At 38.0% G+C, this 288,358-nt stretch overlaps 1 protein-coding gene and 1 non-coding gene across 4 annotated transcripts; both read right to left on the reverse strand.

The window, feature by feature from the left end:
* Window positions 1-5,065: 5,065 nt before the first annotated feature.
* Window positions 5,066-172,547, reverse strand: KITLG (KIT ligand). Of its 3 annotated transcripts, XR_008792650.1 has the most exons (11): window positions 172,255-172,546; window positions 135,295-135,408; window positions 125,038-125,100; window positions 112,373-112,543; window positions 110,089-110,248; window positions 109,286-109,369; window positions 101,184-101,293; window positions 100,286-100,353; window positions 99,181-99,257; window positions 90,632-92,497; window positions 5,066-5,080 (listed from the first exon to the last, which is right to left on the reverse strand). XR_008792650.1 is itself a non-coding variant. In XM_056116189.1 (10 exons), the coding sequence occupies exons 1-9, from the start codon at window positions 172,267-172,269 to the stop codon at window positions 99,218-99,220; spliced, it is 825 nt and encodes a 274-aa protein (XP_055972164.1). In that variant the 5' UTR covers window positions 172,270-172,546; the 3' UTR covers window positions 90,490-92,497; window positions 99,181-99,217. The 3 variants fall into 3 exon arrangements, 2 of the variants coding, with proteins under 2 accessions (XP_055972164.1, XP_055972176.1); XM_056116189.1 differs by lacking the exon at window positions 5,066-5,080 and having other exon boundaries at window positions 90,490-92,497; XM_056116201.1 differs by lacking the exons at window positions 5,066-5,080; window positions 109,286-109,369 and having other exon boundaries at window positions 90,490-92,497; window positions 172,255-172,547.
* Window positions 172,548-211,421: 38,874 nt separating this feature from the next.
* TRNAR-CCU (transfer RNA arginine (anticodon CCU)) lies at window positions 211,422-211,494 on the reverse strand. Its single transcript has one exon. It is a non-coding gene; the product is annotated as a tRNA-Arg (tRNA).
* Window positions 211,495-288,358: the final 76,864 nt, after the last annotated feature.

Below are 288,358 nucleotides of genomic sequence, written 5' to 3' on the forward strand. Positions count from 1 at the left end.
ACAGTGCTACAGTGCAGTGCTAATTTAATTTAAAAAATTTTTGGATTAAAATTCATTCTGTTTCATTTTAGTTAATGTAATTGATTAATTCCCAGTAGTATATGAAAAGAATAATGGGCAATTGTTTTGATTACTATGGTCCCCTGTGCTCTGCAGATGCTACAATATTTTGGAAATTAAGCCAATTTTAGTTGGTCAAAAATTAAGCTACATATGCATCAAAATCATTGCCTAGGGATCAGAAGGATAATACAGTGGGTAGTGTGCTTGCCTTATATGCAGCCAATACAGGTTTGATCCCTGGCACCTCATATGGTCCCCAAACCTACAAGGAATGATCTCTGAATATAGAGCCAAGTATAAGCTCTGATCATTGCCAGGTGTGGCCCCCTCAAACACTTTTTTTAAAAAATTATTTTCTAAAGATCTTATTGTATATGTGCTGCACAGTGTAATGAAACGAAATATGTGTCAAACTTCAGTAAATTATTTTTCAAAGAATGTATATGCTATTGAATTGGTTGATCCACTCAGTGTTTGTAAACTCATAGAAAGTATGTGATCCTGTTTGAAATAATTTCTGTAAGTATATAATTTTGGCTAGGCCCAGATACTTAGGAAAAATATTCTAACTTGTTTGTAAATACTTATTACAAATCATAGCATTAATGATTTATTAATAAATAATTCTTAGAGTTTCAGAGATAAATATACAAATGTCATTTCATAACTTTGTTTCTTTGCTTCTCCATGTGCCATATATAATTTAGTCATCAAATATATAAGAATAATTAATAAAATAGTTTTTATATAATTGACTCTAAACAGTGCAAAAAGCAATCTCTGAGATAGAGGTCACAAACCAGATGAGCACTACAATTTTCTCAATTTATAATTGAGAAAGTGATTTCAGAATGCAAAGAAGGATGGAGACAGCAAAGCAAATGTTGGAGTTCTTCCTGAATGGAGTTAAATCTAGGAATTCAGAGGAGGAAAATTGGTTAGTTACAAGGCATTTTTCTCTTCAACATGAGAAAACTACAGGTACCAAATGGCTGCAGAGATTCTCCTCAAGTTCAGCTTGTCCTAATAAGTACATGTGAATAGGGAAACACTCAGGTTCACAGTTAATATCAGTTCAAACAAGTAGAGAAAGCTGTAGCTCTATCACACCACTAAAAGCTTGTGCTCCTTCCAGTTGGTGTTGAAAAACTCCTGACTCACAGGATATTGCCTTGGGAGTGATGCAAGACAGTACTTGACTGAACGACGGAAATGTCTGTGTCTATCCAATAAAATTTAAAATAAGTCTTTATGCATTCAAACTATTTCCAACTAACGTATTGTATTCTAGACCAAGGCTCAAAAAATATCGAGAGGAATTAAACTATATCTAGAGCTCTGAGATATAAAATTCACCATGCCTGGTGTTCAATAATAAAAACAACCATTACTGAAATAAATACACAGTGTTAGGGACCTAAGAGATAGAACAAGAGGCAGAATGCTTACCTTGCACATGGCCAACCAAGGGTTCAATCCCCAGGACCACATATAGTCCCCTGAGTCCTGTTAGAAGTGATTCCTGAGCATAGCCAGGTATGGTCTCCATACTGACTAAATAAATGCAAAATGTTGGTGTAAAAAAGGACTCCAGAGTATTCCCTGTACTCCACATATGACATTTCTGGTGACTAAATGTGTATGGGAATCAACGGTTTCTTCCCCACCCATCAAACAATTTTGCCAATAACTCAGTGCCCTACAATTTAACTCCATTCTGACACTACCCACAGTTAAGTGTCCAGTTTCACAAGTCTGCCCCTTGCATTTTAGGTGCCAAATGAAAGTTCAAGTAGTTACTGTGCTTCTGTGACTTACTGGTTACATACCAGAGGTTCCCACAACTCCCCTTTTCCATTGAACTTATTTTCTGAAATAACTCTAACTCAGGAATTTTACTTAGTAGATAATAGTTATTTATAAAAAATTCAGAAATAGATATATTCTTTGACTGTTAATCCAATCATCTTTGACCGTGATTTTCAATTTAGCTTTAAGACATGCCTAAAGCTAAATCCATGGGGCAGTGCCTAAAGTTTCCATAGCCTCTCCCTCCCCTCCAACTGGTCGGTGAGCCCCAAACTCTGCTTTGGGAATCTATTGAAAGCAGAGATCTCATTATCTAAGCCTGAGTGATAAGACACTGATCCTTGGTGACTGGGCATAATCTCCTCTCCTTCCAGGAGATCTGGGGAACAGAGGGATATTTCTAATCTTCTAATCAGTAACTTTCTTTCCTTTACAAGTAGTGTCTTTCCCTTAGGGATTTATTTATTTATTTTAATGAGTCACCATGAGATACAGTTACAGACTTACAAACTTGAGATTACGTTCCAATCAAACAATGATTGAGTGTCCATCCCTCCACCAGTGCCCGTTCTCCACCATCAATGTTCCCAGTATCCCTCCCACCACCCCCACCTCTTCCTACCCCCTGCCTCTGTGGCAGGCATATTCCTTAGGGATATTTTCAAAGTCAGGTCATCAGCATATATTCGGTAGTGGTTAAAAGGGGTTTATTCTGTATAACTAAAAATATTGCCACTCTTAGTTCCTTAGGAAATTCAGGGTGTAGGGTAATTTGTGTTAGAAATGGGGACAAATTTAGTTATACTTAATAAACTGACAAATGGCATAAATAGAGAAAAAGGTACATATAGCACAGCGGGTAGGGCGTTTGCCTTGCACGCAGCCAACATGGCCGACCCGAGTTCAATTCCTCCTCCCCTCTCGGAGAGCCCGGCAAGCTACCGAGAGTATCCGATATGCCAGACACAGTAACAACAAATGGAGACGTTACTGGGCCCGCTCGAGCAAATATAGATATAGAAAGAATGTACTTTGTCAAGAGAAAGCTTTTTAAGGCGCTAAAGAGATTAAGACATCTAGGCCTTGAAGGGTCCGGCAGCTAGTCTTATTGATCTAGGATGGACCCCCGGAAGACCAACCACAGTTTTAGGAGAAGAAAGAAATAGGAAAAAGAAAAAAAAGGGTGGGAAAGATGAAAGGAGGGAAAGGGAAATATGAAGGTTTCCACCTTCATGGACTTGTCATTACTTAGCTCATGAGTTTTGCCATTTCACAAACTTTCAGTAACTCCGGTTGAAAGCAAACACGCGGAAAATTTCTGTATCTATTCCCCTATTCATTTTCTTCTAATGTCCTCCTGAGAGATAGATACACACCTCTGGAGACATTGTTCTGAAGTCAGTTGGGGGCAGGACCCCAAACCAAAAGCTTGGATCCAAGAGTTTACTCTAGTTACTCTCAGCCTATGCTGTAACCATATGCTGACTGTTACTTCTCTTCCCAACTCATAAAGTGGGGATATTAATAGTAATAAATGTGAAGGTTTAATAAAAAAATAGGAAGTATGTAATACTGACTCCCTCTTTGGGAAATGTCTTCTGTCATCATGAAATTATATCACAAGAATCTTTTTAAAAATTTTTATTTTTATAAAGTAGTTCACAATATTTGATTAAATTAATATTTGAATCAATGAATATTTAATGAGATCTCCAAGCCTGCTTGGATCGGGACTGGGCCTCCTCCACCCAGATACCCCATCTTCCAGTAAGTAGGCATCACACCCACCAACTGCTCCCGGCGCCATGTAATCCCATCAACAGCCAAGACCCAGAGACTTAAAACCCAGCTCCCGGAAGAGAACAGCACAGAGTCTCCTGCCCCCGCACCTGGCTGTCCTCACCGGAACCCCTTGGAGGGGAGCGGTGGGGTTTTCTTCCCCACCCCGAGTAGAGCCCTGGCAGCCAAAGACCTCCAGAACCAGCCACAGCCATACTGAGACCACTCTCCACACGCATGAAGGAACCAGCAGAGGAACACAGGCATGCGGGTCCCGGGGCTGAGATCTTCAAGCCTGCTTGGATCGGGACTGGGCATCCTCCACCCAGATCCCCCATCTTCCAGTATGTAGGAGTTACACCCACCAACTGCCCCCGGCTCCAGGTAATCCCATCAACGGCCAAGACCCAGAGACTTAAAACCCAGCTCCCGGAAGCGCGTGGCCATGTGACATCTTATTATCTAGTTTTTACTCTGGAGAACCCAGCAGGCTACCAAAAGTATTCTGATCGCTCTGCAGAGTCTGGCAAACTCCCCATTGCATACTCAATATGCCAAATACCAGTAACAATGATGGGTCTCATTCTTCTGACCCTGAAAGAGCCTTGAATATGGCACTTTCTAAAATTTCAAGGGTTAGGACAAAGGAGACATTACTGGAGTCTGCTCGAGGAAATCGATGAACAACAGGATGATTGTGATCATGATCGTGATGTAATACTGCACTCCACATATTAAGTGTGATAAAGAGTTAATGTACCTTTTCTGTATCTGTGATTTACTTTGTTTTCAGGGGGATTTACAACTGGCAATGGTCAGAGCTCAGTGCTGAGCTCAGTAATTACTCCTAGTGGTGCTCCTGGGGAACATCTGGGATGCCCAAGTTTGAACCAGGGTTGGCCACATGCAAGGGAAGTGCCCTGCCCAATGTATTATATATCTAGCCCCAAGTGATTTACGTTTTACATAGTTATGTACAATTACCATGTTTGTGATCAGCTCTGCCCTTATATCTTCTTTTGATTTCCTGGCCTTGCTATGTACCATTATCAGAGCTATTTCTTTGTAGATATTTTCTTCCCTCTGAGGCATTAAGGTCTCTCAGGTTCAGCAAAAAGTTCTATAACTCCCTAGGGAGTATCAGAAAACTCTTCTGATTTTGTGGAATGGAGTGGTTAGGACTCAGTAATATGGTCTTCAATCCAGTTTTCTCTCCACTGTTGCTTCTTTACTGCTCTGTCAAAAATATCCAGTGTCCTCAGTATTTGCTATTCGGAGTAAGATAAAAATTACTTGTCTCTCTGAGCCACTAGGATCTGACTTTGAAGCTTATAGTTTCAGACACAGGCTGGATTAAAAACATCTAATTGGAAAATTTGCTAAGCCATGACATGCAGATTACGATCTAGTTATTCTCCACACAGCAGCCCTCTGCTGAAATGCTAAAGGCTGTGGTGGGGTGAGTCACAGGCTGAGACCTAATGGTATGGGCTAATATTACCAGCTCCCAAGTGGCAGCCTTGATTCTGCTCTGTTGCAGTCAATTCCTCACCTAACTTGAGCTATTACAAGTTAAAAACTACGGCGCAAGCCAGGAGGTGTTTGCTGTTTGCCGTTGTGCCACATCACAGCTCCGGGCACATCTCTTAGACTCCACCGTTCTTCCTGCATTAACATACGCCTCAGAGACCTGGGCCCTACGAAAACAGGATGAGAACACTATATGTGTCTCCCAAAGAGGAATCGAAAGAGCTATGCTTGGAGTATCATGCTTCACTCAAATGAGAGAAAGAATCCAGAGTTCTGACCTCTGTAACGCTCAAGAATCATGGACACTGTCTTGTTTTCCAAGGCATCAAAAATCAGATTGGCTGGACACATAATGAGATTTGGAGACAACAGCTGGACTAGAGCCATTACTGACTAGATTCCATGGGACATCAAAAGATCACGTGGCTGCCCACCTATGAGATGGTCAGATTTCTTTGTCAAGAATCTGAACGATTGGTTTGAGGCTCTTTGTGTTCCTAGGACGAGCAGATGCCATTGGGCTACACTGGCACGCGACAGGGATGAATGGAGATGTTACTGGTGCCCGCTCAAGCAAATCCATGAGTAATGGGATATCAAGTGATTCAAGTGATGTGCTAAAATGTTATCTCTGAGGGCTAGAGTCATATTACAGCCGGTAGAGAGAGCACTTGCCTTGCACATGATCCATCCTGCACCCCATATGTTCCCCAAACTCATCCCAAGTGATTTCTGAGTGAAACTCCAAGAATAAGCCCTGAGTCCTGCTCAGTGTGGTCCCCAAACAAACAAATAGTAACCATTGATACTATTTTTTATAAAGTTTTCACTGACAGGAGTCTAAGAGGTGGTACAAGAGTTAAAGCATATGCCATGCATGTTGACCCCAGTTCCATCCCTGTCACTGTTTCATAGTTTCACTATTTCATAGTTCTCAAAGCATCACTGGGTGTATCCTTGGATGTCCCTGGGCACTGCTGGGTCTGAGCTTCACCTCGGCCTTTTTTATTAAACCATTGGCTACCTTAGCTAAGAATGACCAGGTGGGCCCCTGGGGCCTTCTGAGCACCACTTCGGAGTCCCCCACAATTTTTCCCAGCTATCATTTCTAAAACAATGGTATATATTTGATAATGTTGTTACTTTCTGGGCTAGCGCTATAGCACAGTGGGTAGCGCATTTGCCTTGTATGTGGCCAACCTGGCCGACCTGGATTTGATTTCTCTGCCCCTCTAGGAGAGCCCGGCAAGCTACCGAGAGTATCTTGCCCGCACGGCAAAGCCTGGCAAGCTACCTGTGACATATTTGATATGCCAAACACGGTAACAACAAGTCTCACAATGGATACCTTACTGGGCCCACTACTGGGCCCGCTTGAGCAAATCGAAGAACAATGGGAGGACAGTGAGAGTGACAGTTTTGGGTTGTACCCACACCCATGTCTGTAGTTAGCATCTCTTGGGGTCTATTCCTGGCTCTGTGTTCAGGGATTGGGCCTGGTGGTGTTCAGGAGACTATATGTGGTGCTGAGGATTAAATCAGGATATTTGAAAATCAAGCACCTTCCCCTCTGTACTATCTCTCTGACTACAGCTAATATATATTGGAAATAAACCCATCAAGGTCCAATAAAGAACTGCCATGCAGGTTTCCATTTCCCTGGCCTGCTATTAGCCACACTTCAGCATCTGTACTAGATGAAATTGAATCTGCAATGTTCTTTTTCCTTATGTACAGCTAGTGGAAAACTAAGTACTAACTAAGGCAACTAAGAAGGGAGGGCTAAGAGCTGATTGATAAAGTGTTGTAATTTATTACTGACATAATTTCCTGATCCAGGAGCCAGAGTAGTGAAGATACCACTATTAGTCACTTCTGTCACTAAAGATTTATTCTTTTGAGCTACTCCCTTTGAGATAATTACAAAAACTTCCGTGATTAATTTTTCTTAAAGCAGCAGCAATTTATTTTCTGCTTAGGGCAGAACACAGAATTGCTGTAGGCCATGGGAGAGGGAGCAGGTTTGTAAAAAAAAGAGATTCTTTAAAAGGGAAGTGATTTTAGCAAAAGATCAGCTGTGTCTACGTTACCATGTGGTTGTGCTCAGAAGTTACAAGTTTCTTTGAAACAATGCAATCTAGCAGTCCTAAAACATAGATCCTGTTCTGAACTTTGAAGCAAAACTAGTGAAGGTGACCCCAAACTTAGCTAACATATGTTAAGATTATTAAGATTATTCAGACTTCTGGAGCTAGAGAGATAGCACAGCGGGTAGGGCCTTTGCCTTGCACACGGCTGACCAGGGTTCAATTGCCAGCATCATAGATGGTCCCCAGCACACTGCCAGGAGTAATTCCTGAGCCCATGAGCCAGGCAAGATACTCTCGGTAGCTTGCTGGGCTCTCTGAGAGGGGCGGAAGAATCGAACTCTGGTCGGCCATGTTGGCCGCTTGCAAGGCAAACACCCTATCCGCTGTGCTATCGCTCCAGCCCACACATCAATGTATTAGTCGAATGGACTTGTTTGTTTGCTTGGGGCCCACACCAAGGTGTTCAAGGATTACTCCTGGCTCTGCACTCAGGGATCACTCCTGGTGAGTTCATGGGACCATATTGGGTGTCAGGGATGGAACCCAAGCCTGCTGTATTAAAGCTAGTGCTCTTCCTGCTGAACTATCTTTCTGGCCCCTTCAATAGACTATTGAATACTGATTATGAAGAAATTATATGATCAATGAAGAGAAGAAATTGTAAAATCAATGAAATGGTCAACCAAACATATACAATGGCGTCTATAATCTGTTGCAAATTGTACAAAAACTACAAATGAGATTTGTGAAACAACATTCCTATTTTTAAATAGTAGAGGGTAATTTCCAAGTGAAGATTATGCATCCTCCGTAATCAGGAGAAAACAATCCCTGTGACTAATGTTGTCTAAAATATTTTCTTCTGTATGTCATATTAAGAAATACTGTAGAAAAATAGAATTCTTTAGATCAATGTACTTTTATCATGTATTTTTTGGTTATATCTTTATCTTATAATTACTTTGACCAGATACCTGTTAATCTCTTTACACATATGTAAATTTTAGTGAGTGAATGACACAAGATAATATGTGTCATTGTAGTTCTTACATGTGTGTTACTTTTTCCACACATTGTCAATGACAGCAATTATTTTCTGCATATTAGATTTGAGAAGACTAAGTATGCTAATCTACCAAATGTAGAATATTTACAGTAGTAAATGTGAACTCAGATGCTGGCTAGAATTCATACTCTTATCTGCACTTATATAACATGGAATCAATAAGATTGGTAAGTAAAGGCAGAAGTTGTGTGTGTGTGTGTGTGTGTGTGTGTTGGGGTGGGAGGGTGTGCATGTTATTTAAGAAGCAACAGGGACAGATGAATAGATGTGACAAAGTTCCTATCTTGCTCAAGAGGTCAGGAAGTTAACTAGAGTAGGGGAGTTTGGTTAAAAAGTTATGGAAGACCTGGCTAGAAAAATAATTTTGAAAAAAGCTCGAAGAGTTTTAAATACTATTTGGGAAGGATACCTAAGGCACTTCAGCTTTAGCATAGACATATTGAAGAATAAATACACTTAGATTCATTAACATATATTAGATTCACTAACACACATACATACATGCTGACATAAGACAAAAACAGACATTTTGGAGAATAGACTAACTAGTCATATTATTAGGGCCAGCTAATTCATTTTTGCATAGTATTGTATAAATAAATAGTAATATTAGGAACCAACAAAATGTTTTAATTTTGCTTCTTTTAAATAAGGGAAGATGAAGTTATTTAATGCATGAAATATTGCAATGAACACAAAATGGGTATCAGTCAACACAGTCAAAAATATAATTTTCTTTTCTCCTTTTTAAAATGGAAGACAGAGCAGCATTGCTATGGCCTACAAAAAAAGTCACACAGTACCCCTGGATGTAATGCTGGATCATTTAGAGGAAGCAGTGACTAAGCACAAATAAACAATTAAAGACAACAACTATGACTGGGAGAAAACTACGCTTGTAAAGATTCTAATATAAAGGATAACAAATATATTCTATATAAAGAGCTCAGGAAAGCTGATAACTCAGGAAAGTTGATAATGTAAGAGTACATATATGATGAAGTGGATACATAAACTTTAAGTTTTTTGGTCCACGAAAGTGGGCAAATATGTTTGCTTTGTGTTCGTGCATTTCTTGAAAGTTTTCAGAAAGGCTCTCCTTTGCTCTCCTCTCTCCTTCCCTCTGCACTCTTCCCTCCTCTCCTTTCCACTTATTTGCTCTCCCCTCTCCTTCCCTCTGCACTCTTCCCCTTCCCTCTCCTCTCAAGATTCTCAGGGTTTACTCTTAGCTCTGCACTCAGCGATCACCCCTGGAGGGGCTTGGGCACCATCTGTGGTGCTGAAGATAGAATGGTGTGGAGCACATGAAGAACAAGCTGTACTATTGCTCCCACCCCTAGAACGATTTTTCACAGTAGTTCCAAAAAAAAAAAATTAAACATCTAAATCAGAAAGCTCATGCAAGTTTGTGTGTCTGATTGAAAATTAAAACAGAAATGGCTGAAGCAAGTACTGAAGAAGCTTCCTGGATGTTAGTCCAAATAAAATGGGCTCCCCATAAGATGACTAGTGTAATAATTAACTTAAAAGGTTTGGAAACAGCCAAATCCAGATAGAAGGCGGATGACTTAAGCGATTGCCTCTAACTATAAACATAATAATTATAGTTTTACAAACAAAATGGAGAAACTATTATTTTAAATTAGGTGGTCAAAAGGAATAGTCTAATTTAACATGCTTTTGCATTTTTGTTTTTAAACTTTATTTAAACATTATATGTTACAAAATTATGCACATTACTGCTGTTTCAAGCATTCAATGTTCAGGCACCAATCCCACCACCAGTGTGATTTATTCCTTCATCAATGTCCCCAGTTTATACTCCTACCTTCTAAGTCTTACCCCTTAGCAGTCACAAAATAATTTATATTACTTGATGCATCAACATGGTAAATATGATTGATTATAAAAAATAGTCCAAACAAACAAACACTGTCCTCCCGTTGTTCATCCATTTGCTCAAGTGGGCCCAGTAACGTCACCATTTTTTTTGAGACTTGTTGTTACTATGTTTGGTATATTGAATACATCGCGGATAGCTTGCCAGGCTTTTCCGTACAGGTGAGATACTCTCGGTAGCTTGCTGGGCTCTCCGAGAGGGGCAGAGGAATCGAACCCGGCTCTGCTAGGCTGTCTGCGTGAAAGGCAAATGCCTTACCACTGTGCTATTGCTCCGCTCCACCCTCATAGCAAAAACTAGTACGGTGAAAGAAAATTTGTGAAAAATGTTATATCTCACAATGATTTTATTAATGTCATTGAGGATTTACTGAACTGTTTGTGCTAGTTGAGCCTTCTGTGTAAATTGTTTAGGCTTATTGAGCTCATTGGGCTTCTAAACTACTTTTTCATCTAATTTGTTGTACTACTACTGGGCTATAAGTAGAACTGGGACAACTCTTGACCTGCCCTCTTCCTAGGAGCTCCAGAGTTTTCAGCTCAAACACCCATGTACCTGGGAGTTTTGTTGACTTGGTGTCTCTTCCAAGATTACTTGTGCACCAGCGAAGCTGGGTGGTTTATAGGGCAGAGGCTATGGGACGTGGCTGTTGGGGTTTCTAGTAGTATGAGGATGGGGAGGGGATGCAGCCTGCCCTATTCTGAGAAGACCCCAATCTTAACATAATTTTGATGGGAAAAACTTTAATGTAGCATCTGAGTGACTTTAGATGCACAAATTTCGAGAGAGGGGTGAGGAAATAAATGTCTCAATATTTTGTGAAATACACTCAAGTGTTCTACCCACTTTTTCATAGGCTGATGTTTGGAAGAAATCTTTTCATTGCTTGAACCCCTTTGCTTTCCACCCATGAACACATTGGTCAGCAAAATTATGCTCTTTAATCTTCAGAGACCCAGAAGATTTTCCTTTTATTTGGGTGTGAGGAATAGACATATACAACTTCTAAGAAAACCTGTATTAGTTAATTATGCAAATCAAAGCAATCTTTCATTTTCAATTTGTAAGGTTAAAGGAATCATCATGCATTGAAGGAAAGCACATCATAAAGGATACTCCCACAGAGGAGCTGACCTGTAGGATATTTTAACATTGCAATTTATTCTCGGAAATACTGAAGAATCCATGAGTACAGATTGCAAGGGGGGTAAGTGTTACCATCAGAATTATAGAGCTTTAGGGAAAAAACAGGATTGCAAAAATAAGCAAGTTGACAAAACATTGTAAAAAAATACAGTAGGGCAGAAAGTCAAGTTAATAGTGTACATGTCAGTTAATGAAAAACTTTCAAAACATACAGAATACAAATATAAAAAGTTAAAGATGGGTCACTTATAACTATCTTTACAAGTGTGTGTGGGTGAGGGGAGAAAGAATATGAGAGAATATATAAGACTAATACCAAAGAAGTTTTTGAAGAAAGGTCAAAGTAATTAAATTGAAAATTTTTATATGGGGGCCAAAATCATAGTACAGTACAGTGGTAGGGCATTTGCCTTGCACATGGCTAACCCAAGTTTAATATTCAGAACCACATGTTCCCCTGATCCCCCCAGAAGTGGTCCTTGAGTGTAGAGCCTGGAATAAGCCCTGAGTATCACCAAGTATTGTCCTAAAATTCACACACAAAAAAAAAGAAGAAGAAAAAGAATTTGGACCAGAGTAGAGCAGATAGGGTGCTTTTTTTGTATAAATTGCAGGCATGTCTTTGGTGTCAGAACCAGGAGTAAGCCTTTAGCATCACTGGGTACAGATATGTAGGAAGGAAGGAAGGAAGGAAGGAAGGAAGGAAGGAAGGAAGGAAGGAAGGAAGAAGAAAGGTCTTTTATGTACTTACACAAAATATAGAAACACAGGAATACTCAGATAAATCCTGATAAAAATGTTAAAATTAAGTTAATTGAAGTGTGAATTTCAATTTAAATTTAAGAATAAATTTTTTACAAGAAAAAAATTAATGAAGCCTCAATTTGATGTGGGATGGCTCAGCTTTCACACCAAATGTTGAAAATGCAGCAATGACTTCAATATTCTGAAAAGGAAAATATCTATAATTAGGACTTTATATTTACACCAAAAAATCTGTTTGCAAATATTTATGAAACAAAGATATTATTTGGACATTAAATGTCACTCTAGATCATTCAGGTGTATTTACAAAACTGATCTCACTTAAGATCTTTTTTATTCATTCAAAATTAACTTTAAAGTTAATTTATAAATAAAATATGGTAAATGTTAAACTAAAGTATACAAATAAATCTACTCTACTGTTAATTCTAAACAATTACTGGCAACTTAACCATACAATGCAATATATTTTATTTCCCCACCTCACCCCCAAATTCCTAAAGTAGTAAAGGTGTTAAATAAAACAAATGAATAGGCATTACTATTACAAATCACTTAAAAATATGTTAAAACTGTTACTAATATAAAAAGGACTTGAGAACCAGTTATTCTATAAATACAAATTGTGTTTTAAAGTAAGGTCCAATTTATAGGGGGGCAAAAACTACAGAAAAAAATGAAATTTCTTTGGGAAATTATGGCCAAGTATGTGAGAAGAGGCTTAAAAGATAGGCTACACATTTCCTTATAAAACTCTGATCTAAAGTTATATTCAAAGGTACTCTCATCCACTGCTGTTGGGAATGTTGTCTGGCACAAACCATGTGAAAAACATTATGGAGATTTCTCAGTAAACTTAGAATTGAACTGCCTTATGACCCAGCAATTCCATTTTGGGGCATGAATCCCCAGGGCAGAAGAACACTCTCAAAGAGCATATAAGCATCGTTATTGATTGCTGCACACAATACAATGTCAGCACACGGTGTGTGCACACAGCTAACATATGGAATCAACCTAAGTATACAATAAATAGATGAATAAATTATAAAGTATATGGTATGTATACATAATGGGATACTATGCAGCTGCAAGGAATGATGAAATCATGCAATTTGCTGCAACATAGTTTGGACCGGAAGATACCATGTTGAGTGAAATAAGCCAAAAGAAGAAAGACAACAGGATAATCTCACTTTTCTGTGGGATATAGAGTACTAGATGAGGAAATGTATTGTAGTAAAAGGGGGATGTCTAGATCACCCTTGACCCCATTTTATATTGAGGAGACAGACAGAGAAGGAAAGAAATAAAGGGGAGAAGAAGAGAATGAGAAGTAATGGATAAACAGGTATCAGGGCTTACCAGAGATATCTTTCAGATATCTTTTTGGAAAAAAAATAGGGATCCTACTGAATTTCTAGACTGAAAGCCACTACAAAGAAAAACTAGTTTAACTTATGAGAATGTAATCTTAAGCAGATGAAAATCAAATGAGACAAAAAATAAAAATAAATCCATTGAGATCACAGAATGTTTGGATCTTGTAGGTATAGGGGCATTTAAAATAAAGAGACACTTTTTTTTTAACATATTGAGCACATCTTCTGTACAAAATTAAAAAAAATGATATTTATCTATTTGGTAACTTTCACTTGATTTATGGTTCATACAAAGGTCTGAAATATATTTATTTTGGCTCACAATTCAGGTTTTCCCATGCCAGAGGAAAGAATCCTTATAAACATGTCTGAAAATAGCTTATTGGTGTATCCAACCAATAAAGGATTCTTTATGCTGGTTTTGATGCTAAGGATGAATCATTGAACAAATGGTATCTTATAAAATTATGGTACCTACTACAACACAGGACAACACAAACACACATACACACATAAATGATAGTGTTTGAGAACAAAGGAACAGAATGGTAGAAAGATTATTACCAAAGACATAAAATGGTTACTATGTTACATCTGATAGAAAAGGTCGCAGAATATCTTTTAATCTCAACTTCAAAGTAAAAAGGTGACATATGTCTTAATCTTTGTAAATATAATTCCTAGCGACCAAATACAGAGCTCTGAGATGAAAACTTGCTTGAAATATTAGTATTGGAAGCAAAATAAAGAAAAGTAAGTTCTTTAGAAGCCGTAGTTAGAATTGGTAGAGGATCAGATCAGGTTGGTGTTTATAAAACACAAGAAAGATATTTGGTTTGTGCTAATGTTTCATTCAATGTTTCCACCCTAAGCAGAGCCCCAGTAGCTGAAGACCTCTGGGACCCAGCCACAGCCATGCAGAGACCACTCTCCACATGCTAGGATGAGCCTCACGCATGAAGGAACTGGCAGAGGAGCCCAGGTGTGCGGGACCTGGGGCTAAGAACTCCAAGCCTGCTTGGATCAGGACTGGGCCTCCTCTTCCAGATCCCCCATCTTCCAGTAGCTAGACAGATACACCCATCAACTGCCGTGTAACCCCCTCAATGGCCAAGATCCACAGATTATAAAACCAAGCTTCCGGAGGAGAACAATGCAGAGTTTCCTGCCCCCACGCCTGCTGTCCACACCGGGGCCTCTTGGAGGGGGCCGAATTGAGTTTCCCTCTCTGCCCTGAGCAGAGCCCTGGCAGCTGAAGACCTCTGGAACCACAGCCATGCTGAGACCACTCTCCACATGCTAGGATAAGCCTCACGCATGAAGGAACTGGCAGAGGAACCTGCTCGGATTGGAACTGGGCCTCCTCCACCCAGATCCCCCATCTTCCAGTAGCTAGACAGTTACACCCACCAACGGCTGTGTAACCCCATCAACGGCCAAGATCCAGAGACTATAAAACCAACCTCTATTTCTCACTCTCAGAACCCAGCAGGCTACCAAGAGTATCTTGCCTGTATATGTGCCTAACTGCAAACACCTGAGAAGGTGATTAGAGGCTGCCCCAAAAGCCTCCATCCCTCTTGGAGAGCCTGGCAAGCTACTGAGAGTATCCCACCCACACGGCAGAGCCTGGCAAGCTACCCATGGCATACTCAATATGCCAAAAACAGTAACAATGATGGACCTCATTCCCCTGACCCTGATAGAACCCCCAATATGCCATAGGGCTACACTAGCACATGACAGGAACGAATGAAGAGGTTACTGGTGCCTGCTCAAGCAAATTGATGAACAATGGGGTGATAGTGATAGTGAATGTTTCATATCACTGCATATTACTGTATCACCACTGTCATCCTGTCATTCATCAATGTACTCAAGCGGGCACCAGTAACGTCCCTATTTATCCCAGCCCTGAAATTTTGTCATCCTCTTCTTATTCATCTTTCCCAATGATTGGAGGCTCTTTCAGGGTCAGGGGAATGAGACCTGTTATAGTTACTGGTTTTTGGCATATCGAATATGACATGAGTAGCTTGCCAGGGGCTGCCCATGCGGGCAGGATACTCTTGGTAGCATGCAGGGCTGTCCAAGAGGCATATCTATATCTATCTATCTATCTATCTAATCTGTTTCTTACTTGTCTGAACTCCATCAAACATGGTGTGGTAATTATGGAAAATGGAATGGGTAGGAAGTGTCCAGGAAGTATCCGGAAAGTGGCCTGGAATGTGGTGGCTCTTGGGTAGTTGAGGTCGGCTGCCGGGGCTGGGTCCCTTAGGGCAGGGAGGGCTCTTGCCTGCCCCCCTCTGGGGCTCCCTGATTGGAAATGGCCTGGCATGGAGTCCCAATGTTTCATATAGAAGACCAAAACAATCTCATTTGTGTTAAACTAAGATCACTATTAAGAAGTAGGATGTCTCTATTCTTGAACTTAACACATTTTGTTAATATGTCATAATCATACTTGTTGCCCTCACAGAAAAGTCTGGCAAGTTCCCCGTGATGTATTCCATATGCCAAACACAGTAACAAGAATTCTCACAATGGAGACGTTACTGGGCCTGCTCGAGCAAATTGATGAACAATGGGAGGACAGTGACAGTGAATCATACTTGTGAATGATATGATAGTAATTTTTAGGGATTAGCAAGCTCCAAAATGATATTTGTGGGCAGAGGGTTTTTTAGGAGATAATTAGGTCATAAGGGTAGAAAAGGCCAGAGAGCTAATGAGCTCTGTCACTGGAATGTGAAGGACTAGAAGCCAGCTGTCAATAACTCAGAGAAGAACTCTCTCCAGAGTTAACACCCTTATCTAAGACTTGAGGTGCCCAGGACTTGGTGAACTAAACATTTGTTGTTTAAATTATCCTAATTTATTGTAGTTTATTATAGCAACCTGAGCTAAGACAATCATCATTTGACAGTTCACATAATGAAATAGACACACACAGCTGGCTATTCTGCCTTCCCAAGTACCACAAACTGGGTTGCTTATGGACCAGGAACATATGCTTCACAATTTTCAGACTATATATCTAAGGTCAAGGAAGAGTTGTTGTTTTGGGGACTTCTTGTCCGTGTCTTGTAGAGAGCTATGTTGTACCTTTGTCTTCTCTCATGCTCTTCTTTCTGGGTGTGCCTGTGGAATTTTCTCATCTTGTGAGGCTATCCAATCATCTTGGCTTGCATACTATCCTAATGACTTCATTTGTCTTAATTATCTTTTGAAAAATGTATTTCCAATTTCAGTCACATTCTAGCATACGGTGGAAGTGGAGGTAATTAGCATAGGAGTTTTAGGGATATAATATTCAGCAGATAATACTAAATAATAGGATTGTGACAAGGGAATATGTTCTTTGTAGCTAAGGGTGAGATTTGTGACACTCTCACTTGTGAAATGTGAACAAAAGTGATGAGTTCCACAAACATTATTCCATGTCTCTTTTGTCTCTGTGTGATTAAAACAGTAGCAAAAGGAGTAGTATACGAATACATGGTGGAACATTTCAAAAAATCCTGAAATATATTACCTAGATTAGGACATAAAAGACAATGACCTCTTCTATTCATCAATCTCTTACATTATTATTAGTTTCCTTGTTAGTATACCCCACTATACCTCAACTTTTATATATACCAAGTGTGTCTACAAAGAAGTAAATAGAGTGAAATTTGAACTTTAGTTTTTACTTTAAATAGATTTGCTCCTATGAGATTCCATAGAACTCATGAAGTACAACTAATCTAGATTTTAAATTTAAATTGTGATTTTTTAAAAAGATATACTTATTATAGGTCATTTATTATATATAACCATTTATTCATGTACTGTAGCACTATAGCACTGTCCTCCCATTGTTCATCGATTTGCTCTAGCAGGCACCAGTTATGTCTCCATTGTGAGACTTGTTGTTACTGTTTTTGGTATATCAAATACGCCATGAGGAGCTTTCCAGGCTACTCTCCAGGTACAAGCTACTCTCAGTAGCTTGCCGGGCTCTCCAAAAAGGCAGAGGAATCAAACCGAGTCGGCTGCATGCAAGACAAACGCCCTACCCACTATGTTATTGCTCCAGCCCATTCATGTACTAGGTTAATTTATTAAACTTGTTATGCTATTATGGGATATATTCAACCCTAGAATTTGGTAAATAAAACCTAGAAATAGCATGCTGTTCTTGTTCAAAGCCCTAGCAGGAAGCTATGGGCATGCAAATTCTATAATGTGATGACTGCTCATAAGAGACTCAGTAAACTCTATTTCAGAAATCTGTAAAAACTTACAAGTAAAAGATAGAATTGGAGCTGAACTTAAAAGAAATTGCAAAAGATTACTATATATGGATTCAATGCACAAAATTTAAATAGATTATGAAACTTCTATCTGAATATAAAGCACAGGGGAACGTAATTTCCCTGAATTCAAATTCGATGTAGAAGAGAAAACTTTAAAATAGAGAATTTGCTGACAATTTCTGTTATATAAAAAAATCAGTAAGAGATAAAGTACTTGAAATTAGGTGCTGTAGAGATAGTATGAGATATAAAATATATGAGGGGACATTTATATACTATATATATGTATATCTTTTTGTGTCACACCTGGCAATGTTCATGGGTTACTCCTGGCTCTGCACTCAGAATTACTCCTGGTGGGGTGCTGGGGGACCATATGGGATTCTGGGAATTGAAACGGGTTGTCCATGAGCAAGGCAAATGCCCTACCTGCTGTGCTATTGCTCCAGCCCCTACTTCTAAAATTTTTAAATGAAAATAATTTCCCTGAACTCAAAATTTATATAAAAGAGGAAATATTATGTTAGAACATTCACTGACATATCTTTTCTGTTATATGAAAAATTATTTAGTAACCAGTTACTTAAAATTAGATGCTGGAAAGATAGTACAGGGATTAAGGTACCTGCCTTGTAGGCAGCGAATACATATAGTCCTCTGAGTGCCACCAGGGATTATTCCTGAGTATAGAGCCAAGGATGCCTCCAGAGCACCATCCTCCCAAATCTACTCCTACTATTTAATCAGGAAACTTGATTAGGCTTGAGGGAAGAAGTGATAATGTTCTTACTCTTTTCCTCAAGATTTTATTAAGCACACAACCCCCTAAACTAACATAAATACTTTTCATCTATCTTAAAGTAAGAACTTAAGGCAAGTTGTACCTTGAGGTTATTTCCTTATCTAATGAGGGTGAAAGAGGAAACATTATAAAATCCTAAAGAGTGTAATGTAGCAGTCATTTTACTTGGATTATATAATTAAATCCTCTTGGAAACCCTGCGATTATCCCTATTTTATACAAGAGGAAAATAGTCCCTAGAAATTAACTATATAAGATAATGTAACTAGTAAGTAGAAGTAAATTTAGTTAGCCTAGCTCATAGCCACAATCTGTCCATAAAACCTTCTACTTTAGTTTTCTATAAGTATTTGATTGCTACAGGAGTAATCTGAATTCTCCCCTGCTTGGCCTACTTCACAAAGCTATTTCAGTGCCTGGGCACAGGGTTTGGATCAAAGTTATTTCTACTGTGAGCTGTGTGAAAATGGGAGCGTTTTTTATATTTTTTTAACTTTTCTTTGAAAGGAGGGTTATAATAACACATATTGCATTGTTATTTCCTAAAAGTACGTGGAACAAATACAACTCTTCATAGGTACATGTTGTATGTCTATTGGTTGTTTGCACATCAGGGGTTTTGTTCTTTTGGTATTGACACCTGGCGGTGAATTTTACAACAGCGTTCTCTATATGTAGTACCTGTATAATAAAAAACAGGAACTGAAACCCTTTAGGGAATGTACTCTAAATATATATTTTTTGATTTTTATTAGTGAAACACCATGAGGTACAGTTGTAGACTTACAAATTTTTGTGCTTGGGTTTCAGTTATACAATAATCGAACACCCATCCCTCCACCAGTGCCCATTCTCCACCACCACTGATCCCATTATCCCTCCCACCCCCGCATTCCTCCAATCCCACCCTGCTTCTGTGGCAGGGCATTCCTTTTTGTTCTCTCTCTCTTTTTGGTTGCTGTGGTTTGCAACAGAGGCATTGAGTGGCAATCATGTTCGGTCCACAGTCTACTCTCAGCATGGATCTCCCATCCTGGGATGATCCTCCCAATACCCTTTATTTGGTGCTCCCTTCTCTATCTGAGCTACCTTTTCCCCTAGCATGTGTGGCTAGCCTCCAAGCCATGAAGTAAACCTCCTGGTACTTGTCTCAGCTATTCTTGGGTATTAGTCTCCTATTTTGTTACTTTATGTTCCCCAGATGAATGCAATCTTTCTGTCTGTCCCTCTCTTTCTCACTCATTTCTCTTAGAATGATACTTTCCATGTGTACCACTTGTATATAAATTTCATTACTTCATCTTTTCTAACAGCAACATAGTACTCCACTGTGTAATTTCCAGGTGTTTGACTTGGTTCTCCATGTCGGTGTGTGATTCACTTCTATTCTCAGTGCATCATGGTCTGAAAAGATTGTTGATACTGTTCCTATGTTCCTGATGCTATTGAGGTATGTTTTGTGTCTTAGCACATGGTCTATTTTGGAAAATGTTCCATGTGCACTGGAGAAGAATGTGTACTCTTTCATTTTGGGGTGTAAAGCCCTCTACAGGTCTATAAGCCCTCTCTCTTCTATTTCTTCTTTCAAAGCCAATGTTTCCTTGTTGAGTTTTATTCTTGTTGATCTATCCAGAGGTGATAAGGTGATGTTGAAGTCTCCAGCTACTGTTGTGTTGCTAGCAATGTCCTCCTTAAAATCCATTAGCAGTTGTTTTAAATATTTAGCTGTTCCCTCATTAGGTGCATATACATTTAAGAGTGTGATTTCTTCCTGTTGTACACATCCCTTGATGAATAAAAAATAGCCTTTGCTGTCCCTTCTAATCTTTTTCAACTTGAAATTGATGTTGTCGGATACTAGTATGGCCACCCCATCTTTTTTAAGGGAGCTGTTTGCTTGCAGTATTGTTTTCCACCTTTTAACTTTGGGTCTGTGTTTGCTCTGACTGTTCAGATGAGTTTTTTGTAGGCAGCAGAATGTTGGGTTCTGTCTTTGAATCAATTTTACCACTCTGTGTCTCTTAATTGGTGAATTTAGGCTGTTGATATTGAGAGAGATTATTGTTATGGGGTTTTGTGTCATCTTTCTGTAAGGGTCTATTGTGCTTGTAGGGTTTGTCTTATCTTATAGTAGCCCCTTTAGCCCTTGTTTTAGGTTTGGTTTTGAGTCTATGAAGTTCCTGAGCTGCTGTTTATCTAGAAAATAGTGTACTGTTTCTTCGATTTTTAGTGAGAATTTAGCCAGATAAACTCTGGCTGTTGATGGCAATTCTTGGTGAAGCATTCATTTCAGTGAGTTTTTTCCCTATATCCTGCCATTGCCTTTGGGCTTGGAGGGTTTCCTCTGATAGGTCTGCTGTGAATCTAAGGGGTGCTCCTTTGTATGTAATTTCCTTCTTTGACCTTGCTGCTTGCAGTATTGTGTCTCTATCAGCAGCATCGATCATTCTAACTATGGTATGCCTGGAGTGTTTTTGTTAGGGTCTCTTTTAGCTAGTGTCCTTTGGGCTCCTTGAATCTGAATGGCTGTATTGTCGAGCTCTGGAAATTTTTCAGCAATGATTTGTGGCTTTTTCATTGGGATTGTTTCCCTGAGCTTCTGGTACTCCTATGATTCTAATGTTGCTCCTCTTGGAATCATCTCCTAGGACTCTGATTCGCTCTCGAGCTATTTTGAGGTCTCTTGCCATTCATTATTTATTGTTGCCTGTTGGCTTGGTGCAGGTGATCTTCCAGTTCACTGATTCTGTCTTCAGCTGTGGTCATTCTACTGTTGAGGGCACAGACTGAGTTTTCTATTTCATTTATGGAATCTTTCATTTGTGACATTTCTGTGCATAGCTTTCCAATTTCTGCTCTCATTTTTTTCTGTATTTTCTTGATTGTGCTATCCATTGTTTCTTTCATGTCCTCTTTCAATTTACTGGATATCTGTGTGATTGTTTCATTGAGTTCATTGAACATCTTCATGACTTCATATCTGAATTCATTCTCAGAGAGGTCCCTTAGGTGAGTAGCATCTACTGAGCCTTCTGGACTCTTTTCATTGTCCTCCCCATGTGATGGGAATTTGCGTTGTTTCTTCATGTTGGTGTGTAGGTATGGGAACTATGATGTTACACTATATTTCTTGGTACACTAAACTACCTGTGGCCACATGGGCCGCTGCCCACAGAAAATAAGGCCATGCCCACTTCTAAGGAAGCCACGACCACTTCAGAAGAGGCCACACCCCCATGGGAACTTTGGGGGAGGGGCGGAGACTGGATGGGGAAGAAGACCAGAGCAGCGTTGGGGGCAAAGAGGAAGAGGCTCACGTCTGCTTTTGTCCCAAGGTCCTAGAGGATGCCTGGTGCTGTGCAGGGCGAAAGCCAAGTCCCGGGTTCGAATATTGGTGGCCAGACTGACCTGGGTGGGGAAGAAGACCAGAGCAGCATTGGGGGTGAAGAGGAAGAGGCTCACATCTGCTTTTGTCCTACTCTAAATATTTTTAAGGATTATTTTGGTGTTGATTGACTACAAATAAAATATGAACTAAAACCCCACAAAAGGTGTTAAAACACTTATGTTTATGTCTTTTAAATTATGGTGCACAAACTACTTTTAACTTTGAAAACAACTAGTGTGTGATGCTTAACTAATGTAGGAAAATAATTCTGAATTTTTCTATATTTACTGTCCCAGAGGCAAGCAAAATTCTAAATTGAAACAATCATTAAATCTGTTGTTGGCTATTTTCCTTTCAAAGGTCTGCTCTCCTGTTTCCCTGAATCACTCTTTTAATATTGCTAATTAATAATTCAAACTTGAAATCTTTTCTTCTCTGAAGCCCCAGCATCCATGTGAACATCCACCTTTATTTGTCCAGTGTTTGGGCATTATTTCATTGCTGTCTTCCTTGTTTGTAAGTATGGCCCTCAGACAGAGAGGGCCAATTTTTCTGAGATGAAGCAGAAGAGATGGATGGCAAAACTATGTAGTAACTACCAATCCCTGTTGTCCTTCAACATATCTAATTTCTTGCTTGCTCTCACAGCCACGAGTTATCTCCTCGCTTTTTGGCATTTTAGAAATAATTTATGATGCTCAAGTTTCTCCGTAGGTGAGCTCACAATAAAATGGAGTGATAGTAGTATGTTAAGACCTTAGATATAAATAGTATTTGAGTTTACCCATTTGATCTCCAAATATCCCAGATTGGTAAGACACCATTTTGTGTACTGTTTCTGCCTCTTCTATTTCTTTTGGGGAGGGAGAAGGGGGTTTACTATATGTGTCCTCAAAATTTTGTTTTTACTCTTGGGAACATACCTGGCTGTGGTCAGGGCTTATTCTTTGCTCCGTGTTAAGAAATCACTCCTGGCAGTGTTCAGGAGTCTAGATGTGGGATTAGAGTTAGGACTAGGGTCATTTGCATGAAAAACAAGGACTTAACTACTTCTCCAGCATCTGTCCTCAAGGTTTTAAATGCCAGTAGCTATAACACAATACAATTTAAATTCATTAGTACCATTATAATAGTCAAGTGCTCATTATTTCTTTAATTTGACTTGAGACTCAAAGATGAGCAATACAACTAACTCATGGCAATTAATTTTATTTTTAACATTTAATGATATTTGTTTACTTCTTCATGTGTTTGAATAAAATGTATAGTATGTATTCACACATGCATAAAGGTATTCATAAGAACATCATCTAAAGTATCCTTAAACTTGCAGCTACCCAAATTTGCTTCAACAACAGAGACATAAATGATGACATATGTACACAGTGGAACATCATAAAAGATGAGACTATCAAATTATAGCTACAGTACTGTGAATGTCAGGCAGAAGTAAGGTCATATTCTGTGAGTCCACTTTTTTTTTTCTGTCCACACTCAGTGATGCTCGGGGTTTATTCCTGATTTCGTGTTTAAGAATCACTCTTGGCATGACTCAGCAGACATATCTCATGCATAGAATCTAACTGTCATCAGTTGTGTGCAAGGTCCGTGCATACCCCTGTACTATCTCCCCAGTCATTTATGATTCCATTTATATCAAGTTCACGAAAAGGAAAATAACAATCTATGCTGTTAAAAGTCACAAGACAGTATCTATTCTTTAAAGAGAAGAAAAACTTCAGATAGAATAAGGGAGAATCTGGGGTTATTCTATTAATTTATTTGGATGATGACTAGTTAAGCATGTGTGTTTGTGAAATTTGTGCAAGCCCATTATGTCTTATGACCCATGCACTTGTCAGTGTATATCTTATACTTTTAAGACAGTTCTAATGTATGTAATGATATGTAATACACAATGTTTAACTTGCAAAAGTTTTTCTTAAGAAAGTTGGTATGGAGACTGGAGTGATAGTGCAGCAATTAGAGCACTTGCCTTGCACCCAGGCAACCCGGGTCCAATCCCATAACAGTCACCCAAGCACTGCTAGCAATAATCCCTGAGTGCAGAGCCAGGAGCAACTCCTGAGTATTACTAGGTGTGACCCGTCCACAAAAAAACTAAGAAAGTTGGTATTATATGTTTTATCATATGGATACCAGACTCTTATTTGACTAATAGGGGACATAGAAATTTGGAGATATTGAAAACACTTGGGTTGGCCATTCAGTTTTCAGAGGAGCGAGCCCTCTCTTAATTAAAGAATATAAACTAAAAACAAGAAACTGTGTATAAAAATGCGTATTTTCAATAAAAGTTAGCAAAACACTATTATTGATTACCTAAAACACATTCATAAAAATTTATTTCCTACATGTTATAACTGCAAATTATTTACTTTCTCTACAGTGCCTTATAATATATTGTATAGGTTATATTTTTCCCACAAATAAGTTTGATTCAATGACTTTTATTTTTTAAAAAAGTGTTTGAACATAGAACTATTTACTGTTTATTGTATTGTTCTCAGCTTAGACTCTAAAATGTAGAATTTTTTATTTTAAATTTTATTTGTTGCAATCTTGATAAATATCAGTGGTGCTTTTATAGTTTTATATTTTGTCTTATAAAGTATAATCCCAATTAGCTCATGTCAACTTGACTGGGAATTTGAAGAAGGGAATTCATTAAAGTTTTACTAGACAACCAAGAAGAATTTCCCACAAACCCGCCTTTGTAATCCCCACTGCTACATTTTTTAAGACTCCGAGTACAGGACATGTTTATAAAGCAAACACCTTTGTGTGAAGGCTATGAATGAGTCTACTCAACAGACATAGGAAATCTGGTAGGTTTTCCTGCACCAAGACTGTTAGTAGCATTATATACACTACTAAATCTGAACTAAATGTATGTACAACTCAATGGCCCTGTAATTGGGTCTCCATAATGCTTAGGACCATTTCCTCATTCTCCACATAAAAGCAAATAGGATGGAGGGTAAAGAGGGCTGGAAAGTGAATGTCAAGTGAGTGCTGTGAAAATGTTATGCTTTGGCCTAGGAAGAGAGATCAAAGGGGTGAAGCACATGCTTTACATGTGGAGGTCTGATTCTATCGATGGTACAACATTGCCTCCCTCCCTATTCCAACATAGGTTGTGGCCCCTGGGCTCTGCTGGGGAGATGTCTATCAAAAACTTATGATCAGCTTTCAAGCCAGGGATGCAACACAGTGATAGAGCATTGCTTGGGGATGATCCCTGTCACCACCAATAAATAAAATATTTCAATAAGTGAGAAGTATCTTAGAAACAGTATTTTATGTTTTCACAAATGGCCATATGAACCCAAGTGCTAACTGTCATTCAGTGATTTTGCAAGATTCTGGTGTAGCTTTGTTTGCTCCTTATACATCCACCTCCTAGTTCTATCTACTCTGCCACCCACCATTTCTTCTGAAAGTGAGTGCTTCATCTCTAATTACTGTCAAAATGCTGTATATATCTACCATTGGTTCCTTTGTCAGCTCTTATTTTCTTCTATTGTCAACAGTCTGTGTGGCACTGTTTAAGTTTCTCCTTCGGTGACTTTATTTTTTGAGTTTCAACTGCCTGCCTTCAAATGCCCATTTTAGTTTAGTGGACAGCAGCTGGTGATATATCTGGCCTTTGTTCTCAATCATTGTTAAGGAATAACCCACTGAGCACAGTTGGGAGGCATTTAGGATGCTTTGATGCTGCAGAACTGGCTGTGCTTCAAGGCCTTAATGGTTTTTCTCTTGTCATTTGATGTTGATTTGATACCAACAAAAGGTGGAGACTCTGTGCATACACTTGCAGCAACAATATTTTAGTTGTCACTCTGATTACACAGTTTTTAATTTATCACTTGCCCAGACAGGAACCACTTTTACTTACTCATTTGACTCTTGACTTCATTTTGCACATTAAAAATACTCGGGGTTAAAAAGAAAAGTACTCGGGGTGATTTCTTTTCAACCTAGAGTCTAAATTTATTTAGTAATAGGAGTCTTCATGCATTTACAGAAAGAGTAATATCAGTCAGAAAATATATAATATAGTAGATTTTGTAGTTTAATAATATTCAACATTGAGTATTCCTTTCTTCAGCATAAAAGAAGAAGTATTATTCTAAAAATATTATACATTGAGTATTCCTTTCTTCAGCATAAAAGAAGAAGTATTATTCTAAATTACTGTAAAGTCTGTACATGCAACACTGAAATTCATTTAAATTGCCAACATTAGAAAATATAACTTGGTATCCTTTTGTGCTAGCACTCCATGAATCTTTAGATTTTCAGATATTCACAGTGAACTTTGTAGTACATTCTTCAGTGTATAATTTCTCTATTCAATTGTATTAAACAATAACTTGTACTAGGTAATTCACACATTTAATTTAGTTTTCAAAGCAAAGTTTTAATGAAAGTAGTTTATCTCTCTTTGGGGGGGGGAATTGAACCTCAGACAAGGGATAAAATCAGTGACTATAGCTATGTTTTACCTTTTATAGTTAGGGTAAACAAGAAATAAACAAGACAAAAACACAAATGAATGATAATTGTTTTCAACAAATCCATCACATCTTAAATGAATCAGAATTAAATTCTGATATTTGAATAGCTGAGTAATTAATTTCCTATCTTAACGATAAAAGCCACTTCAAACCAAAAATTCCTTGAATTAATATTCAATTGATGATATTTTAGAATAATTTTTTAATTTAGGCTGTTCACACACATATGTGTATACATATATGAGTAAATGAAGAATTCCAGGCCCCATCTGGAGCCTACAGAATCAGACTCACTTGGGATAGTGTTAGGAAACCTGCTTAAAAAATATAGAATATTACTCTGAAAAGCACTGACATTTCTCTTAATTGTTTTCTCCTTAGGTGACTTTTGCTGTAACTGACATTTCCTGGATAGTCATTTACATATTCCTCTAAGATCTTGATCTAGAATTTTTAGCATAACTGGCTCTCTGAGGAAAACCCCTAAGTAGTCATTAGACCTTTTGGCAAATATCCTGGTTCCTCTCCATCAAAGCACATGGTGAGACTGCTTTTCTCTGCCTCCTTGAAATGAAATGTGGCCATGTGACTTCCTCTGCTATTGAAAGTGAGCAGAAGTGCTATGCGATCCCTTCCTTGGGTCCCAAGATCACATTCACATTCAGGGCAGCTAGTGAAGACTTCATCAGCCTGAAATCCTGCATAAAGATGAGATACAGTCCCAACTGATTCCTATTGGATTTAGAAAAATGGAACACTACCAAGATGCTAGTTAATCTACAGTATTTATCTTAAACAAATTCCTAAATTACAGGAACATTGTTATTTTTCAGTCACATTACTGCCAGTAAAAGATTAAATTTGCCCACCTCCAATGTAGCTGAATATAGTGATTATGTTATTTTGGTCATGAGTTATAGCTGGAAGTTATCTCGTATTGCTATAAAGCATCCTTATAAGACATGGGATGCTTTGCATTCTTTTCTTGAAGCTTCCTGGAATGCAAATATCCTAGTGGAAATTCTAGGAGCTTTAATGAGATCTGAAGTGAGTTTTAAGATACAAGTAATACTGAGTAAAAAAGAAGGAACCTGGATCCTACAAAGTGAAGTTTCCAGATTTTCCTGGAAACCCTGGATTTCTTTGATATGCATGGACATAAACCTCTATAAGTCATTATTATTCAGATCTTTGTTTCCTTCCACAAACATACATCCCCTCTGGCACAAGACATTCTATTGGTGGTGATTACTTATACTCCAGGATTCATCATTTACTATCAACTTGAACCCGTACTTCATAAAGTTTGAACATTTTTCTTAACTTGTAAGTGAGACAACGCAGTTTCCACAGGTTACAATCCCTTCCAGTAGGGGATGAGATTCCCTGTGAGGGTCAGCTAGTATTCTAAAATAACACTTTGCATTTTGTTCATCACTTTCTAAGCTTACCTATAATCAGCACAGCACTGCTCAGCATCCTGATAAGGTAGAGCAAGTCTGTGAAGGATTGTCAGCATCACTCAAAAATGGCAGGAGGAATGAGTTACCAAAGTCATTACCAAACTTACCAAAGTTCACTTCTTGTGAACTTACCAAAGACCCATAAACAATTTATATATAACTTCACATTTACATATAACTTTATATATAACTTTCTGTCAGCTGATAAACATATTTATTTAATGAAATTTATGTTGATCAATTTTAATAAGATTTTTTTTTTTGCTTTGTAGCACTCTTCTAGCTGTTATAAATTCTGCCATTGAAAGGGAATCCCCTGTCAACTAAGAACTAAGTTCAACAGTTAGATTTTATATTTCAGGAAAATTCTCTTCAGAGAGTAAATGTAAAGGTAAAGGTAAAGGCCCTCCCGTTGATCATCGATTTGCTCGAGCGCGCCCAGTAACGTCTCCATTGGAGACTTTGTTGTTACTATGTTTGGCATATCAAATACTCTCGGTAGCTTGCCGGGCTCTCCGAGAGGGGCGGAGGAATCGAACTCGGGTCGGCCATGTTGGCCGCTTGTAAGGCGAACGCCCTACCCACTGATCTGACTAATAAAGAACTACTCATATTAGAACTGAAAACTCCTGACTCTCAAGTTCTTGTCTTTTCTCCAGACTAAGATTTCCTCTATAGGCCATTTTATTCTTTTTACCTCTATTGGACCTTTTAATCTCAAATTCACAGTATATGCTAAGATAGCATTAAGCTGAAATCTTTCAAGGCTAGCAAAATTTGAGTTTTGTATTTCTACTGGCCTCATTTTAATGCCTTTCCAACATTAAAAAGAAAAATCTTTCCTGATGTTTCACCTGCATACTTGAAGCTAATGACCTCAGCCATTCTCTTCCTCTTTACACTTCTGTGTGTTTTCAGCCGGTTTCACCTCAGAGCTTCGAATATGTAGTAGATCTTATCTATCTTTAAATGTTTAAACAATTTATTAGGAATCTGCATTTTCAAATTCTTCATTTTCCAGCCAACTTTCTTCCAAAGATATCTACTGCATATATTTTGTCAATTTTATAGAACATTTCACTTGTTAATATTTTTGTCATGATTTTTACCTTTCTCTCATATCACAGTTCTTGTTTTTGATATGAAACATCCTTGATCGCAGTGGCCAGCATAGAACCTAGAATACTGGAAATGAACTGAGAATTCAAAAATAATTTAAATATTTCAATTATTCAAAAACTTAAGTAAATTAGTGGGTTAGGAACTTTATTGAATTATTTAACAAATTGTGATAGCAATTAGGAAAACTGGCTGTTTACTAAATATCCTAATGTTGAAAACAGGGCTGTCTATTATGCATTTAAATAAACATATGAAAGAGGAGTTCTTTAGTGTACTATAGAATCAATTAGAACCTCAGTTGTAAGCCTTGTTTGTGGCACTGTCTCATTTAATAATAGCAATGTTAGTTATTAAAAATACTAGGATCATTCAGAATGTTAGCAATCACTTAAATATGTGTTCATTTATCCTCTCAAAGGCTCTGTGGTATAGTCAGTTTATTATCTTAATAAAGACATATATAGGATTTACATTTATACAGTAAATAAATAAAAAAAGTGAGAACTTGAAGTTAGAAGTTCTGACTTGTACCTTGAACCATACTGCTTATCATCAAAGATCTCACAAGCATGGTAATACTCCATAAAATATATACTGTACATTCTACCTAAAGCATCTATAGTACTGTTTAGCATGATAAGTAACTGACATATTTATTGTTCCGTTATAATTTTAGTATAAGTTTACTGTAAATTTTTAAAAAACAAAACAAAAAACCTCATGTGTCATATGGGATAAATACATAAAGCTCTAACAACCTTTAGCATGTTACTATGAAAATAGTTTATCAGATAAATTTACCTAATCCCTAAGAAATCCCTAAGAGTATCTTAAAGAAATAGACTATAAGACAGAAAGCTGAGGGGCTGGAGCAATAGCACAGTGGGTAGGGTGTTTGCCTTGCATGCAGTCAACCCAGCTTCAATTCCCAGCATACCATATGGTCCCCTGAGCACTGTCAGGCATAATTCCTGAGTGCAGAGCCAGGAGTAACCCCATGTGCATTGCCAGGTGTGACCCAAAAAGCAAAAAAAAAGAAAAGAAAGAAAGAAAGAAAGAAAGAAAGAAAGAAAAAAAGAAAAAGTAAAATGGCGAAAAAGACAGAAAGCTGAATTTTAAGATACAGGAAAGAGTAGGTTGTAGTGTTAAAATGCCAAAATAGTAGGAAAGAAAGAACTAGGGGAGAAAGTTTGGGTTAGAGCACATGCTTTGCACATTGGAGTCCTGGATTCAGTCTCTGGCAGCATGTGGTCCTTTGTACCTTGAATCATATTTGAACACTTTCATGTAAGAAACCTGCCCTCAACCCCACCCCCTACCCCCAAGTAGGAAATATAAAATAAGTAAAATTGATATATTGTGATATACTTGAAGAGGAAAACAGGAAAGGCAGATTTGGACAAAGTTAAAAGTGTGGACAAAGTTAAAAGGATTTGGCTTTCCTACCACCAAGTATGCTTTTTAGCCATTTCTACTTTATTTGAGAATATCTGATTTTGAGTAAATTTTATTTTTGATTCTTTATCTTAATTCAAGTTATTATCTCAAGGAGACCAACAATTTATTTCTATAGCCAGAACAGACTACTTAAAGCGATATTATTACTGAAAAGAAATTAAAGTGATTTCTCTTAATTGGAAGATTAATCTCCATTTTTAGTAGTTCAATATATAGAATTCATCCTCAAAAATCATTTTTATTAACAGTTTCTTCACATAATAAGGCTTTCCTCTTAGGATCAGTACTTTGCCTTTGAGCTAGGGATTGCTGGGTGATGGCCAACCTTCAGTCTCAGTCTGCCTGCCAAGTCTGTGCTTTTTAAGCTTTTAATAAAGAATAATTGGTATAAGCATTTGTTATAATAATCCCTCAAGTTTGAAATCTCATGTTTCATGTTTTGCAAAGATATGTACTATCATTTGTTATCAATTTTAATCTTATGAGCTTTTTAATTGGTAATCCCTTCTCTTTTCTCAATCCAAGGAGTGTTTTTACATGTGTATTAGACATGAGTTACCCACTTTTGTTAGTAATTTACTGTTTCTATAAATAATAAATCTGTATCAGAATCATGTAAATTTAAGCTTACTTAATCTGATGACATATATACTGAAAAATTCTTAAGACGGAATTTTCTGTAGCATTTTCTGAATAGTATTTAGAAAATACTATTCTGCGTATTTAGAATAATGATTATATTATTTCTCTAATCTGTTGTCTTTTTAACGATTTCAGAGTGATACAAGTTTAATCAGTCTCAAGCAGCAAGAAGCCTAACTTCTTATAAGAAATAGTCTTATCTGTTTCTTTAAGAAAATTTTCCTTTTAATAAAATTACCTGATAAGAGAAGGCACTGATGAGCATGTTCTAAACGAGGAAGATGCTTTCTAAAGTTGCTGGCAGCTACACTTATTTCTTCTGAACTTAAACTTTTATTTTGCAAAGCGCTGGCTTTAGAAAAGAGCATTTGGGAAGTGTAATAGAATATCAAAATATGATTCTTCCTTTCTTGGAGTCTAAACTAAATCCTCAATGCTGAGATTAAGTGTAAAGAATATCCACGGTTAGAGCAAATTGAACTATTTATAAAGGAAGTCGAAAGGGAAAAGTAGTTCTACTACTTTTGGAAGTATGGAAGTATGAAAGAAAAATTCAATAGCAGATGAATGGTAGAAAAGTAAGAGTGTTTTTTTTTTTTCACTAGGAAGTTATTGCTCTGACTTAAGAAAGTCTCCTCAAGAGAGTTATACTTCAAAGGATCTTATGAAAGTTCTTGACCTATGAGAACTGAAATTAAGAGAAGTCGTAGATTCAAAGACCTATGAGAACTGAAATTCTTGAACTGAAAGTTTTTTTTTTCTTTGCATAAACAGTCCATTTACTCTAAACAGCAACACAGACAAAACGCGATATAAACACAGCAAGTGATGCGGCAGGGAGACGCTGGCGACTGGAGCTGAGGCTCAAAGCAACACAACCCGGGGTGTGCGGAGAAGAGCCGGGGAGGGCGTCTTGGAGCCCGGAGCCGGGCGGGCCTGCTGGGGAGCAATGCCTGTGTCTGCGCTCACCCCGTAGGAAACCTTACAGCAGTGGAAATACTGACATCAATTTTAAAATAAAAGCGAGTTTTACAGAACAATCAAAAAACGGAAGGAAGAGACCCTGTGTGAAGAACCGGGGGTTCCGCACGTCAGAGGGCGCGTGGAGGATGGGGTGGCGACCCCCAGGAACTGTACAGAGCGACGTGGGCTTGCAAAGTTTGGCTTCCTGCCAAACCAATCCCTTCCTTGCTGCTGCGAGGCCACCTAGGAGGGCGCGAACTTCTTGGCCTGTGCTCGGACTCGTTTCTCATACTCCACTCTGTTCTGGCAGTAGATCGTGTGGGCCTCTGCTTGAGCGGGGTCTTGGATATTTGGTTCGTTCAGCAACTCCTGAATCCCTAGCAAGATCTGCTTGATCGTGAAGGCCGGCCTCCAGTCCTTGTCCTCCTCCAGGATGCACAGGCAGACTGTGCCCGAGGGTTACACATTCGGGTGGAAGAGCGGTGGCTCAAATTTACACTTGGGTGGGGAGGACGGGTAATCATCTTTGAAGAGCATCCGAAGCTTGAACAATCCACCTTCCTAAGGAGTCCCTTCCTTGCCCGGAATGGAGCACTCCTGGTTCATGAGGTTCATGGTGCTGTCAGGGTTCTTGGTGAGGTTCTTGACCTGAATTCTTGAACTGAAATTCTTGAACTAAAAGTTCTTGACCTATGAGAACTGAAATTCAGAGAAATGTAGATTCAGATTCAGAAATTCAGAGAAATGTAGAATATGTCTTTTAACTGGAAAGTTTAAATTGAGGAGAGTTTTTTTGGGGGGTGGGGGCGGGGTCACACCCAGCGATACTCAGGGGTTCCTCCTGGCTCTGCACTCAGGAATTACTCCTGGCGGTGCCTGGGGGACCATATGGGATGCTGGGAATTGAACCCGAGTTGGTGGCGTGCAAAGCAAATGCCCTACCTGTTGTGCTATTGCTCAAGGCCAAGAAGAGATTTTTTTTTTTCTATAGCCAAGCGAAGGAAGAGATTTATATTGGAGTTAGTTTCCTCTCCACACAAGGTGAAACAAAGGTGCATTTTTTCTGTGAATCAGTGGCTATCCATCGTAGGTAGGCTGAACTAACACTCTTCAGATGTTTTTTTCAAAAAGAAGGGCAGCTAATGACCAGCAGAAGAGGACAGACAGACTGCCAGTGTTCGGGGTCTATGGAAAAGTCATATCTGGCTGGGTAGAGTAAATACTATGCCAGGAGGCAGTATCCCAGCAAGATAATTTCCAAGAGACCTAAACTGGAAAACTCATTAAAAATTATTATAGAGTCGGTCACTATTTATAGTAGTGTTTATGTTCTTGTTATATAGTTATATCACCTCACCATCACCAAAGTGCCCAAGACTCTCAACCAATGTTCTTATGTTACTTTCCGTCCATCTTGTCATTGTTCCCCTCCCCGCCCCCCCCCCCCCCATCAAACTCACAAACTTTTGCCCCTTTCTTGACAGCCGGGTCTGTAATCCAGGGTCAGCAAATGTTTGCCATCATTCAATGCCTTCTATTCGTTTATATTATTTCCCTACATACCACAGTTCATCTGTCTTCAGAGGTGGGTATCGTTACTTTACAATTATGAAAAAATTTTAATTTAAATATTTTTTTAAATTAAGACATCATGAGGAGGGAGGAAAAAAATATTTTTCTAAATTCCAGTGCTGTTATTCTTAAAAGTGTGAAGATCAGGGGTGAGAGATAGTACAGCAAGTAGAGCTCTTGCTTTGCATGAGGCCAGTTCCAGGTTTAATTCCAAGTAGTTCATATGATTCCCCAAGCTCCAGGGATTGATTCCTGAGTGCAGAGCCTAAGCACTGTAGAACATGGCCCCAAAACCATTTAATTTTTTTTAAAGTGTGATGATCAAAAGCGTTAAGAAAAGATAAGGAACAATCTCAGATTTAAGAGTCTAATAAAACTTGGGGTTGGAGAGATAGGACATTTGTCTTGTGAGAAGCTTTACTGTGTTTGATCCCTGGCATCTCTTATGGTCCCAGAGCACCATCAGCAGTAATTCCTAAGTGCAAAAGTCAGGAGTAAGCCCCGAGCACTGAGGGGTATTGACAAGTGTACACTCTCATTCCCATCCCCCCCCAACCTCCTCCCACACACACACATACAGTCTAAGAAGTACTGTCACTTGATCATGTAGTATGGTACTGAATTAGAATCTCTGCTGTTAAGAATATTGTTTGGGGTCTGAAGTAATAGTACAGTGGGCAGGGCATTTTTCTTGCATGTGGCTAACCCGGGTTCAAGCTGGTCCTCTAAGCACTGCCAGAAGTAACCCCTTAGTATTGCCAGGTGTGGCCTCAAAACCAACAAAATTAATAAGCAAACAAAAATAATAGTGTTTAGTTCCATTGGTGAGATTTGTATGTACTATATGATAACATCAATATCAATTTTCATTTTTTCATGGCTATATTATAGCTTTGAGCTAGAGCAATACAATAGCATAGTGGGTAGGGTGTTTGTCTTGCATGCAGCCAACATGGTCAACCCAAGTTCAATTCCTCCACCCCTCTCAGAGAGTCTGGCAAGCTACCCAGAGTATCTTGCCCTCACGGCAAAGGCTGGCAAGCTACCCGTGATGTATTTGATATGCCAAAAACAGTAACAAAAAATGTCTCACAATGGAGATGTTACTGGGCCCACTCGAGAAAATTGATGAAGAACGGGGGGGCAGTGACAATGGCAGTGATTATAGCTTTATCAGGAGAATGTTCTATTTCATATGAATGAATAGTTTATTCCCTTAGTTTACTAGGGTTGCTAAATTAAATTACCACAAACTGGGGGCCTTAAAAGCTATAGATATTTCAGAGCTTTGAAGGTCACATGTCCAAAACCAAGACCTCAGGAGCCAGGGAGATAGCTCAAAGAACAGGAAAAAAAAATTGCCTGCAGGAGATTTTTGTTCAATCTCCAGCACTGAATTTCTGTCTGAGCATAGCAGCAGTGACTTTAGAGTACCAAATCAGGAGTAGTCCCCAATCATTACTGTGTGTAACCCTAAAACTAAATCACAGAAACAGTATCTAGACCTCAGAAAGGTTGATTCCCACTGGAGGGTCTGAAGCAGACCCTCTATTTCTGCCTCTCTACTGGTAAATCCTGTAATCTCTGAAATTTTTTTTGGCTTATCATGTTATTACTCCAAGCTATATTTCCATCCTCATTTGGATTTCACCTATACATGTTTGTGTCTGTGTATCTTGCTCTCTTTTTCCTCTCTCCTTATACTTAGAAAGTCAACAGATCTGGGACTCAGCTTAAACCTAGGTGATCTCTTTTCTTATAGATCTCATTACACCTTCTAAGATTTTTCCTTTAAATAGGGGTTAGAACTTGGATAATATTTTTGGTCAGGCATGGACACTATGAAAATAACCATATATGCTAAAATAGTGTGTGCTTAGGGCACTATTCTAACAAGTTATTTTCAAATGATTTAAGAAATAAGTTCTTTATATTTTTATAATTTTTCTTAACTTTTAAGAAAAAAACTTAAAAAGTTTGGGACTATTCAAAATTAGGAAAATTAGAAACAAACTAGGGGATAACTGCTGAATTAGTCTAATAGAAAATGGAATAGACAAAACATTGTCTGGGTTTGAGCTACTTACTGTGTAAACTTATATGGGCAGTTCACTCGACTTGTTTCAATCTTAGTTCCTTTGAAAAATGTGGAAGGTAGTATTCCATAGTTTGTGTGATGATTTATTAAGAAATGACTATGAGAATCTTATCATTATGACAAACTCACCACTGAGCTTATCAAACTACTTATCATTTGGTCAATAGTTTAAAAAGTTAACATTATTATCATTGTTTACATCATTAATATCATTAAAGTGATCTAACATTTTGTTTTATGTAATAACTGAGGTCATGAATGTGCTCTCAGCTTGATAAAAAATTTCTACATGTAGAACACCAGTTAATACTTCACTTTCCTTCACACCCAAACCTTATATTCATACTTTGTTCTTGTATTTATAGTTATCTATATCATGCTTTTGCCTTTTTTATAGTATTTGTTTACCTAAAAATATCTTACTATAAACACTGATTGATCAGGAGAGTTTCAAAGTATTCAACCTCACTACTGTTATTAGGTAAGTTTTATTACAGAACAGATTCATGTATCTCAGATAATAAGAGGTCAAGAAATAGGAAGTCCTAGACTAGTGAATAATTCATTGGTGTAAAGTTTTGTGCTTCGTTGTACAATACTAGGGATGGAACCTGGGGTATAATTCAAGTGAGTTGTAAGTCATACCATTGAGTCATATCCACTCACATTAACTCCTTTTCTTATCCCTAGAGCCTCCTTGTCACCAAGTGGTATATAGTTCACTGAGACTTTGTCTACTATTCAGGCATAAAGAGAAAAAAAAAGATCTAGATCAACTGAGCCTCTTGTTTTTTTTTTTTCAGTCAAATGATCACAATTTTCTAGAAGTTTTCACTACTAGAATTCCTTTAATTTCCTTGGTCATAATTGTTTCGCATGATCGCTCAGTGATCATTGTTGTTTAAAGGAAGAAAAAGAAAGCAAGATGGCATTCTTTTATAATCACTCTCCAGAGCAGGGATGGAGGTCAATGTTCATATTAGAACATCCTGGGAAAGTTCACTGGACATATCAAGGTTTCATTAGCAAAAAATAAGGGGAGTACAATGTATAAGTATTGGCAATGAATTATTATCATCATAACTAATCATGACTCTGCCAAATTTCACATAAAAACTCCGCCTTTTCACAAATATCCTCTTAAAAAAACTAAGATAAACTAGTAAAATAGGGTTCCAGTTGTTTTGTGCATAAGCAATTATGCAATATACAAAGTTTTTGGCATAATGTTAGCATATTTTTCACTTATGAACTCAATATATGTAGGAATACAGAGAATCATTTGTTTGTGGAAGATGAGCTACTAACCATTAAACTGGTCCTGTTTTATATTACAAGGTCTCACTGTTGACAGGAAAAGAAAATTTTCCATTGCTCGAGAAAGATGAAATCCAACCTTTTTATAAGAATCAGAGGAGGCTTTATTCCTATCTTTATAATCTAAGACCAAATATAAATCCAAAACCTAGTTGTCAACAGCACTTCACAGCGATTCTCTAGTCCTGCTCCCTTATTGCATACTAAGAATGACTGAAATCCAAAGAGAGAAAAAACAGGAGGTAAGTGTTGTCAGAGCACTCACAGTTATTCACTTAATCACTTAATCACTTAACTTCCCGTTAGTCGTCGATTTGCTCGAGCGGGCGCCAGTAACGTCTCCATTTGTCCCTGTCGCGTGCTAGTGTAGCCCAATGGCATCTGTTCGCTCCGGGAACATGAAGGGCCTCAAACCGATCGTTCATGATCTTGACGAAGAAGTCTGACCATCTGGTAGGTGGGCGGCCACGCGGTCTTTTGACATCCCGTGGAATCCAATCAGTAACAGCTCTAGTTCAACAGTCGTCTTTAAATCTCATTACGTGACCAGCCCATCTGATTTTCGACACCTTGGCAAATGAGACAGCGTCCCTGATCCTTGATCGTCGATGGATGTCAGAACTCCGGATTCGTTCTCTCATTTGAGTGAAACGTGATATTCCAAGCATAGCTCTTTCTATTCTTCTTTGGGAGACCTGAATAGCATTCTCATCCTGTTTGCGTAGGGCCCAGGTCTCTGAGGCATATGTTAATGCAGGAAGAACAGTGGAATCAAAGAGATGTGCCCGGAGCCGGAGGTTCTTCGTCCTCTTAGCTATTTCTTCGACGTTCTTGAAGGCATTCCAAGCCGCTCTCTTCCTCCTGCGCAGCTCGGGTGCCAGATCATTTGTCATGTTGACCTCTCGACCTAGGTACACATAGCTGTTGCATTCAGAGATGGTGTTCCATTGAGAGCGAATGGGGCGTCAGGAACAAGGCTGTTTCTCATAAACATTGTCTTCGTGAGATTCAGCTGTAGTCCTACCTTTCCACACTCACGGTCAAAGTCGGCCAGCATTTGTGCCGCTTGGCTGATGTTTGGTGTTATTAGAATGATGTCATCAGCAAAGCGGAGGTGGTGTAGTTGCCGACCATCTATCTTCACTCCCATTCCTTCCCATTCCAGTCGTTGCATGATGTTCTCGAGGGTGGCACTGAAGAGTTTCGGTGAAATGGTATCACCCTGCCGCACCCCTCTCTTGACATCAACGATCACTTCTTTGTAGAATGGTGAGATCCTGGTAGTGAATCCGCAATAGAGCTCACGGAGGATCCTGATGTATTGGGCTTGAATGCCCTGATTGGCTAGGGGCTCACAGTTATTAAGGAAAATAATACTAGATATCAGACCTCAATATAGTGGGCTTCCATTTTTGTTTTGCTTAGTGTCCATATAAGGGTGAGGCATTTCAACAGTTGTGGGGGTGGGTGGCTCGCAATTCATTGTCATTTGTGTTCATTCCTATTGAAGAGATTGAAGGTGAAAAATTCCTTGGGGGACTATAACCTTGAAATTAGGAAGAGAGACCCAAAGCAGGATTCTGATATGAACAGAGAAGAAAATAATAGGAATGTTTGGGGTTTGATGATGCAGTCATCAAATCAATGAAAATCCCAAATTTGTGTTCTTCCCATCTCTTCCCCCCCTTTTCCTCCCACTTTACTCTCTCTAGTTCCACAATTCTTTTAATCCTTCACCCCTACTTCCTACTTTTTACTTCTTCTTCTTTCCCCCTCTTTCCTCTCTCTACTTCCATCTTTCTTTCAACCTCTTCCTTTTTTCTCCCTCCTTTATCGCTCTCTTCTTTTCCCCCTCTTTCCCGCTCATCTTCTATATTCTTTCTCCCACTTGTAGGATAATATTGGTTTGTCCTTTCTCCCTGGCTGAAGGGAGCTTAGGTTTATTGGGTTACACCCATCACGATGCTCCCAAAGCACTCCCATTCCTCTGTGTTTATCTGTAACCTCTTTCTTTGTGCTCTGCTTCCCCAATCTTTATCCCCCTAATTATACTGTTAACTTGTAAGGTCAGATCCTTGTAAAGACACAGGATTTGTATTTGTAAGTGAAATACTTCTTTTCTCTTCTCCTTATGTCCTTTGCATAGTTACTTCAGAGCAATATCCTTTTTGTATAGACACACGAAGACAGCTAATGATATGGTTTTGTAATTTGGGAGTTAATTGACTCCAAATCATGATTCACTCCTAGGCATCTTTTTTTTCTCGACTTAAGTCTCAGTTACCCTTAGTTCATAGCACCTCCCCCCACAAACAGGGTCTCGATGAGGGACTGGATGGACCCAGGGCTACCTAGCATCGAAAGGGGCCAGGCCAAGTGCCACAATACTTAACTATAAGTTAAGAGCATAGTCATGGACAAATTCTGTCATGATACAAAGTGTAACAACTGGATTAGAACCCTGCTAGGGTTAGGAAAGACTAATCTGGCCTGAACACTGTAGCCTGAGATCTATAGCAAGATATCCCAGGACATCCACCCTGTAAGCTTAATATATCTCTTACTGTGTCCATAAGAATGATTAATATAATTAAAAAATAGTATTAAATGAATGTTAAAATGATTGTTGGACTAAGGAAAGGAGAATTGTACCCCTAGATGGTATTTCACCGTTAGGTGGACCATCTTGCTGTATGAGAATTTGTCCTAGGAGAAGCTTCCCCTTGGGGGAGAACTTTACATTCACTGATTGTATGACCCCACCTATGTGACTGCTACCCCAACACCTTATGATTTGGGTATATAGGAGGAATGATGAAGAATTGGGGGAAGGAAAATCAGAAGAGAATGGAGATAAGATTGGAATGAATTGTAACTGATACCAACCAGCCTGGCCCTTATTTCCTCCTTTGTCTGCTCATTGCCATCAGCCTTACAAGATGGGGTAAAAAGCCCAAGACCCCAAATGCAGGAAGCAAGAGAGTGCTGTGGTTTCATATTCATTTTTTGAATACACACCACTCTCTTCCTCCCTCTCCTTCATTCTTTCTTATATCCCTCTTACCCTATTTACTTTTTTCCTTTCTTCTCTATCACCTTCCTTCCCCTAATTTTTTTTCTTACTTTGAAAATAGTTTCTTGTAATTAACGTTTTTGAACCACAGTTGAAGTCATAGAAAGCAAAATCCCAGAGAAGGGGAAATACTACATATTTATCAAGTAGCTATATTCTATCAAAGAATCCGAGTAGAAGTCATGGACAATCTTCTCCATTGCCCTCCAGGAAGATGTGATAGATCCATCTGAACATCGGAGGGCAGTTATCTTGGTCTTGTAGTTGGCAAAGGACAGGCAGGCATTGCGAATGCTTTTCCCAGCTTCTGCCGCATTGGCCAACACTGCTGCTCTTCTCTCTTTAAGGTCTTCCTTTATCGCTTCTCTGCACTGCTTTGTGAGCTTGCACATTATCTTGTGGTTGCCTGAGGGTAATTCCAAACCACATTGGTGAATGACCTCAAGAGTTTCTGAAGACAGGTGTTTCTGTCGCTTTCTCTCTCTGAGCATTTCTTGCACAATCATGGAGATGCTGAACCAGTCAATCATATTCTTTGTCAGTGTCATCAATGAAGGCATCTTTCCATGTTGCTGAAATAGTGCCAAAGAGCTCCTAGTTGGTGGAAGTTCTGGGAGTTCTCTTCTTAAACTTTGCAGCCCTTTCTCCCTGCTTTGTGAAGTAGAATTTTGCACAAAGGAGATGGTAGTCCGATCCCATTTAGAATTTTGGGACAACAGTGACATCAGTCAGGCAAAACCATTAATTGAATATGATGTGGTCAATTTCGTTGTGGAACTGTCCACCAGGAGACTCCCAAGTCCAACGTTTAGATTCGGTCTTCTGGAACTGTGAGTTACCATGAATGGTCTTGGTTGACATGATGAATTCAGACAGTCTCTCACCCTGTTCGTTCCATTCTATGCCATGGGTCTCAATGTGGAGTTCTTTGGCTGATCTTCCCAGTCCTATCTTGGCATTAAAATCACCAACAATGATCTTGTAGAAGGTGTGGTATTCTTTGTAGAACTTCTCCAGCTCCATGAAAAACTTCTCATTTTCTTCTTTATCGTATCTGAATGTTGGTGCATAGAAAATGAAAATAGAAACTGCTAGCAGTGAGCCACATCTATTCATGTGTAATTGATAGCCACGTCCACCTACCCGCATACCAAATTTCGCAGGGTGGATATGTCATTCCCAATGTTCTACCTTCCAAAATCCAACATGCCATTTCATCAGTAAAGAAGCAAATAGCACCCAAACACCTGAAGAATCTGCCATCAGTACTCATCAGTACACTGACTTGGCTCTTCACATGCTACCTGTCTGAATGCAAAGTTCTGTCCCAGTGGAAAAGCAGCAGGGAGACATCCAAGACATTGATAACTATCACCAGATCTGCCTGTTGTCCGTCCTCTACAAGCTGTTTACGCGAGTCATCCTGAGTAGGATTGGCAGAACACTAACTGAAGGACAACCATGCAAAAAAGCCAGATTCTGAAAAGGATTCAGCACGATCGACGATATCCACATGGTAACCAAGCACACTGAGGTTTCTCGGGAGTTTAAGATGCTGCTCTGTCTAATGTTTGTTGATTTAAAGAAAGCCTTTGATTCTGTTGAGACTGAGCGGTCATCAAAACCCTAGCCAAACAGGACATTCAAACTCAATGCATCAGGATCCTCCGTAAGCTGTATTATGGATTCACTACCAGGATCTCACCATTCTACAAGGAAATGATCATCCATATCAAGAGAGGGTTTTGGCAGGGTGATACCATTTCACAAAAACTCTTCAGTGTCACCCTCGAGAATGTCATACAATGACTGGAATGGGAAGGAATGAGAGTGAAGATAGACGGTCGGCAACTACACCACTTCCGCTTCACTGATAACATCATTCTAATAACACCAAACATTAGCGAAGCGGCACAAATGCTGGCCTACTTCGACCGTGAGTATGAAAAGGTCAGACTGCAGCTGAATCTCACCAAGACAACGTTCATGAAAAAACGAACTCATTCCTGATGTTTCATTCACTCTCAATGGAACGAACATCTCTGAATGCAGCAGTTTGTGTACCTAGGTCAAGAACTCAACATTATGAATAACCTGGCACCTGAGCTGTGCAGAAGGAAAAGAGCAGCTTGGAAAGCCTTCAAGAGCGTCGAAGAAAGAACTAAATAAAAAATAACCTCCTGCTCTGGGCACATCTCTTCAACTCCACAGTTCTTCCTGCATTAACGTACACCTCAGAGACCTGCACCCTATGAAAACAGGATGAGAACACTATTTGGGTCTCCCCAAGAGGAATTGAAAGAGCTATACTTGGAGTATCACATTTCACTCAAGTGAGAGAAGGAATCCGGAGTTCTGACCTCGATTGATGATCTAGAATCAGGGATGCTGTCTTGTTTGCCAAGGCGTTGAAAATCAGAATGGCTGGACACATAATGAGATTTGGGGATGACTGCTGGACTAGAGCCATTACTGACTGGATTCCACAGGACATCAAAAGATTGTGTGGCAGGCCACCTATGAGATGGTCAGACTTCCTCGTCAAGACCCTGATCGAATGGTTTGAGGCTCTTCGTGTTCCTGGAGAGAGCAGACACCATTGGGATACACTAACATGTGACAGGGATGGATGGAGATGTTACTGGCAAATCGCTCAAGCAAATCGATAAGTAATGGATGTCAAATGATCATGTGATCATGTGACCTCTATTCTATATTATTTCTTAATTTTTAAATTTTCTAACTACTAAATATGTATACATCCCACACAACTGAGAATGAGCTGGAGCGATAGCATAGGACTGGAATGATAGCAGGACAGGTAGGGCATTTGCCTTGCATGAGGCTGACCCAGCCAACCCAGGTTTGATTCCTCTGCCCCTCTCAGAGAGCCTGGCAATCTACCCAGAGTATCTCGTCCGCACGGCAAAGCCTGGCAAGCTATCCGTGACGTATTTGATATGCCAAACACGGTAACAAGTGTCACAATGGAGACGTTACTGGGCCCGCTCGAGTATATCAATGAACAACGGGAGGATAGTGATAGTGACAGTGACCACTGAGAAGAGAGTAGTAAGCATTTGACTGTAAATATAGAACTCAAAGCAATAGCTTGAATTGCTTAAAATGAATGTCAATTTAGATCTGGACTGAGAAGGAGCAATGAGCAGATCTGTAGCACTGTAGAATTGTAGCAGTTGTTGCTCATTGATTTGCTCAAGCAGGGGCCAGTAAGGACTCCATTGTGAGACTTGTTGTTAGTTTGTTACTGTTTTTGGCATATTGAATATGCCATGGGGAGCTTGCTGGGCTCTGCCATGTGGACAGGATACTCTTGGTAGGTTGCCAGACTCTTCAAGAAAGATGGAGGAATCGAACCCGGGTTGGCAGCATGCAAGGCAAATGCCCTACCTGTTGTGCTATCATTCCAGCCCTCTTAAATATGTGTAGTGAAAAATAATTGTTTATCACAAAATAAGAATGAGCATTGATCAATTGCTTTTTAATAAAACAATATGTGTGTTCTAAACATACAAATTACATGAAATAAATTTCATTATAACCAATTGGCTAACGCGGCTAATTCAAGAACTTCTCTGTGATTGCATTGCTGGTAAATAATGAACCAATATTTGAACCCAGTTTTCTGAGACTTTAAATCTATCTTCTTACAGCATCCTTTTGCCCAATAAACACAGCTTATAGTCCAAAATGTTAATTTCTGTGTGTGGAGTCATTCAGGAAACCTTACCAGTCTTCAGGAAGGAAAAACTCATTAAAGACCTCTGAACAATTGATATTGAGTTCTCAGGGGCTACTATCATTGGAAAGATGCTCTGGGGTTGCTCTCAGTGGTGCTCAGGGGACCATTCATTCCCCGGATTAATCCTGGGCTTCCCACAAGCAAATTCCACACACTAGCTATCTGAGTTTTATCCTTGACCCTGAATATAGATTTTTATCCTAGCATTCTCCCTATAAAACAAAGTTTAGGATTTGTGACCCATTTCTAGCAACACCAAGCATCTCCTCAAAGTTTTTCTATAGCCTTCTGCTTTGCTGTTAAGTTTTCTCCCTCTTGTGCCTGTTCCACCTGTGTATATTTATTTCTTTTATTGTCTTATTACATAATAAAAAGACTTGCCTATAGTAAAGCTTGGTATACAGAATGAAATAAAAATCCAAAAATAAGATCATTTTCAGTAAAATGACTTTTAAGAAGGATTAACTTAAAAACAATAAACTATAAAATCATAAACTACAAAACGTATTTAACATAATTAGATGAACTTCACTGTTGTTAAAATCATCAGTTACCTGCTGTGTGTAAGAAACAAGAGAACTACAAAGGATGGATGTGTCTGTTCACAAGATGGACTTTTTTTTTTTTTATGACCAGTATAATAGGCGCACTATGTCTGTGCTAAGCCTAGGGGTAAAGCAATCAATAAGACATATTCTCTCTCCTTAGTTACAGGTAATTGCTGTAAAGAGTGATTAGTGTTATAATCAGCACTTGTAAAAGCTCTTCTGAGATTAGTACTTCAAAATGACTGAAGGTTTAGTCTTTAAGTTCAGATAAACCTGATATAAATAATTTTTCACTGAATTATTTTCCTAGGAATGCTGTAACAAATTATCACAAACTGGGTGGCCTAAATATAAAACTTGGGCCTGCTTTGGGTTGGAGATATAGCATAGAAAGCAAGGGATTTGCCCATGATGATGAAGTTGCTTTGAACTCTGTGTGCAGATAAGTCTTCAGTTTCTTTGGGTAGATGCTAAGGAGTATAATTCCTAAACTTATGGTAAAAGTATATTTAGTTTTGTAAAAAACTGACAAATTGTGTTCTACGTGGCCATAAACATTTCACATATTGTCCACAATGATGAGAGTTCTATTACTCCATATCCTTACTAGCATTTAGTGTTGTTAATGTTCTTGCTTCTAACCATTCCAACAGATACTTCATTGTATCTCATTGCTAAGTAATTAATTAATGGGTATAGAGGTTCCCAAGGAGTGGTCCCTGGGCCTGGGGACCATTCCAGGCAATTCTTGCCAACTGGGTTACCCATTAAATGCTAGGGTCTGAGGATGAATCATGTTAGCATCCTTGGAGTGCAAGGCACCTCAAAGGCCTTCCCAGTGATGGTTGGAGGAGGCTTCAGATCTCCACCCAGCAGTGCTTTGAAAAACATGGGAATGCCAGGGATCAAACTGAGATTGAGAGCATGCAAAGCATGAGTTTTAACTCATGTACTATTTCTTTGCTGCCCACATTGTTCTTTTAATTCATGTTTCCTTGGTGATATTTGGCTAGAATACTTTTTCATATGCTATTTGACACATATATCTTCAGTAATGAGTTCTCTGCTCATGTCTTAAAGCAAATTCTAATCATCTACAAATTTTATTGTGTTTTATGCTTTCTTTATATATTTCATTTAACAATCTTTTATAAGAAATGTCTTTTTCAAATATTTTCTCTTAGTCTGTGGCTTGTCTTCTCATTCTATTGATTTATCACTTATAAAGCATAAAATTTCTTTTTATTTATTTATTGAATCACCATGAGAATAGTCACAAAGCCTTTCAGTTCAAGTCTCGGTCGGTCTTACAATAATCAAAACCCGTCCCTTCACCTTTTCCACCCCCAAGAACCCCAGTATACCTCCCCTCACATCCCCCTGCTTGTGTGGCAGATTTCTACTACTCTCTCTCTCTCTCTCTCTCTCTCTCTCTCTCTCTCTCTCTCTTTCTATGTTGATCACATTCAATATTATGACAGAAGACCCACCATTGTTATTTGGAATTTTCCCCAACATTCAGACCTGCCACAAAGACATCATTAGATAATTTGTTTTCTATTGCTGATTATGAAGAGCATATGATGTCACGTGGCCACACGAATTTGGATTTCTGATATTTTAGTAATAACCCTAGAAGAATTACTGCCAGAGCCCCTGGGTTCCGAGATTGGTATCTGTGCCTCTGGGTTCATGGTCGGTCAGAAGCTGGAGGAGGTGTTAGGATAGCAACCCGGAGCATTGTCATGGCAGGGAGCAGGACTGATTTCATGCCCCCCCCCATCCCATGAAGTCCCACGTGCCTCGTCAATGCAGTCTCATACCTGGCTGTTCATTAGGCTTTAAAAGATGCAGGCCACCATGCCACCGCCACAAAGGGGGCAGCTGGAGGGACAGACACCCTTCCCCTCCCAGGGAGGTATAGCACCATAGTTAAATATACAGTCCAGATTGTGTTTCGGTTGGGCGTTATATTTTGCTCAGATTTTCCCACCACCATTTAAACCTGTTTTTCAGGGACAAATGCTAGATCATTTATTTTCCATTGATCATTTTGCATACGCGGCTACGCGGTTTGGAATATAGTCCTGGTACCCGCATGCCAGAGCCATGCTTGTAGAGGCTCATGGTCACCGAGATTCCATCTGGAGAAGATGGGGAGACAGTACCTATCCCATATAGGACCTCCCAGTGATATTGGCTCTGTATGGGGCCTGGAGAATTCTCCAGGAGTTGTGTGGCCCTCCAGCCAGTTTTCTTCACTGCTGTGTGCTGTAAGATGGCGCTGAGGGTGGGTTGTGGGCGTGACTTCCGGAATCAGAGGCTGCCTGGGAACCAGGGCGGCCGCATTGCGGTTTGGAAAATAGTCCTGGTACCCACACGCCAGAGCCATGCTTGTAGAAGATCATGGTCACCTGGATTCCATCTGGAGAAGGCGGAGCATGAAATTTAATTACTGAATTTAAATAAAGTTACTATCTAATAAGTTGTTTTATAGATTATGTCTTTGATACTATATTTTAAAGATAATTGCAGTAACCAGGACCTGTTTCACCTATACTAAGAGTTTTAGTTTTGTGTTTTACATATATATGTCATCCATTTTGAATTAACTTTTGTGAAAGATATAAACTCTGTGTTTAAGTTGTTTCTGCATGTATATTTCATTGTTCTAGCATCATTTCTTGTTAGATCTATCCTTGATCTACATAATATCTTTGCTCCTTTGTCAAAGATCTCCTTACTATACTTACATGGGTTTTTGTCTTTTCACTGTTTCTTTGGTTTAATTTCTATTCATTCAGGATATTATATTTTATCTTTGACTGTAGTTTCATAGCATTTCTTAAAGTTGGCAACTATTAGTCTTACCACATTCTCTTTTGTCAACATTAAGTTTGCTGTTTTGAGATTTTTTTTCCCTTCTCGTGTAAACTTTGTAATCAGTTTGTCAAAATCCATAAAAACAATTTTCTAGGATTGTTTTAAATGAATAGATTGATTGCATAAGAATTAAAATCTTCACAACATTTGAATCTTATGAGCATGGAGTATGTCACCAATTATTCTTTTTTTCTTTTATCAGTATCATATATTGTTTTCATGTAGATGTGATACATATTCTGTTAGATTTATAGCTAAGTATTTTATTTTGTTTTGGTTTTTTGTTTCTTTGGTTTTGGCCCACACTTGGATGTGCTCTGGGCTTACTCTTGGCTGACTTTCATATGACCCTGCGATTCTACTTTTTGCCATATACCTCAAGGGACCCCAAATCTCTAGTCCAAAAAGTTATTTGCAAGCCTATGTTTATGGCAGCAATAATCACAATAGCCAAAATCTGGAAGCAGCTCATGTGTTAAAGAACAGATGACTAGTTTAAGAAGCTATGGTATATAGAATCATGCTGAGTGAAGTTGATCAGAGGGAGAGGGACAGATGCAGAATAATCTCTTTTATATGAGAGATATAGAGAAACATAGTGTGGGAATAGCAAATGCTCAAAGACAATAGGAAGTGAGAACGGTCTTCAATAGGAAGCTTATTACAGGACACCTGGACCATGGTGGAGGGACGTGGTAACTTGGTAGAGGGTGTGGTGATGGAATGTCTTGTGCATGAAACCTTACCATTAAGAATTTTGTGAACTTCAGTGTCTAAAATAAAAGTTTAAAGAAATGTTTAATAATGTTAGAAACCAAACTTAGAAAGGTACCTGTCAAGAGAGCAGGCTGGAGAGCTGGGGGAGGGGAAGAGCTGGGAACATTGGTGGAGGGAAGTTGACACTGGTGGTGGATTGGTGCTGTAATATTGTATGAATATTATAGCATATTACTCAAACTCAACTATCAATAACTTTGTAAATCACATGGATTTAATAAAAAACTATAAAAAATGTTTAAGAACATTGTATTCTTTTATAACTATCACAGTATCTATTTCATCTTCATTTATTTCTTTTTGTTTTTTACCATGACTCTGTGCTCAGGGATCACTCCTGGCAGTGCTCATGAGACCATATCTGGTGTGGGGATCAAATCGGGGTCAGGAACATGCAACATAATATTCTTATATCATTCTGGTTGTCCATCTTTATATTTTTAAATAATCATCACATGTGCTTCATATTCCCAAACTAAAACTGCATATTCATCAAATAATAACTTCAAACTTACGTTCCCCACATCCCTGGCTAAACGCCATTCTAATTTCTATAGCTATTAATCCCTCTACTCTGGGTATTTCATGTAATTAGAATCCTGCAATATTTATTCTATTGTGACTAGTTTGTTTCTATTACCATAATGTTTTTAATGATTATGCCTATTTTATCATGATCAGAATTATCTTTGAGTCTGAAAGTATGTCTCCAAACATATATACCATATTTTGTTTATCCATTTAGTCTATCACTGGAAAACTTGCTTTCTTTTGGGCTTCTTCCTATTGAGACAATAATTTAAATTGTTGTGACTAATTTAAAATCTTATATATACACAGTGGAACTTTACCCTCTGAATTCATGACTTGTACTCTCACCTGAAGATGCAATTGAACCACATCCTAGTAAACTACCAAAGGTTTTTGTCTCCCTCAGGAACCTGCTACCCAAAATCTTTGACATGTCTATCATAAGACCTTTATTACTTCCGTCTAGGCCATCTCCCTGGACAGATAATTATATTTTTCTCCTACTTCCTCCTACACTTTGTAGAAAGAAAACTTTTTTTTTTTTGGTCACAGTGCCTATGTGGGTTTCAATAAGCGGGACAGTGTTTTGTTTTAAGAAGGTTTACCTAAAGATCCAGCAGGATGCCAACACAATTTATTAAAGAGGCTTTCCTTACTCCACTTCACATTACTTGCACCTTTATCAAAGATTAGATGAGCATATGATTGAGGAGAGATGTCAGTGTATTCAACCCTGTTCCATTGGTCTGCAGTTCTGCCTTTGTTCCAGTACCATGCTGTTTTAATTATTACTGCTTTGTAGTACAGTTTGAAGTTCGGGAGGTTGATTCCTCCCATTTTCTTTTTCCCAAGAATTGCTTTAGCTATTCGTGGGGGCTTATTGTTCCATATAAATTTCAAGAGTGTTTGCTCCATTTCTTTGAAGAATGTCATGGGTATCCTTATAGGGATTGCATTGAATTTATACAATGCTTTCGGTAGTATTGCCATTTTGACAATGTTAAGTCTCCCGACCCATGAGCAGGGGATATCTTTCCATTTCCTCATGTCCTCTTTTATTTCCTGAAGTAGCGTTTTGTAGTTTTCTTTGTACAGGTCCTTTACTTCCTTAGTTAAGCTGATTCCTAGGTACTTGATTTTCTGGGGCACAATTGTGAATGGGATTGTTTTTTTCATGTTGCTTTCTTCTCTCTCACTGTTTGCGTATAGGAAAGCCATGGACTTTTGGGTATTGATTTTCGCAAAAAAATAGGCTCAGAACTCTGCCTAACACCATGTACAAAAGTAAGATCAAAATGGATTAAAGACCTCAACGTCAGACCAGAAACCATAAGGTACATTGAAGATAAAGTTGGCAAAACCCTCCATGACATTGAAGCTAATGGTATCTTCAAAGATGCCACGCCACTGGCCGAGCAAGTGAAAACAGAGATAGATAAATGGGACTATCTTAAACTAAGAAGCTTCTGCACCTCCAAAGAAACAGTGACCAAAATACAAAGACAGTCTACAGAATGGGAAAGGATATTCACCGAATACACATCTGACAAGGGGTTGATATCCAGGATATACAAAATACTGGTTAAACTCCACAAGAAGAAAACATCCAACCCCATCCAAAAATGGGGCAATGAAATGAACAGAAACTTTCTCAAAGAAGAAATCCGAATGGCAAAAAAGCACATGAGAAAATGCTCTACATCATTAATCATCAGGGAGATGCAGATCAAAACCACAATGAGATACCATCTCACACCTCAGAGACTGGCCCAAATTCAAAAGAACAAAAGCAACCGATGCTGGCGTGGATGTGGCGAGAAAGGGACACTCCTTCACTGTTGGTGGGAATGTCCACTGGTTCAGCCCTTCTGGAAAACAGTATGGACGATTCTCAAAAAATTAGAAATTGAGCTCCCATTTGACCCAGCAATACCACTCCTGGGAATATATCCCAGAGAGGCAAAAATGTATAGTCGAAGTGACATCTGCACTTGTTTGTTCATTGCAGCCCTCTTTACAATAGCCAGAAACTGGAAGAAACCTGAATGCCCAAGAACAGATGACTGGTTAAAGAAACTTTGGTACATCTACACAATGGAGTACTATGTAGCTCTTAGAAAAGATGAAGTCATGAAATTTACATACAAGTGGTACAATATGGAAAGTATCATGCTAAGCGAAATGAGTCAGAAAGAGAGGGATAGACATAGAAAGATTGCATTCATCTGGGGGATATAAAGTAACAAAGTATGAGATTAATACCCAAGAATAGCTGAGATCAGCACCAGGAGGATTACTCCATAACTTAGAGGCCAGCCGGGTATCCTAGAGGAAAGGGCTATTCAGATAGAGAAGGGAGCACCAAATAAAGGATGTTTGGAGGATCCTCCCAGGAGGGGAGATGCATGTCGAAAGTAGACTATGGACTGAACATGTTTGCCACTCAATGCCTCTTTTGCAGACCACAACACCCAAAAGGAGAGAGAGAACACAGGGGATTGCCCTGCCACAGAGACGGGGGGATGGGGGGATGGGGGTGGGAGGGATATTATCCATGGTGGTGGAAAATGGGCACTGGTGGAGGGATGGGTATCTGATCATTGTATAATTGAAACCAAAGCACAAAAAATTGTAAATCTACAACTTTAAAAAAAATAAAATAAAATAAAGGGGAAAAAAAATGCGAAAAAAAAAAAAAAAAGATCCAGCAGGAAAGAGATTGTCTTGGTGAAAGTCCTGTACCAAAAGCAGGATCCTCAGTACAACCATTTTCCACTGGTATGTAGTTCTAGTAATTTCCTTCCCTTCTGACATCTATCTGTCCTTTCGTCATATACCTATCAAACAGAAGTATTTTTCACAAAGATGTTAGCACCATTTTTTGCTATTCCTTCTAATAATTTTACAACTGACCAATTCATATGCTTATAATTTTTTGATACTCTAGATTCATTTTCTTGATGTTAATATGTATATGTGCAACAAATATAAATACTTTTTGTTTTGTTGGCTTGACAGCCATATCTAGCATTGCTCAAGGACTCCTCAAACATAAGACTCCCACATGAAAAGCAAGTGCTCCAGCTCTTTGAGCTGTCTCTCATGGCTGATGTACTTTATATTAATAAACTTCATCTTTAGCCCTCTCACCTGTCCATGTATACCTCTGATATCTTGTATCTTGAGTTTGCACGTTATCTGTGTTGCCTATTGGGTAACTATTTTTCTTTGAACTGTCCATTCCTAAATCTTATGTTTGCCATTCTTTTATAGGTGTAGCTGTTTCTGATTCCACTCATTATCAAATAAAGGATCTCAAAAATGCCCTGTCAAGGACAATCCCAGAGATTCTTGATGTCAAGTATATACTTAACTATGCACTGGTGGAGGAATGGGTGCTCGAACATTGTATGACTGAAACTTAATCATGAAGTTTGTAACTATCTCATTGTTATTCAATAAAATATAATAAAATGTGTATATTTAACATCTCATTTCATTCTCTTTTCTCACTGTAGAACTCAGAACTTATTGATTTCAAAATCTGGATCTCCTACTTACTTGCCATCTTAGATAACATTTTAGGATTGTTATACATTGTTGAAGAAAATTGCATCAATATATCTTCATTAAAATGTAATCACTTGATCACTTGACATCCTATTACTCATTGATTTGCTCAAGCAGGCATCAGTAACATCTCCATTCATCCCTGTCACGTGCTAGTGTAGCCCAATCATGTCTGCTTGTTCTAGGAAAACAAAGAACCTCAAGCCGATCATTCAGGGTCTTAACGAAGAAGTCTGACCATCTTGTAGGTGGGCAGCCATGAGATCTTTTGATGTCCCGTAGAATCCAGTCGTTAATGGATCTAGTCCAGTGGTCGTCTCTAAATCTCATTACTTGTCCAGGCCATCTGATTTTCCACACCTTGGCAAACGAGACAGCGTCCCTGATTCAACGGAGGTCAGAACTCCGGATTCTTTCTCTCATTTGAGTGAAGCGTGATACTCCAAGCATAGCTCTTTCAATTCCTCTTTGGGAGAACAAAATAGTGTTCTCATCCTGTTTTCATAGGGCCCGGTCTCTGAGGCATATGTTAATGCAGGAAGAACAGTGGAATCGAAGAGATGTGCCCAGAGCCAGAGGTTCTTCATCCTCTTAGCTATGTCTTCAACGCTCTTGAAGGCGTTGTAAGCCGCTCTCTTCCTCCTGTGCAACTCAGGTGCCAGTTTATTCGTCATGTTGACTTCTCGACGTAGGTACACATAACTGTTGCATTTGGAGATGTTCATTCCATTGAGAGCGAATGGAACGTCAGGAACAAGACTGTTTCTCATGAACATTGTCTTTGTGAGATTCAGCTGTAGTCCAACCTTTCCACACAAAGATCCTCTGCCTGCTCCCACCAGCATCAGTTGACCAAGGGATTAAAATCAGGAGTCCCACCCTACCCTGCCCTGCCCTGTCTGCTTCCACCAAACACCAGCGACCCAGGGAGTCCACACAGAAGACTCACTCTACTGGTACCAGATAAATACTTCAGCAGCAGACCAGTACCTCCACTACCTCCACTACCCAGTCACCACCACACTCCAGGAAGCTTTCCAGAACGTGCAGCCACAAAGCGGCTGCGCAACATATCACAAGACACTTAATACCCATCTTTCAGTATTGCTGCACCATATTTGATAAGGTTCAAGCAGGGTTTGAACCATGGGAACACCTGCAAAGGCAATTAGAGGCCGCCTTAAAAAGCCTCTATCCCTCTTGGAGAGCCTGGCAAGCTACCGAGAGTATCCCTACCACATGTCAGAGCCTGGCAAGCTATCCATGGCATATTTGATATGCCAAAACCAGTAAATACAATGGGTCTCCTTTCCCTTACCCTGAAAGAGCCACCAATATGGCAGAGTTAAGAAGGATGAGAAAGGAGAGCCTAATAAAATCTCAAGGCCAAACTAGGCAGCCAAAATGAAGAAAGACAAAAATGACTGTCTGTACTTTCAATGCATGCGCACTGGCATCGAATGCATCCATTGAGGATCTGATGGTACAAGCGCAAAAGATCAAGTACGACATCACTGCTCTGACTGAGACAAGAAGGCATTAATCACATCACGCCATTTTGGGCACTGGAGAAGAACTTTTCCTCGGAACATGTGACAAAAGAGGCATCAGTGGTGTTGGTGTCCTTGTCAACATGAACTTGGCTATAATCAGTTTCATTTGAATGCATAACAACCCGAATTGGACGATTACACTTGAATAGATGTGGCTCACTGCTGGCAGTTTCTATCTTCATTGTCTATGCACCAACATCCAATTTTGATGAAGGAGAAATTGAGAAGTTCTACATGGAGCTGGAGAAGTTCTATAAAGAAGATCACACCTTCTAAAAGACCGTTGTCGGTGATTTTAATGTCAAGATAGGACCAAGAAGATCAGAACTTCACATCGGGACCCATGGCCTAGAATGGAATGGACAGGATGAGAGGCTGTCTGAGTTCATCATGTTGACCAAGACCATCCATGGTAACTCACAGTTCCAGGAGGCCAAATCTAAATGTTGGACTTGGGAGTCTCCTGGTGGATGGTTCCACAATGATATTGACATCATATTCAATCTACGGTTTTTCCTGACAGATGTTGCTGTTGTCCCAAAATTCCAAACGGGATCGGACCACCATCTCCTTAATCCAAAATTCATCAAAGCCCTAGCCAAATAAAGCGTTCAAACTCAATACATCAGCATCCTCTGTGAGCTGTATTATGAATTCACTACCAGAATCTCACCATTTTACAGGGAAGTGATCATTGACATCAAGAGAGGGATTCGGCAGGGCGATACCATTTCACCAAAACTCTGCAGTGCCAACCTCGAGAACATCATGGGAAGACTGGAATGAGAAAGAATGGTAGTGAGGATAGATGGTCGGCAACTGCATCACCTCCGCTTTGCTGATGACATCGTTCTAGTAATACGAAACATTAGCCAAGTGGCACAAATGCTGGCCAACTTCCACCGTGAGTGTGGAAAGAAAAATGTAATATGCTATATTAAAATGTAATGTGTTTCAATCATGGGGAGATTAAAAATCACTTGTAGTGGAATTCTAATTATGTAAGAAAATTTCTTTCATTAACAGATAAAAAGGGCTGGAGCGATAGCACAGCGGGTAGGGCGTTCGCCTTACAAGCGGCCAACATGGCCGACCCGAGTTCGATTCCTCCGCCCCTCTCGGAGAGCCCGGCAAGCTACTGAGAGTATTGGATATGCCAGACACAGTAACAACAAAGTCTCCAATGGAGACGTTACTGGGCCCGCTCGAGCAAATCGACGATCAACGGGAGGGCCTTTACCTTTACCTAACAGATAAAAAATAAAGCAGCCTCCATGGAAACCTTTTGTGCTTCTTCTTGATGCCTTAATTCTCCATTTCTCTAACTAGAATTTATCTCTCTAAGTAGAATTTATGTATCATACATAAATTATCTCTTTATCTCTCTAAGTAGAATTTATGTATCATACAATGGCATCCTCAGTTTTACAATTTACTCTCTCTAATATGTTCTTACATCATCTTTCTTTCTCCAATTTGTACCAATTGAATTTCTCTGTAGAGAATGAGACAGATAGACTCTACTGAAGAAAAATAAAATTTATTAGAAGGGTGTTGAGAGATGCAAATATCAAAAATAAACCTGGAGATGTAGATTTGGTAATTTGCAGGAACCAAGGAAGCCCCAGAGAGAATTGTTAAAGTCTTTGGCAAAAACATCTTGGTTTTCCAGTCTTGGCCTCTGGAATGAATCCAGCTGTTTGGAATTTTTCCCCAAGGCCCAACTGTTAAACTTCCAGGAAAGACAACAGACATACATGTTACGTAGCTTTGCAGAGCACAAGTTCTTTCTTGTCTAACTGGAAGCAGAGCTTCGAGTTACAAAATGATGAACAATCGATTCGCCATGGGAATCAGGATCCTTTTCTTGAAAGAAAGGGGGAAGCCACACACAGTGCTGCTCAAGGATTTCTGTCCTAGCTCTGTACTCAGGGATCACTCCTGACATCTCGGGGGGCCATAGTTGGTCCAGCTTGGACCAGCACTGTGCAAGGCAAGCGTTGCACTACTACCTGTTGTATTATTGCTTTGAATTTGAGGGTGCTTTTATTTATTTATCTATTGTTATTTATTTATTTTATTTTAATTTAATTTTTATTAGTGAAACACCATGAGGTACAGTTTTAGACTTACAAAATTTCGTGCTTGGGTTTCAGTTATACAATGATCAAGTACCCATCCCTCCACCAGTGCCCATTCTCCACCACTAATGAACCCAGTAGCCCTCCCACCTCCCTCCTCCCACCTCACCCCACCTCTGTGGCAGGGCATTCCATTTTGCTCTCTCTTTCCTTTAGGGTGTTGTGGTTTGCAATTAAGATATTGAGTCACCATTGTGTTGGGTCTATAGTCTACTTTCAGCACGCATCTTGCATTCCGAGCGAGTCCTCCAAAAACCCTTTACTTGGTTCGAGGGTGCTTTTAGTAGAAGGGAAAATGAATGTTCAAAATGCAACAAAAATCCACTCAAGTGTCTGTCTTTGAGAAGAAATTGTTTGTACTCTCTCCCAATTCTCCAACAAAGTTCTCTATTCAATCCCTTACAATATTTTTGTCTCACCAACCTCTAATATATTCGTATGTATTTAAATTCTTTTTCATTCTGTTGAAAACAATTATAATTGTGTCCTCCAAATGACAGAGCTTACCTTAGTGTCTCTTTTTCCTTTTAATTTGTCAACAATAAATTAATTGATTTTTGAAGTTATATAGATTACTGTCACTGTCACTGTCCTCCCGTTGTTCATCGAATTTCTCAAGCAGGCACCAGTAATGTCTCCATTGTGAGACTTGTTGTTACTCTGTTTGGCATATCGAATACATCATGGGGAGTTTACCAGGCTTTGCCGTGCAGGTGAGATACTCTCAGTAGCTTGCCATACTCTCCGAGAGGGGCAGAGAAATAAAACCTGGATTGGCCGGGTCAGCTGCATGCAAGGCAATCGCCCTATCTGCTGTGCTATCGATCGCTCCAGTCCATATATAGATAGTATGTGAAAAATCTCTTCAATTATGTTTCTTTCTTTTTGTCTCATTTCAAGTTGCTATGGGCTGTTACACAATAGCTTAGATGACCTTTTTCTCTCAGAATTTTCCAATCATGCTTCCAATATTGCTTCTATCATTCTTTTCTCAAATAGCTAAATACCAAAGAAATAAACATTATTATTATGACATTTTCTTGTTTTAAAATAACTTTAGTAGGTGGGTGGGGATGTAACTCAATAGTAAAAAGCTTTAGTAGTTTTTCAGCAAATCTCTGATAATGTCTAATCTTTTAATCCAGTTACTCAGGGCCTTGGCTCATCTGTTCTCTGTTTACCCTTGCCAGAATCAAATCTGTTATTCTTTAAGCAAACTTCTAGAACAGACACTAAGAATTCACAATATTGTACATTATACATACCATTTATTAAAGTTGTTATGATGATTTCCCCAACGGAACATTTAACCATTGGTTAGTAAACAGGAATTTGGAAGAAAATTAGGACTCCATCCCCAGATTCTGGCTGCCCCAGATTATTTTCATTTTCGTTCCAACATAGTAATCCATAACTATCTGCTGTTGTGATGAATTCATATAAGCAAGACTTAAACCACATGATCTATGGCATATCCAGGGCCAAAATGACTGCTTTAAGAAATAGAAATATGCAGGTACATTTAGATTAAAATCATTAGACAGCTCATCTGTTTCACACAAATTTGGGGTATTATCATTTTAGTAAATATACTTTTAAGGCAATGTGTAATAATTAAAAAATTAAGGAAAAAAGAAAAAAGTATCAATGTTTCGTGCCTTATTGATCCATGATTTTCTATTCATACTTATTTGTGTGTGTAATCAGGACTCTAAAAATTGGGATAACTCTATTTTCCTTAATATGTGCTTTATGTCCTTATGACAAATGAACATAAAACTGATATATATGTATATGTATATAAATATATTTCCTTTTCTCCTCTTTAATCTATGACTTGGAAAAATAACATTTATTAGCTTTAAAAATAACATGTACTATATCGTATCATTCTAAGTTTATAAACACAAATATGGGTCAACTCCTGCGAATGAAGCCAGTGTGGCCACATGAGGGACTGGATGGCCTTTTGTGTTGTGTGACCGGCAGAGGCCCGGTTTTAGAACTAAGTTCCGGCATGGATCTGGGAAAAGACTTGTCAGACCCAGACTCCCCTGGGAAAGGAGCATAGGCAGATTTTTCTTTTGGAAAGGGTGAGTTTGTGCAGCTCCTGAGCTAACCCCACTCTGCTAAGCACCTTGAGCAGAAGAAATTGTTGCTACTTCACTTTTTTAAATTTTAGGCACTGTGATTTATAATACTGTGAGCAGTACAGTTTCATGCATAAAAGATTCCAGCACCACAAAAAAACCCAAAACAGACAAATAAAAAAGCATGGATACACAAGTATTTCACACATTTTACTAAACATATTATACATATGACTCTATAGCTTGTTTTTATTTAACAAATATCTACTACTCTTTGGTTATATTCTCCTACATAATGTTTAATAACATGTTCCCGTGTGAAAACATTTTAATGAAATAGTTCAGTAAGCTGAACTATTTAGTTTTATAACTAAATAGTTATAAAACTATTATTACTAAATAGTTATAAAACTAGTTGATATTTAGTTTTATAACTAGTTGATATTTAGTTTTATAGCTTTTGTTTTAGAAACACAGTTTCAATAAACATTATGATGTTTAAGTATTGGTATTTCATATTTTTAATTAGGTTAGGATTCTAGAATAGAATTCATTGATAGCATTAAGTTTTATTGTATATTGTCTCTTGCTTAATAGAAAGAAAATGTATGTCCTAACAGTCTTAAATAAAGTCTTAAATATGTCCATTTATGTTTTTTCTTTTTAAACAAAACAGAGGGTGCTGGGAGAAATTACAGTGTGCATAGGGCTGATCAGAGAGAAGTTATTTATTGGAGCAGGGGAAGTGGAACATCCCACCAGTGCTCATGGGGTACTCTGACTCCATGTTCTGGCATCATTTCTGGAGGTGCTGCTTGGGGAACTGGGGTGCACGGGACAGAACCCCAAGTCTCCTAAATGCAAAACATGAACTATCTCTCTGACTCAGAACCAGGAAGAATATGAGCAGATTTAAAAGTGGTAAGAAAGTAATTAGATCATCAGGTTTGAATGGAGAGACTGAAGTATATTAATCAACATATATTTGTCAAGTATATTTATCAGTGTCATCAAGGAACATGTCATCATAACAACTATAACAGTGTGATGATAAAGGAGAGGAAGAAAGTGAAGGGGGCAGGGGCAAGCTGAAAAATGGGTCCTGCAGGGTCTTATAACTCCAAACTCCAACTAAAGATGTTTGGCAGAAAACTGACTAGATTCAATCACTTTTACAGGCTCAAACTGTTTTCTAGATTGAGAATAGATTTTGATGGAACATTTATCACCCTGGAATTTCTTCTCTCTTTGAGTTCAAAAACTGAATCTTTATTTTAATTTGCTTACAACTTCCATGTGTTTAAGAAAATCACTGGACAATCATATTTGTGGAAGCAGTTACATACATACATAAATACATACATATATACATACAAACATACATACATACAGTGTCAGCCACGTGCAAGGCAAACGCCTTGCCCACTGTGCTATCGTTACAGTCCAAATTTCTGGTTATATAAGTTATAGTTCGAGACTATTCTAGGTGTTGTTGTTAACCAGAGATAATATGTATACTTGTTGGGGTGCTCTCTGAGAGGGTTGCACTTCCTCAGTTGAGCTTGCACACATGCCTTCTGGGACCTAAACTCTTTCATTGTGGCTGTAATGCTTGCTAGGAGTCCTCTGGTGCTCACACACATTCTCATCAGGAGCCTCTTTTCCTGGTCATGGTGCACATAAGTCTTATTTTAGTTGCAGTGCTCACTGGGCATTACAACCCTTTTTTGTGGTTTTCACACTCAGCTGGCTGTGGTGCAGATGGAAATCACCAGGTTCAAATAGCAGAAGTAAAGAATCATTCACCACATATGACAACTTTGTGGATCAAACCTGCATCTTCATGCTAACAAGGCAGGCATTCTAAGCAACTGAGCTACTTGGTTGTGCAAGCCTGATGTTCAGTGTTTGGTCCCAGCTAGGGTTCACCAGGGCTACACCTGACAATGTTTATAAGTCTGGAGCTATATGAGGCAGTGCTTAGGAGTCATGAAGTGTCAGGAATCAAACTCAGGCCTAGCATACGCAAGGCATACATGAACTATTTCCTTGGTTCAGTTTGTATGGGGCTGGAGCAATAGTACAGTGGACAGGGCGTTTGCCTTCCATGGGGCCGACTAGGCCGACCTGAGTTCGATTCCTCCACCTCTCTCTCAGAGAGCCCGGCAAGCTACGAAGAGTTATCTCACCTGCACGGCAAAGCCTGGCAAGCTACCTGTGAAGGATTCGATATGCCAAGCACAGTAACAAGTCTCACAGTGAAGACATTACTGGGCCCGCTCAAGCAAATTGATAAACAACTGGAGGACAGTGCTACAGTGCTGTTACATTTTATTCACTGACAGAAGAGAAATGTGTGCATTAAATGCAAGACAAAAAATACTAAATTAAACCTAGTCATAGAACATGATAACATTATAAATTTAGATGTACAAAATTGATAAAAGCAATAGAATGTGGAGGGAAAATAGAATGAAGTAAAATAAGGGGAGGATGGGGTAGGCCACATTATTACTACTATTAAAAAAAGTTAAAATTAACTCGTGCATATGTAAATAGCAGTTTTAAAGTAATGAATAGCTTGTTTCTAGATTTATAAACTGATTAAGATCTGACGGTACAGAATTCTAGTTTAATAAAAATATCAATTAAACATTTGAGATGGTGCCAACTATACTATATAAGTGTAACCTATATACATATACTGGAGCAATAGCACAGTGGGCAGGGCATTTGCCTTGCAAGTGGCCGACCTGGGTTCGATTCCTCCATCCCTGTCAAAGAGCCCGGCAAACTACCAAGAGTATCCCGCCCACACGGCAGAGCCTGGCAAGCTTCCCATGGCGTATTTGATATGCCAAAAAAGTAACAAGAAGTCTCACAATGGAGACATTACTGGTGCCTGCTCGAACAAATCAATGAACAATGGGAGGACAGTGCTACAGTGCTATACATATACATCTATATATGTAATGTGCGTCTTTATTAGAATTCAAATACTGCTTAGATGCTGAGAAATTAGTTATTTCCCAAATGTCTGTGTCAAATCATAGTATAGACAAGTCATTAGATAAGTAATGGTAAATAAGCTTGTCTACTGAATCTAAATTAAATTAATACTTGAAGCATGTGCATCACTTCTAAAAACAAATTTGCAACTTCATTGGATTTTCTTATAACATACAGGTTTCACTGAACTGATTCTTTTTTTGCACCATCATTTGTCTATGTGCTTGAAAAGCTGTATTCACAAGTTCAGCTAGAAAATATTTATAAGCCCTATGGTGCCAGGCATTGGCAAATGTCCTCCCTAGACATGTGCTAAAAGGAACAAGCCACACAACTGCTTCCCTCCCACATAATCCCTCTGGCTCATTGAAATTGGATGACCTTCCTGGGAACTCTTTGCTGTGGCCTCTGTGTATGCCAAAAGCTCAAGAAAGCTTGCTGGGTTGTTCTCATTCAAATACTGAGCTTGCTGGGTTCTTATTCAGGCATCTTTAGACACACTTCCTTCTTGCTCAGTGAAACTGCTAATTGGCACAGGAAACATCCCTTCTTTGTCTGTTTTCTATAGAAGTTGGAAATGCTTCTACCTGACTGCTGATAGAATTATATTTTCAATGGTAGAAAGCCCCAGACATTTCAATAACTTTGGGGATAAAATAATGCATAGAACTTACTTGGTTATTCTTAAATAGCTTCATGCAACAGAAGTAGTTACAGGCAAGAACCCTCTAAAGCTAAGTGAGGGTGTGCAAAAAGGGGCACTTGGAATATAGACATTTAAATTTGATAAAAGCCTTCCTTTTCCTGTTCTCTTTGCCTTTAATATCCACTTGGACTATTTGTGTTTATTCTGTTTGAGTCTAGTTATGAATAAGCAGGACTAGGCTGTGGGTTTCCAAGGAATATATTTTTGTCAGTTAAAGAAAATATATCACATTGCCAAGAATGAAAAAATAATGTCCTTGTACTTGTTGATGATAAAAAACCCAAGCTTCCCAAACTGCCTAAAAGAGGAAAAATAAATAGAATTTCTCTAATACATAATTTTATTCTTGCCTTCTCATGGATGTATGCAGAATCACAGACAAAAAAAATTACTCATGAGAACTCTTGCCTGAATATTGAAATGATTGAATAGTTTTTAAGTTAGTCAACATCAAATGTAAAGTAAAGCAAAAACTCCATTCAAAAATATCAGTAAAACTGAGATATTATTGCTGTTTTGTTTTGTGTCCTAGTTAGTTATTATGAAATAAGATTCAGTGAGAATAGATAACAGTCCTGACATTACTGTCCTGGTGTTTAAAACTCACAACAAGTTGATTAAGTAGTTTGTTGGTAATTTTTTCCAGAAAAGTCCAGTCATATCTAGTCTTTACTTAATGTATAAAATCACTCATGCTGCCTTTTCCCAGTGTTATAAGGGTTTTGATTCATTGAAATTCTGTGTTCACATTATGTCCGGAACTGTGATAAATAGTTGAATGGAGAAAATAGAAGTTTCCTGGAGAACTATTGTGTAGATCCTCTTTGAATTGTGATTTCTAGTTCTTGCCAAGTTATTTTGTTGAAATTAACTTTTCAACGATAGTTTCAAAGGGTAATGTTTTATGCCTCCCCAAATTAAAGACCCATTAGTTTATGAAACAAAACTAAAAACAAATTTCAAGATCACAGTGAGTCAAAGAGGTTGGTGCTTAACAAGGAACAAAATGACAAATTAAACAAAATTGACAGTTCTAGAAATAGAGCCAAAATACACATGGGAATTTAGTGTGTAGCAAGCTGTTATTTCAAAGCAATGTGGAAAGATCAATTATTTAATATGAAGTGTTGAGAGAGCTGGCTAACCATTTGGATGAATATCAAGCTGGATTTCTCTATTAGAGTCCTAATAAATTGTCAATAAAATAATACTAGTATTTTAATAGAAAACCTAAAATAATAAAAAAGTTTATGAATACAATTTTATCTAACATTATGAAATGAATATAGTTTATTTAAACATAAACGATCATATATTGATATAAAGAAAAAATGAAAAACTGGCTTTACAAGAATTGAAAATATATAGCAAAAAATGCCATAAAGTATAAAAAAGAAAAAGACAAGCTGAGACAAATGTTTGTTATACATTTAATAAGAACAGTCTAATTTATTAGGTACATAAAAGATAAGTGCATGCTAATTAATGATGAACACCTGAAAAAAAACTGACAAAAACTTTAATCAAGTTCACAGATAAAGAAGTATAAATGACTAATAACAATTAAACCATAATTGGGATGAAAACCTACAGTTGCCAGCATTCTTTAGTTTACTGGGACTTGTCAGAGAAGAAAACAGAAACCAATTCCTTTGCTTGAGTATATATATCATGGTTGGTGGTTACAAAGCCAATAAATAACACATGGACTGTAAGCTTTTGTAATCTGTTAGGGTCATAGTTCCTAAATTGTGCTGGAGCATCCTGAGATGCTGCTACAAAATTAGTCTATGTAGGTTAGCTATACTTTCAAGGGAAACAGCAACATCTGTCAGACAATGTCCGGATTAATAGCTAAGAGAACTCATCATTTGCACATGAGCTCATGCTATTATTCTTTCCATGATGTACCTTTTCAAAATCAGTTTTTTAATAATTGCTGTGATAACAGGCAAATCATTTGTATCAAGACATGAAACAGTGCTGTCAAGTGTGTCAGTATGATTCCAAGCATGGACAGGTCATTCAAGGTCCAACAGGCACACTTATAGCACTGATAAATCTGATTAAGCATAATATATAATTTTTCAACTCATGAGTGTTTAAAAAATGACTAGTTATTGGACTTAAATGTATTTTAAGTTGTTTGGACTTAATTACTAATTGCCCTGATTAGTGTTTCCTTGAATCAGAGATGATAAAAAGAAAATATTGCTAATTTTTTAGAAGTAACACTAAGGGCACCATGAACTGATCAAGTAGGACACCTTTGTGTGAGAGGCGTATAAGTATTATAAAAACAACATATACAGAGAGATATTACAGTGGGTCACGTGCCAGTCTTGTAGGCAGCTGACCTGGTTCAATCCCTGGCACTTCATATGATCCCCCAAGCTTTTTCAGGAATGATCTCTTGAGTACAGAGCCAGGAGTAAGCCCTGACCACTGCCAACTGTGTCCCAAATGGAAATAAAAATGCAGAACACTTTAAATTGGTAAGAATGCTAAGTTTAGGAAGAGGCCAGTGTGTTTATCTAAACAGCGTGTAAAGTTTGGGATTTAAGAAGGTGGCATTAAATTTGAAGTTTTAAGAGGTGAGGCAGGGAACCTAGTGAATTCAGCCCTGAAGGGAGACTGCTCCAAAGCAACTAGTTAGATGGGAGTTAACAAACTATCCAAGGAGTTGGGCATAGCTAGAGCACAGGAAGTATACTTAAAATGGGGTAGGAGGAAAGGTCGAATTTTAAAGATCAAAGAGGTGAGTCACATAAGCCATCAAAGAAGTTTGATGTTTGCTTTGAGATATTCATTGCTTATTAAAATAAGCTTTTTAATAGACTTCCATTGAAAAAATAGCCTAGTTAGAAAACAAACACTTAGACTTTTCTAAAACTTCAGGAAACTGCATTAAGTAGCATTAAAATAAAATATGCACTACTGTGCTTTACATTTTAAAGCTCATATGTTTTTAAGTAAACACATGCCTTTTTAAAAGAAAACACATCTCTTTTACCTTCAAACTAACTCATTTAATGTCATCATTGCTTTGAATGTGAAGTTGCCTTTCTCAGTAGGAAGCTACAACCAAGGGCTTCGATCACTATATTCTGCCACAAGAGAAATCTTGCTAGTAGTTGCAAAAGCTTGAATTAAAAAGCAATCACCGGAGCCAAGGAAATAACTCAAAGAAATAGTGCACCAGTCTTATACATAATGCATAGAATTCAATTTCTGAGTACTACTGGGAGAGCAATACCAGACTCTACAGCCCAAACATGTGACTAGCACAACCATTAGCCCTATAGAGCCTGGTAGTGGGCCTTGGCTACTGAGCATAGGTGGGGAGGCTCCCCCCAAACAAACCAATGCAAATTATAATCAAATATGTGATAATTTATTTTACCATAGTGTTTGCCATCAGTTACCTAGAGTTATTGTAAGTGAATTGAATGACAAGCTTTAAGATTTTATAACTTTTTGAAAGCACTAGGAGTATTATGATTAAATTCTTGATTTGAAATGATATAATTTTTATCATGATTAATTTTTTTCAAATGAGAAGCACTTTATGAGAAGCACTTTATATTATGAGCAGTAAATGAATATGCCTAATTATACTTATGATTTTCTTTTATTTTATATCAAAATCCTAGAGATTATGCAATTATATAAATACCATTTTGAATGAATTAATCTTAGAATGGAAGTTAGGGAATTTATAGACAAATTGGTACTAATATTATGACACTAATTTATTTTATTATTTTCTCATTAAGATAAATAAAATTATGTTCATATTCTGAAAAGCAAAATGTGCTTTTAGATGTAATTCACAGCCAAACTTTTGTATAAAATGTATCTTGTTGAATAAACAAATTTTGAATTGTAAAAAAAAAATCCTAGAACATTTCCAATGAGTAGAAGTAAAAATCTAGGATATAACTTTTTGAATTAATTTAAATTAAATTTTATTTTCATTTTTTTATTAGTGAATCACCATGTGGTACAATTACAGACTTACAAGCTTTCATGCTTGCATTTCAATCATACAATGATCAAGTACCCCTTCCTCCACCACTGCCCATTTTCTACCACCAATGGTTCCAGCATCCATCCCACCACTCCCACCCAGTCCCCTCCAACTCACCCTGTGTCTGGTCTGTGGCAGGACATTCCCTTTTGCTCTCTCTCTCCTCCTTTTAGGTGTTATGGTTTTCAATAGAGGTGTTAAGTGGCCATCATTTCTGTCTATAGTCTACTTTCAGCCAGCATCTCCCATCCTGAGCAGGCCCTCATAGTAAGCACCCTTTACTTGGTGGTCCCTTCTATATCTGAGCTGCCTTTTCCCTCAGTGTGTGAGGCCGGCTTCTAAGCTGTGAAGCAATCCTTCTGGTACTTGTCTCTACTATTCTTGGGTGTTGGTCTCCCATTCTGTTACTTTATATTAGGAAATCACTGTCACTGTCACTGTCCTGTTGTTCATCGGTTTGCTTGAGTGGGCCCAGTAATATTGTGAGACTTGTTGTTACTGTATTTGGCATATCGAATATGTCATGGGTAGCTTGCTTTGCTGTGCGGGCAAGATACTCTTGGTAGCATGCCGGACTCTCTGAGAGGGGCGGAGGAATCAAACTCGGGTTGACCAGGTCGGCCGCGTGCAAGGCAAATGCCCTACCCGCTGTGCTAACTTTTGATATTTCTAAGGCATTTCTAATACTGCTATTATCCAAAAAGATGAACATTTCTTTACTTGGAAATACTTGTTTATTTTTATAGTACCAACAAAAGACTTTGTTCTTTAAAAAAAATCAAGCTAGGAGTCAGACAAATAGTATGTTAGATTAAGGCAGTTGCTTCACTTGTGGAAGGTGTGAATTTGCTCCCAATCACTACCTATGATTCCAGGAGTGATCCCTGAGCACAGAGCAGGATTAAGTCCTGAACACAGCCATATGTGCCCCCTCAAATAAACAAAAAATCAAATTAAATGGGATTTATTGCATCTTGTGTGTGTAAGCTTAGAAGTTCAGTTTTGTGTTCTACCTCTGAATTGACAGCCATCCAAGAAGACAGTTATCTGGACTTCATAAATTCCTCCACTCAGATCCTCCAAATTCCAGTAGGCCGGGGTCACACCCACCAACTGGCCCCCTGGCACCGTGTAATCCCATCAGCGGCCAAGACTCAGAGACTATAAAAACCAGCTCCCGGAACCCGGACATCTTATTATGACATCTCATTCCTACTTTGGACAAACTGGCAGGCTACCGAATGTAGCCTGCCCACACGGCAGAGTCTGGCAAACTCCCTGTGGCGTACCCAATATGCCAAATACCAGTAACAAATGATGGGTCTCATTCTCCTAAAGAGCCTTGAATATAATCTCAGCGCTAGGATGAAGGAGACGTTACTGGGGCCTGCTCGAGGCAATCGACGAATAACAGGATGATTTGTGATTGTGATTTGTGATTCACTATAGCTATTACTTTAAACCAGTGGACTGAATGAAATAGCCAAGAAATGAGTATTTTTTAAATAATTTTGATTTTGGGCCCACACTTGGTGATACTCAGGGATTACTCCAGACTCTGTGCATAGGGATCATTCTTCATGGGTTCAGGGGACCATATGGAGTATGAGGGATCTACCCTGTGTCAGCCAAGTGCAAGGCAAGTGCCTTACCTGCTGTACTACCTACTGCTCGGCCCCTAAAATGAGTATTTTCTGACAGAAGAAGACCAAATGCTGAGACATGGAGTTCTCTAATATTGATGGACAAGAAGATGAGACAGGAAGTGAAGAAGCAAGTTTGAAAGACAGAAGACTTACAAGTATAGCAGGGGATAGATGGTAAATAAGGACTTTGAACTTGTTACTGAATTTCATCGCATAGAAGCCTTGATAAAAAGCATTTTTTCAGTAGAGAAATAGAAATAGGGATCTGATTGGGTTTAGGAATGAAAGAGGAAGGAAGCTTTCACTTCAATGGTTTTATAAACAAATAGAATAAATCCACCAATTGAGTAAAACACGCTACTGTAAATAAGTAGTTAAGGAAAAAAACTTCGGTAGCCAGAAATATAATTCAGTTGTAGAGTACTCACTTTTTATGTTTGAGAGTTTGGGTTTGACCTCAAATACCAGGAAATAGCAAATTGAAATTTCAAAAAGTGTTTTACAAAGTACTGTGGAATGAACAGAGAAAGCTCAAAGACAAGCATTCAAAGTTGCTAATTTCTTAGAAATATCTACAGACAATGAAAATGCCAGGAAAAGGTTTTTTTTCCTGTGTTTTAAGCAGGACACATACAGCAGTGCCTTGAGGTATCCTGCACTGCTTGGGAAAGATTGAAAACCACATGCTATAGCCCTTTGAAGCCATTGTCCTGACCCCAAAATATTTAAGAAGCTGAGCAGAACTCTCAATCAACTATCGGACTGGAGGAGAAAATTGGAGTCAAGGAATACAAAGAGTATAACCCAGGGTTTTATTTATTTTTTTTTAAGTCTCACAAACTGGATAGGAAACCAGAAAGTGTTAGTGTGAATAAAAATAGATGAATCTTTCCTAGAATTAAAATATACTTTCCAGTCCTTAGAACTTCATTTCTAGGGGCTGGAGATAGAGTACGGAGATTAGATGCTTACCTTGATGATGACAACCCTATGTTGGTCCAATCCCTGGCACCATATATGGTCTCCAGACCCCCAGACAGATCACTCCTGAGCAAAAAGCCAGAAATTGCCCGAGTATCACTGGGTGTGGCCCACTTTCCCAACTCCTAGAAACAGACATAAATTTATGTTTTGGGTAGGCATTTAATAGAAGGTGGCAGATTTTTATTTCTCAGTGAATATCTGTTCATATGTGAAAAAAATTTTAATACGCAGGAGGATAATACTGCCATGTAAAAACCAGGAGTGTTGCTGAACATCCTAAATGGACAGAACAATCCCCATAGAAAGTATGCGATGACAATATTTCTGGGGTCTAGAAACCCTGGAATATATTAGTCTGGGATTTCGAATGCCTTATCCAGAAAGTAGTATATTATTCTTCACTTGATCACTTGACTTCCCATTAATCGTCGATTTGTTCGAGCGGGTACCAGTAACCTCTCCATTTGTCCCTGTTGCGTGCTAGTGTAGCCCAATGGTGTCTGTTCACTCTAGGAACATGAAGAGCCTCAAACCGATCGTTTATGATCTTGATGAAGAAGTCTGACCATTTGGTAGGTGGGCGGCCACACAGTCTTTTGACATCCTGTGGAATCCAGTCGGTAACAGCTCTAGTTCAGCGGTCGTCTTTAAATCTCATTACGTGACCAGCCCATCTGATTTTTGAAACCTTGGCAAATGAGACAGCGTCCCTGATTCTTGGATGTCGGAACTGTAGATTCTTTCTCTCATTTGAGTGAAACGTGATATTCCAAGCATAGCTCTTTCAATTCCTCTTTGGGAGACCCGAATAGCGTTCTCTCCCTGTTTACCTAGGGCCCAGGTCTCTGAGGCATATGTTAATGCAGGAAAAACAGTGGAATCAAAGAGATGTGCCCGGAGCCGGAGGTTCTTCGTCCTCTTAGCTATTTCTTTGATGCTCTTGAAGGCGTTCCAAGCCGCTCTCTTCCTCCTGCGCAGCTTGGGTGCCAGGTCATTTGTCATGTTGACTTCTCGACCTAGGTACACATAGCTTTTGCATTCAGAGATGGTCGTTCTGTTGAGAGCGAATGGGGCATCAGGAATGAGGCTATTTCTCATAAACATTGTCTTCGTAAGATTCAGCTGTAATCCGACCTTTCCACACTCACGGTCGAAGTCGGCCAGCATTTGTGCCGCCTGGCTGATGTTTGGTGTTATGAAACAATGTCATCAGCAAAACGGAGGTGGTGTAGTTGCCGGCCATCTATCTTCACTCCCATTCCTTCCCATTCCAGTCGTCGCATGATGTTCTCGAGGGTGGCACTGAAGAGTTTTGGTGAAATGGTATCACCCTGCCGAACCCCTCTCTTGACATCAATGATTACTTCTTTGTAGAATGGTGAGATTCTGGTAGTGAATCCGTAATACAGCTCACGGAGGATCTTGATGTGTTGAGCTTGAATGCCCTGATTGGCTAGGGCTTCAATGACCGCTTCTGTCTCATTGATATTATCCTTAAGATAAAGATAAACATTTACTGGATTTAAGTGATTTTTACAAGTGGGTATATACATTGATGAGAAATTACAATCAGGCACATTAACTAAACAGTCAGATTAAAATCATAATAAATATGCATCTACATAAATCCTACAATGATGGGTCTCATTCTCCTAAAGAGCCTTGAATATAATCTCAGGGCTAGGATGAAAGAGACGTTACTGGGGCCTGCTCGAGGCAATCGACGAATAACAGGATGATGAAATGAAAATGAAAATGAAAATAAAGAAACTATCTTATGATATAATTTTTTTAAGTTTTGCATCATGGAACACTTCAAGTATACACAAAATATAAAATATTAGAAAATATAGAAAGAATTATGACTAGCCACCATATTACCCATCAATAATACTAAGCATGAACTCATAAACATTCTCATTTTATTTATTTCCTTTCACCTGCACTGAAGTAAGATAGTTTTACAATGTATCAGATTGTGTAGATTTCTATAAATGATAATAAACTTTTTGAATCTATAGACTGAACAATTTTGTTTCCCTCCCTCAGTATCCATATGTAAAAGGCCCCAAATTCTAGTGTTACAGAATTTGGAAATTAAACCTAAGAGAGCTTTGGGAGGTATTTAGAGCTAGGTGAGGTCAGAGAGATGAGGCCTTACTGGTAGAATTTGTGCTTTTATAAAAGTGATTTCAGAATCTGACCATACGGGTACACTGATCTTACATCTGCCTCCAGAAATGAATAAAAATAAATTTCCATAGTTTGAACCACCTGGTCTATGATATTTTATTACAGCAGCTCAAATCTGTGTTTTTTATAAGATTATGGCAAACACATAACAGTAATATCACTACTCAAGAAAAATAATTTAACATGATATGTACATTGACCAGAATTATTATTTTCTGAATTGCTTTTAAACTTTCTGATTGGATTATGAAAATTAGGGCACAAAAATTGTTCTCAAGACAAATCCACAGAATATATATACATATTTTTTTTTCACACAGATACACACGGCCAAGACTCAGAGACTATAAAACCCAGGTCTCGGAAGAGAACAGCACAGAGTCTCCTGACCCTGAGCTTGACTGTCCTCGCCGGGGCCCCTTTGAGGGGAGTGGGTTGAGTTTCCCTCCCCGCCCCAACCAGCGCTCCGGCAGCCGAAGACCTCCAGAACCAGCCATCACCATGCTGAGACCACTCTCCACATGCATGAAGGTACTGGCAGAGGGACAAAGGCATATGGGTCCCAGGGCTGAGAACTCCAAGCCTGCTCAGATTGGGGCTGAGCATCCTCCACCCAGATCCTCCAAATTCCAGTAGGCAGGGCTCACACCCACCAACTGGCCCCCTGGCACTGTGTAATCCCATCAACGGCCAAGACTCAGAGACTATAAAAACCAGCTCCCGGAAGACATCTTATTATCTCATTCCTACTTTGGACAAACTGGCAGGCTACCGAACACCAGTAACAATGATGGGTCTCATTCTCCTAACTCTGAAAGAGCCTTGAATATGGCACTTTTTAAAAAAAATCTCAGGGCTAGGATGAAGGAGATGTTACTGGGGCCTGCTCGAGGCAATCGACGAACAACAGACACATACACACATATATGCATAATTTAGTTTCTTGGTACTATTTTAACTATTATGGCTTAATGGCTTAACCATAGATAATGGCTGAATTATTTGCTAATTTAAAGTATTCATATTTTATTTTATTTTTGCTTTTTGGGTCATACCCAGCCATACTCAGGAGTTACTCCAGACTCTGCACTCAGGAATTACTCCTGGCAGTACTTGGGGAACCATATGGGATGGTGGGGATCAAACCCTGGCCAGCTGCATGCAAGGCAAACGCTCTACCCACTACCTTCTGCCTGCCTCTGTGGCAGGCACTTTTCTTCTCTCCTTCCCTCCTTCGCTCCCTCCCTCCCTCCTTCCTCCCTCTCCCATTCCCCTTCTCTCACTCTCCTTTTGGACACTGTGGTTTCAATATTGTTACTGAAAGGTTATCAAAACTATCCCTTCACTTAACTTTTAACACTCAGTTCTTGTCCAGCGTGATCATTCCCAGCTATTATTGTCATACTGGTCTCTTCTCTAACTGCTTACCCTCAGCTCCACACATAATTTTGTGGTTAGATCTAACCATTGACCAGTCCTCCTAACCTCTGTTTTCCTGACCATGGATATTAGTTTTCTATTATATATATATATATACATACATATATATATTATATCTCCCCACACTATCCCTCCCACATGCAGAGTCTGACAAGTTACCTGTGACCTAATTGATATGCCAAAAACAGTAACAATAACAAGTTTTAGTATGCTGACTTTGAGCTTGACTTTTGAGCCTGACTATACCTGAAAGACCCAGCGTTGGGAAAAGAGGATGCTAAAATCTCAGGGCTGGGATGAATGGAAACGTTACTGGCGCCTGCTTGAGTAAATCGATGAGCAACGGGATGATAGTGATACAGTGATATATTTTTTATATACCACAAACGAATACAGTCATACTCTTATTGTTTTGGGGGGGACCATATATGGGTTGGCTCAAGTGCATAGTAAATAACTTAACTCTTCTACTATCTCTCCAGTCTACTCAGACCCCTATTTGAAACACATTTGGGTTATTTGTGAGTCATGGCATTTGAATAAAAAAGTTTAAAAAAATTAAGTAAAAAAGCAAGACTGGGAATTATCACAGAAAGTGAAAAAACAAATAAATGAATATTAACAAATGAAAAATATAAGCTTAAAAATTTAGTAACAAAGAAAAAGCACAACAAATGAAGCTCACCTTTCATCCAATTTAGAAAAATAAGATCAGACAGCCCGCACCCAAGGGCCTGGGTCCCTCTCTGGGCATGCGCAGCTAGAACCAGCCCCTAGAAAGCCAGTTTTCAACCCCTGATCTGCGTGGGACAGGCACAGAGGCCCAGCTCTGGGCAACAAAGCTGAACGGCTCCAATTCCAACAGGTACAGCCCGCCCCCAAGGACCTGGGTCCCTCTCTGGGCATGCACAGCTAGAACCAGTCCCTAGAAAGCCGGTTTTCAACCCCTGATCTGCGTGGGACTGGCACAGAGGCCCAGCTCTGTGCAACAAGGCTGAACGGCTCCAATTCCAACAGGTACAGCCCGCCCCCAAGGGCCTGGGTCCCTCTCTCGGCATGCGCAGCTAGAACCAGCCCCTAGAAAGCCGGTTTTCAACCCCTGATCTGCGTGGGACGGGCACAGAGGCCCAGCTCTGGGCAACAAAGCTGAACGGCTCCAATTCCAAACAGGAGACGTTCCCAACTCCTCGCCCAGTGCCAGGGACTCTTTCCGGAGCCGCGGCCGCGAAATATTTTCCCACTACGTATGCCATAGGAACCATAAGCTACCTTCTTAGATGGAAACTTCTCTATTTTAGCTCAGCCACTAGAAACACAGTAGCCAATAACTCATAAGCCTATCTTAACTCACAATGCATATCAAGCAGAATAGTAACAGTGAACGTGAAGGACTAAACCACACCTCTCACAATGGTAAAGCAACGCAAAAGCCCACCAAACTTTCATATTGAAGAGTCTAGCCCAGATGACACCAACAGTATTGTAGTGTTAGACAACCTCTCTGACAAGGAATTCAGAAGGAGCTACTTAGGATGCTTAGGGAATTAAAAGAAACAATGGAAAGCAATGCCAATAGAAGACAAGAGGATCTGAAGGCAGAAAATGCAATCAGAAATGTCAGACCTGAAAAATCTCGTAGGCGAATTGAAAAGCTCAGTGGAAGGCCTCAGCAGCAGAGTAAGAGCGGCTGAGAACAGAATCAGTGAGCTCGAAGATGAAGTTCAGAGACTCTCCAGAAAAGAGCAGAAAATGGAAAAGAGACTCACAATTTGGGAACAGATGGCAAGAGAAGATCGTGATGAAGCCAAGAGGGGTAACATAAGAATTATTGGAGTCCCAGAGGGACAGGAAGAAAACCTCGATGAAGAAGAAACTGTCAAAGACATCATTGCTACAACATTTCCAGAGCTGAAGAAAACTTGTGACCACATTCAGGAGGCCCGAAGGGTACCAGCTAGAAGAAATCCGAATAAAAATACCCCAAGACACATTCTGATCAAAATGACCAAAACCTTAGACAGAGACAAAATTCTGAAAGCAGCAAGATCGAAGAAAGAAATCTCTTACAAAGGAGCATCCTTAAAATTCACAGCTGATTTTTCTGATGAAACCCTCATGGCCCGAAAACAGTGGTGGGACATAGTAAAAAAACTCAATGAAATAAATGCCTCCCCAAAAATACTTTTCCCAGCAAGACTCTCATTCATAATAGAAGGAACAACACACAGTTTCACAGACAAACAACAGCTCAGGAACTTCATAGACTCAAAACCATGGTTACAAGAACAACTAAATGGGCTAAAGGCTCCTCAAATACACCAAATTTTAACATAACAATGGGACAAAATCCCATAACAATAATCTCTCTCAATGTCAATGGGCTAAACACACCAATTAAAAGACATAGAGTGGCAGGATGGATTAGAAAATTGAACCCAACATTCTGCTGCCTGCAAGAAACGCATCTCAATAGTCAAAGCAAACACAGACTCGGAGTCAAAGGCTGGAAAACAATCCCACAGGCAAACAGCTCCCATAAAAAAGCTGGGGTAGCCATCCTTATATCAGACCACATCGATTTCAGAGTGAGGAAGGTCATAAGGGACAGTGAAGGCCATTTCTTATTGATCAAAGGATCTGTACAACAGGAAGAACTTACAATAATAAATGTATATGCACCTAATGAGAGACCAGCAAAGTACTTAAAACAACTACTCATAGATCTGGAAAAAGACATCAATAGCAACACAATACTAGTGGGAGACTTCAACACTGCTTTGTCACCTCTTGATAGATCAACCAGACTCAAGCTTAGCAAGGACATACTTCATTTGAGGGAAACAATGGAAGAAAGGGACTTAGTAGATATATACAGGACATTTCATCCACAAAAAGCTGAATACACATTCTTCTCAAGCGTACATGGAACATTCTCCAAGATAGACCACATGCTGAGCCACAAAACATGCCTCCATAAAATTAAGAAGGTAGAGATTGTATCAACAATCTTCTCAGACCATAATGCGCTGAAATTAGAAGTAAATCACACACAAAAACAGAAAACTAAATCAAACACCTGGAAATTAAACAGTGCACTATTGAACAACGAGTGGATTAGACAGGAAATCAAAGAGGAAATCAAAAGATTCTTAGAAACGAATGAAAATGAGAACACGAGTTACCAAAACTTATGGGACACAGCAAAGGCTGTGTTAAGAGGAAAGTTTATAGCTCTACAAGCATTCCTCAGGAAGGAGGAGCGAGCACACATAAGTAACCTAACCTCACAGCTTAAGAGCTTGGAGAAGGACCAAAAAAAGGAGCACAACCCGAACAGGAGAAAAGGTAAAGGTAAAGGCCCTCCCGTTGATCGTCGATTTGCTCGAGCGGGCCCAGTAACAGAAAGGAAATAATAAAACTCAGAGCAGAGATTAACGAGATGGAAACCCAAAAAACAATCCGAAAGATCAATGAAACCAAAAGCTGGTTCTTTGAGAAAATTAACAAGATTGATAAGCCTCTAGCAAAACTCACAAAGAAAGGGAGAGAGAAAACCCTAATAAACCGAATCAGAAATGAAAAGGGGGTCATTACAGCAGAAACCACAGAAATTCAGAGGATCCTCAGGGAGTACTTTGAGAAGCTTTATGCCACGGAACATCAAAACCTCGAGGAAATGGATAAATTCCTAGACTCCTACAGACTCCCAAGGCTGAACCAAGAAGACCTGGAATACCTGAACAGACCTATCACCATCAAGGAAATTGAAATGGTAATAAAAAGTCTCCCCAAGCACAAAAGTCCTGGCCCGGATGGATTCACTAGTGAATTCTTCCAAATCTTTAAAGAGGACTTAACTCCCAATGCTCTTTAAGCTTTTCCACGAAATTGAAATATCAAAAACACTTCCGAACAATTTCTACGAAGCAAATATCACACTGATACCAAAAGCAGACAGATACCACAAAGAAAGAGAATTACAGACCGATATCCCTGATGAACACAGATGCAAAGATCCTCAACAAACTACTAGCAAATAGAATCCAACTACTCATCAAAAAGATCATACACCATGACCAAGTAGGATTCATCCCAGGGATGCAAGGATGGTTTAACATTCGGAAATCAATTAACATAATCCACCATATCAACAAAAGAAAAGATAAAAAGCATATGATCATATCAATAGATGCAGAGAAAGCATTTGATAAGATCCAGCACCCCTTTGTGATGAAAACCCTAGCCTAAATGGGTATAGAGGGGACCTTCCTCAACATAATTAAAGCCATCTACCACAAGCCTACAGCAAGCATCATCCTCAATGGGGAAAAACTGAGAGCCTTCCCTCAAAGATCAGGGATGAGACAGGGATGCCCACTCTCTCCACTGCTGTTCAATATAGTACTGGAAGTACTTGTAATAGCGATTAGGCAGGAAAAAGATATTAAGGGCATTCAGGTAGGAAAGGAAGAAATCAAGCTCTCACTATTCGCAGATGATATGATACTCTACTTAGAGAACCCAATAACTTCCACCAAAAAACTCCTAGAAACAATAGACTCGTATAGTAAAGTTGCAGGTTATAAAATCAATACCCAAAAGTCCATGGCTTTCCTATACGCAAACAGTGAGAGAGAAGAAAGCAACATGAAAAAGACAATCCCGTTCACAATTGTGCCCCAGAAAATCAAGTACCTAGGAATCAGCTTAACTAAGGAAGTAAAGGACCTGTACAAAGAAAACTACAAAACGCTACTTCAGGAAATAAAAGAGGACTTGAGGAAATGGAAAGATATCCCCTGCTCATGGGTCGGGAGACTTAACATTGTCAAAATGGCAATACTACCGAAAGCATTGTATAAATTCAATGCAATCCCTATAAGGATACCCATGACATTCTTCAAAGAAATGGAGCAAACACTCCTGAAATTTATATGGAACAATAAGACCCCACGAATAGCTAAAGCAATTCTTGGGAAAAAGAAAATGGGAGGAATCAACCTCCCGAACTTCAAACTGTACTACAAAGCAGTAATAATTAAAACAGCATGGTACTGGAACAAAGGCAGAACTGCAGACCAATGGAACAGGGTCGAATACACTGACATCTCCCCTCAATCATATGATCATCTAATCTTTGATAAAGGTGCAAGTAATGTGAAGTGGAGTAAAGAAAGCCTCTTTAATAAATTGTGTTGGCATCACTGGACGGCTACATGCAAAAAAATAGGCTCAGAACTCCGCCTAACACCATGTACAAAAGTAAGATCAAAATGGATTAAAGACCTCAACATCAGACCAGAAACCATAAGGTACATTGAAGATAAAGTTGGCAAAACCCTCCATGACATTGAAGCTAATGGTATCTTCAAAGATGCCATGCCACTGGCCAAGCAAGTGAAAACAGAGATAGATAAATGGGACTATCTTAAACTAAGAAGCTTCTGCACCTCCAAAGAAACAGTGACCAAAATACAAAGACAGTCTACAGAATGGGAAAGGATATTCACCGAATACACATCTGACAAGGGGTTGATATCCAGGATATACAAAATACTGGTTAAACTCCACAAGAAGAAAACATCCAACCCCATCCAAAAATGGGGCAATGAAATGAACAGAAACTTTCTCAAAGAAGAAATCTGAATGGCAAAAAAGCACATGAGAAAATGCTCTACATCATTAATCATCAGGGAGATGCAGATCAAAACCACAATGAGATACCATCTCACACCTCAGAGACTGGCCCACATTCAAAAGAGCAAAAGCAACCGATGCTGGCGTGGATGTGGCGAGAAAGGGACACTCCTTCACTGTTGGTGGGAATGTCCACTGGTTCAGCCCTTCTGGAAAACAGTATGGACGATTTTCAAAAAATTAGAAATTGAGCTCCCATTTGACCCAGCAATACCACTCCTGGGAATATATCCCAGAGAGGCAAAAATGTATAGTCGAAGCGACATCTGCACTTGTTTGTTCATTGCAGCACTCTTTACAATAGCCAGAAACTGGAAGAAACCTGAATGCCCAAGAACAGATGACTGGTTAAAGAAACTTTGGTACATCTACACAATGGAGTACTATGTAGCTCTTAGAAAAGATGAAGTCATGAAATTTACATACAAGTGGTACAATATGGAAAGTATCATGCTAAGCGAAATGAGTCAGAAAGAGAGGGATAGACATAGAAAGATTGCATTCATCTGGGGGATATAAAGTAACAAAGTATGAGATTAATACCCAAGAATAGTTGAGATCAGCACCAGGAGGATTACTCCATAACTTAGAGGCCAGCCGGGTATCCTAGAGGAAAGGGCAGTTCAGATAGAGAAGGGAGCACCAAATAAAGGATGTTTGGAGGATCCTCCCAGGAGGGGAGATGCATGTCGAAAGTAGACTATGGACTGAACATGTTTGCCACTCAATGCCTCTTTTGCAGACCACAACACCCAAAAGGAGAGAGAGAACACAGGGGATTGCCCTGCCACAGAGACAGGGGGGATGGGGGGATGGGGGTGGGAGGGATATTATCCATGGTGGTGGAAAATGGGCACTGGTGGAGGGATGGGTATCTGATCATTGTATAATTGAAACCAAAGCACAAAAAATTGTAAATTTACAACTGTAAAAAAAAATAAAATAAAATAAGGGGAAAAAAAAAGAAAAATAAGATCAAGATTTGATCTCCATGCTATCTTTTGACGTGTCAATTGTAGGTAGAAAAATAATTCAGCCTTAGAATTCTTTCTCAAAATCGTTATTCTCTTGCAGAGTTGTAGGACAGAAACAGGTAATGGTCACTTTTGAGTCTGACTATACCTTCTCCCAGGGATTATATCAAATATAAATATAGGTGCTGCTCTGAAGGGATTTTGGAAATGTATTTAAATTATTGATATGCCAGTTGATATTAACAAGAAAGATTTCTGACTGGCAGAATTTACTGGGATCCTGTAAAGAGAGTAAATTTAGGATTTCCCTAAGGGAAGTGGTATTTCCTGAGAAAAATAAATGTTAGGCCTTGTTGTGGATCTTGGTTTGCTCATTGTCTTATCTACCGCTTTCCCTACAGATATTGAATTTCTTTAAAGCAGCCTCAATACTTAAATATATTTAGTATGTCATAAATATATGATGATAATATTTCACATATAGGTGGCAGATAGATGGTAGATTGACAGACATTAGCCAATGGATTGGTTTTATTTCTCTGTATGAATTTTGTACTTCCTGAAATTACAACAAAAACTGATAACTTCACAAGCAAAAAAAGCTTTTCTGGAAGACATTGGAAATCAGACAATGAAAACAAATTTAGTAAGGGTATAGAATCTGAAACAATACTATTAAATAGTAAACCAATGACAAAAGTAAATTTACAAAGGATTGGCTAGGAGGTCACACACTTGCCATGCGTGCACCAAGCTAGCTGTGTGCTAGAAAGTTAATACTGTGTGGTACCCATACCAGTCAACAGAACTCCAGAGACCCACTTAGTGCGAGTGGAAGGGACCCCAGGGATCTGACTTGCAATCTCATACTTGCAAATTGGGTCACACTTTGTCATTGAGCGAGCCCTGGTCATGTTTTTAAAGAAAGCAGAATTGCTTACTCTACTCAAAAGAAGGAAACTTTTCCAACCCAATTAGAAAAAACAAATAATAACCTGATAAAATGTAATATAGTTGGACCAGAGTGATGTTATTGTAGGTAGGATGCTTCCCTTGCACATGACTGACCTGAGTTTGATCCCCTGGATTTCATATGTTCCTCTGACCCTGCTAGGAATTATCCCTGAGAGCTGAGCCAGAGTAAGCCCTGAGTACCACCAGGCATGACCCAAAACTGAAAAGACGGAAAAAATAGAATAGTGGAAATATATGAATTACTGAAGGATTTTTCTAGGCAAGTTTGTCTTGGAGGAAGCATGTTGTTCCAGTAACAGGAGCAATATTTTAATCAAAAAATTGTTAGCTATACAAGAATAGTAAGAACAGTAAGAATGTTGATTGTATAGATATGGAAGACTTTTCTACCAGAGTTGGATTCAAGAGTTTGGGGACTCAAAATAATCCATTTTGGGTGGGCTCGTTAAGCAAAAAAAAAAAAAAAACAATATTTAAGATAGCTTAAAAGAATAAACCATATGTCATAAATTGTAATAATGATAGCACAGTGGTACTTTGTTTGCCTTGCACTCAGCCAGCCCGGCCGAGCCTGGTTCGATTCCTCAGCCCTTTTTGGAGAGCCCGGCAAGCTACCGAGAGTATCTCGCCCGCACGGCAGAGCCTGGCAAGCCCCCCGTGATGTATTCGATATGCCAAACACAGTAACAACAAAGTCTCCAATGGAGATGTTACTGGGCTCACTCGAGCAAATCGATGAACGACTGGAGGACAGTATACAGTATACAGTATTAAATTCATAGCTGGATTATAACTTATATTCTTGTTGTGGAGTTTTATCATGAATTTCATTATGTCATCAATATATTTTGTATCAAAATTAAGGAAAACTGGAAATACTTTGACATTGTGTTCTATAGATCTGCCTTCAAAATTAATTTCACTATAAATAAATTTTAGGTGTTATTTAAAACTCTACTGAAAAGCTACTTTAAAAATTTCAACAAGTTGCAGCTTTTGATGTGAATATTTTCTTTGCTTTTTTCTTTCACAGCATCAATTTAAATTTTATTTCCTCAATCATCTTTATTGAATTTTTGATATCTCCTTATGTTTTATTTAAATAGTCTCTCAGCTCTTTCATTACAAAGAAGGCAGAATACGATTCTTTATATTCGTTTTATGTGTTTGAGTCAGGAGTTTTTGGTGTCTAAGCTGTTTTTATGAATTACCCCAGATATATTTGCATATTGAAGCTGAATAATGAATAGATTTTGCCAATGTTTTTCTTTTTATGTATTTTGAATTTATATTTTGAATCTTTAAGCAGTGTACTTTAGAAGTCTTTAAAATTGCTTCATCCTGTTGAGGAAGATGGAAACTGGGATAGAGAAAGGAACATTATGACAATGCTGGTTGGAAAGTAATGCTCTGGAAGGGAGATGTGTGCTGAAAGTGGGCAAAGGACCAAACGTGACGGCCTCTCAGTATCTGTACTGCAAAACATAATGCCCAAAAGGAGAGAGAGAGGAGAGAGATGGGAGTAGATGAGAGGGGAGGGGAAGTGAAGAGAGGGAAAAGAGAAGGGAGGGGAGCAAAGGGGAGGGGAGGCGAGGAGGCTGGAGGAGAGGAGAGAAAAAGAAGAGAGAAGAAAAGTGCCTGCCATAGAGGCAGGATGTGTGTGAGTGTGTGTGTGTGTGTGTGTGTGTGTGTGTGTGTGTGTGTGGTGTGTGGGGGGTGTGGTTGGCAAGAGGAGTACAGGGAATATCAGTGGTGGGAAATATACACTGGTGAAGTGATGGGTATTGGAACATTGTATGACTGAAACTCAATCATGAAAGCTTTGGAAGTGTATCTCATGGTGATTAAATAAAAAAATAAACAAAAATTTAAAAATAAAATGGCTTCATGTCCCAATAGCCTTGTACTAGAGAAACCAGCAAAAAGTTTTAAAACAGGTTTGTTTTACCTTCTAAAAACTGTTTTAGAAGGTAAATAGTTGTAATGCACTTAAATTATTCCATCAATAAAAGGAAGCTGAAAATAAAAATAACTGGAAAAATGTGAAAACAATCCACAATTTCAAATATTATGGAGCCTGCTTTTGCTCTAATGAGATAACAGAAATGAATTAAGTGAGATATATAGTGTATATCCTTATTTGCAACTTTGAAAAAATGGTTGCAGCTGCTCTGTAAAAAGTACCATGAGGAGCAAAACTCTAGACTGATAGATATATGTGCAAATCACATTCCTAACAGAGGATTCATATCTAAAGTATTCAAAGAACTCTTAAAATTTAGCAATAAGAAATCAGACAAACCAATTTAAAATGAACAAAATACTTGAATGAATACTTAACCAGGAAAAAGATATACAGATGGCAAATAAGCATATGAAAAGATCTTCAACTTCATTTGACATAGGAAATTGCAAATCAAAGCAATAATGATATATTATTACCCTCCTATTAGATTGGCTAAAGGCCAAAAACCTGACAATAACAATTGCTGGCAGCCATTTGGAACAACAACATTTCTTACTCAGAGCTGCTGGGAATGCAAAATGGTAGAGCCAGTACAGAAGTTGGTCTCCCGGTGTCTTACAGATGTAATAAGCATAGTCTTAGCATAGAGTTTGGCAGTCACAGGCTTGGAAATTTACACAATTATTTTGAAAAACCCATGTCAACATATACACACACAAGAATGATTATAGCAGTTTTCTTCATAATTACAAAAAATGTGGAAACAAACAAAATATATTTATTGAGTGCATAAATTGATACATCCATATCACGATCACGATCATCTTGTTCATCGATTGCCTCGAGCAGGCACCAGTAATGTCTCCTTCACCCTAGCCTTGAGATTTTAAAAAGTGCCATATTCAAGGCTCTTTCAGGGTTAGGAGAATGATACCCATCATTGTTATTGGTATTTGGCATATTGGGTACACCATGGGGTGTTTGCCGGACTCTGCCGTGTGGGAAGGTTACATTCGATAGCCTGCCAGTTTGTCCAAAGTAGGAATGAGATAATAAGATGTCGCGTGGCGCGAATGCGGCTACGTGCTTCCGGGAGCTGGGTTTTATAGATACATCCATATATTAGAATATTATTCAGTGATAAACGTTATCAAATGGTAGCCTTATAAGAATCACATTATCAAACCAGGAGCAATATAAGTGAATCATTTTAGGGGTTGTGGAGAGTTTCCCAGGTGGTGCTTAGGTGGCCCAATGCAGCTCAGGCCCTGTAACACTAGGGTCCTCCCGGGTTGCACCAGCTCCACTTGAGCAACTGTATGGAGATTTGGGAATCAAACCAAGGTCAGCCACATGCAAGGGAAGTGCCTTAATGTGTCTATTTATTTGTCCAGGAAAACACAGATGAATCTTAATGCACATTGCTAAGTGAAATCAGCCAGTCTGGAAAGGCAACATACTGGAGGATTTCAATTATATGATATTCTGTAAAAAGTGAAAATGATAAAGGCAACAAAATTCAGAAGTTTGCAGAGACAGGGGAAAGGATAGGAATATATGGTATGTAAATCGCAAAATGGTCTTTTTATTTGCTGGTTTTGGTTTTGATTTTGTGGGCCACACCCAGTGATGTGCTGGGGTTAAAACTTGGCTCTGCCACTCAGGGGTCACTCTTGGAAGTGCTTGAGAGACCATAGGAAGTGTAAGGAATCAAGTCTGGGTTGATTCTGTGCAAGGTAAGTGCTATACTCACTGTACTATCACTCAAGCCTGTTTTTATTTTTATGTGTTGAGGAAATAAAACAATCCTGAAAGTAAAATGGTGACTATATTATACTTTGTTTTTGTAAAAGTCAGTACACTGGGAAGCATAAACCATGTTCTCACATAATGAATTATGGTGCTGTAACAGCCTTTTTAAAATCTATTATTTTTCTATTATTAAGAAGAAAAAGTTATAATTGGCTTATAATAGCATACTCTGAACTACTGAGTATTTTTTGGTCAGGAAAAATCATGCTTTGGGGTAGACAATAATAGAATCTAAGGTTCCCATTTCTAATTTCACACATTAGACAAATGGTGATTGTGAGATTTTTTTCAAAGACTGGCCTTTGGTTTTATTGATTTTAAATCTTGTTTCCCCTCCATGATGGGTGGCACATCCAAAGGATACATGCACATAAAGCCACATATACCTCATGTCTTGATGCTCTTGTGAATTAACATAGTGGGGGAATGTGTTGTTGGAAGTCATTCTGTACCAGAACATCTATCTAACACCATAAAGATAAATGGAAGTTGTTGTCTATTTTATAATCAGATAGCAAGAAGCACTCTTGAGTCTAACAAAGAATGTCTACTTATGAAAGGCCCAGATGCTTAAGCTTAATATAATGCTACCGAAAATCAGTCCTGGTGCTAGGCAACTTTGATGTATTTATTTATTTATTTATTTATTTATACAGTTTTCTTTCCTATTTTGGAGGAGAGGTGGGAGGGAAGTGCAGGATTTAGGCTACATCCTGTGATGCTCAGAGTTTTTTTTTTTTTTCCCAGTTCAGTGCTCTGGAAACTAGATGTACCAGGGATCAAACCAGTGTCAGTCTAACATGAGGAAGGCGGTAAGCACATTAACCTTTGTACCGTTTCTCTCACCCTGGTTTTTCAGAAGTGAGATAGCAATTGAGATAATCAGCTAAAAATAAAAATGGGGAATATTATGTAAGAGAGAGAAAATCATGTACAAAATACCCAGCCATGACAATAAAGAGCAAGTAGAATAGGGAAATAAAGAGTATTATTATCCAGCTGCCTTAAGACTTGCTTATAATTCATGGGAAGGAACTATAAATAAACCAATATAGACAATGGTATATTCTACTCCAGTTATGTTTAGCCAGTAAGTATAAACAAAGAGTGGGTAGAAATTGAATTTGAACAGGAATGTCATTTACCAAGCAAATATTAGGAAGTGAGAAGGATCAAGGAGAAGATATTTACAAGAGAATGATTTTAACACTGGACCATGGATTTTAACCTGTGTAGGAAGAAAAGAGAAGGCATCAAAGGGTCACAGTGGTTGAGTGATAAATGGTAAAGTCAATAGCTTGACAAGCTCATTGGGTCAAAAGACTGCTAGAATTGGGACCATGAAGGAATTAACTAGAAAGATACAGTATGGCAAGTACTTAATGGATAAATGAGAGGCAGTTAATGGCAATCCTCTCTACCAGGTTACTATTAGACTTGGTGATTGGGGTGGTATTGAGGACTGGGTCACTAAGAGAGAAGTTTGTGGACATCAAAGAATAATATTTTATGTGTTTATCCAAATCTGAAGACCTAAGAGGAATACAATAGAGTAACTATGAACTAAGTCCAACTATCAGCAAGATGTGAAGATCACATTTAAAGATCAAATAGTTTTAGGAAATAATATGAGAGGGGAAGTAGATAAAAGGTACCTTAAAACTGTGGCTGAAGAGATAGTACAGTGGGCAGGGTGGGTGCCTTGCCTGCCTCCAATCCAGGTTCAATCTTGGGCACTTCATATGGTTTCCTGAGTCTGTTAGGAATGATCTCTGACCACAGAACCAGGAGTAAGCCCTGAGCACTACCAGGTAAGGTCCCCAAACAAACAAAAAATAATATTCTATGGAATAGAGTAAGAGTGAAACTGGGCAATGTGAATCAGGATGTTGGTTATACAACCACAGATACTTTAAATTACCCACAATAAAATACTTTGAAATAAATTTATAAAACATTTAGGAGTTAATAACTATTCATATCTGGGCTGGAGTGATAGCACAGCGGGCAGGGTGTCTGCCTTCCACATGGTCAACCCAGGTACCATCCCAGCATCCTATGTGGTCCCCTGAGCACCGCCAGGAGTAATTCCTGAGTCCAGAGTCAGGAGTAATCAAAAAGCAAAAATAAATAAATAAATAAATAAATAAATATTCAGATATAACTTAGTTGGTCTGTTTTGTTTTGGTCTGGCCTACTTTGGTTTGGGAGCCACACATGGAAGTGTTTAGAGTTTATTGCCTGGTTTTGAACTCAGAAATCACTCCTGGAGTGGTTCAGGGAAACGTACGCAGTGTTGGGTATTAAACCTAGGTCTGCTGCACACAAAGCAAGCACCTTATCCACTGTATCTAGCCCTCAAATTTAAAGTCCATAAGTTATTATTTGCATTGGTTTAAGTATTCATAGTCTGAGTCTCATGCTTTTTATGGGAATCTCAAAGATACAGGAAACAAGGGTGATTGGGAGATAGAATTAGAAGGGTTATCTAAACAGGTTAAAGCTTTGGACTTCATTTTGAAAATGTTAAGACATCTAAATGTTTAATCATATTTTTCCATGTTACTACTTTAACAACAATGAAATGAGTAAATATTTGTATGCAATTAATTAGGAGGCAATTATTGTTTTCTAGGCTTACACTGGTAGAATTTTGCACTATCTAAGGTGTGGCTAAAAAGATTCAGCAAAGAAACTGAAAGCAAATGGAAAGTAACTAAGTAATACCAGATAGCCCGAGAGCATGGGCCCAAGAGTAAAATACCAATCAGGATTTAAACATCTGTGTACTTTGGATCTCTACCCCACATGTGGCAGCATAGCTGAATGTGGGGACCTATGACAAAATTGGCAAGAGTCAAAGGTAACTGAATGTGCAGTCACCAAAAATTAATTCACAATCAAGTAAACATAATGAATTGGATTTATTTCTGGTGGTATTCATCATGTGCCATTTCTTTAGTGAAGAGGGGTCATGTGTGGAAAAGCTTAAGAAGCCCTGGCCTAAGACATGAGTTATGCTTAATCTTGGCATTCTTTTCTCAGAAACACACAATGGCTGTCCCTGGGTCCTAAGAATGCCTATATTCCCTGTTGTGGCATTTAAAGACACTCACTTCTATATATTATTTGATGGATTATATACTCAGGACACACTAACTATAGTTAATCCTTGAATAATGCAGGGATTGGGGCACTAACCCCCATTAAGTTGATTTTCTGCACCTAATTTTCAACTATCCCAATCTTAACCACTAATAGCCTATAGATGATTTGGAATAAAACTATTTACTGCTGTAGCACTGCACTGCACTGTCTTCCCATTGTTCATTGATTTGCTCGAGTGGGCCCAGTAATGGCTCCATTGTGAGACTTGTTATTACTGTTTTTGGCATATCAAATATGCCACGGGGAGCTTGCCAGGTTCTGCTGTGCAGGCATGATACTCTCAGCAGCTTGCCAGGCTCTCTGAGAGGGACAGAAGAATTGAACCCGGGTGGGTCACATGCAAGGCAAACGCCATGCCCTCTATTGCTCCATTTACTGCTAACATTTGTAAAATGATTAACTCATCTTGTTTCCTGCATTATATATAATTATTTATTGATTTGAGCCGGAGGGGTAGTCCATCCCTGGCAGTGCTGTGGGCTACCAGGAATCCAGCTGGGTTTGGCTACATGCAAGGCAAGTGCCTTAACTCCTCTACTACCTTTTAGGCCCAGTATTTTTAAGCATAATTATATAAAAAATAAGGCTAGTGAAGCTAAGAAAATTACAAGGAGAATGCATTTATGGCAATACAGTTTATTAGGATCATAAGTTTACATCATCTTTTATGAGAAAAATCTATGCATAAGTGAACTTATTACAAATCCTGGCTTTTCACAGGTCAACTATAGTTTGACTTAATGGAATATACAAAGATATTTTATGTCTTCTTGTTTTGAAAAATACTGTACAGATGATATAATTCTCTAAGTTTGTAGTGTATTATTCCGTCATCCTCCCTAGTCTATATCAATTTCTGCTTCCTGCATACCTTTTGCAAATTTAACTAGATCTCAGTTTTGCATTTGGATACTTAATTCAGTGAATCTAAGTGATTCTATTCATATTACATTGGTTTTCTTGTCTTCTAAGTAGAAACCTCTTGAGGGTGAACAATTTATTAATTTAGCTTTGTATTTCTCAGTTAGCTTACCAATTTCAGTGATAGATATAAATGAAATTAAACTGATTTAATATTCCTTATAATTAGATTCCAATCAGATATACATTAATTATAAAAGTATCCAGAGGAAAAATTTAATTTTAATGAAGAAGAATATTGTAACCCAAACATGAGAGCTTGTAACTATCTCACGGTGATTCAATAAAATTAAAAAAAAAAATGATCAATATGTAGACATATGTGAGTTATCAAATGACAGGGCAAACTTATGAGTGCATAAAATTCTTTATTTAGAACAATAAAGTATATGTATATATAATGTAATTTCAAATTCAAACCTGTATAAAAAAGGGTCAGGACATATACCTATTTTAAAAAGTACACGTACAGTATATACACATACACATCACATTTTACAACCCTTTTTATTTAATTAAACTTCAGTCATAATAAAACTATTTAGAATAGTGTTGACATACATTTACATAACAATATGCAAACTCCAATCTATGACTGAACAAGCAATATATCTGTGCAACCATCTAAACGTCTGAATACTTTTTAAGTCCACTGATTTAAAAAATAGTGGCAAGGGGACACTATTGTCACACATTAAACCTCAGCATATAGGAGAATAAAATATTTTGATTGGAATGGTTTATTTAAGTGAGTCTTATAGCTCAGAAATCAAGTAACTGAAAATACTATGGTTTTTAGTTTGAATAATTTTATTTTTAAAAACAGTATCATAAAAATGTAGTTGGAAATAACAGCATAAATTTACAATGCTTAGCAAAAGTTTTAGGATCATGGATGTTCATTTTAATAGGAATTACTTCTAAAATAAAATCTTGCCAGCAAAGGAAAGTACCATTATCTTATCTTTACAAACCAAAGAATTTCCAAACTTGTCAAAGGAAGGCAGCAACACCATAAAATGTGTGATCAAAGACCACAAATGAAGTACTTAGAGTTTCAATTGAATGTTTATATTTTAATGTAAATTTTATAATAAGTTTCAAAGACAAGCAGTTTCTTCAAAATTCATGTCTTATGTTTCAATTTCAAAATATAATTTATGGATTAGCCTTTTCCAAATGGATTCTAAATTATCTCTTGGCATTCAAATATATTCTAAGTATTTTACATTTTCTGCTCTTAGCTTTTAATAAAATGAGAGCATTTAAATGCTTAATTTGGTGCATTTCCAAAAGTTACACACATCTTACAGAATCTCTTTCTGACTAAAATGAACTTGTAGTTTTCGTTCCTGGGAGGTGATCCAAAACATTTACTAGAGCAAAGAAAAAATATTATCCCCTGTGTAAATAGTTATCCAATTCACTCACATGACTGTATTTCACTTTACTAATGGACCCTATTTACATTAGAAACAACATAGGCAATGAAGTTTATGTTCAAATTGCTTATAAAGAGATGAGAGGAGTATATTTTGCATTGAATAGTTTTAGCTCTATTTTGTCTTCTCGGTCAATCATTTAGTAATAGATTTCATACCTAAGTTGTGACTTCTGAGTTCACCATAAATTAAAAATGAATATCCAAAAGGGTTTGGTGATTTAACAGAAACTTTCAATGGCAGAATGGGGCCTTCTGATAATTTTTGCCTAATTTCCACTATGCCAACCTGCCCCTCTGAAAATAGTTATTTAAGAAGGATATGGAATGGATAAAAGCCCTGTATGGAAATAATATTTTGGACCAAAATCTATAGAAAAATGTTATCTACACATTCTTAATATTATTTTTGTTAATTTAACTTAGAAAACCAAAACATGCTACCATTTCTCTTAACTACTTCAATTAACATGTTTAATTCAACCAAAGCAAACACTTCATTATTGACACTTTTTGCCCCCCCATTTTCATTTTTAATACACTCGACCATTTTTAAGAGTATGGGTTACCTATTCTTTCATAGCATTAAAAAATTAATTTGTCTTAGACTCATTAAAAGATGGCAGTGTTAGAGGCCAGAGAGAGCCCCACAGGCTGAGCACATACTTTTTTATGTGGGAGACCTGGGTTTGATCCCTGACACTGCATGGTACCCCAAGCACCACTACTGGGCACAGAACCAGAAGCAGCCCCTGAGCAATGTCATGTGAAGCCGCAGAACAGAACAAAAGAAAACAAAAAAAGTGGCAGTGTGGTGATAATCATATAAGGTAATTTATACAGAATCCAGGAACACTTTTATATCACTGTGTATACAAGCACAGTGCCAGTTGAAGTTTATCACAGAACCAGCTGAAGACTTAAGTTTTACCAAAGAGGAGCAAAACTGAATATAATTTATTATCTGAAAACTTCTGAGATAATTAAAATTTTTTAAGAAGTGAAATAGAATCATCAGATACATGGGACTAATTTAAAAGATGATTTCATGGTTTATGGTGTAGTTAATGAGTTTTCCATGATTTATAAAGGATATTCAGAACATATCAGATAAAATAAGCAAAGATATATATGTATATATATATATTTAATTTCAAAGCAGATGTGACAGTTAATGCCCAAGCATCTAGCATCCAAAATGATATTCAGTATTTTTCTATTGTTTGTACACTTTATTGAAATTCAGTGTTTTCAAAGTTGGAAATCCAAGTAACTTTCAATAAACTAATATATTTAGTTAGGCAGAACAAATCGCCCCTCACCTAGCATGCCAGATTTCATAACTTGCTGAATTTGTTTGAGTCTATTGATTAGGACGATGTCCTTGAGTGTTAAAACTCAGCTTTGAGAATAAGAGTACATTTATGGTACTTCCAATTCAAGCTCCTAAAACAGCATTTCCACATGCCTAAGAAAATTGAAACCACTAGTTAAATAAAGCAAACTATTAGACCGAGAAGTACCAATCTTCTTAGTCTACACACATAACTTATATTAATTAATCTATATCTACTTCCCTCACAACAATCAGTGTTATACATTGAGACAGGTTCTTTCAACAATTAAACTGACCTCTAGTTTTATTACTAATTGATTGTACCATGTACTATCCAAGGGCCCAGTTAATGTAGCTTCCCAATGCGCACCTGGTTTGTATATTAGAAGAATGACTAGTATTTGAGGAATCACAGTACTTCAGAGAAGGAAGGGGTTGTAGAAATCATGTGGGCTCTTTGGTACAAAAAAGAGCAAAGGCCACTTACGGGAGTTGTATTTGCATTAGCTTTGAACATAAGCTCAAAGCTAACTATACTAGAAATTCTTGGACTTTTGAAATCAAAGGAAAGGTAACAGTTTTTCATGCCCTTTTGTATCACTACATTGAAATGGTCATCTGATAGTATACATGGCAACAGTGCTGTCACATGGATTAAGATAGAATGGATTTGAATTCCTTTATGTGTATGTGTACATTGATGATATAGTAAAAGAACCGTCATCAAAATACAAACCATAAAAAAAAATCATTCTCTGCATTTAGTCAAATGTTCCTTGACTCTTTAAAACAATTGGCAAGGGGAACTCATATAATGTCTTACATGTTCTAGTTTCAAAAGCACAATGTCCATCGTGGGAATTCCTGCCAAGTTAACTCTTCGTAAGATAAACGCTGTCACACATCTTAAATAGCAAACTGACATGCACAACTACATAAAGCTCTCTTTTTATTAATTCATAAATCTTATTATAGAGTGCCTGATTTTAAATAAATGGATCCTTTAAACAGGTAATGGTGATTACACTATAAATAAAGTTTCCTGATTCTTTGTATTCTTGTAAAAGCCAAGTAACCTAGTTTTCAACACCCCTATTACCATATGGGTGTGACTAACTAACCTTAGATACTAAATATAATTTATGCTTACTTTCTCCCATGGCAGAAATGAAAAAGGGACCTTCATATATTCAGCAGTATCTTCCAAGTCCCTTTACTAAACTCTTAATAGTTTTAGAATATAAATGTTTCATAATATTTTGCAAGCAGAATTTCTATACTCTAGAGAGGTCAAGGGAAAAGACCAACTTCACCATGGATGGCACATGTCCTCCTCAGTGGCTGTCTTGCTGTTCAGTGGTCATAGCTTCTTCCTGTGATGACTCTTTCAGAGAGTCTCCTCCATCACAGTCATCACTGTTCTAATTATCTACTGGCTGCCCTGTATGGATAGATCCAGCCAATTATGCCCATTTGTCTAGTGGGAAATGGGTTAAATCAGAAGAGACCAAGATCAAATCCAGATCATCAATCAGCTGCTACAAGGCTGCCAAGTCTATTCCAATCACTTTGATTCCACTCTTCACTATATGTACAATGACTGATGCTATTGAGTTTTTTTCTTCTTTTCGCTAGATCCCTTTGAGAAAAATGTATTATCCCCACAATCCAGGCTTAAATATACTTTGCAGAGACCAAAGTAACTAGAAAATGCAGGTTGTAACTGAAAATAAAGCTATGTGTTTTTTCAGCAATTAGACATTTCTGGAGGCATGCGAAATGGTGCGTGCAGTCTGTGACACGTGCTTTCTCTACCAACATCAGTCGCAAATTTGAAATGAAACAAGTCCCCCAGTTCCTTAAAATAGAGTCCTGCTCCATGCAATTTCTTCTTTATAGATGATTAATTCAGTGCCAGTTTCACAGTAAAACACGTGGTTCCAATTTCTGAATCATCCATATACAGTCATGGGTAGCAAGAACAGAAAAAGATGCGGTCTGTCACTCCAGACAGAATATGAATTTGTTTAAAGCGGCTTCATTTATGAAGCAAACATGAACTGTTACTGCCTAGAGAGGAGAAAAAAAAAAGAGATTAAGACATATCTACTTTCTGCCTGTTTTTTCATTCTCAATAGCTGATTCATAAGACTCGATGAGTAATAGACTTACCATGTAGGAATCATTTGGCTTAAAAGAACTATTTTTTTTCCTAGATGTGTGATCTCTTTATGATCTCTCTGGTAACACCAGTATCCTAAATAACTTTATTAGTAATTGCTTGTTTCTTCCTGTTAGAATGTAAGCTCCATGAAGACATAAAGTTTGCCCACCAAGTACTGCCATAGCCCAACATTCAGAATAGGATCTGGCACAAAAATAAAAAGCCACTCAACCAATATTTTTTGAACATCAGTGAATGAATGAATGAATGAATGAATGCCCTGCGCTTTCATACCTGGGCATATGGCAGTTGATTTGTTTGTGGTAAGAGGATTCTATCGCTTATATAGCCATAGATTTCCCTAACAAGGATTTGAGAAAATTAATAGTCAAAGGCAGTTTTAGAGAGTCAAGAAAAGAAAGTTGGGGCGGGAAGACTCAAGAAATAGTGGGATTTGGAAACAGTAGGGAAGCTAGTAAGAGATCACCAACGGCTTCTGACCATTGAGCAGCACTGCTATCTTGGCAGTTTAACCAAGGGATAGCAGTCACTTCTCCCAACTGAGGAAGTAGCAACAGGAAGATCTCATTTGATACTGTGAGCCAGAAAAACGAAAGACAAATGCTGGCATGACATCCTGATGAAGCCTCTGGGAGCTTCAGTTGGCCTCCACACAGCTTATTATACTTGTTGAAGCATGAAAGCCAGACTTCATTTGAGGTCTTTGTTGCTGGAGTTAAGCCACTGAACTTTAGATTCAACTTTTACATTTTTCAACATTCAAGTTGAAATGCTTTCATTTCTATTTTTTATCATTGATAACACTTCTACACATTCTCTTCAATCTCATGTCCTAAATAAGTGTAAATTTAGTTTTTATGTCCAAGTCAGTCCTTTTCCCCTAGTTTTGTCCTTATTAATAAATCCCAGAATCACATATCATTGATTAAAAAATAGTTATGGTTGTTATATAGGTGACATAAAATTCCATAATATAAGAACCACAATATTTTTATATAAACCTTGTATTATAAAAATTGTGTTATATAACAATCTATCAGAGGCCTCTAGAAATTATAAAATCTGTGTTTAGAAAGCAGAATAAAATATTCATGAAAAATAAAAAGTTTCAGGAAAACCAACATACATGGCAGATAGTTTGAAAATTAAGTTTTGTTAGAAATGTGAAAAGAAATGCAAAAATAATCTATTTTTTTATTAAAGACTATGAATAAGTTGAAGTTATAAACTTAATTATAGATATGTAAATTATTCTATTTTATACCCTTAAAAGCTGACGACTGTTTTCCTGTAGAGTAAAACTGCAATTTTTATAATGATAACCTGGATTCTTATGATTTCATGAACAAAACAGGGTATTATTGTTCTCTCATTATACTTGAAAAATCAGTACCTAAAAGAAAGTTGACTCATCTATGAACCTGCAAGTAGTTAAATTTGTAAAGCCAAGGCTTGAACCCAAACCTAATCCCTTTTAATCCATTAGATCACAATGTATTACAAAAAAGAACCCCCCCCCAAAACCTTTAAAGTTCCAGAAATTCTTAGGAAATATTTGCTAGCGTCACAGATCTTGTCATTTAGAAAGCAATCACTCCCATCTTATATGCTAAAGGACCAAACTTGGCTTGAGATCATCCAGATTCCAGTCTATTTTCTCCACTCTTAGATCTATTAGAAATTTCCAAAACATGTTTTTCTTCTGCAAATCTCTTTACTAGTCTAACTGTGTTAAGAATTACTTTTGAAACTGGAGAAATAGTACAGTGGGCAAAACAGTAGAGCTTGCACATCGCTGACTTCACTTTGATCTGTGGTACCCATATGGTCCTCAGCACCCTGCCAGGAGTGTTCCCTGAGCACATTGCCAGAAGTAAGCTTTGAGAACCACTGGATGTAACCCCAAAAACCAAAAACACAAGAATTATTTTTTGCCATTCTACGGTAATTCAATAAACACTGTTAAGTATCAACAAATTCTAAGAGTCAACCAAACAGGACTTCTCTGAGACTAACTCATCCTCTCCTAAGGTTTCAGTCAAAATTCTTTGCAGATGACTTCTAAATCCAAATTTGTTATTTTCTGACTATTTTCTGAAGTTCTAGGCTAATGTCTTTGGCTACTGATCAATATTTCTCCTATTGTCTACCATTCAATGGCACTGTTACTGATTAGTCCCTAGGCTCCAAATCATCATTGAATTCTGCCTTTTATGATAATCCTCACATCCCATGAGTAATTAGGTTTATTGATTTTTTAATATAGTGTTTCCAAAATGGCACACGATTTCCTGTTTATATGATTAGAATCCTAGTTCATGTTTTCATTTTTTCTCATCTCTTGGAAAATTGGCCTCCTAAGTCGACACTCTGACTCCAGTTCACCACTCCCTCACCCCAAACTGACTACACCAATATCTGACTATTTTCCTAAATCTTTGCTTTCATTGTATCACTCACATTTTTCTGAACCTTCATGAACTCTTTATATTTTAATAAATGTAAATCCTAGTCTTAGAATTCAGACCATTTTCTAAATGAATACCAACCCTTTCTTAACCCTTCTGTGTAAATTCTTCTGGACTCCAATAGTATAAATGGACTCTTCTGGCTGCATTATCCCTCTGATATTTTCAATAAAATTTTACCAATCATTGAAGTCTTAGTTAAGCACAAAAACTTTCCTACAAACAAGGCAATAACGTATAAGTATGGATGGAAAGTGTCAGTATCTGGAGCTGGGTAGGCACAGCCTGTTCAACCACTGATGGTAGCCTTACTCTTGATCTTTTATTGTATATCTCTTTTGTTGATTTATAGACATTGTAAACCTGAAGTTTCCTTTTAAAAATAGGTTCTTAGGCATATGTCTTATTTCCTTTTGTAAGTTGAAAGCAATTTGGGAACATAACTATGTTATAATACATTTTGCATTCAATAGTGTATTTACTAGAGTTTGCTGGAATCCCATTTATGAGAAGAACTGAAAGCAAAAATTTCCTACTTAATATACTCAATCACTTTCTATAAAACTGTGCTACATATAAACCAATAAGTGTTAGGTTTGGTGGAGAGGGAGCCTCACCAGAAGAGATTATTTCTGGCTTTGTGCTCAAGTTTACCCCTGGAAGTGCTCAGGGAGATCATAGGTGGTATTGGGTATTTGAACCAGAGTTAATCCCATGCAAGGTTGACTTCCTGACTGACCTTCCTGTTTGATTGTGACACAATGGCTACTTGGCATACCTAAGTTACTTGAGTTTTTAACCTTATAAAAGGTATTATAGGTATTTTCATATTTTCTACCAAATAACAGTTTATCTTGGAAGAAAGTTTTAAATAATTTTCTTAAATTTTGATCTCACATTATTATAATTATGAGAGAATCATAAACTTACAGGTCCAAGACAGAACCTAAACAATTTGATGAAAAAAGAGAAATACATCTTCTCCCCACTAATAGCTTATGGCTTAAAGAAAGATAGAAAGTGTACTGTGTACATTACTATGTTCTGCTAAGAGTTATATGAAAAGTAGGTAGAGAGTCAGCAAGAGATTACTTTCACTTAGGAAATCAGCTTTTGAATGTGATTGTAGGAGAAGAATCACTGAACTGAGAGAAAGCTCTGCAAAGATGATAAATATAATCAGAAAACAGAATACCCCTTCTTCATTTGCTCTATCATTCATTTGCACCTACTCCTCAATGTTAGGTGCATTTATTTCTAAGCAAACCAGGGTTTCTATATGACAGTATTTATTCATTTTGTGCATAAAATACTTTAAATTAAAAAATATAAACTTGTTATTTCCCATACAACTATATTCCCCCTTTCTATCCAATTGATCCAAGTATGCAAATTAAGCATGCAAAAATAAGAAAAAATGAATCCTACTTTTAGAAAGATTCTAAAATTGCTTTATCATGATAAAAACATTTAACATGAGATCTATCCTCAACATATATTTTTTAAAATTTACTTTTTTGGGTGAACATACCCAGAGGAAGTCAGGGACTTCTGGCTCAGTGGTCAAGGAACAATCCTGGTGGGATCCAGGAGACCACACAGTGTCAGAGATTGGTCTCCAACCACTTACATGCAAAACATGGAACATCTTGAGCTATTGTTTACTTCTACCTCAACACACTTTAAAGTGTATAATCTAATATTATCACCTATGCACATGATATATGTAGATCTCTGAAATCTATTCATCTTGGTGAGAAAAAAAAATCCATATCAAAGGAGTTATCTCTTACCACTTGATTAACCTTTCATTTAGGATTTATTTTTTCACTCAGTTAACACTGACTACCTACAAGGCATAAAAAATAAGCAATGAGCTTATGATAAGCTACAGTAAGAAGCAGGCAGGCTTGAGTTTGGTCCTTGACTGTTGTCTGACTAGTATATATTAAGTGTAAGCCACTTGTCTGCGGCTGCCTTAAAATGCCACAGTGAAAAACCACACGATTAAAGATCTGTGTGTCCGAACAGGAACCCAGTCATGCAATCCAAAACCAAATACTAGAGGACATTACATGAGCCTTAAAGACTCAATTGACCGTTTTATATGTGGTTTGTGGATGTCTGGTTTAGGGGTACGGAGACACTCAAGAGCAAAGAAACAGTGAGGCTTGTGTTGCAGTGGAAAGACAGAGACATAGAAATAAGTTTCTAGAAAGAAAAACACATTTCATTTTGGGCAGTATCATTCTAGATTAATAAAGAGTTGAGCAAAAGGTCTTTTTTTTTTTTTGCTTTTTTTGGGGTCACACCCAGTGATGCTCTGAGGTTTCTCCTGGCTCTGCACTCAAGAATTACTCCTGGCAGTGTTTGGGGGACCATATGAGATGCTGGGGATCGAACTCAGGTCGACCGCATGCAAGGCAAGTGCCCTATTCGCTGTACTATCGCTCTGGCCCCCCAAAAACTTTTCATTTGTGGGTTTTCGTTTGTTTGTTTGGGTTGGAAAAATGATCTTAAAGGCTAGGATGGAGAGGTGAAAAAAGAAAGATTCATGCTTTGTAGACAGTGGCCAAGGGCAGGATAAAGTTATGAGTTAAAGTATTAAAAAAATATGAGACATTGTTTCTATAGCATGTTACTCTGGGATGGTGAAAATGATGTGCCCCAAATAACCATAGCTTCTCAGGGGAGGTAAGACATTCTATGACCTAGTTTTTCTGGGAAGGTTTAAATTAGAGATTAGATCTCTGAATAAGGGACAGAATTGAAGGGTAGGAGGATGGCATCAGAAAAGAAAGGCAAGTTTGGTGCAGGTCACATGTGTAACAAGCTAAGGGGTTAATGATCCACATCATTGCATCATGGCAAACATAGAGAGGCAGAGAGAAGTGAAGATGTGGAAGAGAACATTCACAGCACCACTGCAAAACATGTGCTTTTGTTCTAGGAGGTGTAAAAGCAGTAACAGCTCATAGTAGAAGTAAGAAAAGCATATTTCAATGTTGGATGGAGTTAGTCTCACTGGGGGTGCAATTGGTGCCTGCAGTTCAGGAGTGGAGGAGAGACAGATGAGGAAATTTGAACATCAATACTATGGTACACACAGTTTACTCTCCTTCCATGGACCTGCCTAATACCAATAGGCACCTGTCCCAACTTCATATCTAGTGTGACTTTGGCTCTGGAATGTGATGATGCATATTTGTTACCTGTCCCATGGGGAGTGGCAATTTAACCTTGGCAGTTTTCCTCTCCTGAATTTCTCTGGTTTTTGTTTTGTTGTTATTATGGTTCTTTTCCTGTTCCTCCCCCCCACCCTGTTTCTGGGCCATACCCAGCTGTGCTCAGAATTCCTGTCTCTATGCTTAGGGATCATTCCTAATAATACTTGGGGAACCATATGTGGTGATAGGGATAGGGATGGGATTTGGGCCGACCACATGCAAGGCAAGTGCCTTACCCACTGTCATATGTCCCTAGTCCCAATAAAATATTTTAAATCATTCTTTTAGTTTATTGGGTCACATCTAGTAGTTCTCAGGCTTCTGTGTTCTAGAGATACTCCTGACAGTGCTCGAGGGAACATCAATGATGCTGGCAACCGAACTGGGATTGGCAGAGGACAAGGAAAGTGCCTTAACTTTTCTACTATCTTTCTCGTTTCCTTTTTCTTTCATTAAAAAAAGGCAGAGAGATATTTTTAATTATCACTTGTTTAAACAAAAAAATAGCATATATTTTCTAGCATGTTATAGCAGCCACGTCTAATCAAAATTTCATTCCTTATCAGTATTTTATTTTAGTTATAATTTTCCCTATTCCCCTTGTCTCACTTTGTTTTCTGGTTCCAAAAATAGTTAACACTCAATGGTTAATTTTTGTGTATCTCCTAAAGAAGACAAATCCACTGGTCAGAAATAGGCCTGCTTGCCTTTCAAAACTTGAGAACAAACAATGAATTAGATATGCACAATCCCGTTATGTAACAGGTTCAGTTAGCATACTGCCATCAGGATTCTTCACAAATGCTGTTTCTAAATTTTGGTGCCTATCATGCTGTCTTGTTACAATGTTCAGCTCGAATTCTGAAAACTTACCAATGCACGAAAGTAACAGTGTTGATAAAAGCCACAATTACACTTCTTGAAACTCTCTCTCTTTTTCTTGCAACATACTGAAAAACAAGAAAAACAGGCTCATTTTGACAATGATATGGGTATTGTCAAAGGCAGATGTATAGTAAATACAATAGCCAAAGGTGAGAGGGGAGTTTAATTTCATAAGGAAAGTGGGAATTACTTTCCTCAAGAGTTTTCCCAAGTATTAAAAACAAATTCTCTCTCTATATGTATATAAACACACACTGAAATTCTTACATGCTTCTTACATGTGTATTTGTATGCATATAGGTATGATATGAAGGAAACTTTGTAAACAAAAATTATTATTCAATGGAAACCAATGTTGTAAAGATAGTATAACAAGGAACAAGGTAAAGTGACCAGAATTAACCAAAGTAAATGGAAAGACAACTTAAGCAATTTTTTGTCCTTGGCTTTGAAGAAAATACTAAATAGAGTGAGAAAAGTTTATAGGCCTGAAAGACACAGTGAAATTATATCAAATAGTCAAAGAAAAATTACTGGAAGTATCTAGTAAGAAAATACTTCCATCATAATGTATTAAGCAGGGTTCTCAACAGAAAAAGAGGAAACAGGGAAAAGAGAAGGTGAAGTTTCAAAGGCTAAAGAAATTATTGATTCTGTGGCAGCAACTCAATTAAGAATCAATAGGGACAGGGATGAAGACAACTACAACTGCTAAAGAAAGAGGCAAGCCTGCCTGCAAAGAAAGTCAATATATCTTGGGAACAATAAAGGGAAGAAGGAAACTGAGTTAACATTCCTTTTCAAAGCTTTGTCACCAGGCATCTGTGAAAGATTCTGTTGCTATAGAAATAAAACATAAAAAAGAGATGACAATTTTAATATCTAGGAAGGGCTACACAAAAGCAAGTAAAGGTAGTCTGCAAGGAAACAGACATGTGGGGTTGAAGAAAGAATAAGAGTTCAGAAAATTAGATAAAGACGTGGGGAACACTGGGGGCTGCCATTAAGAAAGTATACAATTCAGAGAAGTTGTCCATTATGAGAAATGGCAATGTGAAGCTTATAGATGCACACATTTAGCAAGACAAAATACCTTATCTCATTATCCTCTTCATTAATCTGTATATCATCAACGGTCCTTGTATGATTTGGTTGTTTCTTCTGGAAAAAGAAAAATTAAAGCATATGTAAACATATCAATGGAAGGTACGATGTTTAGTAGATATAATTTCCACTATTTTTGTTGGCTTTGGATCACATTTGGAAGTGCCTGGAGGCTATTGCCACACTGTGCTCAGGGGTCATTCCCAGTGGTGTTGGGAGAACCATATGGTAGGAACCTGGGATGAAACCAGGAATTTTCACATGCAAAGTAGCACTCCAGACCCTTAAGCCATCTCCCGGTCCATAAATGTTTCATCTTTAGGTCAATAACTCCAAAGAATATTTTAGTAGATATCATATAAAACACTTTTGAAATCAAAAAATGACTTAAAACTGTACAGTTTTACCAACTTGACATTTGGGGTATGTCACTGCTGAAAAAGTAAGAAATTAAAAAATTTAATTGGTAATCAAAATCAAATTGAGAAGACATTTCAAAAACCTGAGTCATAATAACTTGGAACATTTAAAAATTTTACATAATTTTTAATGGGAAGAGAAAAGTTGAAATCTGAAATAGCAGATAACATAAATGTCAGCTCCATTTGGTTTTAAGTATGGGATATGACTTTTAGGTGTTTCTTCATGGTATTAAAACCAGTTTTCAAGCCGTAAGTTCCATTCTCAGGTAGTAAAATTTACTTCAGAGTGTATTGAGAAATGAAAATTTGAGGATCCTTTTGAAGATCTGCATTTTAGTTAAAGTAGAACTTAAAATGCCTTGTCATTTTCTTGGTAGGTGCTTTCTCAGAAAATATATGTAAATATAAAAGAACAAAAAAGTTCATAGAGTTTTTAGACAAAGGAAGGGGAAAGGCAATACTTACCTTCCAGTATAAAGCTCCAAATGCAAACCCAATTACAAGAGAAAAGAATGCTGGCAAGGCCATGGCTGCCCATTGAAGGTTGGCGTCTTCAGAGAAATTTGGTCCCTTCCCTGTAATTTAAAGACAGTGATGAATAGTATACCCAGGCTTAAGGTGTTGCTCTTATGCTGTGGCTGTGCCCAACTGTTCCATAATGTACTTCATCTATACCTGAATAAAATATGTGAAATACTATTTTTCTGTTCAGAACTGTTTTGGGATGGTGACATAAATTCACGTAGTCCCCAGTAGATAAGTAAGTTGGCAAAAAAAAAGAAGAAAGAAGAGAGAAAAAGGAAAGAAAGAAGAGAAGGAGGGATGGAGGAGGGAGGGAGGGAGGGAGAAAGGAAGAGAAAGTCCACAGATGGAAGGATATTAAACTTGGTTAAATGTTCAGACACAATTTACAGATACTTGATGGATTCCTGGGAGGAAAATGACTTACACCACATCAAGCAAATCCATAGTCTATGCATTTTTCTTTGAATGTTTTCATTTTCTCCATATCTTGGTGGGGAATTTTAAAACCCAGGTCAAGGATCTGTATGCATTCAAGTTATGTTTTGTCTGTCACAGTATGAAGACCTTGTATTGCTTACATTGTAGCGAGGGTATTTATAGGCGTCTCATGCTCAGAACTCTGATATTTATTTCTTTATCACATATTTGGCACGCACTTATTGGAGGCCAGCTGTTACCTGGTACTGTGATACAAACTAAAAGTTTTAATTTTTTTTCACTTTCAGTGTTAGTAAAAAAAGGCATAAAAGTATTCTGAACAATTTTGGTTCTGCTTTATTCTTCCTTAAGCACAATGATTCAAGAATTAAAACACAGCTTCCCATCAGGCTTGCCTCCCAACAGAAAGCTTAACATTTGCACAGGTTTTTTCCCTCTTCCTCTTAAAAGGAACAACTTAGATACATGGAAACATCAACACACATGTACAAAAATTTGTAAAGCCTAAACTTTTAATTTTCTTTTGAAGATTTAATAAATTTATAAATTATACATTTTTAGCAACAATGTAGTCAAAAGAGTAAATTGAGGAACATGACTGCTTTGGCAATATTTTGCAGTGATATTTGGGCTACCATATCAACAGTTGATTAAATAGTCATCTATTTAACATGTAAAAGATCTAAAGTATGAAATACAAAAACACATCACTGTATGCATAAACATGTACAAATATAAAATAAGGCAGCAAATTTATTTTGAGGAGTAGAAAACAAATGCTATATACAGTAGTGATAAGAATTGCCCATTTCCCATGTTTTATAGTTGCGGAGTAGGAATTTCACTAATTCTATAATTCCCTTATTTCAAAAGAAGGTCTAGTAATAGTTTATATGTGCTGATATATATATGTATGTATGTTTTTGTTTTGGATCAGCACAGTGAATGGTGCATGTATAGTGTAAAGGCAGAGGAACAAGGTCTTTAAATGGAGTTTTCTATTCACATAACCTTGAGTTAAATCCTGAAGACAAGACTAACAGCTCTGTGACCCACTCCACATTCTACACTCCCAGAGGAAATATGTTTTAGGCATCATAACTTGGAGCTCAGTGAAATGTTCTCACACCAAAATAAGACTGAGTTAAAAATTAGATTTGGCACAATTAAGATAATGCTAGCATTACAATAAAGTAGCTATTTTAAGTTTATATGAGATTATATGTGGTAGTCTGTTATGGAGCTACCATTTATAGAATAACTTACTGTGAGAACAGGAACTCAGAGATACTAGCAATTTCTATAATGTTCAGACTCTTTATTACACTACCTAGAAATATTTTGACTATTAAAGTTCAAATTCTCCTTGTCACTCCCATCCTGTCTGTTGAAATTGCTGACATGTAATTCATAGAAGATTCAACCAAATGACCTCTATCACGGGCCCTAATTAAACTATACAGAGAAAATATCTGGAATTGTTCTGATCAGACGAAAGACTACAACCATGAGCAACATGCGGGAGGAGCTTACCAGAGCAGCGGTTTTCACGCACAGGTCTTTAGACCTACACTGGTCCTTAGGGTAAAAAGATGAAAAACCACTGGACCAAAACATGAGGCATTCTGGGATTCTCCAACTCAACATCTTTCTCACATGGGGACAGTCCCCAAGAGAAGCTTTCCAAGTTATGCTGGAGGGGAGATCCAAGGATCGCTCACCTCACTCTCCCTTTTTAACATTTTAACTTTGAAAGTTCCACCCACACATAGAAAGTCTGGGAACTGGACTAACTGTCGATGACCAGCCTGCATGCCATGCTTGTTAGCAAGAAAGTGGCCCAGTAAAGGCTCCCAAGAGATGGGTCCCAGAAACTGAATGTCACCTCTTCTGTGGGTCAGTTACCAATCTCTCTTGTCAATGCCAAAGGTTAACCAGACAGGCCTCAAGTGATATTTTCCTCCTTCTTATAAAGAGAGAAAAATGTTGCCATCAGAAAAAGCTTGTACCAGGGACTGACACCTAATACCACTGCCACCCATGAGGGATCAATATATTTTTAATTATAAGCCTCAAGGATTATATGAACACTATCTAAAACCTTAGGCCAAGTCAGCAAAAAAAGCTTTGCTTTTATCTAAACATTATACCCACAGGAACCTTGTGTGGTGGGGGAGTTCATCTGGATAAGATTTGAGTTAATCCCAAATTCCTCAGTTGTTATCCTGTTAATTGTATCTTATTATTATGAAATAGTTTTAGTAGAAACGGACTTATTTACTTTGATTAAAACCCAACATCTGTATAAATAAAGAACACACCCACACACACCCACACCCACACACACATATACACACACACATACCACACACCAACACCACTGTGTTGTGATTTCTTGGGCTCCTTTTCAGACTAAATCTTCTTCTGGACACCATAGCTATGAACCTGGATCTTGCTTGAATGGGGATATGAATCCAGGTAGCTTAATTCAAGACTGTATTTTTGTTCTGTTTTTAGAACTAGACCAGGCTGTGATCAGGACTTTGTCCTGGCTCTGTCCTCCTGGATCACTCCTAGTGGACTTGGGGTACTACGTAGAGTATCAAGAATGGAAGCCACATTGGCCATGTGCAAGACAGGCACCCAACCAGCTGGACTATCACGCCAGCCCTTCAAGATTGTATTTTAGAAGATCTGTAAGGTTATATCTAAGTAAGGACTTCTTTCCATATGATTTAAATACCATCTGCAAAAATATCAACTTTAAACATTTTTAAAAATTTCCTTTTAGCACAGGATAAAGAATGTTACTTTGAAAATATAATTTCCGTTAGACAACTTGTATATTTTTATATTATCCCGTGACTCTTCTATATACAATCCATCTCTGAAATATTCTCTACATATACCATGGTCCTTCATCTAGAATAGTTACTTTTTAAAAGCCTATCTCTGATAGCTTTACATGTTTTCTCCTAATTTCCTTCACTCTACTTACCCAAAAAATCCTCTTTTATTTTATAGCTGAAATATTTACATACTTCTACTATCATGAATACAATATACTATGAGTAGTTTAGTATTTGATTTTCCTTTCATGAGAACAAAGCTCAATGAAAAGTAGTCTTCTGCATATATGTCAGTGTGCCATATTTATGAGTGACACACTTGTTCAAGACTAGAAGAAAAGTATAAGCAAAGCAATAGAGAGGACTGGTCAATGATTTTGCAATTAAGCAAAGTACCTTCAGATTTCATAGAAGAGATAATTTCCAGTCTTTCCTTGAGCCTGGCAAACTACCTGTGGCGTATTTGATATGCCAAAAACAGTAACAATAATGGGTCTCGTGCCCCTGACCCTGAAAGAGCCTCCAGCATGGCAGCGTTAGGAAAGACGAGTAAGGAGAGGCTGCTAAAATCTCAGGACTGGGACGAATGGCGACATTATTGGCGCCCGCTCGAGTAAATCAATGAACAATGGAATGACAGTGATACAGTGACAGTGATACCTTCAGATTTGGAGGCAGAAAGACTAGACAGCGGTTGAACAGTTTATATTTTAGAACACAGAGAGGTAACTTTATAGATGAGTTCTTCCAACTAAAATACTTATTAGACACATTATTTGTGGCAACTTTTCTCAGTGATTGCCCATCAGGCAACATAAGACTATCATCAAAAGAGAGGCCCAGCACACAGTGAGGTCAAGACTGTTTTGATTTTCTGGCTGAGAGGTACTTTCAGGCTGAGACATGCAAAAGAGAATCATTAGGGCTCATCAGTCTCACTTAAAGAATCAGAAATGGAATTTGAGGAGATGTTTCAAAGGCTTGGAGCTCATGCATTGCATGCACAAGGTCCTGATTTGACTGTGAACACCATATGCCCCTACCTTAACAGCACTGAGGTGGCCCCTGGGCACCTCTGGATAATTTTTCTCCAACCCAATAAGAAAGAAATTAGAATCAGACATTGAAGTTCAAGGTTCTTGACATTGTAAAGATGTGTAGATGGGACAGGGTTATATATCTGTGTGGGGAATTGTGTAGAGAAGAAGCAACTGAAATCACTGGAAGAATCTCCCTAAGTTGGTAGTTGAATGAGGTTCATATGTTCAGGGACAGACTGTAATAAATAGCCACTAAGTATGATTTGAACAGAGACCTTGGTTGTCATTCAGAAGCAATTGTGTTGACAAGAAAAAATGGAGGAACTAAAGTTAGGGATAGGGTTCAAAGAAAAAGTTCATGCTCTGTATACAGCATGAGGTTCTAGCTAAATCCCTGGCACTCACTCACCCCCACCCCCACCCCCACCCCAGAGATACACATACATAAGAATGAAGGGACTTCCTAAGCATTTGAGATATTATGTCATATGGTCTACACCTTAGAAAGAATATCATGAACAATTTTTTAAAAAAAAGACTGAAAAATATTCTTCCTAGTCCTTCCAAGAAGATTTAATAACAAACCTATGAAGATACTGATCTCCAATAGCTGAATTGCTTCTAAGAACCAAATTCAACGCAGCACACAAAATCTATATACTTGACAACATAGTACTCATGCTATCTAGCATATATTTAAAAATCATTAGTCAACAGAAGAGAAACAGTTCATAATAAAAATGAAACAAAATCAGACAGTAAAGCCAACCCTGAGATGAAATACATATTGATATTAGAAAATAAGATCTTTAGAATAGCTATAATATCTCTATCCAAGGGATCTATAAAGAAAATATTGTCATAAAGAGTATATGGGTAGAAAATCTCAACAGAAAAATATATAAAGATTCAAATGGAAATCAGACAATGCACAGAATTCAACATCTAAAATGTACAATATCGTGAACAAATATAAGATACTCTATGGGATTTAGGTGATAACTTTGTGTCCTTGTACATTTATTAGTTGTACTAAACCAGCTACCCTGGGAAGCTGATCATGCAGGAGGTCATGTGTGGAAAATTGGTCACGCAGGAGGCCACACATGTCGAGGGAGAAACTGTTTTATGAGAAATTTCTGTAGCTTCCTTTCAATCTTGCTGTGACCCTTAAGCCGCTCTTTAAAAGGCTTAATTTAAAACATTTCAATGTTTAGAAAACACTTACTGGATGAAAAATTTGTATTAGAGAAAGCAGAAGAAGGGAATTTAGAGCCAGCAAACTAACACAGGGATTAAGGCACTTGCCTATGGCCAGCTCTGGATTGATCTCAGGCATTGCCTAAGGTGTCCCACAATGTCACTAATGCTCCTTGAGCACCACACAGTATGGTCCAGAAACAAAAACAAGAATTAATGGAAAACATAAGCACTTACGTTTTTCATTTTGAGGAATATATAAGAGATTAAAAAAAATAACTGAACATAGAGGCTGAAAGAGAATATAGTAGGCAAAGCACATGCCTTCCATGTGGTCAACCCGGGTTCGATATCCAAGATCCCATATGGTTCCCCAAGCACCGCCAGGAGTAATTGTTGAATGTACAGTCAAGAGTAACCCGGGTATGGCCCCAAACAAACAACAACAACAAAAACCCTGAACATAATCACTCTGAAGTGTGATGCACTATCAAACAGCCAAAGTATGATTAGCGTGACAGAAGGAGAGGAACATAATTAAAAAAAAATTGAAAAGGTTATGGTTGAAATATTTCCAAATTTTGGAGAAAGTTAAACTGAAAGAACTAAGAGGAATGACAAATGATAAGAAAGATAAACACCAACAAAACCCCTCTTAAGCATATCTTAGTTAAACTGCTTAACAGAAGAAAGATTTGAAAGAAGGCAGGAGGGAAAGCGAGCCAGCACATACAAGGAAAAACACAATGCAAATGCTAGCTGCTTTCTGTCAGAAACATCAGAAGGTAGACTATGACTGAAAAAAAAATTGTTAACCCAGAAAGACATATCCAGTAGAAGTACCTACTAGACTGAAGACAATGACAAATTAAAAAAAAAAATCAAAGCTCAATTATTTTGATCAATTCTATATACATGAGTCTCAAAACAAGCCAAAAAAGAGACTGTATGCTCTCTGACAAAAAGTTTAGAAACAAGAGATCTAGAAAAACCACATTGCATCGCAGACATCAAACAGTCTACTTTTACTCATGAATTCAAGAAATTACAAGGAAAAATGTAAAATAGCCCGGCAAGCTACTGAGAGTATTCGATATGCCAGACACAGTAACAACAAAGTCTCCAATGGAGACGTTACTGGGCCCGCTCGAGCAAATCGACGATCAACGGGAGGGCCTTTACCTTTTAAAGAAATGATAAGAAAAATACAGCAATCAAGATGTGTGCGATACAGCCAAATTGAAACCTTTAAGGATTGAAACCTTTAACCTCCTCCTCCTCCTCCTCTTCCTCCTCCTCCTCCTCCTCCTTCTTCCTCCTCCTCCTCCTCCTCTTCCTCCCTCTCCTCCTCTTCCTCCTTCTCCTCCTCCTCCTTCTCTCTTCTTTCTTCCTCCGCCTAGACCCCCTCCTCCTTCCCTCTTCTTCCTTCTTTTTCTTTCGTTTTTGGCTACATCAGGAGTGCTTAGGACTCACTCCTGGCTCTGCATTCAGGGATTGCCCCATGTGGGATTCGGGAGACCACAGATGATAAGAGGTGCTGGGGACCCATCCCAGGTCAAAAGTATGCAAGGCACATTCCCTACACTATCTACTATTGCTCCAGCTCTATTCCCTCCCCTTTAAATTCTATCAGAAGAAAAAAATGCTTTAAAATCTGCTATATATTTTTCCTACATTAATAATATTGGAAGCAAGAGAAAGTAGAGCAAATTAAAACCAAAGCAGAAGAAATTTAAGAGTAGAAATCAACAAAATATAAATAAGAGGCCGTAAAATGTTTCTTTGAAAATATCAATAAACTTGTTAGTAGGGAAAAAGAAAACCTTAATTGTCTAACACATTTAAAGTTTCTTTTCAAAGCTTTATAGATCTGATGTGTTATGTAATAAGGAATTTTAAATTCTAGCTGTTGCTAGACTCAAGGGTCAGAATATATAGAAATCCAATGACTTCATAATGCACTTTACCTAGACTTAAAAAGAGGACTAAAGTATTCCTAAAAATTTAGTTTTGAGCAAAGAAGACAGAGAATTTAGGGAAAGAAACTTTTTTCCTGCAATATATAATGTAGTAAAATAACAATATACTTTCAAACAAACAAACAATAGTAAGTAAAGAACTATTACCAAACTGAAAAAACTTCTTGGAGTCCGATGCAACTAATATTTGTCTTTTCCATTTGAAAGTTTCATTTTTTTGTCACGAAAATTTTACATGAACTATAGTTTAATGCTAAAAAGAATCAAATCATATTTCTAAAAGTAATTCCATGCCTTATTTAAAATAATCTCAGTAGAACATGTATTGACTTAATTCTCTAAACATTATCTCAAGCTGCAGGGAAACCCATTTCTAGATACCTAATATTTAATTTTCCAAAAGATCATACCAGGAAGAACTGTAACAGAATCATATTAATAGTAATCATTTAAAAAGTTGCCTTTAAAGCCCATGCAATACTCCTATAGATGCTAATTGGAGCCATGCATGCATTAAATCAGATACATGTACTTACTATTACTGCTACTGCTGTCATTCCTAAGGGAGCTGGCTGCAACAGGGGGTAACATAAATGGTTTTGTGACACTGACTCTGGAATCTAAATAGAAAGCAATAATGTGTCAGTGTTGCATTGGCGAGTTACATAAATTACAGAGTTCCCAAAAGGCGAAGTGCAATATCAGAGTATGTCCAGGTCTGCCTCCCAAATCTAGGTTATTCAGTTCCTATTTATTTCGTCCTGGGCCCTATTCTATTTTTTATTAAAAACTTCACCACAGTAACCTTGGAGAACAAAGATTCTTTTCCTAGAATTGCTAATAATCACAAATGATGCAAAGCATTGGCAATCAATCATTAAAAAATCATGAAATTAAGATTTTTGTATTACAAAGACCCCGTGAGGGGAAGAAGATTCTTAACATAGAGTAACCAATGAAGATGAGAATTCATGGTTAGTGTTAGACCCTTAAGGAAAAGACTTGAGGAGGGGACATTAAGAAGACTGAAAGTAAAGATAATATAATTTGTTCATTATAAGCAAATATCAAATTAAGAAAAATGAGCAATTATCCGATTATTATTTACTCACACAATTCCTTAATTTGAAAATAATAAATGTTGATTAGGTTTCAAAATCAATAAATCTATTACCATGATTTCTTTCATGTCATTGACATTTGCTTTCATGTTAGCCATGCAAACAGACATACATCTTTCTCTACCTACACATATGTTGAGTCAGACCTTGAGTCTTACCTACACATATACGATTCATGCTTGCTTTTTTATATTTTAATTATAAATGATTATTATTACCTTTTTCAGGACTCGATGTTGAAGAAAACACACATTCACTAGCTTTAGATGTCACCATCTCCAAGTCCTTGAAGGCATCAATGGATCTATTAAAAATTCTAAAGAATTCTGCAGGAGTAAACTTCCTGCTTTCTGTGCTCTTTAATGACTTTTTCATAACCTAGAAGAAAATAAGATTATAGTTTTCAATCTATAAACTTCACTGATCATGATGTTTTAGTCTATAAATGTGTCCTTCAATGATTCAAATAAAACTAACAATAATTCTGCTAACACATATAATTCAAATTGATTCTACAAGAGAATGATCTTACCTAGTTCAGTCTAATCTTCAATAATTAATAAAAGGAAAGGAATGGTAGTGGCCATGGGGATCAAGTAAAGTGATTGGCATAACAATCACTTTAACAATTTCATCTTCCTTCCCTCCTTCCCTCCCTCCCTTCCTCCCTCCTTTTCGCCCTTCCTTCTTTCCTTGTTCAGTGAGATGTCTAACAAAGGCCCTCACACGTGTAAGGCAGTGCTCTATGACTGAGTTACATCATCAGCTAGAGACATAGTTCCTTACAGGTTATAAAGAAAATTATATTCATTTTCATAAACCAAAGGCTCCTTATAGTTAAAATAATAAAGAATGGTGATACTAAATGTTGACTAGGACACATAGTTATGAGGGCTTGTATACACTGATAGAATAACGTAAAGTGAAACATTTGTTATATAGTAAAGCTTGACATATAACCATCCTATGACCCAGAAATACCACACCTATGTAAGGACTATGTGAAATCCTTGCATTTAAGTACCGCAGACACATCTCTACTAGCAGTATTTCTTATTTACTTTTGCTGTGCCAAGGATTGAACCTCGGGCCTCACACATGCAAGGTAAGTGTCATATTGCTGAGTTATGTCCTCAATTCTTAACAGTGGTGTTTATAAACAAATGATCAACAGCAGAATGACAATGAATAGTAGCATATTCAACCAAGAGAATATTCTATAACTGGTAAAATTTGGAGAGCAGTGTACACAATATTTTTATAAGCACATAAATAACATTTTGCTGTTGCTGACACATTCCTTAACTGATATAACCAACTTTTTTTATGACCTCTCCTTATCCAATGTCATCAGCATAGTATATGCAGGAATATGATATCAGAAGAGATGCTAACTTTAAAAGAGCTATTGATTATATGATATTTTTGATTCAGAAATTAAAAAGTAAAACAATAGATGTGATAATATATAGTAGTTAGGTTAATTAGCATGATGTGACTCCAGGATTTGGAGAACACAAAAGGGACTGAAGCTAAATCTTAAAAGAGTAGCTGGAGTTTGGATAAGGATAAAGGGGTTGGGGACAACATTACTGACTTAAGTCTAAAACCCTAAGGTTTAAACTTCTAGAAGACCACAAGCTAAACTTTAACTTGTAAACTCTATTCAAAGCCTGTTTCCTAAAACACAGTGTTATAAAACAATAAATAGATAAAATAAATTAATAAGATTCTTTGAGTCATAAGTGTGCTTTCATTGTAAGTTATTTCCTATAACCTCATAAGATGGAATTTTTCCTATTCCCATTTTAGTCCTAAAGAAAATGAACAGAGAGGGTTTGTGTTGACAGGCTAACTAGTGACAGTCAGAATTGAATTTAAAGAATTTTTTCCTTGGTGTCAGAGACACATTGCTTCTTCAGTATGCTTACAACCTAAAGCACTGCTTCGTCAATACCCTGAAGTTGGTGATACATACTCATAAAATTACTTGGAGATACCAAAATGCCCTTCTTTTTTGTGAAATGCTTGCTATAGATAAGGGGTTCAGGAAATGTGCACATCATACACAATTCTTCACTTAAAGAGAAACATCTGAAAACTAATAAGAAGGTTATGAAAGTGTCACTTAGCAAATAAAAGATATCAACAGGGAAGTTGTTACTCATGGTGTGAACAAATTTCATTTCTATATGAAATGATGACATTTAAGTCCTAATATACATTTCAAATTGCAAACGCCTATTTTATGTGTTCATCTTAGTCTTTTCTTTTTTCTTTTTTTTGTGGGGGTGCCAGAGAATCAGTGATTGAACCCAGTTTTCATACATATAAGGCACACATTTTGCTACTACGTTGTTTCTCCAGTCCTAAAAAACATTTTAAAATGATATGGTTATAGTTAGGAAAAAAATGAATCACACAAGCAAAGATGCCTACCCCATACCCACCAAACAGCACAGTAGAAAAGAGTTGTAAAAACCCAATCCCAATAAATATTACCGTAAGTGAGGTGCCGTCCACACACATCACAAGGTCATCCACTATTTTCACAAGTTTGTTTATGATAGAATAATTACTCAAGCCTTCAGAAATAGCTGAAAACTTGTCCAGAAGATCAGTCAAACTGGTTGACAACTGTACCACCATCTCGGTTATCCAACAATGACTAGGCTGCAAGAAATCGAAAGAAAGTACAATAAAGCATCTATTTTAAGTACAATAAACTCAGAGCACCCTTTAAAGTCATCTGTGACTCAGGCATTGACTGCTGGACAATGGATTTCCTTATGTCTAAACAGGTCAGTTCTTGTGTTTTAACAAAAAAATCTCACATCCTGTTTCAAAAGATATGACTACATAAAGATCAGAAGGAAGCACTCACTGATGGTAAAGATTTAGCTCTTCCATGGACGTAAATCAAGAGAAGAAAGAGACACTCTTACCCTTGACAATGTCCAAGTATTCTTGGAATGTAATTCTATAGAAGGTTGTTTATTTTTTACTCACTGTGTACTTAAAGGAGTTGTAAACATAGAGAGGGTTACAAAAATTTAATGAGGATTAAGTACTTCTCCTCAAGGGACAATGTGCAGTAGTTTGATGAACTGAATTACCAGTGGAAACAGAAGATTTAAATCAGCTTACTTGTTCTAAAACGCTTGACTGATTTCAAGACTTATTTAGAGGTAAATTCATGAGTGCTAAACATAACAACACAAAATAGAAAAAAAATACTCCTTGTTCAGTCAGAAATATTGTCTTAAAGAGCAACACTTTTTCCTCCTAATCTATGCAATTTGGTGGCATGGGGGCGGGCGGGGAGTGAAGCATGGAGGGGGGGTGCTGTCCGATGGGGAGTTGGAAAGGGCAAGAGAAAAATGTATATACTGTTTAGAATTTTTTTCAAAACTGGTTAAAAACTTCAAGACAGAATGAAATTTGGTTCCTTAAAACAGTATTGGCCCCTGGTTAGAAGCTCAAGCCTGGGAGATAGAAATGAGTTTAGTTCTGGACCAAGAGACTCCAGGAAAATCTTATTACTTCTCTAGATCTCACTTTTTCTAGCTACAACATAGGAATAAGAAAGTGAGGTTTGCTGCTTGTTATGAGGAAATAATGTACATAATTCAAATATTCTTGTTTTTTAAAAAAGTCTTTTATTAAATCTTGTTCCCCACCTTATCTCTAGTGTCTAACATATGAAGTTGTTTAAAAACAAACCTATTTGCTGACTGACTAAAATACAAATGAATAAAGCAATGAATAAATGAGAAAAATAATACTCTTCATCAGGGATCCATATTCCTTCTGTGAATGTCCAGATAGTAAATAATCTAAATTTGGTTTGCCAAGTAAAAATATGACACTGATATATTTATAGATGAGCAAGAAAATTGTCACTACAAAATGCAAAATGTAACACCTGAATGTAATTTTTGGATTAATGTTTGAATATGATTTCCTTTGTCATGTGGACCTGCCAGTAAGAAAATAATTCTTTATTGTGGGTAAACCTTTGCTTAGCTTGGTTCAAAGTCACCATTCTCCATCAAACAAACAGATTGCAAATGTTCATTAATAAAAACCCAATCCCAGCTGGCTGGCAGCCCATACAGAATGAAGCCAAGGGCTGGATTTGGCTTTAAAAGGTGTGATTTTCAGACCTACCCTAAAAGGCTAGGTTCAAAAAAAGTTTAGATGATTAAGAAAAAATTCTTACTAAATTAAGAAGAGATTTAATTCTTTTTAAGGTTAATGTCTTTTTATGATATTACATAAACTATTATTTGCAGTTATAAATTCACATACATAGTATTTTTAATATTAAGTGAAGCTGGATTTCTTTTAATGCTAAAAGGTTACAGTGAGAAAAAGAAAGATAATAGTGGGACAGGTAATAAAAATGGACTTGACTTAATCATATAAATATTTCAATATAGCTCCTATTATGATAAAGATATAATCATAAGAAATAAGTAATGACAGGAAAAACCAATCAAACCACTAAACTTCAAGTCTCTACTCACTAGCAGAATATAATCGTAAGGCATGGCCAACTAATTTGTTTATTCTCAATGATAAAAAGTGCATGTTTGAATTCATTTAATAGAACAGTCTTAATATAATACTGCCCCAAAGGAAACTGGTTAATCTGTAGATAGGTAAACCCTAGAATCATGGAATGCCATTCAAAACTGTTAGGATTGTTGGCTATGACTTCAGATAAGGAGAATAAACAAAATCTCAATTGGAATTAGTTCAATTAAGCAATTTAATTCAACCCATCAACAAAGTTTCCAAAGTCTGTTCAGAATGAATTCTTTGTTTTGTTAAATCAACGCTTATCTCCTGTTCATATATTTGCATCATTAACAGGGCTCTTTCCAAACTGTCAGTCTTTCCTCTGTGTTAATCTACTCTCCAAGTTTCCCTCTTTTTAGGCAGTGATAATTCCCTTTAGATAGTCCTATCAGCAGGGGCAGGTTTCCTAGACTGTGGGGTACAGCACATACTGTAAATACAGTTTGAATCATACTTATGAGGTAGAACAGTCTCCACCAATTAGTTCATGCCCAACTGTGAAAATTTTTCAGCGGCGTGCAAATGCCCATTAACATCTTTAAACTCTCATCTTGCTCTATTGTATAAATACTCTTGCCTAGTTTTCTCTTAAATATTCTGACGGGACTGTAAGAACCAAAATAAAATGCTTTAGTTTGAATGAAAGTAATCCTTCTGTTTCTGCGGGTTTTGCCTCAACTGAATGGGTTCTTTTTTTTTTTTGCTTTTGTCATTAAAGTAGAAAATAAAATATTTTGCTTATGTGCCTCTTTAAACTGGAGTACTTACTGCCACTTCTGTTTATCTTTGCTTTCAACTTAATACTATGCTTACATTCTTTATTCAAGTTCTTAACAATAACTATCTTGCATGGCGATATACTCTCTTGTTTTCACCAAAGAAATCAACAGCACAACCAGTCAGCTTTTTCCAGTCCAGTTTTTACCCCCCAAAAACAGCATTTCTTACAGTTAAAAGAAGGAAATCCCACAGTCCCCCACCCAATAGCTGCCCTTTGAAAGTCAGGGTAATTGTTGATAGTTGATACAAACTTCTGGATGACCTTGATGAAAAATATACTTCTGAAAGTCCTGGAATTGTGTTTCATTCATTACTTGTTCTTCCCATATTTCCTCGGGAATAACTGTATTTTCAATTTAAAGTTCTATTTTTTTTATCATTTTGTTAAAACAAATATGTTTGCTTTTGAAGATCCTGGGATTAATTGATGGATTTTTTTTTTTTTTAGTGGCAGAGATTGAAGTCAAGGCCTTGTACATGTGAGGCACATGCTATACCAGTTAGCCACATCGCCGAGGCCCTAAATCCTTCTTGGATTTTTTTAAAAGATAAAACTGAAGTGAATAATATTTAAATATCAGCCAGTTCTGACTTGTCTGCCTGCAAGAAAGGGAACCAGTTTTGGCGAGAACATCCAGCAGTTTTGTATTTTCTTTTAATTAAATTTAGTCAATGATTTGCAAAGAGAACAAAAAACAGTGAGCAAAAATATTTCATTTCTCGGACAATAGGTGTTTCTGTTTTTTTCAGTTCTTCAAGATTACAATTCAAAATGGATGATCAATGTTATGAAATTAGAAAGTGTCATTTCTTTCTCTGTGTTAGTAACATTGGTAGTTATTATGTTGTTGTAGTTTCTTAATAATATTGTTGCTATTTCTTATCTTTCAGAGTCCATTTCAAATTTAAGTGGCTCTCTGTAAATATTAACTCACAACACTCATTAAAGAATGTAAGATATAAATAATGTTCTCTGTTTTGCTACTAAAAGAATGCAAAAGATCAAACAAGTTGACAAAGTCTTGAAGGATGTCAAAGAGGTGATACATAACAGAGAGTGCCTTTTAGATACCTGAGTATGTTTTAGGGACACACTTCATAGAACAATACAGTCCTTGCTTTGACAAGGATGCCTTGCCTGGACTACTGCTTAGCTCCATACTTCCAATTTCTTACATTCTTTCTTGGAAGCTTCTGCTTGATTCTTTGGTTATTGGGCCACACTTGGCTATGCTCAGGACTTGTTCCTGACTCTGAGCTCAAAGGTCATTTCTTGTGGTGGTCAAGGAGCCCAGTGGGGTGCCGGGAATTAAACCAGTGTCATAACTTCAACTGTGAAGAGCATTAGATATTTTAAAGTATCATACCCATTAAATTAATGATTTATCTGAATGATTAAAGATAAAAATGCAACTATTTGAAAGCATTCTAAACATAACCAGGAATATGCCTGCTTCCAAAGATAAAAATATCTAAGCTCTAAGATAAATGATACATCAATTTTATAGGATGTGTGATATAACACACCTATCCTCCCAGAATTGGTGATGTACACTTAAGACACTGGCTGAAATCAATCGTGTGCTTTATAAACATTCATACAACTGGTAAGGTGGTTCTGTTTCCTCTTCTCTGATACCATGCGTCATTCTAAAAACTGTTCTGGTTTATTGGTTGAAAGAATTTAACATATTCATACCACTCCGGCTAGTGTCAAAAGCAGTCACCATTAGCTCTATAGAATTAGAAGCTAAAGTTGATAAAATAGACCATGATCATTATTTATAGATGTGTGTGGCAGCATTATTTATTTGTTTATTTATTTATTATTATTATTATTATTTTGGTAGCGTCAACAGAGAGATATAGGTATGCTCCTTTGGTGGCCCTATAGTACAGATCTCCATATAGAAATCTCTACAGGATTGCTGGAGTAAATTATCCATTAAGGATTATCAGAGAGAAAAACTGGCTCATATGCTGTGAGACCACTGAGGGATATTGACAAGGAATGATTTACTTTGTTTTCTAATCCAACTAATCTAATTACCAGCCATACCGCCCAGCTTGATTGTTTTGTTTTGTTTCCTTTAATGTGTCTCAATCCTCAATCTTGCCAAAATTAGAGGTATGAATGCCCAGGGCACAAAGCATTCCTTTATTTCCGCTGTGCTTTCCTATCTATCTCCTGGCTGAGCAATCAACGTCAAGCCATAGCATTCCTCACAATAGTTCAGGTCTGGAAGGAATACTCAAAGAGCCATCTGTTCCAGATCCACCGATTTCATAAATGGGGGAAAAAAAGGCCTAGAAGAATGAGGTGGTTTATCCCAGAACACATTTAAAACATACACATTAACAAGTCAGGTTTTCCAAACACGTCTCCTTTTTTGTTTTGTTTTTTTGTTTTTTGTTTTTTGTTTTTTAATCCAAGAGCTAATGATTTTTATTTTTTTTCCTAAAGGCTCACCATGACTCATGTGATCTCATTTCTGAACCACGCATTCTGGTCCTTCGGAGAATTAAGAGATTTGAGGGGAATAAGTGGTTCATTCTGCCTCATTTTAGCAGGTCCAGAGTCAGGCTAATGGAAGCTTAGCAAGTGTCAATTTCTATTAAGGGGCTTTCTTTATTTATAATTTAATTCTATTTCTATGTTGGTCAGAATAATTCATTACATTTAATATTAAAACACCAATCCCACCACCATTACACCTTCCCACCACCATATTTTGAATGTTTTCATCCCAAATCCCAAACCATGTCCCCCAAAGCAGAACTGAAACAATTAATTTTGTACTGCTTGTTATGAACAATCCACCAAAAATAGTCAAATAAAGTTTCCCTAGAGGAAAGTGTGTGAAGATTATCGTATTTCATCCTGGAGTCATTAAGCCCTCGAGAGGACTTTCTTTACTCTCCTGATTTTTGCTCTTAGCACTAAAAAGGTAACACCACCTTGACCAAACTTTCCTTGTACAGAAAATTTAAAACAATCTTAGCAAGCCATTCTGCAAAAAACTGTATTCTATGAACAGCACAGAACTCCAAAATTAAGTCCCTTTGGGATAACTCATATTTTATAATGATATATTTTATTTTGCTTCCTTAATCATTTGGTTTCTTGGTGTTGGGTTTAGACATGTAACTTTGCAAATTTATTTTTACTTGATTTAAAGTGAGATAGAGCCTCAATCTGATGGTGAGCGTAACTAGCACAAACTACAGAAATACTTTTCTATGACCTTACTTTCAGGGTATACTTGGACCATACTCCGAGCACATTAAGGTAGAAAACAGTATGTAGAAGCAGCGTAGGTAGAGAGATGAGCTAGAGGCTCAGTGTCTAGCTCCACTTCTACTGGCACAATTTCTGATTTCAGACAAACTACTTAGTCTATTTAGAACTATATTTTTTCTCTAAAGGGGTTTGTTTATTCTGTGCCGGTCAATGAGGATGTCAGTTTCCTACAGTTTTAATTATTGCTTAAGATATGGCTAGTGTGGGGCTGGAGCCATAGTACAGCGGGTAAAGCATTTGCCTTGCATGTGGCCGACCCGGGTTTGATCCCCAGCATCCCATACGACTCCCCAAGAACTGCCAGGAGTAATTCCTGAGTGCAGAGCCAGGAACAAGTCCTGAGTATCGCTGGGTGTGACCCCCACCCCCCCCCAAAAAAATAAAGCAAAAAAGCAAAAAAAAAAAGAAGAAGGATATGACTATTGTGTAAGATGGTTAAGATGGGGTAAGATGATGGAACACCAGTAACCTTAGGCACCTGGAGCTTCATTGGAAGCCTTCAGTCTCAGGAATAATGACAAAGTTCTTAGATATGGAAATGACTTAATACAAGCTAATGAGACAGAAGTCTTAAGGAAAGCATGTTTCTTCAAAATTGAATGATATTCTTAGAACTGAATTTTCATAAAATGTATGACATCTTCAAGAAAAAAACTAACATGAGGTGTGACTGTTACAGTTATAGGCAATAACTTTATTACAAGAAATTTGTGGACTATTCAGGGTAAATTTGTGTCTCAAGGAATTTATGTGTTCACATGTAGATGAGATTCCTTCCTTCCTTCCTTCCTTCCTTCCTTCCTTCCTTCCTTCCTACAGATCATTATTAAGTGCCAATCATCCATTAGGCACTAGAATAAAAGTCAGAGCCAAAATACACAATTCCTGCTCTCACAAAGTATACAGATTAGTAAAACATTATCAATTAAATCATTCTACAAATAAACGCAAAACTGCTCCATTGAGAAGTATTGTGAGAGGAGTTTTAATACTGGCTTCATCAAAGAGGAAAGGGAAGGTTTCCTTAAAGTTCTGAAAGTTATCTAAATAAAAAGGAATGACCAGCATTTTAGATACAGAGAAGGTTATGTGCATAGAAAGAAATGCAGCAGGAAACATGAAGGCTAAAAGGATTTGGAAAGTCTTTACATGGCAAGAATCTTGGAGGCCTTGTATAAGGAGATACATCTCCTGTTTCCTCTTTTCTCCAACACATATACATAAGGAACAAATGATCAGGTCTATATGTTTAAACAAAAAACATGATCTACTCAAGAAGAGTCAACTCCTCAAAATGAAAAGACTTGTAATGGGTCAGACACATGCAGATAGAAAGACCCTAAACAGAAATTGTGTTGTGAGTGCATCACAATTTGCAGAAGCACATTATGGGAGTAACAGTACACGTCCAGTCTGACATCCTTGCTTTAAAAAATACTAAGTAAAAACTGACATGACATTAAATACCTGTCGAGTAAGATGCTAAATCAGTGGTAGAATCTTTGAGAAGGAGCAAGAGGGCAACATGATCTTAAGGTGTCTTCCCAAATATTATGATTTAGTTGCCTAATGATAAATATAAAGAAATAGCTGCACCAGTTAATCAATGATCAAAAAAAAAAATGATCCAATGAGGGAGCAAAGGAAACTGTGTACCACTGAGGCTACATCATTTAGATAGCATCATTGCTTAGAATGCATAATCTGGGTAGAAACATAACAAATAACCATCAAATTGCTTCTGGCGGAGATATCATTTTAATAAATAAGAGCGCTAGCACAGAGGGTGGGGCGTTTGCCTTGCACGCAGCCTACCCGGGTTCGATTCCTCTGCCCCTCTCAGAGAAACTGGCAAGCTACCAAGAATATCTCCTCCGCAGCACAGCCTGGCAAGCTACCCGTGACAAATTTGATATGCCAAAAACAGTAACAACAAGTCTTACAGTTTGTTGTGAGATGTTACTGGTGCCTGCTCAAGTAAATTGATGAACAACGGGAGGATAGTGCTACAGTAATATTCTTACATCATTTAAGGAGGAGGGCTATCTTTAAAAAATATTAGTGACACTAAGACTAAGTAAGTTTTAAAGTTGAAGATATGATATATCAGTTACCCTGAATTTATTGGCTGTACCATAACTGTAAAAAAAAGTACAAATTAATCATTTTGCAGTTATTAAAAATCAAAAATCCAAAATAGTTCTTATAGGTAAATTTTTTTTAAAAATTAGGTGTGTTGTCTATAGGCGAATCTGTATCAGTGAATTTTCTAGATTCTTAGAGGCTATTGACATTCCTCGGCTTGTGACCTCTTCTTTCATCTTCAAAGCCAGAAGTGTAACATCTTCAAATCCCTCTCTTTGCCTCTGACAGTTCTGACTCTTAACAGGATTCATATGATTAGACTGATCCCACCTGGATAATTCAGGTTAATTTCTCCCTCCTCATACCCTTAATTACACAGACAGAATCCCTTGTGCCTTGTAAGGTTTTAGATTCACAGCTTGAGACATCTTTGAGGAACCATTATCCTGCCAGCTACACATGATATGTAAATGCAAATCATGATCCTAGATGGAATCTTGTACTAGAGGAAAAGAAATGAAGAATTAAAAAAAATTTGAAAGACAGCCAATAAATTGAAGTATTTTAGTCATTGCTAAATTTATTGAAGCTGGCAACAATACTATGGTTATGTAAGAGAAAATTTTAGGAAATACACACTGAAATATTTAGGGGTAAATTAAACAGCCATGATTTATACGACTTATTTTACAGACTTAAAAAAATAACAGACACATACATGCACAGAAAACAAGTATTAGTGAGGCAAATGTGGTCAAATGATAAAAGATAGATGAATCTGTAGTAAAGGATCTACGAGTATTCTATGAACATTCTTACAACTTTACTGCAAACCTGAAAATATTTCCAAATAAAAAGTTATATAATAATCATATAATTAATCATATAATTATACAATTATTAATTATATAATTAATCATATAATCAATAATATATAAAGTTATATATTAATAACTTGATATATAGTGAAACTCATTAATATGTAACTTATTTTCATTAAAAATTGATAGCATTTCATCAAATACAAGGTATCTATTGTGTATATGATTTTATAAAGGTTAGAATATTTACAGAAGTGTAACAAATCAGCAACTCAAATTTTGTCATCTACATAAGCGCATTATATAGATAACTAGTAAGTGTAAAGAACTGGATGCTTAAGGTTTTAAAGGCTAGAAACTTTAAAGGAAACCCTAGTACTATCATAGTTTGCTAAAGTTGAAAATAAAACTGGTAAATACCCCTTGATTTTAATACCAACTGGTCCTTCTCACTCAGCTATTTGTGAGAGAGAAATCTGCAAGGTAAAGAAAACCTTTAGAAAAGCAGCCTTCACTTTTCAGGAGTATTTTGCTGCATTTAAATACCAAAGTGAAAAAAAATCAAGTACATTCTATTCAAGAGCTTACTTCTGCCCAATGCCTCAGGCACAATTTTATTGCTTTGGCCCCAGAGAAGCTTTCTGGTACCCACCCTGACTCCCACTCCACCCTCTATTGTTTCTAAACAAAAGATAAGGCAGCTGGGACTGTGACCAGGGACAAATAATAAGGGGCCTCTCCACTGGGAAACTCCTGTGGTTTTGGCAGAAGCTAACATTTCAAAATGAGGTGAAACAAAGCTTAAGACCCCCGCTCTGCCTAGAGCACAGTACACGAGCTTTGTTTTTATTGCCAACTGTGGTAGCCAAGAACAATTTCTCCAGTTGTGCCAGGACAGTGTGCCAAGATTAAAGAAAAAAAAAGTGGACTTTTCTCAATTACAAGCAAAACTATGTGGCAATGAATTAGTGTTCTTTTTCACAAGTTTGGCTCTTGCTCTCACCAGCCAATACTGAAATCTATGACTTAGCACTATCTATGATTATACCAACACAAAATCATGTTTTGTTACTTTCAATTTAACACCTTTTTTTTCAGAGAGCAGCATAATTTTTTTTTTTTTGTCGAGTAGATTTGGCAATCTTAAACCTAAAACCTTCTTCAAGTGGGATGGATTTTTATTACTTTCTCTTACTATTGTCATTACTTAGATACACCCACAGTCTGTGACCCAGGGTTAAGAACCAAATGATTTAGGGATTTCTTTTTAAGACTATCGCTTTCTAGTTGTATAACCTTGGGCCAAATGCTTCTGGGTTGTAAAGGGCAGCATGTGATTTCTACAGTAGGAACTCTGGTAGTTAGTCTCCCTCTTCTCATTGGACTTTCCTGTCACTCAAAAGGATAAGTGTATGAAATGATTTTGAAAATGGGAAAGTGTTATTAAAAGGGCAGCCACTTGGGATACTGGGACCCGTGGTGGTGGAAAATGGGCACTGATGGAGGGATGGGTACTTGATCATTGTATAACTGAAACCCAAGCACAAAAATTTGTAAAACTACAACTGTACCTCATGGTGTTTCACTAATAGGTAAAGGTAAAGGCCCTCCCGTTCATCAATTTGCTTGAGCAGGCCCAGTAACGTCTCCATTGGAGACTTTGTTGTTACTGTGTTTGGCATATCGAATACATCACGGGTAGCTTGCCAGGCTCTGCTGTGCGGGCGAGATACTCTCGGTAGCTTGCCGGGCTCTCCGAGAGGGGCGAAGGAATCGAACTCGGGTCGGCCATGTTGGCTGCGTGCAAGGCAAATGCCCTACCGCTGTGCTATTGCTCCAGCCCTGTTTTTATTAGTTTCACTAATAAAAATTTTAAAAAAAATTAAAAAAGGGCAGCCATCATTTCCTGGTTTTTACTAAAATTTAAAAAACAAGCACACTTCAGTTAACCTATGATCAAAAAGCCTTATGTTGGTTCCCTAATTTTTCCTGAACAAATACTTGCTGATGAAGTTATTGATGCTATTAATTACTTTTCAAGTGGCTATATGTGTTTGTGTGTTTGATTATTTTTGTATAAGTGTACATAAATTATATATAGTACACTATAAATATATATGTATATATATAAATACATACCTTATGGGTATGTATACCTTATGGTATATCTTATGGGTTCAGGGATCACTCCTGGCAGTAACTGGGGAAAGTATGTTTAATAGGATGCCAAAGACTGACCCTAAATCAGCCACATTCAAGGCAAGCACCTTACTTGCTGTACCATCTCTTCAGTCCTCAGCTATAATTTTACATTCCTATTTTTCTCTCCTAAACTTCTATAGGGTAGACAGTGACCCAAGTTTGAGGATAATTAATCCAACATGAAGATACATGCTCTAAGGAATTCTAAGAAACTTTAGAGAGTTCATACTAAAGTGCTTTGTAAAATGAATGAAAAGAAATACACCTGGATAATTTTCTTAAAATGATGATAATCTTTACACATTACACTTATATCATCTAAAGACATTATAAAGTACAATAATTTGTTGGTATTCCTAATAAACTTTACTTGGGAAAGATTGTAGTTTGTTAATCCACAGAAATTACTGAAAGTCTAAAATTATACAAAAGGTAGATGTGAAATAAGTGTTTAGTAAATTATGGAATGGGTTTACAGAGCAGAGAGACTACTTAAAATGGCTTTAATTCAAGCAGCATGAAACACTTTATAGGACTAAAATGATCATTACTACCATTTTATGCCAAAGACATATTACAAAATAAAAATAAGTCACAGGATGATATATAAAATGCAATGATAACATAAGATACAAAGATGAAAATCCATGTAATCTTAATGCACATATGCATGGTTTTCAGTAAAAGTATAAGATCACAGAAGGCCATCAATATAGCCAAGCATTTTTATAAGATCCTAAGAAGCAACAAACTGCTAATAAATTCAGAAATAAACCACTTTGTGTCCTCCAAACTAAATAGAAAGAGATGTGTATCACATTTTCAGATATATAAAACAATTGCATACTTTTGTATTGGGCTGGAGCGATAGCACGGCGATAGGGCGTTTGTCTTGCACGCAGCTGACATCGCCGACCCGAGTTCAATTCCCCCACCCCTCTAGGAGAGCCCGGCAAGCTACTGAGAGTATCTCGCCCGCACAGCAGAGATGGCAAGCTACCCGTGATGTATTCGATATGCCAAACACAGTAACAACAAAGTCTCCAATGGAGACGTTACTGGGCCCGCTCGAGCAAATCAATGAACAGCGGGAGGACAGTGACAGTGATACTTTTGTATTAAGACTCTTTGGGGGGAATAAAGCAAAAGGAATCTTGTGGCTAGCTCTAAAAATGACCTTATGATGTTGGAGAATACTAAGACACATACAATAAAATGCTCACCAATAATTAAAAGTTGGCAGTATACTCAAAGAAAATAAATAAAGTTCAAATCTCAAAGATATCCTCTTTATAAAGTGATAATAAACAGGTTTCTAAATGTCAATTTCCCATCCAAGTAGAATAATAGCATTTCTTTTGTAGCTATTATAATGAACTCAGAAATATACATACCAATACCTCCATCCCGGGGACATATTTGAGAGATATCATGTAGTCTTTTGGAAGATTTGCCACCTACAGAGACCAAAAGAGAGAGAGGAAGAGAGAAAACATATATTTAAGAAAGTCCATACATATCAAATAATCACATTATTTTTAGTTATTTAGAAAAAAAAACATATAACCTGTTGTGGTTTTTAAATGTCACTGAATTTCAATATATACATAGACATTTATCCTTCTTGATTTCTTTTGTAATCCAAAGAATTCTCTAAAAATAAAGTATATGAGCATACAAATATTATGGATTCCAAATTCAGTGATGAATGTCTAAGTATAACTTACTTAGTTTTAGAAAGAATCTGAATTTCAAATTTCCATCTGTGGTCATGGAATTCCCTTCTCAGACTATCTTCCTACCTGCTCCTCCCTAGAATCAATGATATAATGCATTCTTCTTATCAATAGTTCTTAATGTCTTAACATCACTAGGGAACCACCATCTGAAATGTGACAACAAACCTACTAAACCTTCTTAACAAGTCCTAGAGGTAATTCTAATGCATGTTCATATATGAGGCTGAAGCGATAGCACAGCGGTAGGGCGTTTGCCTTGCATGCAGCCAACATGGCCGACCTGAGTTCGATTCCTCCGCCCCTCTCGGAGAGCCCGGCAAGCTACCGAGAGTATCTCGCCCGCACGGCAGAGCCTGGCAAGCTACCCGTGATGTATTCGATATGCCAAACACAGTAACAACAAGTCTCACAATGGAGATGTTACTGGGCCCGCTGGAGCAAATCGATGAACAATGGGAGGACAGTGACAGTGACAGTGACAGTTCATATATGAGACCTAATCTTCAGTGTTGGTTCTGGTGTGGGGAAGGGATGTAGTGAAACATAAAAAGGACAACTATGGATTTGGAATGAAGATGATTTCTTACGTAAATAGATTATATTTGGTTCCTTGCTATTACTTAATACATTTAATTAAGGCTGAATCTTATTTATTTCTTTTTTGGTAGATAACTCCTGGTAGTGCTGTGGGGGTCATATGTGGTGTTAGAGATTGAACGCAGGTCAACTGCATTCGAGGCAATTCTTTATATGATGTACAACCACTTCTGGTCCAAGCCTGAATATCTGAAATACCTGAAATGTTTGTTTCACTTCTTAAAGCACTAAAAAATATCTAATGTTTACATCAGTTATTGTGACATAAGTTGAATAAGCATCTGATTTGGAAATAGGATTGCGGAACAATTCTAAATTCTATGTACTGTTCTCCTGCATTTGAAAAATTAAAAATACCCAAGCCAGTCATTTAGTAAATAAGATAAGTGAACGTGTCCAGTTCATTGTAAGTACTCAATCCATACTCTACTAAAAGCTATAATAGCGACTGATTTCCAGATATACCTCCTTTTAAGTTATAGAATTATAAGTTTTATCTCTTTTCCAGCATGCAGCACCAGCCATCATTCTACCCTTCTAATATTTTTAAAAATCCTACCTGAGTAATACAGCCCAGGATTGTTTTAGTCCACTAGCTCTTAAAATAAAACACTATGTGAACATGTGGTTTTACACTGTTTTATCTTTAGTGGGTCCACCAATCATTTGCAGATTTATTTTCCTCTTCATGCTATCTTTAAATCCCTCTTATTCTCCACAGTAAACTGAGGTCTTGTGTTTGTTTGCTGGACTATGTAATCCCTGATGAAACATAAATTTCCCTTTATACAGCCCATACATTTATTTTTAGTCTTAGAAATAGTTTCTAGAGTCTAGGAACACTTTGGAAAAAGAATCCATACAAAAGACATTAAGCGGTCAGAAAGGAGCAAAGTAGTAACCTCTTCCGTTGTTCTTACTGCCATTCTACTTCACCCATACTCAAAATATTAGGCCTTGCACCCAAAATTTACTGTATTTACTATGTGCCAGGTACTATGTTCATAAGAGTCCAAATCTGCGTAACCAGTGTAACAGCAGTCATCCGTGCTCTTAACTCTACTACACATGTCCATTAACTCTCTGGAATCTTGTTTTATATGTTTCCCACTTGTGAGGCTCATCATCATCCCACATTAAACCATTCCAAATAAGATAGAATTTTTTCTTACTAATAGAAATATCTCAGCTACACAGAAGCTAGCATTTTAAAAAATTTAATTTAAGGACTACTGTCTCATTCTTAACACCTTTCCTCCTCAATAAGTTCCCAGAATGTTCCAAGTTTTGTCTTTTGGTTCTTTATCTCTTCCTTTCAGAAGCGATGCTCTGCTCATTGGCTTGCTCAAGGACATTGCTGACACCTTTGCTGGTATAAAACTTAGTATCTGTGGGCTACAGAGGTAAGAGGTAAGTTGCTTGTCTTGCATTCAGCCAACTCCAGTTGTGGAGTCTTTGATACCACATATGCTCACCTTGAACACCACCAGGGGTCACTGCTGAGCAGAGTCAGGAACAGCTCCTGAACTCTTCTGGCTCAAGCTCCCCAACACCACCCCATACTCCCCTCCCCAAAATTTAAACAATGACATCTAAGACTGAGTAATAACATTCTAGTTTGTTATGAACCAACTACTAAAGTATGGTTTGGGGGGATCATGTTGGGGATCAAACCCAGGGCCTTAAAGTGTTCTACATTTTATAAACTTTCATAATGTCTGCCACAACCTCATATTGATTTTGCAAATTAAGATAAAAAAAAAGCTCAAAGATGATCTTGACATCACAAACTTCAGGAGCCCTTCCTCGGTGAAAGTTAAGATGTAAACCCTGACCAATCTCAGTACCGTTATCAACAAACCAGTATTCCTTTTATTGCTTTTAATTTTATTTGGTTACATGCCGTGTTGCTCAGGGGTGACTTCTGGCTCTGCACCCAGGAGTCACTCCTGGGAGGGCTCAGGAGACCATATGGGATGTCAGATAGCAAACCAAGGTCAGCCGCCTACAAGGCAAAACCCCTAGTCACTGTAAAATGGCACTGGCCCCCATTATTGCTTTCTTAGCTTGCATCTGTCCCTTTCCAATTAGGAAGCCACGACATGGAATATTATGGTTACCTCTCTGATGTAGTGGTCACTGTGCAAAGGTTCACAAAGGAGAGTAAGTCTTTGTCTTGGAACTGGAATATATTCCTTGAGGGCAAGTTAGTCTGATGAAGGAATCAGTTTAGGTTACAGGAATAGATTGTTCAGATTACATCCAGTCTCTGCCAAACACTAACCCAAAAGATCTTGAGTAAGTCACTTGATATTTCTCTAGTCTTTATGTCCATAAAATTATAATCATACTAGGCTTCCCATTGAACTATGAAGGATTGAATAAGAGCCAAATAATGCTTAAAGCAGTGCTTAGTATGTCGACAAGTACAAACTTCATTATTATAAATTGCAAGGGACTGGGATATTCTATACAGAGGAAGGACCATACACAAAAGCAAAGAAGAAAGTATATTGAATGTCTGGGAGAGCAGGTACAGACAAATCAGGTTCTAAAAGATAAAAGGTAAGAATTTACCAGCATAGCTATATTAGAGGGTTAAGACAATCCAAGAGAAAGTTCAGTGAGATAGTTGTACTATCACAACAGTAGAACACAGATCAACACTCTATTGTAGTACCAACACTCTACAGCTCTCAATTGTGCCTTTGGTAAATCACTTTCTCTCTGTATACAACTCTTTTACTGGTTCTTCATAAAATAAAGAGTGACTTGGGTAACTGCTCAAAGCTTTTAGTCTAATTTTCATTTTTCATGTAATTTTGCTGATTATGTCTAAGAAGGTAGGATACATATTTAGGAAGGGTTATATAGACTCTGGATGGACCAGTTGGAATAAGGAGAGAACAGAGATAAGGAACAGAGGTCTCTAGAAATGTAGTGATCCTCTCAGATTATATATAAAGGAATTGAAAGCTGAAAAAGCAGAAACATGGTGAACTTTCCTATTGGAAAGGTTAAATACATAAGCGAACAAGAGTATAAAGATTGGAGGCAGGGGTGGTGATGGACCACACCGGATTTACTGAGGGTTTACTCCTGATTCTGTTGAGGGACTATGTCTGATGATACGCAGAGGACCATATATATAACCAGGGATTGAACCAAGGTCCACTGCAAACAAGGCAAATTCATTATCTGTTGTACAATCTCTCTAATCCCAGGCTATAAAAATTGTGAAAGTAGATCAATATTAGTAAAAAGAGAAATTAGTTCCCTCCCCTCCAAAAAAAAAAGTGTTTTACCAAAAGCCAATTTATTCCAACACTTTTTTTTTTAAATTTTATTGAATCACCATGAGATAGTTACAGCCTTCATGTTTAGGTTACAACCACACAATCATCAAACACTCATCCCTTCCTTGGTTTGGAGTATGAGAATTTGGATATAATGCCTCACTGAAAAATTTATAAAGCTACAAAGCAAGTTATCTGATGATGAGGTAACTTTACCGATGGGTTCCATTTGTTAACTCATAGTTGTAGATTAAAGATTGACCATATTCAGTGACACTGGAAAGAGTGAATAAAGGAAAAGCTTGTAGAAATGATGAAAATTCAACTAAGAAAAGCTTTTGCAAGCCAATCAGGCACTGGCTACAAACCATACACTATAGGAATTTAGGCTGAGGAGAAAAAGAACTCTGAATATGAAATTCTATTCCCCTAAGCCACTGATCTAAAACCAGGATCACATCATTCAAATGCCACTGACATCTCTAAATCTTAGGAGATCAGAGATTGCTTGGACATCCTTGGCCAGCATTTGTCTGCGCCAGGAGCACATATTATCCTCCCGATATATACCAGGAGGGAAGAACAATTTTTTCTTCATATGATTTATGTGCATATGGCAAATATAGCATATAGCAAATGATCTAGCTGTCAATCTTTATAAATACCAGAGTTAATATATGTTTGTCCTTCTAATACTGAAAGTTCAGAATTTAAGTTCAAACAAAGAATAAAATGTCTGGACCAGAAATTAAAATGCTAAATACTGTAAACAAATAAAATTACAACTAGAGAGCTCAAATGGCTGAGCACATACTTTGAATTCAGGAGTCCTAGACTTGATTTCCCTCAACAGTATGATCTCCTGAGTGCTGCCACGTGTAATCCCAGCATCCTCCAGCATATAGCTGAAGGTAGTGAACACCAAGAATGTTGATGCTGGAGAGAGCTCAAAAGTGCATACTGTGCATCCAATAAGCCCAGTTAAATTCCCAGCACGGTCTGGTCTCTAGAGCTGAGCCCTGAGCAGAGCCCACTCTCAACTCCAGCACAGAACTGGAAGTGGCCCCAAAGCACCATCAAGTATGTTCCCCAAAATCAAACAAAAAATAATAAGTTGTTAAAAAAAATATTCAGATTGTGCTGGAGCAATAGTACAGTGGGTAGGACACTTGCCTTGAACTTGGTTCACATGGGTTCAATCCTCAACACCATATATGGTGTCCAGAGCTCACCAGGAATGATCCCTGAGTACAGAGCCAGGAGCAAGTCCTGAGTACTTCCAGGAGTGATGAAAAACAACCCAAAACACACAAAAAGAATACTCCAATTATCAAATCATTGTTCATCCAAAGTCAGAAAAAAATAAGTAGTATCTATGCTTCAAAAGAAAAGATGCATTTAGAAATGCTTAGATATCAGCTAAAAATGAAATGACTCCAAAATTCCATTTTGATGTACTGGTCACTGTCACTGTCACTGTCTTCCCATTGTTCATCAATTTGCTCAAGTGGGCCCAGTAACATTGTGAGACCTGTTACTGTGTTTGGCATATCAAATACGTCACGAGGAGCTTGCCAGGCTTTGCCATGCGGGCAAGACACTCTAGGTACCTTGCCAGGCTCTCTGAGAAGAGCAGAAAAATCGAACTCGGGTTGGCCATGTCAACTGCATGCAAGGCAAATGCTCTACCTGCTGGTCTATCGCTCCAGCCTGATATACTAGTAAATCATCTAAACCACAGTTTATGTTTTTTTTTAAGCGAAATTTATACAAAACCATCCATCTAAAGTACGAAATTTTATCTTTGGAAATATGTTGTATAATCTCTCATCATGCTAAACTCTAAAGAGTTGCATAACAGCACACATAGCCGACTTAAAATATGAGTCTACCACAGAACCAAAAGTCTTGTCTTAGCTTTAATTCTATTCTACTGATTTGCAGACTGAATTTGAAAAAACAGAATAATTTCACTCTTGCAAGGCTATGCTGATTGGCAACCTGCCTTAAGCATTTTGAGGGAAAAATAATAATTACCAATGGATATATAAAGATTAAAAGAGATTGTAAGAAGCCACAAAGTCACATTTAATTAATTCATCAAATGAAGGAAAAAGCATGGCAAATGAAGAGTATAATAAGGCACAGAAGGAGTAACTGATTTGCATGGTTTCAATATGTGGATTCTTCCTTATATTAACACAGTCATTAAAAGGTACAGCCTAGCCCTTCTCTGGATACTAGTTTTTAAAGTTTGATCCATCATCTCCTCAGCTACTAGATCCTTTCTTTAGGTAGGTAAGGCTTACTATTTAAAACAAGTCTTGCAACATTTTTTAGAAACAAAGCAAAATGTTCTGTAAATAGATGAACCATTATGCTGAGTAAACACGCCAGAATGATTTCAAATGAAAACCATGGGGACGAGGTAGGGCAGTACAAAGTGTGCAAGGAGATTTCTTTTTTAATGACAGCACAGTTATAAATCATTTGCCTTCGTGACATGAGAATCACAGCAAGCAAACAAACTTTGGGTTTGCAGACATAGTTCACATTACCCCCTAATGCAAGTACAACATAGCGAGAGACTGCAGAGAAATGATGGAAGAAATTACTTTGAGGACAGGGCAAATACGCAGTGTCAACCAACTTTCTTTCTCTCAAATAAACTCTAGCAAGATCACATGCCTGCAAAGCAAATTCCTCTTGTTCTATAGAACCTCCTCTAGTCCAGGCATTTCTGAATTCTTCAAAAGGACTAACCTGAAGAAATATCATTATAGAATTTAAAAGAGAGAGAGAGAGAGAGAGAGAGAGAGAGAGAGAGAGAGAGAGAGAGAGAGAGAGAGAGAAAGAGAGAGAGAGAAAGAGAGAGAAACTTAAAAGCTAAAAAAGAGCCTCCAAATTTATCTAATTTAGTAGCTCTTATCATATTTTGGTGGGGAGGGGTGGGAATCACAGACTTTTCTGGGAAGCAGATGAGCTGTAGCTCTTCTCAGAAACGCGCATAAGGCACACATAAACACAATTTGGAGTTCCATTTAGAAGGGTTTGAAGTTAGTGAATCCTAGATTCAGAACTATTGATCATGTCCTTGGTCCTCATTTTTAAAACCAGAAACTGAATCCCAGGAAGGTTCAGGGATTATTTATCCAAGGTCACACAGCCTGCTCCTAACAGCGCCAGTCTTCAAACAACCCTCGATATATGTATTCCTGACTTGAATTGGGATGCTTTATCCCACATTGATACAATCAAGTTACTCATGTTTGAATTTGTGAAATGAATATTGGGCTAAGAAGATAAATATTTAGCTTCATTTTCGAACAAGCAAAAACATAATTAATAAGCACCAGAGATTAAGCTGTCCTGCTACCTCTGTGCAGTTTCTAAAAGCCCCCTCTATAAGCTGAAATTAGTATTTCTGCTAAAGGCTACTGATAGCCATACTCTTAAGAAACACCTTGAGAGACTGTGATTGGATAACATTCAAATAATGAGCCATGGATGTTGTTTAAAAGCAGTGTCTTTCAAGCATTTTTTTCCCTTAACCTTTATTCTGTTTTCAAGCCTAATCTTCTTTGGAAACCCAGATACATAAACAAAAGTCAAACAGCTGGTTGGACTTTAGGAGCTAGTTTGAAAAAAATTCAGAGTTCTAGGAGATAAAGCACATGACATGGGGCTAGGAGCTGGGCTTCACTGTTCTTAGGACTTAAATTCCTTATTTATAAAATAGTTTGTCTAGATTGTCTCTTAATTCCCTTCCAACTGAGACTTTGTTCTTGACGCTGTTTCACTAACTTACTTAATTCTTATAATCACATTATGAAATTAGGTACTATTAGTCAATAGCTTATAAAGGAACTTCATCCCAGAGACATTATGAAGACAGTAAATTGTAAATAGATTCATATATAGAGATGCACATTCATACGAATATATATTTAATATGTGACACAAAATTAAAAAGAACGTAATATTTAGAAAGGGAGTTAATTATCAATGTCAAAGAGCTGGATTTAAACTCAGGTCTGAAGATCCCCAAATCCAATCTTTTTACCAAACTGGCAACACAGGCTGGGTTTCGTGTTATACCATGAAATCTTTAAATGGCACTTATTCGTGTGTTGCTATTACGGTGTTAGTGATACACAAGTATTAATTTACACAGATGGTTTGTCTCTGAAACTGGAAATACACCCACATCAGGGATTATTTTCTAATTTTCTACTTCCTACTCTGAAAAACAATCTGAGAACTATGCAGGACTTTATTCAGTTAGAAGTGATTGTCTGGATAATTAAAAAAAATTTTTTTTAGTAAGCCCCAAAACACATACTAATTTTATTAGATCAACTTTTGAAATTTCAAAGTTCCTCCAGGTCAGCTGCTGGAAGAGGGGAGAAAAATAAAACTGCTTCGATGATTTCACATTTGTCCTTGGGGTGAAGAATTATAGTTTAGTGTCAATATTAATAAGTATCCCTTTCCAGGAACTTCTTTCACATTAATGCTTCTGGCCATCTCTCATATCAATTGACAGGTAAAAAATGGAAAATAAGCAGATGGTTAGAGATACCGGAATATCCTTATAAGATTTAGTTCTACCCCCTTTAACATTGTAGTTTGAAATTCCACAGGAAGTTGTGCTCACTGAGTAGAATTTCTAAGCAGCAGATAGATCTCACTAGTAATGTTTTCTTTAATACCATGTTATTTTGATATGCTTTACAAGTGTTATGTTCTTTCAGTGAAGATGATTTGCCCCATCATACTGAGACATACTGAGGCATACTCCATAGGGCTGCTATCCCCTGGTCCCTCAGCAAGACGATGCCCTAACATTCAAACTCTAATATTCATGTCTCAAAGAATACAAAAGAAAACCACCTAAAAGCCAGGAAATGTGTACAAAGAGTCAAGATGAACAAAACCCATCCTATTCAACATGCTATTATCTCTACAAATATACATATCTTTCATTTTATTTATAGACAGTCTTCATTTCTTTCCTGTTATCATGTCACCTCCATTCTCTAGCCAATACTCAGATGACTTGTGTCACTTACACAGATGCTTCTCAAACTGATACTGAGATCACAGGATATAGCTGTCAATGAGCCTGTCAGTGTCTCCCGAGACTAAGAAAGATGGTCAGAAAACACTCTGATGGTGCACTCGCCCTTGCCCTCTGTGGTCTGCACTGCTAAGAGAAACCGCATGAAACTGGCTGTGAGCACAGGCACCAGTGTAAACAGCTTTTGCTGAGTGAAGAGTTGCAACCTGGCTAATGCAGGTGCTGAGTCTGTTCAACAACAAATCACTCCCCTAACTGTGGCAGAAAATATCCAACAACTTTCGGAATGGGCAGAACAACCATCTCCTAACTCTGTCTTAGGCCCCTTAGAACAGAATCCGGAAGCATGGGGGGTGGGAGGTGAGACATGCTGAGGAAGCGCCTAGAAAGACCCTAGAAAGCGCCTAGAAAAATCTCAAGCAGTCACCATACATATGTGCTCTGGGTCAGTCTCACCAGTAAATTCACCAGGATCTCACATGCCTCTCTATTGCTGTCCAGAAATAGGATGTAGAGAAATACTAATGATTTCCTTGTTTGAAAAACAGACATAATACACTGATTGAAGACATGATAAAGCAAACATCATTTTTATCAAAAAGTACAAGAGAGCCTTGGGAATATAGTTTAGGGGTGAGTTTGCATACTTGGTATGCGGGAGGCCCTGAATCCCATCATCATATCTTACCTCCCCCAGCACTGCTGGGGTGATCTTGGAAGCCCCCAATATCACTGGGTCTGAGCTATTCAGGATTGGATTTCAGTCGCACAGTATTCCAACACCCATCCCTCCTCCAGTGTACATTTCCCAGTACCAGGGTCCCCAGGTCCTCTCCCACCGTCACTCCCCCCACCCTCTACCCCCTGCCTGCCTCTATTGCAGTTTCTCTCTCTCTCTCTCTCTCTCTCTCTCTCCTCTTTTGGGCATTGTGGACTTACCAATTTTTTGACGTCTTTCACATCATCAGTCACGAGGTTCTCACAGATCCCTTTAGTTTTGACAAGAAGATTAAATAGGAGCAGTTGAAGATAAATGCAAGTGATAATCCAAGTCTAAATGAAAACAGAAAATTGTTGGTGATCAGTTCCAATCTGTAAACAAAAAATTCACACCATAGGCCTAGTACGGAAAAGGTGATTGACCATTATTGTTTTCAAGTTTCTTACTTGCCAAAACCTAAGCAAGAGCTAAGCATTCAAACTATGCTGGCTGATCCATGTTTTTTTTGTTGTTGTTGTTTTTCTATTTTAATTCTCCGTTCAACTGTAGTTCTGATTTTTCACTTCAATGACATTATTGTTAATTCTGGTCAAAAGATGTCTACAGTCAATTTCCTAAGGGTAATTAGAAGTGAACTTGTAGCAACACGTAGAGTATTTATCACAGAGACTGTTTTCTAAAACCTAGAAAATGCGTACAAGTCATACCTCAAGGCACAAAAAGAAAGTTTCTCTACTTTAACCGTGGGCTTTCTGCAAGTGGTAGCATAACCCTCAGCAATGCTTTAACCCACAGCCCTTGAGAGTATCCCACCAAGTGAAGAGGAAGGAGGTTTTAAGACCTAAGAGAGAATGTAAACTAATTTGTGAAACATCAAAAGAATCAATACTTTGAGTCAGAGCTTTCTAGCCATTTAATAAGGAAAGCTATTTCCTTCGCCAAAGGGAAGACATTCCTTTCGGAACCCTAGCTGAAGTCATGCCATATATCCATGCAAACACACACACACACACACACACACCACACACACACACACACACACATCTTTTTTCAAATATGACACATTAAATCATCCATTAATTACTTTCATACGACTGAATTCTATTATGTTATATTTTAGATTTTAAAGAAATGTCTTAGTTTTTGTTGTTGTTGTTGTTGTTTTATAAGCCTTAATATATAAAAAAAAATTTCCCAACTGCAGAAACAGTTCAAAGGGTTTGTGTGCATGCTTGTAGGACAGAAGCCTGGGTTCTATCCCTGGGGCCAGCATGTTCCCAGAGGACCCTAGAGCTATATATAGGAAACAGTCCCAAGCACAAATGTAGCACAAAAATGAAAAAAAAAAAAACATCAAAGTAACAAAACCAAATCCTTCAATACACCTTTGCTGGATTCAAAAATAGTCTATGCTTACAATTCAATATGGATTGACTGAGCACATTTTCTGAGGCAGGGACCGAGCCAATCACTAAAGAAACAAAGATGATGAAGTTGCCCTTGAAACTCAGGAGCCGGCCCATCAATAATACCCAGACCCTTGATAAATGCTTTGGGAGCACAAAGGAGGAAGCAACATATTGATGAACCTTAAACACAGAAATTGTGGCAGGAAGAGAGTGTGCCAAGGAAAAAACAGAAAAAAACGTGACTTCAGCTAGATTTTGGATGACAGGAAAGAGTTGGCTGGAACAAAACAGCAACAAATATTTCAGGAAAAATAAACATCAGGAGCAAAGTTGTGGAAATGCGAAGATAATCTTCACAAATGTGAAGTGGATGAGATTTCTTTTATGGGCTAACATTTGTGGATATTACATTAAATCTCATCTGCATGACTAGAAAGCCATCTTATTTTTGTAAATAGCCATGTATTGAAAACACTGACTTACGGGCTAAACCAACAGTATAGTAGGTAAGGCATTTGTCCTGTATTATGGCCTACTTGGGTTCAATACCTGGCATACCAAATGGTCGTCCCCTGAGCTCGCGAGAGCTAGAAGTAAGCCCTAAACACTGTCCTATGTGCACCCATCTCCCCAAAAATGTGTTATTATTTTTGTTGATTATTTATTTCTATTTCGGGGCTATACCCAGCTATGCTCAGACTTATTTCTGGATCTGTGCTCAGTGATCATTCCTGGAGGTGCTCAGAGAACCATGTGGGATGCTGGGGATTGAACCTGGGTTGGCTAGGTATGAGGCAAGCACCCTATCCACTATACTATTGCTCAAGGCCCTATATTATTATGTTTAATTCATATTTGGAAGTTGAATTGATATTAAACTTGATCAAATGATAATTATAATTTGGTGCAATTTGTTAAGGCTATAATGCAACCCACAGAGATATAGCACATTTAAAATTAAACACCTTTAAACTGTTTTACTATTGTGATCTTTTAACTGTGATCCTGCTTAATTTTATTTAGAGTACTTTTAGCACGGTGGAGTCAGATTCTTCATAGCACCAAAATAAAGTACTTAGTATTTTGAGGGCTCTTATTTTGAACAATCCCATCATATAAAACATCCACTAATAGAAATCCTCCTCCGGGTATAAAAAACATGATTTGTTAAACCCAAATTTACTTTCACATTATAACTGCAAAGACCTAAGCCCTCTTGAAATAAATTTCTTCATTGATTTGACTTAGGAAGTTTTCCTAACTCTTTTGTAAGCAGACAATCTCACTAACAAACATTTTCATGTTCTAGGATTTATGAAATATCGTGAAAGGAGTTCTGTTACTTTTCTTAATCATATCTTATGTATACTAATGAAGAAACTTAAACAAATGTTTGTTCACTCGTGTGTCAACAAAACTTTATTGAGCAGTACCTGAAGCAATACCAGTGTCTTAGCATATCTGCCTTGCCAGCACCTGGTCATGAGTTCACACGCCCAGTGTTGCCACATGCACTGAGCTCAATCAAAGCAGTTCTGATGCTTGAACTTGGTGACTCTGATGTCTGTCATTCCCAATATCACAAGTGATTTCCAGCAGTACCACAGCCTGTAAGCACCACAAACAGGTGTGTGAGTCCTGGCAAGCACCTCAACTAAAAAGATGTAAGTGCCAAAGCCAGGAAGTGTAACCTTTGGCCCTGCAAGCACCAAAACTATGATTATTATGCTTCCATAAAGAATATGATCACCATGGGTCTGAGTGATAGTACAGCTGATAGGGTGCCTGCTTTGCACACAGCTAACCCAGGTTGGATCCCTGGCACCCCACTTAGTCCCCTGAACTCTTTAGGAGTAAGTTCTGAGTGCAGATCCAGAAGTAACTCTTGAGCCTCACCAGGTGTGGGCCACAAACCTAAAAAAAAGGAACAAAGGAAAGAAGGATGAGAGAGAGAGAGAAGGAAGGAAGGAAGGAAGGATGAAAAGAGGGCAGTACCCAGTGAGTATGTGTGTGCAAGCACTACAATAAAAGGAATTCAAACCTTGGTGAGCACTGCAAGCATGTGAGCACTGTAATAGAATATGCGGAATGCAGTAAGCACCACAACTGTGGCATGCAGTTAGCACCACAACCAGGTTTATGTGCCATGCTGGGTCATCAGAACAACATAAAAATAAAGGGAAATAGGGCAGAGGAGGAATAAAAGAAAAGCCATTGAGCTGCTGCTATGTGCCAAGCATTGTCCTAGATGTTAGGAATATGCCGGATTTTTCAAAGGCACAGATCCCTGCTCTTGTGAGTTTGATGTTCTTTCAAACGAGCAAAAGTAGATGCTCACCTACAAACAAAAGTGCCTTGATTCTATATTCTTTTCAAATGTGTGAACATGGAAAAAAAAATGAGATGGAGGTAGGGGGACTCTACTGTCTACTCTGATCTAAGAATAGCAGTGATATTTTTCAGGTGGACAGTTACATTCAGGAGGCATCAGAGTTTTTACTGAGAACTGAGGCAGTTTTTACTGAGAACTGAGGCAGTGTTGAGCTTGGGGCAGGAAAACAAAGAACATGCACTTTAGCAGGACGGCAGGAATCTGAAAGAGCCAAACCCAAGCAGTCTCCACTTAGTATGTGTGGCAATGAGGATATTATGTTGGTTGATGGTTTTGGACCACTTCCTTGGTTCTCTAAATCTGTGAACTGGTTCTATAGCAACTTCAGGCACTGATAAGCTTCCATTCATCGCTAACAAAGTCACCTCCCACTAGTTAGTTGTCCCAATATTAAAGCGTATCCAGGTCAAAGTTCTGCAACCTAATAACTTTAGCAGGAGAATCCTGCTAAATTCTTTATTCTGGGTCATAGTAATTTTAGCAAGATAATCCTGATAAATTCTATATTCTATTCTAGAATTTAGAATCCTGCTAAATTCTGTTCTGCTAAATTGCATTTTCTTCAAAATAGCAGGATTCTCCTGCAAAAGTATGTTATTGTAAGTTCTTTGACTTTCAATTGCAAAGAGGGTTACAGAGAGGCTCAAGTTTGGAGATTGGACCACAGAACTGGGTCTAATACCCTTTCTTTACTGTAGGATGTGGGAATGGATGCAGCTTTAGGTTACTACATGGTGTTGGATGCAGTCTCATTAAGAAAGCAGTCACTTCAGCAAACAAAAAATAGAGCTAAGGCAGTGATCCAAGCAGATGCTTGTAAAAAGCATACTGCAGACAGCAAAGCTGGTGCAAAGTCCCCATGTTCATTTAGGAATCTGTTTGATTTAAAAGAATAGTAAAAGTAGCTCAGGGGTACTAGAAGATAATGACATGTGATTGAAAATGGAGAGACTGGTTCATATGAAATTTTGCTTTGTTTGTTTGGGACCCACCCAGTGTGCCCAGCTCTTACTCCTGCCTCTCCACTGGCAGGGCTCAAAGGACCGTAAGGGGTGTCAGGGATCAAACCTGTGTCTGCTTCATGAAAGGTAAGCATCATACCTACTGTATGATCACTCTTGTCCTTCATGTAGGTTTTGTACTTTTATGCTCTGGATTTTTGACTTTCACTCTAATAAGCTATAAATATGTTTATATCCCTCCTTCTAGGATTCTAAGCAGAGGTGGAATATAAGCATAATTTAAAAACAGCTTTAAAAGATTCCATGCAAGACAAGGGTTGTGTCATACATGCTTTACATGTGTGAGCCATTGTGTTTGATTCTCAGAACCACATATGTAAGACAATTGGGCAGTTTCTCACAGAACTACTAGCACCCATACTATGCGCTCCTTGATGTTTACCCAAAGCAATTGCAGACATGTTGATACAAAAGCTTTCATTCTGATTTTGAGTGCAGCCTATTCCTAGCTGCCAAAACTAGAAAATCTTTGGCAGGTGAATGGTTAGACTCTAGTAGACCCGGAAAGTGCTAATATTCCTCAAAACTAAAAAGAAATGAGCTATCAAACTATAAAATGTTATGAAAGAATTTCCACAACATACTAAGTGAAAGAAGGATATCCAAAGAATTGTACAAAACAATGAGAGTGAATCCTAATATAAATGATGCACTTTGGGTGATTAAGATGCACTAATGTGAATTTATCAACGTTTACCAAATATTCCATTATGGTGAGGATGATAATATGGGATGTTATATATGTTTATGTAGGATAAGGAGATCTCTTGGACATTTCTGTGGCTTACTCTCAATTTTACAGTAAAACATTTTTTGAGTCTTTTAAATTAATTTTTAAAAAATCTCATTGTGGTGAGAACAGATTTTAGTGTATATGAAGGTGGTGCAAACTGATCTGTTTAGAATTATTACTATAATCCAAGTAAGAAAGGTTGTAATAATGCATTGATTAGCAGTGGTTAGATTCTGGATGTCTCCTGGAAGCAGAATCAATAGGGTTTTCCATTAGTTTCCCATTAGTTGGAGTCTGATTTGAAAAAAAGTGAAGATGACTCCCAGGATGTTGGTTTAAGAAACGAAAAGGATGGTTGCATCAGCTGACAGAGGCAAGGCTAAGGGCAGATCAGGAGTTAAGTTCTGGGTACGTTAAATTAGCAATGTTTTCAAGATACTGTCAGGATATTTGAATCTGGATTTAGGAAAGCAGTTCGAGCTGAATTTGTGATGACAGCCTTTGATATATAAATGGAATTTGAACAAAGGAGTGAATTGGACCACCAAGGGAGTGAGTACAAATAAATAAAAGAACAGAAGTTTGGGTCCTATGGTGCTCTAACCTTCAGTAGTCTGGCAAAAGATCTAAAATTCACAAAGGAGCCTGAGAGAGAAGTCAAAGGAATAAAAGGAAGCCAAGTGGATTTTTTATGTTTATTTGTTTTTAAAGCACCTTATGAGGAAGGTCAAGCTATGTCAGATGTCAGTAATAAGTCAAGATAAGGACTGAGCATTGGCCACTGGATTTAGCAAGAAGGGGGTAAGTAGGAAGGCTAGTGGTGATTATCAAGAGGTGTTTTTTTTTGTTTTGTTTTGTTTTGTTTTGTTGTAAGTAAAAGTTTTGTTTTGTTGTAAGTAAAAGTAAAAAGTAAAGTTGTAATGAAAGCAGATATGAAAGCCAAATGAGAGTGGGCTTAAAGAGGAGAGCATGAAGAAAGATTAATTAGAAACACTGAGTATAAAGAGCTCTTTAAAAGAGTTAGCCTTCAAAGAGGAGCAAATAAACATATTTAAAAAAATGGTGATAGTTGCCAAGGAACTAGAAGGGTGAGAGAGGTCTATTTGTAAGAAGGTAGAAATTTAAGGATGTTCCTACTGGATGGGAAAGATCCAGTAGGATGGGGCAAAAAAATCAGTGATGAGTCGAGAAAGAAAGCTGGTTATTTTTATTTTTATTACTTTAACTTTTTTTTAAAAAATTAGTAATGTGGTTTATGAAACTTATGATGGTAAGGTTACATACAGGACACATTCCAGTACCACACCCTCTACTAGAGTGTTCACTTCCCTCTACCATGTTCCACCCCCCTCCCCCACCCCCCATGCCCTCACCCTTCCATGGTAAGCTTCCTATGGAAGAACAATTCTGTTTTGTTTTGTGTTTTTATTGTTGTTTGGGGACCACAACTGGCATTGCTCAGGGCTTACTCATGGCTCAGTGTTCAGGGATCACTCCAGGCAGGCTTGGGGGGACCACAAGGGGTTCTGGGGATCAAACTTGGGTCAGCTGCATGCAAAGCAAGTGCCCTTCCTGCTGTACTATATATATATATATATATCTCCAGTTCCTGAAGAGCAATTCTTAGGAAATGCCTTGTTAGCCATATCCCAGAGAAGACAAGCAGGGGTGAGATCTACCTCTTAGTAAAGCATCTTGACATTAAAGATGAGAATGTCTAGCTCACAGAGTGGCAGTCCAGGCGTCTGAGCATGTGATGGCAAAGGCTTGTGTTTTTAAACAAGATAATGACTCACAGACACATTAAGCATTCACCACCTTCCAGGCATTCTGTCTGTCTCATCACAAACAAAACTCAGTTTTCATCTGTTCTCATTTCAAGAGGAGGAAGAAATTAAGAAACAGAGAGATTCGAGATCTTCCCCTCCCCGCCCCCCTTTTGTTAGATTCAGTGATTTTCCCAGCGATGAGACCAGGATTAATAGCTCAGGGCTGTCCAGTTCTAAATCCTTCCCATGTCACCACCCAGCACTATCTAAGATTGTGAAAAAGCTGATAGAGAATGGGTGAAAGCTTCTTTAAATTTTCAGTGATCAATTCTCAAAAACAAAGCATATTAGAAGCCAATCTGTCCCACCTTCCATGTCACAACTGACTATTCTAAACTTTTCTGATTATCATGATTTTTAACATTCGTTCTTTGATGGCTTCTTAAAACCCACTACTACAAGCTACATGATATCAGCAAAGCAATTTCACCTGGGCAGCCGATATTTACAAACATCTCCAAAGAGAGAATTTTACTTATTTTATAGGAATCTATTTGATAAGAGCCAAAATCAAATCCATCAAGCAAATAGCACTATGGGTAGGGCGTTTGCCTTGCACACGGCTGACCCCACTTTAATTCCTCCGTCCCTCTCAGAAAGCCCGGCAAGCTACTGAGATTATCACATCAGCACAGCAGAGTTTGGTAAGCTCCCTGTGGCATATTCGATATGCCAAAAACAGTAACAAGTCTCACAATGAAGACGTTACTGCTCGAGCAAATTGATGAACAACGGGATAATAGTGCTACAGTGCTATTGTTCTCTTATTAAATTATTATTTTTATTAAATTTAATTATTATTAAGGTTTATTAAATTTAATATAAATTCTCTATTCCTTCAAACGTGCTCAAGTCATTAAAGCAACTCACTGTAACTGAACTTTGTTTATACTTTGCTCCTGGTAAGGAATCTGCCTTTTGCAAAATTTAGCAGTTGGCTCTGGCATCACTAAGCAGTAGGATGGTGGGTGAGCAGCCCCAACCCCCATCAGCATTTCTGTGAGAGGGTTGAATGTAGAGAGTACTTCTTTATATGGAAAAGTAGGTTCTCAGTGTGAATGATTCTCTACAGAAATATTTCTAATTTTCTAGTATACATACAATCCCTGATCTCGTAAACAGTGGGCAGATATATTAAACTTTGCTTTTCTTTGAGGATTCAGGTTCATCAAATAAAAGGGGAGACAATGTGAAGTAAGCCAGACATGGAAAGACAAATATTCCATGATCTCACCTCTGTGGGGAATCTAAAAAATACATAAGTGAAACTCATAGGAACATAGAAGTATAGACTGGTAGTTAGCAGAGTCTGAAGGGAAAGGAGAGATAACATATCCCCATTTGGGACTTCTGAATTAAAGGGTACAAACATTCACTTGTATAATTAGGATTTTTTTTGAGACTTACTGTACAGAATAGTGTGTAAAACAGTAAACTAAATTGTATGCTTTAAATTATCTAAGAATATGCTTGTGTTCCCATTCTATGCTAATCCCAACACTGGGGTAACATCGTGAAATGAAATGTTAGTTTGAAGATGGTGATCGCCTTAATACATGTATATCAAAGTATCAGGTTGGTAAATAAAATCACCTGGTTTATATGAGAAATAAGAATAAAAATGAAACCTTAACATATACAAAGTTTGGCAATTGTAGCTCTCTAAATCTGAAATGGAATCTCATTATATAAAACATCTTATATATTTGTGACTGATAACTCCAAACTCCTGTACTTGCTAGAATGAATCGTTTTATTTTATTATTTTTTTAATACTTTTCTCAGTTTGACTGTTTCTTCCTGTCAGGTCATTCCTTGTCATTTAGTTTTACCACTAACATGCTGAATTCTAGCAAAGACAAACATGGCCTACTAGGTACTTATGGGCAGGCGCTAGGAGAATAATGCCCCCCACAAAGATAACAACCTTCCAAATACATGGAACTCATGACTACATCACCTTCTAGGGCAAAAATGAACTTTGCCTCCATGGTGAAGGATCTTGAAATGAAGAGATTGTCCAGGATTCTCTGAACCCAATCTGATGATAGGGGTCTTAGCAAAAAGAAACCTTTGTCAGATCTGGTCAGAGTTCTTGGGAAGTGCTTGGCTTGACACAGCAGGCAGCGAAGGAGCAAGGGGCCAGCAGTGAAGAGACAGAGACAGGCCTATTTTCGAGCACTGGGAAAGGAGTGCAATTCCAATAGCATTTTTTGCTTTTAGCTCAAGCCACCTATTGGATTTCTGAATCACTGAGACTGGAATGAATGTGAATTATCTTAAGGCATGAAATTTGTGGCAGTTGGGCATAGCAGCAATAGAATAATAAATCGGAGCTCAAGAAAGTTACTTTCAGAAGGAATTGTTAAATAGACTGTACACCGTTTCAACGGGGCAGCTTCCCTGATAAGGAAAATAAACTGCCCAAAATGAGCGTCCTGGGCCTCAACCCCCATTGAAGCTGAAGCAACAACTTTTTCTGTTGTACTTGCTCATGCTTCTTTCTGTGCAGGAGTCTGTTTGAACAAACATTTCGGAGAGCATGACAGGAAAAGTCACACTTGTGCACATATACCCATACTGCCCCTCCCATGGTTTGAAAAATGGCATGAAAAGGTGGACAAAATATGGCCAGAAACCCTGGTCAAATCCCATGTGACCTCAAACTAGCCAGCTACAACCCTGAAGATCTGCAAGCCAGTCTATAAAATGAGAAAATGTATCATGTAGGTGTGCTTTTCAAGTTATTTCACAGTTCACACAACTGCATTGAGTTCTAAGCTTGATCAGTTAATAGGCGATGAACTCCCAATTACGTGACACGTTCTATATGTCAACAAGATATTTATCCTTATTTTCTGTCTCTTCCTCTTTCTCTAACATCAGGAAACCCCAACACGAGTTAAAGGGTGCCCTGTGTCGGGGGTGTACAGGATCACAACCCCAAAGGAGATAGAATGCAGAAGCAGGCTGTCCCTGGCTCTGTGACTCCTGCTACAAAATGTATCATTTCAGTCTGATAATCATCCCAAAGGATCCTTAAACATTCTCTGCTTCTGTATATGACATTTTTCTCTGGCTACTTTGTTTTAGCATAGTACAAATTTTCTCTCTAGGTCACGCTCATTGTGTGATAACCTCCCATTCCCGATAACCTTGCACTGCACAGACACATTAAACTAATCTTATTGTCAACAGTTTCTAGATTTTTTTATTTAGAGGCATGCGTCAATGTGTCCCCCCTACATACTGCCCAGCACACATAAAATTTCAATAACCCTTTCATTGCTGAAAGTTTCCTTCAGATCATTTACTATTCGAAAGGCAAATGAGAAAACTCTATACGTGGCTAAATTTAATCTGGACAACAAAAACGGTTCTGGTTGAGAGTCAGGATTTAAAGTCATAGCTGTGAATGTCAACAGGTCTTCACTGTGTGTGTGCTTTAACAGTGGGCAGACATAGTGAAAAATTACTCAGAAGGAGGAGTAAAGAGTTTTAGAAAGACTATGAAGGCGCTGTAAGCAGTTTCAGGCAATCAAGGCCGTGAACACTGAGGGCAATGATTTTACCCCATCTCAACTTTGTGGAGAATCCATCTCCACACACCTCGGGGAAATATTAATCTGGGGTCTGTTATTCCTGAACATAAGATAAGTACTTCCCTCAAAGTCAAAAGCCACATATCAGAAAAAGAAGCTGCAAACTCCCCAGGAAGCAAACAACTGACTTGACGTAACATGGGTCACAACATAGAAGTCAGGTTTCAAACATGATCCCCTTTCCTCCCATTGAAATGAATGTCACATGGCCCCAGTCACTGGGAGAGAGAGGGAGAGAGAGGAAGAGAGAGAGAGAGAGAGAGAGAGAGAGAGAGAGAGAGAGAGAGATGTTATTCCAAAATGATTCCAGTCACCTCAAACTAATATATATAATATATATAATATACATATATATATATATCAAAGTCCTCTTGAATGCGAGAGGAAATATTCAAATGTGTTTTGCCAGAGATTGCATCATCTTCTCACAGTCTCAATGGTAGCAGAGTGTCTGTCTGTTTAGCTCACTTTCTTGATGCAGAGACCTACAAAGTGAGAGGACGACTACACTGCACAAAACAACAGCTGCAGCCAAAAATCAACATTCATCTTTTCTTTAATCTCAAATGCCAGCAAGTAAGGCAGGCAATTCCCCTGTAGCCCAAATGTGCTTTGGAAAAGAGCCAGCTAGCTCAGCGTCCCAGAGCCAGGAAAGCATGCTACCAAGACACAGGTATCAAAATTAGTCGTGATTTCAGGTCTTCTAAGGCCCTAGGAACCAGATCCTTCAACAAAAAAATTTTAAGGCAAATCAACAGATTTTTATTTTGTGACTAACCAACTAATTCAAAGGGGACTCCTTGCTTCAGAGTTTTTGCTGCTGACCAAATATGTCAGCAAACGTAAACTACCTAACCAACTGACAAATACTTAAATTCATCTCTAGTGACTGTCCAGCCATCTCAGAGAGGCAAAAAAAGCACTTAGCAGATTTCTCTGCCTTTCAAACTTGACTGTTATCAGTAAAGCAGATGTTAATAAGGATTACTCAGAACAGCTTGAATTCCAATCTGGGGCATTCAAATCTTGTAGACATAGTCTTCTATCTTTCTCTTGTAAAGTGAAATTAAAATATTTTTTAAAACAGGGTAAACATGTCCTCTCACCAAAAGTGAACATCCTCGAAAATAATTACCCAATATAAACTGGCAGACAAGTGATTTTCTACAAAAGGAGAATTTAATTATTACAGGGTATATGATCCATGGAGAGGAAAAAGGGAAAAAGAGAGAAGGGGAAATCACCTGAAGATAGTCCTTACCCTAAATTTATAAATGCTGTTAAAAGGGAAATGACTCATAGATATTCCTACTAAAGACTATACATAGGATAAGAGTTCTGCAGGTATTATTTCATATATAATCTTCCCATTCACCAGGTGGATATTATTACTGTTTTACAGATGAGTAAAACACCATTCAATGTGACTAAGTCACATTGTTTACGGTCATATTCTGCCATATCCCTGGAACAAGTTAAACTCAGACATACAATAAAAAATTCTCATATAGCTAATAATGAATACTGTCACTGTCACCATCCTCCTGTTGTTCATCGATTTACTCGAGCGGGCCCAGTAACGACTCCATTGTGACACTTGTTACTGTGTTTGGCATATGGAATATGTCACGAGAAGCTTGCCAGGCTTTGCTGTGCGGGCGAGATACTTTTGGTAGCTTGCCAGGCTCTGGAGAGGGGTGGAGGAATTGAACCTGAGTCGGCTGGGTCAGTCGCATGCAAGGCAAATGCCATACCCACTCCAGCCCAATAATGAATACACTTATTTCAAATAAATGCATTCATTCATTAGCTATCTGAGGCTTCAAGTGGTAGAACACATGTTTTGCATATGTGAAAAGGCCTCAGTTCAATCCTTGGCATCACATGACATCCCCAGAACTCCCAAGTGTGACCCCCACAACTAATAAAAAAATAAAGCAGCAAATACAATGAAATAGACTAAAATGCTGTGGAAAGCACGCATCTAGGCCCCTTGAACTGCATCAGGTTTCTAATTGAAACCACAATGTCAAGTTATTACTGGGCTGGGCAAACAAGTAGTGCAGGTAAATTAAGTTACACTTCCCTAAGGCTTAAAAGAAATCACCTAGCTAGAGGGAAGGGAGAGACTCCAAAGCCAAAGTGATAAATGGGTTATTCTCTTAAGAATAAAACTGCAGTTTTTTTTTTTAAAAAAAAGAACTTTCAAACCTCTCACAAATGATACCAATGCATTAAATAAACATGTTTGGGATACCTAGTAAAAATAAATCATGGAAGGGGTTGGAAAGAGCAAGCTTTGGGGAATGCAGGAACTTAAAAGAATGGAGAAGTTTAGGAGGGTAAAACTGGACTCAGGAGGGGAGAAGTAAGCTTGAAGAAAAAAAAAGACTTTAGCTACTAGGATGTCATATTCTTCAAAGATGAGGAGGTAACCAGATGAGAAGGAACTGGTGGAAGACCCAACAATAACAGGAACAACGACCCACAAAAGCAAGAACAGCAAAGCACTTGCATAGAGCTGTGTTCAAGACCAGACTGAAAAAAGGCATGTCTCAAGGAATAAGCAATTTAGGCTACAGAGATATGGAGAGGGGCTCTAGCAACTTTGCTAGCTGATTTGGGTTTTACCTTGAAGGCTTTCTAGAAGCTCCTGAGGGCTTTAAGCAGAATATCAAATCTGATTTATGTATGACAGGATTATCAGGTTTCAGGATGAAGGACAGATTAAGAGGTAGGGTGTGGGACAAGAGGTCAGTGAACAGGTCCCCGAAGGCACCTAGAAGAGAAGAGGACTTCAACCAGGGGTGGTGGTGACAAGAACAGAAAGAACAAGTTCAAGATGATCCAGAGGAGAATGAAAGTCACAGAATGGGCAGAGTAAAAGGGAAGTTACATGTGATACCATTGGCTGAGCCAGAATAAGGATGGCAGATAGCAGCTGGAGATCAGAAGTGATCATTCATACCCTGGAGAATGCAATCAGAGGAGGAGAAAACGCCGTCTATGGGGGACTATAGCATGCTCAAAGGGTTGCAGCACATCACTGCATGTAGGAGCTCTGGGTTTCATTCCTGGTAACACATGTCCACATGGCACCAGATGGGAGCAAACCCCAAGCTCCAGGTCAGAAGTATCCCCTGAGCACTACTGGGAATGATCCAACGAGAAAGAGAGGGAGAGTTGGGGGGTGGGGGGATGGGGGTAAGAGAGAAAGAGATACAGGAGAAGAGAATGAGGGATATTGTGGTGAATGGGGGGAAAATACAAATATATGATCAATATGACAAGTACTGAAAGATGTCAAACCTGAAAGTTGATGAAGAGTACCTACACTGAACTGATCAGGATGAGGACACTTTCCATGGAGCGACAACTCAAAATCCATCACAGAGGACGAAACAAAAGGGCAAAGGTGTGTGAAGGAACTTCAAGATATTTAAGAGTCACTGTTATTTATGATATTTATAGCATGACACAATAAACATTTGAGACAGCAGTACAGATTATTTCACTAGAAACAAAGGTAATATGCAGGGCACTAACTATTTATAGACATAGGTCTTTAGTGGTTATATATAGAAGCAGAAAGAAGGAATTCCCCAAACTATATAATCTACTATTTTAGGGAACTGCTAGTGGATGACTAACTGTAATCAATGTTGTGTTACATAACAAACTACTTTAGAAAACGGGTGGGTGCTAATTCAATGTTGAACCTAGATTTAAATCTGTTGCCAGTTCTTTTTGCTTTCTTTTCAAAGAAGCCAAAGAAAAAGGTTGTCAAGAATCACCAAAGTATAGAGACATAGCAAAAAAGAAAGAAAGAAAATCATGATGTTTTGGTAATCCATTCACCTCACTTCTCCAAGATGTCCAAAGTACTGGTTCTTCTGGATGGTACTATTTGCCCTCTGACAAAATTGTTCTGAAATTGAACCATCAAGCTATGTAATCTGAAGGTTGCAGCTTTCTCCCAAAGAGCTGCAAAAACCCGAAACATAATTTATGGTCTTCCAGTTATGTGACTCACTTCTGAGAGTGATCTCACATTAATCAAAAGCTCAGGCACGTCGACAAAATCTATAAAATCTTTGGAACTTTAAACAATTGAGATGGAAAGTGAGCGCAAGTTCCAGTGGCACCCGATCCTTGTGCCAAATCGGGACTCAATGCCTGAACTTCCTAGAACTCCCTTTGTTTTTTCCTTTCCTTAACTTTGTAATTAAATGTGCTCAGATGTCTTGTCAGATCAGTTACTGGGAGTCTGACAAGTTTGGTCTCACTGGGCCTTTTAGATTTTTGTTGTTTCCCCTCTGCCTTTTTTTTTCCCCTTTTTTTATATAGAGCTTAATCTGAGGAAGCAGCACAGAAAATTTCAAAACCCCAATCCCCCCTCCTACCTATTTTTAACTCCATTGAAATAAACAATCTGTATTCTCTGCATTGACTGCTTCCATTGACGCTATTGAACGTCAAAACCATTGGGGTTAAAGGCAGAAGCTCAAAGAACACTCCCAATCCTGCTCATTTTCTCCATCCCATCAAATGACAAGCCTCATTTGCAAAGGTCACAGTAAAAGCTTTCCTGATTATGCAATGTGTGCTGGGTACACCAACCACCTTTGCTTGAACTGAACCAACTGTTGAAATGTAGTCCCTTGCACTGAACGTGCTCCAGCGGAAACAAGACTATTTACTTAGGATGCAGATTCCTGGGTGTCCTGTGCAATCTAGATGTCTGGGGTGGAAGGGGGGAGTCCCAGGCACGCGTCCTTTTGATAAGCCATGGCTGTGACCCTCAGGTGCCTTCTAAGGTCTGAGACACAGTACTTTAGTCAGTGCTAGCTCTGCATAGGTACTGTATCATTAGGGAAAACCACTGTATCCCTAGTGGGCACTGTATCATCAGGGAAAACCAGCATGTCTAAAAAGGTCACATCAGGCTCAAGGGCTCCATATTATTAGATGCTCCCAATTTAGAGTAAGTTGGGGAGTAAAAAGGAAAGTTAAATGCAGTGAGGACACTGTGAACTACCTCTTCCAATTATTTTTCCAGAGTCTCCTCTCCTAGCAGTCTTCTTAACTGGGGTAGCTAGAAAATAAGGGGGAAAAAAAATAAAATCACCTCCTCTATTTCTCAAAACTCCTTTGCAATTAGATACAGTTGCAAGAAGGCACAACTCTGTAAGATTTGATATGAGAAGGAAATCCTTGAGCTGAGAAGAAGGATGAGCATGCATTTTTCTAACGTGGGTGGCAGTGAGGATTTGAGCACCCACAGTGTATAGATAGCATTTGCTGCCCCAGCTTTCTGGTTTCTAGGTGATCAGATGGTCTGGAAGTCTAACTGCCCTTCCCATGACGTTTACACACCATCAGTCATATTTCCTGCACAAGCTAGCTAGCCAGGGTTTCATGGTGTGCAAGTTAAAAGGTAGACAATACTAGATGAAAAGAAGTCAAGCTACAAGGCATTGAACTATCTTAGATGTTAGTCTAAACCTTCCTTTGTCCTTTTTCATCCAGAAGTATTTTCAAATTGGAATTATAAAATCATTTAAAAAACATATATATATATATATATATATATATTTTTTTTTAATAAGGGCAGTGTTTGGGAATCCAGGAAAAGGTTCATATAATTCATTCTATCCCCTGAAGCCTGGTATATGACAGTCTTTGGCATACAACATAGCAATATTCAATGCAAAGTCACTGTTTATGAGCACAATGCTTAGAAGAACACCAACATCAAGAAAGATGGGAGTTCAAATCTTGGTTCTGTCACTTACATGTAATAACTTTGAACAAGTTCAGAAACTCCCTGATTCGCCCATGGAAACAGCACTGTTTGAGAGCTTGGAAAAGGTTAAATAAGACAATGTTATATAAAGTTCTGGGAGAACTGGCACAGAAAAGACCATGACATGATAGTAAATGCCATAGTTATTATTTTATTATTAATCCTAATCCTTTAAATGTTGGGTGCAGAATGAAAGAATACATTAACAGGAATGTCACAATCCAGCTTATGTTCAGCCTCCCCTTAGAGATCATCAGAGAAAGGTGGGGGGGGTAGAAAGAAAAAGAGAGAGAGAGACAGAGAGAGAAAGAAAGAGAGAGAGAGAGGGAGAGAGGGAGGAGAGAGGGAGGCAGAGGGAGAGGGAGAGGGAGAGAGAGAGAAACTGCTTGCAAAACTTCCCCCTTGGGCTTGGAAAGGGATCAGTACTACCCAGGCAGCCAGACTCATCTATTTCTGGTGCAAAATTGTTTGAGGAATGGGTGAATGTTAACCTAAAAAAGATTTTTTTTCTTGAAACATTTTTTGGAAGGAGCCCACAAAATGCTAAGGTTTATTCCTGGCTCTGTGCTCAGGGATCACTTCTGGAGGACCCAGGAGGCCATTAAAGGAGGGAACCACAGGCAAAACCATACAGCCTTACCTGTTCTGCTGTCTCTCTGGTCCCAAGCAGAGTTACAAAAGTCAACTTTAGCTTCCATAATATCCAACATGGCTTTAGAAAACAAGAGTGTTTACTCATGCACAGCTAAGCAGTTGGTATAACTGGAGAAATAGCAGGAACTGTTTTTGAAATTAGGTTGTTCACTTACCACCTTAGTGGTTTTGGAAACTCATTCCCTCTTTCTGGGCTTTAGTTCCCTGATCTATAAACAGAACATAATAATAGAACCTACCTCAGGCATGCAGAGAACAGAAAGAGTTCTCTATGAAGATATTTAACCTAAGACCTCAGCAACTACACACCCTCACAAATGTCCATTGTAGTGATTTTCATGGCTTTTCTTTCTACATAAGAACAAACCATGGTCCCTGCAAAACCTGAAAGATGATCTTTTAAGCCAAAAGTGTGACATATCTGGATTCTTCCTATTCCCCCACATGTAGTTTGTCAAGCCCTCATATTTCTACCAGCAAAATCAGCCTTGAAACACTCATCCTTGCCCTGTCTCTGATATTCTTATAACTTGTGTCAAGATCCTGCCTGGAAGATGGCAAGAACTTGCAAAAATAGCTGTCTTTGTTCTCACACTCACAGCTCCCATCAGTGTGGGTCTGAGTATAAGACATCACCGCCCGCTTCATAAGTGATGCCCTGCTATGATGTGTACAATAAAAATCAAAACTCCTGACCCAGGTGCACAGCACCATTGGTAACAGACTTGCTTGTCTTTAAGCTTCTACCTCTCTCCCCAGCACACTCTAACCACGTCAGCCCCCATTCTGCTCCTGAAACATCCCAGATATCCCTGCTAAGCCTTCTGTATTTGCTCCAGAAAAAAAAACAATCTCCTCTCTCTCTCTCTCTCTCTCTCTCTCTCTCTCTCTCTCTCTCTCTGCATTATGCAAGTCCTTTCATTTCCACTTTCAGAAAATAGCCTGGTGCTTAGTAACACAAGTAGTTTATTCTTATATCACCTGACCCTTCCAACTATAATGTAAATGGTGTGAGCATAAATAAGCATTACATTCTCCTTCATTTTCATTTGGGCTATGGACTGCTCCTCACTTCTAGGAATGTACTCTATTCCATTTGTGGTTTTCCTGCATTTCTAAATGTTACTAAAGCACCACAGGGGTGGGGAAATGGTCCTACAATCAAATTCTCATTTACACAGTAGAGGCAGCAATACCCAAATCAGCTGAATGGTGAACAAGCTGAGATATACAAACTGAGCCCTGGGTGAGTTCTGGATCATGTATATTCATTCGGTCTTCAGCAGATGGTGTCCAGATTCTCACAAAGGAATTGCATCATCACCCACCAGTCTGGCTCTTTATCCTTGTCTCCTTGTGCTTGAAATTGAGCATCATAAGGCAGGTACTTTCAGTCAGTTACTATTTTGTTCAGACTTGGTACAGCACCGCTGAGCACAGAGAAACCTCTCATAAATAGGTTTTAGCAAAGAAATGAAGAATAAGCTGAAGATGTTTGCCTACTAGTTGGCTATAAAGTATTTTCTTACTCCTCTTGGATTCAATAACTGCTAAATTAGGATGATGTTAATCAAATGTGATGAATGTAAAATAAGACATTGGCTAAATGCTTATGAACTTGATTTTATTTTTTTTATTTTCTCAGAACTTTTCATTACTTCTGTAACTCCATGAAAACAGAGAAGTGAGGTATAAGCCGGGGATAGACTGTAAACCTCATGAAGAACAGGAACAAGGTAACAGTTCATCTCACTCTTGTATCACTAGCTTCTAAGCTCGGTGTCTTGGTTGTAGTAAATGCTAAATAATTTCAATTGAACCATCACTAAAAATGTTTCTCTGAGCAGATGTGGCTAAAGTGTTATTACTGCCAAAGATCATACCTGACCAGAAAATATCCCTCGAACTCCTTTCCTAAAGGAACTAGCCATTGTTCTTTAGTGACCCCACATGGGACTAGTAAGACAAAAAAACAAACATTAAACAAAACAAAGACTAATCTGGAAGGCAGACACTTTCCTATAAAAAGTTCAGTGAAAGTTTCTGTACAGTCCTCAATTTTGAGCACTTTAGGATTCAGTGAAATGTGCAGTGAAAAATGTCTCCCTTTCTTTCCAATGAATTGCCATCCACCAAAACATCTAAAGTAGCCTTTGATTTGAAATTTAGTTCTGGTGGTTCTACATGGGGAAACACCAGCAGGAATATGACTTCACTTGGGAACAGACACATTCAGAAGTGATGACTTAGGTTAAACATTTAAATGCTAATCTTATCTCTTCAACAAACATTGGCTGACACTTCCTGTCATCCTAACTAAAGCAGTCACCAAACAAGTAAAAAGAAAAAGCTGTTCCTGAAACTGAATTCTTACATCGCAAAGACTCATTCTCAGTTTGCCTAAAGAATATTGGTTACCTTGACTTCAAACACCTCTGCAAGATACAAGTTGCATGCCAAGCAAACTCATTAGTGGAATCCAACCACACACACACACACACACACACACACACACATACACACACTTTATTATTGCTCTTTCATGCTAAGAGGCAGGAATAAGTTGTAAATCCTTTCATTCCAATTTTTCACAGGATAGCCATAAAGTAAAAATTAATATTCAATAAAATACCATTCTATAATTTCAGTAGAGAACAGCTTTGTAAAACAAGTTCCACAATGGGTCAGGGTATAAATGCTGGGATCATTCTTTTTGACACTATTTTAACAAAGTTGTGAAGGTTCAGGGATATGGTTCAGAGGTACAACAGTTGCCTTGCCAGGCCCTGGGTTCCATTCTCAGCACCATATAGTCCCCTAAGCACTGCTGGGACCTATCATGAGCACATAGTTGGGAACAGTTCCTGAACACAGACAGGTGTGCACTCCAAACCAAAAATAAACTAAAAGTTTCTGAGTTAGCAATCTTCAAAGCAAATGTAAACGATGTGTGTTCCGACATTTGTCTTCACTTGAAAATTGGGAAGATGACCAAGTAAGCTTCCAAGTTAAGCTTTTTCATTTAAGTACAGAACATTTAGAAAATATAAAACATTTATTTTATCCTTCTGGTCGCTAACTAATGCTAGAGATCAAAGGAAGGGCCAGGAAAGAGGGAGAAAGGGCAACCATCTCAACATAATCCTTTGAGCTTCTTTCCCAACTAGCTGTTCTGCTGAGGAAGCAAAGGAGGATGGAGGAAATCATTAACGGTGAGATGGCTTGAATGACAAAGAGATTCTCTGCTTATATCAGCGAGAATAGAAATCTACTTCCTCAGGAAATGCAAAGTGCAGTCAATCACCTAAGTGAAATTTGGAAATATGCTTTAGCTGCTGTAAGATTTAAGTGCCAAATTCTGCACAAACTGTTTTGCACAACTTTCTCATTGTTCAACATTTTATATGCTATCTTGCCTCCCCACGAATGGTACTTTTTGGGATTTTTGTTTGTGAACTGAGGCAGGAGTTTGAGCTTTATGGCAGAATGATTATTGAAAACTTGAAAGTTTTTTCATATTAATTAATTATAACTAGCTTTCACCCCACTGTATTATACAGGAACACTTCACGTTTGTATAGCAGGGAAAACCTGTATTTCTTCTTTGCATCACTTTCTAAGGAGAGATTATACATATCGGTATCTGAAACTAAACAACACCCTGCCTCTCCTTGTCTTGTGCACTAAATATTAACCAACACAATCTGCAAAACGAAAATATGAAAAGAAGAAGCATCTTGAATGTGGGTGACCTGGGGAGGAAGAATTCATTTATTGTAACAGTCTTATTTATTTTATGTATAAAGATAAACACCTTCTCTAGGGAAAACAAACAAATGTAAAACGATGATAGCAGTACTTAGACTATGGAGTAATAAATAAAGTAAATAAAGACTACAGAGCTAACAAAATCAGGTTCAAGGCTGACCAACGGTTGTTCAACCTCTCATAAGTGCAAATTTCTCTTCTGAAAAATGGAAGAATAAGATTCCCATCCTGGGAGACAATGCAATATACTTAATTCTGGACTTGGCACAAAGAATGTGCATCAAAACCCACTTTTCATCATCATCAACAGTACAATGTCTAAAAGCCTTTCTGGCTCTTAAACCCACTATACATTTTGAATTAACAAGTACCAACTGGCACTTACTATTCAACCTATTAGATCATTTTTTTAAAGATGGCATGCAACTTGTCCTACTCTTTTTCTTTCTTTCTTTCTTTTATTTTTTTTTGAATCCAGTACCCACTGTATTCCATGACCCCAGGAGGCCCAATTTCAAGTTTTCCCCCCAAAGAGCATTATGATTGAGCAATATCTATATGTTTGGGCAAGCCCTTGTGTGTGTGTGTGTGTGTGTGTGTGTGTGTGTTGTGTGTGTGTGTGTTGCATGCCTCATGAAGGATCAAACTCAAGATCTCACACACGTGTGGGACACAGTCCATTGATTAGTCATAATTCTGGCCCTCTATGTCTTTAAAGACATCAATATATCATGTTCCAGTTCTCCTTAGCTTCCACATCACGTTTCTGGCACGTTTCCAGGTATCAATAGAGGTCAACAGGTATAAAATCAATAAAGATCCATATCCAGGCATATCCATGTTTCAAGTAATAATAGGCAGATATTTCCCTTCAGTTGGCATGACTCATTTGCTCATAATTTGATTCAAAATAATCTTTACCAATATTTTGGAATTGGCACTTGCTGGAGATACCAACATGAAGCAATTGAGCCTGACAAATAAATAACTAAAGAAATAATTTAAATGTTATTTCTTGTTTCAAATTGTTCGTGTGTATGTGTGTTTAATACTACAGAAGTACAGAGTAAGATTAATAACATATGATGGAAGCAGAGGCAAGGAAGAAGGGCAGAGAGCTGTCTGGGAGGGTTTCTGAGAGTAGTGAGGAAGGTGGCAAAGGAGAAGAGGCTGGCAGTCTTCTGGGAGTGCTCGGTGGTGGTGGATATAAAACTGCAGGCTGTAGTCTTGGCACTTACCACCCAGGAAGTGGCAGAAAAGATAAGTAACCAAATTACAAATTACGGAGAACTTGTATAGTGTGACGCGGATTTGGACTTTAACCTGCAAGTAATGCAAAGTCAATAGAGGATTGTTGCTGAATTCCCTGAACCTTCTGGGGTTATGTTTTTGTTTTGGGGTGTGTGTGTGTGTGTGTGTGTGTGTGTGCGGTAGTGGAGGTTATGATTGAGGTTTGGGGTGCACTATTTGCACAGTGTTGTGGTGCTCCTCAGGAATCACCCTTTTCGTTGTGACACCAGAGATTGCACACTTAGTGGTGGTACAGGGCAGCACAAAAAATAGTGTTGCCAGGATCACACTTAGCATACGTGGGTCAACGCCGGGGTTCAAATTTCCAGCTTCATGCTTGCAGGACTGATGATTGGTCATGAGTTATCTCATAGTCATTGGGATAGGATTTTAAGCGGCGTACATACATCATCAGACTTCTATTAGTAAATATAGATTGTATACATTAGCAGTAAAATGGATATTGTATACATTAACACTTTGAAAAGCTTTTTTCAAAAAAATATTGGGGGCCATCCTAGCAATGCTCAGGACTTACTTCTGACTCTATGCTCACGAATCACTCCTGGCAGGGCTTGGGGAGAACATATGGGTTGCTTAAGATTGAAACAGTGTTCGCCACGTGAAAGGCAAATGCCCTACCCACTGTACTATCACTCCGGCCCCAAAAAACACTTTATAAAAGAGTAACATCATCTACCACTGGTTCTGTTGAATAGTGAGATGGACATCCAAGCAGATAGAGGTAACTGAATTAAGCACTGGTCTCCTTTTCAAAGGTCTTATTTTGACTTTCTTGTATCACATTTCATATAGGACATATATGTCCAAAGAAAGATATGAAACTTATCTCCATTTGCATCAGTTCTTTAAAACAACGTAATATAATAAACACATTTTGATTTTGCCATTTCCTTCATCCTGGCACCTTAAAAATAGACTCAAACATTTTTTTTTCTTTTTCAACATTTAGAAGAGCGCTCCTTCCTTGAGGCTCAGTTCAAATTTGATATTTAAGCCTACTCTAAACTGAACGAAAAATTTCTTCCTCTGGGTTGATAATAAATAGTGAAATAATGATGGGCAGATTCGATCAAGAAACCTTTAGAAAGAGGCTTTAGACATTGGAATATACAGTATTAGCAAGCAGGAGATGTTTTCTGCCTTTTACAAATGCTTTGATTAAGTCAACACTCTATCAAGAAGAGCATAACAGTTCAATGTTTTGTGGGGAAAATGGAATGATAATTTACCTGAAGTAATGAAGAGATAAAAAGGAACTTGGCATCTGCTTTGATTGGTACAAAATTTAATCGCAGATTAACCAAGACAGCCACATTCCTAACTCTAAATCCAGTCAGCCACAAGCAAATAAAATTAGATTTCAGAGAGAAAACATTTCCAAACTGTTGCTCCTACACTCTCGCTCAAGTAAACACCTGCCCAAAAGCATTGATTGCAAAATGCATTTTACTTGAAAGCCACTAGCATTTATCTAGGATTTCCTAGTTGACTCAGTATTAGCCCATCTGAAGAATGAGTTCACTTAATCCTTACAACCAACTTAAGACATATTATTACAACCACATTTTACAAATGGGAAAAGAAGAATGTTCGGAGAATTAGGTGACCACGGCCCACCAGGAAGAGATGACTCCAGTTATATAAACTTCCAGAGTTCTTATGATCTACTGTGCATAAAGCAGATGGGTGCTCATTCCAGAAGAAAATAATGAAAATAATGATACATGAACTTTTGATTCAGAAACACTGAATTTTGTGTCAGTCAGTGCTTCAAGTGCTAACAGGACCCTATGCCTGTAAATAGATGGCCTGGCCTGTAAAGCACTGCTCCATTCATGTGTATGAAGTAGACTTTCACAGGGTGTGAAGTAGCCAGACATGTGTCAGCAGCCTTAGTTACAAAGGTGAATGCTTCCTGCCCCCATAGAGCGCTTTGCTAACCTCAATTCACCGAGTATACACCACACCTCCAATAAAAGTCACTATGCTTTCAATAACAGATTGTAAATGATTACAGAAATCCCCTAAAAGAAGCCAACAGATAAGAAATAAACTATCTGAAGCATATCGATTTTTTTCAGCAACCATAAGCCAATTCCTAAGAATCAGAGACTCTTAACTGAACATCAGCTTTGGATAAACCAATGTCTGTGTACTGTCTCTTTTAATCCATGTGTTATTCCAACTATGCACTATTATATTATGTCCTATTAACATTCTAACTATTAACATTCTAGGTTCTATAAACATATTAGCATGTTTACATGAGGACATCAAGGGCTACAAAATGAAAGTTATAGCATGCTAAGATGAATAATAGAGCTAAGATCTAACCCTCCTAACGAATGAGTTCCTGCTCCTTTGAGTGTGAGTCCAACAGTCAAAAGACACTCCTTGGAGTATATATGAGGCCAAAAAGTCCACAACTGTGTACTTTGAATAAACTTTATGATGTTTACCAGTATGGTATGAAAATGTGTGAAGTGAAAATCTTCTTTCTGATGGTATAATTCTGGGACTGACTTTCACAAAGGAAGTACGCGACATATTATTATTGCTCGTTTAAAAAGCAAACGAATAGGAAAAAAAGAGAAATCAAAGCATTTTACAGAAACGGAAAATCAAGGTCAGAAAACTATTAGCAAAGTTAAAGTACTTGCCCAAGAGCTCTTGACAGGCTAGTGTCAGAAACCAGAAGGAACACCTCATGGCTTCGGACCCACAAACTTGGCCCTTTCCAATTTCTCTTGAGCAGGCCTGTATTTCAATGGATGCTGAAAATGACTTCTCCCAGATAGGGAAAAAGTAGGAAATGATTCAACAATTCTTGGGAAAGATGCATGTACTGGTCCTTCAATTCTAGGTATAACACCCCAGTCAGGGGTGAAAGGTCAAAGGCAGTTGGTTCATAAACCAGCTTCATCCCTATGCGTTCCATGACCTAGGGCACAAGAACGAAAGAAATAACACTGGGAATGGGAGAGAGGTAAGAGAGAGACAGAGACAGAGACAGAGACAGAGACAGAGAGGAGCGAGAGTATTCTGAGAAAAGATGCTTGTTCTAAAGGGAATGTCCTGCCACAGAGGCAGGGTGGGATGGGGGCTGGGGACTGGGAGGGATACTGGAATCATTGGTGGTGGAGAATGGGCACTGGTGGAGGGATGGGTACTTGATCATTGTATAACTGAAACCCAAGCACAAAAATTTTCAAGTCTACAACTGTACCTCATGGTGTTTCACTAATAAAAATTAAAAAATAAATAAATAAAAGAACAGAGAATTTCACCAAAAAAAAAAAAAAGATGCTTGTTCTGCATGTGACCAACCTAGGTTCAATTCCTATATCACATATGGTGCTGTGTGCACTGCCAGGAGCGGTCCCTTAGCACAGAACCAGAAGTAACCCATGAGTACACATGGGTATGGTCCAACCTCCCAACCCCCTACAGAAGTAACTTTATTCTCTGTAAACTATCTTGTAAATATATGCATTATCAAAATTGTCCAATTTCTCAACTTTTGTAGGGAATGCAAAGAAATGAAAACTGCATTATTTAAATTGCTTCCACTTCTGGCAGGGGAGGCTCTGCACTAAAGTCACATCAAAAAATGACTCATCACCAATGATAAGCAGGATGGTCATAATGGATTCCAGGCGCTGAACTAAGGGATTTTTTTTTTGGTTATTATTTCATTTTACCTTCACAATTTCATATAATCTTCATTACCTTTAGATATGCAATGGCTTCTCTGTCGGGCAGATGGGGAAATTGAGGCTCAAAGCATGACATGCTTAGTCCAGCAAAGTATGCTTCCAACCTGAAGCCTGCCAGATGGTAGATTTCCATCTGTCTTCACCTGCATTCAGATGACATTGGGGCTGTACAGCTGACACTTTTATTTCCACCAAACAACTGCTGAGTAAAGTGGACAGTAAACTACAGAAAAGGGGGTACTGACCATCACCTGTTTCAAAGATCCTAACATTCATGCCAAAAATGAAGTTTTACTATTAATGTGGACAGATTGATAAGAAATTACAAAAAAGGTCACTATTTAAAAGCCAGTGGTTTTAAAATCCTGCCATAAGAATGCAGACATCGTGATAAAATCCTGTATTACTATGCTCCACACTCATTAAAACGGTCTTCAAAAACAATGTGTAAGTAGGGTCAGAGTGAACTGATCAAAGCAATCTCTGAAGCATCTGTTTTTCCAAGAAGTTGTTTGGAAATGCACTTTTAAAATATTTTCAGTTCGCCCTTGGCTGACAAGAGAACTCTTTTATTTGAAAGGCGTCAAGGTTTTGGCAGTTATTTGTAATTCCCTGGAGTAATGTGGCATTTTTACAGTCCAGGAGGGGTCTTCCAAATAGCAATCAGAGGAGAGAAGCCTGGTGTTCTCCTGTGACACATGAGGGCTAAGGAGACAAAGGCAGGAGAGGCGGGTGATGAACCCCAGCCTTGGGGAGTGTAGGTGCCAAGTGATGACCATATCCTCTCCATCATGAGCGCAGAAGCAACCCATCGCTCATAGCAGAAACTCAGCTTTATCTAAGTTCAGTCTTCATCCTCTCCACATGCAAAAAATGTGTTATGAATTGCACAAAATATAGGCACATGTATATATTATCTCTCTAGATATGGGCACATTTCATTGTGCTGGCAAGGGCAGTTCAGCTTTAGAATTCAAAGGACTAGGCTTCAGGGGACAAAGCAAAGGTGCAGCGGGAATAGTACTTGTCCAGCACATGGCTGATCTGGGTTTGATCCTCTGCACCACATAGGGTACCCCAAGCTCCGCAAGGAGTGACCCCTGAGTGCAGAGCCAGAGTAAATCCTGAGCACCTCTGGGTATGGCCCCCAAACAAAAACAAACAAAAATGAACTAGGCTTTAAGTGCAAGCTTCTCCACTTGCATTTAAAAAAAAAAATTTTGTGGGCATTTTTTCTTAATACGTGGATACTACTTTCATTATTTGTAAGTATGTATATTCAATATACATTAATATCTGCTTCATACCATAATTCATACCATACATCATACCAAAATATAGAAGTATATCTCTCTTGATCCTAACACTTCATTCTAATACATATGTACAGAGATATAACAGTATGTTTGAGACACAGTGTCCCACCGTTTGTAAGCCATCAGCAGATATTAACTTATTAATTAGTTTTACTGTTTTCTTATTCAATAAATTGCACTCTTTTCTTAAGCAGTTTGCATTTGGGACAATTTCATACAACAGTCTGCTTTCAGAGAAAAGGTAAAGGAGATAAAATTGAGGGACTTTTTTTATTTCTAAGCATGTTTGTGAGTATTAAAAATGGTAGGTGGTGTATAAATAAGGGAGGTAAGGCACTAATCTTGAGGACTATTTTGCTCCATTTATTCACACAAGCCCTATCAATTAGAAATTACCAAAAATGAATCTATTTATTACAGCATGTGGACTTACTGCAATGTTCTTTGATTTGCTGTTCTAGCAGGACAGAAATGATTAATTACAAAGTCTAAGCCCAATGTCATTCTCCAGTCTTTCTCACTTAATCATCACATCCACACTACTGCCAGGAATTTATTTCTGCCTCAGTTTGAAGATCGGGAGAGTAAGTATCAGAATGGCAGAGATCTACTACTACATTTGATCTGCAACTTAATCCACTGTTTTTATTTTTTCACTATTGGGTAGTATTGGAAAATTAACACTTTGAATAGCAAATGTAGTAAATTCTCAGTCATCCAGTACACATTTTTGTATGCAATGCTCTGTACTGTTGTTAAAATATTGCCTTTCGTTAACCTGCTAAAAAAATAACACATAGGCCCCGAGTTCCATCCCTGGCAACCAAAATAAAACAAGCAAAAGAGCAAAAAATGTACCAGCACCAAACAGCCTGAATCAGACATTCATTTATTCCAAACATTCAATATGCATTTTTGACATGGATGAGCCGTTCTGCTAGGCAACTGAAATTATGAAATCCTTATCCAAATGATATTCCCAGCAGCTGTTTTTAATACCCAAATCACATTTGTTTGTGAGTCAATCTTCCTGTAAACAGAATGTGTAGCTTTGAGGTTCTAAACAAGCTACAATACTGCACTGTGTGTGCTAGCCAAGTCTCTCTGGGTGTTCGTCCTGGCAATAAACACTGAAGTTGGCAAGAAATAGACTTTCTCTTCATTCCTCATCTGTGAAATGGGATCTAAAATATAGTATCAGCCCCATTTTTTAGAAGAAAGTTTCTATAAATTAATCTGAAAACTTTTATCAAATGCCATTTTGGAATGATTTATTATCAGAGTGATTGGTTTTTATAAAACAATGTCTGAAGCTATTTAAAACGAACACATATATTTAGGTGTTAAGCATTTGACACATACTATATTAAACTTCTTTTCCTCCAAACTAATTATTTCTGCTCTGTTCTCCCTGTCGAAGTGAAAGCAGGGTGAACAGTTCAATTAGTTTTGGGTTGAATCTATTGAAATAATTAATCAAGACCATTTTAAAAATTCAGGTTTTAACTAGGAAAAGTGTGCACTTTCCAAGTTTTGTTAAAATGGATGATGGATTTACTACAACCTACCATCCATAAAAGTTTAAAAACACTCATGGACAGGGAAATTTTTTTGAACATCACAATTGTTGCAAAAACAAAAGAATATGTAAACCATATTTTTGTAGTTCTGGGCTTTTCTACATTGAATTGTATCCCAACATTAAGTTTGTGTCTTAAGATCTCCTTTTAATTTTTCTAGAATTTCTTCTAACTTCTTTACGATCCTGGCATTTCAACCCTCATTTCACACTGCCTAGAGGCCAACATCACCAGTCACACCTCTGCACTATGAAAATTTATCTAACAAGCAGCAGAATGGCATGTGAAGTCAGTTTTCCTCCCAAAAAAACATATCAGAGATCTCTGGATAAGGCTGGCTGAATAGGGCAGCTTTCTAAACTCCCCAGGGACTTAACTGCAACAATCAGAATTTGTCATCAAAAATAGAAATCCCTGTGTTGATATTCCAAGTACATTAAATTGCACATTTACACAAAACCAGAAACAGTATGTGACTGATGAGGTTTCTTCTGCAATCGCTGAATTTTCTAGATGGCACTAGACCCATTATATATGAAAATCTTGGCTTTCCCAATCTCCTTCCCATCTCACATTCTGCAGACTATAACATGTCAACACCCACTCATATAGAAAAATAAAACCTTGGAGAGAAGCTAAGGTCTTTGTCACACAGCCTTCCTCTGATCAGCTGGCCCTATTCTCAAAATCATCAAGGTTTCCCTCTGAGAATGGAGCAGTGATACTGACAATAACATTTTTCTTCTCTAAGTGCAGGCAGAGTCCAGCAATCATGCCACTAAAACAGAGAATCTCGTTCCACGGAGCAGGAACTAAGCATTTTACTTTCAGGTGCAGCTCTTCCCTAGGGGCTTTCCATGCTGATTAAAATGTGACCCTGGGGATGGGGGATAAGACTGGCAGTTAGGGTGCTTCTTTTGTGTTCCCAGTGCACAGATAACTGCGAAAGAAAGAAAGAAAGAAAGAAAGAAAGAAAGAAAGAAAGAAAGAAAGGAAGGAAGGAAGGAAGGAAGGAAGGAAGAAAGAAAGAAAGAAAGAAAGAAAGAAAGAAAGAAAGAAAGAAAGAAAGAAAGAAAGAAAGAAAGGAGGGACGGAGGGAAGGAAGGAAGGAAGGAAGGAAGGAAGGAAGGAAGGAAGGAAGGAAGGAAGGAAGGAAGGAAGGAAGGAAGGAAGAAAGAAAGATGTCAGTTGCCTTGCGGAGATTGCCTGAGCTCTCTATGGTGGCCTCACAAAAGGGCACAAAAAGAGCCAGCGCAAACCCCTCTTTGGAGCTCACTTGATAAAGCAAGTCTCTGCCTCCTTTACCTTTGCCGAGGAGGTACCTTCTGCTGCCTATTGGGATCCCACTGCATTGAATGTTCTATATATTTGGGGCCCCTCTATGCCCTCCCCAACCACTGCCTTGTGAAAACACTGCTGGGTTTTTCAGAAGAGGGCCAGTAGCTGGCCAATATGGGGGGAAGTACAGGTTTCTGACTTCTAAGGAAAACCTGCTTCTTGCAACAAGACTTTTCCAGTGCTCAGGTGCTGGTCCAGAGGATGATCTGTACATAGAGCTGATATGCACAAGGTCAGGGTGAGGAGAGGTGCCTGCAAGACCCATTCACAGAGCTGTCTTCCCCCAAGGCATAAGGGCACCACTCCCTCCTTTTCCACCCAATCTCCAGGGCGAGGCCCCTCCTCTACACTATCTCTGCAGGATTATATCTTGGGTGAGAGTCTAGATACTATTAAGACTCAGTGACTTGCCCAAGGTCAAACACCTGGACCTGAGCCCAGTATAGGTCCCTTTATCTACTTCTTCCTTTTAATGCTCTTTCTGCCACAAGATCAACATCTCTCATTTTCTACTCTAGCACATAAATACTGAAGACTCTGGGAGCAGGACAAAGAAACAAAGCAGCCAGGAAAAGGCTCATTCATTACCTTTTGCCAGCTCTTCCTAGACTATTTAAATTGGCCTTTTGAGTTCTCACCACTCTGAGACTTTTTTAAAACTTTTTTCTTTTTTCTTTTTTTTTTGTTTTTTGTTTACTTGTTTTTTGTTTGTTTTGTTCCTGGTTTTGGGGCTACATCCAATCCAGCAGTGTTCAGGGATTACTCTTGGTTCTGCACTCAGGGACCACCTGGTGGATTTGGGGTACCATACAGGGTGCCATGGATCGATGCTGGGTCACTCACGTGCAAGGTAAGTTCCTTATCCACTAAACTATCATTCAGGACTCCTCACTTTGAAATTTAAATATGGGAGGAGGAAAAGTAAGATTCTCCTCAATAATGGATGTGGATAAAATAGGAACATGTAAATATGCCATCGCTGGAGCGATAGCACAGCGGGTAGGGTGTTCGCCTTACAAGCGGCCAACATGGCCGACCCGAGTTCGACTCCTCCGCCCCTCTTGGAGAGCCCGGCAAGCTACCGAGAGTATTCAATATGCCAGACACAGTAACAACAAAGTCTCCAATGGAGACGTTACTGGGCCCGCTCGAGCAAATCGACGATCAACGGGAGGGCCTTTTGTTACAGAAAAATATCAAGAAATGAGTGAAATGGCTTAAAGTTAAACAGTTTACATTTAAGTCCCTATTCCCTCCCCTGGTGGGGCAGAGGGGTTCACAAAATTGATTATAGAGTGTATTCACATAACAGCAATGACAACCTAAACCTCAGATCCAAAGTTAGCTGAGTACTACCTAGTATGAATCTCTGTTTTAGCAGCATCTTAGAAACAAACTTGCAAACTGGAAACTTAGAAATCATCCCATCTTGCTTTTCCTCTTCTATAGTTGAGGAAACAGAAGTTCTGAGAGATTCAAATACCTTCCCAAAGTTACAGGACCGAGAGTCCCAGTTGAAAAAGGAACTCTACCCCTTAATCTCTTAGTCAATGTGGCAGCCTAGAAAAAGAGGCAAAAATTCAAGTTAAAACACAAAGAGAGATAAACAATAGTCTTCCTTTAGATGATATACATTATGATTTTTTAAAAACAGCCTGCCAGGCTAATTCTGGAAAGTCACCTGCTGCTTCTTTTTCTTTTTTTTTTTTTGGACATGAGGAAAGTAGAAATGAGATAATGACAATTCTCTCAAAGTCCCGAGCTATGTAAACAGTTTTTAGAATGCCATAATTAAGTGAAAAAGCAAAAGCATCTTGCAGCATCTATAAATCAGTGCCACTACTCTCAATGGTTTCTATGAGACCAGAGTCTATACAAAACAACCCTGAAAATAGCCGATATTACATAAAAGCAGCTTGCTGTTCCCTCAATTTGTTTTATAAATTGTTCTGACTACATAGGTGACTAACACCAAAAACACAGACTCTTGCAGCTGCTTGTGAATCATGTACTAGAAAACAAAGATAAAAGATTATTCTTTCAAGATTTATATCACTCTGCCTTAACCTAATTTACAAAAGAGAGAACATTAAGGTAATCGAGAAAAGAAAAAAAGAGTCTCCCAAACTTGCATAATGACAAAAAGAAAAGTCAGTGCATGTTGCCTGGTAGAGAAAATAAAGACACCCCATGGTAATGAATGTGTCACCTCACTCAGAAGCTCAAGTACAAGAACACCAGGGAGAGGAAACTGACCAAGAGTCTTTAGTCTAAAATCAAATGAACCTTGGGAATTCAAGAGAAAGCATGAGTGTGGGAATAGGAAAGTGACTCAGAAAGAGTAATCTTTCCATTTTCTATTTTCCGTTCCAATTGTCTCGTGCATGCTCCTTTAAAAAGAGAAATTTTAAAGAATTTCACATCACTCATGGTACAAATAGTTTTTGGTTTCAAACATTATGGGTTTAATATGGTATCATTAATCCATCAACAGTGGTCAACCTAAAATGAAAAATACTCAATCCAAGGATCCACTTTTATGAAAGCTCTGTCTCTGTGCTTTAAAAGGTTCTCATTTACCTGGGATAGTATTTTCCTGGTTTATGAAAGTTACTAAGGAATTATCAGGAGCAATAAATTCAGATGGTAATGACTTAGTAAGCCACTATCAGGATACAGACATCATAAAATCTCATTTAGTCTTTACACCCACTGTGTGAAGAAAAATCTTTTGAACTGTTTTATAATCATCACTCAGGTTACAAAATAGAAATCCTAATTAGCATAAGGTCTAAAGTCCTGTCTTGCTAGGTTAAAGCATTTAAAATCTGAAAGCACAAAAGCTAGAATCTAGATTCTTCCTACAGTACTGCAGATGATCCCCAGAGATGGACAAGGAAGGACATGACCCCTGTGGAGTCCAAGGGACCAAGAAGAATCCTCCAATACTCCAAGATAAGTGCCTGCCATAGAGTCAGGTAGGGGATGGGGGGTTGGGGAGGGAACTTGGGGACACTGGTATTGGGAAATGTACACCAGTGGAGGGATGGGTGTTGGAATACTATATATGACTGAAATCTAATCATGAACAGCTTTGTAATGGTCTATCTCGCAGTAATTCAATAAAAAAGCTAAAAATCCTCCAAAATTCAAGACTAATAATTTGAGCTGATTTTTAAAATATAGGTATATTTTATATAGTATTTATGGTAATGAAAGGTTTTCATCACCTATCATTAAAGAACAAATGTGACTCACCAGTTGCTATCTTCAAATCAGTATTTAGACATAAATAAAATTTAGCAATTTTAATTGGTTTGGCTATGATCTTCAGGTTTCCATATGGTTTTCTTGTTTTATGTTAAATGTAATCGACTTAGCACTTGAGGTTTAAAATCTTGGCAGAACGTTTCAATTAAAAACTACAAAAATTGGAATTATTCAAAGCACACATTCCAAATTGAGTGATTTTTAAGGACAAGATTAAAAAATGCTCTTTTCAAAATGCTAATTTGCTTCTATAAAGTAAACTTGAATCGCCACCCAGATGACACACTTCATATGGTCAAAAAAGTATTTTCTTTCACAAGACTGGAACAATAATTTTGTTTGCTTCTTCTCTGAGGACGAATGTGTTTCTAAAATGGCCTTTTCTATGTTCTGTAAGATGAATCTTGCATCTTAGCATTTCTAAATCTGAAAACAGTCATGAAAAATCTCACAAATTGTCTCAAAACTAAAATGTAAAGACAACATGGAAAAACATGGCACCTAGCCCACTAAACTGATAATGATGTTCTGATGGCATTGCACAATATGGGTGCCCAATAGTTAATTAGCATACCAGTGTACCACAGGATTATGTAAAATATATATAAAAAAAATACATTGAAAGAGATGGTCTTTCTAAGCCAAAGGCACAGATCCCTTCAGAAACTGTGAAACCATACAGAATGAGTAAAATGCAATCTAAAAATGAATAATGCGAAACATTCATATCTGAAGCTGTGCTTAAATTTATTGGTATAATTGTTCTCCGTGAGAATTGCCCTTCTAGTTTTATTTTCCAAATACTGAAGCTCTTGCATGTGCTAAATAAATGGAACAACCATTTGTCAAAGTCCAAGTAGTTGTTGATGGAATTTTCACACTTATTTAATTTGACTGAAAGGCCAGCTTGCCTGGTATCCCTGAGTTTCTTGGAGAGCAGCACAATTCAAGTTGAAGCTTATTGTTATGGTTGTTACTGCTACTATTCAGTGCTCAGTGGATAGCCAGGATAAAGGGAGAGTCCATCACCATCTGCCTTGTAATGAAATCTGGTATTGATGCCATATTTATAAATGACGACTTAAACTGTTGAGTCGTAATAGATTTTCCTCCCAGACAAGGATAACATTCTATTCAACATAATTGATCTTACTGGTTAGTGTCTAACTTCCTTATTCCATGGACAAGCTGTCACACACACACAATTTCTTTGTAACTTTTGCCCTTAGAAACTTTAACAATATGGAAGAGGATGTAACCCCCCTCCCCCATTTCCACAGATTATTTAACTGATGTTGTACTATTTCCAGTGTCCCCTTTCTCAGCGGTAGGAATGTGAACTGTTAGAAGTATCCTTAAAGGAAACCTTGAAGGTCATTAGATCCCAGGCAATGAATGCCTTCATTCAACTAGGGCGCTGCCCTCTTTCCCTGCAAGCCCTTAAACATCAGGCAGTTCCCCCAAAGGGCCTGCACTTTAACTTGGTGGGAGCAGGTCACATTTCTAAAATACTTAGCGGTCTCAAATGTCTGTAGTCGGCACCATTGAGTCACTAACGCCTTCGACTCCATCGACCTCTTTCTAGTTTTCAATGGAATTATTCCATGTAATCCGATTTACACAGCCATTTTATCAAAGTGAGAAAGGAGATTACAGAGCTCACATTTGTTTTGCAAAGTAAAGGTGCAAGGATCATCAATCCTAGTGACTCTCAGTGACTTGATAGTACATCGCCCCCTTTGGAGTGTTGGACATTAACCTGAACTGTCTCCTGCTCTTGTTTAAATAGGAAGGTTTGGGCTCTTTTTCTCCACTAAAAGGTAGGGGTTTCTCCGCCCAGATCCCACTGCTCCCATTCAAGGAAGCAGATGCTCCTGTAAAACGGAATGCCTGCAGCAGCCTCTGCTTATTAATATTTCACACAGTGAAAGCTCTTCCAAAGCAAGTCATTCCATGAAAACTTTTCTACTGGTGCCAGAATCTTCAACATTTGCATGCCAACCGCACACAGGGGGAACCCAGGTGTGGGGTTCCATGCTCTGCTATAAACTAACCTGCTTGCAAAGAGAGATCTAAACTCGTTCCTTTGGGTTTCGGTGGCTGCGCTAGAAACTCCGCAAACCCTACTGCCAGCCAAGGTCCTTCTGCGACCCGACCCCCTTTCCCCATCCATGCAATGGACTCGATTATTCCTACTGCTTTCTGAATAGCTCCATTCCCCGGGTCTATGCCTCTATTTTAACACATCACAACGCACATGTCGTTTTATAAAGTCTTCCCTTGCACTGACTGGTTCCCTCTAAACTGACAATTGGTGCAGCCTCCCCCCACCCCCACCCCCACCCCGCGCGCCCTCCAACTTCCTCCGCACCCCCAGGCCACCGTTAGCATTCCTTATAGTCAGGAATCGCAATCTTCCCTGGGAACCTGGAGCGGGGAGGGAAAAGAAGTGGGGGGTTGAAAGGGCAGTTTTACTCAACCCGTCCTAGATGCACAGGGGAAAAAATTTTAGGGGGAGATGTAAGGCGAGGTAAGAAACGCGGGGCGAACTGCGTGGGGCATGGTAGCGAGACTCCTTTAAACCGAGGATCCAAATGCTAGCTTCAGGAGAGGGGGGGGATCTAATTGTACCCCTGGGCGGTGCTTTCCCCAATGTGGTTACGTATAATGCACAATTTAGGAGTGCTGGGAATTATCTCAATAACTATCATTAGAGGTGCCCATTTAAGAAAGGAAAAAAAAAAAAACAACTTTTCCCCTGCAGTAATGCAAAAAGGTGGATGCACAGTGCAGGAATCGTATCTCGAGCTCTGGAAGCTTCCCCGGAGCTGTAAAACCGGCCACCGGCGCGGGAAGCCAAGTTTCCCAGGCGGGCCGAGCAGGTTCTCCGCTCCGCCAAGCCGAGCGCGGCCTCTTCTAAGGCAGCTCGGGCTTGGCTGCGTTCCCGCCGCTGCACCGGAGCCCGCCGGTCCACCCGCGGGCTGCCCACGAGTGTCACAGCGGGAGCGAGCGGGGCGCGCGGGCTGCTTTGGGGGGTGGCTTCGCGGACCGGGCCCGGGACGCGTCTCGGGGACGCCGACGCGCCCGGCCGCCACGCAGTTCTCACAACTGTCCGCCCCGGGCCCCGATCGCGGCATCTCCCGGGAGCCGCTGACAGCGCCAAACTTGGCGGCGGCGCTTCCAAACTTGACACCGGCTCCCTCCCCTCCCTCCTCCCGCTCTAGTTTTCTCCTGCTCGGATCTGGCACGCCGCGCCCGGGGTCCACCCCCGCACCCCCTCCGGGCTCGTCGGACTGACGGGCACGGCCCCGCATGCCTGGGCAACCGGGGATCCGACACGCTCCGGTTTTCCCCCGGGCGCTGAGCGCGATGCTTTTTTTTTTCCCCCCATTTTTCTTGGAGAGCTCCAGGAAGCACCGTCCTACTCACTTGTGTCTTCTTCATAAGGAAAGGCAGCGCTGTGATCCAGCCCAGGCAGCGGTGAGGCGACTCCGTTTAGCTGCTCTGGAGCTCCAGCATATTGCACGAGCAGCGGCTGCGGATAGTCCACGCATTGGGTAGCCCGAGCGCAGCGCCCTGTCCCACGGCTGGTGCAGCCCGCGGCTCTCCCGGTCCCTGGCGCGAGGCGGCGAGTGAAGCCCGGGCCGGCGCGCCGCCAGCACTTTTATATAGCTCCCTCCCGCCGGCTCCGGACACGCCTCCTTCCCTTCCGGAGCCCCGGGGAAGCGAGACAGGGCCGGGGCGCCGGGGGGGAGACGCCGCGGGGCGGGGAGAGAGCCGATGAGGCCGGGGAAGTTGCGCCTATCCGGCCCCCCGCGTGCCCTGGCCGGGGATCCCCGGGTGCGCACCGGAGGGAGGCCCCAGCGGGCGCCGGGCAGCCCCGAGCCGAGCCCTGGGCACCACCTGCAGCCCGGCTCGCGCGGCGATCGCCTGTACCTGCTCTCCTCCCGGGCTCACCTGGCACCGGGAAGAAACCCCCGCGCGCCGGCCGGGGACCCCGCCGCTCCCTCCTTTAAAAGGCGGTGGTGCGCGAGGGGACTTCGCTAGCTGCAGGGCAAAAGAATTCACACCGCCCCGCCTTAGGGAAATTGGAATAGCTTAATTAGGATCCGTGGTAGGCCGTTCGTTGTCTTATGCCCCCCAACCCCCACCCCTCACCACTGCTCCACTATTTATTTATTTTTTAACAATTACTTTGTGAATGAATATTTGATCATTGAAAGGAATTGTTAACGCTGGGGTTAAGTATTGTTCCTGTTCCGAGAGATGCTATTATCAGAAAGGTTGCTTGCTGGTTCTTTAGAAATTAAGATTGCAAAAGACAGGAGACACTATTTAATGTGCAGGTCTCCCAAAGCACATCAAGGGTTTTGAAAGCTGTAATTCTTTTCTTTTTTTTTCTTAAGGATTTGGAAATTGCAAATATAGTGCAAGGATAGTAATAATAGCTAATACCATTATGTGGTGCACTTAATCATATGCTGGGCGCCATACCTAGGACTTCCATAGATTATCTCAATGAGGCCTTTCCACAAACCTATATTGTATAGGTTCTATCCTCTTAATCCTGTTTTACAGATGATGAAACACAGCTTTAGAACGATACATTTTCCCAAACCACAGCTAGTAAATAGAAACGCTTAATCTGAATCCAGAACCCTGGGCATACCACCTTTTCAAACCAAGAGTGACTGCATAAACCCACTTCTGTTTCTTATGATTAAAAAGCATAAAATTAAATTTTTAAGAGCGCATTAACTACACATTAACATAATAATCTTTTGTAACAAGATAATGTGCAAATTAAGGAATTCAGTATTATAATAAGAGAAAAGAATTCCAAATTTACCTTAATTAGTTCAGTGTGCCTTTGTAAAAATAGATATGCCAAATTTAAGGGTACAGAGAGCAAGAAACTAGGGAAAATACAAAGCTGGATTCTGTTCCGTTTCTAATCTTGTAGTAATATGCAACTGCAGACATTAGCTAAAAACAGCATAAATTTATTATCTAACGGTTTGGAGGTCAGTAGTCTAAAGTGAACCTTACTGAACTAAGGACTTTCAAGGCAGCCTTCCTGTTAGAAACGCTGAGGAAAATGCCTTGTCTAGCCTTTCCCACCTTCTGGAAGTGGTCTACCTTCTTTGAGTCCTAGTTTGCATCATTCACAGTAATGGGGAGCTGAGCACTCACACCTAAAAGTGAAACCATCGCTTCCGCCTCCCCCTTCTAGTTCTAAGAACTTTATAATTAGACGGTTGTCTACTTGGATAATATAGTTTAGACACCATGTTTCAAAGTTAACTGATAACCTACTAACTACAACTGCAAGCTTAATTCCCCTTTGCCAAATAACATAACATTGTCTCCAGTTCTGGGAATTAGGACAATGGCACCTTTGACAACCATGCTATCTACCACCTTCACTAAATAGTCAACAAGTGTGGAGAGAACATGGACTGAAAATACAGACTTGGTATGTCACTGTGTATTCTTTTTATTTGGGGGGTTGATGGGTTAGGCCACATCCTGTTGTTCTCAGGACTTAATCCTGGCTCTGTGCACAGGTATCACAACTGGTGGGTTTGCAGGACCATATGGTGTGCTGGTGATTGAATTTCTGTTGGCTGTCTGTAAGGTAAGCATCTTACCCTCTGGTCTATCTCTCCAACCCTCATTGTGTATTCTTCATCTTGTTTTTTTTCCAAAAATTTTTGGAGCTCCCGTGAGAAGATGGCCACCCCTCCATAGTCATAAAAACAAATATGCAGGGGAAAAGATGACAAAGAAAGTTTTAAGTATTAAATAATTGCTTGTACTTGCAATTACAATAGTGCTGAAAGCCATTTTAATTTTTTTTATTGAGTCACTGTGAGCAACACTTACAAAGCTTTCATGTTTGAGTTTCAGTCATACAATAATCCAACACCCATCCCTCCATCAATGCACATTTTCTACCACCAATGTTCTCAGTATCCCTCCCACCACCCCCATGCCACCCCACACCCACGTCCCACTGTTCACCCTGCCTCTATGGCAGACAGTTTCCCTCTTACTCTTTTTCTCTACTTAACAGGCATTATGGTTTGCAATACAGATAATGACAAGCCATCATGTTTGGTCCTTTATCTACTTTTAGCACACTACTCCCATCCTGAGCATTCCCTCCAACCATCATTGAATTAATGATCCCTTCTCTATCCCTGTTGCCGTCTCCCCCAGCTCATGAGAGAGGCTGCCAACCATGGAGCAATATTCCTGGTCCTGTCTCTACTGTTCTTGGGTATTAGTCTCATATTACGATACTTTACATTCCACAAATGGGTGCAGTCATTCTGTGTCTATTGCTCTGTTTCTGATTCATTTCATTTAGCATTATACTTGTATGACCATCCATTTATAAGCAAATTTCATGACTTCATCTTTCCTAGCAGCTGCATAGCATTCCATTGCGGAGATGTACCACCAAAGTTTCTTTAGCCAGTCATCTGTTCTCAGGCACTCAGGTTGTGTCCAGATTCTGACTACCGTGAACAGTGCTGCAATGGACATATAGGCGCAGATGTCATTTCTACTGTGCTTTTTTGCACCCTCAGGATATATTCCTAGAAATGGTATTGCAGGGTCATATGGAAGCTCAATTTCTAGTTTTTATAGAATGCCCATATTGGTTTCCAAAAAGACTGGATTGGTAGGCATTCTCACCAACAATGAGAACCCCTTTCTTCCCACCTCTGCACTAGCACTGATTGTTCTTGTTCATTTTGATATGTGCCAGTCTCTGTGGTGTGAGATGATATATCATTGTTGTTTTAATTTGCATCTCCCTAATGATTAGCGATGTAGAGCATTTTTTCATGTGTCTTTGGCCATTTGTATTTCTCTCTCTTTTTTTTTTTTTGAGGAAGCTTCTGTTCATTTATTCTTCCCATTTCTTGATCGAGTTGGAGGTTATTTTCTTGCAATTCTACTAGTGTCTTGTATATCGTGGATGTTAATCCCTTATCAGATGGGTATTGAGTAAATATTCTTTCCCATTTCGTGTATTTTGGTCACTGTTTCTTTTGAGGTGCAGAAGCTTCTTAGTTTAATGTAGTGCCATTTGTTTATGTTTGTTTCCACTTGCTTAATCAGTGGTGTTTCCTCCTTAAAGATGCTTTTAGCGTCAATGTCATGGAGGGTTCTTCCGACATCTTCCTCCATGTACCTTATGGATTCAGGTCTGATACTGAGGTCTTTAATCAACTTTGATATGACTTTTGTGCGTGGAATTAGACAGAGGTCAGTAGAAATCATTTTTAAATGGAGGTGGAAAGTAGTCTTTAAACAAAAGCATAACAATTTAGAAAGTTTTTATTTCTCCTTGGTAATCCCATTCTTAACACATTTAAGAGTCCATTTAGGAGTGGGGCTGGAACAATAGCACAGCGGGTAGGGCATTTGCCTTGCAGGCAGCCTATCAGGGTTCCATTCCCAGCATCCCATATGATCCCCTGAACACCATTAGGGTAATTCCTGAGTACATGAGCCAGGAGTAACCCCTGTGCATCGCTGGTTGTGATCCCAAAAAAGGCAAAAAAAAAAAAAAAAAAAAAAGAGTGTATTTAGGAGTATGAAAATCTTCCAAGATTTATGATGGGTCTATGTCCTGATAAACCTCTGATACGTTGAAAATATCATAAATTGAATATATTAGTGGTAGTACAGTGTAGAATATCAATTGTTTAACCTTATGTCTGGGAGCTTCAGTTCTTTGCTACTGAGAAAATATCATACCTGAGAGAGTATCATACTTCTACAGCTAAACCAACAGATCGAATTCAAAATATTGCTACTATAGAAAGTGTATCAATTTGACACAAGTATAAAGTTGGAAAATTCTAAGTTATCATTGTAAATTATAGCTCTTTTGTAATTTTGCTCCCAAAAATTTTTCAAATAAGTTGCAACTATAGTATTCATAAGGAGATACACTCCTAAGATGTAGCATTGTAGATTCTAAATTTTGCAGAAGTTTGCAAGAGAAGATTCTATTGCAGATCCTATTACAGGTTCTATAACCTTACTTCATACCAAGTGCTTAGCATTATGCTATATTTGACTGTAGAGATACTCAAGGACATTTTAGTGGTACATACATATTTTATTTTATCAAATGAATATAAATTGATGAAGTAAGTAAGTAAAGTAAAGGCCCTCCCGTTGATCATCGATTTGCTCGAGCGGGCCCAGTAACGTCTCCATTGGAGACTTTGTTGTTACTGTGTCTGGCATATCGAATACCCTCGGTAGCTTGCCGGGCTCTCCGAGAGGGGCGGAGGAATCGAACTCGGGTCGGCCATGTTGGCTGCGTGCAAGGCAGACACCCTACCCGCTGTGCTAATATATTTGATATATATTAATTTAAATGTATATATTTTATATATATTAATTTAAATGTATATATTTAAATGTGTGGTATATATAGCATATTTCATAGCAAACTGATGTATCTGAGTTGCTTATTTCTTGTGATATCAGCATGAAGAATGAATTTAAAATCAATTTAGTGTATAACTTAAATAAATAATACATAGTAACAAATAGGTTTAACTGTCACTTGTCCTCCCGTTGTTCATCTATTTTGCTTGAGTGGGCCCAGTAAGGTCTCCATTGTGGCACTAGTTGCTGTGTTTGGCATATTGAATACATCACCGGTAGCTTGCCAGACTTTGCTGTGCGGGAGAGATACTCTTGGTAGCTTGTCGGGCTCTCCAAGAGGTATAACTAATAAAAATAATAAAATCAGTTGATTTGCCAGTTGGGAAAATAACAACCTATCCAGGCTAATATTTTATAAAAATCATTAACAAGGAACAGCTTAATAAATTTATATCAAGTTTAAGGAAGTCAGGGGAGTGCTTGTTAGAAATTCAGTTCAACATGACTGTTCAATACTTGCATTTCAGATCACAACACCCTAAAGGAGAGAGAGAGTAAAAGAGAATGTGCCTGTCACAGATGTGGAGGGGGGTGGGGTGGGGGAAATGGAGGGGGGGAGGGAAGGGATACTGGGAACATTGGTGGTGGAGAACAAGCACTGGTGGAGGGATGGGAACTCGATCATTGTATGACTGAAATGTAAGTACAAAAATTTGTAAGTCTGTGACTATACCCCACGGTGACTCATTAAAAAATAAAAAAATAATAAAAAATAATAACAAAAGAAATTCAGTTCAAGTTCTCTTCATTTAAGTTAATTTATCTCAAAGCTTAATGTAGTTATCTCTTGCAATGAACTCCCTTCTCTCCTTTCCTTCTTCCATCCCTTCCTCCCTGTCTTTCCAGTTCTCTATTCTTCCTTCTCCACCCCACAGTTAAATGGCTCTATCTATATTAATGTCATCACTTTTTTTTTCTTTTTGGGTCACACCTAGCAATCAATTCACAGGGGTTATTCCTGACTTTGCACTCAAAAAATACTCCTGGCGGTGCTCAGGATACCATATGGGATGCTGGGAATCAAACCCGGGTCGACCAAGGCAAGGCAAACGCCCTACCTGCTGTACTATCACTCCAGCCCCATCATCACTTTCTTGTATCTGACTCTGTGTATCTTGTTTCTTTCCTACTTCTACCCTAGTTTTGCTGTACAATTATATTACTTGAAATCAAATCAAGAGAATATAAAAACATATGCCCAGGGATTTAGAAGATAGTATGAAAATAAGAGATTATAAGCAAGCTCATCACATCAGACATGGATCAGAAATCTTGAACTCCCTCCCTCTAGAGTAGTTTTTTTGGGGGGAGGGATCACACCCGGCGATGCACAGGGGTTACTCCTGGCTCTGCACTCAGGAATTATCCCTGTCGGTGCTCAGAGGACCATAGGGGATGCTGGGAATTGAACACGAGTCAGCCATGTGCAAAGAAAATGCCCTACCCACTGTACTATCTCTCCAACCCCTCTAGAGTAGAGTTTTGAGAGAAGATGTAAGCAAGCAATTAGACCGTTTGAGAAGAAAATCAGAAGAGGTACGACTAAAGCCTGAGTGGAAAATACAAGGGAAGCATTTTCCCCCCAAGGAATGGTAGGCTCCTATTATAAGCTGCAAGGAGTTCAACATTTGATGCATTGAGAAGGAATGACTTTCTCAATGCCACTTGATTCTACCCAGGTTTTGATTAATTGATTTATCAAAAGGCTATTTCTGCACATTGAACCTCATCGCTGCTGTTGTGACAGAGACTTACTTGGTAAATTGTTTCTTATGTTTTGTGATTTCTTTTTCTTTTAACACTTTGTGGTTGCCCTCTGACAGACCACTCACTGTTTACAGTGCCCTTCTGGAACCATTGATGCCGGCATCTACAGCCAGTAGCTCACACTTGAATGTGGTTTAATGGTATCAACATCATGAAGAAAACAAGGATGACAAAGATTATGCAAAGGCTGGATTCATGCCAGGATTTATCCACATCATGGGGTCCCCTGAGCAACCCAGAATACAGCCAGGTATGACTCAAAGCTATAATAAATAGTAGTATTATTTTGTTTAATAATATTAAACAAAACCCAACATCGCGAACTGAAACAGATGTTGTGTGACCAGGTCAGATCATTGGGATGTTTTTTATTCCTATATTTGGGGAATAGGGTTGGAAAGAAGTCTATTTTCTTCCTGAAATCTCCTTTTCATCATTTAAATCCAGGTTCAAATAACACTTCCTCTTAGAAGCACAGTGATTACTTATACTTACCAACCTTAATTAGGTTTTTAAGTAATGAAAAAATTAATTTTGGTACCTGAGCCCTCAGCTGATGAAGGGAAGGAAGATGTTTCTCATAATGTGTATGTCACTGTCACTGTCACTGTCCTCCCATTGTTCATCGATTTTCGTGAGTGGGCCCAGTAACGTCTCCATCATGAGACTTGTTGTTACTGTGTTTGGCATATTGAATATGCCGTGCGGGCAAGATACTCTCGGTAGCTTGCTGGGCTCTCTGAGAGAGGCGGCCATGTTGGCTGCATGCAAGGCAAATGCCCCTACCCACTGTGCTATTGCTCCAGCCCAATGTGTGTGTAAAGAGCTAAAATGAGTTTCAGTCACATGATGGGAATATTCTAGAGAATGCATATGCATGCAGGTTTTGTAAAATATCACTTTATTTTCATATTCTTTGTACTTAAAGAAGTGTTTTGACTCAAATTTTATTTTTAACCAGTACAATTATTTCATTTAGTGCATAAAAACATTGCAGTTTTTGTCTTTTCTAACCTCTACAGATTTTAGAAATGAAGTTATTTCATGACAATGTAGTTTTTAAAACTAGAAGAGAGTTTGGTTAAGTGTAGTCTACAAAGTTAATCTACAAATTAATAAACTGAGCCACAAAGAACCTGATTTGAAAAAAGGATTTGAACCCCATAATCCAGAACTTTAATTATGAGACACTTTGCGGTTATTTCAGAACCACCACTTCCAGAGAATCAAGATCCAAGAGTAAATATTTCATCCTAGTTTATAGGAAAGGATGACGTACTGTCTATAAGATGACAATATCATTATCCTTCATATACTTTCTAAAGAAAAAGTATAATTGGTTTTCTAAATGATATGCTATTATTAAAGTAGACTTTTCTATTTTATATATTTCCAGTACAAGGAATGATTGTCTATATATGATCTAAATTAGGGTTTCTCAATTTTTTTCCACTGTGGCCTATTTCTGACCTTGTTTTCTTTCTTAATCACCTTTATCTTCTGTCTTGCCTCCTGGTTTCATATTATAGCCCCCATTTGCATTTCTACTCATTTTTACCCATAGTCTGGGGGCAGGGGGCGTGGGCGGGAAGGCATCTATCTGATCCCTAGGTGGGAAGCATTATTGTGAGCCATGGTTCCTTCTTGGTGACATTAATGATGTCATCTAATTATTCTTTCTTGCATTATTTTACGGTTATAACTTTACATATGTATCATAATTCTAGGGGGACTGGAGCGATAGCACAGTTGTAGGGCGTTTGCCTTGCACACAGCCAACATGGCCGACCCGAGTTCGATTCCTCCGCCCCTTTCGGAGAGCCCAGCAAGCTACCGAGAGTATTCGATATGCCAGACACAGTAACAACAAAGTCTCCAATGGAGACGTTACTGGGCCCGCTGGAGCAAATCGATGAACGACGGGAGGGCCTTTACCTTATCATAATTCTACATCTAATAAACATATACTAGTTTATACATCAGTTTAGTTTGGTGATTTTTAGAAATAATGCTATCCTCTACATTTCCCCAACTTTTGTTGAGAGGAAGCATACCTGCTGATGATCAGGGCTTACTCCTGATTCTGCTTTCAGGGATTCCTCCTGGAAGGGCTCAAGGAAACTTATGGGATGCCAGGGATTGAACTCAGGCCAGGTAAGGGCTGTAACGGCCCTCTAATCCCCCACTCACCTGATTTTAAAAGAGACTTGTGTGGCTCCAACTTTGGTAGTGTTGTTTTTTAGATTCAACTTTTGAAATGTGTGTTTACTAATGAATCGTTTAAATGTGAAGTTTCTAGAGCATGACTTGTTTCCTAATTGACAAGTTTATTCTGCGTGAATCTTGAATGGGAAAGTTAATAAAACCTGTAGGGCTACAGACAGTCGTACTATTTTGAGAAACTCTATCACAAGACTAAGTAACTCCTTTGGTTTCTCTCTCTCTCTCTCTCTCTCTCTCTCTCTCTCTCTCTCTCTCTCACTCACTTTCTTTCAAACTTACAGAGGGAAGAGCAGAGACGCTATCATATATTTGGCACTGTCTTCTGCTCTTTGTATTTAGGGAGATGATGGGTAATACAGTGAATTTGACATGAAGGCAGCTAGGGAACAGATAACTTTTATGGTTGTGGGTTCCACAGTCTGAAAGACTCTGTGTGTGTATACATATACATATTATGTGTGTGTATATATATATGTATATACATATACATATATGCACACACTAACAACTATACAAACAACAACTATATATATGTATACACACACACACACATATATATAGTTGTTGTTTGTTTTGTATTGTTTAGCGGATGTGCAACTTGCTTAGACAAGTATCAGATTTTATTTGTCTCCCATAGGTGTCATCAGACCACTTATCAAATTTGGATTAAAGTCAATTTGTTAACAGAGTCTCCTGTCCCGCGCCTGGCTGTCCTCGCCGGGGCCCCTTGGAGGGGAGCGGGTTGAGTTTTCCTCCCTGCCCCGACCAGGGCTCTGGCAGCCAAAGACCTCCAGAACCAGCCACAACCATGCTGAGACCACTCTCTGCACACATAAAGGTACCGGCAGAGGAACAAAGGCACGCAGGTCCCGGGGCTGAGATCTCCAAGCCTACTTGGATTGGGAGTGAGCATCCTCCACCCAGATCCTCCAAATTCCGGTAGGCGGGGGTCACACCCACCAACTGGCCCCCTGGCGCCGTGTAATCCCATCAGCAGCCAAGACTCAGAGACTATAAAACCCAGCTCCCGGAAGACATCTTATTATCTCATTCCTACTTTGGACATACTGGCAGGCTACCGAATGTAACCTGCCCACACGGCAGAGTCTGGCAAACTCCCCAGGGCATACCCAATATGCCAAATACCAGTAACAATGATGGGTCTCATTCTCCTAGAGAGCCTTGAATATGGCACTTTCTTAAAAATCTCAGGGCTAGGATGAAGGAGACGTTACTGGGGCCTGCTCTAGGCAGTTGACGAATAACAGGATGGTCATGATTGTGATACCTCATTGTCTGTGGTTTCCCTCAGCTAGAAACAGAAAATTTGCAATGGCCCCTACTTTCTTTTCTTTTCTTTTCTTTTCTTTTCTTTTCTTTTCTTTTCTTTTCTTTTCTTCTCTTCTCTTCTCTTTTCTGTTCTTTCTTTCTCTCTCTCTCTCTCTCTCTCTCTCTTTCTTTCTTTCTCTCTTTCTTTCGCCTTTTTGGGTCACACCCAGCAATGCTCAAAGGTTATTCCTGGCTCTGCACTCAGGAATTACTCCTGGAGGTGCTCAGGGGACTATATGGGATGACTGGGATTGAACTCTGTGCAAGGCAAATGCCCTACCTTCTAAACTATAGCTCTGGGCCCCTGGCCCCTACTTTAAAGGCTGCAAGGATCTTGACCAGTTTTCAACATATTCTCCAGAGAATTTGAGAGGTGAGATGGCTTCTGTAATTTAGAGATCCAAATTCAAATAGTTTGTAAACAGTTGTTTAAATTATACATTATTATTGGCCTCATACCAACTTTCACCACCTTTGTTTTCTCTATTCTGTTTCCATTCAAAGCCATTATTTCACCCTTTGGAGACTTCCACCCAAAATTTCACATACCAGATTTTTTTTCTGACTCAAAGTGAAGTGAAAGGTTAGATGAAAATAACAGGACCATTGTCATAGCCATTAATTTTTTTAGAATATATTTTCTGTTTAAAGTGTATGCTTAAATTGGATTGATTATAATTGTGATCACTTTAATTTAACTACAAGTATGCACTGTGGTAGTGTGTATTTGGTATATGCTATTTAATTGAGAGTACACCTCATATTGTAAGCGTTCTATTCAACAATTCTAGTTTAAGGGTTGGTGAGATTATTTGTTCATAGAAGTTTCATACTGTGTAGTATGCTGTTGCTAGCATTTCTTTTATTTAATCTATACTATCCCAAAACAACTTATATACATAAAGGAGATATGTTAAAATAAGAATGTTCAATAATATTCACAATAATATACTATATGACAAAACAATTTTCAGAGGTAAAAATGCTAGATTAGTGTTTCATATCTAACAAGATAACTCTCTCTGTAACCCTAAATCTCTTAGGCTATGTGGACTGCTTAAAATTATTTTAGAGACAAAGGCATGAGTAGAAGAAAAGAATTCAAGGACTTTGATTAAAATCGATGAACAATGGGAGGACAGTAACAGTGACAGCAAAGCAACAAAAATGATCTTAAGACTCAAACTCTGTTTCCAGGTTTATTTTAGGGGGAGTTCTATGTTTGCCCTGAATGAATATTTCATGTAAGATATTCGTAGCAGCCCTTAGCTATACAAAGTACTGGGAATTTTTCAAGCTTTAAACAATATTGTGTGGCACCTAGTTGTGTCTTCTTGTTGATATATAGGTCTCTGTTTTTTTTTCTTTTTGGGTCACACCCAGTGATGCTCAGGGGTTACTCCTGGCTAATGCACTCAGGAATCACTCCTGGCAGTGCTCGGGGGACCATATGGGATGCTGGGAATCCAACCTGTATCGGCCATGTTGGCTGTGTGCAAGGCAAACGCCCTACCCACTGTGCTATCGCTCCAGCCCCTAGGTGTCTGTTTTTGACAGAATTTGTTTATGACTTCATTTTAGTATTATCTGGTGAGCACCTATACTACCATAAAGAACCTAAGAGTCTCACAAGGTAAATGGCCCTGATGCCAGTGTGTTCATGGAAACCTACCAGTTCTAAGTAGTTTTCACATATTATTTATTTATCTTCCTCCTACTTTATATAATAATTTTCTTAATGCTTCTAACACAACTGCAACCTCTTTACTTGCGGTGAATTATCTCTACACATTTTAATGCTAATGGTAATTTAGAGAAAAACAAAGAATCAAATTCACCTCTGAAATACATAAAGTAAACCAGAACATATATGTGACAGAGCTAAAAAGTGGCCACCCTTGGATTTAACTTATGTCTGAGTGACTCTAAAATATCATCCTTCCAACCATGGTGTTTTACCACATTCCTAAGGTAAGTGAAAGTTTTTGTGGGCTGAGAAGTGAGTTAAATATTTCCAATAATATAGGCTATTTGAATTGCAGGTTTCTCATATCGTCAAAGGGTAGAAAATAACTTGTCAAGTCCTTGAGCATGCTCTGTGGCTAACAGGAATATCGGATAATTAGACACCTTTCAAAGCAGTGCTCTCAGCGTGGAAAAAGTCCTTAAAGACTTTGATTCAAATGAGTGATTTTGTGACAATGAAGTTCTAAAGCGGAACAAGGTTCTTTTATGTAGAGCGAAGGAAATAGTTAGGCTAGCACTGAGTCTTTTCAAGGCAAACATTGGAAGCTGAAGATTATCTGAGCTGATTTTCTCCCTAATCCCCGTTATTGGGTTTCTGGTTACCCGACCTTAGTATAGCTTGTACAATATCATCTCTGTAACCTTTGTGTTGGTCGGTTTATCATGATCAACTATCAGTGCAAAGTGAGAGGCTGCCTTTTATCTGGTTTCCAATGGTGCTAACTAGAAAAAGAGAAACTAAAAAGTTTGCATTGAGCAGAAATAAAATAGTCAAGGTATTAAAGCACAGACGGTGAACCTAAAGAAGGTATTTGAAGAAGGAAGGCTTCCTAGTGAGATGGTTCACCAAAGAATATCGACACCATGGGACGTTGTGAACAAAGAGAGTTGGCTAAAATCTTGATTATTTGCAGTAGTAGAAAGTTTCCTATTTGAACCTCAATAAAGAGTTTTTGTCAATTCATCCTTATGCTGAAGCTGGTCCCCTAAACGTAATGCATCAAAGTTCTGTTATTGTTAAGGAAGATAGTCCTTGAACTCTTAGCAATATAAGCAGAGCTGACCAAGAAGAAAAAAATGTGTGATGCTACATAAACCTTCAGTGATGAAAAATATAACAGTTCTGGCTTCTGAAACCAGTTAAATCAGGTGGGGAAAAAAAGAAAGAGGATCCCGAGAAAAGGAGGTAGGAGAAAGTGAATAAGGAAGTTATAAACACAAAACGATTTATTTTACAACTGTTTATTGAATTAAAGTCGGAGGTACATTTCTCTTATCTAACAGTATTTTTTTGTACTTTGTTGAAATGAAAAGAATATTATCTTTTCAGTCCATAGGCCTGGGTTTAAATCCTGTTTCACATTCTTTTTGTTCTTAGCAATTTAGGGCAGGTTTTTAAAATTCATTAAACCTCAGTTTTCTAGAATGAAATAATTCCATTTTCTGTCTCTCAAAAGTGTTGGGGCCTGTATCTTTTTTTTTTTAATAAATCACTATGAGATACAGTTACAGACTTAAACATTTTCGTGATTATATTTCAGTCATACAATGATAGAGTACCCATCTCTCCACCAGTGCCCAGTCTCCACCACCAATGTTCCTAGTAACCCTCCCGCCACCCACATCCCCCTGTTTCTGTGGCAGATACATTCCCTTTAACTCTCTCTATCCTTTTGGCTTTTATGGTTTGCAATATAGGTACTAAGTGTCCATCATGTTTGGTCCATAGTCTACTTTCAGATAGTATCTCCCATCCTGAGCGAGCCCTCCAAGCATCATTTTTTCAGTGGTCCCTTCTCCATCCCAGCTGCCTTTTCCCCCAGCATGTGAGGCCAGCTTCCAAGTCATGGAGCGATCCTCCTGGCCCTTATCTTTACTATCCTTGGGTTTTAGTCTCCCATTGTGTTACTTTGTGTTCCACAGATGAGTGCAGTCATTCTATGTCTGTCAGTCGGGGCCTGTATCTACCACTAATGTTGTGTTTAACTTTGGTGATTGAACTCCTCTGGCTTCTGAACCAGGAATAATAATAATACAGCTTTTCTCCTGTAAAGTCAACAAAACATACAGGACCATGTGCATCGTGTTTTTATTTGATCAAACCAGTACAAGAATAGCTTCCACATAGTGGCATTTTAAAAATTAGTAATTAATGTATTTCAGGTCCCTAGTTTATAATTGACAGGTTATAATAAGCATACACAGTAGACATGCAGAGAATATTAAGAAATATAATTAAATTTCCACACTGTCTCTTGGTGGTATTGGCTTATTCAATATATGCTTTTATAGAAAAAAAACATGGTATCAGAAATATCATGTGAAATAAAGAAGTCTCACAAACTTAAATTGTTTTCTCCACGTTCCAAGAATGCATTTCTTTATCTCATAGAGGATATACATCTATTAAATATTCTATTTCCTAGAAAAGAAGGCTCAGAGTCAGAGAAATTTAGTGATAATTAGCACTGTCCTCCCATTGTTCATCGATTTGCTTGAGTGGGCCCAGTAACGTCTCCATTGTGAGACTTGTTACTGTGTTTGGCATATCTAATACGACATGGGTAGCTTGCCAGGCTTTGCTCTGAGGGGGAGATAATCTCAGTAGCTTGCCAGGATCTCCAATAGGGGCTGAGGAATTGAACCCGGGTTGGCCGGGTTGGCCGCATGGAAGGCAAATGCCCTACCCACTGTGCTATCGCTCCAGCCCAGTGATAATTAGCAGAAATAATATAACTTTTAGCAGGGGACCATGGATATAATCTGGATTCCTGAATTCTATCCTAATGATCTCTTCATGACAACACACTTCCCCTGCATTATGGTTCTGTCATACCTTTCTAAACATCCATGTGGGGCAAACTCTAAGTGCAAGAAATAAGCAATCAAGTTAGACTTTATTGCTTTCCCAGTGCTTTCCCAGTGTTTTAATATCCTCAGCCTATTGTTTCAGTTTTTCCAAGTGTGAAAAATAAGATAATGAATTCTCTGTAACATTTAGAGAGGAACACAGAGAACACACTTTTACTAACTTAAGTGGACTCGTGCCATTATCAGTTTCTAGTTTTGTACTGATTTCAGACTCCTAAAAGCTGGAAAACAGCTGAACACTTTACCATTGTTTAAAAAAAAATGGAAGTTTTTAAGGTCACAAATAAAACCATCAACTAAATAGCTAAGGAGCATATATTTTTTGCTTTGTTTGAGGCTACAGCCAGTGGTCAGGCTTACTCCTGTCTCTATGCTCAAGGTTCTTTCCTGGCTGGACTTGAAGGACTGTATGAAGTATTGGGGACCTAACCCAGGACAGCTGCATGCAAAACTAGTGCCCTACACGCTGTCTGGCTACATCCCTAGGAACAAATATTTTAATCAAGAACCCGAATTGAAATAGCCATAAAATTATTGTGTTACTGCCAGGTCAGCTATGTGCAAGACAAGCGCCCTACCCACTGTTCTGTCTATAGCCCTAGGAACAGATATTTTGATCAAGAACACAAATAGGAATAGCCATAAAATTTTCATGTTACTGAACATGTACTTTTATAAATATTAATCTAAGAGCCAAACCCAGACTGACTTAGGTTCTGATATATTATATTTTAATATTTGCTATTTTTTTCTTTGAAAGATTTGGGTATGTATAGAAAGTAATAGAAATAAATAAAGCATCATGTGGCATGACATTCAGTGCAATTTAATTTGATCTACAATACTTATAGAGTTCCTTCTTCCTCAGGCATTAGAGTATGATGCAGGCCCTGAAATGACTAAGGTGTCTCACTTAGAAAAATTCAGTGTCTGAGTTTCACAGTAATAAAATTTTATAGTTGCTAACATTAATTGATCTCTGGTTATGTATAGACCACTATGCCAAGAGTTTTGTGTATGTTTTTTCTATTTAACACCATCTAAGTCCTTTGAAATTAGCAATGAATAAAATGGGCAAATAAGCACCATTTTATAGATGAGGGAATAGTGCTTAGGCTAAGGAATTTGTCCAGAGACAGAGAGCTTATAAATTGTTTAATAGGTTCTTTTACTCGATAAACTACCACAAATATAAACATAAATCCCAATATGTAAAACTAAAGTTGAAGCTTTTGTTTTAAGACTTAAATATACTTATGTCTTTATAACCAAAACTTAAGTATTTATAACCAAAGTGCAATAGTTTTTCAGGGCTCAAATCTAAAATGCTCTGACCCCAAAATTCTATTTTGCTTATTATTTTTTTTTTTTTGGCTTTTTAGGTCATGCCTGGAGATGCACAGGGGTTACTCCTAGCTTTGCACTCAGGAATAAATCCTGACAGTGCTCAGGGGACCATATGGAATGCTGGGACTTGAACCCGAGTCACCTGAGTGCAAGACGAACTCCCTACCCGCTGTACTAATAGCTCCAGCCCCTATTTAGCGTATTATTTAAAGTATAAATTATAGCCAAATAGTATCGAAGTTAGGTTTATTTCATAAAATCTTCTCAACTTTATATTTGTGTTTTTCTATGCAGTTGGGGTAAAATTTTTCTCTGAGGGAATGGTGAGCTAGTTTAAAGGTTAATATGCTTACCTTGCTTGTGGTCAACATAGGTTCTATTCCTGGTACATCATATGGTACTCTGAGTACTTCCAGGAGTGATCACTGAGCACAGAACCCTGAGTAAGCCCTGAATGTGGCCCAATATCCTTCTCTCCCACCCAAGAGAAATACTCTTTGAATATACTCAAAATAGAAATTTGTAAAACATATCCCAACCTTTCAATGCTCAATGCTCAATGCTCGTGGCTTTAAACATTTAAGGGGCCCACGTGCATATAGGAGAAAAATTCAGGAAACATGAGGGTTAAAAAAAAACTCTTGGACTCCAATAATTCTTATGTTACCCCTCTTGGCTTCATCATGATCTTCTCCCAGAGGGACAGGAAGAAAACCTTGATGAAGAAGAAACTGTCAAAGGAATCATTGCTACAACGTTTCCAGAGTTGAAGAAAACTTGTGACCACATCCAGGAGGCCCGAAGGGTACCGGCTAGAAGAAATCCGAATAAAAATACCCCAAGACCCATCCTGATCAAAATGACCAAAACCTTAGACAGAGACAAAATTCTGAAAGCAGCAAAATCGAAGAAAGAAATCTTTTGCAAAGGAACATCCTTAAAATTCACAGCTGATTTTTCTGATGAAACCCTCAGGGCCCGAAAACAGTGGTGGTACATAGTGAAAAAACTCAATGAAATAAATGCTTCTCCAAAAATACTTTATCCAGCGAGACTCTCATTCATAATAGAAGGAACAACACACAGTTTCACAGACAAACAACAGCTCAGGAACTTCATAGACTCAAAACCATGGTTACAAGTACAACTAAATGGGCTACTTTAAGGCAAGACAGGCCCCTCAAATACACCAAATTTCAACAGAACAATGGGACAAAATCCCATAACAATAATCTCTCTCAATGTCAATGGGATAAACGCACCAATTAAAAGACATAGAGTGGCAGGATGGATTAGAAAATTGAACCCAACATTCTGCTGCCTGCAAGAAACACATCTCAATAGTCAAAGCAAACACAGACTCAGAGTCAAAGGCTGGAAAACAATCCTACAGGCAAACAGCTCCCAGAAAAAAGCTGGGGTAGCTATCCTAATATCAGATCACATCGATTTCAGAGTGAAGAAGGTCATAAGAGACAGTGAAGGCCATTTCCTATTGACCAAAGGATCTGTACAACAGGAAGAACTTACAATAATAAACGTATATGCACCTAATGAGAGACCAACAAAGTACTTAAAACAACTACTCATAGATTTGGAAAAAGACATCGATAGCAACACAATACTAGTGGGAGACTTAAACACTGCTTTGTCACCTCTTGATAGATCAACCAGACTCAAGCTTAGCAAGGACATACTTCATCTGAGGGAAACAAAGGAAGAAAGGGACTTAGTAGATATATACAGGACACTTCATCCACAAAAAGCTGAATACACATTCTTCTCAAGCGTACATGGAACGTTCTCCAAGATAGACCACATGCTGAGCCACAAAACATGCCTCCATAAAATTAAGAAGATAGAGATTATTTGCTCGAGCGGGCCCAGTAACGTCTCCATTGGAGACTTTGTTGTTACTGTGTCTGGCATATCGAATACTCTCGGTAGCTTGCCGGGCTCTCCGAGAGGGGCGGAGGAATCGAACTCGGGTCGGCCATGTTGGCCGCTTGTAAGGCGAATGCCCTACCCGCTGTGCTATCAACAATCTTCTCAGACCACAATGCGCTGAAATTAGAAGTAAATCACACACAAAAACAGAAAACTAAATTAAACACATGGAAATTAAACAGTGCGCTATTAAACAACGAGTGGCTTAGACAGGAAATTAAAGAGGAAATCAAAAGATTCCTAGAAACGAATGAAAATGAGGACACGAGTTACCAAAACTTATGGTACACAGCAAAAGCGGTCTTAAGAGGAAAGTTTATAGCTCTACAAGCATTCCTCAGAAAGGAGGAGCGAGCCCACATAAATAAACTAACCTCACAGCTTAAGAACTTGGAGAAAGAACAACAAAAGGAGCACAACCCTAACAGGAGGAAGGAAATAATAAAACTCAGAGCAGAGATTAACGAGATGGAAACCCAGAAAACAATCCGAAAGATCAATGAAACCAAGAGCTGGTTCTTTGAGAAAATTAACAAAATCGATAAGCCCCTAGCAAAACTCACAAAGAAAGGGAGAGAGAAAACCCTAATAAGCCGAATCAGAAATGAAAAGGGGGTCATTACAACAGAAACTACAGAAATTCAAAGGATCCTCAGGGAGTACTTTGAAAAGCTTTATGCCACGGAACATCAAAACCTCGAGGAAATGGATAAATTCCTAGACTCCTACAGACTCCCAAGGCTGAACCAAGAAGACCTGGAATACCTGAACAGACCTATCACCATCAAGGAAATTGAAATGGTAATAAAAAGTCTCCCCAAGCACAAAAGCCCTGGCCCAGATGGATTCACCAGTGAATTTTTCCAAATCTTTAAAGAAGACTTACTTCCAATCCTCTTTAAGCTTTTCCATGAAATTGAAATATCAAATACACTTCCGAACAGTTTCTATGAAGCAAATATCACACTGATACCAAAAGCAGACAGAGATAACACAAAGAAAGAGAACTACAGGCCGATATCCCTGATGAACACAGATGCAAAGATCCTCAACAAACTACTAGCAAATAGAATCCAACTACTCATCAAAAAGATCATACACCATGACCAAGTAGGATTCATCCCAGGGATGCAAGGATGGTTTAACATTCGGAAATCAATCAACATAATTCATCATATCAACAAAAGAAAAGATAAAAAGCATATGATTATATCAATAGATGCAGAGAAAGCATTTGACAAGATCCAGCACCCCTTTATGATGAAAACCCTAGCCAAAATGGGTATAAAGGGGACCTTCCTCAACATAATTAAAGCCATCTACCACAAGCCTACAGCAAGCATCATCCTCAATGGGGAAAAACTGAGAGCCTTCCCTCTAAGATCAGGGACGAGACAAGGATGCCCACTCTCTCCACTGCTGTTCAGTATAGTACTGGAAGTACTTGCAAGAGCAATTAGGCAAGAAAAAGATATTAAGGGCATTCAGGTAGGAAAGGAAGAAACCAAGCTCTCACTATTCGCAGATGATATGATACTATACTTAGAGAACCCAATAACCTCCACCAAAAAACTCCTAGAAACAATAGACTTGTATAGTAAAGTTGCAGGTTATAAAATCAATACCCAAAAGTCCATGGCTTTCCTATACGCAAACAGTGAGAGAGAGGAAAGTTATATGAAAAAATCAATCCCGTTCACAATAGTGCCCCAGAAAATCAAGTACCTAGGAATCAGCTTAACTAAGGAAGTAAAGGACCTGTACAAAGAAAACTACAAAACGCTACTTCAGGAAATAAAAGAGGACATGAGGAAATGGAAAGACATCCCCTGCTCATGGGTCGGGAGACTTAACATTGTCAAAATGGCAATACTACCGAAAGCACTGTACAAATTCAATGCAATTCCTATAAGGATACCCATGACATTCTTCAAAGAAATGGAGCAAACACTCCTGAAATTTATATGGAACAATAAACCCCCACGAATAGCTAAAGCAATTCTTGGGAAAAAGAAAATGGGAGGAATCAACCTCTCGAACTTCAAACTTTACTACAAAGCGGTAATAATCAAAACAGCATGGTACTGGAACAAAGGCAGAACTGCAGACCAATGGAACAGAGTTGAATACACTGACATCTCCCCTCAATCATATGATCATCTAATCTTTGATAAAGGTGCAAGAAATGTGAAGTGGAGTAAGGAAAGCCTCTTTAACAAATTGTGCTGGCATCACTGGACGGCTACATGCAAAAAAATGGGCTCAGAACTCTGCCTAACACCATGTACAAAGGTAAGATCAAAATGGATTAAAGACCTCAACATCAGACCAGAAACCATAAGATACATTGAAGACAAAGTTGGCAAAACCCTCCATGACATTGAGGCTAATGGTATGTTCAAAGATGACACGCCACTGGCTGAGCAAGTGAAAACAGAGATAGATAAATGGGACTATCTTAAACTAAGAAGCTTCTGTACCTCCAAAGAAACAGTGACCAAAATACAAAGACAGTCTACAGAATGGGAAAGAATATTCGCCGAATACACATCTGACAAGGGGTTGATATCAAGGATATACAAAATACTGGTTGAACTCCACAAGAAGAAAACATCCAACCCCATCCAAAAATGGGGCAATGAAATGAACAGAAACTTTCTCAAAGAAGAAATCCGAATGGCAAAAAAGCACATGAGAAAATGCTCTACATCATTAATCATCAGGGAGATGCAGATCAAAACCACAATGAGATACCATCTCACACCTCAGAGACTGGCCCACATTCAAAAGAACAAAAGCAACCGTTGCTGGCGCGGATGTGGTGAGAAAGGGACACTCCTTCACTGTTGGTGGGAATGTCCACTGGTTCAGCCCTTTTGAAAAACAGTATTGACGTTCCTCAAAAAATTAGAAATTGAGCTCCCATTTGACCCAGCGATACCACTCCTGGGAATTTATCCCAGAGAGGCAAAAATGTGTAGCCGAAGTGACATCTGCACTTGTTTGTTCATTGCAGCACTCTTTACAGTAGCCAGAAACTGGAAGAGACCTGAGTGTCCAAGGACAGATGACTGGTTAAAGAAACTTTGGTACATCTACACAATGGAGTACTATGTAGCTCTTAGAAAAGATGAAGTCATGAACTTTACATACAAGTGGTACAATATGGAAAGTATCATGCTAAGTGAAATGAGTCAGAAAGAGAGGGATAGACATAGAAAGATTGCATTCCTCTGGGGGATATAAAGTAACAAAATATGAGATTAATACCCAAGAATAGCTGAGATCAGCTCCAGGAGAATTACTCCATAACTTAGAAGCCAGCCGGGTATTCTAGGGGAAAGGACAATTCAGATAGAAAGGGCAACACCAAGTGGAGGGTGTTTGGAGGATCCTCCCAGGAGGGGAGATGCAGGTTGAAAGTAGACTGGACTGAACATGTTCACCACTCAATGCCTCTTTTGTTGATCACAACACCCAAAAGGAGAGAGAGAACAAGGGGGAATGCCCTGCCACAGTGGCGGCGGGGGATGGGGGGATGGGGGGGAGGGATATTATCCTGGTAGTGGAAAATGGGCACTGGTGGAGGGATGGGTATTTGATCGTGGTATGACCGAGATCCAAGCACAAAAATTTGTAAATCTACAACTGTACCTCATGGTGTTTCACTAATTAAAAAAAAACTCTTTCCCTTATATTTATAGTTTGGAATAAAAAAGTCTTGATTAAATATTTTGAAAAATATTAGATATATCTAATTCTGTTCACGTATTTATTTATCCTTTTAGCTATCTATTTCTGTAGTGCCAGATAGAACCCCCCATGTGCAAGGTTCTTTTGCTGAATTACATCTTCCTGTCCTTTATTCCTTTATTTATGCATTAAAGTGGTAGATTGAGTGACTGACTGCATTAGTTTACAACAAGGCTGCCATAACAAATCATCACTTGTGTGAGTGTGTATGTGTGTGTTGTGAACATACCCTGTAGTGCTCAGAGGCCATTTCTGGTTCAGAACTCACCATCTTTCCTGGTGGTTCTGGGATTTGAACCTTTGTCATGGGCCACTGCTGCAATTTAGATAAATACCTTAAACTCCGTACTCTTCTCTCCAGCCCTACCACCATTGATCTAAACAACAGAAATAAGTCCTCACAGTTCTAGAGGCTGGAGTTCAAGATCATACTGTGAGCAGAGTTAGTTTCTTCTAAGGCTTCTCTTCTTGTTGCTTTCTTCCTGCATCCTCACATGGTTGTTCTGATGCTCACATACCTTTATGTGCTTAAAAAAAAAAAACAAAAAACATTACATAGAAAAGCAATCAGATTGCATTAGGACTTCCTTTTACTGACTGCATAGTAACTTAATTACCTCACCAAAGGTTCTCTTTCCAAATTCAGTAACATTCAAAGTATTGGGGAAATGAGCCTCGTTACACAACTTTTTAGAGGACGCGATTCAGCCCTTAATTGTCAACAGATGAGATCTTTCAGATTTAGGATACCATTTATTTTCTTCAAAAAATTTTTACTGTATATAAATGGTCCATAGGCTAATTTTCAAATATAATGATTTTCTTGATTAAAAATAATATCCCTGCCCTTCCATGCTCCCTAAGAAATGACCAATCAGAGATGTCTGGGTTGTAAGTTAAAGGGAAATGTTCATAATGCCCAGGACCTTTGATGTCCTACAAATGGGAGAGAATGTTCTCAAATTCTGAGAGCGTCCTCAAATTCCTTGAGGTTGGAATCTTGACTTCCAAATGAGACACAAAATATCTGCAAATGGTGAGAAAGAATGGCATGTACACCAAGATCTAAAGGAAACTCAGTAGAAGCATTTGCTGAAAACTTGGTGCTTTTCTTGCTATCCATAAACTAAACTGGCTGAAGTCAGTGTCATTTCCTCTAGGAATCCCAGCAGCTCAGCCACACTGAAATTTGTTGCTGTCTCTGGTCGACTTCTTTTGCTGTCTTCTCCCGAAGCACCACTAATCAAACACAGGCCATCTTCTAGGAGGCATGACTTCTAGTGATTACTGCTTATCTAGAGCTTCATATAAATAAAGTCATATACTATACAATATGATGTACCTGGCTTTGTTTTGCATAATGTCCAGATTAATTTTTGCTTCCTGCATCAATAATGAATTCATTTAAATTGTCAAATGCTATTCCATTATATGGATGTACCATCGTTTTATTTTCTATCCATCTACAAGTTAATAAATATTTGGATTGTTTCCATATATTTTTGACACTATACTTTTGTTACTTTATGGCAGATTGTGCTTTTCATGAATATAAAACAGTCATTCTAAATTATTTCATCTTCTTAATAGCACTCTGGTGTACTATTTTTGCTCTATCATAGCTAAAAAGAAATAAAGATTTAGATTAGATTACATACCTTTTCTAAGGTCAAATGACTAGTCCAGTTGAGCATGGAATTGTACACAAGCAATTTCAGAATTCAAGCTCCTATGACCCACAGTGCTTCCCCTCGGCAATTAAACTATAGTTTTGCTTTGATTTTTGGCCTTTGTTATCGTTTCTTCAAAGCTCTTCTATCAGGTAATGCTAGTTTCACAAAAGGAATTATATATGTTTTCAGTTATTTATATAGTAAAGCATATAACCTATTAAAGCCATCGATCTCATGTTTTTAGAAAATTCATTAATATTTTTTCTTGTTTTATCTTGTTATGACTTAATTTTTCCTTCTTATTTGATAATTAGAATTATTTCATAAAAATAAACTATTTTTTATTTTTTTATTTCTTACTTAAGCAAGAACACATACTTCTCCAGAGCAGGAGAGAAGCAAAGAAACATAGAGACAAGTAGGTGAGATACGTGCTCAAAGGAATACACAGCTTGAAAGTAATCCCCCAAACCAACTATTTTAAAATGGATGTTCATGTTTGTTAGTAGTTTATTGTGAAATTCATATAGAGTTGTTTTATTGATTTCTGTAGCAGTGCTTGGGGCTAAGGGCAATCAATACTGGGGCTATGTCATGTGGGCTTGGAGAGCCATGTGGTGACAGCAATCAAATTCAGGTCCTCCTACTTTACCCCTTTAAGTTGTCTTCCTGGCCCTTAATTATATAACCTTTTCAACATCCTTATATATACACATTCAATTTCTGCTAAATTTGTTGTCACTTTCTCTCTTCTTTATTTTTTATACTTTCATTTTCCAAAAATTTACTTTTCAGTTTTTTTTACCTAATGATAGAATGAAATTAGATCCTAATTTCATTTTTAATAATTTTGTTTTAAACAAACATTTTACTTGATTTTTTAAAGATAAATAGTTAATTCACTTTTTTTAAACTCTTTATCCCCCCTTTTTGATTAGTTAGTGTTGTGATACTAAGATTTACATGTTAAACTGCACTGCTTATATTCAGTAACCACATACTTTGTTTTGGCATTGGGCCCTACAGATGGCATTGCTGTATCGTTATCCCACTTGGCTTCTAGATTTGTGCTTTGAAGTCGGGCATTCCTGACTACCAGGAAGGCTCTACTACCAAGCTATCCCCAGGACCCTTCCTATTTCTTCTCATTCTCTTTCTCTCATTCTCTTTCTCTCTCTGTCTCTCTCTTTCTTTCCTCTCCCTCCCTTCCTTCCTTCCTTCCTTCCTTCCTTCCTTCCTTCCTTCCTTCCTTCCTTTCCTCCTTCCCTCCTTCCCTCCTTCCCTCCCTCCGTCCCTCCCTCCCTCCCTCCCTCCCTCCCTCCCTCCTCCTTCTCTCCCTCCCTCCTTCTCTCCCTCCTTCTCTCCCTCCCTCTGTCCCTCCTCCCTCCCTCTTTCTTTCTTTCTTTCTTTCTTTCTTTCTTTCTTTCTTTCTTTCTTTCCGACATAAAAATATTTACTATGAATTTACCTCCATGTTCTGCTTTGGTGGTATCCCATAGATCTTGTTATGCAGATACAATTGCTTCTCAATATGCTACTTGCTTCTCCTCCCACCCCAATCCCTAGTTCTTGAGCCATACTTGAAAGAGCTCAGGGCTTACTCTTAGCTCTGCACTCAGGGATCAATCCTGGCTGGCTTGAGGAACCATATTGAGTACCAGGGATACAACCCAGGTTCTACATGTGAAAGCAAATGTCCTACCTGCTGTACTATCTCTGGCCCACCTACTTGCTATTTCAACCCATTAGTCCTCTTAAAATTGCTATCCATTTAGAAGAATTGAGAAAGCTTGTCTTTTGACCACACTCAGCAGTGCTCAGGGCTTACTCTTAGCTCTGTGAGAAGGGATCAGTCCTGCACAGAATCTCATGAGGTGCAGGGATTAGACAAGGATCAACTGCATGCAACACACATGTTTTGACCCCTCTAATATTTTTTTGGCTCCTAGGGGAAATTTTTAGGAATCATCATTTTATTGTCCCCTAAAAGAAACATCTTTTTTAAAAAATTTTAAGTATTTTAGAACAAATGTTGACTTAATATTTATGAGGTTTAAAAGAAAAATAATCAGAGAAATAAATCAGTGTTACACAACTCTGTCAGTAGAGTCAGTGTGGAACCATCCTAGAGTAAAAGCTGATATAAGTAAAGAGAAGTATGTGAACCAGGAATAAGAATACTGAGTAAAATGAATAGATGTTTCTATTGCATGTTGTACCTCTAAGTCTTTTGGTGTGGAAGCAATAGGTAGTTGATGTGGGCGCCAATATAGTTATATGAGGATAAAAACATTTACATCTTATAATTAACCTCATTAGATAGCCTTATTACAGTATTATATTGCATGACTTCAAAGATGAACTTATTGACTAGAAAATATTTTGTTATTTTCATTTCCTTAGTTGACCCTTTATAGACGTATTCTTCAAATGTTATTATGTGTCGAATGTTAACATTTTTACTTTATCTTAAAGTATTTATTGTCATATTTTCTTGTAGTGAACATATAGTGAACATTTTTACTTTATCATAAAATATTTATTGTCATATTTTCTTGTAGTGAATTTTCCATATCATTAGAAAAATAGCCATCTATTTGTTGTGACAGTGTTTTACATATTTTAATTTTTTAAAAAATTTTTGACCTCTATATAAAACAACATAACATAGAAAAAGTTCACCAGTAGCATGTTGGTTGCCATTAGTTTTCATGATTTTACTTCTCTAATTCATCATTTCCCTCACTTATTAAAAAGTGAGTTTTAACTAAATTTTTGTGAAGATGTAGTATGTGTGGAGAAGTGTCCCAGACACCCTCCCTTTTCTTTTTTTAACAAGACCCTATTATGACTCTTATGGTTAAGCAAGTTTTAGTATAATTTGTTGTTGTGTAATTCTTTAATACAGGGCAATTTAAAACTAAATAGAATTACATTTAATTCTTAATCATCATCAATAATGAGAGCAGGATGTTAATAATTCAGAGATGTGAATAATCCCCAGCTTTTGTACTTTGGGATTCCAAATGAGTTTCCCATTTACTTCTGAGATATGCAATTTAGTGTCAAGTGCAAATATGCACTTTCATATGACTTAATCATCGCTTTTCAAAAATTTGAAGGCACACATCCACACAGAGATTTATTTTTGCTGCAGTTTGTTTTTGTGCCCATATCTGGCTGTGGTCTGGGTTATTTTTTTACCATGATGTTCAGGGATCTCTTCTAGTGGTGTAGAGAACCATATAGTCCCAGAGGTTAAGTGAGGGGCTTCTGCATGCAGAGCATGTACTTCATTGAAGTTTTCTCCTCTTAATACAAAAGGTTTGTATACAAATGATGGCAGCTTCTTTATTTGCTGCAGCTCCAAAATAAAACAACCCAGATACTACAAGATAAATGGATACATAAAGCACTAAATTATTATATAAATTCCATATAATGATTACATAATGGATTTCTATTCAATTATCAATCTATATCAACTAAAGATAAATACACAAACATGAGTAAAAATTAAAAGATGTGGAGTTAAGTCTGTGAGACAAAAGAGTGTGCACTTCATGATTTAATTTATTCAAAGTTTTAGCAAATGAAAAATAGTCCTTAGTCATATACAAGGTACTGGTTGAACTCCACAAGAAGAAATCATCCAACGCCATCAAAAAATGGGGCAAGCCTGCCACAGCAGCAGGGTGGGACGGGGGATTGGGGGTGGGAGGGATGCTAGGACCCGTGGTGGGGGAGGATGGGCACTGGTGGAGGGATGGGTACTTGATCATTGTATAACTGAAACCCAAGCACAAAAATTTATAAGTCTATAACTGTACCTCATGGTGTTTCACTAATAAAAAAAATGATAAAAAAATGGGGCAAGGAAATGAACAGAAACTTTCGCAAAGAAATCTGAATGGCAAAAAAGCACATGAGAAAATGCTCTACATCATTAATCATCAGGGAGGTGCAGATCAAAACAACAATGAGATATCATTTCACACCACAGAGACTGGCCCACATCCACAAGAACAAAAGCAACCGATGCTGGCGCGGATGTGGCGAGAAAGGGACCCTCCTTCACTGCTGGTGGGAATACTGGCTGGTCCAACCCTTTTGGAAAACAGTATGGATGATTCTCAAAAAATTAGAATTTGATCTCCCATTTGACCCAGCTATAGCACTCCTGGAAATATATCCCAGAGAGGCAAAAAGGTATAGTCGAAGTGACATCTGCAATTGTTTGTTCATTGCAGCACTCTTTACAATAGCCAGAATCTGGAAAAAACCTGAGTGCCCGAGAACAGATGACTGGTTAAAGAAACTTTGGTACATTTACACAATGGAGTACTATGTAGCTGTTAGAAAAGATGAAGTTATGAAATTTACATACAAGTGGTACTACATGGAAAGTGTCCTGTTAAGCGAAATGAGTCAGAAATAGCAGGATAGACACAGAAAGATTGCATTCATCTGGGGAACATAAAGCAACAAAACGGGAGACTAACACCCAGGAATGGCTGAGATTAGTACCAGGAATTTTGCTCTATGACTTGAAGGCCAGCCACATGTGCTAGGTGAAAAGGAAGCTCAGATAGAGAAGAGAGTACCAAATAAAGGGTGTTGTGAGGATCCTCCCAGGGTGGGAGAAGCATGCTAAAAGTAGTCTATAGACCAAACATGATTGCCACTCAATGCCTCTCTTGCAAAACACAGTACCCAAAAGAAGAGAGAGAGAACAAGGGGGAATGCCCTGCCACAGAGTCAGGGTGGAACGGGGGGATGGGGGGTGGGAGGGATGCTGGGACCCGTGGTGGTGGAGGATGGGCACTGGTGGAGGGATGGATACTTGATCATTGTATAACTGAAACCCAAGCACAAAAATTTATAAGTCTATAACTGTACCTCATGGTGTTTCACTAATAAAAAAATTAAATAATAATAAAAATATAGTCCTTAGTCATAATACCATGTCATTTTTTTCTTGGGGACATAGGAATGAGACAGAAAAATACTAAGGTATATGGGAAGTCAGGCAAGATAAGTAATACCTTGAGAGTCTAATGGATTCCTGAACATGTGCACATCTTAATAAATATGGGGTGGGAGGTGGACCACATCTAGAGATGCTCAGAGATTACTTCTGGCTCTGCACTCAGAAATCACTCCTAGTGTGCTCAAAGAAACATGTGGGATGGTGAGGATCAAATTTGAATTGGTTTCATGGAAGGAAAATGCCCTACCCACTCTACTATTGCTCCAGTTCCCTAATCTTTAAGACTTTTAAGAAACTGTACAGTATGAGGAAGATATCCTATTAATTTCTTAGGATATATCATAATATTTTCATTTCATTTCATCATCCTGTTATTCGTCGATTGCCTCGAGCAGGCCCCAGTAACGTCTCTTTCATCCTAGCCCTGAGATTATATTCAAGGCTATTTAGGAGAATGAGACCCATCATTGTTACTGGTATTTGGCATATATGGTACGCCACGGGGAGTTTGCCAGACTCTGCCCTGTGGGCAGGCTACATTTGATAGCCTGCAAGTTTGTCCAAAGTAGGAATGAGATAATAAGATGTCATAAAAAAAAGTTCTGATAAGATGTCGCGCGGCCGCGCGGTTCCGGGATCTGGATTTTATAGTCTCTGAGTCTTGGCCGCTGATGGGATTACACGGCGCCAGGGGGCCAGGTGGTGGGTGTGACCCCCGCCTACTGGAATTTGGAGGATCTGGGTGGAAGATGCTCGACTCCAATTCGAGTAGGCTTGGAGATATCAAGTCCTCGGTATATCATAATATAATTTTAGAAATTTCCCCAAAAGAATTATTTTAGGGGCATACATTTGGTTTAAGTGCAAGGGATATGGGAGACCCCTTATTAATTCCTTGGCATTGTAAATTCTGAATACTACTGGGTTTGGCACCTTCAACAATTGTTAAGATTTCTTTTAATTAAAAAGGGAATTGCAGAAAAGGGAAGCCCAACTTCTAATGGACAGTTCTTCACTCTTAGTGATTATATATTGCATTCTATTGGTCTCTTTTGTTTGAGAATAGCAAAAATGTCTAATGATAAAAAGTCTGTTTTAAATTGCACTTTAGAAATTGAGCAAAAAGATTCAATGTGGGTAAAACATTCCAAATGTGTAAAAAAAAATTATTTGGTTAAACATGTCATAAACCTGTAGAAAACTTTGATTAGTTTATGTTATCTTCAATATTATGTTATGAAAATCAGTGTTTGAATATAATTGAAAAGGTAAACTGGAATCATAATTGATCTGAAATAGTTTTTAATGTCCTGAGATGATAAGCTATGGGAGAGGACATCAAAGATATTGACCAGGGAAGATAAATATCACACTTACATTATGATAACATCTGTGTTTTATGAAACTATAAGCAAAAGCAGGGCATAGGAGAAATTGAAACAGAAATCATCCATATTTTATATTCAATATATTCTATATGTGCATTACATATGCAATATATACTTAAATATATATATGAGTACATATTTATTTTTTTATTCCCAAATAGTCTTTTCTGTTTGATATGTTTTGACACAGATGTGGTGAGAGGATATTTTTTCAGTGGCAGAGAACATATTGTTTTTATTCAGGTGTCAAGATTAACATGAGTTATCAAAAATGGGATGGGTGTTTGAAGAGAAAGTGATTGTACTGTTTCCTGTAAACCCATGTTTACATATACTTTAACACCAGAATTTACTCTGAACCTGAGGTTTATTTATCTTTCCTGCTTTGGTTAACTCTTGGGTTATAAACTACTATTCTAAGACATGGATAGAGTGATAGGGTAAATTCAAAGAAGCAGGACTAAAAACTTGGCGGACAGAAAGACAGGTAGGCATTATAATTCACCAGTGGACTTAGATAAAGCAGAGATCAGCATGAAAGTTCTCCAGATTAAACCAAGATATGGGTTAGAAGCAGTGGTAATGAGAGAAAACAAGGCATTGGGAAAGAAAAGAAGAACCATTAATTTCTACGGTGTGCATTAATTTCCCTGGGATAAATAATCCTACCTTGTTTAATTTCAAGTTACTGAAGTTATATAAATGCATTTTAAAAAAAATTTTATGAATTCATTCCTCTGAGCCAATTAGGCCCGTCTGCCCATTTAGCAGACTGCTGTGGATATTTAGCACTCAGAATGGGATAATGAGCCATGGATAAAGGACTTTGGCAAGAGTAGAAGTAGTTTGATTCCAAGCAAAACAACTGGGTGTTATACCAATATCATCAACAAGAAAAGGTTATTCAAGTTGTTGCAAATTATCTGAACCATAGCCTCCCTCTATTCCTTTCTTTACTTTCTGCATCAGAACGTCAGAAGAAATGACAGATTGTCAAGAGTAGGGAGCACAGGACTTAAGAAGCATCACATAAGCAGTTCCTGTCTTCTTTTTTTTTTTTTTTCTGGTAGTTCTTGTCTTTTTTTTTTCCTGATAAGCTTACTTTAGAGTCATTGGTAGGAATTTGGCACCCCTGCTTTGATTAGTTGCTTCATTCTCATGCCTGCAGCTTGATTGACATGGAATGAGTCAAGTAATCTTTGAAGAAACGTGTTTCTCGGTATGGTAGTGAGTCTTCTGCTCTAAGTAGCTTTAGAAATGAGACAATTTATGGAAAAATAGTCTTCCAGCCCCTTTTACTTTATATATTTTCTGCTTTGATGAAAGCGATCAATCATTCCTATTGATTCCATTTACAAATATGACACTAAAAGAATATTCTATAGTTCCCTATAGTCTATAAGTTTGGATGTTTCCATGTTTACATATGTGATGTTATATAATTTTATTTCCAGAATACATATTTGAAATTTTGAAATGAAATTCCAAACCTGTATAACAGTAGAAAGGATTCCAAAGTGACCACTGCTTTCATTATTTACTAAACTTTGATAATGACTACCTGACAATGGGAATTCTATTTTGAGTCTGTCCTTTGAACATTACTTCAGTAATGGTTTCATACTCATATGAATGATTTTTCAATTAATTATATGCTAAAAGAAGCTCAGAATATCCATAAGAACAATTAATTATGACAAATAAACAAATAAATATTCAAAAGATCCAAATTTTGTTAGAGAATAAAAATACATTTTTATTAGTCTATTCCCTTCCCCTTCAAATGATCTCTGTCAATCATTGAATCAAATGCAGTAATACAAATCATCTGCAAGCAGTGTTTTTCTGAAGATACCCATCAACCTTACACCATGAAAATTGTTGGCAGACTTTTCAAAGATGGAACCTATAAAATGAATTATGTCAAAGCTTCAGTGTCACAGAAATGAAAACAATTTGTAATTTGGTTTTGTGCATCCTGTGAAGAGGAAAAGGAGGTAACAAAAAAGGGAAACGGAAGCTTAAAAGCCAGCTTCGTGCAAACTCACTGCCATTTCAATTTCTCTTTGCATAACTCTTCACTGCTCCTTTTTTTTCATGCTACCTCACCTGCCTCGACCTGACTGCAGAGTTCAGGTTCAAGCCTGTCTTAGAACATACCCAAGCCTCTTTTCCTAAGTTGCCCCCAAGCCACTAGGGCTTCAAGCTTTCTCTTTCTATAAAGTCCAGAGCCTCTCCCAAGAGAATTGTGAATGTAATGCTGAATGCCTGGGCTGACATTTCCGTTCTCCTCCTTCCATAGAATGTAGTGGAGTTATCTCTGTCAGCTTGAGCCTCACAACATCATATTCTGTTTACACCTGCATTTTCTTTTTCTTATTGCGTATGGGGAAAATAGGTTTAGAACCCTAAATCCCCTGGATTTTGTAAGAATCTCTTTCTGGGGTATCAGTAAGAAATATGTCACCCTCAATCATTTATTGACTTGTGTATCTATACATATATATATATATATATATATATATATATATATTCGTTTGTGATGTGGGGCTAAACCAAGTGTCTCAAGCATGTGTCACTGAGCTACATTTCCAGCTGGTCACCAGCTGCCTCTTATTTATTTAAAATCTTTGGTTTGGGGCCATGTCTAGTGGTGCTTAAGTACTACTCCTGGAACAGTCCTTGGGGTACCATCTAGTGCTGGATATCATATTTGGGGCTCCAGCATGCAAAGAAGGTATTCCCATACTTCTAGCCATCTTCCTGACATACCAACTTGCTTTGTAATTTGGTTGTATCTCCTGTGTTTGAGTAGATGCTCTTCAGAAGGTGAATTTGGTGTTCAGTGCAGAATGGTTTGTAGAAAAAGATTTGGATGTTATTTCTTGATGGTATCTTTTTTTGACTGCGGGGATGGGGGATGGCTAGGGTGGAGTGGGTTGGAGACATATCTGGTGGTGCCCAGGAATTACTCTAGGCTCTGCACTCAGAGATCACAACTGACCAGGCTCAGGGGATCATATGGGTCTTGGGAATGAAACCTGGATCAACTGTGTGCAAGGCAAGGGCCCTGCCCACTGCACTATCTCTTCAGCCCCAAGGTTTTCAAATTTGATGAACTGCATAGGAAGGAGGATAAAGCTACAGAAAAAGAATCGGAAAATGTCCCAAGGTGAACAATCCAGTAATATATGAACTTTTAAGAGAAACTGGCAGAGATGAGAAATGAATACTCAGCTTCATCAGAAACAAAGGAGAGATAAATGAGGGGAAATTTTTAGAGGAGGACATGTCCACCAGAAAATTCTGCAGAAGTCAAGAAGATAAGGTGCAGTAATTGAGACACTTGGGTGACCTTAACAGGAGCCATTTCGCTTGTGTGCGGCAGGTGACAGCTAGATTGTGAGGTTGGGTAGGTGAGAAAGTGGAATGAATGAAGTCCATTTTATGTGAATGCAGAGCAGCACCCCCTGTTGCTCCTCCGCTCTCCCCTTCTGCCACCCAGCTCACAGTAACAGATTCTCAGTCATGCAGGGCTTATGAGTTGAATTAATTTAGCACCTTGTGTTCTCGTGAGAATTCTATAATAGTGTTCACACTTTTACCCGATGTGACCGCCAGCCCTTTCCTCTTCCTTTAGCAGCCTCACAGCTCTTTTTTATATGACGGCGGAACACCACTTAATGATCAAAATGTATTTGAGGAGGTGAGTGGAGGTCCAGGAAGTCCTCATTTCTAAAAAGATCAAGGGCTGATGCCGAAATTACAAGTAGCAGTCACACATCCTGTGATGCTCCTGATTTAAATCTGATAGTTACTGTGCTGGTGGCAATATATTGTGTGACCTATATGATGAAAAAAAAATAGCCAAGGTAATTTTACCAACAAAAATTTTCAAGCAAAAGAACAATATGTATATGCACTATGCACATAAGGGTGTGTGCACGCGCGCGCTCGCATACACACACACACACACACATGCACACACACACACACACACACCCTTCTATACATCTGTGGATATAAGTGGAAAATTCTGAAAGATAAATAAATAACCGTCAGCAATGAGTATCTTTAAGAAGAGGAGTGAGGTGAGATGTGAGATTAGGAGAATGATAATGATGCAACTTTACTTTTTATTTATGTTTTTCTACAATGCTAAAAGTTTTTAATGTGCAAGTGTTCTTCCGTTATTTTTATAATGATTTAAAAACTGTAGTATCTTTCTAAGAAGGAGATGATCATTTTTACTCAAAACACCCTCCCCTAAATATTACACAGAGTTATAGTGTATTCAAGTTATAAATAATTTCTACTTGTTGACAGTTTTCATTTTGAGCCTTTTGGCAAAAGAATAAATGTGTGAGACAGGTTAAATAAAGACAGAACAAAAATATGTACAAATTTTGTTACCAAAATTGTAGCTCTTGTTAGTGTCACTTACTGTAATACACTTTCCTAATTCTAATGTCGTCCATTTGTGTTTGAATCACCAGGCGGCACTCAGTAGAAATAGATTCCCAAATCTCTCTTTCGATTTACCAAAAGGACTCAGCCAATAAAACTAAGGAGTTTTATAGAATACATCTCAGTATAACAAAGGTCATGTTTTAAAACACACAGTTAATACTCAAAGGTAAAAGCTGACAGCTTTTCTTTAAAATTAGGAACTAGATAGACAGTGTCTTATCAATACTTTTATATAATTTAGTATTTGAAAACTTAGAAAAATTTGACAAGGAATAAAAGGAATCACACCAAAAAAGAAATGAATCATTCTCATTAGCAGTTTTAAAATATACATAGAAAAACCATTCTATTAAGACACTGTTACTGTCACTGTCCTCCCGTTGTTCATGGATTTGTTCGAGCGGGCCCGGTAACTTCTCCATTGTGAGACTTGTTGTTACTGTGTTTGACATATCAAATACGTCACAGGTAGCTTGCCAGGCTTTGCTGTGAGGGTGAGATACTCTCAGTAGCTTTCCAGGCTCTCTGAGAGAGGCAGAGGAATTGAACCTGGGTCGGTCAGGTGGGCCATGTGTAAGGCAAATGCCCTACTGCTGTGTTATCGCTCCAGCCCTAGAAATAATATAGCAAAGTATATGATTATAAAATCAATACAGAAAAATCTCTTGCACTCCTATATTCAGTTTATGAATGAATGAAAGAAAAATTATAGGTGCAATGCCATTTACAATTGCATTCAGAGGAATAAAATACCTAGACATAAGTATAATATAGGAGATGAAAATATTATATAATAAAAGCTACAAGACTTTGTTAAAAGATATAATAAGGACAGGCATACTCCATAACTTAGAGGCCAGCGGGTATCCTAGAGGAAAGGGCAGTTCAGATAGAGAAGGGAGCACCAAATAAAGGATGTTTGGAGGATCCTCCCAGGAGGGGAGATGCATGTCGAAAGTAGACTATGGACTGAACATGTTTGCCACTCAATGCCTCTTTTGCAGACCACAACACCCAAAAGGAGGGAGAGAACACAGGGGATTGCCCTGCCACAGAGACAGGGGGGATGGGGGGATGGGGGTGGGAGGGATATTATCCATGGTGGTGGAAAATGGGCACTGGTGGAGGGATGGGTATCTGATCATTGTATAATTGAAACCAAAGCACAAAAAATTGTAAATCTACAACTGTAAAAAAAAAATAAAATAAAATAAAGGGGGGAAAAAAAGAAATGGAAAGACAACCCATGTATATAGAGTAGAAGAAGTTATTCATATTAGTGTAATGAAAATATTTATTCTACCAAAATCAATACACAGATTTAATGAAGTCCTAATAAAAATTACAGTGACAAAGAGGTAAATAGAATAGAAAACTAATATTGATTGTATAAAATAATAAGAAACTTTGAGTATGATCATCTTGGGAGATAAAAATTAAAATGTAGACATTATGTTTACTGACTTCATACTGCACTACAAAGAAATGAAATAAAAGTAGTATGTCATTGTAGTGAAAATAGAAATACCAATCAATGAAATATAGTAGAAAGTTCAGAAATAAACTCACACATTTATCAGTACTTAATTTATGACTAAGACATGACAGTCATTAAAACTAAGTGATCTAAAGCATACATGAAGGAAAGGATAATATCTTCAATATATGGCTCTGGAAAAACTGGACAGCATGTGCAAAAGAATGAGATTGAACCATTTTTTAACACCATTACAAAGTGTAGTTAGAGTGGATTAAAGATCCCAAAGTGTGTTGTAAGTCACATAGGTGATACTTTCCATGACGTTAGCATTAGACAGCATTGGACATACTTCTGAGGACTCTACCACCACAACATGGAAAATAAATGCGAAGATAAACAATTGGAACTACATTAAATTAAAACAGGTACAACAAAGGAAAATAAAAGCAGAGTAAAAAAGCAGCCTACTGAATGGGTGACAACAATAACATCTCATAAATCTAATAAGGGTTAATATCAAAGGCATATAAAGTACTCATACAACTTAGCAAAGACAACAACAAAAGCCAATTAAAATGAGCCATAGTTAAATAAATACTTTTCTGAAGAGAACATACAGATGACTGATAGGCATGAAAAATCTCTCATTATCACTGCTTTGGGGGGCAGGGTGTAAATTTTGTTTTCATAATTAACAAAAATTAAAAATCAATATAAATTTTTTTTCAGAGAAGCTTAAAGTATATTAGTTAACTTGGGAATCTGAGAGCCCAGGGTCTAGTCTCTCACACTGACTGTGGCATTATGCAGAATGGCTGAATATCCCAAGCATCACTTCTCATATGAAAAGGGAGTATTCATCCCTTGCAGGTCTGGGATTCTGTGATTTATATACTGTAAATGTGACATAGCACAGTGATCAAAACTTCTTCCATATACATTTTCTTTTCATGTTTATATTTGTGTCTTATCCTAACAAGCAAAGAAGATGTCTTTAATGATGAAATTATGTTTATCTTTTCAGACTTTTAAAATCTGAGTTTATTAACCCCTCAGATGCTTATCTCTGACAGGATATCCTGCTCTAATGGCCTGGGATGTCAGTCATTCCTGACAGTGTGATAATCCAGTAGTCATTAAAATTTCTCCCATTTTCCCCTAATCTGTAAATATTTATATGTAAAGTTTCTGTCAAGTGGCTGAACAAGCCATGGGGTTGGTGGAGGAGGCAAGGGGACTAGAGGGAGGACTGTAAAAATAAAGTTCAGTTCATTGGAAGTCATTGAAATGCTAAATTGCTTTTCATGTGGGCAAGGGTGATACTTTACTGTCATCTCCCTTTTCAATTGAGTAACTGGATAGTTCAGACTCATGTAGTCTGGCTTCCTTGTAGCACTTTGGACACATTTGTTATCTGTTAGCACAGTGGTCAAGGGTTAACCTAGTGAAACGGCCTTGGAGATGCACTCTGATCTGAGAAATTTAGAGCAAGTTATTAGAAAGTATCAGGGGAGGGACTCTTTCTTTGGTTGACCTTTCCTCTGCTCTAACCTCAGAAAGAAGAAAAGGGAAATTTGCTATACTTTGACATTTCACTATGCAGAAATTCATGAGACATCTTCACATTTGTTTACAGTTACTAGGCACATAAAAATGTGGTTTCACTGTTATATATAATGCTCTTCAGAATTAAGTATAATTTGATGTATCATAACCACAACGAAGATAAACACACACAGACTACCGTGATATTTCCTAATGGTATATAAGGTATCAATTTCAGTTGTGTTTTGAAAGACATGGTGTCCCTTTTTTGGAATGTTTTAATTTGTTTAACAGTCCTAAAATTATTGCTTCTCTTTATTCTCTCTTTGTAGCTATCTTTTCCTTCCTTCCTTCCTTCCTTCCTTCCTTCCTTCCTTCCTTCCTTCCTTCCTTCCTTCCTTTCCTTATGGACCATTTCTAACATGTTTGAGTCCTAATAACACTTTTGTACAGACTGGTTATTTCATACATGTACAGAGACAACATTTTACAAACAACAGCTATTGGGCTATGTATGTGACTCAAGTGCTAGAGAGCACATGCTTCTCATGTGTAAGACCCCGAGTCCCATCCATGGATCCACAATGCATCTCCTAGCCCCAGCATGACTAGATATAGTTCCTATAAAGGTAAAACCCAGTATTTATTTATTGATTCAGTGGTGGGATGATGAGAAGATGGAGTAAAGGGGGATTTGATTTTGAGCAATAATTCTCCTTTTATTTGGAAAAATCATCTTAATATGACATGGTTAAAAGGTAAAATCCAGAGCAAGTATTACGGAAGGAGTTTGTATAAAACATAAATAAATGTGCAAAAGACAGTTTTCTAAGTTAGCAAGGCAATTTTGAGACATGGTTAACTGGCTCTTTGCTTGTTCTGGGTGGTGATGATAGGAATAGGAGACAGGGGTGCTTGGAGCATGATAAGATGCAAAGTTAATGGTCTTGATTTTTCAAGCCTAAAAATCAACTCTGGGGACCATCAGTCATGGAGCTTTATCAACTGGTTCATTGTTATTAACTATACAACTCTAATATTATATGATTTTAATTTTTCATCATTCTGATTCCTTTATACTTAAATGTTTAATTAAGCTCAGACATTATTGAAACCTACATCAAAATTTAGAGGGAAAAATTCCAAAGTGGGTGATTTGATGAATATATTTGGCTCATCATATAAGTGTAGTTGCTTTTTCTTCTGAAATCAATATGACTTAGTAAAGTCCTTCCAAGGGAAATCTGGGTCTGAATTTTATTTGATTTTACAGCAATAAAGAAAGTGATTTTGGAAAGAGAGGAAAAAAAAACATTAGTAACACCCAAAATTGGTTGGGAAACTGTTCAAGTATTCACCAATTTTCTTCATAAAATTAAAAAAGGGAGAATGTAAGTGGAATATGTATATCTATAATCTTGCAAGATAAACAAAAGGAATTAGTTTTATTTGAATATTAAAGGAAAGAAACCACCAAATCTTGAAAACTTGGGAGCTCTCAGATTAGTTATATTGGGTTTTAAAAAATGCTTAAGATTGACCATTTTATATCATGCTTGTTGGTGGGTTGCAACCCTGTGCCCCTCTACCCCAGGTGGGACTCGAACCCACAATCCCTGGCTTAGGAGGCCAGTGCCTTATCCATTAGGCCACTGGGGCAACTACATATTCCTCAGGATAATATTTTTAAAATATCCTCTTGATCACTTGATCACTTGACATTCCGTTACTCATCGATTTGCTGGAGCGGGATCTAATAACGTCTCCATTCATCCTTGTCGCATGCTAGTGTAGCCCAGTGGCATCTGCTCACTCCAGGAACATGAAGAGCCTCAAACTGATTGTTTAGGGTCTTGACAAAGTCTGACCATCTGGTAGGTTGGCGATCATGCGATCTTTTGACGTCCTGTGAAATCCAGTCAGTAACGACTCTAGTCCATATGTCATCCCCAAATCACATTACGTATCCGGCCCATATGATTTTTGACGCCTTGGCATATGAGACAGCGTCCCTGATCTTCAATCATTGATGGAGGTCAGAACTCCAGATTCCTTCTCTCACTTGAGTGAAGTGAGATACTCCAGGCATAGCTCTTTCTATTCCCTTTGGGAGACCCAAATAGCATTCTCATCCTATTTTTGTAGGGCCTAGGTCTCTCAGGCATATGATAAAGCACTCCACTACCTCCACTACCCAGCCGCCTCCAAGCTACTTTCTGGATGCTTGGGCCAAAATTCACACATGAGTGAAGCCCCACAGAACCAAGTAAGCAGAACTTTGTGTCTTTGGACACCAGGCTCAACAGGACCTGGAAACAGAGATCCTCTGCCTGCTCCCACCAATCTCTGGTGACCCAGGTATCAAACCCAGAAGCCCCATCCTGCTGTTACCAGATAAATTGGCCAACCTCCACTACCTCCACTACCTCCACCACCCAGCTGCCGTGGCCGCGCAACACATCATAAGACTCTTAATACCCATCTTCCAAGATTACTGCACCATATTTGATGGGGTTCAAATATGGTTTAAACCATGGGAACACCTGCAAGGGTGATTAGAGGCCACCCTAAAAGCTTCTATCCTTCTCGGAGAGCCCGGCAAGCTACTCAGAGTATCCCGTCCACACGGCAGAGCCTGGCAAGCTATCTGTGGCATATTCAATATGTCAAAAGCAGTAATAATAACGCGTCTCATTCCCCTGACCCTGAAAGAGCCCCCAATATGGCAGGGTTAAGAAGAGTGAGGAAGGAGAGGCTGATAAAATATCAAGGCCAAACAAGGCTGCCAAAACAAAGAAGGATAAAAATGACTGTCTGTACTTTCAATGCACGTACACCTGTATCGAATGCATCCATCGAGGACCTGATGGTGCAAGCGCAAAAGATCAAGTATGGCATCATTGGTCTGATCGAGACGAGAAGGCATCAACCACATCACACCATTTTAGACACTGGAGAAGAACTGTTTCTTGGAACATGCGACAAAAATATCCCCAGTCTAAAGAAATTCTATTAAAAATATTTTATATAACATTTTAATTGCCTTGCATGCGGCTGACTTGGCCAACCCAGGTTTGATTCCTCCTCTTCTCTCGGAGAGCCTGGCAAGCTACTGAGACTATCTCACCCACATGGCAAAGCCAGGCAAGCTACCCGTGACGTATTCAATATGCCAAACACAGTAACAAGTGTCACAATGGAGATGTTACTGGGCCCGCTTGAGCAAATCGATGAACCATGGGAGAACAGTGACAGTGACAGTGAACATTTTAATTATGCCATGTGCAATGCACCGGAGTTAAATTTTATTCAGATATAGAAAATTACTATTTGAATAAGAGCTTAAACTCTTATTGGAGGTTATTTGAGAAAATTGGAGTTTGCTTGATGGATAAATAATAAAGGATTTTGTGTGTGTTTATGTGTGTGTATGTGTGTATGTGTGTGAAGCAAGACAGTTTTTACTAAACCTTATTTAGACAGAAGTGAGGGGAGAGAAAGGGTACGTGTGTGTTCAAGATAAAATGTAGGTTTTTTGAGAGCAAGCAAAGAAACATAAAGCCAAACAGGTAAGATACTTATTCAAGGGAGAATAGGGACTGGCAAGCAAGCCAATTAAAGGGAATTATGATGAAAAAATAATCTGACTTTGTAGTCAGTCATAACAATGAGTTTCTGAAATTCTCCTATTGATGCAGTGACTAATTTTTTCTTAGTCACTGTTTTGTTACTCAAAATTCTCTCCAGATTAAAAACTAAAAAGCTACTCTCAGTCGCAGTGATTCAGAAAGAAGAAATCCACAATTCACATACATCTACAGCTTTAAACATTTTCACCTCCTTGAATTTAAAAATAAATACATTTTTGGGAAGATTGATTTTTTTTGTCTCAAAGTGTCATCAAGCTGAAAGTCATCCTATTCCCACCGGCCTCATTTTAGATGTAGGAGGATGAGGGTTTAAAAGATAATATCCCTTGGGCAGAGTTATACTTAATCTTCATGGAAAAGTATCTCTTGTGTTAGTGAGCAGTCCAGTTCCAGAGATGAGAAGGTGAATTTGGATATAAATTGTGGCTGACACTGTGTACCCCACATTAGTGTATATACCATGAGCCAGGGGTCTTAAAGAGAAACATAAATTGGTGCCAGAGGCCTGGCGCCAGGCACAGACAGGGCCTGGCTCTCTGTCATGACCCATGTTGCACTGTCAAAGTGATTTCTAGATGTTGTAACCTATTGCCAGTATCCCTGCCCTGAGATATACAGCCGGTATTGAATAAACTTGTTGTTAATTTGTCTTTTTTTGCTTTCTTGTTCTCTTATTTTTCTGACCTCTCTTTCTTCATTTCACCTCATCAGTAGTTAAGAAACTATCTGTCTCTTGAGAAGTCTTCATGAGGGGCCATGATTGAGAGAGAAGACCAAGCACACAGTGGCAGGAACTTTGTACATATCAGAAATAGAATTTTATAAAGAAGATTTTGAGAAAGAAAACTTTGGAGGTGAAAGTTTTCTTCAAAGAATGTTTGACAAAAATGACAGTCTGGAAAAGAACAGTTCTAGAAAAGAAAATATCATTGAAATAGTGAAAGAGAATCAGGGTGAGAGGGAAAAGTGGTCAGGAGAGTTAGGAAGAGATAATAGAAAAATGAAGAGGTCAGAAAGGAATGCACAAGGCAGATGCCTATGAAAGAAGCAAATGCTTCAGTTCTATTTCAGGTTTGCCTTTTGTCATCTGTCTTTATGCTTTCCCTACACCTGAATTTTTCTGTCATTTAAACACCCTTCAAAATAGAGTCACCCCAAAAATAATTCACTACCTATAAAGATATAGTATGAAGCTCCTAGCACTGTAGCACTGTCATCCCGTTGTTCATCAATTTGCTCGAGCGGGCGCCAGTAACATCTCCATTATGAGACTTGTTACTTTTTTTTTTTGGCATATCAAATACACCATGGGGAGCTTGCCAGGCTCTGCTGAGCAAGCAGGATACTCTCAGTAGCTTGCCAGGCTCTCTGAGAGGGATGGAGAAATCGAACCTGGGCCGGCCACGTGCAAGGCAAATGCCCTACCCACTGTGCTATTGCTCTAGCTCATGAAGTTCCTAACCAGATTAAATTATTAGATTCTAAAAACCACTTTCTTTTTTCTTTTTTTCTTATCCAGCCTTCAAAAACAAAAGGAAAAGAAATTCAGATCATTTTCCTGAAATCATTATTTTAAAATAATGTATATATACATGTTCTTCTCTGTTGCTCTGAAAGCCTTACATGGCAGTGGACCAAAGTGCATTAGAGTAATCGTGGGGAGTACTAGCAAGGAAACTTACAGTAAAGGAAATGAGACAGTTTCTGCTTCCCATGGATCCCACAAGTCTCAGTTACCAAAGTCATGATCAGCATTATTTTTTCTTTTGTAGGATGTGCTGTACACAATCAATTTCAATTTAGTCAAAAATTGAATTTTTTTTGCCTCATATGTTATCTAAACCTTTTTAATTTAATACCCAGATGAGTAGGATTTTAAAATTTGAAGTCCTCTCACTGTGCAATTGATACTGATCCTAAAAAGGTTATAGTGTGTATCAGATAAAACACAGAAAATCCTGATGTAAGAGAGTTCAAATATCAGAATGTTTAAAACTAGAAAATTCTTGGTTTTAACTTCTCTGTAATAAGAGGTTATATGTCATGGAAATTATGCCCCTTTATTAGCATAGATGGAAACTAGCTAACCAAATTCTGATACTTGGAACACATAAAATCATTGGATAGTTACATTATAAAAAGACCAAACATTCAGTGATTCTCAGGAATAGCACTTATTTGAAAATCCTACCAGATATTTTTAAAACTTGTGCTCTTTCAAAAGCTTCCAGTTCTTAGTGCCTGTGAAGGGTTAACATGTTATGTACATATTTTTAGGAAAATTAACCCACCTCTGCCAAGTTAAATATTTAATAACCTCCCAAACAATCATAATAGCTTCAGAAGTAAACTTATAACACATAAAATAAAAATAACCTTTTGAAAAAACATGAATAGCAAGGCAGACATTAAAATGTATTTTGATGGACATTTAATAATTTATCTTAAAAGACATATGAAAATACTTTTTATAGTTCTCCCTTATCTGTGGCTTTACTTTTCTTCATAGTGAATGAAAATATTGAATAGAATAAAATGATATTGTTAAAATTTTTAATGCAGCATTTTGTTGTAATTGTTCTCTTACTATTTGTGATTGCTATTTCTTACTGTGTCTTATTTGTAAATTAAAAAATTTTATAGGCATGTCTTTATAGGAAAAAGGGGGGGATATAGATTTTGGTATAAACATCCACTGGGGGATGTTGGAATGTCTCCTCTCTATTAAAAAATACCTTGGAGTACTTTCTAAAAATTAGCCCATATTTTTGAGTTGTTAGTTTGCTTATGGTGGAGAAGAATGGTATAATATTGATAGACCTCTTGTCTTCTTTTCATATTTACTGTACACAAATTAGCATGTGAACTCTGTCTTGGTTTTTCTATAAACTCTGATATTCCCTTTAAAAGTTTTTTGTCTCCTTTTACTTAGGTCACTGCTATTGGTTATTTTAGGTATTAGCTTGACTGTGTCGTCGACTATGTAGGTTACTGGTTAAACATTAGTTTGGATGTGTCTGTGGAATGTTTCTGGATGAGATGAACATTTAGATCCACTGATGGAGTACAGCAGACGGTCTGCTTCGATGTGGATGAAACTTGTTCAATCTGTTGAAGCCCTAAAAAACACAAAAGTTTGAGTAAGGGACAATTTGCGTTCTCTAACTGTCTTTGTGTGGGACATTACTTTTCTTTTGCTGTTGATGCAGGAGCAGCAAGTCTCTGTTATGGTTGATGATTCCCGTGTTCTTTGGTACTTAACAATTACTTCACAGTCTAAAACAAATAGAAACGTTTACTAAAAGAAGACAAAGAGAAATCTTCTGCATAGAATGATGTATCAGAAAGAGAAATGTCACAGATGACTGGTATTAGAGATTACAGAGGAACAAAGAGAAGGCTTTTTTTTCTATATTGCAGCTAATAGGACTGTCTCATGGTGACTTGACAATTCACATCTGTTTATTTTTTCTTTCTCTCTTTTTTTTTCTTTTTCTGTGAGAGGGTGGATTTTATAGTTTATGACGCTCCGAGCTAAGACTTAGGGAATGTTCCTAACATCCTGTTAGTTTACAATAAGGTCCTGGGCAGTAAATTACTTTACTGGTTTTAGCAGCATCCTCAAGAATCTGTGGACTCCACCGGTATTTCTGAAGATAAGAACGGGATGTGAGTTACCCATAAGACTGGAATTTGTGATGGTGGTGAGTTAAGATGGAACTTCCCCTGTCAATTGGCAAGAGAAGAACTAAGGATTTTTGTTGCCAATTGGCAAGGGAGGATTTCTCTGTCACTCTTCCAGTGACTTTAACTGGAGTTTGCATCATCAGTTCTGGTTCTTTGGCCTTCAGAATCAGAGGTAGAGATTTACCATCAGTTCTGCCTCTTTTTTTGCAGACTGCAAACCTTAGGACTTCTCAACCTTCACAGTACAGCAGCCAGTTCTGTACTGCAAATCTCTTTGTATGTATGTGCTGATATATGGTCTAGGTTATATTTCTCTAGAGAACCCTGAGTAATAGTTACCTCTGCTTAGCTTTCTCATGAGTGCAGTAACAGGAGCTATGCTCAATTATAAAAACACTAATGGGAAAATGTAACACCAGGACTTCCTCTCTGCATACTTTCTTTCTAGGAGATCTCCAAGTGGGAAAGCAAAGAACCATCCACTCAAGCACCTTGAAACTGTCCCAAGGCTCATTCATTGAAATAGATCACCAGAGCAGGGAAGATCTCCTGAGAACTTCCTACCTCAGATCTCATTCTTTTTGGCTCTCTGTAAATTTTACTTCTGGCTTGGAGCCCCCAAATGCTTTTAGCCTCTGGCAGCTGCTTGTTCAAGTTCCCAGTCCTTGTTTTTTAGCAGCTGCTGTAAGACTCCTGTAGCTTCTGGAAGATACACCCAACCTTTCTTTGAATGTCATCATGGCTTGTCAAAGTACACCAGTCTGACTGTAGGTGCTTCTTTAGACTTTCTCAGGAGTGAGTAGTCTTGCTCAGATAGATGGGCTTCTGGAAACTCTAAAATGCTATGCCATTGAAAAAAAAAATGGACATACGTACTTTTTTCTGGGAAATAGTCTTTTTCCTATTCATTTTTGTTAAAGGTCCCAGGATCCCCAAATACAAACTTCTTGCTGGTTCTTTAAGGCATTCTGGTTCTTTTTACTGCCCCAGGAAGAGACATAAATGGACTCAAAAGCATTGTTTGCTTTGTCGAGCTCAAAGAAGTTCTGCTGTATCTTAACACCCTCCTTAAACAGTCCTCCTCCCCTTCGCTGAAGAGGTTACATATGTTTCTTCCTCAGAAGGTCACACCAAGTCTTTTGCACAGTCTCAAGTGGAGAAAAATCACTCAAAGTTTAACCCAACTGTATGCTCTCCCTCCACCCCTGTCCTCCAGGAAATATCCTAGTGTAAACTCTCAGGGTGGGGCATACACCTACACAAAAGTAATTCACCGGTTATTCCACCTTATCTTAAGCACACATATTTGTAAAAGATAAATGTTCCCCTCCCTTCTTCTAACAATTCCCCATTCCCCCAACACCACCCAAATCTATATCTGAGGAACATCTAAATTTCGATGTTAAAAAATTTATGTTTTTTTCCCCAAATACTAGCCTCTGTTCTTTTACTGCCTGGTTTTCACAGTTCTGTGCAACAGCAACAGGTTAAGATGACTGTGGTAATTCTTCCCTGAATAAAGGATAGTACCCAATTCCATATGTTTTGCTAATTGGCTTCTGTTTCTTCTGTCATGGTGCTCGGACATATCTTACAGTCCTGTTCTTGTTGCTGAGCAGTGGGGATCGGCCCTGGTCTGCAGGGAGCTGTCAGTCTAGCCGAAGAAATAGCTACACAAACAGCAATACTGAAAGCCAACAGCAGCTCTAATGAAGCCATCTGGAAGGTGCAATCTAGAACCACATTCCGGGGAACAATTAAGTCAGCTGCCATGTGTGCAGGTGGGAGAAAGCTGGCACGGCTGCTATCAGAGAGGAGTTCCCTCCTGGTCCTGAGCAGATATAATTTGGCCGAGGTGCCAGTGTAAAGGGAGATGAGGGAAGTCTGATGACTGTAAAATACTCTAAGATTAAAAAAAATCTAGGGAGTCATCCATTCTTAAACTACTATTTGTAAAACATCTTGTTTGAGTAAGAGTGTTTAAGCATTCCTATTAAGCAATGTCTTTAAAATGCTTATTTAAAACTAGGATATCCTATGCCAGTATTTTTTTTTCCAGATGCTTGTTTGTTTAAACAGCGAAACAGCTGGATGTGTTCAGTGCCTTATTAAATTTAATTTTAACCAACAAATTCAAAACATTTTTAGGAGTTTTGCTTTTGAATTAAAACATTTATAAAAATGCATTCTAATTTCCTTATTTGTTTAACATTTATCTAATGTCATATTTTGTATTTGGTATAAATTTACTCTTAGGTAGGTTTTCATGCTTTACATAAAACACAATTGCCATTGTCATTTACTGTATGATTTGATTTATTACAAGAGTTTATAAGTTAGATGCATTCATATATTCTGTACAAAGGGTCATACTGGAAAAGATTGGATCTAATTTTTATACATTAAATTTTATAACTTAAGCTATTTCAGAAATTCCTAAACTATCTAATGGCATGTCAATAAAAGTACTATAACTATGTATTCTTTGTACTTTTATATCATTTTTCAATAATTATTTTAGGAAATATATCTGAAGAAATTTATGTACAATCATTTAGTTCATCTTAATGCCTTAAGAATCATTAATTTTTTGTTGTTTTAACACTCTGTACTATAAATTTCACTATCAATGCATAGTTTCCCAATGTCATGGGGATAATTTTTAAATGGCAATCAAAACTACTGTCTAAAAATGCAATAAATTTGTCTATGTACAAAATACCTCCACCCCTCTTGGAGAGCCTGGCAAGCTACCGAGAGTATATTCCACCCGCACATCGAAGCCTGGCAAGCTACCTGTGACGTATTTGATATGCCAAAAACAACAGCAAATCTCACAATGGAGATGTTACTGGTGCCCACTCGAGGAAATCGATGGACAATTGGAGGACAGAACAGACAGTGCCGACAAAACATCATATAATGATCTTATATTCCAGTCTTGAAGGAAAATAAGTTGCAGACAAATAATTATAATACAATTGGTTAAATGCTTAAAAAAATAAAAATCTGAGAAAGTCACAATTATGAGGCATGAATTCTATTTATGGAGAGGTGAGTTATCTGGGAAAGTTTATTGAGGTAAAGAAAGTTTGTAAAAGATTCTATAGAAAGAAGAGTATTTTAGTTGGAGTCAGTATTATGAGCATCATGAGTATGAAGAATGGGATAAAGTCATGGAGTAGAGAAGAGGTTGTATATGAGGTAGCATTACAAATGGTAATTTTTTGGCGATGGGAACTGAGAAACAATTGGAAGCTCATCTTGGTAACAGAAATGAAAATGGATCCATTACAGAAAAAGCAAAGACTTGAAACCAGTTAGTATTTGATGAACAACAATGAGAACAAAGAATAGCACTCCCAATGGAAATAGGAAAGATAAGAGAAGTCTTTGAAAATGGTCGATGCAACAAAAGCTAGTGACCAATGAGAGAGTGAGAGAGAGAGAGAGAGAGAGAGAGAAGGAGGGATGGACTTGATGGAAGAGAAAGAAAAGGGAAATGACTAGTTTTTTTGTTTTGCTTGGAATATAAAATTATACTCAATGATCAATCTAGGAAAGAGCGGGAGAATTCGGAAGAAGTAATATATTAAGCTTTGGAAACAACGAGGCCACTGGTTTCATTTTCCTTCTCTCTCTGCTCGAATTTTCTAGCTGTATAAGACTTGGGCAAGCTTCTGACCTCTCGGAACCTTGCTTCTTTTAGAAGGAAAATTAGATTTTGTAGCATTGCTCAGAGGATCAAATGAAAAATGTGAGAAAAGTGAACAGCACTTTCCTGAAAGATCAGACAATTTCAAGGATTATTATTTTTATTTCAACTTCCTTTAGAATTTGAGGATCATTAAGGATCCAAAATAGTTAACTAGGTAGTCAGTAATGCTGATAGGGGGGGAAAAAAAGAAATCCAGTGACAGGGAAGTATCAACTGAAGGATAATAGAAATTCAAAATAGACAGCATAAAAGTTAAATTTAGCTTTCCGGACCCCTTACTGAGCTGATTACACTGGGGCACCTGAGATCGAGTGCGTGTCTCCTTTAGGCCCGCTCCAAATGAAACCCCAATGGTCACGAGCTTCCAGAAGAAAAACCCAGGTATGTGGGTTCAAGTACTAAGACTCCAGGCCACATGGTGGCAGCGGATGGGCCGTTTCTTCCTGTCTTCCCGCCCGCTTGGGGTCCTGGCTATCACCCACACCCATGATCTGCTTCTGGGTGCCATCTCAGCACATCAACGGCCTTGATCCAGAGACCCCCAAATGAATCTCAAGATGGATTTGCTGTGCACAGAGATATCTCTGGTCTCTGATCATTTACAACGTTAGAATTCAGAAGCATGAGACCACTTTTGCAGTCGTGCAACGTCTCATGATATTCATAATAAGCAATCAAAAATAAATTACCTAGCATCTGCCCCTAGAAGGCAGGCTTGAATGGTGGTGGGGGAAATTCGAAATAATGGTGGTGGGAAAGTGTAATGATGGTGGGATTGATGTTGAAATATTTAATGTAATCAGTTAAATGTGATCAACCTTATGAAAATAAAATTTAAAAAACTAATAAAATATAAAAATAATAAATATGAATATAAACTTTCTTGCAACTATATTGGAATATAAAATTAAAACATTCCATAAGTATTTCACATGACTAAGTTCAGTGAAAAGTAATTTGACCATTATTATTCCATTATTTTTAGTATTATTTAATACTGATTTATATATCTATCTATAAATCTGCTTTTTTCTGATTCTAAACCATTGTCTGCCTGGTTAGGAAAATGTTCAGCTAAGGTGTATTGATTGAAGAAATGAGAGTCACTAATATTAGCTTGAATCAAAAAAATTCTACAAATTAAGTGTGTTCTGACAGGACATTCAGAATGAGATATAATTGCATCATTATTTATTCATTGTAGAGGTAGGGGAGAGGAAAGAAGGTGACTGGTGACTGACATGCAATCGGCAATCAATAATTATTTGCTGGATGAAGAGATTCATGTTTCACTGGATGTTTTGAAGTCAGAATATTTTAGACCTTTCTGCTTTTTTTGGTTATCTTGTTTCATATTTTCTTGTTCTAAATATAAGAAGCATTTGCCCTCACAGAATGACTGACTAATCAATAAATATTTTAATGCCAGATTTAATTTCTTGAATAGATTGATTAAAACAAACAAACAAAAAAACTCTTGCATTCCCCCCTCCTTAATATCCTACCACAAGAGGGAATAAATTTCACCTTTTCTTTCACATTAATAGAAAATCATTGCAAATGTTGACTATTTCCAGTCTGTCGAGTTTTCTACCCTATTCTGAGGTAGAAAAAGAGGTTCCTTATCAACTCATGACTGTTACCTCTGATACATAAAAAAGGTCTACTCTATATTTTAGAACATTTCCACTTAGCATCATGTATTTTTACAGTACCATCTAGAGATTGGTTACAATCTGAATCCTCCAAAGACCAGGACTTTATCACTTGTTCTTGCAAATTCTTTGATAACATGTACTAAACTATTTAGAAGGAATATCATTTTTCTAGAGTTTTGCACTTTGGTCAGTATGACGATGTTTGTGCTGGTCAATGGACTTCATGGCCCCACCTAACTTTAAATTTGCTTCACTCTTTTTCTAGAAAAGTGACAGCCAAGAGGGACCCAGATGGTAGATCCAGCTGCTAAAAGAACAGAGTGCTATTTTAGAATAGATTTGAGGGAACAAGGAAAGTTTGTATTTTGTTACATTATTATTCCAGAGATACAGTTGTTCTCCCTCCATTACACCCCCTCCAACACAAATGATTGTATTTTCCAAGAAGTGAATGGTTCATTTTTCTTTCTCATTTTAATATAGAGGGGTTACATCATTTTGAAAGAGTTTTGTATTCCAGGCAGGCACAGCCCGTTGACTTTTCAGAAAATCCATGAATCCTCCAACACTTTTTTCTTTAGGATTTAATCACTTGAACAGTTCGGACGCAGCTACTTTCAAGATTTACAGCGTCCTTCTAAAGTATTTTCCAGTTTCCTACTTCTTCCTTTCTGAAATTGGGACATGCTCTCTCTTTCCTGTGGAAACATCTTTCATTAAAATGATCCAGCTTGGGGCCAGAGTGATAGCACCAGTGGGTAGGGTGATTGCCTTGCCCGTGGCCGACCCGGGTTCGATCCCCATCATCCCATATGGTCCCCTGAGCACTACCAGCAGTAATTCCTGAGTGCAAACCCAGGAGTAACCCCTGAGCATTGCTAGATGTGACCCAAAACGGAAGAAAAATAAAATAAAGATAAAATATTACAGATAATTTTAAATTAAATTTAGGAACAAAAATCTCCAGAACACTGTATCTTGCTTATATTTTAGAGAGGGAGAAGGAAAAATTATTTTTGTTTTGTGTCTAAACAGAGGCAACATCATGGTTTTCCTTTTTGGTTGATTTTTTTCATTACTGGTTTAGCAATGGTTATACTTTTAATGGTTTGTTTCTTTTTTCATAATTGGGTTTCATCACCTTGTCCCTTCACCAGTGTACATTTCTTACCACTAATCGTCCCAGTTTCCTTCCTAACACCTCCTCCCCCACCTTTGTGGTAAGTACTTAAGTACTCTCTCTCTCTCTCTCTCTCTCTCTTCTGGATCCTAGGCAGGCACTCAACAATTTCCAGAGTAAATCAAACACAGAAGGGAGGAAAAAAAAAACAAGAACGTAGAACTTGAACTTCATGAGTAATGGGTACTCTCTTACTTTGATCAGATTTCTTTTTACCTGTGTGCAACTATTATTCAGTACGAGGTATACTTATGCTGAAATTCAGCTAGAAAGTCAGGTAGTTGTCCACAAAAGATTTTAGTGTGTTTCATTATGTTCTTTGAACTGTGGTTTGCTTTGGAATCTGTAGTGCAGTTATGAACCAAATAGACCACAGAATAACAATTAGACCCATTTGAGGTGGTGATGTCTTAAAGAGTTTGTCAACATTTAAATTGCCTCTAGTGATAGAATACTATTTTAAACCATGTATACATAGACTGTGCTTGATGCTGTCACAATAGTGAAGATGAACATAAAGACTGGGAAAAGTTTTTATAAAAATATGGTGTCCTTAGGTTATTACTAAAATACGCTTAAAATACAGGTTTATTCAGCAAAAGCTAGAGACACAAATTGTGGGTAAATAGTGCTTCTCCCAATTTCATATGTTGAAATCTTAATTCACAATACATTAGAATGTGAATCTATTTGTAAATAGAATAGTTGAATATAAAATTAAATTGTTAGTTCTGGGAACACTCTGGATGAGATGTGTCCCTAAATTAATATGATTGACACTTTATTTAAAACAAAAATTTGGACACACACACACACACACACACAAAACCTCTGTGGGAGCATGAAGCCACAAATCAGAGTGATGTATCTAAAAGTCTAGGAAAGCCAAAGATTGCCAGAAACAAAAAATAAACTAACAAACAGAATATGAGAGGTGAAATAAATCTGTTCTCACAGCTCTCGGAAATCACAAACCTAAGTTGACACTTTTATCTTGGACTTCTGACCTCAGGAGCTGTGTGGAAATAAATTCAATGTCTATTCTAAGGAGGCCTTTCTGGGGGATATTGTAGCTAATAAACCCATATGACTATTTTTTTGCGAATAGTTTCTCCTAGTCTCTGGATTATTTTCTCATTTTCTTAGCATTGTAATTTGAAAAACAAAATCTTCAATTTTAACGAAGTGCAAATTGACTAATATTTCTTTTCTGAACTGTGCCTTCAGTATTATGTAAAAAATAATTGTTATAATAGCTGGGAATGATCATGGTGGACAAGATCTGGGGGTTAAAAGTGGGCAAAGGGATTTTCTTGAAAAGCTTTTAGTATCAATATTGCAAACCACAATGTCCAAAGGGGGGGAGAAAGAGAGAGGGAGGGAGAGAGAGAGAGGGAGAGAGAGAGAGAGAGAGAGAGAGAGAGAGAGAGAGAGAGAGAGAGAGAGAGAGAAGCACCTGCCATAGAGCAGGCAGGGTATAGGGGTGATGGGAGGGAACCTGGGGACGATAGTGCTGAGAAATGTACACTGGTGGAGGGATGGGTGTTGGAACACTGTATGACTGAAATCCAATCATGGACAGCTTTGTAATGATCTACCTCACAGTGATTAAAAAAAAAGTTAAAAAATAATTATTATTTCTAAGGCTATTTGGATTTCATTCTATGTTATATTCTATGGAATTTGTAGTTTTGTGTTTTACATTTAAGTGCATGATTCATTCTGACTTAATTATTTTTGGGGAGCATCACACTATTCATGTTGGGGCATCCTTCTGACTTTGTGATCAGAGAACATTATGGATAGTGTTTAGAAGATCATGTGATTCTGTGGATGGAAGCGATGTCTCCCCATGCGAAGAATGTGCTTAGCACTTTGGACTATCTTTCTGGCCCATGAGTTAATGTTTTACAAAGAGTTTAAAGTTTGTGATTATATTCAGTGTTATTTTGCATGTGAATGAGCAGTTCTTCCATCATCATTTGATACAAAGATTGTTTTTACTGCATTGTATTACTTTTACTCCTATATATAAAATTGACTATTTTTCTGTGAATCTGTTTCTAGAATATATTGAGGGTGGTTGATGTATTTTTCTTCTCGTTTGTCAATATAATACCCATGATTAAATCACTTGAAGTAAGTCTTAAAATTAAAGGAGTGTCATATCTCTCTGTTCTTTTATTTCAATACTGTGTTAGATGCTTAGGGTTTTTTGCTTTTCCTTGTGAACTTAGCAATCAATTTTTGAATTTATAAATATGTTGCTTGAATTTTGATTAAGATTTTATTGAATTTATAGATGAAGCTTGGGGAAACAAATTATCTTAATTTTGAATCTTCTTGTCCATGAGTTTGAACTCTCTCATCATTACTTTAGATCTTTGATTTCTTTTATCAATTTTGTAGTTCTCGTCATGTAAAAATTATGTATATTTTTAATATTTACATTTAAGTACTTCATTTTTATGTGTTAATGTAAGTTCAATGACTTTAATTTTAATTTTAATCAAGTGGCTGATGATATTAGGATGCAATTGTTGTTTTATCTTTAACCTATATCTTGCAACCTTACAATTACTTGTTTGCTGCAGATATTTTTGCTCTTTTGGATTTTCTACTTTAGTTATATCACTTAAAAATAAAAAGTTTTATTTAATCTCTTCCAACAGTTACTCCTTTTCTTTCTTATTTTATTTCATTACGTTAGCTAGGACATTATGAATTATGTTGAAATAGAGTGATGAGAAGGGGCATTCTTGCCCTGATCATGATGGCCATCTTTTAAGCATCTTACCATTGAGTATGTTAGCTGTATGTTTTAGCTATTTTTCAAAAAGCCAAGTAAATTTCCCTGCATTTCTACTTTGTTCAGTACTTGAATGAAAGGTTTTTAAATTGAGCTCCCATTTGACCCAGCAATTCCACTCCTGGGAATATATCCCAGAGAGGCAAAAATGTATAGTCGAAGTGATATCTGCACTTGTTTGTTCATTGCAGCACTCTTTATAATAGCCAGAAACTGGAAGAAACCTGAGTGCCCTTGAACAGATGACTGGTTAAAGAAACTTTGGTACATCTACACAATGGAGTACTATGTAGCTGTTAGAAAAGGTAAAGTCATGAAATTTACATACACGTGGTACTATATGGAAAGTATCATGCTAAGCGAAATGAGTCAGAAAGAGAGGGATAGACATAGAAAGATTGCATTCGTCTGGGGGATATAAAGTAACAAAATAGGAGATTAATACCCAAGAACAGCCGAGATCAGTACCAGGAGGATTACTCCATAGCTTAGAGTCCAGCCGGACATTCTAGGGGAAAGGGCAGTTCAGATAGAGAAGGGAGCACCAAATAAAGGGTGTTAGGAGGATCCTCCCAGGAGGGGAGATGCATGTTGAAAGTAGACTATGGACTGAACATGATTGCCACTCAAAGCCTCTTTTTCAGACCACAACACCCAAAAGGGGAGAGAGAACAAAAGGAAATGCCCTGCCACAGAGGCAGGGTGGGATGTGGGGGAGGGGTGTGGGAGGGATACTGAAATCCATGGTGATGGAAAATGGGCACTGGTGGAGGGATGGGTATTTGATCATTGTACAACCGAAATCTAAGCACAAAAATTTGTAAATCTACAACTGTACCTCATGGTGTTTCACTAATAAAAATAAATACATAAATACATAAATAAATGAAAGGTTTTTAAATTTTGGCAACTTCTTTTCAAGGATCTATTGATAAGTCATACCTTTTCTACCCAGTTGAAGTGCTAGTTTAATTGATATTTTTAATGTTACAAAAGCGTTATAGACCTATGATAAATCCCATTTGGTCATGATAGGTATTTTTTTTATGCTGTGATTAGTTGTTTTAGGGGCTACACTTGGCATTGCTCCTGAATGAAGACTTGGGGGACTTGAGGTTCAGTTCTTGGTGGTTGCTCTGTGTAGTGCTGGGAGACCGTGTCACTAGAGGTGTTCCTTGGAGGCCTTTAGGACAACTCCCAGTGATTCTGGGGGGAGGAGGGGATTTTTGATGCTGGGAATCAATCCCAGCATGTTGCACGCAGAAGACATGTCATAAATTTGAGCCACATTCCTCATCCATGAATGTTTTTAATACATTCTTTCAGTTTGTTAATATTTCATTGAGAACTTTTCCACATAATCATTAGATATATTCACCCGCATTAAAAAATAATAGGATATTTCAGAACAAGAGTGGCATTATAGAATGAGTCTGAAAGTATTTCATTTACTTTTATTTTTGAAAAAATTATACACAATTGGTATGTTTTCTTCTTTAAATATGTGGCTGAATTTCTGAGAGAAAAACTATCCTTGGGTTTAGAGAGATAGTATAGCAGGTAAGGCATTTGTCTCATAGGTGGACAAATCGGATTCAATATCTGGCAAGCATGAACCCTTAGCACAGCCTCAGGAATAAGCACCAAATAACAGGAGTTGTCCAATTTTTTTAAAAAAGAGAAAATAATACTTATCTTTCTTTTGTAGAATGTTATTATTAAATTAATATATATATAGGTTTCTTTGAATGATGTATTCTTCTTTTATGTGTTTCTTATTTGTGAATTCTGTATGCTTCTGATCACTATCATGATCATCCTGTTGTTCGTCGATTGTCTCGAGCAGGCACCAGTAACGTCTCTTTCTACCTAGCTCTGAGATTTTAAAAGAGCCATTTCAATTCTCTTTCAGGATTAGGGGAATGAGACCCATCGTTGTTATGGGTATTTGGCATACTGAGTATGACATGGGAAGTTTGCCAGATTCTGCTGTGAGGGCAGGATACTTTTTGTAGCCTGTCAGGTTCTCCAAAGGAAAGATAATAAGATGTTGCATGGATGCAAATGCGGCTGCGTGCTTCCAGGAGCTGGGCTTTATAGTCTCTGCTTCTTGGCCATTGATGGGACCAACCTGGTGCTGTCGGCAGCTGGTGGGTGTGACGCCTACCTACTGGAAGATGGGGGATCTGGGTGGAGAAGGCCCAGTCCCAATCTGAGTAGGCTTGGAGACCTCAGCCCCAGGACCCGCATGGCTGGGTTCCTCTGCCAGTTTTTTCATGCATGAGGCCCGTCCGGATGTGTGGAGAGTGGTCCCAGCATGGCCATGGCTGGCTCCGTGGGTTTTCAGCTGCTGGGGCTCTGCTCAGGGTGGGGGGTTGGGGAGAGAAACTCGACCCTTTCCCCTCCAAGGGGCCCCAGTGAGGACAGCCAGGCGGGGGGCGGGGTAGGAGACCGATATTATGCTTCTGATATTACTAAAAAAATTAGTAAACTTTTTTCTAAGTTATGAGGTGAGTATAGAGCTCTTCATAATATCCCATTAATTAATTTTTTAATCTTTTTGGAATCAGTAGTAATAACCCATTTATTTTTTTTAAATTTTATTTATTTATTTTTTTTCCTTTTTTTTAATTAGTGAAACACCATGAGATACAGTTATAGGCTTACAAATTTTGTGCTTGGGTTTCAGTTATACAATGATCAATTATTGTAAAGTTATTCACAATAATTCATTGTTTACTATTCAAACCCCTATACCACCACCATTCACCTTATCACCATCATATTTCAAATGTTTCCACCCCAAATCCAAAATTGTTCCCCCAAAGCAGAACTGAAACAATTAACCTTGTATTTCTTGTTATGAATGATCTACTAGAAATGGTCTAATAAAATTTTCTTAGAGGAAAGTGTGTGAAGATTCAAGTATTTCATCCTGTAGCTTTTAAGCCCTTCTACAAGAGATTACTAACATGTTTGTTAATCTCCATCAAATGTTGTGTGCTACTCTTTGTACATCAGTGGTGCAGAGTATGAGAGGTCATGCGGCTGCATGCTCCAGGAATTCTACAATTTAGAATACTATTTTTAGAATACTATTATATAGTAGATTCACTCATGAGTGAGGCCTTTGATGAGATTGTTTGGTGCCAGGGGCATTTTGTGGGTGTGACTGCCAAGCTGGAGCAATAGCACAGCGGTAGGGCGTTTGCCTTGCACGCAGCCAATATGGCCGACCCGAGTTAGAGTTAGATTCCTCCGCCCCTCTTGGAGAGCCCGGCAAGCTACCGAGAGTATCTCACCCGCATAGCAGAGCCTGGCAAACTACCCATGATGTATTCAATATGCCAAACACAGTAACAACAAAGTCTCCAATGGAGACGTTACTGGGCCCGCTTGAGCAAATCAATGAACAACGGGAGGACAGTGACAGTGACAGTGACTGCCAAGCTACTGATAACCTAGGGAGAAAGGAGGAGAGTCCCATTCCTACTCCTAGTGAGCTTGGAGATTTCAGTCACGGGTCCCACATACCTGATTTTTTTCTGCAGATTCCCTAATGGGTGAAGCTCCTCTGAGCCTGTGGAGAGCAGCTGTGAGCATGGTGGCAACTGAGTTCTGGTTTTCAGCTGCTGGGGCTCTGTTGGGGCAGAGAGGACACTCAGCTACCCTTCTCTGAGTTGCCTTGGATAAGACAGCCTGGCACGTACCCTTTTCATTTGTTGATGTTAGTAATTTGTGATGCTTCTATTTTATTCTTAGCATAAATCAATTTTATCAATTTTGTTAGAGAAACAGCTTATATTTTGTTAATTTTCTCTAATGTTCCCTCTCATCAATTTTATTAATTTTTTTCTGTGATTTTTGTATTTTTTTCGACTTACCTTAAACTTATATTGTTCATTTTCTATGGTAGAAGTTTGGAATTATTAGTCTTAGATATTTCTCTTTGTTTAATATATTCTTTCAGTACTTTAAATTTCGAATTGCTTTTAGTAGACCAAACTATTATTAGTTCTAGTTTAATTTACTCACTGTATCACTGTCGTCCTGTTGTTCATCGATTGCCTCAAGCAGGCCCCAGTAAAGTCTCCTTTGGCCTAGCCCTGAGATTTTAAAAAGTGCCATATTTCAGGCTCTTTCAGGGTCGGGAGAATGAGACCCATCATTGTTTCTGGTTTTTGGCATATTGAATATGCCACGGGGAGTTTGCCAGACTCTGCTGTGTGGGCAGGATACTTTTGGTAGCCTGCCAGGTTCTCCAGAATAAGAACTAGATAATAAGATGTTGCACAGCCGCAAATGCGGCCACACGCTTCTGGGAGCAGGGTTTTATAGTCTCTGGGTCTTGGCCATTGATGGGATTACACGACGCTGGGGGCAGTTGGTGGATGTAACGCCTACATACGGGAAGATGGGGGCTCTGGGTGGAGGAGGCCCCAGTCCCAATCCAAGCAGGCTTGGAGATCTACACCTTAGTTCCCGCACACCTGGGTTTCTCTGCCAGTTCTTTCATGCGAGTTTAATTTACATTTATTTAAATATTTTAAATTTCCCCTGAGACTTCTTTATTGACTCATTAATTTCATTTTGACTATTAATTAGTTTATAGTACAGGAGTTAAGATACTTGCCTTGCATGTGGGTGACTCTGGTTCAATCAGTTCACTGTATATGGTTCTCCAATTCCCTCCAGGAATGACTCCTCAGCATAGAACCAGGTGTAAGCCCTGAGCACTACTGATTGTGGTCCAAAACCAAAAACTAAATTCATTTCATATGTCTTATTATGAATAACCATGCTCTATTGAATATAAGTCCTTGAGATTAATAATTTAATTTTGTTTCTCAGCTTTTAGTAAGATAAATATGTTGATATTAAACGAATTAATTACTATATAACAGTGTCCAGCTCATTATAACTTACATGGATTTGTCTCCTCTTCAGTATTATGACTAAATGTCAACATTTAGATAACATGCATTGAAAACGTGGTGAAAATTAAATAAATGCTTCCTTTAACCTAATTTAGTCTAATAATTCTGGATCTTTATCTGAATGTTGTTGTTTCAGTGAATCTATATGGCTCTACCAGGTCTGTAGTTATCATCACCTCCCCATCCCTCTTCTTCCTCCATCTTTTTCATCTTCTTCCTCGTCTTTCTCCTTCCCTCTCTCTCCCCTTTTCTTTTCCAGTCCCTCCTTCTCTCACTTTTTCTCTCACCAAAGTATTTGCAACCTACATTTTGGTCCATGTGTTTCCTGTTCCTTCAGACTCATGTCTAATATTCCTTCTACTGCTCTTCCCTTCAATACTATCATTCAAATTACCTGAGCACTGAACAATGTTTCATAAGTAACTTTCAAAAATTGTCTCCTGATTATGGTACACCTGATATTTAGCCTCTTATTTTTCCTGACCTTGGTTATTTTGATAAAGAATCTTTTTAAAAAATCATGAAAATCATGAAAAGGATGTACCCCTCTTAACATTTCCTCAATTCTCTTTTAGGTTTATTGTTGAAAAGCATGCAGTCTTCACTGGATGCTGAAGCATACTATAAAGAAATAAACCTCTTTGGCAAAAAGATAGCCCCACAATTATTATGAAATGCTAACTCATAAGTATTTTCCATTACAGTAAATTATCTTGCCTGTAAAGAGCTTTTAAAATTTCAACAATGAGAATCATTTCTAGGGCTAGGAGAGTTTTTTCCTTCTCCACAAAATCAAAACAAATTATTTTCCTTGCTGTCTAATGCTTTTTAAAATCTCAGTACAGCAAAGAATTTCCAATCCCCCCCTCCCCACTTGCCCCCACTTCCTCTGTTGTAAAAGACATGAGTTGAAGATATTTGCGGTTAGGATGAAATTAGGAAATACATACTCTTCCGACTCCAAAGAGAATATGTTAAAAGTTTTAACAGCATAAAAGTCTCTCAAGTTCTCTCTGTGTTCATTAAGAAGACACATGAGAAATTCCCACATGCAAAGTATGGATTTTTCTTTCCCTTAATCACATAAAGTAACATCGTTTCTTGCATCTCTCCTATGTGGAAGTGAACTGGAGGAAACCACATGCTAGTATCTGTCCCAGTGCATTTGGTCCATCTCTACCACCGATTAATTGCCCTGTGCTCAAATACAAAGGTAATCAACTCTCATGTTTTTAGAAGTGTGTTGACCCCTTCTCCTAAATATGTATACAGAGTCTTCTGCCAGAGTTTCTAGGCACTGTGTCAAAACTCATTGTCTGTAATGAAGACGGGGGAGGTCACAAGTACTGAGAGCAAAGCCCACAGCTGCTTGGGGGAAACACTGCCAAGATAAGAGCAGCTCTGAAGGCTGAACTGAGAGAGTCTGTTAGCAGCATGGCTAAGTCTTGCCGCCGGCTGGGGGAGGCTGTGCTTCCATACAACATTGTATTACAAGACCAAGCATTTTTTTTCTTTTCTAATGAATTGTTTATGTTCTCTGTGGGCCACCAAACAAAACTTTCTTTTCAAAAGAATAATATTTTTAAGTGCTTAAGCATTAGGGTAAACATGTTGTAGGACCTAAGAGAATCAAGGACAATGATTTCCACACATGTCTTCTCTATTAGCAATGAATTCTTCCAGGGAGTCAGCCTACCACATGATTGCCCTTTCTGCAAATCTTTCCCAGAGAAATAGATAACTCTTAGACCAGTAACCTACGTAGGTAGTAAGACTTCATATGAGATCTATTTTTCTCCATTATGGTTCCTGTCCCCATTACTTTTGTTTGTTGTTTTGGTCACATCTTGTAGTGCTCAGGACTTACTCCTGACTCTGCACCCAGGGGCCACATCTAGTGGACTCAGGGGACCATATGATATGCTGGGGATTGAACTTGGGTTGGCCTCATGCAAGGCAAATATCCCAAATGCTATCTATCTCTCTGTCCTCTCCTACCCCTCATTTTTACTTAGCTATTGTTGTTACTGTTAAACTACCAGTATTGTATTCAATATGCCAAACACAGTAACAACAAGTCTCACGATGGAGATGTTACTGGGCCCGCTCGAGCAAATCAATGAACAATGGGAGGACCGTGACCATAACTGCGATTGTTATTACAATATTGTTAATGACAGCTTCATGCATATGTTCTTCTAACACATCATCCACTGCCAGAGCACCCTCTTCCCTCCACTAATATACCAAGAACCCCTCCAATATATCCCTCTCTTCCTCCCCAGTTAACTCAGTCCTGTGAATAAGATCTCCAGTTCTGTTGTCTTTGGCTGTCGATCTTTACACACCTTATTACATATTCTTATACCACATACATAAGAGACATCATTCTGTGTCTGTCCGTTTCTTTCTGACTAACTTTACTTAGCACAGTATACTCTTCATAAATGGTGTTATTTCATTTCTTTCAAATAGTTTCTTGATATTTCAGCTTTCTTAATGATATATTTACCTCTTTTTGTTTCAATATGGCTTTTAAAAATTTATTTCCAGAGGCTGGAGTGATAGCACAGCAGGTAGGATGTTTGCCTTGAATGCGGCCAACCCAGGTTCAATTCCCAGCATCCCATATGGTCCCCTGAGTCTTAGGAGTTATTCCTAAGTGCAGAGCCAGGAGTAACCCCAGTGCATCTCCAGGTAGGACCCAGTAACGCTCGATTTTGCTCGAGCGGACCCAGTAACGTCTCTATTGTGAGACTTTTTGTTACTGTGTTTGGCATATTGAATACTCTCGGTAGCCTGCCAAGGTTCTCTGAGAGGGGCAGAGGAATCGAACCCGGCTCAGCCAGGCTGGTTGTGTGCTATCACTCCAGCCCAAAAAGTAAAAAAAAAAATTATTTACAGGAGCCTGGATAGGTGTTACAAATGCATACATATGTGTAGGTCAATATTTGGCACTTAAATGAATATTCAAATTCTAAACTTTTGGATGTTATGGTGGTCCACATTATTTCTTGTTTCACACTTGCTTTCCCAATAACATATAATATATTTAAAATAAAATTTTGTTTTTTTCTGAACAAAAAATATTGGGAAATTGATGCATATAAAATAGCCTAGAACAATCACTACATAGGACACTGAATGGTGGGAATATATGTTGGTTGAATGAAACCCTTAAAAGAATGGAAGCAGAATTTTGTTTTGTTTTGAGACCATATCTTGCTGTGCTCAGGGCTTACTCGTGGCTCTGTTCTCAGGGAGCACTCTTAGAGGTGCCCAGGAGTGTATATGTGATATCACGGATCAAACCAGAGTCAGGGGCAAACCAATTAAGTGTCTTGTCCTCTACATTATCTTTGAGGTTCTAGAAAGATTTTTCTTTTATCAAGTATCAGGGATTGCAGAGATTGATAACATATATATGGCAGACAACATAATGCATTATTTTTTCAATTTTATCATAACATATGACTATTTTACAATAATAATTACTATGTATGCTCATATAATATCTGTTATGTTTATTTGCTTAAAATTTATTATATAATTATTTTATAACACTGAATTTATCAAAAAATAAGCCTATATTTTCTACCAGTGCCAGTGCAAAGGTATTATTAGCCTTTACCAAAGAAATTTTTTGGCTTCGACTCTAACTCAGTTTTTATTCAGCTCTGATGTTCTTTGATAGTGATCTGAACTTCTGTTGAATATGGAAACAGAAAGGATAAAAGGCTACTCTTTTCACAGGTTTAATCTTTACATTTTTCTTATGTCAAAATGCATTTATCAGAAACCTTTTTTTCTGGCTGTCTATTTATAACAATTATAGCTGGGTATTTCAAGAGTGATGCCCTTCTCACATCTTCACTCTATATGCCTCAGGATATCTTTATGGCTCTACAAAGACTTGATTGATAACTCTAGGATATATTTCAAGTAAAATTTAAGAGTTGTTACCAGAAAACAGTTTGTAAATGTTGAAAGATGAATATCATGACTGTTCACTTCTACTGCTACTCAAATGATGCTCCATGAGGTACATAAATGTTTTTCTACTACAAAAGTTTGATGCTATATTTGAGCGTACAACTCTACTAGGCATTTTAATATAGAGTATTTACTACTACTACTACTATTACAACTACTATTCCACTACTACTACTGTTACTATTACTCCCCCTCTTTCCTCCTGCAACTACTACTCTCTATTTTGGAGGGTTACCAGTGGCTGGGAGAAGGATGTAGTAGGAATTTACTGCTTCTTCTATTTCTTTTGTGGTGCTAAAGTTGTCATACATGCAAGACATACATTCTATCACTGAGCTATATGCTCAGTCCCTATGATGCAATTTTTGGAGGGGGGAGGCCCATACCTGTGGTACTCAGGGCTTACTTTTGATTTCATGCTCAGAGATTATCCTGGAAGGGCTCAGGGTATCATATATGGGGTGCCAAGGATTAAGTCCAGGTAGGTCACATGCAAAGCAATTATTATTTTTATTATTATTATTATTATTATTATTATTATCATCGATAGCACAGCGGTAGGGCGTTTGCCTTACAAGCGGCCAACATAGCCGACCCAAGTTTGATTCGTCCGCCCCTCTCTGAGAGCCCGGCAAGCTACTGAGAGTATTTTGCCCACACGGCAGAGCCTGGCAAGCTACCTGTGATGTATTTGATATGCTAAACACAGTAACAACAAGTCTCATGATGGAGACGTTACTGGGCCCGCTTGAGCAAATTATTATTCTGTAGAATTTCTCAGCCCAGTCCCATGGTTTTTTTTTTTAAAAAAAAAAACAATTGACTTATTTAAATTTTTTTCATTAAAAATACTTTTTAGTCTCCCAAGTGGTATCAGGAGGCCCAGGCCCCTCTTTGTCTTTCTCAGCCAAGTAGGTCATCAATTCAATGCAAGACCCTGAGGACACAGTGCTGCTCAGGCCTTGAGGTGCCAGTCATTACCTACACCGCCCAGGAAATTCCAGGGGTTCTTAGAGCATGCCTCACAATATTCGGAGGACTATACTTCACAAAACTAGGGCCAGCAACATGCAAAACATATTCTATCTCTCCAGTCCAAGACTTTTATTTATTTTAGCTTTTTGGGTCACACCCAAAGATGCTCAGGATTACTTTTGACTCTGTACTCAGGAACTACTCATGACAATGCTTGGGAGACCATGTAGGATGCTGGGGATAGAACCTGGGTAGGCTGTAGGCAAGCCCTACCTGCTGTACTATTGGTCCAGACACAGAACTATTTTTAACAGGTAAGTTAACTAGCACAGTTAGTATGGAGGTTGTTTGTTTTTTTTTTTTTTGACAGTCTTGTTTGTGAATTTTGTATATTTTTCAAAATGCTTGTTCTCAACTTACTGGAGACCAGTTTATGTTACACTATAGTAATGATTTCTCTAGATGAAACAAAAGGAAGAATTTGAACTTACAGGTGACTATGCAATGACTGGAGTAGAATATCTAGACTCTAAAGACTATATTTACTCCACCACCTTTAAATAATTTCAGAAACTGGGCCTTGTGCTTAGTTGGAAAATGCATCATGTATTTGTCTGTATCTCAACTTTATTCCACTTTCTTCTTTATTGCAAAGAAGACTAAATGTATCTATAATGTTGTATCTTCTCACAAAGACTTGACAAAGCTCCAAAGCTTGGCAGAATATACATCACATTTCCTTTCAAGCCAAAGATAATGGAGAAAGCACTTGAAAATTCCTTTAATATTAATTTCCATGTGGAGCTTGATCCCTCTTAAAACTATGATATGGAAGAATTCATCTCTTGGCATAAACTTTTAGATTCTCTTTGAAATGCAGTTTTAAAAATGCATCATGGACAATGAAATAAAAAGTTCTGAGAATAGTAAAAATAGGAAATATGAGGATAATAAAATTTGTGCATTAGATATTCTCACAGTATTTTTCAATTAGTGAATGCTAATTTAAAAATATTAAAAATATTTAAAATAGTGAAAATTTGAAAACAACTTTTGTTTTCCTCCAAAAAGAAAGCACTAGAAAAATAAAAGTATCTGTCTATCCATCTATCTACCTACCTACCAATGATTCAATCAATCAATCAATCATTAAAGTCTCATTAGTTTTTATAAAAAAGTTAATATGGTAAGCTCATGCTTACTCCTGGTTCTGTATTCAGGGATTATTCTTGGAGAACTCAGGCGACCATGTGAGGAACGGGGTATTGAACTCTGCATGATGCAAGGCAAGCACCTTACCCACTGTACCAATTATAAATGAAATTTCATGTATGTTGTGGCTATAATTATGTTAAAAATAAAAATTTGTGGTTTTAGAAAATAAAATGGATCAAATATTCATTGTCACTGTGTTAATATGATGGGGGAGATGTACATACTCTATATATTTATTTTTGATTTTAAACTTAATTATTGGTTTAAATTATTTACAAAGTTATTTCTGAGAAATTGTTGTCTTTATAAATAAGAGGTCTTTATTAAATTTGAATGTAATATTAGGAAGCCAAAAAACCTGCTGCCCAGATGTCACCACTAATAAGTTGTTCCAATGTCCCATAACTTTCCGAGTAGAATTGCCTCAGAGCACATGAATTTCTACAGTGTGAGATCACTGAGATCCAAGGGAGGAAGAAACTTATGAGGAAGGCAAATGGTGGAAGCTTAGGTTTCCTGTGTTTAGCAAGAGTCAAAAGAGTCAAGCTGAAAGTACAAATGTGCTATGACTTATACAATTTCTATACAGAGAAACTTCAAGAAAATAAAGAAAATACCTCGTGCTTGGAACAATAATGCATTTCATACAGGACATAGTAAGCAAAATCTATGTGAGGCCATGGCAAAATTCCGTTTCTGAAAACTTGACCACAGCTATCAAAGTCTGTTGCTTCTCCCTCTTAAAGTTGTGAAATGGAAACAGTCAGAAGCGATGTAGGTGAAGATCCCAACTAGACAGAAAGAAATAACATTGTACTCTGTTTTAACATGGCAAGAGAATGTGTGTGTGTGTGTGTGTGTGTGTGTGTGTTGGGGCAGTGAAGTAAATATTTTTCAAAACCTGACTTAACAGTTCTATATTACTTTGTTTAAATCACACAAAATCCTTTGGATTTGGTACACAATTTTCTTTTTAAAGAGAAGCAATCTGGAGCTTAGTGAAGTTATGTATCCAGTGCGGCGCACATAGATGTTAGTAGAATTAAATTTTTAATCCAGATCCAAAATTTTCTGGTATTAGGAAGAAATGAGAGCAGCAATAAAAAAGCTACAAAACTTTCTGGTATTTCTATCATTTATAGTGATCCTAGAAATGAAATGACCCTGTAGGTAAAATCTAATAAATTGTTATTGTGATACCACTATGAGCCATAGGGCAGGTAAAATGAAATTACGTATCAAATTCTATATGGAAAACAAATGTGTTGTTTTAGCCTATTAATTTTTAGTATTTTTAAATTAAGTTCTTTTGGGGGGGTCACACCTGGCTGTGCTCAAGGATTACTCCTGGTTCTATATTCAGGGATCATTTCTGGAGGCCTCAGGAGACCGTGTGAGGTGCTGGGGGATTGAACTCTGCATGCAAGTCAAGCACCTTACCCACTGTACCATCTCTTCAGATCTAAATTTGAAAATGAGAATATAAAAGACTGTATTCAAGCAAATACATTCAGGATCATAATTGGGATGTGTCAGTGTCCAAAGTCAGACTTACTTATTACCTGTGGAGAAAATGGTTAGCTGTTGTTTCTAGTCTTGTAATTCTTGACATCTGGGGAGTGATTTAGTTTTGCTGACAAAACGATATGTTTTCAGAGCTCAATTGTCAAAATTCAACCCAATTCAACCCAAATCAAGCCAGGTAAACCAAGTGAAAATCAGAACAGCTCTCATGAATTATAATTTCCGACTGGTTACAATTTCTACAATGTAGTAATGAGGATTACATGATTAAGTAGCAAAACAGTTGCTGACTAGACAACATAATAATGTATTTATGTAAAGGAAAAATATTTCACATTTAATGTATGTTTGTGAGTTTGTAAATTCCATATATACATTACATATAGTAGTGTGCAATATTTTAGTATATATTTAGTATGCATATTTACTATAATAATATATTTTGGTATTTTGTCTCTATTACAGCTTTTTAGGTTGAGTGGTCTTTAGCTAAAATTATAAGCATTTCATAGTCAATTTCCATTTTACTCCAAAATATTTGTTTGTACCTTCCATTATTATTGTCTTTGTTTTCACCAAAAATGACATTAAAATACTTTATTGGAGTTAACTATATTTAAAATGCTTAGTTATGTCTTGTTATTGTTTGCTGAATATTCTTTACTTTTAAAAGTAGCAGATTTTTTAACTAAATGCTTGGTGCTTTGGTAGAAGTTTCATTTTACGTAGGTACTTGGCAGAACAAGACAAGTTTCTCTTACAGCCAGAGATGTGAATTGACCAAATTATTGGTCAGTTCTCTGAAAGCAATAAAATTAAAAGGACCTTGAACTGAAGGAAATTGAGGCCACTCTTCCTATTACTGAAAAATAATCACCATTAATAGACCTGTTATAATAAAAGAGTTGAGAAAATTGCTTTGCCCTCCTTAAGACCATAGCAGCTGACTTCTTTAAAATGTGATAATCACACCTAAAGCTATCTATTCTAGAGTCATTTTAAGTCATAATTGAAATGCGTGACAAGGAAAAATATTTAGAATGGGGGAAGATACATGTTATTATTAGGCATCATTGTGCTGAAATCTCAAGTTTCTATTTGTATTCAGAATGCTATGGACAATAATAACCTTCATTCCTGGTCTCTTTCTATCATTGTTTCTTTTGCTCTGTGCATGGTAGATATTACTATCGGTTCAGTTTCAATTTAACGCGTTTCTGCTTTTTATAATTTCTCAGCACTGGATTCACTGATTCTTCTTTAATCCTATTTCCTGAGCCAATTCTTGGTCAACATAAAATATCTATATACCATTTAATACTGTATTTTTGCCAATATCTGTGGCAAAAATTATTACTAAGAAGTCAACCTAAGAAGACTACGTAATGTGTGATGAAAATTAAGTCATGTCTGAAAATGGTAAAGTATATAAAGAGGAAAAAGTACTTAGCAGGATGGGTAAGCAAGGCAGGGTTTTGAGAATAATGAAAATACTCCGATTTCCTAATTATGGATACATAACATTGTACCTTTGCTCATACCCAGAGAAGGTACAACTGTAGGTATGAACTGTTATGTAAACTGTGGACTTTGTTAATTATAACACATCACCATAGATCCATGAAGATAACAAATACATCCCTCTACAGGGGGATGTCAGTAATACGAGATGCTATACATGTGTTGGGGTGATGGACACATGGAAAATATGTCCCTAAAATTTCTCTCAAAAATGTTAATGTCTTTACAGAAAAAAATCAACAGGGGCAGGAGTGATAGCACAGTGGGTTGGATGTTTGCCTTGCATGAGACCAACCCGAGTTTGATCCCTGTCACCCCATGTGGTACTCCCGGCACCCTCAGGAGTAATTCCTGAGTACAGAACCAGGAGCAACCCCTGAGCATTGCTGGCTGTGACCCAAAAAGAAAAAAAAAACAACAAATCGCCTTTCCAGATCCCAAATGTAATCAGTAGAATATCTGAATTTCTCACTTTTGCCTCTCCACATAACTGGCAGTCACAGTTCTCATTTCTTAATTCTCCCTTCAATTTTGTTCATGGGGCCCTAATCTTCTCTTAAAGCTATTTCAGCAGATAGAGCAACCCAAGAATCAACTAAGAAAGTCCTGAGCTTTCTAATTCATATAGCGCTGTTATCAGTCATTTACCACTTAGAGTAGAAGTGTACTATGTTCACCAGGAGTATTGGAGGCAAGAGAGGTATTAAAACTACTAATTCTTTAAAATGTTGATTTAATGCATCCACTGTTGCACCATAAGTTGTTTGTTTGGCTGTTTCAATGTGTTTTACAACCACATTTTGTTTTTAATTAGAAGCTATCTGTAGCACTGTAGCACAGTCCTCCCGTTGCTCATCCATTTGCTCGAGCAGGCCCAGTAACGTCTCCATTGTGAGACTTCTTGTTACTGTGTTTGGCATATCAAATACATCACGGGTAGCTTGCCAGGCTTTGCCGTGTGTGTGTGTTTGTGTGTGTGTGTGTGTGTGTGTGTGTGTGTGTGTGTGTGCCGGAGATGAGGCTTTTCAACCTGCTCAAGCAGTTTTGCTCAGGTCCCATCAGGGCTCTGCATCAGGCAGTGTTTAAGGAACTGTGCAGTGCCAGGGGTGGAAATCAGGGCCCAGCACATACTACCATAGGCCTACTGCTTCAACTATTTCTCCACACCTACAACCACTTTTTATTCCTGACAGATCATAGATCCTGTGCTTGTTTTCCACTCCTTTCTCCAAATATCATCATAACACAGTCACATGTGGAATAAACTTATTGCACATTAGGCCTTCAAACAGGTTAGTCCCAAGTGGTGTCCTCCACTCAGAGAAGAGATCAGACAGTTCCTGAGGTAGATGTCTTGAACTAAAGAGAAGAGCTTTATTTGAGGCTGGATTAGGTATTATTTTTACCTAGGCATTGTTTTCAAGAGAGTCTGCCTATATTTCAGATCTAGTGATTCCCAGGAGACATATGGACTTCATTTATTTTATAATGAATTGAGACCAAGATAAGAAAAAATAATAAATGTGTTGATTGTAGTTATATTTAAGGAAACTGGATATGCTAATGTCAATGGAATGTAAATGACAGCTTATTTACTCAATCATTCATTTTACTTAAGTGTTTATTGAGAATGTTCTTTGAGCCAGGAAAAGCATATTATGCCTTTGATACACAATTAATAAAAATAATATGGTTCCTTCTCTCATATATAAGAAATGAGAAAAGAAATGAGAAAAAAATTGCCAGAGGAGCTGACTGAGCACTGCAGCCAGACGTTGACTTGAAGACTGAATTTTGGCTCTTGGATGCTTCTCAACCTTTCCTTTGATTTTGGAATATATATTCTGCCTACATCCTCATTTCTTTTTCTGAAGTCATTTATAGAATGTAGCATTGAGAGAGTAATATACTATTGAGTTGATCTCAATGTTATATATACATTATAGTTCCAGATCAATCTGTTATTTTTTCCAGATCAAAATGTTATTCTTTTAAGATTTTGGGAGATTGATGTAGAAGTCTACTTGGCATTAGCTAAAACAAGACTAATCTTCTTAATCATTAAACATGCTTTCTGTCAGTCTGAGTCCTCCCTCCCTCCCTCTTTCCCTCCCTCCCTCCCTCCCTTCTCCCTTCCTTCCTTCCTTCCTTCCTTCCTTCCTTCCTTCCTTCCTTCCTTCCTTCCTCCCTCCCTTCCTTCCTCCCTTCCTCCCTTCCTCCCTTCCTTTTTCTCTCCTTTATTTCCACATAAGGGGGGCCATTTCAGAGTACACCTCAAAAGCTCTCAATATTTTGAACTGATCACTACAAAGTAAATATGAATAATGTATAAGGTTATTTTTTATGTTGACCTTTTATTATTAGCAGCACAATCAATCACGATCACGATCACGACCACCCTGTTGTTCGTCGATTGCCTCGAGCAGGTGCCAGTAACGTCTTCTTCGTCCTAGCCCTGAGATTTTTTTTTTTTAAGTGCCATATTCAAGGCTTTTTCAGGGTTAGGAGAATGAGACCCATCATTGTTACTGGTATTTGGCATATTGGGCATACCACGGGGAGTTTGCCAGACTCTGCCGTGTGGGCATGTTACATTTGGTAGCCTGCCAGTTTGACCGAATTAGGAATGAGATGATAAGATGTCACTTCCAGGAGCTGAGTGTGATGATCTCTGGATCCTGGCCGTTGTTGGAGTTACACGGCAGTTGGTGGGTGTAACTGTCTAGTTACTGGCAGGTCCAGTCCCAAACTGTACAGGCTTGGAGATCTCAGCCCCGGGTCCCACACACCTGGGTTCCTCTGTCAGTTCTTTTATGCATGAGGCTCATCCAAGTGTGTGGAGAGTGCTCCCAGCAAGGCCTTGGTTAGGCCTCGGTGGTCTTCAGCTGTTGGGCCCTGGTGGAGACAGTCAGGCATAGGGTAGGAGACTCTGTCTTGTTCTCTCCCAGGAGCACAATCAATCACAGTACCTAAATGATAATGGAAACAATAAAGGTGGAAAGCAACAGGAGAAAACCATTAAAAAATATCCTGTTAGGACATTATATACAATAAAATGCACCAATTTCAAAAGTATGACTGATAAGTTGGATAATCAGTACACTAAGCAAGATATGGAGCATTTTTATAATCCAGAGAGTTTTTTTGAATTTTTTCTCAATATACCAAACACAACTCCCTGTTTTGTAATAGTTGAGATTAGCTTTGCCAGTTTTAGAATTTCATATAGATGGAAACCTAAAGTACCATTCCTTTGAGTCTGGTTTATTTCACTCAGCATATTTTTTATATATTATACATATTGCTACATGTATCAGTAACCCTTTAGTTTGTGTAGCACTGTCATCCCATTGTTCACTGATTTGCTCCAGTGAGCACCAGTAAAGTCTCTATTGTGAGACTTGTTGTTATTGTTTTTTGCATATCAAATATGCCATGGGGAGCTTGCCAGGATCTGCCATGCGGGCAGGATACTCTCGGTACCTTGCCGGGCTCTCCGAGAGGGACAGAGAAATCGAACCCGGGTCGGCCGCATGCAAAGCAAATGCCCTACTCGCTGTGCTATTGCTCCACCTGAACAATATATTCTTCAAGGTTTTTGTTACTTTCATCTATCCACTTATTAATGAATAGTTTATTTCTAATACTAAAGCCACTATAACCATTTATAAACAACTCTTTTTGTTATCTGTGCTTTTATTCCTATTAATATTGAAATAGTTGTTAAACTGTATGCTAAAAGCATGTTTTAAATTCATAAAAGAACTGACAAACTACTCTTCAAAGTGAATATATTGTTTTGCATAACCACTAGCAATATGTTAGCACTGTAGCACTGTCCTCCTGTTGTTCATTGATTTGCTGGAGCGGGCCCATTAACGTCTCCATTGCAAGACTTGTTGTTATTGTGCTTGGCATATTGAATACGTCACAGGTAGCTTGCCAGGCTTTGCCATGCGAGCAAGATACTCTCCGTAGCTTGCCGGGCTCTCCGAGACGGGCAGAGGGTTCGGACATGGGTCGACCAGGTGCAAGGCAAATGCCCTACCCGGTGTGTTATCGTTCCAGCAATATGTTAGAGTTCCTCAATTACTCCACATCTTTTCAATCACTTGATAAAGTAATTCTTTTTCAGCTATGTCATTCTAACAAGTGTGTAATCTATCATTTGGTTTAAATGCATATTTATCCAGTTAAAAATTATGTGAAAAAAGTTTTAATTGTGATAGTTAACTATTAATATTAATATATTTTTAAAGACGTATATACTTAGATTTTGGATCAATTTTAAATTAATTGGTTGCTTCCTCCTCATTCAGTGGTAAGAAATTTTAAAATAATAAGGATATATGTATTTTCCATTTACATGTATTGAGAATATTTACCCTCACCATAGATCTTTTGATGTGTTTTTCTTTTTCTTAATGGTGACTTTTTCATGAGGAAAACATTTGATGATATTCAAATTTTTTATAATGTTCAATTAATCAGTTTTTTATAGGCATTTCATGTGTCTCTCTGAATAATTTTTTATTCCTCTTTGTCTTGGCCAAATTTGAAATAATTTTCTCCTGTGTTTCTTTAAATAAATTTCACAACTGGGGCCAGAACTATTATATAGCAGGTAAATCAGTTGCCTTGCATGTGACCATCCTGGGTTCAATCCCAAATATTCCATATTTTTCTCCAAACCCTGCCTTGAGTGATCCCTAAGACTAGACCTAGGAGTAAGTCTTGAGTACTGTTGGGTATAATTTTCCTACCCCCCCAAAAAATTTCTAATACTTATCTTCTTACCTTCTGAATTTACACTTGTTATTCATTTTCAATAAAAAAAATAATAAGTTAGGGAGCCAAAGAGTTAGTATAGTATTTAGAGCCCTTGCCTTCAAAGGAGTCAACCAGAGTTCCATCCCCCAGCATCTCACATGGTTCCCTGAGCTATGTCAAGAATACTTGACATAGCTCAGTATGTCTGAGCAGAGCTCTGTGTGCAGAGCTAAGTGTGGCCCCCAAACAAAACAAAAGAAAATAAAAAATAACTATAGCATAGGAAAAGTTAAGGACACTTTTTTTCGCTTTGTAGGTATCAAGATGTTCTATCTGATAGACTTGCTAAAAAGATTAATTTTTGCAATTTTTGTTTAAAGTGAATGGATTATAAACAAGTATATCATTCCTGACTGCTATTGTGTCCTACTTAGCTCTCTATTTACCCTTGTGCCAGTAACAAACTGTTTGGGTCACAGTCATCTTAAAAAGAGATTTATTGTTCCATAGTATAAGTTACTGTGTTTGGCATATCGAATACTTCACGGGGAGCTTGCCAGGCTCTGCCGTGCGGGCGAGATACTATCGGTAGCTTGCCGGGCTCTCCGAGAGGGGCGGAGGAATCGAACTCGGGTTGGCCATGTTGGCTGCGTGCAAGGCAAACGCCCTACCGCTGTGCTATCACTCCAGTATAAGTTATCTTTGTTCTTTTTCTAAAGAAAAAAAATTGTTTAGGTTCTATTTGGCCTTTTGTATTCCTATATAATTTTTATAACAGACATCCCAATTTATTTTTAAAAAATCTTTTAAAAAATTTGACTAATTAAATATATCAGTAAATTTGGGGATAATTGAATTTAAAAATACCAAGTTTCCTCGTTTATGCCTATATAGTAAACTTACTTTTTTTACTTGTCCTTGCAGTGCTTATTGTTTTTATTTATATTGCATATTTTTATATGTGAGCTTGTCCTTGTAATTCATAAAAATGTTAAATATTTGTTGGTAATAGGTTATTTTGGCATTTATCAGAAGATAGGTTGTGTATACTATTTGATATCATGGCATATAGAATATTTTACAAATATGGTCATTTGTGTTTTTCTAGTAAGCATACCATAGCTAAGATCAAAAAATTAAGCACAAGATGTATACTTATATATGAAATAAGACTAGGTTATATTACCTGATCTTTCATTTCCTTGTTTGTGAGAGTTATTAAAAATAATTTTAAAAAAAGAAAAATTTCTTCCTAGTGGCTTATTTGACCGTGTACTTCCTTCTATTAATACAAACTTTGATCATACTTACTTTTGTTCCCTGAAAACATTTTATAAGTTTATATATTCATTTATTATACAAATGGTAAAAAATCTTACATTTAAAAAGTCAAACTATAAAATACTTTTAAAATGTGATGGCTTTATTTTATCATTTGCTAATATTTTAAGGATTGAGAAAAACATAGAACAAATTTCTTCATTAAAAACAGTACATGTAAATCCATTATCAAATTCTTGGTACTTTGAGTTTCTTTGTTTAACTTCTTGCCAAATTGGATTAGGGTGTCCTTGTCTTTAATCTTGTATTATAATTGATGAACAGCTTGTTCTAGGAGTAGAAGTGTCAGCTCTGCAAATTTTTCTTGTGTTTGCCTGAGTAGCAATATTTTTAGTTTTTTAGTGTATTTACTGACCTTCTTTTAAGCCACTAGTTTGCTTTGCAACTTTGAGTTTAGTTAAATCTAATAACTTAATCTGTATTAATAGTAAATCAAATTTCACTGCTATAAGTTGAAAATCAATCATTGCAGCACTAGTTACAATAGTCAAGGTCTGAAAACAAAAGAAGCACCCAGCAAAAGATAAGTGGATAAAAAAAAATTGAGGTCTTTTTACACAGTGGAATACTATCCAGCTACGAGAAAAATTAAAAATGGTAGTTTGCAGTAATTCAGATGGAATTGGAAGGTGTCATGCTGAACAAAGTGCATCAGAAATAAAAGATAAAGACTGGATAATCTTGCTTACATAAGAAGTGTAAAGAAACTAAGAAAGGAATTAAAAAATTCCCTATAGAACAAATCTCAAGACATGATCAAAAGAAACAGGAAATGAGGTAGTTGAGGGAAGGGGGACAGACAGAGGAAAATGACGGAGGAATCTTTAATTAATGGTGGTATATTAGTGTGATACTTTGCAAATATGTAATTATCAAATAATGACTTCAGTAAAATATGAAGCATTAGACCTCAATTTAAATATTTTTAGTTTTAGTCAGCATTGACATCTTTCCATTTAAAATAAGCTACATAGAAAATTAATTTTTTTCACTTGTACGTCAATTGATCTTGCCATCCTCTGAAAAAAAGCATTTATCTCCCCTTGGAAGGGCAGTGATTTATCTATTACTACTAGATTCACATTTTTCTATTTGCTAACGTGTTTCACACAAAAATTAAATAAAAAGTAAAACTTAAAAGCAAAATTCTCTGGTATATTTCAGAAAAGATGAATCAGAATATGCACTATTGGTAATGAAATAAAAATAAATCTTAATGCTTTTCAGAATCATACAAATATGTGAAGTATAATGTAAAACATGTGTATTTTTGAGGTCACATGAAAGATTTGTTCTTTCAGATTCTACAAATCATTTTATTGGGAAATGTTGGCATAGCAGAACTTGTTTGATTGTACCCAACAAAAAAATTTTGTATTTTTAGTGCTTTCTTTAGTTATACCTAAGTATATAATTATATATTGTTTTATACTTTAAGTGTGTAATGTTTTATAGTATAAATATAAAATACATATTAAAACATTAATTATGAGATTCCACTGCAACTCCATGTTATAGTAATTTGTGGTAAAATGTTTAAAGACAACTGTATACCATAGTTCCTGTATTCAGTTCTATATCTTTGCAATTTTTGATGAAAACTAAGGAGGTTTTAAAGTGAAGAAACTATACAACAATAAGACAGGGTATAGATATTGTTGAAATCATTTCCTATTATATTAAAATTAAAGACAAGGCTCTCCTGATCCTCTCCAAGGATCAGATAAAAATATTCTGGTAGGAAGCAGATGAACCTATCTTCATCAAGTCTTTGTTGTTTATTTGTTTGGGGGCCATACCAGTAAGTTCTCAGGGCTTACTACTGTTCCACACTCAAGGACCTTTCCTGGCAAGCTCAGGGGATCATTTGGGGTCTTGGGTATTGAAGCTGGGTTAGCCATGTTCAAGGAAAGCACCCCACTGGCTATACTATCACTCTAGCCCTATATATTCCTCTCTGGGATGTCTCTTCACAAATTGAAGTATTGACTTTAGTAATCATTCAGCAAAGTATTTCTTTAATGTGAATGTGACAATACATAATTTTAGTACTATGGGAAATCAGGGATGGAAGAAATGAACTTGGGTCAAACTGATAATGAAAGTAGAACTATGATAAGCATTTCAGATTTGTCTTAAGTCCTCTCACTCCTATTTTCACTGAATCCTTTTGGATACTGAGAATTTCTTATCACTCATTTGTTGCTGATTCTTCAAATGAGAGATTGGCAAATTGCAGCCCATAGGTCTTCTCCAATGTACCATTTATTTTTATTTTTTATTTTATTTTTTTGGTAATTCACAAGATCTAAAAAGAATAGTGGTTATTATGTAAAAGTTATATGAAATTTAACTTACTTTCTCCATAAATCTGGAATACTCATGCTCGTTTACTTATATGTTGTTCATGACCACTTTTGCACTGAAACTGCAGATGCAGACATGAGTAGTTGTAATGGAAACTATCGTCCATGAAGTCTAAAATAATTATACTCTGGGGGGTCTACATAGTAAATTAGTTATTCATATCTTCGGCGGTCATGCAAACTTTCTTTCTGGATTTAACTGTGCTTTTTTTCTTAGAGGAGACAAAATGCAACTACTTTTTACGGAGTACCTACACAATAAGTTAGTAATAAATTTTTAGTACTAATTCACCTGGTATTAATAAAATTATTACATAAACATTAATATTCCATGTAGTACATAAAGAAATGGGGTTCAGAAAGTTTAATTATTTCATTTTACTTTAATTTTTCTTTGTGAGGTAGTTCTCTTCTTATCAAAATACCATGATTTACCATGGTATTGAAGTCAGTCTATATTAGAAAGAAATAAAGTGTCTCCCTGTATTGCTACTAATGTATTTCTTATCTCTACTATTACTGCACATCAATGGTTTTACCTTACTCTATTATCCACCCAATCACACATAAATGTGAAAGTAATTAGTATCTTCTGTTTTCTTGCTTATTCTAATTCTGTTAGAAGTTCCATGAAGTGGAAAATCATCAACACTGAAAGAACTCACAGTACTGAGAACATAGAAGAAAACAAAGCAAACAAAAAATAACCTATAAACAAAGGCTGAGTGAACATGGTCTGCATCATAAAGCTTGAGACAGACCTCAAAAAGTTCTTTATATTATTATCAGACTTTCTCTGAATACCATTTTTGGGAGCTGTAGTCTCAAAATCATTTTATTAGTTGAGGAGAGCCATGAACAAGAACACTAAAACTTTGTGTTACATCAGATATAAATACTGTTATTTACATCTCAACTTAGTAAATCATTGAGAATTCTTGTGTTACTTTACATTATGTGCCTACAGTCTTTCAATAAAAAAATAAAATCTCAGTAAATGGATAGAAAATATTGAGACTGGAGAAATACTACAGAGAATAGGGTACTTGCATTGCATGCAGCTAACCCACGCTTGATTCCTGGCATTCTATATGGCCCCCTAAGTCCTACCAGATATGGTTTCTGAACCCAGAGACAAGAATAAGCCATGAACATAGCTGAGAGTAACCCCAAATAAAATAAAACACAAAGAGAATAGAAAATAAAAATTAAATTAAAAAAATTAAAGGGTGTTTGGAGGATCCTCCCAGGATGGGAGATGCATGTTGAAAGTAGGCTATGGACTGAACATGATTGCCACTCAATGCCTCTTTTGCAGATCACAACACCCCAAAAGAGAGAGAGAACAAAAGGGAATGCCCTGCCACAGAGGCAGGGTGGAATGGGGGGAATGGGTGTGGGAGGGATACTGGGATCCATGGTGGTGGAAAATGGGCACTGGTTTAGGGATGGGTATTTGATCATTGTATAATTGAAACCCAAGAACAAAAATTAGTAAATCTACCACTGTACCTCATGGTGTTTCACTAATAAAAGTTAAAAAAATATTGGCCCTATACCATGGGATTACTACATCCCAACTCTGGGTGTATAACATCTACTTTACTCCACCCTGAGGTTTCCTGTGTCCTTTAAGACACAGATTTCCTTTACTTTGCTCTCTCTTTCTCTCTTTCTATGTCTGGAGAATCTCGTATTCTTTTTGGAATTAGTATCCTTTCTCAGTAAAACTATGAGAGAGAGAGGAGTGAGAGAGAGAGAGAGAGAGAGAAAGAGAATGCATAGGTTCTTGAAAGCATGGAACAAAAATACTCCAAATTCAACACATTTGTCTTTTAAAATTTTGGATTTTATAAACTTTTATGATTATATAGAAATATGCAAATGAAAAAATAAACCGACATATTTGGAGATAAAGTTGTATACTTGATTAGCATGCATTAAGGGTATAATTATATTCCTTGAATACAAATTAAGGTGTGTCTTCACATATCAAAATAATCACTTGGGTTGATACCATTACTAATTAATAAAATTAATGAATTACAGTGATAAACAATTTCAGAAATTTTTAAAATTGTATTGCATCAGTACTTCTTTTTACATGTAGTTGTGTAAAAAAATGGGGGAATCCTCTATAGTAGTTCTGGGTGGGATCTGGAGCTATTCCTGACACTCGATTTGTTTGTACTGGTCTTATTAATTGTAAAATAGAGTGGGCTCAGAGGTGCTGATGGGGCACAATGACTACATATGGAAATCCTCATGAAACCATATGTCGTGCCAGGAACCAAACTCAGGGCCTCATTCATTCAAGGCATGCACATAAGCCCTGTGACCTAACTCCTTGACTCTAGCTGAAATGTTAACAGTGTTGTTATCAAGGTAAGATGAACGTTATTTTTCATTAATTAACTAATTAATTTCTTCTTAAGCGTCTGTTCTTATTCGTGAATTTTCATAATCACACAGCAATGCGGGTATTAGGTTCATTTCCTTATCTCTTAGTTCCCCTGTATAAGTGAAAAAATAAAATGAGAAAAAGTCTAAGATTTTTGACATTTGCACTACTAATGTTTTTCTTTTCTTTGTATTTTCAAACATCTGCCAAATTTGATTTTTCACAGGTTTACTCATCTCTTGTTTTTCTTTTACTGTTTTCCCTCTGCAGCATGTGAATGAGTACATTTTTGGAACATAAACATGGTAACTCCTGAAAATCGTCTGATTCGTATTCATTGAATGGAGCAAATACTACTGAATTCATGACAATGACTAATCTTCATTTTCTTCCAGTCTCATCCCTTATTCTCTACAGTTATCAGGCTACTCAAAGTAAGTGATTGGTTTAATTGTTCTGTAGACCATCTGTTATTTAGAATGGGATTCATGTTAAACATAATCTCAACCAACAGTATTATTTAATTGATTTTTTTAGTACACACTGTGAGACACATAGTTACGAAGTTGTTCATGACGGGGTTTCAGTAATACAATATTCCAACACCCATTCCTTCACCAGTGTACATTTCCCAGTATCAATGTCCCCAGTTTTCTCCCTTCCACCACCTTCCAGTTTTCCTCTATGGCAGGCGCTTAGCTTCTCTCTCTCTCTCTCTCTCTCTCTCTCTCTCTCTCTCTTCTTTTGGGCATTATGGTTTGCAATACAGGTATTGACAGGTTATCATGGTTGTCTCTTTACATACATTCGGCACTTAATTCTTGTCCAGAGTGATCATTTCCAGCTATCATTGTGACAGTGGTCCCCTTTCTATTCTAACTGTGCTCCCTTCTCACCACTTGTTGCAAGCTTCCAACCATGGACCCGTCCTCCATTAATGATGGAAAACATAGACTGGATAAGGGATGAGTGTTGGAACATTTATGTTTGAAACATTATGTCTGAAACAACTTTGTAACTGTGTATCTCAACATGATGCAAGGAAAAAATTTTCCTTGATTCTACTTTTACTGGTAACTAGGTGCTTCCAGTAATTTTGAAGGATCATAGACCTTAACATATTAACAAAAGCAATGATTTCAGATAGTATAATTGAATGAACTGAGAAAATGATCCCTGTTTCTTGTGTATTTGTGTATCTGTGTTTCCTGTATTGTGGCAAACAATTTCTTACTTGATTGCTACTAGAATGGAAACGTTGTGAACAGAAATTTTGTTTTATTCAATAACGGATTTTTAGGTGCATTAGAAAACACTTAACAAAAAGTGAGATCTGAATGACAATGGCTAGATATATGTGGGTATTTATTTTAATCCTGACAATAGCCTTTTATTTGCTATTATCAAAAGGTTGAAATGTTTTGCTTTAATTCTGCTAGCTAGCAATAATTAGAGAGTGGTATTAAAAATTCACATTTAGTGGCTATCGCAAAAGTACTGTGGGTAGCGTGTTTGCCTTCTCTGTGGCAGACCTTGGTACAATCCTCGGCATCCCATATCATCCCTGTTGCACTATCAGGAGTAATTACTGAGTGCAAAACCAGAAACAACTCCTGAGCATAACTGGGTGTGGCCTAAAAACAATAACAAAAAAGTTCATCTACAGAATTCAAGTTCATGCTTTTTAAGACATTGACTGGCGTTGAAGACACAGTGGTAAAAGTATTTGCCTTGCAAGCTGCTGACCTAATTTCTATCCCTGGCATCCAATGTGGTTCAGTAAGTACTATCAGGAGTGATCCCTGAGCACAGAGGCAGGAGTAAGCCTGAGCACTACCAGGTACGGCCCCTAAAATAAATAAATAAATAAATAAATAAATAAATAAAAGACACTAGTTGGATTTAGTTGGAATTTCTTTCCTGTTTAATATAATTCCTTTCACAAAGAAATCAAAATGCAGAAAAGTATTAAATGCACGCTAAATTGAAAAATATATACAAAAGATGGCATCCTTAGATAGAGGTTATTTATTTGCTTTTATCAGGATTATGTCTTTTGCCATATTTGGCACAGAATTTAATGCTTATTTTTGAATTTTTCTTAACACAACCTACTCTATTGTCTTTTGTAAGCCCTGCAAGAGTTGCCAAAGGGCGTGTCTTCCAGTGGTTGGATTTTCAGAAATAACTCATGTTGTTTACTTCATCTTTCATTGTAATTAAACAATGAGCTGCTTTACACATTATCATTTGACAAGCACTACAAAAATATTCTACCTACATCTGATAAGATGCAAAATTCAAACAAGTCCATCTTGTTTCAAAATCTCAGAGTAGCCTGAAACAACTCAAGTTACGATCACATGTAAATTCATACCTGTTAGTAATTAATATGAAGAACAATATCTTATTATATGTTCTCCTAAAAGATATCCTAATTAAAATCTATTCCTATTTTAATTTTGTTTTTCCAATCTCACACAGAAGTGGCACTTTGAAAGAAGTTCAACTGTCCTGTAAAAAGCAATGGATTTGGCAAGGTTGATTTATATCTGAGTCAGAACTTGACCAAACCAATAATCGTGAGAACTTGAGCAAGTCACGCAATTTCTCTAGGCCTAAACCGATCCATATGTGAACTATGGACCATGATTCTTATGTTAACTGTCCCTTGAGAACTTGTGAGAGTTAAAAGGAAAATGTATATGATGAAACTCTCTACATATTGTAAATTAATTTGATAAATGTCTATTATTTGTAATGGTACTATAATTAACAGAGTTCATAATTATACTTTTTAAATTATACTTTTTAAATTATACTCCCCTTGGAGGGGAGCGGGTTGAGCTTTCCTCCCCGCCCTGACTGGGGCCCCGGCGGCCGAGGACCTCCAGGACTGGCCGCCACCATGCTGAGGCCACTCTCCGCACACCTGAAGGTACCAGCAGAGGGACAAAGTCACGTGGGTTCCGGGGCCGAGATCTCCAAGCCTACTCGGATTGGAGTCGAGCATCCTACACCCAGAACCTCCAAATTCCAGTAGGCGGGGGTCACACCCACCAACTGGCCCCCTGGCGCCGTGTAATCCCATTAGCGGCCAAGACTCTGAGACTATAAAAACCAGCTCCCGGAACCGCGCGGCCGCATTTGCAGCCCCGCGACCTTTTATTATGACATCTCATTCCTACTTTGACAAACTGGCAGGCTACCAAATGTAGCCTGCCCACACGGCAGAGTCTGGCAAACTCCCCGTGGCGTACCCAATATGCCAAATACCAGTAACAGTGATGGGTCTCATTCTCCTAAAGAGCCTTGAATATAACCTCCGGGCCAGGATGAAGGAGACGTTACTGGGGCCTGCTCGAGGCAATCGACGAATAACAGGATGATTTGTGATCGTTGTGACTATAATTAACATTTAAATTCATAGCTATTTTCTTGGAGAGCTGTTTTTTATATTTTTTGAATCATTAAGTGTCATACTTTTTCTGAAATCACAATTATCATTTTCTCTGTATATCTTAGTATTCTTCCTTGCCTCTTTATAAAATCATATTTGATATATGTAGCACTGTTCTCCAATTGTTCATCGATTTGCTTGAGCAGGCACCAGTAATGTCTCCATTGTGAAACTTGTTGTTACTGTTTTTGTCATATCAAATATACAATGGGGAGATTGCCAGGCTCTGCCGTGCAGGCAGGATACTCTCAGTAGCTTGCCAGGCTCTCCGAGAAGGAAGGAGAAATCAAACCCAGGTCAGCTGCGTGCAACGCAAATGCCCTACCCACTGTGCAATAGTTCCAATAAAATATGTGCGTTCTGACTAACAAGACAGAAATATAAAGATGGATAGATAATGAAAAGTGAAAATTAAGTCTACAAAAAGTTAACATGAATAACCTAAAACAGAACTAAATACGGAATGTGGACCTCAATGTCAGTAATAAGATTATTATTGGATATACGATAGTAAAGGATGATGTGGAGATCCTAACATTTTTAAGAATAATTTAAATACATCTAAGAAAAATTAATTATATTCGTGTTATCCTGCCACTGCTCTCACAAATTCAATAGCCATATATGGAATATTTATGGTGTGCTATCCATTTCCATGGTGTATTTGATATGCCAAAATCAGTAAAAACAATGGGCCTCATTTCCCCTGATAATAAGTGATAATGAGCACTGTTTTATATATATTTTACAAGCTTCTTGGACATATTTATGTCTTCTTCTTGGATAGATCTGTTCATCCCTTCTTCCCACCTTTTAAAAGGGGTTACTGAGCTTTTTGTTGTGGAGATTTCTGAGTGCTTTATTTTGTAGGTTAGTCCTTTTCCTGAGATATTATGTGAGAATATCTTTTCCCAGTTAGTTGGCTGTCTATTTATTTAAACCCAACTTCCTTCTGTCTTTTTGATAACATATAGTTCCACTTACTTATTTTCACTTACATTATATTTGTCAATGGAATCAGATCATTGAAGTGACCATTTATGTTCTGCCTATGTATTTTGTGGTCTCTGGTCTAATATCTATGTCTTTTATCTGATCTAATATCTTTTAATTAATTGCCTCCTCTGGAGAGCCTGGCAAACTACTGATAGTATCCCGCCTGCACAGCAGAGCCTGGCAAGATCCCTGTGGTGTATTCGATATGTCAAAAACAGTAACAACAAGTCTCACAATGGAGGCGTTACTGTTGTCTGCTTGAGCAAATTGATGAACAATGGGAGGACAGTGCTACAGTGCTATCCATTTCTCTGTGCAACAAATGGACATAAATCTCATATATGTAGTGTATAAAATACATATTATTCCCCCAGTGTTTATTTAGACACTATCACTGTCATTATCTTCCCCTTGTCATCAATTTGCTCGAGCAGGCCCAGTAACGTCTCCATTGTGACACTTGTTACTGTGTTTGGCATATCGAATACGTCATGGGTAGCTTGCCAGGCTTTGCCATGTGGGCAAGATACTCTCAGTAGCTTGTCAGGTTCTCTGAGAAGGGCGGAGGAATTGAACCTGGGTTGGCCGGGTCAGCCACGTGCAAAGCAAATGCCCTACCCGCTGTTGCTATCGCTCCAGCATTTAGACACTGTGATTTGTAATACTACTAGTTAGTAACTGTCACTGTCCCTGTCCTCAGGTTGTTCATCAATTTTCTCAAGCGGGCCCAATAACGTTGTGAGACTTGTTACTGTGTTTGGCATATCAAATACATCATGGGCAGCTTGTAGGCTTTGCCGTGTGGGCGAGATACTCTTGGTAGCTTGCTGGGCTCTCCGAGAGGGGTGGAAGAATCGAACCGGGTCAGCCATGTTGGCTGTGTGCAAGGCAAATACCCTTATTTATTTATTTCTTTACTTTTTTCTTTATTAGTGAAACACCATGAGGTACCATTGTAGACTTACAAACTTTCATGCTTGAGTTTCAGTTATACCATGATCAAGTATAATTGATCCCATCCCTCCACCAATGCCCATTCTCCACCACCAATGAACCCAGTAGCCCTCTCACCTCCCCCATCTCCCCCACCCCACTCCACCTCTATGGTGGGGCTATCCCTTTTGCTCTGTCTTTCCTTTAGCGTGGTGTGGTTTGCAATAGAGTTGTTGAGTGGCCATCGTGTTCAGTATATAGTCTACTTTCAGCATGCATCTCTCATCTGAGCGGTCCTCCAAACATCCTAAAATTCATTTGGAACAATAAATCAACTTTTACTTGATGTTCCCTTTTTATCTGAGCTTCCTTTACCCCCAACATGTGATGCAGGCTTCCAAGCTGTGAGCAGACCTCCTGGTACTTATCTCAGCTATTCTTGGGTGTTCGTCTCCCATTCTGTTACTTTATATTCCCCAGATGAGTGCAGTCTTTCTATGTCTGTTCCTCTCTTTCTGACTCCTTTCACTTAACATGATACTTTCCATGTAGAACCACTTGTTTGCAAACTTCATGACTTCTTAATTTCTAATAGCTGCATAGTATTCCATTGTATAGTAAGTTTCTTTAACCAGTCATCTGTTCTCGGGCACTCAGGTTTTTTTTCCAGAATTTGGCTAGTCTGAACAATGCAGCAATGAACATACAAGTGCAGATGTCATTTCGACTATACCTTTTTGCCTCTCTGGATTATATTTCCAGGAGTGGTATTGCTGGGTCAAATGAGAGCTCAATTTCTAATTTTTTGAGAATCATCCATACTGTTTTCCAAAATGGCTGAACCAGTCGACATTCCCACCAACAGTGAAGAAGAGTCCCTTTCTCACCACATACGCACCAACACAGTTGCTTTTGTTCTTTTGGATGTGGGCCAGTCTCTGTGGTGTGAGATGATATCTCATTGTTGTTTTGATCTGCATCTCCCTGATGATTAATGATGTAGAGAATTTTCTCATGTGCCTTTTAGCAATTCAGATTTCTTCTTTGAGAAAATTTCTGTTCATTTCGTCGCCCCATGTTTTCTTTTCGTGTTGTTCAACCAGTGCTCTGTATATCCTTGATATCAACCCCTTATTGGATAGGTATTGGGTGAATATTCTTTTTAATTCTGTAGATTGTTTACTCCACAAAATAAAAGAGGACATAAGAAAATGGAAACATATCCCCTCCTTGTGGATAGGAAGAATTAACATTGTCAAAATGGCAATACTCCCCAAGGAGTATTGCCATACAGATTCAATGCTATCCCTATAAGTATACCCATGAAATTCTTCAAAGATACAGATCAAGCATTCCTAAAATTCATTTGGAACAATAAACGCTCATGAGTAGGTAAAGGAATTCTTGGGGAAAAGACGATGGGAGGCATCAACCTCCCCAACCTCAAACTCTACTACAAAGCAGTAACAATTAAAACAGCATGGTACTGGAACTAAGGCAGAGCTGCAGACCAATGGAACAGGGTGGAATATCCCAAAATACAACCCCAGATCTACGAACATCTAATCTTTGTTAAGGGAGCAAGAAATGTGAAATGGAGCAAGAAAAGCCTCTTTAACAAATGGTGCTGGCATAACTGGAAAACAACGTGCAAAAAATGGGCTTTGACCTCGACTTAACACCATACACAAAAGTCAGATCAAAATGGATTAGAGACCTCAACATCAGACCAGAATCCATTACATTGAAGACAAGGTCAGCAAAACCCTCCACAATATTGAGGCTAATGGTATGTTCAAAGATGACGTGCCACTGACCAACCAAATGGAAACAGAGATAAACATATGGGACTATATTCTGCACCGCAAAGGATATAGTGACAAAAATACAAAGAAAATCTACAGTTTAAGTTTTAGGATGACAATGTTTTAACTCTACATCTACCACCAGTGTTTACCTCCTTTTCCTTCTACCAATGTCTAAATATTCCCTTCCAACCTTCCACTTTGCATCTTATTAACTTATTTTAACAAATCAATTATGATAATAGTTTGGGTCACCAACATACAATAATTTTGATGCTTTTGATTTTGATGTAAACAGTTACCTAACTTCTCCAGAACTAAAGTGTCCTTTGAGCTTTTAGCTCCAGAACTAAAGACCTTTGAGCTTAATGTCCTTACATTATTCCCAGTCATCTCACCATTCCACGCCCCCCCCAAATTCCTTTCGTTGGCATTCTCAGTCCTGTAATCCACACCCAAGAGTCTGCCAACATTTGATACCTTTCATTCCCTTGTCTTATTTCTCTATATACCAGAGGTGACTTCGATCACCTGGCAAGTGCCCTTCTTTCTCTGAATTACTTTCTTTAGCATGATTTCCTCCAATTCCGTCCAAATTGCAGCAAATTATATGATTAATATTTTCTGTGGATGCAGAATATCATCATATAAGGAATATGTACCACAACTTAAAAACACATTTTCTAAAACTGTAATAAGTGATATGAATGAGAACTGACTATCTGTGAGGAAACAATGGGAGCAGTATAATTTAATTTGTTGAGAGTGTTGGGAACATGCCCTCCATGGAAATGTTTGGGTGAATATCAAACATTTATAATAAACAATTATCTGTTCATCAGTCATTTTATTATTTATTAATCTATCATTTGTTCAAGTAATAATTTGAGTGTATTTCTCTATAGCATAGAAATAAAAATAAAGATAGTCAGATTTCTGTTGTTATTAATTTTTATTCTTTGAGTGGATGTGGTTGCTTCATAAAATTCAGCATTGCTAGGGAATTGTTTCAGACTCTGTTCAGAGTGACATATGTGGTGATGAAAAAGAGATGGACCTGACTCAACTGCATGAAGGGAAAGTGCCTTAACCACCTGTAGTATTTCTATGGACCCCAACTATTTAACTGTTAAAGTTCTTTTATCATATACCATGCATTCTTTTAAGAACTTTATTCACTTTATTCACACTACTTCCACTACCCAGCCGTCGCCACACTCCAGGACACTTTCCGGACCCGCACGGCCGCTCCGGCCGAGACCCACGCACAACTGAAGACCCACAGAACAAGGTAAGCGGAACTCTCTGAGACCTTGGACTCCAGGCTCGGCGGACCCAGGGACAGAGCTTCTCTGCTTGCTCCCACCACCACAGGTGACAAAGGGATTCTAATCAGGAGCCCCACCCTACCCTGCCCTGTCTGCTTCCATCAACCACCCAGGGATCGAATTGTGCACAGGAGACCCACCCTACCCAGATAAATATCCCACTGGCAGACTTCCACTCTCGACACTACTTCCACTACCCAGCCGTCGCCACACTCCAGGACGCTTTCCGGACCTGCGCGGCTGCAAGCGGCCGCGCGACACATCATAAGACACTAAATACCCGTCTTCTGGAATTGTCGTACCATATTTGATAGGGTTCAAATATGGTAACACCTACAAGGGGGATTAGAGTTCACCCCAAAAGCCTCTATACCTCTCGGAAAGACTGGCAAGCTACCGAGAGTATTCCGCCCGCACGGAAGAGCCTGGCAAGCTATCCGCTGTGTATTCGATATGCCAAAACCAGTAACTACAACTGGTCTCATTCACCTGACCCTGAAGGCTTCACCGACATGGCAGCACTGAGAAGGATGAGAAAGGAGAGGCCGAAAAAATCTCAAGGCCGAGCTAGGCTGCCACAACGAAGGAAGACAAAAATGATCGTCTGTACTTTCAATGCACGTACACTAGCATCAGATGCATCCATCGAGGACCTGATGGTACAAGCGCGAATGATCAAGTACGACATCATTGGTCTGACCGAGACAAGAAGACACGAATCTCACCATGCCGTTTTCGACACTGGAGAAGAATTGTTCCTCGGAACATGCGATAAAAGAGGTGTTGGAGGCGTCGGTGTCCTTGTCAACACAAACTTGGCCAAGAGCATTGATTCATTTGAATACCTAACAACCTGAATCAGACGTTTACATTTGAATAGATGTGGCTCACTGCCTGCAGTTTCTATCTTCGTTGTCTATGCACCAACATCTCATTATGATGAAAGAGAAATCGAGAAGTTCTACATGGAGCTAGAGAAGTTCTATAAAGAAGACCACACCTTTTACAAGATCATTGTGGGTGATTTTAATGCCAAGATAGGACTGAGAAGATCAGCTGAAGAACTTCACATCGGAACCCATGGCCTAGAATGGAATGAACAGGGTGAGAGACTGTCTGAGTTCATCATGTCGACCAAGACCATTCATGGTAACTCACAGTTCCAGAAGGCAGAATCTAAACGATGGACATGGGAGTCTCCCGGTGGACGATTCCACAACGAAATAGACCACATCATATTCAATCGACGGTTTTGCCTGACTGATGTTGCTGTTGTCCCAAAATTTCGAACGGGATCGGACCACCGTCTCCTTCGTGCAAAATTCTACTTCACAGAGCGGGGAGAAAGGGCTGCAAAGTTCAAAAAGAGAACTCCCAGAACGACCACCAACTGGGAACTCTTTGGTACTATTGCGGCAACATGGGAAGATGCCATTGTTGACAACATTGACGAGGAATACGATCGACTGGTTCAGCACCTCCATGAATGTGCGAGGAACGCCAAGAGAGAGATAGCCACAAAAAGTCGCCTATCTTCGAAAACTCTTGAGCTAATTCGCCAGCGTGGTTTGGCACATGCCTCAGGCAACCGCAAGCTAACGTCCGAGCTTGCAAAGCAGTGCAGAGATGCGATCAAGGAAGACCTCAAAGAGAGAAGAGCAGAAGTACTGGTAGATGCGGCAGAAGCCGGGAAAAGTATTCGTAACGCCTGCCTGTCCTTCGCCAACTATAAGACCAAGATGACTGCCCTCCGACGTCCTGATGGATCCATCACATCCTCCAGAACGGCAATGGAGAAGATTATCCATGACTTCTACTCAAATCTCTTTGATAGCCATGTCCACTTGCCGACATACCAAATTCCACAGGATGGGTATGTCGTTCCCAACGTTCTCCCTTCCGAAATCCGACACGCCATTTCGTCAGTAAAGAAGCAAACAGCACCCTGCCCAGACAAGGTCAGACCTGAACACCTGAAGAACCTGCCGTCAGTACTCATCAATACACTGGCTCGGCTCTTCACTCGCTACCTGTCTGAATGCAAGGTTCCATCTCAATGGAAAACCAGCAGGACCGTACTACTGTTCAAGAAGGGAGACATCCATGACATTGGCAACTATCGCCCGATCTGCCTATTGTCTGTCATCTACAAGTTGTTCACTCGAGTCATCCTGAATAGGATTGGCAGAACACTAGATGAAGGACAACCATGTGAGCAAGCAGGGTTCTGCAAAGGATTCAGCACCATCGACCATATCCACACGATAACCAAACTCATTGAGGTTTCTCGGGAGTTCAAGATGCCGCTCTGCTTAACGTTCATTGATTTAAAGAAGGCCTTTGATTCTGTTGAGACGGAAGCGGTCATTGAAGCCCTAGCCAATCAGGGCATTCAAGCCCAATACATCAGGATCCTCCGTGAGCTGTATTGCGGATTCACTACCAGGATCTCACCATTCTACAAAGAAGTGATCGTTGATGTCAAGAGAGGGGTGCGGCAGGGTGATACCATTTCACCAAAACTCTTCAGTGCCACCCTCGAGAACATCATGCGACGACTGGAATGGGAAGGAATGGGAGTGAAGATAGATGGTCGGCAACTACACCACCTCCGCTTTGCTGATGACATTGTTTTAATAACACCAAACATCAGCCAAGCGGCACAAATGCTGGCCGACTTTGACCGTGAGTGTGGAAAGGTAGGACTACAGCTGAATCTTACGAAGACAATGTTTATGAGAAACAGCCTTGTTTCTGACGCCCCATTCGCTCTCAATGGAACGACCATCTCCGAATGCAACAGCTATGTGTACCTAGGTCGAGAGGTCAACATGACAAATGACCTGGCACCCGAGCTGCGCAGGAGGAAGAGAGCGGCTTGGAACGCCTTCAAGAACGTCGAAGAAATAGCTAAGAGGACGAAGAACCTCCGGCTCCGGGCACATCTCTTTGATTCCACTGTTCTTCCTGCATTAACATATGCCTGAGAGACCTGGGCCCTACGCAAACAAGATGAGAACGCCATTCAGGTCTCCCAAAGAAGAATAGAAAGAGCTATGCTTGGAATATCACGTTTCACTCAAATGAGAGAACGAATCCGGAGTTCTGACATCCGTCGACCATCAAGGATCAGGGACGCTGTCTCATTTGCCAAGGTGTCGAAAATCAGATGGGCTGGTCACGTAATGAGATTTAAAGACGACCGTTGGACTAGAGCTGTTACTGATTGGATTCCACGGGATGTCAAGAGACCGCGTGGCCGCCCACCTAGCAGATGGTCAGACTTCTTTGTCAAGGTCATGAACGATCGGTTTGAGGCCCTCCATGTTCCCGGAGCGAAGAGATGCCATTGGGCTACACTAGCACGCGACAGGGACAAATGGAGACGTTACTGGCGCCCGCTCGAGCAAATCAAAGACTAACGGGAAGTTAAGTGATTAAGTGATTCACTTAAATTTATTTCATTCTATTTTTCTATTCAATAGTAAATGCAATTTTGCCTATTCTACAGATGCAAAAACTATTAAGGTAAATGCCTTGCATAATATGTCAATAATTTGTAATTGACAATGAAAATATTCCACTCACTAGCCTGACTCCGTGTTGCATACCTCTAAATACTTCGTTGTGCCCAACAATGAAGAAACTTAACTGTGGAGAAAAAGGAACAACAACAAAGAGCAATACAATGTTTTCAGTTCTAAAATAGGTGTGTGTAGGTAGAACTGTGGGAATTCATGAGGAAGTCTACCTCTGAACAAGACTTAGGACACACTTCTCAGAGAAATAATGTTAAGCAATTTTTAAAGTATTGGAAGAGTTAGCTTAAAGCCAACTTGCTAGTACAGGATGAATTAAAATTCGTAATGTATATACAAAATAAGCGACTATTTTAGGGTAAACCCAAATCAATATTTGATTATGGCTTTTGTTAGAAAACAGGGTAGAACTGAGACGAGCTATGTCAGGACATCTCAATGGGTCTTCTGATCCAGTCTAAAGAGTAGATGCTTTAACTTGAATGCTAAGTAGAAAATTATTTCAAGAAAGAAATTAGTATTAAACTTGAGTTTAGAATGATTACTCTAGCATCAGAGAGCGTGATGTATTAGTGGAGGTGGGGTGACCAGTTTGGTAGTAGCTCTTGAAATAATTGAGTTGCAAATTTAAAAGAGTGAAAATAGGGTTATGTAAATAGGGCTGTGAAAAAGATAGTGATTAAAATTTTATTTAGCCCTATATTTACTTTAAAAATTAGGGCCATGTAAATAGGGCTGTGGAAATGATAGGGGTTAAAATTTTATTTAGCCAGTTGTGCTGTAGCTTAGAGAATACTTGACTTGAGTGCATGGGGCCCTGGGCTTGATATCTCATATACACAAACACTACCACACACACAAACACACACATACATACAAACAATAACATTTATTTAGAAGATCAAATGTAAAGATTTTAGACATTCATTTTGATGCTGAATTTTAAAACTGAAAACTATATTTGAATAATTTTCGCCTTACAAGCGGCCAAGATGGCTGACCCGAGTTCGATTCCTCCGCCCCTCTCGGAGAGCCCGGCAAGCTACTGAGAGTATTCGATATTCCAAACACAGTAACAACAAAGTCTCCAATGGAGACGTTACTGGGCCCGCTCAAGCAAATCGACGATCAACAGGAGGGCCTTTACCTTTACCTTTACCTTATTTCTAACCAGAAAGATGTATAATAATGTTCTTTGTCTTGTTATAGAAAACAATGACAAGCATGGAACTTAAAAAAAATAGATTAAATTTAAATCTGAGTACAAGAGTTTGGAGAATTTGTCAGATTACAACTATCCTATAGACAATTTAATGGATAGGTCTGGAGCTTAGAACACTCTAGGATAAAATTAAGGACTTATTATTTAAGTCAAGAAAATGGTGAAAAGAAACTATATAGAAACAGGAAGGGGAAAAGTCACACATTCAGCTCTAGGGATCACTGGGACTGATGTGTTAGTCAAATGAAGACAAAAATTCTTCATCAAGACTGAGTGACCAAAGGGGAAGAAAATCGGAAAGACTGGTGTCCTAGAAGAATGGAAGAGAGGATTTCTTAAGAAATGAAATGGCCAGCAGCAAAAATATACTTTCAGATTAGTTTCAAAGGCAGAAAGTAATCATTGAACTTGGCAACCTGGAGGTCATCTTTCACTTATTAACTCAGCCTGCATTTAAAAAGGGGTATTTAAATATAAAGATCTTTGCAGTGCACTAGGAATGCAATATAGACAACAGAGATAACTGCTTGTCTTCATTAGCCTCAGCATAATGATATTTGTCAAATAATCTCTCAGATGACCTAAATCAAGACTCATCAGATTGGAATAAGAAGCGAGGTCTCCAGTGAAGTGTATCTGTAAAAAGTCACATAAAATCAGCTTTCAGGATGAGCTGGTTGCAGAGGGCACAAAATATCTAATCATGGTTCAAGTTTAAGGGAAAGTACTTGTCAATGCTCATCTTTTCTATAAACACCTTGTTCCATTCTTTCAGTTGCAAAGTAGAAAAAAGGAGACCCTAAAATGAAGTTTGGGTGGGAGATAAAATGCTTAATACTCAAATTCAATTTAGAGTCTTGATATGTAATGTGAACAGAACATTCAAATTTCTGAATAGAGAATGAGTTTGAAACATAATTGACATCAGAAAAGTGGAACTAACCAAAGTTACATTTCAGGATAAAGGGAAAGTTACCACGAAGGGAGACAAAACTAAAATTACGCTTGTTGATATTTCAAAAGCTGTGAACTGGGGAGGGTTGCAGCCATTTGCAGAGCAATGAGAATCAAGGAATGAAAAAAATTAGAGGTTTTTATCCAAATAGACCTAAGAGAGAGAAAGTATAGATTGAGATGGAGGTCATGGATTGAGAAGGTGGTCTTGGAGTGTTTGTTTTTGCAATATTGGAAAATATGAGCTTGCTTCTATGGTAAAGTGAAAGAATAAAGAAATATTGATGAAAAGAAAGTGAATAATTCTTCTGCACTGTAGCACTGTAGCACTGTAGCACTGTACTCCTGTTGTTCATTGATTTGCTCTAGTGGGCACCAGTAATGTCTCCATCGTGAGACTTTTTGTTACTGTTTTTGGCATTTTGAATACGTCACAGGTAGCTTGCCGGGCTTTGCTGTGCATGCGAGATACTCTTGATAGCTTGCTGGGTTCCCTGAGAGGGACCGAGGAATCGAACCCGGGTATGCCCTACCCACTGTGCTATCATTTCAGTTCGTGCTCTTGCTCCAGCCCAAATAATTCTTCTATGTATACTAATATATGAGTAACCTACATATGTGGTTACACAAAATCTTTTACTTCTGGATCAGGAATACCAACTTCATAAAAAGAAACTGATTTCTTTCTTAGTAACATTTAACCTCCAGAGTATTCAAGTTTCATTTTTTGAGTTGTACAAGTCAAATATTGCACAATTCCTGTAAAAATTACAAATCATGTGTAACTTACTTTGAAATTTGAAGTACAAATAAATGTCCAAGCTCCTTGAAAACCTATTCTATTTACTTTTACTGTATATATTTCATTGATTGTGGAATTTCCAGTAGTTAGAATTCCTAATGCATAGTATGAATGTGCCACACATGAATGGGATCAGGCAATGTTAGTCTTACTCCATCTGACATATTTTACTAGGAATAATATTCAATATATATATATATATATATATATATTGCTTTTTGGGTCATACCTGACGATGCACAGGGGTTGCTCCTGGCTCTGCACTCAGGAGTTATTCCTGGTGGTGCTCAGGGAACCATATGGGATGCTGGGAAATGAACCTGCGTTGGTTGTGTGCAAGGCAAACTCCCTACCTGCTGTGCTATCGCTCCAGCCCCCCATAATATAAATTTTACTTGGTGAGTTTTTGTTTGGTTTGGACTTTGTTTTGGGGACACAAGTGGCACTACTTAGCTGTTAACCCTAGCACTGTGGCTTGGAGTCATTCTGGCTGTGCTCGGCAGATCATGTGGCGTGGTTCCGGGGATTGAACCTAAGAGTCAGTCCTCTAAGCAGAGCATGTGCTATAGCACCTTGACCTATCTCCCTCTCTCAGTTTATCGAATTTCAATTGTTAAAAAGAATGTTGAATAGGTTTGCCATGTTGCTCAACTAAAAACTGTAAAATGTCATGGCTAAGGAAGCTATATAGTATGATAAGTCTACTATCATTAAACTAATACAGGAACCAATGATGAAACTCAGGTTTCTAAATTCAAGGGTGACAAGCAACATATATAGTATAGATAGATAGATAGATAGATAGATAGATAGATAGATAGATAGCTAATAGATAGATAGATAGATAGATAGGGACCATCAAAACTTCGAAATATTTGAAAAGAGAGGAACATTTACATTTCAAGGGCATAAGCTCATTGTTTACACTGTGTACTGCTCCCTTAAAGACAGGAAATGATGTGAATGTGGTGATTTTAGACTGGTGCTTATTCATTCAGTCATATTGTTTTATCTCTCTTTCTAAAATGCACAGAATTTAACAAAATGAGCGCTATTATGAACAATATGGATATAGAATTCTGACATTAGAAATTATGGGCTGGATTCTACAAGAGATAGTGATTATAGTCTTTATATTTCCCAGCTTCCTCCTTTGCGTTTTTAGCATGTAAATGGCATCCCTATTTATTATCATAAGCACTTTTTAAAATGTCACCACCGGCTTTAACAGTAATTATTATTATATTTATAGAAAACTGACAAAGTAGATGCAATTTGTTATTCACAAAGTTACAGGTTTTCTATAAATAAAGGAAAGTGTTAATTATCATAGGAAATCTTATAGTTTGCATATGAATGAACAGAGCTCAAGAATGACAGTAATTCTTTAAGACTTTGGATGTGAAAAGAAGTTACTCAGAAATTTCAGTTTCCATATTTAAGGAACCCTTCAATAAGATTACCATGATGCTTCTGTATACTAAACAATGAATAAATAAGCATAGAAATGTAAGTGACACATTCCAATTAGTAGAAGCTATAGTTAAATTATTTTCCATGCTCTACTTCCTTGGGTAAGGTTTAAGAAGAGATCGCTCCAAGAGTAATATTTGTGAAAAAAAAAAAAAGAAAAACAATTATGTCCTTCCTCCAGGCATTTTTTTTAAATCTTATTTTTTTTATAAAGTAGCTTACAATATTTGATTGCATTTAATATTCAAGCACCAATCCCACCATCAGTACACCTTCCCACCACCATTTTTTTGAATGTTGCCATCCCGAACCCCAACCCCTGTCCCAAAGCAGATCGAACTAATTTATTTTGTATTGTTTGTTATGAAAAACCTCTGAAAATGACTCATAAAGTTTCCTTAGAGGAAATTGTGTGAAAATTGTTGTACTACACCCAGGGGCCATTAAGACCTCCTGTAAGAGATTACTAACATGATGTTAAAGGTTGAGCCTTGTGTGTGTGTGTGTGTGTGTGTGTGTGTGTGTGTGTATTATATTTCCCTCTAAGATTGGTTGCCTTCTACTTTAAATCCCATAAAATGTGGTGCACTACTTTTGAAATATTAGTGATGTGAGGTATGAGATGTTATGTGTCCATGAATGCAGCCACACGATCCAGGTATAGGTTTACTGAGTGTATGGAGAGCAGCAGTGAGCATGGCAGGGTTGAGTTCTGGAGGCTTTCAGCTTCCAGAGCTGGTTCTTGGGATGAAGAGGGGAACTCATCCGCCCCCCCACAGTGTCCCATATGAAACAGCCTGGCACGTGGTCTGCTGGCGTGGCTATGACGTGTCATTTTATGCTCTCTTCCAAGAGATTTATAATGAGTCTCTCTCCTCCAGTTACTTTATGACATATTGTTTTAGAAATACTATTTTTTTCAGAAATATTTTCATATGATAAATTTAGAGATATCTAAAAATTTTTAGAAATATTTAGAAATATTATTCATTGTCTGTATCTTCATATGCAAATGACACATTCCTTAAAAAAATGATCTCCCTTCAAATTATATATCTATACTTATAAAATATAAATGCCATTTTGAATATAATTTTTTATAACATTAGTGTTGCTAAAAGTTTCATGATAAGTAGGAATAAAAGGATTTTTCTTTGTAAAGTAATTGGATTTTGAATACTGAATATTATCAAAAATTCTTTAGAAGGTCGGATTAATCTGGAAACATGGTAACTACCTGGGTTTTCCACAGCTGGTTTACTTCTCCTAAGAAAAAAGAGAAGGGTCCAGCAGGCTGAAGTGATAAAATGATAAATCGAAAAGCTTTTTCTCTCTCTTTTTTTTTCTTAGAAGACAGTTTTTGTTTTCCATTGAAAATGAGCCAATTGCTTATGGTAATAATTTCGAGGTTAAATTCATATTTATTGAATGGTAAGGAACCTGTTCTCCTTAGCCATCATTGGTTTAAAATTAACCACACAAGATTGTGTAATCATTGGAATGACACCAGATATAAGTAGCATTAAGAATATATTAAAAAAATATATGTTTGGGGATAAAAGAGCTAGTACAGAAGTAGGTATTTACCTTGGCTCACAGCTGACCCAGATTTGATCCCCAGAACCTCATAATGGTTTTTGAGCCCCAACAGAAGTGATCTCTGAGAACAGAGCAAGGAGTAACCACTGGGCACCACTGGGTATGGCCTAAAAAAAAAAATCCTCAGGTTGGGAGATAGCTTACTGGACTGATCATTTATTTGCATTTGAGAGGTTGAGATTAATGTAGATACCTGGTCCTCTGAGTACTGTCATAATTTACTTCTGAGCACTAAGCCAGGAGTAGTTCCTAAGAACCACTATAAAACAAACAACACCAAAACTTTGAATTTTTTTATCTTTTGAAGAGTCGATTGTAATTAGTAAATATAACAATCTTTGTGTAAACTTAAAATATGAGAAAATATCAACAATTTATTTTGATAATATAATAAAAATATTAACAACTATTTGAAGTACATAAGCACTGATATCTGTAAATGTTTGACTGTTTTTTTCTGTACCTTAAATTTACTATTCTATGAATTCACATGATTCCTTCCTCTCTCTTCCTCTTCTTTCTCCCTCCCTCTCCCTCCCTCCCTTCCTTCCCTACTTTATTTCTTCCTTTTTATCTCTTTTTTATTATGCTTTATCTGTTTTAGACAATTACTGATCAAACTTTGTTTTACTTGTGGTCAGTTTATATATATTTGTTTTCTCAGCTATACCAGAAATGAGAGAGAAAATAAAGTCAACTTTTTATTTAAGTTCATTGTAAGCATGCAAGAAACCATTTCAAAACACAAAATAAATATGTTTTATTTTCTGAGGAAAGAGATAAATATTAGGAAAATAATGTAATAAATTAAAAAAATAAGTAATGACTCACATCTTCCCTTGTATTATAATTGACTACATACTTATCTGTCAGTCTAACTGAGTTTGTCTTCTTAAGATGAGGTAATGTTTATATAATGCCCACTTGTAACAAATTAAAATGCTAGCTTAACAAAATTTGTGTCTACAAACAAATTAAACAAGACTTCCATCCTTAAAGAACTTAGAAAAGCAGGTAGAAGGTGATTAAATTATAATATGACTAATACCATGATAACAGACATTTGCTAGGAATCCAGAAATTATACTCTCAATCCAATCTCAGAGAGAGAGAGAGAGAGAGAGAGAGAGAGGAGATTAGGAGAAAAATTAAATTAGTATTAGCTGAAAAGGAAAAACTGTATATAAGAATAAATATATGTGATATTGGGAATATAGAATAAAAAATAGTGATCAACTTAATAAGGCAAATGAGAGAAAACTCAAGATGCCTTTAAACTTGCATTCTGTATTGTGTGTAGAAAGGTTTTGTACTTCTATTCACTGACGTGGTAGGTATCACCTACAAGATTGTGAAAAACAATGTTTTATAGGAATTTTGACCATATCCAGGACAAAATTCTCATGGGATATTCAGGTTAGTATACTTAAAATAAAGTTGGATATGTAGTATACAGGTGAAGAGTGTGATTAGTGACTTCACTTTTAAATAGAAGTCATAAAAAGTTTGTAAGAGTGAAAATGATTACTCCAGGGGAAATCAGATGGAAACTCATTAGGGCAGGAATAATGTCTTGTTCACAGTGCATAGCAAGAACATTTTTTATTGTATGAATGACCTGAAAGAATGCAAAGGACATACAGAATGCTAGGTAACTTTAATATTAACTCACAAGAAAAGCAAATTATTAATTGGAAGACTATAATCATATATATATATATATATTTAGAACTAAGGTTAGTAGACTATCTTGTTCTAGACCTTAAACAGAGGTAGCAAGTATGTCCTGTATTTTAAGTACAAATTAAAGTTGACATTGTTTAATTGAAATGATGAAAATTATTAGTCTATTTCACCAAAAATAACACATAAATTATTTAAGAATACAAATTCAAAGCAAGATTAAGAATATTAATTATTCAAGGATAATTTAAATACCCTAGTGATAAAACAGTTTATAGGTCATTGAATGAAACTATATGTATGGCAGAAAAATTCCTAGCTTTTTAATTGTATAGTATGGTAGACTGTCAAACAAAAACAAACACTGTCCTCCCATTGTTCATCGATTTGCTCGAGTGGGCCCAGTAATGTCTCCATTGTGAGACTTGTTGTTACTGTGTTTGGCATATCTAATATGACATGGGTAGCTTGCCAGGCTTTGCCGTGGGAGCAATATACTCTCAGTAGAGGGGTGGAGGAATCGAACCTGGCTAGGCCAGGCTGGCTGCGTTCAAGGTAAATGCCCTACCACTGTGCTATTACTCCAGCGATAGTAGATGGTAGACTATCTTTTAAAAATATTCCTTATTATTACAGTTATAATTAATACAGTTATAATCAGATCATTGGTTTGATGTGCAAAAAATAAAACTAGGCCCATATCCCAAATATTATCAAAAGGTTATTTAAATAAAAAATCTTAGTGTAAAATTCATTAAATACATTGAGGAAAACATAAGACTCTCAACCTTAATGATCTCAGAGGACTTTTAATGAAATGACCCTATTGCCCAAAAAAGTACAAGCAAAAATACTTAAACGGGACTACATTAAAAAAAAATTCACTGGAAAGGAAATGAAGTCTATAATAAGAAGACACCCTCCTGATTGGGAGAACATATTCATATGTCATACACCACACGAAGAGCAAATATTTAAGATGCTCTCAAAGCTCAACAATAAAAAAGCATACCATTGTGGAAGAAATGGCACAAACCCTTCCTTGAAGAAGGCAAAAAGATAGCCAATAGGCTTATGAAAAGGGGTTGATGAGCACTGATTATCATGTAAGTGCAAATCAAAATGACAAAAGAATATCTGCTCACACCAGCTAGATGGTCTATCTCAAAAAAGTCCAGAAATAATAAGTGCAGGAGGAAATTTGGTCAAAAAAGAACTCTTATTAATTGATGGTGGGCTGGAGCAATAGCACAGCAGGCAGGGCATTTGTCTTGCATGCAGACAATGTGGCCAACCCGAGTTCGATTCCAACCCCCTCAGAGAGTCCGGGAAGCTACCAAGAGTATCTTGCCCGCAGGGCAAAGCCTAGCAAGCTCCCTGTGACATATTCGATATGCCAAACACAGTAACAAGTGTCAATGGAGACGTTACTGGGCCCGCTTGAGCAAATCGATGAACAACCGTAGGACAGTGATAGTGACAGTGATTAATTGATGGTGTGATTCTTGTCTGGTTCAACCTCTTTGGAAAATGGCTAATAAACCTCTTAAAAAGTTAAGACTAGTTTCCATAAGACTGTGTGATTCTATTTCTGGGCATCTACCCCAAGAACAAACCCTGATGGTCAACACCACTGTGAACTGAAGATGCTAAATGGGTGCTGGTGGGGGATAGTGTGGAGTAAGGAATCCTGAGATGACAGTGGAGAGATCGTGACACTAGCAGTAAAGAAACACAGCAAGTGTAAAATAATATCAGTGCTACTCTAAGCCATGATCCTTTAGGAAAAGCTGATTGAAAAATAAAATATGTATGTCAGGTGTTAAAAAAAACCCCACTGGTTTGGCTGTAGCAATTCTTTTGTAATTATATATCTTCTAAGGACACATAAAGATAAATACAATACTGTCCATTTGTTTAATAAAAACACAAGCGGGAGGCTGGAGCGATAGTACAGCAGGTAGGATGTTTGCCTTGCATGCGGCCAACCCGGTTTGATTCCCAGCATCCCATTTGGTCCCCAGAGCACTGCCAGTAGTAATTCCTGAGAGCAGAGCCAGGAGTAAGCCCTGAGCAATGCCGGGTGTGACCCAAAAGGCAAAAACAATAAAAATGAAAAAATAAAAATAAAAACATAGGCTTCGCTATTTGGCTTATAAAAAATAGCTTGTGTTTTTATATAAAAATAAAAATATTGATCATAGGCAGAAAGATTCTATTACATTTTCAGATAGAAAGGTCCTTGAGACTTCCACGGAAAATCTTATCAGAACAGAAAGTTGAGTAAATATAAATGTATCTACTATGGTTTATTTAATTTTACTAATTTTCAAATTTAGATCTTGTGATATGCTTTATAGAGGTTTTGATTACCATTTGGCCTCTGAAATGAAATGTTTTGATAGCAGGCGAGCAGTTCTATATTCATTTGGGCTATATCTCTTTGCTTTCTTACCAGTGCACAGTGTATTTTTTAAGCATGTTTTGATTATCTATAAATAAATTCAGAACAGGCAAGCCACAAGGAATCATAGTAACTCTTTGATTACATACATGGGGCTGTACTCATGTAGAGAATGTGTGCAAATAATGTATTCAAGTTCTTATAAAAAAGGAAGTGATTATTCATAGATTCATACAAGTAAAGCCTTATCACAATATACTTATGGATCTAAACTATTTGAAAGCAGGTATCATTCAATTTTTCCTGATTAATCAATCCCAACAACATTTAGTACAGCACTAGTTGTATTAGATGTTCAATTATTTGTTTGTTATTATTTGACTATTGTTGATTATTTGTTGAATAAATTGAACAGTATTCACTTAATAGATTTAGAACTTACTCTTAAATTTGTTTTGTATCTGGTTAATCTATGTTTCCCAATTTTTTATATTAAAGCAATACTAGTGATTTTAACGGTTTTTAGGCTACTGCTTCGACTCACTACACTTGTAGTCTCTGTGTGATAACAGGGATGTGATAACAAAAGATAGAGAATACCATATGTCTGAATAATAGAGCTTTTGTAAATGCCATCCTACCTCTGGAATTGTGAGACTCTGCATTTGACTTCTACTTGACTTACACTAAAACAGACCAAAGAGTGATCTTAAGCTGAATAATTTTTACATTTGCTCGAGTGGGCCCAGTAACATCTCCATTGGAGATTTTGTTGTTACTGTGTTTGGCATATCGAATACATCACGGGTGGCTTGTCAGGCTCTGCCGTGTGTGCGAGATACTCTCGGTAGTTTGCCGGGCTCTCCGAGAGGTAAGGAGGAATCGAACTCGGGTCGGCCATGTTGGCTGAGTGCAAGGCAAACGCCCTACCGCTGTGCTATCGCTCCAGCGATAATAATTAATTTTTACATGATTTTTTACATATTTTTACATATTTTACATAAATAATTTTACATAAATAATTTTTACATTATTTTTCTAGTTGTATTAAATTCTCCACCCTCATCAATTGTTAGGTGCAATAACAGGAAAGATAGAAGTCTATTATGAGATCTTTAGTTTCAGACCTATGAACATTCATTTTTTATGTAAATTTTCAATTTTTAGAGTAATTAGAGTGTTAATAAAATGACTTTCTTTGTGCATTACTCAGATTTTAAGTGGTTCCAGGATTTCTTTAACATCTTAACACCAAAAGATTTTGTGTCATTTTCCCTCATAAGCAGTACAATTTGATTAGAAAAATGCCAATGTTTATAAGCCCTACATGTCAACTTTAGTTTTATGGCTAATGATTTTAAGTGTTAAGAAATATGGGTAGGTAAATGTTATATGCAAACTATAATAAAATATTTATAAATAACAGAATTGAAATGGGATATAATATGGCAAAATCTTATTTCAAAACCATTGGAAATTTAATGAGGAATCCAGAACTTTCTAGTTGCCATCAGTATCCTTCTAAAATATCCATGTATTTCAACACTTCTGTTAACCATCCATGTTGGATTCTCAAATATCTAATTAAGTGGCCATTTATGGTGCTCATTTTAGTTGGACTATGTAAGAATATGATCAAGAGTGCTCAGTACTTCCGTATATAATCCAATTATTCCATACATCAAGAACTTCCTATTTTCTTTTAGTAGTTCTAGTTCATCCAAGACAAGGTATTTTGTTAATAGGGTTTCAACGCGTATTTTCACTTTTTAGAATTGAAGGAAAATAGTTAGCCTTCTTTCTGCTGCTGCATGGTTCTGTGGAGCTGATCTAAGGACTATTCTCCAGCTGAGAGCAGAGGAACAAAGAAGAATAAGATAAGAAGCAAGTGGAAAGCCTGCTATCAATAATACTATCTGTATGGAAAAGTAGCACGCTAAATCCCAGCTTTTTATAGAAGCTAGTGGGTGAGTTGCTTTGGGAAGTCAAAGTCTTGCTTAGAGCCATCTGTTCCTAAGGAACTTTCCTTGCTCTTCATTCTGTCAAGATTACTAAGGCCAGCCAGGGTTCAGGTGGTAGAAGAAGCCTATTTGTAATTCTCAGGCAATCTCCGGTCACGGTGGAAAAGTATGCAATGAACAGGAAATCCATAAAACTTGCTCAATCAAATCTTTTAAAAGTATCTGTTGGCTGATTCATTTTTGTTCACTTATTTATTCACTTCGCCATCATTTTCATGTCAAACAACAAGTCAAGACAATAAGAAAAGAAAGCAAAGCTCAAATACAGTTAGGTTTCTGTCACATCCAGATTCTTCATTTTCTGCAACACAAAATGGCTCTTCTATTACGTATCATTTGATCCATGAACATAAAGGTAGCTGCTCATTTATTTTAGCTCCTGCCTTTTTCCAACTTGATTTAGAAAAAGAAACTACCTTTGCCCTCTTTGAACTAAAGTCAGGAAGGCCTTAGTCTGACATGGGATAACTTCTCTAAAAGAACTGATTAAATCTCTCTTTCTTCTCAAGATGAAAAGAACCTTTAAAAACAAACTGAGGTTTTATATCTGTAGGTATTAAATTCTCCCCTTGTGTTCTCTTTAGTTCAATGTAACATTTGTGTGGTTTATTACAACATCTTTCATGTAGCAGATCTAAAAACCTCTTTGTAAAGTTGAAGATAATGGCATAGTGTGCTATAGGTTTTAAAGATTCCATTTTTTAAAGCTGCAAGCAGTCCTTTGCGATGAGGCACTGCCGTGCTGATGTGAAGTTTCTTTTTCTGGCTGTTGTTTAATTCGCCATTCATTTTAGAAATTTCTTCTTACAAATAAAATGTGTGAGAGCTGCTTTTCACTTTCTGTCAAGATTAAAGAAGAGTTTGCCAAAATTACAGATAAATACGAACCACCTGGAGTGTTAGTGAAAATACGAATTCCTGGGATCATCAGCTAATACCCTGATTTAGTAGACTCAGTGGTAGGAACAAGGAAGTTTTTAAAAAGTTTATTTTTAATTATTTCTGGGGATCAAACCCAAGGTCTCAAAACAAGTAAAATGTATGGTCAACAAGAACTACATTCCTATTGCCACAGAAACCTAATTAAATAGAAGGATTTTGTCACTGAACTACAAAGTTATTCACGCTTGAGTTTCAGGCATGTAATGCCCCAGCACAAATCCCTCCACCACTGTCCTCTTCCATCTACTAAGGTCCCATTTCCCTCCCACCCTCCGCCTTCTCTTATGACAGGCACCTTTTATTTGATCTTATTTCTTTTTAATTTTTATTTATTTATTTATTTTGCTTTTGGGGCCACACACAGTGATGCACAGGGGTTACTCCTGGCTCTGCACTCAGGAATTACTCCTGGCGGTGCTCAGGTGATCATATGGGATGCTGGGAATCGAACCCAGGTCATCGGCATGCAAGGCAAATTCCCTACCCCCTGTAAAGTTTTGGTACTTTATTTTTAAATAAAGTGGTTTACAGTACTGTTCCTGATAAGATTTCATGCACAGCACTTTACTGTCTTTCAGCACCCCATCCTCCTCCCAATTGATAACTTCCCTCTACCACTTTTGTAGTATTCTCTCCCCTGTTTATTCACCCACCCCACAGCCCCTTTGGCAAGTCTTAGTGAAGACTAGCTCTCATTTATATTGCCTTTGGCATTTGTAATTACCCTACTATAGTGCTTTATGTCCCACATAGGAGAGAGATCACTTGGTGGAGGAATGCACTTTTTAATAGAGCACTCACTTGACCATGATGCAGGAGGCCATTTATAGAAACACTGGCCTGAACTAATTCTGGAAAAATCTTAACATGAGGACATTAAACAGACTACTGGGAAAGATATTTTCTAGGTCTGATTGATGAGTTCTTATTTACTCTAAATAATTATTAACAAAAGCATTGTCTCTTAAAATTACTTTTTAAAAAGAAAAGATACATATTTAAAAGGAAGTATGATTTCCTAGCATTCCAATGGGGCCTATGAATTCCACAAGCAGAAAATGGGAAAAAATAAATCCATTGATTTTATTATACTATTATACTATTATACTATAGCATTTTCATAAAGACTGTTGCTATATCATGAAATTCAATCCTGAAAAATGTCTCGGGGGCTCCGGGGATAGTCCAGTGCCTTAGCATTGTCTTGCAAGCATATGTTTGTCACTTCAAACCCCTGGCATCTTACATGCACCAAGCATGATATGGGTGTCTCTGATATGAGTCTGGCAGTGTGCTGTCTGCAATTCCCAGAAAACATTTTCTGGTGGCACCACAGACTGGTGGTTGTAACATGGCCTGAGAAGCCCCTAAAATAAAAGATGTTTGAACAACATGGTAAGAAGGTTTGACTCCTGGTAAACAAGTGTGAGGATAGCAGCATCTCCTAGCAAGCAGCACAAAAAAGCCTATGAACCTCAACCAAGAGTGACGCCAGCAAGAATGTGTGCAAGCACCTTAACTGAAGGAGGATAAACCTCAGTGATGCTACAGACAAGCATATAGGTTGCACAGCCTGGCATGTGTATGATACCTCGTCATTGTGACAACATTAAAAACAATGAAGGTAAGGGTTGTGGAGAGGGCATAAGAGCTAAGTAAAAGAAGGGATGGTAACGGGCATAATGCAGTCTCTAAACCTGTGGATTATAATGTAGCTTAGTTTAATAAGTGAGATCCTGGTTGTATGCTCCAACTTGCCTGCTGTCAAGTGTATGCTATTGACGTGCAGAGATGGCAGGGTGCCTACTCTTCCAGCACAAATGATGTTCTCCACTAAGAAACCCAATGCAAACCTACAGACGTTTCTGTTGCAGTGCAACTTCTAGGATGTCGGAGGGAAGATGATAGTAGGCCCTTTCTTGGCAGCACCTGGAGACAAGGCACACCTGGAGTCCTTTAATGAAACCCAGGAACAGAGAGAATTGCAAACATTTCAAATATTCTGGTGGACCACACAGTGATGCTGCTCCAACCTGATCAACGAGATGTTGGTCCTGTTGCCAGCTTTGAGGAATTGGCAATCTGTCTACAACACCTGGAGAAATGATGGACGTCTACCTCGCATAGTTCCAGGTTACACAAACAGACCCCGGGAGAAGTTCATTTGAATTTATACATGCTTCACTGGTTTCCTAGTCTCAGAGTCTTTGGGAATTTACAACTCTGTAGAAATCTAATATTGCTGAGAAAAAGAAAGCTTTTTATTTTTCTATCAATTGTAACTACCATATAGAAATTAGAAGCAGAACAGTATGGTTATTAAACAGACTCTGGACGAGTTATGCACAGAATAACAGACTGGCTTCACCGTTATCTATCTGTGAGTCACTGACAATATTAATGCAATATTCTATGCCTCAACAACTTCTTTCTGCATGAAGTGTATATAGAAGATATAAAACACATGACATGATGCCTCAAAGAGTTCTCAGGAAAGTTAGCCAGTTATCCTACATGAAGCACTTAAAGCGCCTGGCACAAACCAGGTGCTCGATAATAAACATTAACTATATTCTTGTAGTTAGTGCTATTGGTACAGAAGACAGGTGAAAAGAGTGTCATTCTAAATGTGTGAGTGTTTTTGAAACTACTGAAATATACTATGCATGTTATTTACAAAAGCAGATTTTAAGCATACAGTTCAAAATGGTTTGACAAATGTGGATTCTGTTGAGTTTCTTTGGATGATTTACATGAACAATAATGTCTTAAAATAAATATAATTATATAAAAATAAATTATGTAGAAATAAAGATAATTATATTAAAGTAATTTTACTTTTTTTTCTCAGTTTATCATTGGATATGGCCCTCAGTATAATATTATATAGATGTGGAAAGTTCAAACATGTCTGCCTTTTCCAGACTAAAGAAAAACATTACTATCAATTATTACAAGTAATTTTATATTAGATGTTCTTTATCAAATTGAGTAAATTATCTTTTCTTGCAGTTTTGCAAGTCTCCTTAGCATAAGTGGCTGATACTATATTAAATGACTTTTATATTTATTTAAATGGTCATACACTGTTTTTCATTCATAATTCCTAGAATGAATTTTACTTAGTTACTGACATAATTTCCAATTGACTTGTTGATTTAATTTACTAATTAAATATCTAAGAAGATTTATGGCTGCTCTTGTGAGTCATTGCTCTATGCTTTTCCTATTAAAGTTTTGGCAGGGTTTTTGATCTCAAAAAATAAACTGAGATAGACTATCTCTTATTTCAAAAAAAGTTGCAAAGATAAATATCTGCCCCATAAAAGTTTGATAGCCATCAAAGGTAAAACCAGTTGAGTCTAGTGTTTACTTTTTGAGATGCTGTTTTATTGCATCAATTGATTTATATTCTGTTTATTAAATAGAGTCATTCAGTTTATTTTTTTTATTTTTATTTGTGTTAATTTTGGAAACATTTTCAGGGGACATTGTTTTTATTATTATTAAGGTAAAGGCCCTCCCGTTGATCGTCGATTTGCTCGAGCGGGCCCAGTAACATCTCCATTGGAGACTTTGTTGTTACTGTGTTTGGCATATCGAATACTCTCGGTAGCTTGCCGGGCTCTCCGAGAGGGGCGGAAGAATCGAACTCGGATCGGCCATGTTGGCCGCTTGTAAGGCGAACGCCCTACCGCTGTGCTATCGCTCCAGCCCCCATTATTATTATTTTTATTATATAGTTTTCATTGAAACATATAATTTTTATTGAAGGAAACTTAGAAAGATGTGATGGGAGAGAATAACAGAATATATGTGTTCTAGAGAGAACATGGCTTCTCTAGAATGGACAAACAAGCAAATAGACATAGAGACAAGAGAGTAAGATATGTTCAACACACCTATTTTGCTATTATTTAAACTCTTCAGATTCCATATTGATGAATCTATCATCCTTATCCACTCTCTTCTATCACTGATAATTCTAAGCAATCTGATATCACTTCTATCACTGATAATTCTAAGCAATCTAATCACTCATGGGCTGGAGAGATAGTACAGCGGGTAGGCGTATGCCTTGCACGTGGCTGACACGGCGGACCTGAGTTCGATTCTCAGAGAGCCCAAAAGCTACTGAGAGTATCTCACCCGCACATCAAAGCCTGGCAAGCTACCTGTGACGTATTTGATATGCCAACACAGTAACAAGTCTCATAATGTTGCTGGGCTCGCTCGAGCAAATTGATGAACAACAGGAGGACAGTGACAGTGACAGTCACTCATATTTTCAGCCTTAGGAATGTAAGCTTAGGATCTGGATGATACTTTAATGCTCATAATTTGTTTTCAACTTTTTGACACTTACATCTTTATTTAGGTTTTTGTTTGTTTTGGGGTCACACCCAACTGTGCCAAGAGCTTACTCCTGGCTCTCATCACAGGGACTTCTGTCAGACTCAGGGAACACATGTGTCAGGGGCTGAACCCCAGTCAGCCTCATGTAGGTGAAATGCCTTCCCCATTGCACTGTCTCTCAAACCTCTGCACTTACATATTTAACATCGTGTGTTCTTGTGTACATCTTTCAAACAATATCCAATTAATTTTGGATTTTAACTAATCTGACAATTGTTTAATTACTTTCTGAGATTTCATTCTGACTATTCTGATAGTTTTTGTTTAAGCTATTCCTTTTGTGAGTGTTTTTTCAGTGATTGTTTTAGAGATTCGCTCCATTACTGGGCCCGCTTGACCAAATCGATGAACAACGGGAGGACAGTGACAGTGACAGTTTTAGAGATTATAATATCTACTTTAAATCATCAAAATATATTTGGGTTAACACTAGAAAAACAAAATGTTTAAGAATCCCACATTCAAATTTGTTTTCTTTCATCCTTTGTGATATGGATGCCATATGTTTACTCTTACATATATTATAAGTTCCACCATACAGAACTTTTTCTTCTAATGAACTTAAAATGAATTTTTCAAGGAAAATGATAAATCTGTATATCTGCCTATGTAGTTGCAGTTTTCACTTCATGACTGTAGCGCTCTTTAGTGTTCTCTGCATGGTGGTTTGTCCTCCTAAGGACACATGACTTATATTCACAGAAATGGCGTTTTGCTAGGATAAGAACTAACTTTAGTTCAGTTTTCAGAAGGGAAATTCTAAAATAGAAACTGCGGTTTGAGTCATTTATTAGGAGAGTGTTCCCAAGAGAATGGCTGTGATAGAAACTGGACAGTAGAATAACAACTAAGCAGGACCCTGATTTCAGCTGTGGACTTCTGTGGGTCTGATCTCAGAAGGAAGGCTCACATTCCACAGAATTATTTCTCTGTTGTGCGCAGGTGCTTAGTTTTGTCACAGCGCCAGCCAATCATTAGCTAAGGTGTCTCTCTGTAGTGTGGAGAAGACAGAACTTCCTGGTTGGCAGTGTATACTTCCTGTGAGCTGAAGGCTTTTCTTTAGCAAGAAAGCAGAGTGGTCTGTCTGCCAAAATGCTGTCAGCACAGCAACTTTCGCAATAGATCTATCCTTTAGGATAAATACACTCAAGATTTTTCTCAGTTTTTAATTTATCAGTTCACTGACTGTATATGCTGGAGGTTGTGGGGGACTGGGGGATACTGAGTATATAATACTACAACCAAACCAGTACAAAGGTAAAAATATTCTCCATTACAGTCCTTTGGATCCCTTCTCATCTTAGTTGCCCTTCCCTTCTTCCTCTGTAATTTTGTTTCTGCAGTATGAATACACAGATGTATTTCCATACTTCAGTTCGATTGTCTATCATTTTGCTTTCTTATATATGATTGTAATCACCTGATATTTGTCATTTCAGTTAGGGTAGACGGACATTGGCTCACTGAGAAGTTTATTTCCATCAGTCTAGAAACAAAAACCAACTTATATCGGAGTTAAACAAGTCTTGTCTTTTTGTCTCAAGGGAAGAGTAATACAGCAATAAAATTTAGACTCTATCTAGCTCATTTACCCTCTAGAAGAGTAGTGCTGGGTCACATGGTGGTTCTATTCTCATTTTTTTTGCTTTTTTGGGGACACACCCCACGATGTTCAGGGGTTACTCCTGGCTTTGCACTCAGGAATTACTCCTGACAGTGCTTGGAGGACCATATGGGATGCTGGGGATCAAACCTGGGTTGGCCGCACACTAGGCAAATGCTCTGCCCACTGTCCTATCGCTCCGGCCCCTATTCTCATTTTTTGATAGATCTCCATAGAGGTGGAACCAGACAACATTCCCATCAACAGTACTTGAGCAGAAAGTTCTTTTTTTTTTAATAACACCATGATTTATAATACTGTTAATGAGATTGTTTCTTGCTACAATATTCCTACACCACATCCTTCACCAGAGTGTCCATTGCAGACAGCTAAAGCAACCTGTTTAGATTAATGCATTTCAGTAGTGTCACTTCAAGTCTCAGAACATAATTCTGCTTCTAGGGACTCTTCAGATAAGTTCTTCCATATTTGTTTATGTGGCATTTAAACGTCTGCAGTTTTGTTTTCTTATGTATGTTGGGGAAGGCAATAAAAAGTATGACCATTTGTTGACCTGGAAACTGGACTCGGGTAATTGATAGTCCTCATCAAATACCAACCCTAACACATGCATTCCAGGAATGTGGGTTCTGCTCACATTTCCCACTCCCAGAAGCTGTTCAAGGAAATATTCTTGAGATAACAATCTGTTGCTCAGACCATTTGAATGGAACAAGTGGTAAAACCCATCGAAAGTCTATATATCTTATGATTTAGTGGTTAGAGAATAAATACAGAAAATAACACCCAAAGAGCACTTGACTCTCTTTGCCCTCCATGTACGGGAACCAGTTTCACATTGTACTTGGGCTATGACACAAGACTCTAATAATATGTTTTAAAATATTTAGTATATGTTGCACTGTATGAAAGGGGAGAAATTTCTTGACATTTTTTTTCTCAACACAGGGGTGTTCTGTAGCCACTTTATTGCAATTAATTAGATTTGCAATGGGAGGAAGTACTACATCAGGACAGTATTGCAGAAGTATAAGATAAGAACAAGATCTTTTAGAGAAGGGAGCACCAAATGGAGGGTATTTGGAGGATCCTCCCAGGAGGGGAGATGCAGGTTGAAAGTAGACTGGACTGAACATGTTTGCCACTCAATGCCTCTTTTGCTGAACACAACACCCAAAAGGAGAGAGAGAACAAAAGGGAATGCCCTGCCACAGTGGCAGGGGGGATGGGGGGGATGGGGGGGAGGGATATTATCCTGGTGGTGGAAAATGGGCACTGGTGGAGGGATGGGTATTTGATCATGGTATGACCGAAATCCAAGCACAAAAATTTGTAAATCTACAACTGTACCTCATGGTGTTTCACTAATCAAAAAAAAAAAGAACAAGATCTTTGACATTTTCCAACATTTTACATAATATTACTAGTAATAAATTTCCCTTGGATACCTATCACCTACCAGCGTTTTCAGATATTATTGGTAAATTTAAGAAATGCTTTAAGAAGCATTTTTCATGTTTTGCATTAGTATGTATTGAATAAGAAATAATATGTGAAGTGATATTTTATTATCTAATGAGCAAAAACAATATGCAGTCTTGTGGGGTTTAAGATAAAACGAAACTGTATAGATTCCTCTCTAAAAGGTCCTCAGGTGGGGAAGAGAGCCAGGTACCAAGGACTCAGTTAACAGTGGGAGAAAAGAGATTCATTCCTATGCAGAGAAAGTATCGTATTACAGTTAGACTTTCATTCTCCTCATTCCTTTGAATCTATTCTTTTAAAAGTCTCCAGTGAGGGGTAGAGAGAGAGAGATCAACTTGGAGGGCACTTACCTTGTAGGCTGCTGACCTGATTCCATCTTTGGCATCACTTCTGTGTCCCTACATCTGACCAGGTGTGATCCCTGAGTGCAGAGTCAGGAGAAAGCCCATCACACAGCTGGGTGTTGCTCCACAAAAAAAAGGAACAACGACAACAAAAATTCTCAGTGAGACCCACATCACTTAATCTATAATATTCAATTTTCAGACTCTTCTATTCATAGTATTGCAGTTCATTATGCTTCCTTCTTTGAAAAGTTTTTGTGTCTTATGTTTTGTTTCTGTTTTTTTTTAAAAAACAAAACTTGGCCTCTGGGACATAGCTCTCTTGCTTAATTTCCCAGTTAACTGGTGACTCTCTTATCTCCTTGGTTTAATCTTCCTCTAGTTCCTATCTATACTGATTAAAGTTTCTCCTCTTCATTCACTTGATCCCAACCTCCACTTGTTTTTGTGTCCAAAGTGACCTTCCTCTTTCCAATTAAGACTCATTTATCCTGCTGCTATTTCATGCTTCCTCTGGGATCTCATTGTCTTGTTTAAATCTAAGGTATTACCACAGTCTCCTGACTTCCAAACTTGGGGCATATTGTTTGAATGGCAATTAGAGTGACCTTTTGAAAATGGAAGTCAGATCATATCAGAACTCCTTTAAAAATATCCTATTGCTTCACTGGCCACTCAGAATAAAAGTGGAAATCCTTCTTTTGGTCAATAAACTCTATATGATATGAGTGCTCCTCCATCTGTACCCCTATCTTTCTAATCTCACTTTAAGTTGAAACTAGTTTGCTTCCTTTTATAGACCCTGGCCTCATGGCTGATCTTGGAATAGGTCCAGTATTCTCTTTCCCCAGAACCTTTGTCTTGATCTATTCCTTTAATGGAAAATCCTCTCTTTCCATATCCTAACACCAACCCTTTACTTAGACGAATAAGGACATGCCTCCTTTATGTCTCTGAAAAATGCTGACATCTGTAGATAACAGCAAGGGATCCACATCCTCATATTTTTATGCATTAAAAAAAATTCTTGGTTTTTTCTACTTCATATTTGCAACACTTTGCTTGTTGTCTCTTCCCAACTCCACTCTTTTCAAACTGTTAGCCTTTTGAAAAAAAAACAAACGGTATTTTTCATTGTTGTTTCCCCTTTATCAAAAATAACACTATAACTGCTTAATAAATATTTATTCAGTGAATAACTGCTTAATAAATATTTATTCAGTGAATACATAAAAGTATTTTATTCTAAAAGTTAATGTATTGGTGAGATATGTTGTTTTACCATGAGATCTACATGAAATATATATATATATATATACACACACACACATATATATAATCATTCAAGAATTTAGGAGCAAAAGTAATCTTCTCTATATGTATATATGTTCCCCATCTTCTTTTTGGGAACTGTGTCTTTCTGAGACACAGAGAAATGAATTTCTTCTTTTCTCTTTATCACTGAGTGCAATGTGTGTTCAACAGAAGGGAAGGAGGAGTGTGAAGTGTTTTCTTCTGCCCTGAGGATAAAATAAAATTTTTATAGTGCATAATTATTTGGCATGCAGATGGAGGCCCTTCAAATGGCTGGGTATCTTTCAAACAAATTCCAGACAGAAGTGCCTTTGCTATTGCTCAGCCAGTGCCTTGACTGAGGTCCTTTAGTCTCTAATCCAGTGACCTCCTGTTTCTAATGCATTAATTTGAGATAATGATGTTGCTCTACCTCACAATGGTTCTGGGAAGCTTGATTAATTAATAAAAGTTTATGAAACACTTTGACAGTCTCAGATTAAAGGAACTAAAGGAGTATTATTATATTTTAACCATCAGAAAACCCAATATTAAAGTAATGATATTTTGCACTTTAGTAAGATCAAAAGTCTTTGTAAACAAATATTTTTTTTTTGGATAGAGAAACTAAGACAAAGAAAGAATGAAGCTTATTTCCAGAAGCAAATTTATAAATCACATGGTTGTTATGTGAACATATGTGCAGAGAAAGACCAGAGCATGACAAATGAAGTTAGTTTTAACCTCTATAACTAAGATGAGAACAGCGTGACACCAAAAGGAATAGCGTGATACCTTCTAGGAAGGTCATCGGACCAGAAGCAGAATACCATGATATTGCTCTGGTTTTCAGAACAACTCATGCAATATTAACGCATTTATCATGTTTAGGAGGTATCTAGTCGTCTAAAAAGGTAAAAGTATTGCTCGTCATTGTCCAGTTAAAATCACAGTTATAATACAAAGTCATCAGGTCTGGGTAGAAGGCCTGGCCCTTTGGGATCTTAATTGAATCACTAGAGACACAGCTTTATTTTTGAATGGAGTAATAACTGCTATCTTCTGTGGGTCTTCTTGGAAGGAGTCACAAAACCTGGTAATACCACAAACTCAGAGGTGAGTACATTGTCAACTGAACTGTTTGGACAGACCTGTTGCTTGCACTAGGAGGAAATTTGAATCCAAATGGTTCAGAGTATTCCAAGTTATAAATAATCACTACATACTATTAAGTGCAAAGTATGCTTTCTGCCACTTTCTGGATTGATTTAAACCTGGTAAAAAGCAATGAAAAATATATTATTGTCTGTGTTTTAAAAGTGCCATGAGGATCAAAACCCTTAAGCAGTGGCTAGAGAGATGATATATGGAGTAAGAAGCATGCCTTGCAGGTTCAATCCCTGGTCCCTGAGTATCACCAGGCATTTCTCTCTGTGCCATCTCTCCTGGCTCAGAGCTAGGATTAGCTCCTGAACACAGCCAGGTAAGAAGCTCCCCCCAACCCCCTCCCCCCAGCCAAACAAATTAAAAATCCATAAGCCAATAAATGCCAACAGTAACAACTTAATGAAAGAGACCCAGTACTTAAAGGAAGAAAATTTGACGTATACTTTGTGGTATAAATAAATGGAAACATCAAAAAATACTTTTAACAAATAAGCAATTGCAATCAGATCATACACACAAAAAAATCTTTTTTTAGCCTATTAGAGTGATTGTTGGAGCGATAGCACAGCGGGTAGGGCGTTCGCCTTACAAGCGGCCAACATGGCCGACCCGAGTTCGATTCCTTTGCCCCTCTCGGAGAGCCCGGCAAGTTACCGAGAGTATTCGATATGCCAGACACAGTAACAACAAGGTCTCCAATGGAGACGTTACTGGGCCCGCTCGAGCAAATCGACGATCAACTGGAGGGCCTTTACCTTTTACCTTACCTTATTAGAGTGATTAAAACAAGTTACTTTTCTGAATGTCTAAGATTATAACAACTTATAAATACAGAACAAAAATATAAAGTTATAAAAAATTGGAAAAAATATGAGCGTTAGGGAACATATTTTAGAGAAGAGCAGAAGTACTGGTAGATGCGGCAGAAGCCGGGAAAAGTATTTGTAGTGCCCGCCTGTCCTTCGCCAACTATAAGACCAAGATGACTGCCCTCCGACGTCCTGATGGATCCATCACATCCTCCAGAACGGCAATGGAGAAGATTATCCATGACTTCTACTCAAATCTCTTCGATAGCCATGTCCACTTGCCGACATACCAAATTCCACAGGATGGATATGTCGTTCCCAACTTTCTCCCTTCCGAAATCCGACACGCCATTTCGTTGGTAAAGAAGCAAACAGCACCCGGCCCAGACAAGGTCAGACCTGAACACCTGAAGAACCTGCCGTCAGTACTCATCAATACACTGGCTCGGCTCTTCACTCGCTACCTGTCTGAATGCAAG

This window comes from Sorex fumeus, unplaced genomic scaffold (genome assembly GCF_029834395.1).
Source record: "Sorex fumeus unplaced genomic scaffold, SorFum_2.1 ptg000003l, whole genome shotgun sequence".
NCBI classification, from domain to species: domain Eukaryota; kingdom Metazoa; phylum Chordata; class Mammalia; order Eulipotyphla; family Soricidae; genus Sorex; species Sorex fumeus.

Excerpts from the sequence above, each read along its gene's own strand:
- KITLG (XM_056116189.1), bottom strand. Across the intron at positions 112,544-125,037 it reads TCCCCGGGATGGAGGTATTG|CCTAGTCATTGTTGGATAAC; the intron begins GTATGTATATTT and ends GATTTCTTGCAG. Across the intron at positions 101,294-109,285 it reads TGACAGCAGTAGCAGTAATA|GGAAGGGACCAAATTTCTCT; the intron begins GTAAGTACATGT and ends TTTAAATTACAG.